General features: G+C 39.5%; 3 protein-coding genes and 1 pseudogene across 21 annotated transcripts; 2 read left to right on the forward strand and 2 right to left on the reverse strand.

The window, feature by feature from the left end:
• Positions 1-15099: 15099 nt before the first annotated feature.
• Positions 15100-137197, reverse strand: Nek1 (NIMA related kinase 1). Of its 11 annotated transcripts, none has more exons than XM_038326698.1 (35): positions 136645-137197; positions 130693-130793; positions 130044-130192; positions 129550-129646; positions 125595-125692; positions 121782-121865; positions 118025-118092; positions 117813-117899; positions 116051-116105; positions 113952-114152; positions 110070-110130; positions 108449-108600; positions 102220-102279; positions 101688-101747; positions 101555-101602; positions 101325-101399; positions 98830-98993; positions 91876-91978; positions 75088-75171; positions 74566-74649; positions 74117-74194; positions 73405-73500; positions 61785-61913; positions 59137-59202; positions 58830-59064; positions 50595-50747; positions 48467-48631; positions 43488-43608; positions 42131-42219; positions 41120-41340; positions 25793-25932; positions 23071-23279; positions 21441-21583; positions 20760-20892; positions 15100-16317 (listed from the first exon to the last, which is right to left on the reverse strand). In XM_038326698.1, the coding sequence occupies exons 3-35, from the start codon at positions 130158-130160 to the stop codon at positions 16304-16306; spliced, it is 3690 nt and encodes a 1229-aa protein (XP_038182626.1). In that variant the 5' UTR covers positions 130161-130192; positions 130693-130793; positions 136645-137197; the 3' UTR covers positions 15100-16303. The 11 variants fall into 11 exon arrangements, with proteins under 11 accessions (XP_038182626.1, XP_038182629.1, XP_038182625.1 ...); XM_038326701.1 differs by having other exon boundaries at positions 21441-21571; positions 130693-130798; XM_038326697.1 differs by having other exon boundaries at positions 130693-130798.
• LOC119812219 lies at positions 46904-48003 on the forward strand (annotated as a pseudogene).
• An 8744-nt stretch (positions 137198-145941) lies between the features above and the next one.
• Clcn3 (chloride voltage-gated channel 3) lies at positions 145942-226956 on the forward strand. 7 transcript variants are annotated; one of them, XM_038325948.1, is made up of 14 exons: positions 145942-146437; positions 156720-156895; positions 194683-194840; positions 197422-197521; positions 199268-199455; positions 201780-201902; positions 203204-203410; positions 205449-205529; positions 206362-206907; positions 208562-208748; positions 212904-213302; positions 217744-217960; positions 222507-222582; positions 224176-226956. In XM_038325948.1, exons 2-14 carry the CDS (start codon positions 156736-156738, stop codon positions 224332-224334), a joined length of 2601 nt encoding a protein of 866 aa, XP_038181876.1. In that variant the 5' UTR covers positions 145942-146437; positions 156720-156735; the 3' UTR covers positions 224335-226956. The 7 variants fall into 7 exon arrangements, with proteins under 7 accessions (XP_038181876.1, XP_038181879.1, XP_038181880.1 ...); XM_038325949.1 differs by lacking the exon at positions 145942-146437 and adding an exon at positions 148094-148110; XM_038325951.1 differs by lacking the exon at positions 222507-222582.
• A 3767-nt stretch (positions 226957-230723) lies between these two features.
• On the reverse strand, positions 230724-247042 carry LOC119813086 (histone PARylation factor 1). 3 transcript variants are annotated; one of them, XM_038328204.2, is made up of 8 exons: positions 246908-247042; positions 243280-243439; positions 241675-241864; positions 240494-240592; positions 237550-237700; positions 234500-234587; positions 232830-233002; positions 230724-230966 (listed from the first exon to the last, which is right to left on the reverse strand). In XM_038328204.2, exons 1-8 carry the CDS (start codon positions 246953-246955, stop codon positions 230835-230837), a joined length of 1041 nt encoding a protein of 346 aa, XP_038184132.1. In that variant the 5' UTR covers positions 246956-247042; the 3' UTR covers positions 230724-230834. The 3 variants fall into 3 exon arrangements, with proteins under 3 accessions (XP_038184132.1, XP_038184131.1, XP_041910932.1); XM_038328203.2 differs by having other exon boundaries at positions 246899-246970; XM_042054998.1 differs by lacking the exon at positions 246908-247042 and adding an exon at positions 246618-246789.
• Positions 247043-288358: the final 41316 nt, after the last annotated feature.

The following is a 288358-nucleotide window of genomic DNA, read 5'->3' on the forward strand; positions in this document are numbered from 1 at the left end:
AAGATCTGTTGTTGGTAGCAGCCCCAGCTAATGCCTGCTTTCAAGAGCAGCAAGGCAGCTTCTCCACAGCTGCTGGGAGACGGGAGGAGTCCAGATGTGGCCACAGTTCAGGGAGCGGCGTTACCGCCACCATGACTCTTTGCAGGGGTGTAGACGGCAGTCACGGCTGCCGAGAAGACTTTCTGATGACCTCTCAGGCGTGAGCCCTGGAGAGTTGATTTCATGACCCTTCATTCATATTCTTTAAGTAAATCCACTTTCTATTTATAATCTAATCCATAAAATCGTAAGATATACAAGAAATCTAGATGGACAGACTTTTGGGGTGAAAATAAGAACAAGAAAATTCTCTATCATTTTGTGAAAAGAAATGGACAAGGAGCTTTAGTGTTTTGTTTTTATTTGAATTTTATTTTTCAGACACACGCGCACGCGCACACACACACACACACACACCACACACACACACACACACACACCACACACCACACACACACACCACACACCACACACACACACACACACACACACACACACACACTCCTATTCTCTTCGAAGCATATAGTCTGTTGCCCAACAGCTCAGTTGTTTCTTTCTGTGATGTTTTGATTAGATAAGTGCATATTTCCAATAAATGTGAATGATCTGTTACAAATTGCTGCATTTATAACTCAAGCCTTTGTTCCATGTTTTCTCATTTATTTTAAAGACTATATTGTGTTTTGTCATGGCCTTTGACTAAAATAATGAGTTCACTGATTCATTTTTGAATTTTAAGTCTCTAAAATCAGCTCTGCACTGGGAAATTCCTAGGCCAAGGAACGGAGAATATGACCTAAGGCACACGTCCTAAACATGCATGTTGCGTTTGGGGGGCCCTTCCACCCCCTACACCAGCTGTGTGTTTGCACCAGGGTATGAAATCTATTGACTTGCTACAGACTTGCTCTCTTAATGAAAGATAAGAAAGGAAACAGGATATACAAGGCCCCTTGCACTTGTGAGTGGCACCCTGTTTGGGGGCCAGATTAACGGGCGTGACTATTCAGAGAAACACTTTGTTGATGTGAAGCAAGGGACCTGGAAGCCAAGCTCGACTTCTGTGTGATGATGTGATAAGTATTAAGTCTAAGAAGGTCAGCCGTCTTGTGGGGAAGTCCGAGGCAAAGAAGTAGCTTACTCTAAGGAAGGGTTCCACCTCCATTCTAGAGAAAACTGGACGCCTGTTCCCACCCGTTTCCCTATTTGCAGGTCACTTTTAATTTAAATTGTTTCACGACAACTGTCCCAAGTTTTACTGTTCTAGGAAGCACTTTTGTGCTCTCAAGAAAAAAAAATTTTTTTTTCCTCATGGTTTATTTTTTTTATATTTAAAAATTTCCATCTCCTTCCCTCCACAATTCCCTAGTAAAAAGTCTTTGTGACTTCACGGGGCTCGGACGCAATCATGGTGACCTGCGGATGCTGTTGATTGGCAGACGACCTCTTTCGGAGTGACGTCAGGAAGTTATTCCCGGCATCACCGGATTCACGGATGGATAACTGCGTTTGGCAGTGCCAGGAGCCGTGACTGCCAAAGGGTGCAGTCTGCTGAAGCGTGAGCTGAAACCACACAAGATAAAGGGAGCTGGGTCCTTATGAAAATAGTATTGTTTTTCATTCACGAGCTCCTTTTAATCAGCCGCTCTCAATCAAGAAAGCCGTTTTCAACTGAAGCTTTAAGTTTCCCTTTCTGGGCGAGAAACTTTCTGTGCCAAATGGAAAAGTTATCTGATGAGGCTCAATAACTTTTATTGGCATGTTTGGAGGAATGTATCATTTTGATTGCTGTTGCCTAATTATTAAAAGACACAAACCTTATACTGAAGATAAATTTTCTTTTCCAGAATTTCCAAGGCTATAAAGGATTCCTTTATTCATCTAGTTAATGAGCATTGATCAAATACCTACTATCACCTAGGCACTGGGCCAGATGCTAGAAACGCAAAGTTGAGTAAGACCGTCTATGGGCTAGCTTCACTAAGCCATTAGAGAAGAAATGTCAAATCCAAACCTTCTTAGGGGCTGGAGGGAGTGCTCGCTGCTCTTACACCCACATGTATGCAGCATTACAACAGCCCACAACTCTAGTTCCAGGAGATGGCGTGACCTCTCTCGGCATCTGCAGGCACCTGCATCCATGTGGTGCTCATACATACCTCCGACCCCTGCCACCCAAAGTATATGGAAATAAATAAAATTTAAAAAACTAAAACTATCAATAAAAACTTCATGAAATGTAAGAATAGCAAAGTTTACAGTGTAGATAAAGGATTGAGGAGCCCATAGGAAAAGGGAGGAATCAGCAACCTCCTGGGGTCGTAGAACTTTGACATAGAGAGTGTTGAAGCCCAAGTGGCCACATGATACGGTGAGGTGTAAAATAGGGGAACTTGTAGCTGTTCATTTGTTCATTGTTACTCTGGTTCCACGCTGAAACACCAAAATGTTGTTGTTTTCTACTCTTTACTCTTTTGGGGGGCCTCCCACCAGCCCCCCAAAAAACACATGGAAGCTTATTATTACTTACAAATGCCCGTCCTTAGCTTGTTTTGTTTCTAGAGCCAACTTTTCTTACTTAAATTGTGCCATCTACCTTTTGCCTCTGGATTTTTGTCTTTTCTTACTTCCGCATCTTGCTTCCACTCTTCGGTGGCTGACTGGATGAGTTTGTGGTTGGTCCCTGACACCCTCCTCTCCTTGTTCTTTCGAGCCTCCCTACTCCAGGTTTCTCCTCCTACTTCATCTCTTTGCCTGCCAGCCCTGCCTATCCTTGCTCTCCTGCCTCGCTATTGGCCGTTCAGCGCTTTATTTAGACCATCAGGTGTTTTAGACAGGCAAAGAATCACAGCTTCACAGAGTTGAACAAAGGCAGCATAAACAAAAACAACACATCTTTACATCAGTAAGCGAATGTTCCACAGCATAGACAAAAGTAACAGACCTTAAAATAGTATCCTACAACAGAAACCATAATGTACCAACCATCTCGACACTACACCAATAATGTTTTTTAGTTGTACATTTATTTATTTTACATCCTGAACACAATTTCTCCTCCCTCCTCCACTCCTATCCCCCATCTCCCTTCTACCGTCCCTCCCACCCCATTATTTTATACCTTACCTACACATATCATTTATATCTCTATCCACTTGAAATTCTTCTTTGTTTGTTGTTGCTTTTGAGACATCTGACCATGTGTCCCTGGTGAACCTTAAACTCACAGGGATCCTCCTGCCTCTGCCTCCTGACCAAAGGCATGCACTACCAGCTATGGCTGACATTATTCTTTAACATAACTAACTCCAAAAGATCAAGTTCAGTTTTCGGTATGCTAACCGTGCTTTTCTAATGATATTTATTCTCTGTGAGAAGTATTCCCCTTTTCTAGGAGATCATTTCTGAGGCTGAGGAGATGGTTCTGTTGGCAAAGTGTGCTTACTCACAAGCATGGGCACCTGGGGTTGGCTCCCCAGCACCCATGTAAAGCAGCCAAGCATGGCACTGTGCCTTTGCATCCCTGGTGTTGCGGGGGAGGGGACAGGGTCAGGCAGTCAATGAGCTCCTTGTTTATCCCTGCCGCCTGGCTAGCTTACACCCGAAATAACCACACAGAAACTGTATTCATTAAAACACTGCTTGGCCCATTAGCTGTAGTTTTTTTATTGGCTAATTCTTACATCTTAATTTAACCCATTTCTATTAATCTGTGTATCGCCATGTGACTGGGGCTGACCAGCAAGATTCTAACCAGAGTCCATCTTAGGCAGGAGATCCATGATGTCTCTCACTCTGCCCTTCTTCCCAGCATTCAGTTCTGTCTTCTCTGCCTATGTAAATTCTGCCCTACCAGGACCAAAGCAGTTTCTTTATTCATTAACCGATGAAAGCAACACATGAACAGAAGAACCTCCTACACCAGTGAGAGACCATGTCTCAAAGTGTAATGTGGAGAGAGACAAAGATGCCTGTCATCCACCTTTGGCCCCAAGTGCCTGCGTGTACACCCCTACACACATGTTCACAAACATATACCACACATGTGGAAAACATACTTCTATATGTTTGTACATGTGTCCTAGGCTTCTGTCTCCTTTCCCTTTCAACTTTTAACACTGTGACTTCTTTGACCAGCTAGCTTCCCTTGAACTAATGGAAACTTATGTCCTAAGCTGTCAACTAACCAGTCCCCAATAAATATTGGGGTATGGATGTCACAGTCCTTTGCCATGAGTATGGATGGTTCCCTGGATGATCAGGTTCCCTGGAGATCAGGTTGAAAGGCTATTCCTCCCAAAACTTATTTGCCTGCATCTGTTGTCATCCTAAGCCATCTTCCTCAACTGGGCACTTTCTTGATAGTCTCTTTCACAGAAATCCAGATCTGTGCTGAGGAACTCAATTGGGCAGACACCAGCACCCCCCACCACACTTGCCAATCATCTGTTTACCACCACCCAAAGGAGAAACCACCCACCCTGTCCTCACAAGGTGTCCTGTGTGCCTGCCTCCCTAGCAGCTCTTGGAACATTACTCTGACAACGATACGTTTCATTCCATGGAAAAGGAAATTCCTAGGGCTCCAGGCAGACACTTGGTATTCCTTCCAAGGTGGGACATTTAGTCCACAGACATGCCCTCACACTAGGTGCCTTACTTTCTAGCTATTACCAAAGAAATACCTCTATTACTTTGTTATCATAATTTTGTTTCTTCGGGGCTTAAATATTTGATTAGGATATGCTCTTCAAAGTGAGGAGCTTTGTGTAGAGAGTGTTTGGTCATATTTATCCCACTCTCTGCTCTTCCTATCCCTCTTCTCCTTCCGCAGACCTAGAGGCCTCTGTGACCTTCTTGTCTTTCCTCCTCTGTAACATGAGGTCCTGCTAGTTGGGGTTTCTGTCTTGCCTGGTACCCCACAGCTGGCAAGTCCCAAAGAAAGTCACACAGAGATCTCTATAAGTTATAAAACTGATTGGCCCATTAGGTCAGGCTACTTATTAGTTCTTTTTTTTTTTTTTTTTTTGGTTTTTCGAGACAGTGTTTCCCTGTAGTTTCTAGAGCCTGTCCTGGAACTAGCTCTTGTAGACCAGGCTGGCCTCGAACTCAGAGATCCTCCTGCCTCTGCCTCCCGAGTGCTGGGATTAAAGGTGTGCGCCACCACCGCCCGGCTACTTATTAGTTCTTATGACTTATATTAACCCATTATTCTGATCTCTTTTGCCATATGGCTTGATACCTTTTTCATCTGGCAGGTCACATCCTGCTTCCTCAGTGGTCTGCGCAGGACTGGGAGGAATCAAGTTCCTCCTTCCCAGAATTCTCCTGTTCTCATTGCATCATTTCTACTTCCTGCCTGATTTTCCCACCTATACTTCCTGCCTGGTCAATCAGCGTTTATTTAAAACATGATTGACAGAATACAGACAATTCTCCTGCACCACTCCTCCTGATTCCATGTGTGAGAACACATGCGATATTTGTCTTAGGCTCATTTTGCTTCATATTATGACCTCCAGTCCCACCCACATTTTTCAAACAATATAATTTCACTTTTCTTTGTGGCTAAAACTCCATTGTGTATATGTGCATTTTCATTACCCGCTCATCTACTGACGGGCACCTGGGCTGTTCCACAACCAGACCACAGGAAAAGGTGGAGGGACAATACAGGTGTGTAGGTTTCCCTAGGGCATGGTGACATGGGTTCCTCTGAGTATAAACTCAGGAATAACACAACTGAATCATGAAAGTTATATTTTAATAGAACTTCATACTGATGTCTGCCTTAATGGGCCTAGTTTATGTTACTGCCAAAAGTTTATAGGGGTTTGTTCCCTCCACATCCTTGGTAACATCTGCTGGGGGTTGTTTTGTTTTGTTTTGTTGATAATGATTCCAAATTCAGTAAGATAGGATCTCAGTGTAGTTTGATTTATTTGTATTTTCCTGACAGCTACAGATATTGAATATGTTTCCATTGGCCATTTGTACTTCATTACACATGTGTTCATTTGTCTTCCCATTTATTGATTGTATCATTTTCTCCCTTGTCAGTTAAGCCTTTGAGTTTTTTTTTTTATATTCTGCAGATGAATCCTTTGTTGGAGGAATATCTGGCGAAGACTCTCTCCCATTCTGTTGGCTGTCTTTTTACTCTGGTAATTGTTTCTTTGACGGTATGGAAGCTTTTGAATTTAACTTAATTCTGTGTTTAATTCTTGCTGTTTTTTTTACTGAGATACTGAGATGCTTTGCTCAGGAACAGTATTGTGATCTAGTTTTAGAATTCCACATGTGGATAGCCAGCTTCCCAGCATAAAAAAGCTGTTTCCCTGATGTATAGTTTTGGAATCTTTGTCAAGAATCACACGGCTAAAGCTACATGGGCTTACTTCTGGGTATTTTGTTTTATTTTCTTCTGTGCTAGTAACGTGCTGAATTTATCATTATAGCTCTGTAGTATTATTTGAAGTCATATATTACCATATCTCCCGCACTATTCTTTTTTCTCAAGAGTACTTTGGTTTCTGTGAGTTCGAGGCCAGCCTGGACTATAAGGGTAGTTCCAGGACAGGCTCCAAAGCTACAGCAAAACCCATCTCGAAAAACAAAAACAAAACAAAACAAAACTAAAACTAAAACAAAACAAAATAAAAACGAGTACTTTGGGTACACAGAATTGTAGTTTCTCCTTTTAAAACTTGTTTCATTGCTTTTGATTTATTTTTATTGTAGTGTGTGTATGTGTATGTGTGCAGGTGCCTGCAAAGACCAGAAGACGGATCCCTTGAAACTGGAGCTTCCGGTGGTTTCAACTGCCTGATGTGGGTGTTGAAAACTGAACCTGAGTCCTATGCAAAAGCAGCAAGCACTCTTCACAGCCAAGCCATCTCTCCAGCCTCAGTTCTGACTTTGATTTTCTTCAGTTCTCTCAGCACTTCTCTTGCCTTCTTTCTCCTTTCCTTTAATTTCCCTTTCCTCCTTACTGCTTCATAATATATTATTTGTAAAACCACTGTGGAGAATACAGATTGTAAGAGTATCAAGTAAGAGAATGCACATATCTTAGAACTGGCGAGAAGGCTCAGTGGGTAAGGGCACTTGCCTGCAAACCTGATGACCTGAGTTCTATTCCCAGAAAGCCACATCATGAAAGAAGACATCCAAGTCTTGGAAGTTGTCCTCTGGCCTCCTGACCTCCACAGGGACCCTGATGTATCTGCCTCTGACCCCTGTAATTCTAAGTAAAATATAACAATTTTTTCAAGGAATATCTGCTTTGAAAAATAGTAAATACATCACTGTAATTTTCATTTGAATTTCACGGAGTAATGATATGGAATTTTACTCTTTAGTCCACGGTCTCTTTATTTTACTTATCTATGGTCAACCGAGGCTGGAAAAATATTCAACAGAAAATTCCCAAAGTAAATAATTCCTAAGTTTCAAATGCCACATCATTCTGAGTAGCATGATCAAACCTAGTATACATGACTCTGTCCTTCCTGGGTTGTGACTCAGTCTCTGCACTGTGTCTACCCTATAGAAGCTACTTGTCACTAGTCACTGCACACTGTGTCCACCCTATACATGCTACTGTCATTAGTCACTGCACAGTGTCACCCTATACACGCTACTGTCAGTAGTCACTGCACACTGTGTCACCCTATACATGCTACTGTCACTAGTCACTGCACACTGTGTCCACCCTATACATGCTACTGTCATTAGTCACTGCACAGTGTCACCCTATACACGCTACTGTCAGTAGTCACTGCACACTGTGTCACCCTATATATGCCACTGTCATTGGTCACTTGGGATTGTCTCAATTATCAAGCCGACTTTCAATGTATTGAAATGCTTGCTTAAGTAACGGTTTCTCTTATAATTGTTCAAGGCACAAGAGTGAAAAGCTTGAATATGGCAAAGAGAAGCCATGAAGAGCGTCTTCTTCTAATCATATTTTACAGTAGTGATTATCGAACTTAGGGCATGCTGGACAAGTGGTTTCCCTCTGAGCCATGTCCCCAGCTCAAGTGTTTGCTTGAAAAAGTACAATTTCTTGACTTAACAAAAAGAAAGAAAAAGCTCTCCACTACAGTTGCTAAGATCTGTGGTCAGAACGAATCTTCTGTCTGTGAAACTGTGAAGAAGACAAACAAATCCATGCTACTTTTGCTGTTGTGTCTCCAACTCCAATACTATGGCCACGGTGCTTTCTAAGTGGTTAAGATGCAAAAAAAAGAGAGAGAAAGCATTAAAATTTTGAGTGAGAAACATGAACAGAAGCATGCTTTTATGGGTGGCAGTGCTTTGCTCCAGAAAGCACAAAGACTTGCTAAAACAAGGAGTGCCTCGAAATGAGAGGTAGAAACTACCTCACTGCAAGGGCCAGTTGTACAAAATTAGACATACGTTTAGGCTGCAAACCATGAAAACTACTGGAGACACTGCTACAGTTGGGAAGGCAAGTGGGGGTGAGATGGAGCGACGGGTTAACAGACACAAAATTACAGTTGAATAGGAGAAATAAATCTCTGTGTTCTTTAGCACAATGAGGCGACTATTGCTAAAAAATAGTATTGTGTATTTCTAAGCAGCGGCCTGAGATTCCGAAAGGTCTTAACACGGAACCGCAGATAGAGGCACAACTGTGAGTGGATTCAATGAGAACTAGAAAGGCCCTCTATTCTTGTAGAGAAAACATAGTGCTACACTGTGTATTGGTTACCTGTGTCACTGCTGTGACCGGATGACAAAGCAATGTGAAAAGGGAGGGCTCGTTTTGGCTCACACCTCGGTACAGCCTATCACGGCAGCAGAGGCGTGGCAGACAAAAGCTGGGACCCCTGCTCACGTTGCACACACAGTCAGGACGCAGAGGATGGATGTGGCTGTTCAGCTTGCTCTTTTCTTCCTTCGGTCTTTTAGTTCCTTTTCTATTGCTGTGTAGACATCATGCCCCTGGCAGCCTATAGAAGAAAGAGTGTATTGACCTTACAGTTTCAGAGGGTGAGTCCATGACCATCCTGGTAGGAAGCATGGAAGCCAGTAGGCCGCGGTGGCAGGAGCTGAGAGTGTACATGTTAACGACCACCAGGGGGCAGAGAGTGAGTGTAGCGGGAATTGCATAAGGTCTTGAAACATCCAGGCCCCCACTGACATACCTCTTCTGACCAGGCCATGCGTCCTAACTCTTCACAAACAGTTCTACCAGCTGGGCTTTGAGCATTCCGAAGGGGTCTGTGGGGGCTGTTCTCATTCAAACCACCATATTTAGTCTAGTACTTTCGGCATCGTTGAATCTAGAAAAGCCTTCAGGTAATGTCCCCAGGGCGATTGTAGACAGGGGGAGGCGGGCAAAACTAACCATCACTCCTGGCACAAACAGTAGCCGGAGGGGCTGTATCTTCTGACAAATAAGCTACCACTGCATTTCAGCAGAAGAAAAGGAAAGAACATGACCTCACGTAGGTGTTTAATTGTGAGAAAACTGGCTTGGGAAGATGATGCCCGTTAAAGTCTACATGTGCAGAAACGCAGAGGCAGCGCTGGTCCGATAGTTGTGGAAGAGCAGATTAACTCCTATACTGTTTGGTGATGCTGCAGAGCATGTGATAGAGCCAGGCTCAGTCTATAAATAAGATGGAAAGTTCTCTGTGTTTTGACAATATATCTAGAAAGGGTTGGTGACAGTCATCTTGCATATGGAATGGCTCTAATGTTTTATCCAGAAGCTGGGAGAGGAAGGGTTGGAATTAGATGTCTGTTATTGATGGGCAATGCACCTACTAACCTGAGTATATTTGCTATGGATACAGTAGGGTGATATTTTTGATATATTTTATTAGCATATATTAATTATATATATTTTTCTACATGTGTATGTTTTGATCATAGTCATTCCCCATTATCCTTTCTTGTGCCTCCCCCATTGCTGTTGATCCTTTCCCTTACTATGCTTCTACTTTAGTGTGTGTGCCCCATATGAGTTTAAATAGGTTGGTTACCAGAGCATGTGTAAAGAGTTATTTACAGATAACCCATCAGTGGCTACACAGCTGAAGAAAATGGCTTTCCCCAGCAGTTATTACCTGCCATTAGATCCTCAAGAAGAGTAGAGGTTCATGGGCCCCTCCCAACTCCTGAAAGAACACGGATAGGCTGTCTTGTGCAGGCTATCACAACTGCTAAGGGTTTAGAGTACAAACAATGATGTCATGCCTAGAAGACAGTATTCTACCGCACTACACTCCTTACTCCAGGTCCTGCATCCTATCCACTCCCTTTCTGGATGTTGCCTCAGCCTTGGAAGAAGTGATAAAGACATCTTTTCTATGTCTGAGTATTCAGCTGTGACGTATTCTTAGTTCTTTGATCGGTTATGTGTCTCCAGAGTAACAGCTTGTTATCGTCTGAATGTGCAATGTCCCTCTTAGGCTCGAGTGTTAGAGTACTTGGTCCCCAGCTGGTGGTACTGTTCGGAAAGGTTATGTCCAGAACCTTTGGCGGTTGGAACCTTTCTGGAGGGAGCATGTCACTGGGAGTGGGATTTCAGGATGTATAGCCTGCCTCTACTTACTGTTCTATGATTCCAGACTGCTAACACACTGTGATTGGGCTGACTGCAAGCTCCCATCATGCCTTTCTGCCCTTATGGACAGTATCATCACCTCTGGAACTATGAGCCAAACAAACCCTTTTGCCTGTAAGTTGCTTTTGTTAGGTATTTTATTACAGCAACTAAAACTAAAGACAATTGCTGACTAGGAAAAAAAAAGGAAAAGGAAGCAGAGTTTCTTAACCAAACTGCCAACAGAACTAATTAATCTCTTGGAGTGAGTCCTGGCACACCCGCATGGAGCTGAGCTGTGTGATTCTCAGTTCCCTCTTGGTGCTCTCTTATCTTGGTTCAGGTTGGCTGGACCGGGTTCAGTGAGTAGGAGGGAACAAGTGGAAGTTTTGTATTTTTACTTCCAAATGCCACCCCAGTGCTTCAGAACCTTGATCAAGACCGCATACAGCTACCTGGTATCTGGTCCCAGATCAGTATTTGCTGCAGCCTGCAGACAGAATGTCGTGCTGACTACTGCTGGTGCATAAAATGCACCGACGCTGTAAAGGAAGGGCAGAAGCCAGAAACTGCAAATGTCTGCTAGGGAATGGTTTTAAAGGATTTCCTGGGAAGCAATGAACACTAGAAAAATCATCCCTATAGGATAAGTTGGTGGAGGATTTGCCCACATTATGGATGAAGAGGAATGAAGGACACGGTGAAGGCCATCAAGAGGCAGCGAGAAACTGGAAGAATTTGTGCATCTCCAGAGGAAGAGAATGGAGACTCTGAAGCAGTATCTGCAGTGTGAACACCACTGAAAATTTCCCAAGTGTTTTGAACTGTCCAGACATTAAAGGGCAGAATTCCGAAACACGATCAGTGGGTGGAATGCAGCACTGACCACCTGTGTGATCCCAGAAGCAGTACAGACATTGAAGTATTTTTCCAAGTTGAGAGCGTGTTGTTTCCTTAGTGTTCTCTCCAAAACATTTGGCAAAACTTCAGCTATTAAGGACCCTCCCCCACTGTCTGCTGCTAATATGTAGCCATGGACATCATGGCTCCATGGTCCGGGATCCCAGAAGCAGAGGTCTGCCTTCAGACACTGTCACAAAAGCCACTGGCAGCCTGATGCCCGGTCACAGCATTCCTTCCCACACTTCACCGCATTGCAAGGCTGAGTGTAGTGCTATCCATGGGGAGAACTCAATCTCATAACTAATCACTGGAGTGTGACGTTTCTGTTCATCTCTTACTGTGGCTGATTTGTTGCTGTGGTTTGAATGAGAGACGGCCACCATAGGCTCATATGTTTGATCACATTCTCGGTCAGTGGAGCTGTCCAGGAAGGTTGTGGAAACTTGAGGAGGTGGGCTTCCTGTGGGAAGTGAGTCATGAGGGGTGGGCCTTGAGGATATAGCCTGCACTCACATTTCTGTGTGTGTGTGGCTTCCAGAGTGTGCGTGCAATGTGACCAGCCAGTCTCCTGCCACCAGGCCTTCCCTGCCATGATAGACTGGGACCCTCTCAAACTGTAAGCCAAAATAGACCATTTAGTCTGTTAAGTTGCTTTTGTTGGGGTATTTTATTACAGCAATGAGAAAGTAATTAAAACTTTTATGAGTTAAATTTTATTATCATAAACACAAAAGGAGAAAAATAGTCTGTATATTAAACTGTCAAGCATTATCTAGTTTCTGGATCTATTGAAGGGGCTCTTGCAGTCCTTACAGCTGGCAGGTATATTAGAAGATAGAGAATTCAGTAGCCCTTTCAAAGGAAGTCATCAATAACCAAACTTCCTTCTTCTAGGTCCAATCTCCTAAAGGTTCCCACATCTGCAAGAAGTATCTCAGGCTAGGCACCAAGTCTTCAGCATGTGAACCTTTGCAGGAGTTAGGTTCCAACTAACTATAATGTTGAACTACTATATATAGACCTTCCCATGAGTTCATCCTTGTCTTTGAACAGGTATGACTTTTTTCCCATTTTCAAACTGGCCATCTTACTGTTGCATTTTTTCCCCTCATTCTACATGGCATCTTTGTTGGATACATGCTTTGCAAACATCTAGCCTATTCTGGATTTTACATTTTTGGGACAGAATCTTTGGAAAGGTATGGATGTTATTTTAGTGAAGTCAAATTTCCTTTTCTTTTGTAGTTTGTACTTTTAATCACTTTACTTTGTATTGATTTCTCTGAGCAATGTTTGTAGCTGCCAGTATAGTTTGCATGCTGTATATGTACACACATATATACTGATAATTTGTCAAATATGACAAGTATTTCATAATTGATGCTATTATAAATAGTATTTTTGTTTTTGAGACAGGATTTCAGAGCCCACGCTGGCCTCAAATTTGCTATGTAGTGAATGAGCTTGCACTTTGGACTCTCCTACCTCCACTTCCTATGCATCAGGATTAACAGACCCAAATTAATTAATTACAAACTTTATTTGGTTCCTGAATTTTGTGCATGCCAGGCCAGCACTCTGCCAACTCAGCTACATCCCCTGATGAATGTGCTTGGCTCTTTGTAGTTTTTGTAGACACTATTTAGATATCTTAGGACTTTTTTATATGTCCTGCCTACCATGTCATCTGTGAACATCTTCCTTTCTTTATAATCTGTAGGTGTCCTGATTACGTTGGTGTTATCTCCAGGACACTGGAAAAAGCAGCAAGCAGAAATCCATGTTCTTATTTCCTTTAGGAAGGAAACTTAAGTCCACCACTCCCCAGGGGCCTTTATCCTTTCTGTTCCTTGTCTGCAGAAACTGTATGGGAATGGGTGACCAGTTCTCTCGTAGGTGCTTTTCTTCCACATCAAGACATTTTCCCTTGTAGTCTGATGATATAAGGACTTACATTGTTATTCACATGTTACTTTAATCCTATATTCCTAGTATATGGTCCACTTGGTTACAATTCATTGCTTTTGGATTTGTTGAGCTTGATTTGCTAACTTGTAACTTTTTCATCATTGCTCACTAAGTAGGATTCCTTAGCTCATTCTCCCTCTACCCGTTTCCCCTCTCTCACTTTGGGAACAGGTTGTGCTCTCTGAAGAGGGACAATTTCCCCTGCATTCCAGTATTTTAGAACAGCTTGTGTAGAACTGGTACTGTTTCTTCCAGAAGTGCTTGATAGAACTTATCGCTGAATCCATCTGGACCCAATGGCTCATTTGTGGTAGGCTTTAAACTAAATTTCACTTTCACAATTAGGTATTAGACTATGAGTAATCAGATAGAGGTTTCCCGTGAGCTTAGATAACTCTATGGATTGAATATTTGTGATCCCCCCACCTTCCCGATGCAACCAAATAAATTCTTGTTGAAGTCCTAATTACCAAGAAATGTTAGTGGACATGGACTGTCAAGCAAGGTTAAGTGAGGTCATAAGAATGGGCCCTGATGCTATAGGATTAGCGACACAGAGAGCTCACCTCCACTGTCGCCTCATGAGGAAATCCTATCTGCAACCAACGAGAAGCCACACTAGAAATCATGACTTTGGACCTGTAGCACCTATGACACTGAGAAAATGGATTCTGTAGTTGATGTCACTCTTACGTCTGTTATGGCAACCTAGCACAGGTAAGTTTTACTCCAGAAAACGGCAGTTTTAATTATTTTGGCATGAACTGTTTATATTTCCTTATAATCCATTAGATGACGTGACCGTCAGATACAGTGAATCATCCTCATTCCCAATATTTCTAATTTTATCTTAAGTACCTGTTAGTCTAGCTACAGATTTATCAGTCAGTATTGCTGATATCATTAAATAACCAACCCTTGGATTCTCCAATTTTGTTTACAATAATTTCTGTTATTTAGAAAAATAATTTTCTTTCTGATAGTTTGAATTCACTTCTGTTTCAAGGCAGAGGCTTAAGTTACTGAGTTGTTCATAATGTAGTAAATTGTATTTTAGCAAATGATGGCTCCCCCTGTTTTTGCTTGGCTCCAGCCTCTCCATCCCCACCCTGCTGGCTCCTGGAAGGCTGAGGAGTCACAGCACCCACTGTTGTCAGCCCATCTCGGCTGGAGCAGTAGTCTCAACTGGCTGTTCCTCACCGTTAGAAAACCATCCGTTCAATACTTTGTCTGGTGGTGGTGTTAAAGGTAGATCTGCTTCCTTCCCTTTCATCCCAGACAGGAGTCAGACCATTGCTTTCTGGCGCATGTCTTCTAAGTATATGCTCTGGGTTGAAGGTGTTTTGATGAAAGTTCAGTTCCCAGGATGGTAGTGAGGACAAACTGTGGCCTTAGGAGGTCCTTAGGTTGCCAAGGGCTCTTACAGATTACGGTAACTTTCTAACGAGGGTTGCTTGGAAGTCTGAGCTCGGCCTCATCGACTGCCTGGCATTGGTCTCCAGACGCAACGTCTTCCCCCTTCCTCGCATGTGCTCCTGCCGTTGTCTGTCTCCCTCAGATGGCCCAGATACCGAGAAGAGTGCGAATGAAGACAACAGACTGTACGCTGCAGGTACATAATACAAATTTAATAGTACAAAATAAAATACAAAAATCAACTATTTAGTTCTGGATGTTAGAAATAATATACATAATAAAGTCAATACAGTACTAATAGTGCTGCAAGGTAAGAATCCACGTTCCAGATGACAGATTATGCCCATCAGGTTGACTGGTATACTAAGAAGCACACATTTCTGCTATTATTAGAAACATTCGGACTCTAGACAATGAAGCCATGTATACTTGGCATATTCTGAAACTATAACTGTTCCCATACATAGTTTCACATAACTGAAACTATGTGACCATTACTGTAATGACCTGGTTCCATCCTCGTACTGAAAATGATAGGCAAACATTTCCCCATACTAGTTACCAAACTGTCAGGGTGCTGAAAACAAAGACTCCCCTCCTTGTCAGCAGGTGACACTGAGGCACATATACGAGAGGGGCTAAAAACCAAAAGGGCAATTTTATGCTATTTGCTAGGTCCACGTTTAAATTTATAGCCTGATTTTTAGACACACTATTTCTGGTCTATAAAGAGAAGAAATTAAGGAACTTTTAAGTGTCAGGAAATATGGCTTCACTATTCCTTCATAATCAAATCTTTCAATGATTTTTAGGATTATTTTCACAGTCTGTTTCCACCGGGCTAGCTCAGGAGATTCAGTGGTTGGTTGAAAAATGACTTGAGAATACAACTTCAAGGTTAAAATTTCATCTTCCAAATGTAGAGATTTGATTAGAGCCCTTGACAAGAATTATTTAATGCAAACCTGCTAGCCAGGATGAAAAACCTAGACGGAAAAAAAGTCATGCTAAAACTGAAATGAAACCCCCCAGTGGTAGGCCTTTTACGATACAGACAACTCCTTCCACAGAAAGACTGCTGCTAAAATTAGTTCCTTACTTTGTGGTGAATTTCAACACTATTAATTCCAGTTCTGAGTCAAAGCTTTGGTGGACTGATTTAAAGACATATACATTCTATAGGAGCCTATAGGAGTCAGCTATTGAATTCAATAAACAAAATAAAGTAGATAAAATGTAAGAAAAAACACACTTCTCAAATTTTTTTCATGCAATAAGCATGCCTGTCTTAAATCTGGCATTTCTCATAAATAATCTTTATTTCCTAGGAAGCTTGTATTATGAGCCAAGTTCAAATGTTTTCATATAGTTGAATATTAAAGAATGTCCTGAGGATTATTCATCATTATCTGTAAAAAAAAAAAACAGAAAAAAATTAATTCACTTTATTGTAATTCAAGCAGTATCTAGCTTTTTAAAAAGCATTTTCCTCTCTAAAGATCATTAATTCAGTTTTAAATGTAATTTTATTATAATAGTGCATATTCATTGTATGACATCCAGGCATACAATGAATAAAGGTAAGTAAAAACAAAGAATAAAGGTAAGTAAAAACTATCAAAGACAACCAGTGTTACAAATAAGCATAAATCCTCAGATTGCCTTCTGAAGCACAAATATCTCTAAGACAATCAGACCATGATGCAGAATTGTGACGTGAGCGTCCCCCATAAGGCACAGACTAGACAGGAGAATAGAGAAGTGCGCCTGGTAAGAAGCAGCAGGACTGGAAATGCTTGAGGCAGTCTCTGTGGGGGTGCCAGGCACCACTAAGAAGGTTTCACCTTTTCTACATGGTAAAAACCTCACAATAAAATGCACGTCAGAGTCAATGTCTGCACACCATTCCATTTTATGAGTATGGCACAATTTCTTATGTAAAACCACAAGAATGTCTATTCTTAAAAAACATTGTTGAATGAATTGATTGTTGAAACATTGATTTGCCTAACACTGCCAAACAGCCCTCTTTCTACCCCAGTAAATCCAAGGCATCATGTCAAACACTACACTCTGTGTAGACCCCACTGTCTGCTACTCCCTCGCTGCTGACGATGTCTGTAATGTTTTCCACGATCAGCAAACCGTGGAAATGTTTTAAAGATTTCCGTGTTAGTTACCGGTCATCACTCACTGTCCCTCCTGCAATGTTCTGCAGACCTTTTTTTTTTTTTTTTTGGTTTTTCGAGACAGGGTTTCCCTGTAGTTTCTAGAGCCTGTCCTGGATCTAGCTCTTGTAGACCAGGTTGGTCTCGAACTCAGAGATCCGCCTGCCTCTGCCTCCCGAGTGCTGGGATTAAAGGCGTGCGCCACCACCGCCCGGTTCTGCAGACCTTTATACAGGATGTGCATACTGATCCAAGACAAATTGCCATTCATCTTTGAAAATCCAGTTTTGAAGTCGTCTCCTTAAGGACCACTCCCACCCTGCCTCCCACCAGTACTTCATGCAACTTGAATGTATTTTCATTGCTTCCAATGTCACACACCACTCTCTATTATAACTTATTCGCTTTTACAGCTATAAAGTGCTTCAGAGAATCAGGAAAGCAATGAACACACATATACCTACCTAGCATTAACAGCGTTAACTTTTAGTCCTACTGGTTTTGGTATTTAAGAGCATATTACAGGCTGTACACTTTCCCACTTCAGTGACCTTCTTTTCTAGGGACATTTTTCAGAACACCCAAATTAATGTATATTCTTGTTGCTTATACTTTTTCGCCTTTATTAAATGTATGCAGAATAAGCTTGTTTTAGATGTTATATAAATGGTATCACACATGATTTATTTAACTTAGATTTGAGGGCATATGCATATTCATAGCTAAAGATTTGGTTCATTCATTTGAACAGCTGTATAGAATTTCATTACATAAATACAATATAACATTCCATCTGAAATGGATGAGAAGGGAAGATATATTGAAGGAAACCACGTGCTTAGTTGCTGATAATCAATGGGAGGTCATGGTGGTCTCTGCCAACGACCATTGGCCATACTGCATTCATTCAATTCTCCTTGTGAAGGAACTCTTAGAACCGTTCTAAATAACTTACAAAATTACTACCTCTGTTTGACCTATGACTTTTCAAAGAGCTTTATATAGACTAGTTAGTGTTAATTTTACCACTGGAGAGAGTTACTAAAGCTCACAAAACCTACACTGCAACAGTATCAGGAGAGCTGACTGGTTGGGTTCGGTTTGGGGAAACTTGACAATTTCCAGGGAAATTAATCTGAAATGAGATTAGAAGGATCATTTTACAAAGTTAAAGTCTTGCTTGTGGTGTGGGTATATGCATGCATGCAGATGCTCTGTCTATGTGGACATGAGCACAGACCATGGACTGATGGTGGGGTGTTTCCCTCAATCTCTTTACCTCACTTTCTTCTTTTTAATATGCCCCTTACTGGTTTCTCATTATTTAGGATGACCTGAATAAAATTTTGCCATAAAAAATAAAAGTGTGCAGGCATCATGTATATGACACGATTTTATTATCTCCTAGATAATATCTAAAACCCCAACTTTTTATATATAGGACAGCATGATTTGAGATCCATTTGCTCTCATTATTCTAAACACAATCACTGTCTAGTATTAATTGTCTAATGTTTAACACAGCATCTTAGCTTTTGCTTAATGTATTTTTCATGTGTTTATTCACTGGCTACGTTAGTAAGCTAAAGTGTGCTATACAATATACTAAGCAGTTTGCTAAGGTTGGTAGGGTATTCTATCTTGTCCTTTGCTCTTTGCAAAGGCAGTCACTTGACTGTGAAACTGCTTTACCTTTTCTCTCCAGCTTGGCTCTGGGACAGGGAACTTTGTGGTTTCACAAATGTTTCCACTGCACACCAGAGTAAAACTGACCACGTTTCTTGAGGGCTACGCGGCCCAGCCCAGTGTTTGGTCCTCGTAGGTGAATAGGCCTCATAAGACAGGCACCCTTAGCAACCACTTAGCTGCGCTAATCCTACCTTGTGGCCCAGCTGATTGTTACAGCTCTCCACTGAAAGGGCAAAGCAAAAGAAAAGCTTTTCAGACACTTGACAAGGAACACTACAGTCTGAGCATACTGCTGCCGAATCCGGTGAAAAGTCCATTCAAACAAGACTGTGGAGAGCTTCCTGAAGGACCAGTCTGAATGAGAACAGAACTGGCTAGATCTCGCCACAGATCTACTAAAATAGAATCATTCTCTAGTCTTGTGCCATTCTAGATCACACAATGATATGAAAAATAATCTATGGAATCCAAATGTTGCAAAATTACAGGCCATTCCTCACTTCAGTAAAGTATAGCTGGAGTTTTCGAGCTCAGGGAAATCAAGAATCTGTAAATTCCAGATGCTTGCTAAAGTAGAGACTCTCATCTTAATGATGAAGTCATCGGTTATCATTTCAGAAAATAAAGCACCTATTATATAGTAATACACTGGAAGGAAAGTTCCGAAGTCTTAACAAGTTAACTCAGTTGACTAAGTGTTAACCCTTAGTCTGTACTGAGATCTATAGACCTCATGTGCCAGGGAGACATGAAATCTTTCCTCCCTTAGAGGAGTCAAGATTAAAGTGAATTTGAAGGAACTAGCATGGTGATTGAGGAAAGGCAGGAGGGGGCATGTGTCTGAGGCTATCCTAGAGTACAGCAAGATCTCGTCTCAAACAAGAACAAGACCAAGACAAAACATGTCACTGAGCACGGTTTCCACACCACAGACTGCTGTCCTCTAAGGAGTTAAGTGTGCTTTGCCCTAGGGACTCTGATTCTGCTAACCAGGGTTCCTGCTTCACTGTCAAGTTTCCAGAATGAAGACCTTCTGAACATTATCGTATTTTTACCCCATCCCTTGTTTTGTGCTTGTTTATATAACATGCTGCTTTCACAAATATTTTTAGTAATTATTTTTATTTTATAAAGTGGATGTATTTTTAAAAATTATCTTAATTATTTTTAACAAGAGGGAATATAAATGTATTTTAAGAAAAATTATATTGCTAAAATTAAACAATTAAAATTTAAAATCCCCAATTTTGGTCTATGAATTAAATCTTTAAAGTAATTATATTAATTTTGACAACCATGTTAGAAATAAATTCTTGTTCAGAATTTTACATTTTCTTCCTCTACAAAGAAATTTAATGGATTGATGAGAATTATTTTAATTTCTACAGATATTGAATTTTCAATTAGGAGACTTAAATTTTTTTTTTTTTTTTTTGGTTTTTCGAGACAGGGTTTCCCTGTAGTTTTTAGAGCCTGTCCTGGAACTAGCTCTTGTAGACCAGGCTGGCCTCGAACTCAGAGATCCGCCTGCCTCCGCCTCCCGAGTGCTGGGATTAAAGGCGTGCGCCACCACCGCCCGGCTTAAAATTTTTTATTTAAGGGTTGGAGAGATGGTTCAGTGGGTAAGAACACTGGTTGCTACTGCAGAGGCCCAGGTTCAGTTCCCAGCACTAACATGATGGCTCACAACCATTTGTAATGCAATGTACACTATAAAGGTGTATATACATACATGCAGGCAAAATGCACACATTAATAAATAAAGCATTAAAAATTCATTCCAATGTCACTTATGAACTAAAAGACAGTGACTCAAAGACTCTAAGGCAACAAAATCTTGTGACAGGGCAGAGTAAATTTTAGAGCTACTTCACAGTATCAGACAGAGTCCAGTACAGACTGCCTCAAATGATGAGCGTGCCTTATCTTACATCTGTCATCTTGTTTTTTTTCTCACATTTGCTTAAAATATGAAGCCATAAGAAAAACTTTACCTTCCTGATAGGCTCCATCTGCCATGACTAAATGCAGAATCTTGGCGTAGAGATGCTGATGCTCATTGCCCAACACAGTCTCAATCATTGCTGAACAAATCTCAATGTTTTCGTCTTCATCCTCATGAATAGCCTATGCCAAATTACCAGATGTAAGTTAATACGGAAGCTGCTAAAGAAAAGAAGCAATCAACAATAGCCTGTGAGCCATAGCGATGTCTAGCACAGCAAGCTCTCCCTAATGGACAAGAGTGGCACTTACATCTCAGTGGCAACCATGAGCCATGTAATTAGATTCAAGGCATCTTCACCAGAAGGGGGATCATGCCTTTACTATAAACCTAGCCACTCTATGCAGCTGGTGAGGTCAGGGATTTTAGAAGAAAAACCGCTACTGCTACTTTGATTCCTAACTACATCGTACCATTATACCCAAAGTTAGGTGTAGATCTCTCCCTTCGACAAAGCTTATCTTTACAATAGCATGAGGTCATCGCAGAAAGCTAAAACTGGTTAAGATGCAGAGAACAAATTATCATGGGCAGCCTAGCTCTACATGATACATCTGTGTATATGCGTATTAATACCAATGGTTAAAGAACAGGCCGTGCATTTGGGAGGGGCTCATACAGGACAAGTAGGAGGAAGAGAGGGAGAAATGATGCAGTCAAATTTACATACCTTTACTTTCTCATAAACCTCAAATAACTTCTCCAAGCCCATTTCCTGCTCCAGGTGAAGTCTGAGCTCCTCTAAACGGCTGAAGACGCTGTCGCACTCACACTCACTGGCAGTGTCGCCGTCACTGTTGTCTGAAGGACACGCTGTGATCACAAGTCATTCTTACACTAGCAGACTGCCACCAACGACAGTGAATTAGCTTCTTGTATTCTTCTACGCTCAACACAAGCAGCCATCGCTATGGCATCTGCCATCAGAACACTTACAATGCTCTTACCCAAGAATCTTACTTTGAGAATTGTTTCTTTTAAAGATTTAGATAGTAAATCAGATTACAAAGAAAGATTCCCAGAAACACTACTATTTAAATGCTAGTTTGGAAACAAATGGAAAAAGCATATTTCCATGTTCTGAACTGAAACAACCAAATCTAGGATAAAGGATAAACATGGACTATAACAACAAAAGACAGGCAGAACAGATGAGTCAGGAAGCACACTAAGATATTGACTTTATTACTAGAAAAACAAGTCAAGAAATGGAGAGGAAAAAGCAGAGTCGCCGCTGCGACAACAGGAAGAAATGAAGACCTGCAGTGCTTTGTGTGGAACACACGCAGTGAACACATGCCAGAAGACGGGCGCACACGCCAGCTTAAGCTGGCGATGGCCACACTGCAGTCAGAAAAAGACCCCTTACTGGAGGATGGGGAGAGCTTGGGGGGATGGAATGCTTGGGATATAGGAAGGGTGGATATGGGAGCAGGGAAGCATATATCCTAATTAAGGGAGCTATCTTAGGATTATTAAGAGACTTGACTCTAGAGGGGTTCCCAGGTATCCAGGGAGATGCCCCCAGCTAGTTACGTGGGCAGCTGAGGAGAGGGAGCCGGAAAAGGCCAGATCCTATAGCCATACTGATGATTATCTTGCATATCACCATAGAATCTTCATCTGGCGATGGATGGAGATAGAGACAGAGCCCCACATTGGAGCACCGGACTGAGCTCCCAAGGTCCTGACGAGGAGCAGAAGGAGGGAGAACATGAGAAAGAAAGTCAGGACCGTGAGGGAACCTTCATCTGGCGATGGATGGAGATAGAGACAGGGCCACACACTGGTGCACTGCACTGAGCTCCCAAGGTCCAAATGAGGAGCAGAAGGAGGGAGAACATGAGCAAGGAAGTCTGGACTGCGAGGAGTGCTCCCACCCACTGAGATGGTGGGGCTGATCTATTCGGAGCTTACCAAGCCCAGCTGGACTGGGACTGAAAAAGCATGAGATAAAACCGGACTCCCTGAACATGGCGGACAATGAGGGCTGCTGAGAAGCCAAGGACAATGGCACTGGATTTGGATCCTACTACACATACTGGCTTTGGGGGGGTCTAGCCTGATTGGATGCTCACCTTCCTAGACCTGGATGGAGGGGGGAGGAACTTGGACTTCCCACAGGGCAGGGAACCCTTACTGCTCTCTGGACAGGAGAGGGAGAGGGAGTGGAGGGGGGAGGGGGGTAAATAGGAGGTGGGAAGGAGGCGGAAATTTTTAATAAAAATTAAAAAAAAAAGACCCCTCACTAGATGTCTGAGCACAGAGAAAGAAGCAGGCCCACAGCCAAGACCATGCACCTGAGTGCCACTCCTCGTTCAGGGCACTGTCGCTGCTGGGGTTGTCATCCTCTTCGGCGGCGTCTGTCCCCCTTGCCGCCCGCTCCACATCGCTGCTCTTCAAGGCCGACTCGTCCTCCTCGCTGTACTCATCAGCCGGCTGCTCCCTGAGCAGCTGCTCCATTGAGGCCTGAAGCTCTTGTAAATCTGTGTCAGTTTCTTCAAACACACTGGAGCATAAAGGGTTAAAGAGAATGCTGCCTAACCTTGAACGTATTCTGGAATGGGACTTCAACTCAACACATGCATGTGCCTTCTCTCCCACTTAAAGGTAGTAACCATAGATAAAAAGAAGTCTCAATAAGCCTATACAGAGTTAACTAAGGAAATGAGGATCAATACAACTGAGAAATAGAGAACATGAGGGGTTTTCTACAATTCATAAACTAGAAGACGATTTGCTTAAATTGGTCCCAATTTGCCAAAGAGAATCATGTACCTATTAGCATCAATCACTGCCTGAACTTTGAAATGATGTTCTGTGTCCCAACTATAACTGGACAATATAAGAAAACAAAAATGTTTATCATTTGTTTTCTCAAAGTGAATACTCAAATATTTAAAAGAAATTTTGAAAAAACAGATTCATCCCAATCTTCATATGGCTACTAGCTGGGCACTTACTACATGCAAAGACTTCCACGTGCATTTGCACTTATAGGGATAAGAGTCAAGGTCTTGTATAGTGTCTGCATAAAGTGAATACAATGGCCAACAGAAACTTTGTGCATATTCTTGAAAACATTTCTAAATATGTAAGTATATTTTTCCAAGAATAAATCAACTACCATAATCCTAACAGGAGAATCTTGTCTTCAAAGCATAAAAATCCTATCTTTGTGAGATTTAAAATATAGAAAAAAAATGAATTCATATAGTAAGACCTTAATATTTATACAGCACATTAGTTTACTAAGCAGTTTCAACCAATTTTTAAATTCTATCCAAATGAAAGTCATGTTAGAGACATGAAAAGTGTAAATCCAAGTATGACATGGCTCAAAGCCTCCCCAACGCGCAGCAGACAGAGCTTGAGCTCTTGCACAGTAACTCGGGAACATGCTCAAGGCTGCTCTCTGAGGACAGAGAGTCGGGAAGTGTGGGGCATCTGCTGAGGGATGGTCCTAAACACAGGTCTCATCTACCAGAAGTGCAATCTAAGTTAGGGACAGCTCATGATGACTTCCCCGAAAGATTACACTCAACTCCCAATACAAACACTAGCTAAGACCTTGAAGGCATTTTACATTACTGGAAAAAGAAAACAATCATTTTCACAGAAATACCTTTATTTTGTACTTAGTACACTGACTAGCAATTGGGCTTTGTGGAGCTGACTATTGACCCCACCTGTGAGCATGAGTAAATACTGGGCGAGGCATGTTGGAGGCAGCGAGTGAGACTGGCCTGACTGCCACCCTAAGGAAAGCCTGAGAAGATTTCATAGTTTATGAAATCAGCATTCAAAAACCTGTGTCAGATAATCTGAAATCTGGTCCCAAATTTAGTTTTTAGTTTGCTTTCCCATTATAAAATCTTGATAAATATATAAACCAAAATCAGTTTTCAATGACAAACAACTAGTAAATCTGGAATAGTACTTTAGGAATAATTCGGTTACAGCTGGCTCAGTTAAAAACTGTTCATTTTACTTCTATTTGGGAAAAACCCTCCACAAAATCCATTACCTAGCAATTTGCAACCACACAGGTGCTGAACATTGTGTCCACCCATGAGAACACTAAAGCATGACGAAAGGGACCCCTCCCAGCCACTCACAGGTCTCCATGAGGACTGATGAGAACAGACAGCTTGTTAGGAACTTGAAAAGCAACAATGCCAGGTGCAGCAATCCCGACTCAAACTGGGCCTCACCTGTGCTAAGCTCCTCTACCCCAGAGCTACAGCCCTGCATCCCCAGCACTAGACCCCTACACGACACTTTTCCTAGCACTTCATGACAGGATACTTAGGTTTTAGCGCCTCCACGTTAGTGATACTTGTCTGACATGCTTGGAAGGCTAAAACTGAAGAGGTCAAGAATGATTTTTATCTGAGGCTTGGCCAACACTTCCCTTAACTTGCAGAAACATCGTTACACTTCCTTCCTGAGTTCTATAGCGCACATGAATCGCAAGATAGGAATTTTGTGACAACAATGAAGTCACACACAACACACACTCTCTATCTCATGGTTACCCTGCCCCCCACTCCCACATATATCACACAAATAACTACTCTACCTTACCACTGACACAGCCTAAAATGAAACATGTCACAAGGCAGGTATGAGACTTTCAGGCATTTTCCTGAGAAAATGCAGAGTATTTAATACTTCCCAATTTCCCATCTCATTCCTAGTATAATGGAGATTGTAGTCCTTATCCTGTGAGAATTAATTTAATCACTATTTAGTAATCTCTTACTATAGTCACATCAGTGTACTAGATGGATGTCAATGGGGAAAAAAGACAGTGAACACAAATATAAATGTTTTATATTCATCAGATGAGGTGGTAAATATTTAGAAGCAGATATCTAGAATCAAGAGGCCAACTGTATTTGACCAAGTTATAAGAGCTTGAAGGGTGATGAGAAGCCAGCTGTAGGCCATGCTCTCTGGACTCTTCACAAGATCAGACATCACAGCGACACCGGTATTTGTTAACGGCTTTGTACTCACGTGTCTTCGGAATCTTTACTGTGCTCATCTTCAAGCTCCTCTATCTCCAGACTGTCCTGATGAACATCTCCTACAGTGGGAACGTCCATCAGGGTTCTGAACAGCTTGGAAAGATCTGGAAGTGAACACGTCCTCAGCATCTACAAAGAGGTTGACAGATTGCTTTTTAGGAGGAAGAGAATTAAAAGCAGAAGGACAAAAATCAGAAATAATACACTATTTAAATTATGTATTTAAAGGATTCAAAGGTGACTTGCCTGAGGTTAGAAACTAATTTTCTTAAAATATGGCGCATATAAGCAACATTAAATGAACTCAACACACATATGTATCTGTATGTGCCAATAATAATAATAATAAAGAGATCATGAATTTGGGGGGATGTGGGAGTACATGGAAGGAGCTGGAGGGGGATGGAGGGACGGCAATGATGCAAATAGAATACTCATAAGAAACTGTCAAAAAATTTTAAATTAAAAATTCAGCTTTAGATACTTTTTACAAAAAAAAAAACTAAACTTGCAAGTGATGACTGGCTTTAGCACAGAAACCGTGTCGGTCACCTTTTAAAGAGTGGGAGTGGTTACTGCACATGGCACATGTGCAGACACACGTGGCCTGGAAAAGTAAGTCTGCTGGGAATCAGGCAGTGTGAGAAGTGCACACTTGTTCTCCCACCCATCCTGTAGTTCTCCCACCTCACCGGGGTCAACTCTCCCTGTGCAGACTTGCTGAAACAGAATTGTCTGTTGGACTGTGCTGAGCCACTATCATGCACAATCGGAAACCTGCACACCACTTGCTCCTAGGCGTTGCTGCTAGCTATGTGGTTTGTTAAACCAGGGACCTTCCATCAGCGTAAAGACAGCCCTGACTTTGCATCCCCGAGAACAGGGCTGAGTGGGGCCAAACAGAAGGCTGTAAGGACAAGCTCTGAATCATTTATAACAACACTGAGAAAGAACTCAGCCAACTGTGCTAAGAAAAAACACATACAGTGGAGGTGTTGACATTTAGATCAGTGTTGGACAAGAGCAGGAATACTAGGAAGAGTCTCTACTAGCCAGCCTTTCAACAATTAGAATGTGACAGTCAGGTCACGAGACAAGTAACTGTAAACACAAAACCACAAGTTTTTAAAGGATCTGATAGTGGAATCTGAGTACCAGGCCCTGAAAATAACTAGCTGTTAAGAGGGAAGGCTCTGAAGAAAATGCAGTGCTTAACATATTAATGAAAATTTGCATATCCGGTCAATCTTATTAGTGCAACCTTTTCAGAATAAAGGATATGTTCCTATTATTTGGACATAGTTCATATATTACAGCAATTGATTATAAGTTACAAACCGGTGAAACTGGCAAAAAATGGTTAAAAACAACAACAAAAACAACAAAACAAACCCCACTTGCTACAGCACTGACTGACAGCAGCGGTGCTGCTGAGGCATCTCTCCCAGCAACTCCCACTGCCACCAGTGCTGAGGCTGGCTGCAGCTGCACCCACATGCAGCTCCGGACTTACTGAGATTTGGTGTATATATATATATACACACATATATATATATATGTGTGTGTGTGTGTGTGTGTGTGTGTGTGTGTGTGTGTGTGTGTGTGTATATAATAAGCCAGAAGATATAAAGTAGGCATCTTGCAATAATCTACTCAGGTTGATTGCTAATCAACAAAAATGAACAGAATAAATTAATTATATACTTATACTTGAGAATGTCATACATATATTTAGGCTGAGAAAACTTTAGCTTATCCAAAGAAACACATCTCAATTTTAGTTTATACCTTTTAGTAGTTAAAAAACCTCCCCAATACTTAGGCCAGGATGTAAACCTTCTGCTTCTGTTGACCAAATTCTACAGTTCCATGTATGTGCCATTATGCTTATTAATATAACTTTATATCCTATCATGAAATAATTCCATTAGGACAGTATTTCAAGAGGTCATGTAATTTGACACCCTTAGCACTTCTCAAGGATAATACTCATTTACTGGTGTATTTGTAGGACACAACTTTGTGTCGACAGAACTCCTTGCAGGCCTCCTTCACAGACTGCATGCATCTGTGTGGATGCTGTCCGGGCTGGGCTCAAGGTAACAGTCTTCCTGCCTTGCCCTCTGCAGCACGTGGAATTGCGGTTACGTGCTGCCACTGCAGTCTGGCTTTAGGTTTTAAATGGATCTTCATCTTTCTCCGCAGGAAAACATTATATCAGAACATTTCTGTTCTCATCTGCTGGTGCTAAGGCCGTGAGCACGTTAAACCCAGATTAAATCCCTGAGGTATAGTCCTAGATCCCTTCATTTCTCTGTTTTGATTCTCTTGGCTTTTTTATGTTGCTTACAGTATATTTTATTGTCTTATCTCCGATGGAAAGAAATCCTAAACAGACCAGGTGATCCATAGCACTGCTTGAGAGCTTACTTCAGGTATGGATTTCTCCTCAACTCTTCATACCAGAGTGCATCTGGCACTGTTATAAATTCAAACAAGAGCAATGCTTTAGGGAAGCTTACATTTCAAACACTATGTTTCCTTCACTTTTAGTATTAATTAGCTTTTTCCCCCTAAAAATAAGGGAATCACATAAAGCAGTGAATGAATTAAGTGTTAGTGTTACTACTGACTGCAATCAAATTCTACACCAAAAAATTCTTTTAATCCTTTTAGGTTTTAATATAAACTGTGAATTAGTAATCCTCTAGCTATACTAGGTAGTAGTTTGCTATGGGGGCGTTTTGTTCAGCTTCTGATTACTACTATAAATACTTCAACGTTGTTCCCGCAAAAACTTTTATAAATAACTGCTGACTTTATTTAAAAAGAGATATTATTTAAAAATGGATTTCAAAGTAAAAGATTGACATATACTCAGGAAAAAAAAACAGGTCTAACTTAAGAGTGTCCTGAAGCTAGAGCTCAAACGGATGAAGCTCCAGCTGCATAACCTACGGCTGACTTGAGGGCTGTTCACTGCAGTAGAATCAGACACTTTTACTGTACCAGAAAGAGAACCGATGCTGTAGATGTCATCTCACTGACTCCTGCGCCTTCTCTCTCTCTCATGCAATCTTAAGGCTGAGAATTTGAAAAGGAGTTAAGACATAGTTGCCTACTGCACTCCTTTTGTTCTCATGGAATGAATTAACCCTGAAAACATTAGTAATTTAGGGAGGAAATAAACCAATAATTTTCCTTAACAGTCATTACAAATACAAAGTTTAGGTTTTTCTCTCTACAAGTTCTTGTAGGCATTGCTGCAATAGGAAAGCAGGTTTCTTGGGTGAAACCTCTGGGGAATAGCTTTGGTACCTAATGGCTACAGGAGTTCACTATATGACTGTGGACACGTTGCTCTTGTGTACGGGTGACAACAGTATTACGAGCACGAGATTATTATGACTATATGACTGTGGACACGTTGCTCTTGTGTACGGGTGACAACAGTATTACGAGCACGAGATTATTATGACTATATGACTGTGGACACGTTGCTCTTGTGTACGGGTGACAACAGTATTACGAGCACGAGATTATTATGACTATATGACTGTGGACACGTTGCTCTTGTGTACGGGTGACAACAGTATTACGAGCACGAGATTATTATGACTATATGACTGTGGACACGTTGCTCTTGTGTACGGGTGACAACAGTATTACGAGCACGAGATTATTATGACTATATGACTGTGGACACGTTGCTCTTGTGTACGGGTGACAACAGTATTACGAGTATGAGATTATTATGACTATATGACTTGTGGACACGTTGCTCTTGTGTACGGGTGACAACAGTATTACGAGCACGAGATTATTATGCTGCCGTTGCTGAAACAACACCGAGGACACTGCACGCATGGCTGGCAAGGCTGATTGTCCTATATGGATAATTAGTATTATACATTTATTAGCCATCTTCGTAAAATCAAAGTAGGCTGCATTACTCAAGAGATAACGGAAACACGGGCTGTTTTCTAATCCTAAATATATATTTGATTGAATTTTAGTGAGTTAGACTGTTCTAGTAACAGAAAATTAAGAATACTCCATATTACTCCAAAAATATGATCTTTTCCCCACAAACCAGGCATGGGCAAGATCGTAACTGGTACTTAAATCTGTTAGAGAGTAAAGAACAAAATTGTACTAGCAGCCCCGTCACAGTTTAACTGGATGCTGCCCACTGAAGCTCTTTTGTTGTCTCATCTGTTTTTGCAACTGTGTGTGACAAAGTGTTCATAATAACAGTTTATCATAAAGGCATCGAGACTCACACCTGACGCTCTCTGAAAGCACTGCTACTATTTCTAATAGCAAAGGAGGAGACATAAAGTGATTCAAACAGCCCAGAAAATGGCCAGGCCAACTATGCATGCCAAAAGCCTATCTTTATGAACTCTGTCCAGACACACGGAAGCAGTGGTGTGGCTACTCTGTATCTCAAATACTCCATATTGAAGAATTTTTTAGAATACTCTACTGGTAGAACACAAAATATCACTGGCAAATGACAAAACCCTTCTATAAAGAAGTTTAACTAGAAATTCCTCCACTTTCAACAAAGTGACTAGTTACTTGTCCAAGCCAGAGTCCTGGTGAAATTAGTCCATCTCTATCACAGTTATTAACCTTATCATCTCCTTACTTGCTATCTAAGTCATACAGACCTGTCAACCACCCATATATCTATGCCCTTGCAGGACCACAGTGTAACCACTGTTGTGAGCCACACTGTAAAATGGGCCTGTTAGAAAAGCAAGGGCTTTGTTCCTCTGATAATCCAGATTCTATAATTTACAAAAGCAAGATCATGAGGAAACTGTAACTTCAGTGTTGAGACTATCCATTTACTGTTATACCCACATTTTAAAACAAAACTACTGAACTTAATTACCTTAGGAAATCTGTTTCTCTGTTTACAGAAGAAACAGACTTGAAACCATCCCTCATTACTAAACCTAAAGGAGGCAGCAACTGTGGTGATGCACACCTGTCCCCGGCAAGCACAGACAGAGGAGCAGAAAGCTTGCAGCCTGAGTGGAAAACGAGTCCCTGTACAAAGAAACCTCCAGAAGAGAAATCTTTCCAGAGCCCAAACCAGGAAAAGCTTCCCCTAAACAACTCGTATTTCCCAGCCTCAGAAGTGCAGCACAGTTCATAACTCTCAGTTCACTTTGACTGTGACACAGATAATCTTTTACTTAACGTTAGCGACTACTGTAGCAGTTGCTAATGGCTCGCTGATGGATAATGCACAGTCTTAAATACAATTTATGTACTTGGGTATAATCTTCAACTTGTCTGGACCACTGTATAAGGAAATTGTGTGAAAGGCAGAACAGACTTGTGCTTGCTTCAGCCATCACTTACATCCCCACTGATGGACGACGGCCATTAAGATGTTACTTTCATTACCTGTCCTGTCTTACAATGATCAACTAAAACACTAATTGCTAACTGGGTGGGTGCATAACTGTACAATTCAGTTAACTAATAGTACATTTGAGTTTTGCAAAACGACCTATTTAAAGTACATTCGATCTATGCCTTAGTATTTCCTAACTCGTAGACTTCTGAAGATACATCTATTAAGCTGTGCGGTAGAGGATGGGAGACAAGCAAGGACATAGGAATAATCTAAGCCAACAAACACTTTGATCTCTTCAGACAGTGTGTTCCTTATTTGAAAAATATATATATACAATCTCCCCCTGTTCCATCCCCACACCCCTCCCCCAACAAAGCTCTAAGCCACACATTTGAAAACTGTTGATTAGGAACAAAAATGACTGCTATCCTAATTTATTCACACTTTGAGATTTTAACAAAGTTTTGTTTTTGTTTTTTTAAATGTGTGTGAATGCTTGCCTGCATATCATCTGTGTACCACATGTATACAGTAACTGCAAAGGCCAGAGGAGACCACTAGATTCCTTGGGACTGCGGTTACACAGAGTGAGCCACCATGTATGTGGGTTTTGGGAATCCAGCCGGGAAGAGCAGCTAGAGTTCTTAACTGGTGAGTCTCTGCTCCAGCCTCACCTCCTTCACAGGCCCAAGTACCTCGAGCACATTGTGCTGCTCCGTGCCAACTTGGTTTGCTTTAAATGCTCGTGAAGGTCCAGACCTTTCAAACTTCTGCACCAAACCTTCCTTTCTTAACCCTGATGCATACTCAAGCATCTCTTCTTTGCTGGCACACTATCCATTTTCATTTCTCCACTATAGAAACTGTCACAACTGTTTCCCAATTATTCACTCCCTCTCTTGGTTACAAACATCACATCATTATTATAAACATCGCACCTAGCGTACAGTACAGCTTGATGTGCGTCTACTGAATGGATGCTAATGATTTACTTAACTCAGTTTACAAACACCGTATCATTACTATAAACAGAGCACCTAGCATACACTACCGCTTGATAAGCATCGATTGAATTGATGCTAATGATTCACTTAACTCAGTTTAGGACCATGAAAGAGACAGATGTGCCAAACAACATTTGCAATAACATTCTTAAGATGAATACATAAAGTTTTCTGGAGAATTTCTCACACTGTGCACAAAGCAAGGCGAGGCCACAAAGGAATATTAGCATAAACTGAAGACAAATCTTTTTGTACTAACAGATCTTGCATTAAGTAACTATCATAGGTGAATAAATTCCTGATGTGAATATTTCTAGCATACACAACGCCTTTTAGAAACTAACTTTTTTATATGTATTGGATATTGAAAGATGAAGCACAATCAAGAATGTACTTCAGTTTATTTTTTTTCAGTTTGTTAACTAGTTTTATTTTCTTAAACTGATTTTATTGATACATGAAAACATAAAAATTGTACATATTAACAGGGTATCATGTAATTTTGACTGTACATCCTGTGTAATGTTTAATCATGTTAAATACAACCTGCTTACCCCTCATTACAGTAGAAATGTCAAATGCCTTCCTCAGAGCTTTGAAAAAATGTATATTATTATCTATAGGAATGTACTTTGAGGTCAATGAAATAAACAAAGCTTGTAGTGCACAATTACTGTCTTAGAGACTCTGCAACTGCTAAGAGTTCCTGTAATTCTCATCCTCCTTGGTGATGGCATCTAACACTTACTGAGTGCACGGCTAGAAAACACGCGGAACATAAGTGCGTCACTCACTTGGTCTCACTCTTTTGGTAATTCTATGGGCAAGAAACCATAACTATCCCTACTTTACATATGAGAAACTAAGGCACTTAAAAAACAACTAAAAGACTTGAGCTAGAATATGAATCAGCAGTCTCACTCATTACTATTTTAATTATGTTTGCATGTATATATTTAAATTTTTTAATTATATGTTTGTATGTGGGCAGGTACACATTTGGGTGCCATGGTGTACTACTGGAAGTAAGAGGATAACTTGCAGGAGTTGTTGGGTTTTTTTTTTATTTTTTTAACCATGTGGGTCCTGGGTACTGAACTTGGGTTGTCTGGCTTGGAGGTAATTACATATACTCATTGAATCATTTCACTGGCTCATATGTACATTTTTTAAAGGGAGGATTATTTATCTTGACGCATAGTTTCAGTCTACTATGGCAGGGAGGGCCATATGTCTGCTATTCACCCATTTACTTACCAAATATTTATCTATCATTCATTATATTCTAAGCCATGGGCTATAGCTATATGTGTGTGTGTGTGTGTGTGTGTGTGTGTGTGTGTGTGTATGTGTGTGTGTGTGTGTTGGTGTGTGTAAAATTTGTAAGTAAGGTTCTTAGCCTGAAGGTGATACTATTCTAGCAGAAGATAAACAAAAAATAAGATGAATTCTATGAATTATAAAATAAATACAAGGGTAACTTTGGATGGAAATTACTGTGCTCAAGGCTTGTGAAGATAACATTTGAGAAATGATACCTGAAAGTCAAAAATGAGTTAGAATTCGCTGGGCGGTGGTGGCGCACGCCTTTAATCCCAGCACTCGGGAGGCAGAGGCAGGCCGAGCTCTGTGAGCTCAAGGCCAGCCTGTCTACAAGAGCTGGTTCCAGGACAGCCTCCAAAGCTACAGAGAAACCCTATAAAAAATGAGTTAGAATTGAAAAGAACAAAGAGAAGCTCAATCTGGGTTAAGGCTAATAGAACGTACAAAGTCTCTAACATAGGAAGGGTTTGACTATCAAGGGGAAAGAGGATGAAAGCAACTGGGAGGTGAGTCAGAGAGGTGGTTAATGTCTTGTCAAATCTTACAGACCATGGTGAAGAAGGAATGCAATTTAATAGCATCAGAAAAATCTCAGGTCTTAAGCATAGTACTGATGTGATATTATAACTAACATTAAAAACGCTTCAGGTTTGAATTGGGCAAAGAAACAGAATGAGGAAGACTAATTAAAAACCAACTGGATGACATGGCTAGTGGGTGGACGAAATATACAAGTGACCAGCAGAAAGATTTGATTAATAAAACGTGTCACCACTTAAATAATAATTAAGGTCAGAGAGTATTTGTGGAGCAGTGCCAGTGGAAAGGCTCAAGAGATGGCCTTGACAAACTAACATTTATCTACTGAGGACTCCTGTTCTTATGAAAGACTATCAAGGGCTAGACTTAGCCTCCCACAAAACAACTGGAAAACTGGATGAAACATATAAAACAACTTAGACACTAAACAGCATGCAAGTAAGATAGTGATTCTGGGATGACAGAAACAAATGAGGTGTATCCAGCCACTAAACTGGTCTTCTGTCTGAAAGGACTTAGCTGAAGTCTGTGTGAACTTCCTGTACTAACAAAATGAAGATTGAGTTCCACTAGGCAAAAAGGATGCAAAACCCTGCAAGGTCTTACACGTACATGTAGAGTGAAACTCTCCACTTGATATGATACCTAACATTAAAAATGGCTCTGGTTTGAATTGGGACGGAAGGTTACAGATGGAAATGGAGTGAGGAAGATCGGTTAAGAAGGCTGAAGAATTCTCAAGGCTCATGCAGGTAGAGGAGACGACTGAACTTTGACCAGATGTGAAGAGTGTCTTCAATGAGAATCTGGGCATGCTGTGGACGCCACAGAAGGCCAGAGGTTAACAAGCTGAATTAGCTCTATGGTAAATAATTTTATATCTGCTCCAGTAAAGCTGAAAAAGCTTGAAAATGTAAAATGGATTGAGAGGTAACTGGACTATCTGAAAAAGCCCAACACATGTTAAAAGGATGACAACAGACCCCAGATACTCGCCATATGATATTTATGATGTCCAGCTTTAAACAATTATAGAACATATGAGGAGCAAAATGATAAGACCCTAAACTAGTAGGAAAACCAGTAGGTAAAAAACAGAAACTTTGAATGCTAAGGCAATACTTAAATGACTTTTTTATTGAATGAGAATGGCTTATCACTACAGAAAGGAAGACAGGCAAATTTGAACACATGACAAAATCTACTCCATGGAAAACCAAAATGATCGAAGGTTCAGTAACTTATGACATTGTATCAAGTAGTCTAATATGTATGTAACTGGACTCAGGAAGACAGTAGAAAGGGCACAAAACTAAGAGCTAAAGGTTTCAAGACTTGATGAGAACTATACCATCAAAAGACTCTGATGGGGGATTCCCCTCTGTATGCTATGAATATACTTTGTTATCACTGGCTAATAAAGATGCTACTTTGGCCTATGGCAGGGCAGAATACGGCAAGGTGGGAATTCCAAGTAGAGATAGAGGAGGAAAGAAGACAAAGGCATGTAGCTGCCGAAGGAGAGAGAGATGCTGAAACTTTATCAGTAAGCCACAGCCTTGTGGCAATACACAAATTAATAGAAACAGATAATTTAAGATGTAAGAACTAGCTAGGAATATGCCTAAGCTATTGGCCAAACAGTGTTGTAATTAATATAGTTTCTGTGTTATTATTTGGGTCAGAGAAGTTAGGAAATGAATAAGCAGTTTCCAAGAAGGACACACATACACCTGTGCTCTAAATTAGTTGAATACTAAAAGGAACACTAAATACAAGGGAATGAGGATTACTCTCTGACAAACTTGTCAAAAACAAGTGTAACCTTGAAGACAATAACCCTACATCTAGTAGATATATTCTTTAAAACTGAGTATGGAAAAAAGAAAAAAGCTATCAACAGCCTAGACAAGAAATGTTTGATTCTCAAAGTGGAAGAAAAAAGTACACAGAGGTAGGCAGGAAGATGGAAGCAGCAGTAACACTGTGAGGTTCTCAATTACACACCAACTTGTACAATATTACTGGAAGAGAATTTATGATAAGCTAAAGATTTATTTTGAAAGCAGAATGATCATTTAATTGTTTAAAAGAAGTATATGCAGAAGCTATAGTAGAAAGAGAAGATGAAATTCTAAAAACACTGAACCCCAAATAAAGGAAAAATAAAAACTTTGCTATTTTGTTTCTGTTTTGAACAAAAGTAATCAAGTAGAAAAACAAATAGCTGAATCACAGGTGCAAATCCAGTCACATTGATGACATCATATGGATGCTTATGTTAAAGAGATTTCATACTGGTTACAAAGTAAAACTTTGGCAGGGTAGATGGCTCAGTTGGTCCAGTGCTTGCTGTTCAAGTGTAAAAAATCTGAGTTTGGATTTCCAGAACCCAGGTTAGGCCAATAGGTTGTACTAATCTACAGCCCCTGTGGGAGGGAATGGGAGTCTTCCTGGGAGCTTCTGGGCCAGCCAAGTTGGCCTACCGTAGTAGCCAACAAGACACTTGTCTCAAGGTGGAAGATGACAACCAACCCCTGTGGGTGGTCCTGTGGCCTCCGCATGTGTATTCACACAAATACGTAGGCACACTCATATGCACAAAGATTTTTTTTTAAAAAAGCAAAACTGGACTCTTACTATGAGAAAACTACTTTAAATATAAAATAAAAGTAGTAAAGGATGTAAACATTTAAATTCAGTACAAAGGCTAAACTAAGAAAGAGGGAATGTCTGTATGAAAACCAGATACTATAGACTTCAGAGCAGGTAATGACTAGAAATAACAAGATTCACTTCATATGAATAAAGGTGTGGGTTCGAGAAGCCTAAGAATTCTTAATTTAAATGTAACTGAATGGCAATTTCATCATTCTTTTTAAGTACTTAATAAATAAATACAAAAACTGGCAAAGCTTTGAAGACTTATATATCACTATCAAAGGACATATCAAAATAGTATCATATCAATTCATCCAGAAGACGACAATACCACATTTTTATTCACTAGCAGAACTCTACAATGCATAGAATAAAAAGCTGACACAATTAAGAAATAGTACAAGTATAGATAAAAATTTCAACCTTCATTTAGCAATTGACAGCTCAAGTATACAAAAAATCAGCAAAGATATAGGAGCCTTGAACAACACTATCAACTTATTTGATTTAATTGATATAGAACATTTTACTTGACAGCTAAAGAATAAACTTTTTTAAAAAACGGATTTGTAGCATAGGAGCTACAACCAAAGGAGACCGCAGAGTCATCAGCAGTTCAGAGACAAACTTGGAGAGCACGGCGCTCAGTACAGCGCAGTAACAACGCTGCTGAGAAGAAAGGAGAGAGTGGGTTCAGGAATGGCAGTGTACTACCAACTGCCGACCTAGACAAGAGCATTAGTCGAAAGCCATGCAGAATGTACTTGGGAGTGAATGCATGTGTAGAGACTACAACATATTTAAGATGTGTAGTCATGTATAGCAGAGAAACAGATGGTGGGTGAGTAAACAAGACGTGGTCAAGCCAGGCTTGCATTTTACGATGAGATTTCTTAGGACACTGAAGAAATGATCCACTATAGAAAAGATGGGCTGGAGCAGAAAAGCAAAGCCCTTGAGAAGGCAAGTGGGTGAGAGAAGACTTTGTTAGAAAAAGGTCACAAGTAATTTAAATTAATACAAAAAGACCTGATCGAGCAGTGAAAATCGTTGTAAAAAGTTAGGTCACACCATTTTAGTTTAATGGGATTACTTATAATTTTTATTTTATTGGTTCAGTTATGAAGTTTTGACTACCATTATCAATCTGACTGTTTACTACACTGGCCCAGTGATGGCGTTCCTGATCTCAGAATGGGCGTGAAAATTTCTTTTCTAGTCTGAAATGCCCATGGATTGCTAGGTTTCTTCTTTTTTCCTTCTTGCCTCTTCTCTCACAGAAATCTACATGATATCTGCATTATGGCTAAAATCTTCCAGAGTAAGCACTTCAAATAGAAGTTTTTAAGCTCAATTAAAGTTTTAAGAGGACTCCAATATTCAAAAGCATCACATAATGTGAATATTAACCCAGTAGATAGCAATAAATTCAAAAGCTCGGGCTAATGACAGCTATACAGAAAGCACATGGGGAGCTGGTGAATGGTTCTGATTTAAGTGCTTGCCAAGCAAACATGAGGACTTGCATTTGATGCCAGCACCCATGTAAAAAGCTTACCATGTGATGTGTGCTTGTAATCCCAGTGCTGGGCGGCAGAGGCAAGGATTCCTGGGCATGGTGGTGAGCCAGCCTAGCCTAACTGGGAAGCTCCAGGCCAATGAGAGGCGCTATCTCAAAAACCAAAGTGCACAATGTCTAAAGAACAATGCCTGAGTTTGACTACTGGCATCTATAGACACACGTGCACAAATACACATACAAAGAAAGTACATAAGTAATATGATAGTGCTTGTCTGTTTGATGATGCCTTTGGATTTAATACTGAAGACTATAAAACATCTTCTAATGTCTGCCATTTAGAGTAAGCAACATAATTTAACATATCTAAGTTTAAGAGAAACAAACACTTTACCAGTAAAAAGAACATTCAACTAGATTGAAAAACAAAATGATGTTATTTTGAAACACAGTTAAAGATTAAAGAACGCTGGCAATTTAATTATATATAGGAGCAAATAGACAAAAACAGTCAATTTCAGATATAAAAATATGAATTTAAGCAAACACTTAATTTTTCATTAAAGAGATACTTTTAAGTAAATTATAATGGTGCTTTTTAGCACATGGAGAAATGGATATACTTCATTCATTTTTGAGGAATTTTAATAGCACAAAAACTATTCTCTGTGTGTGTATGTGTTCATGTGTATACATGTGTGTAGAAGGAGGCCTACATTTTTTAGGTGTCTTTTTCAGTTTCTCTCTACCTTATTTTTTGAGTCATGATCTCACCAAACATGGAGCTCACCAATTTGATTAGGTTGGCTCAACAGCAACTCCAGCGATCTTCCTGCACTAGGATTTTAGCTGGGTACTACCTGCCCGGCTCTACGTGGGTGCTGGATATTCAAACTTAGGTGTTGAAGCCTACACTTTACTGACTGAGCAATTTCTCTAGCCACAAAACTATTTCTTAAATAGAAATAATTCAGCCATTATAAATTTTGGATTTTACTTGTAGAAATTTATTTTATGAAAACAATTAGGATTAACAGAGACAAAGCTTCGATGATAGAAATAAACTGTTAAGAATGTGTTACAAAGTAATCTAACAGAATTCCCAACACCAGGTCAAAATTCTCCAAGAGACTGACTCCTAAAACATTATAGCCCTTGATTGCCCTCCCAGTCCCAAGGTGGAGTGTCCCTATTGGTAAAGCAGGGCCCAGATGCCTCTCATGTGGAACTGACCTGAAGAACTGCTCTGATGACTAGCTTTCATAGAACCAGAACGTTCCATGCAAGCTTCCAAAAATAGGGAAAAATCCAACAGTTATACCCAGCTATGATGCCTATGAACCACAACAATGACCAGCACGGCACGATAACTTTAAGGGTGCAGTAGTGGCATATATACCTTGATGGTAACCAGCAACTTGCTAATCAGACTTAAGACCCACTCAACAAGAGGAAAATCACACCTGGCACTGGAAACCTAGCCAATTAACCATGGTTAGTGAAGTCATGGATCTTGGAAAAGAACCTACAACCTCCACTTTACTAAACCAGGATAATCGTTAACTATATTCTAAACGTTTATCTCTATACTCTAAGAGTCTAAGTGCAGTCCTTACTTTTTACCAAGAAAGCTTCTCTTTGCAATAGAATGAGACCAACACAGAAAACAACAAGCAAAAAAAGTGCAGAGTTATGGAGTCCTGCCCTAATGTATACACCTACCAAACAACCCTCAGCTAATGCTCAGAGAACACTGCAGAAGAAGGGGCAGGAAAGGTGTACAAGCCAGAGGATCAGGGAGTTTGCTATAAGATAGTATCTCCTAGTAATCATGTAAGAAGCTACACCCATAATGTCTTACCAGTATGACTGCTAAAGCATGAGCTGAATAAGAACAACAATAACAGAGATGCCAAAGCAGAAGGGGAAGCCTATGAGGCCTCAGTCTTACACAAAAACTACAGGCAACGAAGGACTACTGAGAGTGGGGCAAGCAGTCTTCACCAGGGAGCAGCACATCAACTGGTGATTCAATACCAAGAGGTTAGCCCTGAAACACACATACAAGTAGCAGACAAGACCGGGCAGGCTATGTTAAGGAATATAAATAAATAAATAAATAAATACGCACACACATGCATGATAACAACAATTAATGGAAAAAGAGACTATAAGTTAGACTAATTTTTTAATAATATCAAAACAGTATCTGTAATATTGCAATATATACAATAAAAAACTACACAAACAATATACACGATATATTTTGGTAGATATACATATATAAAATTACATATAAGTAAAGTAGGCAAATGAATTTATAAATCCAGAGGAGAGCTCTGCAGGGAAGCAGGCAGAGGAGCTAAGGGAATCCAGATGGAAGCTGTATCTACTCTGCAACCACACAGTCCTAGAACAAAGCTGCCTATCAAAGAGTGAAAACCACAAGAGCCAGAGTGGTGTGCAAGAGTCCAAGGAACTATCAGGAAAGGACGTGCACCTATCCCCGGACCCTCTCAACAGAATCAGGAATATCAAGGTTGCCAAAACAGCCGCATTCTTTAGCTGGAGGTACTGGCATTTGCTGTGGGACCTGATGTATGATAACACTGAATGGTAGCTGAGAAAACAATTCCTCAGACTAGCAACTTGGAGTGCCTGCTATAAACTCTGTCTTATTCCCCAAGTAGGATATTTACTGAGAGAACCATAGCTCCAAAGCTATTTGTTAGTACCACTAAAAAGAGCCCTAGCCAATAGCCAATGAAGTCGGGACACTCTGTTGCTTCTGTTTGTACTTGTTTGGGTTTTGAATCAACTAAAAACCAACACTGGCAATCAAGCGATGCTATCAGTGGAGAGCCAGCATTATCCAAATGAGACCACACTTACCTTTGGGTTGTTTGCATCAAACAGACCAGTTGAAAGCCCAATCAGTAAGGAGTTCTTGGTTTTAGTTTTTGGTGGTGAATCAGAGCGAGATCGAAGTGGAACTGGTTCTGACTGAACTACGCTCAAGTGCTCAGAATGAGCCACTTTCTGGAAAAATGGTTCTGGTGGTACTGACTTCTCTACGTCACATCTAGACTGCTGAGAATCATCTACTGCAAGCTCTGTGGAATAAAAAGAGATTATATCATAAATCTATAGAATAGCACTTAAAATTCTAAAAATATCAGCAAGTATCATATAATATTTAACATGCATCCCATCCTAAGACCTGCAGAGATGGCTTGGTGCTAAAACACCTGCTGTGCTTGCAGGGGACCTGGGTGTGGCTCCCAGGACCCACCACAGCAGCGCACAACCATCGTTAACTGCAGTTCCAGGGAATCTGACATGCTATACCATGACTACATGTGGAACAAATATTACTTATATGCAGACAAAACACTCAGCCATATAAAATATTTTTTAATTAAAAAAAACTCATACCAAGAAAACAAAATCAAAGTATACATATAAATATACTGTATACTATCTTATTAATAACCATTAAGGAGACATAACGTTTTAATTTGATATATATTTTTATTATATTGGAAGTTTTAAAATATAGAAATCTAAAGAAATGTAAAAATACAGTTTAGAAAATCAATTTTTCTGTTCATTTTCATAGAGCAGAAAAATTATTTTATTGTATTATATTTTGACCAACAATATTTTTAAAAAGATGCCAGTTTACTAAGTGTCTTTAGAATACTGCTTTGTTTTAGCAGTAAATTCTTTTCATTTTCAACAATGCATCTTACCAAAAAGTTAACTGTTTATATTACCACAATACCAGGCTAGCTAGTACAGGTTCCTAGTCTCTAGGCCTATTCCCTCAGACATGGTGCCCAAATGAGACAGGCTGGTGTTAAGAAGCTGTCCAGAAAGTTAGACTCCTACAGTGGCGCTTACCTGCATGATCCTCACAAGACTGCTCCACATTCCCTGGAATTCTGCCTTCACAAACCTCACTCTGCTGCACAGCAATCTTATCTTCCAACCTGCCACAGACATAGATAAACCAAACAAAACAAATACCACGTAGTTTTATTAGAAATAAAAGCCCTCTTATATAAAGAAAATGAAATCCACATCTACTAGCATCCTGAACTCCCTTGTCCAAATCATTTTCTAATCTTAATATAATACTTTCTCTTGTAAGTACAGCGTTTTCTACTTTGAGCAAAGCGAAACTCTCAACAATCATTAATCATTAGTTAATAGTCATTCATTCATTCTCAAAGTTTACATTGGTCAAAACTCTGAAGAATGACTAAATGACAAATGCAATTCATCTAAATATTACATCTCTGCTTCAAAAAAACACACCTGATTTTGCAAAAATATATTATGTAAAATATTACTCATTGCAGTATCACAATACATAGCATGAATATTTATCAAGTAGTAGGTTATTGAATTGTCTTATATCCATATAATGGAATATAGAGAACTTTCATTATTAATGTGAGAAAATTTCCCAGACTACAAACTTTTTAAAAAGTATTTGTTCTATATGTATGTGTGTGTACCTGAGTGTATGTGTGTGCATCACATGTGCACAGGAATCCTTATAGGATGGAAGAGGAATCAGAACCCTAAAACTAGAGTTACAGGGGTCTATGAGCTGGCATGTATGTGCTGGGAGCCAAGCCCAGGTCCGCAAGAGCAGTAAGCCCTTTTTAACTGCTGACTACCGACTTTATAAACAAAGTGAGCATGGAGATTGCTCAGTGGTTAAGAGGGAGCATTGACTGTTCTTTCATAAGGACCAGAGTTTGGATCCCAGCACACATAAGGGTCAGCTCATAAATACTGCAGGTCCAGCTCCAAGGGATTCAGTGTGCCTTCCTGCTTCCATATTTTATCTGTGCACACACATGTGAGCATATACTTTCAAAGACACACAAACAAATTTTAAAAAACTGAAAAAGTTTTAATAAGCATTGTATATATTAACAACTGTATTTGAAAAGACTATGTATTTTGTTTATACATAATAAAAATTATCTGCAGAGAAAGATCAGAAATTGGTTGAATGGAAATAAAGGCTGGCAAGACATTTACTGCTTATCGTTATATAGTTTTTGATTTCTGTCCCATGCTAATATCTATTAAGAAATCAAATTACTTTATAGGGAGTATTACAATATGAAGTTATTAAACTACAATATTAGTTCAATGAAGCATTACTTATTAAAGAGTAATTATTAAAGGTCTCCTTACTAAGGAGACCTGGCTTTGAAAAGTAAAGAAAAAGACAACATACTCAGTTTCTTTAGCTTCTTCTTCCCCACTAGTCCACACATCATTAACAGCACGTGGCAAACTCCCATCTGTGTCTGTGCTACTTGGCTCTTGGAGAACTTCTGTTTCCAAATCATCAGGTTCTGCAAAGCAAGATCAGGAGATGTCAGAATAAAGTTTGCTGAGAATAGGCTGACTAACTTTCTGTAAGTTATTATGACAGTTAGTTTAACTAAAGAAAATCAACTGTTTAAAGCTTTCTGGGCTAGTTCTGTAGCACAGTCATTCCTGAAATGAAAAACTAGGCCTTTCACTTTTTTGGTGTAACAAAAATACTTGAGTACTGTGATTATGTAAGATATATGCCTTATTAAAACTACAGCAATATGTAAATCAGCTTAAATGAATCAAAACTAAAGACTAAAGATACCCGTTGTTACAAGTATGAGAAAATAGACTGTATTGTTAATATTTAGTAAAGAAACTTTAATCTTTAAAATCTTCCAACAACCACAAAAGAAAACCAATACGATTACCTGGACTTTTACAATGGCCTTGAGAAGAACTGAAGTTTGCTAAATCAATTTTTTTATACCCTCAAATAATTAATAGCTAGGGAACTATCTGTTTTTCTGGCCGTCTTTAAAGAGAGTCTATCTGTCCATTTATATGTGCATGTACATGTCTGCTGAGTGTATGCACATATGCAAGGTGTGTGTAAATATATGGAGAGGCTAGAAAAGAGCCGGATCCCTTCGAGCTGAAGTTCTGAGTGCTTGCAGGATGGCAGATGTGGGGTGCAGGGATTCACACTCTGGTCTGCATAACTGCAGCAAGTGCCTAACTACTGAGTCTTCTCTCCAGCCCCACTGAGACTTCTAGTTTTCCTGTCTGAGATCATATACTTTCTTACTTAATTCAACACCGTGCCCACTTTTTCATGGACTTCAGATATGCTTTTTCTTGTCTATTTACAAATTTCTAATGATTTGCCCTATTGTGAAAGACAAGAGACATGCAAATACTAATAATTTTTATCTGTTGCTCACATGAATGTTTGGGTCATCCATTCAAGGTATGTACTAAGATAGAAGAACCTTTTTGTCTTTTAATGTGTATGTAATTCTGTTCTTGTTAAATGGAGGGCGAAAAGGAGGTGGCAAACGGGTTGGTTGTTGCTAGAAAGAAGCTGACACAAGTTTTCCTTTGGGAGAGTTTTATCGGCTTCAAGATAATAGAGTTGCGGTCAGGCTCCGAGGCAGGACAGCACCCTCTAACAGACAACAGGAAGGAGAAGGCCTGATGGAAGAGAAATCTCCCTTAGAACCCACAACGCTTAAAGAACGAGAGAGACAGCTGTCATGGACAGGATGACGGGAGGGGATCAACTTTAGAGAAATCCTCCGAACACAGGAAAATATATGACCTTTATATCCTTCCAGGTGCTGGTATGAAGCTCCGTATCACATGATTTTGTTCAACACAGCCCATTGACAGGGAGCACGGAGGAGCCAGATACAGTGTAGCACTATAAATCAAGGGTGGCAGAACCACAGCACAGATAGCTTCTTAACTCTATGTCCCAGAAAAAGAACTGCAAGGGGGGGAACAAGGCCTGTTTTCTCAGGCTGTGGGCTGGACTGCTTAGAGAGATCAGCTTCTTAAAGGGGCAGATTCACTATTTAACAATTCCCTAGCGATCATCAACTGTATCAAATATTCTATCTCCTAAATTCAATTTGTGATCATGCTTTCAATAAAGCCTAAAATATTTACTCTGCAGGAAAAGTGAAGCTTGCCAACCTCCAAACTAGGCTATATACTCTCCACTATATGTACACTCAACCTGCTGGTTGATTTTATCTCTTATTTTTTATTCTTAATTTTTAAGAAGGGTACAACATACTGCCTTGTTTGGGATACTATGATAAAGTATCAGACTGGGTGGCTTGAAGAGAAAGTTATTTCTCTTCATTTCAGGGTCAGAGAATGTAGCACCAGGATCCCAGCACAGTCAGTTCTGGAGAAAGGTTTTCCTCCAGGTACACGGACAGCTCTTTTCTTCATGTATTTCCAGCATGATCCAGAACAAAGGCTGACTCTCCGGGCCTCTTCTCAGAAGGAAGTTAATGGCATTCATGAGGCCTCACTCAGGGGCTTAGATGCCAACATACACATCATTCTGTCCCAGCATGACTAACCATGCTCTGTGAACACAATGGGTATACTGTGGTGAACACGCTGCATGGTACACAGTCTCTGACAGTCTCCTTATCTAATGAACACAATGGAAGTGATGCTATTCCTATTCATGACTGAATGTTTAGGAAACTGGCAGCCTCTGGTTGGTATCTGGAAGTCAAAGCATCATAAAGTTTATTTAGCTCAGAAAAAAACCCATGGCAATTTTCTGAGACTAAAATATAAATGTTATTGTGGAAAGAATGTAGTATTTTTAGTTAATGAGCAGGCTGGTAGGTTAAAGATGGTTGCAGATTCTTTAATACTCTTCCCTTTGAGAGTCAGGCCTATCACCTACCATGGGCACACTCTGGGTTTGTGACAGCGCTGACCAATAGAAGTGCTAATGGTCCCCGTTCAGTTCTCTGGTTAACTTTAAAGAACATACACCGCAAAAAAGATCAACCAACCAAACAAACAAACAAAAAAAAAACATAAACAACTTTTAATGTAGCACCTGAGCTATAGGTTCTTTAAAACTTTTCCTCTCAGAGGTGAATCCTATTTCCCCCACCTAAGAACCTCTGGGTCATCAGAAAATAAAATCATATAAGCTATGAAAAACAGGTGCTGGAGACTGCTCAACTGTTAAGAGCACTGGGTGTTTTCCAAAGAACCCAAGTGCAATTCCCAGCACCCACATGGTGACTCACAATCATCTCAAACTTCAGCTGCATCATCACCTTCTGGCTTAGGCAGGCACCGGGCATACAAACAGGTAAACCCCCATGTTCATAAAATAATAAAAGCTTTTTTTAAAAGATAGGAAGAATACATAATGGGACTGAGGTTCCTCAAAAGGCAGGGAGGGGCCTGTCATATTAGGCCTTTGAGGTGTACCTTCCAAGATGGCAGAAAAACCATCAAGTAGTCTCACTGACAGCTGAGTATCACATCACCTGGCCTCTTAGGCAAGGACACAATGTACTAGGAAAATCACAATCCCAGTCTTCACTCAACCCTGATCAATAAAATAATGGAATAGAATGGCCACTAACTAGGACGCATGTTCTTTATGCCTGTAGCTCTCACCAGCAGCGAGAGCGGGACTCTGCATTCTAGATCAGCTTGACCCTCCTAATGCAACCCTTGAAAACTCTTGGTCTTCAAAACCAAAAACGGGGGGAAAAGATAGTTACTAAAATTAGTGAGCCTAGATATTGAACTTGAGTTGGAAGATGCAAGTCCGATCTCAAAATGGAGGGCCATGATCAAAAGGAACCAGAATAGTTGAGGGAACTGTTTATTGGTGATCTGAGCTTTGAAACCACAGGCGATAGCTTAAGAGAACATTTTGAGAAATGTGGCACACTTACAGACTGTGTGGTAATGAGAGATCCCCAAACAAAACGTTCCAGGGGCTTCGGTTTTGTGACCTACTCTTGTGTTGAAGAGGTGGATGCTGCAGTGTGTGCTCGGCCACACAAAGTTGATGGGCGCGTGGTAGAACCAAAGAGAGCCATTTCTAGAGAGGATTCTGTAAAGCCTGGTGCCCATTTATCAGTGAAGAAAATCTTTGTTGGTGGTATTAAAGAGGATACAGAAGAGTATAACCTGAGAGACTACTTTGGAAAGTATGGCAAGATTGAAACCATAGAAGTTATGGAAGCCAGGCAGAGTGGGAAAAAGAGAGGATTTGCTTTTGTGACTTTTGATGACCGTGACACAGTTGATAAAATTGTTGTTCAGAAAACCACACTATTAATGGGCATAATTGTGAAGTGAAAAAGGCCCTTTCTAAACAAGAGATGCAGTCTGCTGGATCACAGAGAGGCCGTGGAGGTGGATCTGGCAATTTTATGGGTCGTGGAGGGAACTCTGGAGGTGGTGGAGGTAATTTTGGTTGTGGTGGAAACTTTGGTGGAAGAGGCGGCTATGTGGTGGAGGTGGTGGCAGCAGAGGTGGTTATGGAGGTGGTGATGGTGGATGTAATGGGTTTGGAGGGGATGGTGGCAGTTATGGTGGTGGTCCTGGCTACAGCAGTCAGTAGAGGAGGCTATGGTGGTGGTGGACCAGGCTATGGAAACCAGGGTGGTGGATATGGTGGTGGGGGAGGAGGATATGACGGTTACAATGAAGGAGGAAATTTTGGTGGAGGTAACTATGGTGGTGGGAACTATAATGACTCTGGAAATTATAGTGGACAACAGCAATCAAATTATGGACCCATGAAAGGGGGCAGTTTTGGTGGAAGAAGCTCAGGCAGTCCCCATGGTGGTGGCTATGGATCAGGTGGTGGAAGTGGTGGATATGATAGCAGAAGGTTTTAAAAAACAGCAGAAAAGGGCTACAGTTCTTAGCAGGAGAGAGAGCGAGGAGTTGTCAGGAAAGCTGCAGGTTACTTTGAGACAGTCGTCCTAAATGCATTAGAGGAACTGTAAAAATCTGCCACAGAAGGAGTGATGATCCATAGTCAGAAAAGTTACCGCAGCTTAAACAGGAGGCCCTTCTTGTTCAGGACTGTCAGAGCCACAGTTTGCAAAAACTGTAGCTATGTAGTGTCAATTAGATTTCCATTCCTGAGGTCTTTTATCTGTTGTAGCTTTCTCTTTCTTTTTTCTTTTCATTACATCAGGTATACTGCCCTGTAAATTGTGGTAGTGGTACCAGGAATAAAAAATTAAGGAATTTTTAACTTTTCAAAAAAAAAATTAGTGAGCCTATTTTGAGATGAATTACTCAAGCATACAAACTTTGACAATTTCTTCAATGATTCAGTGTTAAATAAAATTTAGCTCATTTAAATGAATTACAACATACCTTCCACATTTCCTTCTGACATTGGTGGAGGCACCTCACTAAACTTTGGGCTTTCTGTTTCAACAGAATCAACAGTAGCTGATGGATTTATTTCTTTTGAAATACATTCTGGTTTCTCTTCTCCAACAATTAAGGGCTTGTAGTTTTCGCCTTCAGGATAAATCTCTGTAGAAGCAAATCAACGAAAAGTCTACTGCTCTCAAAAGGTTTTGAAGTTACTTGCAATGATATTTAGAGCAAAAAAACAAAAACAAAAACAAACCCTAGATTGTTGCAACAGGTGAAGCTCTCTTACACACTAGAAACTAATAAGTTAAGAAAATGTGACAGCCAAGTTCCATTTCATAATGACCTTCAAGGTGGATAACACAATTTAAATTCTTTTCCTTTTAGGGAAAAATTATTACACCTGTATCAGAATTGAATTTTAAAATTACTAACCAACTTTTAAAAACTATTTGTTGTTCATATAGCTTCATTTTTCACATGTAGTTTTTCATATGATATTTACTTCTAAGTTGCTATAAACTCTGCACACTATAGCTGTTTCCAGGAAAAGATTTATCATAGAACAACTGACTGTAGTTACTGATGCTCCTCATTCTTGTGTGACTGTTTACAAGCCAGTGCCCCAACTCCGCCAAATCAATGTTGTCATAGGTGGATGATTTTATATATACAATAAATAATCCTGCTAATATGTAGATCTCACAGTTCACTGAACTACCTCACTAACTCAGCTTTTTAATAAATTATACATTAGGAACTTTATAAATTATGGCTCCTCAGTTCCAATTTTAGGAATTCCCACATCTAACTTTCAGTGGTGTTTTTATTCGTCTCACTCTAATACAGCTCTTTTGAAGCAGGGTCTCACCATGTAGCCCTTGCTGGCTTGGATTCCCTATATAGATCAGGCTGGCTTTGAACGCAGAGATCTGCCTGCCTCTGCTTCCCAAGTGCTGGGATTAAAGGTAAATGCCTGGCATTATTCTAGCTCTGTAAAAATTTCATTTTTCATGGATTTGAAGCAGAGAGAGGAGGGTATATTGAGAGGGTTAGAAAAAAGGGAGGGTGAAATATTATAATCTCCAAAAAGGTTGATTTTGCAAGTACATTTAATGACTGATTCTAACATTCTTTCCCCATTGTCCATCCCCATTGACATCCTTATAAAAGTCATCATTAGAATTATTCCTTTGCATACACTCTCAGCTTGTTGAACACACTTCATTGTACTCAAGTGGAAAACCCTAAATTCATTCAATTTTTACACATGCCTGCTTGACATGATTGGAGAAAAATAGACACTGTTGTGAAGTGACTTTAATTTCAATTCATTATCTCTTTTGATGGTTTGGATCCCAATGGTCAAAGTGTCCCTGCAGGTACTCGTTTCTGCGTGTGGTGATGTTAAAGTGGTAAGACTTTTAAATGGGAAGTCAGTGAGGATATTCACCTTTCGTAAGAGCTAACTTTTGCCTGTTAGGAATGTACACAGGCTCTTTCCACAGTCTATTTCTCAGCCTCTAGCTGACCCCTACAGAACATGTCAGGATCCTTATGTCCTAAGTCAGTTTTTCATATGCTTCAGATATGAGTTCCTGCTCAATCTCGAGGAGCAACAGAGAAAGAAAGAATGTAAAAGGTACCACACATGCCGAGGCACTGTTGTTCATCCACTCTGTCTTGTGAACAAGCTGTCCAGTGGGAAGGCTTCCGTGTACACACTTGCCTTTCCTCAGGTGCTGCTCCAACACCCACACACATAAGACTCGGGAATCCAGAATGTCTTCCCTCCTGTCCGCGACAGCACTCCCTCCCAGTTCCAGAACGATGTCACACATACTTACATTTTTTCTACTCAATTTAACTCCCGAATCTCTTCACAAATGCATCATGAATCTTAATAAATTGTCCATTCTCCCTAATGGAAACATGCTTGGACTTTTCCACCTCCCTCATCCAGATTTCCTACTCTTTAGATTTCATCCTGGTCTGACAAAGGCAGACCCATTCCTATTGAGAACAACCAACCCCCTGAAGGCGGACAGGTAGACTAATTCCACACAAGAAAGTGGAGACACCTTAACACATTAATTTCTATAATATTACTTCTCGTGCTTACCACTATTAAGAGCTGTGTTTTCTAGTAGTTCTGTCTGGGGTTGGAGTTCAGCTTCTCCTAGTATCTTCAGGACAGAATCTGTCGGGCTTTTCCCCCAGACTTTTCTAGGAGAGCCATTGGAATCTAACTTAATTACCTCTCCCACGGTATGTTCTGTTAGGAAAGAAATATAGAGAAACAATTCTCAAAGATCGAATAATTGATTGTTTGGCAGCTTTAATTTCTATTATCCAGCCAACTGTTTCATGCTAAAAGCTAATATAAAAATAAATCACAAGATAAATAAAAATATGGGCTAAAAGGTAGAAAACAATCTAAGAAAACTCTGCCTTTGAGTTTATATCACAAGCAGACAACTAATACTTCTTTTCTACAAATAATCCTGGATAAAATAATTTAAATAAAATTTAGAAAGGCAAAAAATATTAGTGTTGAGTCATCAGAATATCTGGTAATGAAACATGAACACAGGGACTAGGGAAATGGCTCAGCGATTAAGAGCACTAGTTACCCACCCAAAGAACTTTGGTTCATTCCCCAGCACCTATACAGCAATTCACAAGCATCTGTAACTCTGTTTCAGATCTCCAGTGGATCTGATGTCCTCTTCTAACCTCTGCAGACACCAGGTACCAAAAGATGCTCAGACATACAATACACTCAGGCAAAACACCCACACACATGAAATAAAATAAAAATAAGATTTATATACTTAAGAGTAATATATATGATATACTACATGGTATATATGTTAATATGGCCTTATAATTGTAGCCTACACAAGGTGACTTTAGAAAAACTATGATGTTTAGCCTCGGTTGTCAACTCAATTGGACCTGGAATGAGCTGAAAGGCAGCTCACAAGGCACAGGTGTGAGATGGCCATCTTTGGAAGACTCTAAGTGTGTCGTGTAAGCCAATCTAATAAATCCTCTTGTAATAAAGATTCTCTCTAGAGGTCTGTCCCTCTATAGAACCCTGACAAAGACACCACCTGAAAGATGCTTTAGGACTCAGGATGCAGTATAAAGGGGAACAGCAAAAGACTCCAAGGTATTTGCTCATGCAAATACTCAGTTTTGTACCACCAACATAATTAGCATGATGGACCTAAGTTTCAAAAGCATGGCTAAGGTAAAAGACTCATGAATCATAAAAGAATATCTAAATCTAACTGTTTTTCTAGTTTTATCTTTGTAATGAATTTCTTTTCTAGTGGATAAGTATAAGCAAACATAACTGATAAGTGGAGTATAAAATCCAACGTGAAGTTCCCCAGTTTTAGAATGGCTATTCTAAAAAAGTTAGTTAAGATGTATAGAGTTTGGGCCTGGCTAATTTTTCTATATGATGTTTTTTATTTGCAAGTTCTTTATAACAAACTTTTAATTTAAAAAGGTTGTTATAAGCGTTAAATGTAGAAACAATATTTCTGCAAAACCAGCAGGCCCAGTGCTTAGGGTTTCAAGCACCAATGCTGAAAAACTTTTGCTACAGAGCTATCAAAAGCTAGAACCGTTGGCAAAAAAAAAAAAAAAAAAAAAAAATGGTTAAAACAGTATAGATTTAAAAAAACAACAGGAAAAAGACTTGGAACTTAAGGTTACTTGGTATCTGATAAGAAGGGTCAAGCAATACAACAGAAAAGAAAATTTCTGGAACAAATAGAAAAGGAAAACTGAATGCCCACTTAAAAAAATCATGGGGAGAAAAACTGGCAGGATTCGTGGCCAGTCTGAGCTGAAGAGATGGAACCCGAGTCTACGGGAAGAAAATGGCTCGCATCTGACATTCAGAGAGAAGTCAGGTCTCGCAAAGCTGCGCACGTCATTAAATGAGCATGTGCAAGGAAACCGATGCAGTCTCAAGAAGAGAGCACCCAACAGGAAGTGAAGGAGGAAGACCTGAAGTTTACAAAGACCAGAACTAGTTCCTATCTCCACAAGCTTGTAGTTCACAAGCCATTAGGCAGATTGTTCAGAAAGGTTGTGGACTCAGTAAAGGGTGAAGATTAGCCATAGACTAAACACTGCTTGATCCCACTTCACAGAGCTTAGGAAGAAGGCCTAAAAGGATCAAGATACTCATAACTAACCAAACTATATCCCAGAACAAAGGTCAATAATAGTTATAAAATATGAAAACTACATAAACTTCCACATATTATAATTCAGTGTTTCGTCTCAAAGCAAAATTAATCAAGTATAATATGGTCCACCGACCAAAACCAATGTCCAAATGACAGAGATGATGAGATTACTCACTGGGGAAGGACATTTGTATGATTATTATAGCTGAGCTCCCTTGGTTCAGCTACAGAAGACTGGCCATGGGAGGGACAAAATAAGGGAAGCTGGGCTAGTGTGCAGTTCAGTTGCAGAGTACTTGCCTAGCATGAAGAGGCTCTGGATTAGAATCTTCTCCACCAAAAGGAGGAGGGGAAAAAAGATTGGTGCTGGACTTGTAGGAGACAAGTCCAAAAGAATACAGGAAAAAATAATGGCAAATAATTTTCCAATACAAGTGACAGTTATGACTCACAAGTCCAAGAACACTAGCAAAAGGATGTGATAACAAGGTGTGTCACCACCAAGCTCACTGAAACCAGGGCTTTGAGAAAAAGCCAGAGCGGCATGCAGCCAGAGGACAATGACATACTGCATCCAGAGGAGCTGCTGAGACTGACAGTTACAACTTCCCGCTGCAAGCAGTGGAGAAATGTTGTTAGAGTAGGATAGAAAAGGTATCAGCTAATTCCATAGCTCTTAACGAATATTTGCTGAAGGCAGGCATAGTAAACTTTTACAGATATATACAAGTTGAAGGAACCGATCATTAGTGATATTAAGGGAAGCCAACATGCAGAGGAAACAGAGCCAGACATGCTTAGAGAGCACTAAGAATGCAAACACAAAGCAAACACATAGGACCGTTCCACTTACCGCTTATGTGTCTCTAAGAACTAATAACTAGATTGTGAATTATATTTTTATAGCAAAAATATAAGCAAAGCAATTACCTGACCCATCCCAATACTAGCACAAAGGTAGGAAGGAAGGAAGGAAGTGCAAGACTGTTATAATGCTTCTTGCTAGAGGTTAAGCACTGAAGTCATTTGAAAATAGAGTTCATGAAAGTCTATAATGTTGACTCTAAATCAAATAGTGAGTTATCAGAGTAATGAACTCTAAGAGAGCAAGAGGAAATGGAGAAAAAAATCACAGATAAAGCAAAGTGGTACAGTTAAATTGTGTAGAATGCAAATGGTATAAAAGTATTAGGTGTTAGGAGTGGACTGAAAAAGCAAACCCACACTAAATGTAAATGCATAAACAGTTTGAGTTGGGGACTGGGATAGATATATCAATCTAACATTGAGCAAAAGAATATAAAAATGACTATACCAATAAAACATTCTTTAAAAGAGTTGGTTGGCACACACCTTTAATCCCGGCACTCAGGAGGCAGACACAGGTGGATCTCTGTAAGTTCAAGGCCAGCCTAGTCTACAAGAGCTAGTTCCAGGACAAGCCCAAAGCTACAGAGAAACCCCGACTCAAAAAACCAAAAACCAAATGAAAAAATCTTTAAAAGAAAAAATTATTAAAGCTCACAATACAGATGCCTCTCAAAAAGCATAAGTCAAAGAAACCAGAAACAAAAGAACACAAAACTTACATGGCTGGCTTCACGGCATTCTAGGAACAGATAACTAATCTAAGGTGGGGAAACTTCAGACAAAGTAGTCTCTGGGAGACAAAGGTCAAAGTTTGAAAAATGGCTGTGCCACTTCTTGGGGTGATGGTAATGCACTACCTATTATTAGTAATTAACGTTAAATGGTGCACTATTTGCTGGAATTCAGCAAATGTGCAAATCATTATCCTTAAAATAACATAAAAGAAAAAAACTAAATAAATACTGAATTCTGATGGTGACTATATGCTGTGAAATACAGGAAAATATACCAATGTCTGTGTTTCCTCTGAGTTATGTCAAAAGTAAGACTGATGAGTACAGGATAGATACAATGCACAGCACTCATGGTATAAGGTAAATGGATGGTTTATAACACCTACTGCAAAATTATTAAATTCTTTTACATGTTTGAAATTTCTCATAATGAAATTCTAGGAATTTAGATATGATAACACAATGAGATATATCAACATAAAGAGAATTTATATAAAATTTATATAAATTTATACAAAAAGAATGGTAGTATAAGGTCCATAAAATACATTTAAAAATAAAATCTAGAACAATGCAAATAAAACTGCATATAACCAATAATGCAATATAAAGGGAGAATTATATATGATCACGCCCATTCACATATATATGGATATATGCGCATATATGTATATATACATGTGTATACATTAAATAAATGTATCTTTATTATTTAATCTATATATACACACAAACATTTATAGGCACATATATCTGAATGTACTCCAGAAAGATAAACGAGCTAATGTCAGCAATTACCTGGTAACAGGAAGAATTGCCCTTCATGTTTTAGGAAACTACTGTACCAGGCCAAAAGAAGAAGAAGAACTGATCACCCAGTTCTTGTGTTTTTGGTTTATTTGTGATCAGTCTTCCCAGTTTCTTAAGAAATAAGAGAAGCTGAGCATGGTTGTATATACACCTGGACCCTAGGACTTACAAGTTCTGAAGCAGGAACTCCTTAGTGAGTTCCATGCCAGACAGGTCTACATAACCCTGTCTGAAACAAACAAACAAACAAAAATAACACAAAAGGTAATTATTAAATCAATCTCCAGGAAGCCTCTGTGTACTTCTCACCCTTGCCCCCACTGGCCTCACACAGCGGCAGTGGTCCACTACTCCAGAGCAGTGGCTCTCAACCTTCCTGACGCTGCGTGGAGCCTTTTAATACAGTAACTCATGGTGTGGTGATCCCAAATCATAAAATTACTTTTGTTGCTAATTCATAAATGTAATTTTGCATGATAATGTAAATATCTGTGTGTTATCGATGGTCTTGAGTGATCCAGTGAGACAGTCATCTGACCCACAAAGGGGTTGCGACCCACAGGTTGAGAACCTCTGCTCCAGAAGCCATGTCAGCTAGAGTCCCCCACCTCAGACGTCTCACAGCAAGAGCAGTGTGTCATTTATTTATTTATTTATTTGTTTATTTGTTTATCTATCTATTTATTTATTTATTAACTATTCTCCTGTATAAAATTTGAGTGACACACACAGAAAGCCCAGAACATGTGGTACATGTCAGACAAGCTTAGCTAAAAAGCTTATAAGTTAAGAGGAAACACAATATACTTAAGGGAAAAAAAAACATATGATTATCAATGAAAATAAATTACGAAACTCCCACAAGAAAACTCATTACTTTAAATTCTAATAAAACTTAAATGAATGAGGTTTATTATTCATTAAGGGAAGAAAAAGACATATGTATCTGATTATATAGAGATCTATAAAATCAGGCCGTTGAATTTACCAATATGAAGGTCTTCTGTGACTGAGTAGTTTTGTTCTCTAATAGGAAAAAGTAAGGTAAGCAAGGACAGGAGAGGAATTAGAATAAAAAAACATTTTTTAAAAAATATATTATAAAGAGAGCTCTCAGAATCAGACAGCGGGGAGTAAGTATCATCTAAAAATCCTGAGGAGCTGTGGAGACAGAGAGAACGGCACATCTGAGAGGTGAGCCGTTCACAGTGAGCGGCACAGGAAACGGAGAGTGCTATGAAGTAGCAGGGCGAGCCGAGTCCCCATCGTGAAGGGGCTGTGGACTGTCTTCCAACTGCAATGGAAATCAACAGCTTGAAGATAGCAGAGTGACAGGATATATTTTTCCCTCGTAATTGGTGAAAATTAATTTCAAGTCAGGTGATGATGACACAGCCTTTAATCCCAGTACTTGGGAGGCAGAGGCAGGTGGATTTCTGTGAGTTCGAGGCCAGCCTAGCCTGGTCTAAAAGAGCTAGTTCCAGGATATGTAGGGCTGTTATACAGAGAAACCCTGTCTCGAGAAACAAAACAAAACTAAAAATTAATTTCAAATCTCTTTAGGTTACAATGTCTTTACATCCCTATCTAGTAACACCATCTACTCTCTCCATTTCACTTCCTATAAAAACGATATATTTTTTTTCTAGTTTCTTGCCATCCATTTACCTTTAAAATGGATTTTATTCCTTTGGTATAGTTATGACACTAATTTTCTCAAGCTCACAATGCCTCTCCTATGACGAACATTGATAAAATATAGTCCTCAATTTTTCATCTTTCTTTCAGAAATATTCTGCTCATCCTTTTGAGTTAAACCATATTCTTCTACTGTTCTATATATTCCTAACCCTTCTGCATGTGCGTGTAAGTGTGCGTTGTGCACTGCATGTGAAAGCCAAAGGACAGCCTTGGCTATTGCTTCTCACTATCCAATTTGGTGTTGTATGTTGTTGCTGTTGTTTTGAAACAGGGTCTCTTTATTAGCCTGAAACTGAAAAGGAGAAAGAATATTTAAAAATGTTTGGATACTTAAGCAAGAGAGCTAGCTCCACCCACAAGGAAGCCTGATGGCCTGGGCATAGGGGAGCTGGCTCTGCCCCCACACCTGACGGGGGAGGCCCTGGCAGCCTGGGCTGATCAGCTCAGCCATCCATCACCCAGGCCCACAGCCGAACCTTGGCTGGCCCACCCTAACATCTACTCCATCTGGGACCTGCCGGCACTCATGAAAGAACTGGTCCTGTGGGATATCTACAGGATCCCAGAGGAGTGTCGGTGAGAATCCAGTGAATCAGACCAATGACTCTTGCAATGCACATCTGCTAATGAAGCTGACTGGACAAAAGGGTACACTGGGTGACACCCTGCAGATCCTAATGCCACCACGATGAATAAAGAGGTGCTAGAGAGGTGGGAATGATGGGGGAGTAAAGAGGGTTTTTTTTGTTGTTGTTTTATTGTTTATGTTTGTTTAAAAATTTTTCTTTGGGGGGGTGCTGCAAGGGTGAAGGGAAGATATGGGGGGACTGGGAGGTGAGTGGAATTAAGTTGCATGACTTGAAACTCCCAAAGAATCAATAAAGAAATTATGTCAAATAAAAACTAATGTTTGGTGAAATTTTCCAAATTTGACAAACGGTTTAAGTCTATATATTGAAGAATTTCATAAGTCCAAGGAGAGGAAACAGGAATAAAAGTACACTAAGATACTTCACAATCATACTATTCAAAACTAGACATAACGAGGAATAATAATCAACAGGCTGGAGAGGTAGATCAGCAGAAGAGCACTGGTAGCTTTTCCAGAGACCCCAGCACACACATGGCAGTTCACAATGGTCTGTAGCCAGTCCTAGGGGATTTGACATCTTCTGGTTTCTGTGGCACAAAACATGCACATGGTGCACAGACACACATGTAGGCAAAACACTCATACACATAAAATCACACAAAATTTCTGAAAAATAAAGAGATAAAGTGTCATTGCAATCACACAAAAAAAGTCATGCATATACAGGGGAACAAAATGAAGGCCATGCCTCCTGTGGGAAGACGGTAAGGAGACAATGAAGGCCGTGATTCCTGAGAGAACACAGTGGGTGCTTAGGAATTCTTTCTAGTTAAACCTCCTAAACTCCTCCTAATGTCTAAGGGGCTCTTCTGAGCTTTCACTGCTCCTGCTTTCATTAGAAATTACTGGTAGAGTTGGGCATGTACTCAGCATTCAGAGGGCAGAGGCAAGAGGATAATGAATTCAAGACCAGCTTGGTATTTATACAATGAGAGATTATCTCATAAAACCAAAAGTGGGAGAGCTGGGAAACACATATCTGTTAAGCACTGAGAAGACAGAGAAAAGAGGACCACGAGTTCAAGGACAGTGCTGGAGACATACTGAGACACCGTGTCACCCACCGGGAACCCCTTTCACTACAACAAGAACAAAGAACGTAACAGATTGACATGGTGTAAAGGTTCAAACAGTACAATTTAAATACATTCCTTTAGTTCTCCTTTCACTATACTCTTACAGAAAAATTCTTGCTACTGTAAAAACCAAACCATCTTTCGTGTCTTTATATCATACTGGAAGATACTTCATGCCCATGAGGGAGATGCACAGACTTCTACTTCTCTCAACCCATCCACATGTTGGTTCCTTAGGATGGCCAGGACACAAGTTTACGTGAGTGCTAACCCAAGACAGGACATGGACATGTTCATACATACTTTCAGAGGCAGAGAAGGATGTATCCAGTGTCACTTCATCCAGAGGAATCACAAGCTGACCGCCGACCTCCCACTTCTTGCGATCAGAGGATATGGCATTTTCTTTCTCATACTCCTTGGCATCCTTGTGACCAGCGATCTCACAGGGACCAGAATCTGAGTGATGGTGATTCTCCTTTTCATCTTCCTGAGCTTTAAGATTCTCATTTAGCCTACGTAGTATTTCTCGCTTGTTCTGAAATAGTTACACTTTAGCGAGCATATTATTAAATAGGAGCCTGACAGAGCCTCTGAAAACTGTACTTACTGAAACAGCACTGCTGCCCTTGTGCGTCTCTTCTGCAGTGTCTTGGGTCTCAGTTAAACTCCCGTCCTTTAAACACAAGACAGGTGAAGAGTAAGAGAAAACCATTTTAGGATTCTGAAACAGATGATATTTTTGTTACTTTCAGTTTTTCATTTAACTGAAATTTAACCCCTGTGAACTTTTCTCATTGCTGTGAAATGTCAACACGGCTTCTGTCATTATAAATAATGATGAACATTTAAACATTATCAGTCAGTTAATAAGTTTAATGTGTGTGTGTGTGTGTGTGTGTGTGTGTGTGTGTGAATTCTCAGTTATTTGTCATGTTTGTGGATTACTGTTAACAATTATCTGTCTTCTTTGGTATCTAATTTTTGATAATTTAAAGTCAATGACAGGCATGAAAAGAAATTCATATAATTTGTTTATTAGAGTTAGGAAAAGGGTTGTCTTATTTTGCTTTTAAAAAAATATGGTTCTTCGGGCTAGAGATATGGCTCAGTGGTTAAGAGTATTTGCTACTCCTGCAGAGGACCTGGATATGATTCCCAGAACCCACAAGGCAGCTCACAGCCAACTGTTACTCCAATTCTAAAGAACCTAACACCCTCTTCTGGCCTCTTGGGGCACCAGGCATACAAACTGTGCACAGAGATACCTGCAGGCAAAACACCCAATGCATACAATAAATACGTCCTAAAAATAAATGATCCTGGGGACTGAATGCCTGTAAGTGTTCTACCATCTGAGCTAAAGTCTTAGTCCCAGAAGATGTTTTGGTAGATAAAGGAATTCAGGATAAGCCATGTTATTTTGAAAACAACTTTATGTTACATACACATACACATTAAGCCAAAGCATTAAACACAATTAACAAGTAAGCTTTCTTATCTATGGAAAGAACTAAGTAAAAACAGTTTCTTACTTTTCTTCTGATTAGTATAAAGATATTCTTAGAAACTTAATATTTAAAAATATATAAAAAGAAAAAGAGTAGTTATGAAGGCTTTAACAGTGTGACTAAATAATCTTCAAAGTTTTAAATGAGCAGTTTCTATAAACACAACAGTAAGAGCATAGTGATGGGAATTAAAGTAGCACATGTAAATGAGACAAGGAGGAGTTTACCCAGGAGAGCAGTCAGAGATGACAGGTACTGGAGATGTGAGACTGGGTACCAGGAAGGAAACCACACAAGGTATCTAAAGTTGCTGTAAATGTGGCACATGCAAAGTCATTATCAGAAAGAGAAAAAACCTACTGGGAGAACAAATTCTTACACGAAGCTCTGATCAGGGACGTAGAGCTTTATACTCTGCCTTATTTTCAAGATAAGCACAAAGGCTGCAGGAAATCTCTGTAGTAACCAATAATCTCTGCAGTATGAAAAACATCTAAGGAATCTCAAGAAATACAAGTCACAGACAGTACCTACTGGGAAAGGAAAACAGAGGTTCTAGGTTGTAGGGCTCAGCTGACTGTTTTCAGAGCATTTTAATCCAGGGAGTCACTCCACATTCGGAGCCATTCCTTTCATCCAGAACAGTCTTTTTAGACAGGTAACCTGGTACACACTTACAAGTTTAAACTTTTGCTTGTTTGCATATTTTTGTTTGTTTTATTATCTATATAGGTAGCATACAGAGACAGAAGTAGAAGGTAAAAAAAATGAATTACATTGAACATCATTTCCCATGTTACAAAATTTCAAATAGGTGGAGAAGAGTTCATTTCTATAGTTAGTTACTTTAAGTACTATAAGAGATATTATTCTTTAAAAATTTGCCAATCATGAGGGTTAGGGTACAAAACTGTTTGCCACATTATTTTCAGTATATTGCTTTCAAGTGTTTTTACTACATTTAATTAGTGTGTATGTCTGCTGCTGCTGCTGCTGCTGCTACAATTACAAGCACATGGAAGTCAGAAGAAAACTTGTGGGAGTTGTTCTCTCCTTCTACCATGTGGGTCAATCTCAGGGATCAAACTCCGATTGCCAGACATCGTGGCCAGCTCCTTTCCCCACAGAGCCATCTCACTAGTCTATCAGAGAGTCATTTCAACACAATGCACTTCCTATACGCACGCATCTGTGAGACACTGGTTCCAAGATCTCTCTGCTCCCTTGCCAAAATCCACAGGTGCTCAATTCTCGTATTTAAAATGGGAAGTGCATATAGTATATGATATCCTGCACATACCATGAACTGTCTCTAAATCAGTTACAAAACCTAACAGACAGACATGCTATGAAAACAGTTGTGATACGGTTTAACATATGATGTTTACGCATGAACATCAGCACTACAGAAGCCCTCAGTACAGGCCTGTGTAAACACATCAGCAACAACATGACTTTATTTCTCAAACACTTTTGATCTGAAATTGATTAGCTCTGTATATAGGGAATCTTCAAAAGCAGAGTGTTCAAAGCATATTTATCTATAATTGAGTTCTAGATAAAAATCTATGGGCAGAAAAGTTCCAATATTCAGAGGAAGCCAAAAAAAAAAAAAAAAATCCAGAAGACAATCGTTTTACTCTAGGAAACAACAAGGAGGCATTAGAAATCAATGTAATCCATTAACTTCATTTTCACTTAAATTGATCTTTAGTCTTTGAGGAGCTCTAAATTTTATGAAACTTACCAGGCCCACTTCTTTCAAAGCTGAAGTCACAGAAATAACAGGTCTCATTTGCTGCTTTGATGGAGAACCCCCTGTTTCTTGATGCTCCAAAGGTAGAGAAACATCTGAGCTCCTTACCTTCACCACCAACTGCAAGAAACAGAATACACAGCTAAAAACACTGGATTTCATATCTTCATAGAGAAATAAAAGGCCCCAAGATCTCTTTAATGCATCGTACAAATAGCTTCCAATTCCTTAATTACTCACTGGGCTGGACACTATGACACATGCTGGTTGAACGTGAACACGGAAATCCTCCAGCTGCATAGGTAAACACAGTCGCATGTCTGACAAGCAGTCCTAAACGAAACTGGTTACCACTGCACTAGCAATGTCTCATAAAATGATTCCGCCGAAAGTCTTCAAGGGTCATGAGGAATGCTCACTAGTTAACAGTACTTACTCCTCTTGCAGAGAACCTATGTTGAATTCCCAGCACCAATACAGTAGCTCTCAACCATTGTTAACTCCAGTTCCAGGAGATCCAATGCCCTCTTGACCTCCACGGGCTCCTGCACACACTTGGTGCCCAGAATCTCACAGAAGCATACACACATACCCATAAAAATAATAAATACACACATAAACAATGTGTAAAAGTCATATAGAACATTAATTTCTAATACCATTATGTTATCTTAATCTAATACAATGTTTAATGTAAAAGTAGTTTATTAATTTTATATTTCAGAAAGAAATGCTTCTAAAATTTTTCCCAAATTTTGTAGTTTTCTTAAAGCCTGAAACCCATATTTCGACACAAGTGCACTTTTATCAGGTACTAGTCATTGAGACTCTAATCAGCATAAATACTGTGAGCTTAAAATTTTACTATTATAGTTTGTTATTGTGTGGATGTGTGTGCACACAGTATTTGTGCATTTCAGGTGACCCCAGAGGTTTTCCTGAGTTAGTGTTTCAGGAAGTTGAGAGCTGCTTGAAGCAGGTGCTGTGATCTATACTCGGGTGTTCTGCAAGAACACTCTTGAGCCATCTTTCCAGCTCTCAGACAGTAAACTTCTGAAATAAATAGAGACAGTGGAATTAGCTATACTGTTTGTAGCTCAGAGTGAGTTATATTTCAGGTATTTGTTACAGAGTGTGGTGTGAATTCTACTTGGTCTTAGTAATAAAAACCCAGAGTCGACATCAGGGCAAATGCTGAAAGATCAGAGAAGTATTAAGGAGCCAGCCAATAGAGCGACTTGACTGAAGTGGGCAAGATCCTGTCCCCAAGAATCCTCAGACTGAATGGGCTGAGCTCCTGTTTCTTCCTGCCTTATATTCCTCTCTCGTCCCAGCCATATCCCTTCCTGTCTCTACCTCCCTAGCGCTGGCACTAAAGGCATTTGACTCCCAAGTACTGGGATTAAAGGTGAGAGCCACCAACCTCCTGGTTCTGTTTCTCTTTTACACTGAATCAATCTCACGTAGCCCATGGTGGCCTTGAACTCACAGAGATCCACTTGCCTCTGTCTCCCAAGTGCTGGGATTAAAGGTGGTGCCACTACTGCTTAGCCTTTGTGGCTAATTAGTGGCTAGCTCTGCACTCTGATCTTCAGACAAGCTTTATTTGTTAGATCACAAACAAAATGCCACCACAACTGAGCTATGAATAAAGTGGTAATTCTAATATTTAGACTTATAATTTTTTATACCAGTACCTATGTATTTAAACAGTGGAACAACTGATATGGCCAACCTTATTAATTATACTGATTTCAAGATGTGAAATAAGTTTTTAAAGTATCTAGAACTCATAACAACCAAGTACTCTCACTGTGAAGGAATATACTAATATTTTGAAACTGTTTTGTTAACATAAGAATGTGTATTAAAGGCCTCTCAAATTCTATGGGAATCAGAGTAAATTCTAAAACTGTCCTACATAACATCAGCATTTTTAGAATATATTAAAAGTTTTAAGTGATTTCTATAAAAACTGGGGCAGATACCAATAAATCAAAATTAAGAAACTGCTGAGAAACACCGTGGTTGAATTGTGCCAATTTTCTTGAAGAAATACTTCCTAGGATTTCAATACATGACTCTAATGTAATTCTTTCATGAGTAAACAAATTCATAGGGCTTGATATCTACTAACAAGCTGAGAGTTGTACTACATTCCTATCTGTACAAACAATCTAGGTGATGAAGACAATAATGAGGAAGGCAGGGTTCTCTTGTAAAGGCTGCAAACTACAATGGAAAGGGAAATAAATGACTCTGTACTCCTGAGAAACGCTACCTGATCTGAAACAGAAGGAGACAACAAGAAGGAGCAGGAACTGAGTGTCTAAGTCGGATGAGGTGCTGAAGATAGCAGCCTCCAAGGCACCCCAGCCTCAGCAGCCCTTCAGAGTCAAAGTCGGACACTTCTACACTCAAGGTCTCAAACTCAAACTTAATAGTCTTGTGATTTTTCATTGTTTCTTGGACTCTGAGACTCAATTTCTTCCTCTAGCAAAAGAGTGATGTCCTCATTTTCTCTTTTCTGAAGAGATCAAATGAAATAAGCTGTGTGAAGCACACAGCAATTATTGATTTAACCTTTATCAAATAAGATCATTTGGCATAAACACACAAAGCTTAGATTGAATTACTGATGAATTAACTTGCAGAAGCCAAGTTTCTGATCTTAAGAATGCAGAACAAAAACAAAAAATCATCTGTGTATAATCGGAGTTTGAAGTTTAGGCAGTGCACCGGAGGTTTAGAACAGAAGTTCACAAGAAACAGTGATCGCAAGTCAAATGCCTTACCTTATGAAATTCAAAGAACACTATGATTTAAAAGGATCAAAAAGTAATATAGTTGGATGAACAATTGAGTAGAAGCTACAATAAATACTGAAACAATTTCACTAAAGAAAATAGCATCAGGGGCTGGAGAGATGGCTCAGCGGTTAAGAGCATTGCCTGCTCTTCCAAAGGTCCTGAGTTCAATTCCCAGCAACCACATGGTGGCTCACAACCATCTGTAATGAGGTCTGGTGCCCTCTTCTGGCCTTCAGGCATACACACAGACAGAATATTGTATACATAATAAATCAATAAATGTCTTTAGAAAAAAAAAAAGAAAATAGCATCAAATGCCCTTCTCAACTTATTCATGAATTTAAAGAATAGCTTTTTTTGTTATTATTGTTTTTATTGAGCTATATATTTTTTTCCGCACCCCTCCCTTTCATTCCCTTCCCTTTCTACCCTCTCCATGGTCCCATGCTCCCAGTTTACTCAGGAGATCTTGTCTTGTCTTTTTCTACTTCCCATGTAGATCAGATCCACTTATGTCTCTCTTAGGGTCCTCATTGTTGTCTAGGTTCTCTGGGATTGTAAATTGTGTGTATGTGTGTGGGGGGGGAGGGGTTCTTTGCTTTATGTCTAAAATCCACTTATGAGTGAATACATATTATATTTGTCTTTCTGGGTCTGGGTTACCTCACTCGAGATGATGTTTTCTAGATCCATCCATTTGCCTGCAAAATTCAAGATGTCGTTATTTTTTTCTGTTGTGTAGTACTCCATTGTGTAAATGTACGACATTTTCCTTATTCACTCTTTGGTCGAGTGGCATTTAGGTTGTTTCCAGGTTCTGGCTATGACAAACAATGCTGCTATGAACATAGTTGAGCACATGTCCGTGTGGTACAATTGAGCATCCTTTGGATATACACCTAAAAGTGGTATTGCTGGAAAATAGGAAGGTTGTTTCCTATTTTCTGAGAAATCACCATACCGACATTCAAAGGGGTTGTAGCAGCTTGCACTCCCACCAACAAAGCAGGAGTGCTCCCTTTTCCCCACAACCTCTCCAGCATAAGTTGTCATTAATGTTTTTGATATTGGCCATTCTTACAGGTGCAAGATGGAATCTCAGAGTTGTTCTGATTTGAATTTCTCTGATGGCTAAAGGTGTTAAGCATTTCCTTACATGTCTTAAAGAATATCTTAAAAGCTATTTTTGAAATTATTGGGCAGTAGCCTATTAATAGGGGCATAAAGGAAATCTTTAAAAGAAAGACCAATGCTCCCACTGCCTCAACAAAATACACATCATTTGGTCATAATGATTTTTGTGTATGTATAAAGGCAAAAGATTGATGTCATGTGCCTTCCTCAATCATTCTGCAACTTATTTTAATAGGTAGGCTCTCTCACTGCACTGCTTGCAGATTTGTTCTAGATTAGTTGCTCAGTGAATCCAAAGGATCTTTCTGCCTCAGCCTGCCCAGTACTGGAATAATAGGTGTGCACTGACTTGCCCAGCTTTTATGTCAGTGCTGTGGATCTGAATTTAGTCCCTTAGGGCTTCCCATAGCAAGAACTTTCCCACTTAAGCTATCCCCCTATCTACATTTACCCATACTTGTTAAAAAGTTCTTTCAAGCTAGGATGTAATTCAATAGTAGACTAGCTGTCTACTATGAGGAAGGACTTGATACTCAGAACTATACAAATTAAGTTTTTCTTATCCACATAATTCCTATATACATAAACATATCCACTATATAAATAAGATGCTAGTGCAACTCTCTGAAAACACAGGCACATGGTCTCAGGTGCCCGGGGGGGGGGGGTGGGGTGGGGGAAGGAGGCTGGTTTCAGAGCTCAATTAGAGAGTCTAGCATTTGTCTAGTACAAGGCCTGGGTTCCATCCCTAGCACTGCATAAACCTGACTTGGTGGTACACGCATCAAATTCTAGCACTCTGTAGATGAAATAAAGAAGATAAGAAGTTCAAGGTCATCCTTAGCTACACAATAAGTTTGAAGATAGCTTGGGTTATAAGACCCTTTCTCCAAAACAAATAAAACCAAAGCAGGCTGCAATACTTAGTATTGCTCTAAGATCAGAATGGCAAAAACCTTGAGTGTGAAAATTCTGCATCTTGGTCTTAATATTTTCAAGGAAGCTATAATGTGTAATAAGTAGAAGTATTTCTGAATTAAACGCATCCTGGAAAGAAGCCTAAAGTAATATAAAAATACCTAAGTTAAGACTGCTGAGTTAAACAGGTTCTGACACCAGAGAATGAATCAGATTCAATATAAACTGTGATCATGTGAAGAGGGAAGAGCTCAAGGAAAGTCATTCTTAAATTAAAATATTTACATGCTCTTAAAATAATGTGACATTAGATATAATAATATACCTAACTATGAAGAGAAAATATATTTCACTGACCCTTCAATTCAGGAAGCTATCAAATGGGAAATAATAAAAAAAACGAACAACAAAGTTTATTAGTCTTCTCCATGGATAAGTCCTGATAGGTTACCAAATGCTATGTGGTCAGCCCTAAGTACATACATATGAGCAACACTAAGTGGAATCAGTAGGTGCATGTGAGTGTGGAAGTATGAGTATCTGTATGTGTGTGTGATAATAATAAAGAAAACAAGGTCATGAGTTCGATAAGGTGTGTTTATTAGGAGAAATTAGAAGATGGAGTGAAACGATGTAAATTCATATATATGAAATTCTCAAAATGAAATCGGTATAAAAAAAAAACCAACAAAACACTGGTGGCCATGTCAGAGGAGCAGCAGATGGCAACTGACTTCAGAGGACTGGCCCACCAGAAAAGAAAACCCTGGTGGGTAAGTCTCAGACAGCCAAGGCACTGAGACACAGACTGTCTTTTGCTTCTGCTGGGCCTCCACATGCTTACTGCTGCCATCTTTCTCTGGTATCTGGCATGGTGTGAATGTGTGTGGGGAGAGTCCACTGCCTGTAATGTTTCTCATGGAAACATCCTACTCTGCTGGACATTTTTACCTGTGGATTGTTATGAAAATGATTTCTTCTTAAGCTGTACTGCCTAACTGAAAATAATGATGTTAGTTAAATAGAGTTTTGATCATTAAAAATAAAACAAGGAGGTGTCACACAGCTAGAACACATGAGTTTCTATTGAGGAGCCATAGACTGTGGCTTATGTTAATGAGTAAGAAGCACAACTGAGTCCCAGTACCCCGGCTAGCTTAAATCCTATTACCTTTAATGTTGGGAAATGTGTTCGCAGGTTTTGGAGTGCATCACAGCTGAAACAAAGCTTTGAAAATAATTTAAAAGACTAAGATGTTTTTGTTAAATAGTTTTGAGATGAAAAATCCAAGAAGACACATGGTTGAGGTTAAGGTCAGGGAACAAGAACAAAGCAGCCCAATTATCATTAGCTGACATGCCTTTCTGGCTAGGATTGGTTGACAACCAAAGGTGGTGATTAATTCCTTATACCCATTTCTGCCCTCAATCTCCTGATATACATACATACATACACACACACACACACACATATGGGTATGTACACTAAAGATTTAAAGTAGAGCTGACTGATTGTTTTCATGTATAAAACTTTAGGTCTGTGATTTCTTTAAGATTCCTTATATGACTACCTTTCAAGATAAATAATAAAGTGATTGGTCCTCTACTTTTAACCTACAAAATGTGGCCTGCAAGTAAAAGACCTGGCTGAGAAGAATAGCTTGATTATTTACACTGTTAATCTATGACAAGTTGCTTGGTTATGAATGTTCGTGAGTTCTTGGGAATAATTTGGTTTTCACCTATAATATGTAAAATATTTAATCATGTAAGGGGTATGGAAAATATGTTATTTTTTACGTGTATTCATTGTAATCATTCACTTGAGAAACAAAGTGTAACCACACTGTAATTTCTTTAATGCCTGAAAGAGTTTGTTGGGGTATATAAACTGTAAGGGAATAAAACAGAAGGAGAAGAAAAAAATAGAAGAAGGAAAAGGAAAATACCAAGAACGAGAACTTAGGAAGAATAAAGATAGAACAAAAGGAAAACATCGAGAATGAGAGAATTAGGAGGAAACAAGAAAGTTATAGAAAAACAACAAAAATAAGAATTAGAAGGAAAACATCAAGAATGAGAGGTTAAGGAAGAATAAACAGAGTTAGAAGGAAAACATTAAGAGAAATGGAGGGGACATTTTTACATAGAGATAAGAAAAGAGAAAAAGAATTCTGAAGAAATAAGAGAAGGAAACCATCAAGAGAGTGTGTGTCCTCCTTCACCTCCTCAGATAAAAAACCTTAGGAAACCAACTCAGTGGATTGATTCCCTTTGAGTCCTGCGCTGCTGGAGGGTGGCCCCCAGGCAGCAATAAGATTGGGAGGAGGTGGAAATTTTGAATGGAAGCAGTTACAATAAAAGCTATTATAAGGGAAAATAAAAGGATGGCTCAGAGGTTAAGAGCAATGGCTATTCTTCTGGAGGTCCTGAGTTCAATTCTCAGCAACCACATGGTGACTCACAACCATCTGTAATGAGATCTGGTGCCCTCTTCTGGTGTGCAGGCAGACATGCAGGCAGAACACTGTGTACATAATAAATCTTAAAAATTTTTTTTGCTGAAAATTTAATGATTGAATTCTTTTCTTCCATCACATCTGATAATACACGCTTCCCTCACTATCCAAAAAGTATTGATCACAGAACACCCTGCGAATTCTAAAGTTCATGGATGGATGTTCTTTTCTTTATAACAAACCACAGTGTGAACAACCTCCTATACACTTTAAATTATCCCTAGATTACTTATAAGGCATGCAACCCATGTAAATAGTTGTTATGTAATATCCTTAGTTAATAATGACAAGGAAAAAGAACCTTTATGATCAGTAGAAATACAGCATTAAAATATTTTTGAAAGTTTATACTACTTCTCCATAGTGTGGTGGTTTGAATGAAAATGGCCCCCCATTGGCTCATAGGGAATAGCACTGTTGGGAGGTGAGGCCTTGTTGGAGGAAGTGTGTCACTGGGGATGGGCTTTGGGATTTCAGATGCTCAAGCCAGGTCTAGAGTCACCCTCTCTCCCTGCTGCCTGCTGCTCTGGATGTGGAACTCTCAACTACTCTCCAGCACCATGTCTGTCTGTGTGCCGCCATGCGTCCCACCGTGATGACCATGAACTAAACCTCTGAACTGTAAACCAGCCCCAATTAAAAGTTCAGCTTTCTATAAAAAAACAAGAACAACAAAACAAGCAAACCAAAAATAAAATTTTATATAAGACAAAACCCATGAAGTCTCAAAAATCAAAAAAGTCACTTTTTAAAATGAAATTCATTACATGGCAAATGAAACTGATCACAGGGCTAAGTCTAGAATATTTACTTTCTTCCCAGTATAGTTTTACAAAACTCATCCAGTTTTAAATAGAAAACCTTTCAGCAGGACTAAGACATTGACTTGAAAGTTTCACAAGTCAGATTCTTGCATGTGTTTGTGTATATATATGCATGCATGTGCTCAGACTGGCACATAGACCAGCACAGCCTTCAAAGTGTGTCTCAGGCTCCTAAATGCTGGGAATACAGGCACGAAGTGCAATAATGAAGATAAGAACTTTTTTTCTCATGGTACTAGGAATCGAACCCAGAGCTTGGGCAGGCTAGGCAAGCCTTGACTATTGAGCCACATCCCTGACTCCTGGAAGACAGGCTTTAAAATAACTCTATAGAAGCACACATCCCTGCCATGCCCACACACACTTGACAAATTTAAGACATTTTCACATTACTTGTAGCTCCACAAGCTTTCAGTTACCGTTACAAGATTTTCTATTTTACATTTCAATTTTACTATGTGCTGAAAACTTAATCAGTGGTACCACCAAAAGACAAAAGTAAAACTGTAATCAAAAAATGGAGCAGTTTTACAAATGTAAATCACTATGGATTTCTCAAGTCTTAAGTCACAGAACAGTAGCCATCACTCCACTTCTGTACGTGGATTAGGGAGGATGAGTAGGTATGCCAGGACCAGGCCAAAGGGGCCCGACTTCATATCCTGAATATGGATTAATTTTGCATGTAGTTCTGTAGCACCTAAGGATACATCACAGCTAAACTTCTGTTGGAAGAACGAATCCAGACTAATCAGCTGGCAGAACTGAGACCAAAAGTCAGATGTCTCATTCCAGACACATATTCCTTCCCTATACCAGGTATATTCAATAAACAAATGTTTCTTAAACAATTCTCTATATAGATTTGAAATAAGCTGATTCACAAAATTCCCAATGAATATATCCGCTTGTTCCTTATCCTCCTCCTCATCGTCCTCCTCCTCATCATCATCATCATGACAAAGCTAATCTGACGCTGTGTTTTCTGAGTTACATGAACTTGAGCTGATGGAGGCACAAAATTCTGAGTGAGTAGGGCCTACAGGTCTAGGAAAAACAATAATATTTGATAATGTGCTATGCCAGTCACAGAATGAACTGAGACACAGACATTCACCCTACCTTGGGGGAACACAGGTAACGAAACAAGCAAGCAGAGGCCTGCTGCTAAAAAGGGCCTGTGTGTAAATACTCATGGGAGCAGTTAGGTAGCTGACCCAGTAGCCAGGACTGTGGGGGAAACAAAAGTGAGGCTCACGTCAACTATTTTCAAACAATTTGATGTTCCATGAGACTTTTGTCTGAACTCAGCATTTAAAAAAAAATAAGGCTGAATTGGACCACATATAAATACATTATATTTGATGAATACATTACTAATCCACCCACCTTCATGGTTTATGAAAAATTTTAGAATGGATTACTAAGGGTTAATTAAAAAAGCAAAAACAATGACCTTAATACTTGTAATTGTGATACTGCACCTGAACACAATGGTAATAAGTTCACCAAGACAAAAACTTAAAACACACACACACACACACACACAGTTTTACACCAACTCGTCCTGATACAATGTGAAAAGCAGCATATACTAGTTGGGCTTTTGGCTCCTGTGCTGAAGACATAATCCTAGGAGACACAATGTAGACTCTGGCTTCCCATCACTGGTTCCGTATGTACCAGAAGTAGGCTCACAACTATTTCTGAGGGCAAGGTAAGTTTGGAAGAGATTTGGGTAACACAAGAAATGAATGGTTCTGACTATTAAAAGGATGGTATATACTTTGACAAATTCTGTTGTTCTTGGGGCAAAAATGTTAACCTAGCCAGTTACTGCTTCATACCCATCCTGTACTGATACTGTGTCTGAAAGGAAAAACAAGGAACACTATGTTAAGAACATGAGTCAAATACGAATTCTAAATAAAGCCAGTGGAGCAGGAAACAGTTCCTAGGTGACTGAAAAGGTGGAGGTGCATGTACAATAAGTCTTATTTGTGCTAAGGATGAAGTCTAGGCCAGAAAAGGGACAAGGTGAAGGTGAGTTCTCCACTGTTTAGTTTTGAAGTTAAAGAGAAAAACATAAATAGCAAAGACTGAAGAACTTAGAAAAGTTATAACCAAAATTATATTGGATATAAATAAGAGAGAATTTATTGAGAATTTCTTAGTCTTATTTCTGAGCTCTAGAGTTCTGACTCTTCCATTCACGATCTTTGAAAAAAATTGACTGAGTGAGACATAAAACCATTATTTCTTCCTATTACAGTATGCAGTGCTAAACTGGGTCATTGCTGTTAAGAACAAGTCATCCCTATTATGACTTATCATTGTCCAAGGGAGTCTAGCTAATACAACAATTAACACAATAATAACAAAAGGTTGACCTTATAGAAAGCAGAGAAAAAATGTGTAAGAATTAAGACTCTGGTACCAGAGAACCCAGAGCCAATCCAGTTCTGACTGAAACTGTAAATGTGACTTCATATAAGCATTTTCTCTGCTTTGTAGTCAAAATTAAAGAAAAACAACACATACACAGTAGTTACAAATGCCTACACTTGTATAATAAACTAGAGGAGCTGTGGCAGCATATCATGACAATACTGCATTCTAAGAATCCACGAAGTTAAATGAAAATTACAGACCAGGAAACTTACTATGACCTAAAACATAGGCAAAAATCTACAATTTCTCCAAATACGAGTGATATTCTGTTAAAGATGGAAAACAATAAAATATATGAAAGATCTACAAGTCACTTATATAATAAAAATTTTAAATACAAAAATTAGGATATGAAATTATAGACACATAAAATTAACATGTTCCTGGATGAAACTTTATAAACACATCATTTCTTAAATTTAACTTATAGGTTTAATAATGTTATACCTATACAAATTCCAACAGGATTAAAACAACAAAAATCACCCTAACAAAGAAAAAACAAGCACATGAAGAAAGGAAAAAGAACCAGAACTGTGAAAAGGAGGGTGAGGCCAAAGGAAGGAAGAGTGCTACAGGAAACTAAAGTTTATTCTACCCTACAATCACCCATGTGTGAGGTGTCAGCAGAACAGGCAGAAGAGCCCAGCAGAGGACCCAACCACAGGAAGACACAGTTCTTCTGCACATATGCTAGAGGGACATTTATAAGAATTTAAAAGATTTTGAGGTGGCAGTATAATCAGTGGCAGATTATCAATTAAATTTGAAAGACAAAGGATGCTGGGGTGGGGTGGGGCTAGAAGGGAAAGGGAAAGCTGAGGAGGAGGAAGAGAGAAAGGAAAGTGAGTAAAAATCAGAAGAAGGGTTGCTATGGCTTGGTCACCACACACTTGACGGTCCTCAGAAGAGCCCAAGGACGCGAACTGAGACGGACTAAGTACAGGAGCCTCACCTGCTCCTCCCACACCCGCTTTTCTCTCTCATAGGCGTCCTTTCTTTTCCGCTCCAGCTGTTCTTTCAGGACAGCAGCACGGGCATTTGTCTGGGCCTGGAAATGAAAACCATTAACACAATTAGTTATGAGAAGGAAGCCTGGATCTAAAAGGATACGGACTTTGAAGCCAGCAAAGAAGTTTATGTGTGTGGTTCCAGAATAAAAATGGACACTCACTCTTCTTACCCCTCTAACCTTGGACAACAGGGGATCAGTTGATATTGGCCGTAAGTCCAGTACATTGGAATGGAAATTAAAATGTAAACACTTAAGACAACTGTTATAAATATCCCATTCATCTTCAGAGAAACTTGTAGATGTCATTTGAGACAGTGTCTTGCAATTTATATGTATATATCCCAGCCTGGCCTCGAACTTATGGTAATCCTCCTTCCTCAGTCCACTGAATGCTCGGACTATAGGAGTAACCCAGTGTTAAAGAATTACATGTGTCACAGTTCTATGTATTCACATCATAATTTCACCTACTTGTTCTTCATAAATATTGCACAAAGGTAAGAAGTGCTATTTCCCAGAAATTGTAAGATGACAAATAAATGGGAAATCAAAAGTTAAAGATAATGATCCATCTACATAAAAAAAATCTTAAGAACAAACTTTTCTCTCTCAGCTTTCAATTTCCTAAGAAATTATGTTACCTAGTGCATACCTTAAGTGACTCCATCTTTTTGAGCCTCAAGTCAGCCTCTTCAATTGCTTCTGGTCCTTTGGTAACATTAGCTTCGCTCTAGAACAATTGTCAACACACCACTTAGCAAACAGCAGCCACGCTCAGTGCCACCTCTGCCTGAACCAACAAGTGAAATGAAACCAGAGCTGCGACTGAACCCTCGAGAGCAAAAGGCGAGAAAAGAATGATGCAAGTGGCCTTTAATTCGTTCAGGCACATCAGGCATAGTCTATATTAAAATTCCTATGGAACAAACGATTTACCAATTTGAAATCATGTATTTAAGATTTATTTCATTCCTACATATAGTTTTCTGGTCTTTGACCTTCATTTTCTTTTTAACAATTTTAGCTTTTAATATTATGGACATGGTATGTTTAAAGTTAATCTATTACCGGATTATTTTTGAAAAATTGATTTTTACCTACATTTTCACCACGAAGTTTGGCTTTAATCTGTTGGCGCTCATTGAAATTTTGTAGTCTTATTTGCCTCAGTCTTGCTAGATAAACCTAAAAGAGGAACAACAACAACAACAACAAAAATTCACTTAAAAGGAAATCTATGAATATTTTTACTGCTAAAAAATCTTAATATATAGAAAAGTGTTAATCTGAATACAAGAAACAAAAGTTCTGAAATTTGGTTAATGAAATGAAATATTAGCTTTCAAGTATTTAATTTAAAGCATTTTTCTGCAAAGAAAGAAATATGTTATAATTAACAAATTTTTAAATTATATCAAAAGAAAAGAAATTCAAACTCAGAAGGCTGAGTAACAGTTATGAGGCAAAATTATGACATAGCATGTCAGTCAAAACATATTAACAGGTTCCTATAGACTTACAAAATCTTAAAATAATTGTTAAGCATTTAAACCATGCAAGAAAAGAAGGCGATGAACTTAAAAATGGCTGCATGGCGGAGGCATGAGCATGCGGGAAGCATACCTCTTCCTCCTTGTTCCTTGGCTTCCCTCCTCTGGAAGAGCTGGGCCTGCCTCCATACAGAGATGCCAGGTTCTGCAGGATTCCCTGTTTGTCATTTAATGTACTAAGTTTAAGGAATGAGTGGGGCTACATTGCCCTTCCACCTAGGCATCCACATGCCATTTCTTTCTTTTGGATAATACCGGCCACTTCTAGATACTACACTAACAAGCCCTGGCACTTTCTATGACCATGATGGCATGTAAACTCAGTGAGAACAGAAGTCTAATTAAGTCCAACTATAATTATTTAAAAAGAGACTGCATATGTTTTTATAGTCATTAAAGAAGATTTTAAGAGTGTTTCCTTCATTAAAACCCAAAGTACTATAATATCTTTTTTGCCCTTAAAAAGATCCAATTCATTTCTAGGTATCTGTGTGCATACTACACATTCACACACACACACAAACTTTTATATTCACTGCTGATTTCAAAGACTCTGATGTACATTAGTTATCTGACCTAAATCATACTCTGCTCTCAGGTATGCCCTATAAGAATCCTACAAATGATTAGCCCCGGGCAAAAACTGACTCATTTCCAAATACAGCTGATGGAGAATGTGGGATTATCGTACTAGAAATTATCCACATGCTTCAGCAAAACTACCAGTTATCCAATTATGTACTTTCTCTTCCTTCAACATACAATTATGTTTAAAGTTTCTTCAAACTTAAAAGAGTTCTTAATCCACTTTCCCCATCTATTATCTTGTATCAGTGTGTGGTAAATGTACTTTTATACTCATTATCTCCATTTTCCTGACTGTCAATCATTTTTTAACCTTCTATAAATCTGGCTTCTAAATCCAGTATAATCTAATTTTTTCTAGTCACCAGCAGTGTCAGAAATTATACAAATGAAGCCTTTTGTGCAATCTTTTAACATTTTAAAAATTACTTCTAAATAAACCTACTTCATTTACATATATATGTATATTTCTCTAATAAATGTAGGAGGTTCACTATGGAAAATTTAAAAATAAAGCATTAAACATTTATGAAGCTAACCTTTAAGAACCTTACATTTTAAAGGAATTATCTCCTAAATAGCCTTTTATTTGTATGTGTGAGTGCATACAAGCATGTTTTCATAGAAATGAACATTTCTACAATTCTCATTTTTTCACTTACAGTTATAGTTTCAGCTCCTCCTCATATTCACCAACACACAAGCACAGATATGTGGAGGTGGGTGAGGTAGCTCCTGATAGAACACTTGTTTGGCACTTCATAAAGGCCAGGATAACTAACATAAATAAACAAGGGATACATGAGATACTAGAGGGAGTATAAATTAGCAAATTGCTTTGGAGATTCAGAATTCAAAAGAAATGCCTAATATGAGGCATAAATTGAAGGGCTCAATAATAACTAGGAAAGAGAACTGGTAACATCTGCATTTGGCTGATAGTAGGCAAAAATAAACTCTAGTTTGTTGACTCTAGTGATTGATCATAATCAGCTGAGCTAAGAATAAGGTCATGTTGTAAAAAGAATGGGAAAGTCAAGTTCAGGAAGCATTTGAGGTAGTTTTGTTCCATATTAAGTAGTTACTCAAATGTTACTCCAATAAATTCTAACTTTTGTAGTTCGAGAAAAAAAGAATAGGTAATGGGTATCTGTTGTTGCTCTTGGAGGCAGGGATTTACTATATTGCAAAGAGTGACTTTGAGAGTTCCTAGACTCAAACAATCTGTCTGCCTCAGTTTCTACAGTCGTAACGCATGAAGTTGGTACCTCCTCTAACCTACTATATACCGTAGTTTATATGTGAGCTAATTTTTTTAAAAGAATACAGTTATCCACAGAGTTTAAGGAGAGTAGGATGGTTATATAAATGCAGTCCAATACAAAATTATGAAATTATAGGATTTTTTTTCTGCAATGTTTTGTAAAACAGATTGCATAGCTTTTAAGTGTTAGCTTTAGATAACAATGTGGTCTAGATAAGTTAAAAGACTAGACATTTCCTCTTGCAGTATTTTCTAACACACATGACCAATACTTAATTCAAAATCTCATATACAAGGAACCTGCAGAGCTCATCCACACCATGTGATGCAACCTCTGGAAGCACAAGAGCACTGTGCACCGTGCATGCTGTCACTCAACACCAGTGCTTCCTGAAACCTGGGCTCCAAATTCAGGACTATGAAATGCAGTGCTTTTACTGGATACAACACTTTTCTGCTCTTATAATAATTTAATGTTTAGGGCTGGAGAGATAGCTCAGTGGTTAAGAGCATTGCCTGCCCTTCCAAAGGTCCTGAGTTCAATTCCCAGCAACCACATGGTGGCTCACAACCATCTGTAATGAGGTCTGGTGCCCTCTTCTGGCCTGCAGATATACACACAGACAGAATATTGTATACATGATAAATAAATAAATATTTTAAAAAAATAATTTAATGTTTAATTATAGAAAACAAGAAGAGAGGCTCTGCCTTATTGCAGCTGAGAACCAACTACTCCAAGTTGTCCTCTGATCTGAGTATAGACCTACATTCATACACATACACAAAAATAAAATAAAAAGCCAGTGGAAATATATTTACATTTTCAAATTATCATGGGTATTAGCATTAAAGGAAAGTACTTACTAGGTACAATTTTAAATCGCTGTTGTTAATATATTTTCCTAAAGAGTAAAGGTTAACCTTAAATAGTGCCAATTCTTGTACAGTAGTATATGTAAGCGCAACTGTTAAATGGAGACCTCAGCAGTTGTAATGTTGAACTGAGAGGCAAAAACTGTCACGCCAATAAAACATAAATGAAAAACACTACAAACATGCATTAGTGACTACTGTGAAATTAGTCTCCCGAGAGCCCTCCGTCCCTAACGCTCCATCTCTTTACAATCACAGCCAGGTCTCTACTGGACGTCCCTCAGAAGTTCAGTGTTCTAAACATCTGACGACATCATGCAAGTCTATTTCAATCCACTGCAGGGCTGAGGATAGAGTGTGGTGGCAGAGCACATGCACTGCATGTGCAAAATCCTAGATTTGGTCTCGAGTACTGCCCTCCACCAGCCAAAAACCAACCAACCCAAACCAAAACCTACCCCCCTGAAACAAACCAAAACACTAGCAAACAAAACTAAAGATCTTGCCAAAGATTAAAGTTTTTTTTAAATGAAACAATGGCAGTAATATTGGAAAACCATCCGAATCTCATGCAAAATCATCTACAAATACGATAAATAATGCTAATTTACAGTTAGAAGAACTGATCTGAAGGAACTGCTGGTTACACAGTGGTCCATGTCTGAGATTCAAGCTCCCTGGGAAGCCTCCCTCGGGACCAGCCTCCTTGTCTACAGAACAAGGGGGCATTTCATTAAAATACTACTAATTTACAAACCATTGCTAAACTTACTGCTTCTTTTTGGCTATTCTTTTGTGTCTGACAAACTTTTAGTATGGCCAATTTTATTAAGGGATTTTTTTAAATATACAAGTTCATAATAATAATTATAATAATAAAAAAATTTCTTTAGGGTTGAGGGTGTAGTTGAGTGATATAGCCCTTGGCTTACATGTGTATAATGCCAAGTCTGAAACCTAGCACTGCAAAAGAAACAAAAAAAGTACATGTGATTTTAGCCAAAAGGCTAAGAAGCAGCAATTTAAATAAAAAGAAAGGAAAGAAAAAAGAAACAAGTAAATATAAGTGAATAAATAAATAGGAATTATTTGAACAGAAAGAAAATAAGAAGCTTGTCAAATGTTGGGAAAGTATAGTTTAGTGATAGTGTTGGTTCAGCACATCCAAATTCTTGGGTTCAATACCCAGCAACATGCACGCGCGCGCGCACATACACACACACACACACACACACACACACACACACACACACACACTCTCTCCTGGTTGCAAGGAAAAGGTAAAGGAACCACTATGGTAGCAATATTTTTCCATTCCCACTTGTCTATTTGCATTCTGTTACTGTAATAAAATGCCCTAATGAAAAGGAACTCAGTGAGAAAGCTTATTCTAGCTTATAATTCCAGGGTACAGTCCAGCACTGCACAGAGGTCAGAGTGGCAGAAGCCTGAAGAAGCAAGTCACATCACAGCCACAGTCAAGAGCAGAGAGAGAAGAACACTCATGCCTACTTTCTTGTGGCTCAGATTAAGTGCTAGACTCAGAGGTCATCATTCCTGACTAGGGAATGATGCTATCCACAAGGAGCTGGGTCTTTGCACATCAATTACATAAATTAATCTCCCAGACACTGCCCACAGGCCAACCCAATACAGACAACATCTCATTGAGAGTCTCTTCCCAGGTGACTCTAAATGTGTCAAGTTGACAACTAAAGTTAACCATCACGCTACTGAATTAACACATAAAACATAATTTATAAATGCACTGTGAAAATGAAAGTATACATTCTTAGTTACTGAGGCACTCACTACTGAAAAGTTACACAAATAATGATACAATCAAAATGATATCATTGATTAAAATGGAATATTGCAAGAGAAGCAGAAGAAAAATAGACGAAGCAAATGTAAAATGGTAGAACATAACTAATCCAAACATATAAAAATTATACTGCCACTGAATGTTATTAAATAATTATGTAAATAGACCATTAAAAGACAGAAGTCATTTGGTAATTTTTTTTAAAAAAACAAATGAACCAGTGTACATTCACTACAAAATGTCTCACCCTCATAATAATCATAATAATGAAATGATTATTCAGGTACCTTAAAAATAAAGGACAGAACTAGAAATGCTACAGAAACACTTATTTAAAAAATGATACTGCAGTGGCTATATTGCCATCAACTAAAGTGATCTTCAAAAAGAAACAAAAACAGAGAGACTGTGATTTATACCCTCATGTGCAGTACAGTCCCGACCCCTGAACACAATGAACTTCTAACCACTAGACCGTGAGAAGACTAATGGGAGAGCCTGTAATTGCCACATTCTGTATCGCTCTGTTTTGGAAGCATATTTTCTTATACTTCATTAAGAAAGCGTACTTCCCTTGAGAACGTAAGAGACATGTTGGAAAGGCTCGTGTACTAAGGCACTTCAGATGATTTCTGAGACTATATAAAAGGCCTCTACAAACTAAGAGGCACTTGTAGCTGACAGGTAACGTGATGGTTTGAATGAAAATGGCCCCCAAAAGGCTCACAGGGAAGTGTGGTCTTGCTGGAGTAGATGTGGATTTGTTGGAGGAAGTGTGTCACTGTGGTTTCAGAAGCCCAAGTCAGTTCCAGTGTTGCTCTCTGCCTGCTGCCTGCTGATCCTGATGTAGAACTCTAAGCTGCCTCTCCATTACCATGTCTGCCTGTGTGCCACCATGCTTCCCACCATGACAACAAAGAACCTCTGAAATGTACACCAGCCCCGATTAAATGCTTTCCATTACAATAGTTGCTGTGGTCATAGCGTCTCTTTACAGCAATAAAACCCTAAGATGATGGCAAGCAGATGGGGCATTCATTCACTGAGCATAAAGAAATGAATTTTCTCACCAACATGTATGAGCCTGGGAATAAAACCCTTTCCAAGCTGAGTCTTCAGATAAGAATATAATCCAACTGACCTTCCCTATTGCCTTGTGAGAGTACAAGGAGATTAGCTAAATTGTATTGAGTCCTAACTCACAGAAACCATGAGCCAATAAACGTATTACTACAAATGGCTAAACTGTGGTAAATTATTACATAAAAAAGAAAAGGAATAGAAGATGAAGCCCTGCTGATCTATGCTACTGATGGATTCTGAGTGAGGGGCTCATGTTGTCTTCAGTTGTATGTGCTACTGATGAGACCACCACACTGCAGTGAATAGCAGAAAACCCATGGTTGCACCAACAATCCTGATTAAGCTCACACACAAATAGATCTTTTAAAAAAGGGAAATTAACAAAACATAATTTGGGGCATGACTGAGCTTTTCTGTTAACTTGTCTACATGCATTTATATATGTGTTAAAATTTACAAAACTGATGCCATTCTTATTGTATGGTGATTTTAAAAGTAAATGTTGAAAAATGAAGTACTAGAGCCGAGGAGATGGCTCAGCTTAAGGGTGCTTGTTGCTCTTGCTGAAGACTGGAGTTTGATTCTCAGACTATGTCAGGTGCCTTATAATCACCTGTAACTATATTCCTACAGTACCCGATGACCTCTCTGGCCTCCAAGGACACCAGCATGCATAATGACATATACACACAGACACATATTAAGTAAAAGTAAAATATAAAATACAAGATTTATAAGAAAAGAAAAACTGCCATGCCAGTGCAGTCTGGAGAAATGAACGTGGAGCATGCAGCTAGAGCAGTGATAGGAGTGGAGAATGGGCTGATTTACATATATATGTGCACACAAGCGGCCTGTAGAACTCTCAGTGAGATCATTCCATAATACAGTAAGAAACAGCTAAGGCCAGGGAGAGGCGACACACACATTTGATCTTGACTTGGGAGGAGAGGCAGGTGGATCTCTGTGAGTTCAAGGTCAGCCTGGTCTAGAGAACAGGACAGCCTGCTCTAGAGTTTCAAGACAGCCAAGGCTTCACAGAGAGACCCTGCCTTGGAGATGGGAGAAGGAGGAGGAGGAGGAGGAGGAAGAGGAGGAGGAAGAGGAGGAGGAGGGAAGGAAGGAAGGAAGGAAGGAAGGAAGGAAGGACACAGTCCCAAAAGCCCCAAAGTATTAACATGTAAAGACCAACAATTACACAAAAGGACATGCTAGGAAATTGTAGGCAGAGGAGCGCAGGGTAAACTGCAGAAAACGTGGAAGGAAGTTCACGGCCAGATGCTGTAAGGAGGCCGGTCAAGTAAGATGACCATCTCAAATGGTTTGTTTGGGCTGGTAATGTCACTCAATGGTCCATCACTTATTTGGCTCATGAGAAGTCCTAGGTTCAACCTCCCACACCACAAAAACAAACAAAATCAATTTAAAAAAAGCATATGTTTGACAGGATAGACGCTAGTGACTTCTTTCAATATAATGGTGTAGTGACAAACTGTTTACAGAATTAAAATGAAAGATAAGGAACTAGAAACAAATGGGGCGTCACACATTTGAAGAGTCTATGACATACAGAGTTAATGATGGGAGAAACAAATATAATTAGAGGTTATAGGAAGGTATGATTAAAGAAGAATTGTTAAAAAGAGACAGAACATAATTAGTGTGATAAGGCCCCCAAATAATAACAGTACGGCACCAAAGATAACAAAATGCTGAAAATACAAATCATAAAAGGTTCAAACACAATCTTTACTGCTTTGATATTCTCCAGTGCTGTCTACAGGTATAATCATAGATATCAAAGGAAGACAGGTGAGTCAATTACCTGGGCATATGTATAACTGAGTAAACTGCATGACCATATTATATTACAAAAACAACTCAAATGTCACTCTACAGAGGAGTGGATACTCAAACTGTGGTAAACCCATTGCATAGAATGTAACTCAGGAAGAAAATGACTAATATGGCTAGATATGGTGGCACACCTTGAACCTCAGCACTCAGAAATATAGTATGATTCAGAATTTTAAGTAAATATCCAAAAAAAAGTTCCAGAACTATAATGAATGAAAACAGATCAGCGGTAGGGAAGTGATAAACTAAAGGGACAGAAGGAATCTTGGGAAAAGGTAGAAATGTTTGGTAACATGATAAAGCAACATACACATGACTATATGCATGTCAATTACTCATCAGGACATATTTGGCACTGGTAACTTTTATAATGATTAAATTATATCATATGTCAATCAAAAAAAACTCTTCCGTGGAAACCTAGGTAGTATGTTCTTAGCTGAAATCCTTGCGAAAGTACTCACGGGCACCTTCTCTGAAGGCAGTGAAAATGTTCTGTGTCAATACAAGGTGGTCGCCTGCCATTTTACATCTGTGCAGACCTAACCAAATATTCAACACCAAGGTGAACCCTAACACAAACCACTGACTTCGATGGTTATAATGTATCCATGTAGGTTTCTCAGTTCTAACAAATGTACCATCAGGAACACAATATTGGTAATTAGGAAGGCTGTGCACATTTGGAGGCAGAATAAATATAATTGAAAATCTCCATAAAGGTCTATTTTCCTGGGAGCCTAAAGCTGCAATTAAAAAAAAATAAATAACCAGGCTGGTGAAATGAGTCAGTGAGGAAAGACGCTTGTTACGCAACCCTGACAACCTGAGTTCGATTTCCGAAATCTGAGTAAAGGCGGAGAGAGCTGACCCTACAAGGTTGTCCCCCAATTTCTATGTGCACATGCACGCATGTGCGAGCGCGCACACACACTTTAAAATAAAATTTTAAAAAATTAAAAAATAAAGTCTAGCTGGCAGTGGTGGTGCACACCCTTTAGTCCCAGGCAAGCAGAGGCAGGTGGATTTCTGTGAATTCAGGGACAGACTGGTCTACAAAGTGAGTTCCAGGACAGCTAGGGCTACACAGTGAAATCCTGTCTTGAAACACAAACAAAAACAACAAAGAATAAAGTCTGTACAATTGTTCCTTTGCCTCATCTCATCTATCATCCCCAAATATAGTCTAAAATTATGAGCAAAGGGGGAATTCTAAAAAGATTGCCAAGAAAGAAAGGGGAACCACTCTATTTCTCTGACTCTTACTTCTAAAGCAGGCATGCTTTACTTTGCTTTGGACATCGAGAGTCCAGGTTCCTCAGTCTTTGGACTTGAAGTAGTTAATTTTCCATGGGACTTTCAGGTCTCTTCCAGAGACTGGGGCCTACCATATTAACATCTTAAGTCTGGACATTTCTGGCTGCCTAGACTGTGTCATTGCCAGCATCCCTGGCCCACAAACTCCCATACAAAAACTTTTCTACTTTTGTGACTGTAAGTCAATCTATCAAATTCTCTCTTACATATACTCTAGTGTTTCTATACGCTTTGCTGGATAATTCTGCCTAATACACTAGTGTGCATATTCTTGTCTAACACTTGATTACAAATAATTACACAGATAGATTATACTGGACTAGGGAAAGATGCCCTCAGCCCCTCGCTACCTGTGGCAGGTGAGAGAACTATCCCTGAGGTCATCCTGAGGTCATGAGAGCAGAGAACGCTAGCCCTGACCCCAGCAGGACTTCAGCACTTAGGAGAGCAGTTCCTGCAATTTTCTTGGCCACACAGTAGAGCTGGCCCTGGTGCTGTGGGCCAGCCCCAGAGCTGGGAAACTGGCTCCACCCCTTGCTGCTTGCTCCGATGAGAGAGCTAGCCAGGGAGTTCTGGAGAGTTCACCCTGGTGGTGAGAATGAGGGGAGCTGGTGGGCTGACCCATTCAACTACTACCCAGGCCTGGGGCTATGAGTTGGCCCAGCGCAACATCCACCTCATCTATGAACTGCAGGAGCATGTGAAGGGGCCAGTCCTGAAGATCCAAAGCTGCAGGTTCTCCATGACACAGGATAACAACAGGATATCCAAGAGGAGCCCCAGTGAGGGCTCACTATACGAAGTTAAGGCCATCCAGCCAGACTGAAGACTCACTGCAATGAACACTTAGAAATAAAGATGAATGGGTTTACTGTGTGACTTACTGTATCACACCATAGCTTTCATGATGAGGTTTATTTTTAAAAAAAAAAAAAAAAAGATTTTATTTTGTTTTACTTTGGGGGAAGGTTGCAAGGACAGAGGAGGGATACGGAGGGATGGGGAGATAAATGGGACTGGGATGCATGTAAAATCCACAAAGGAGCAATAAAAAGTTTTTAAAAAATTATACTCGCCCAATCTTTATATTTCTACTACTCCCAAACTGTTTAAAAATAAAAATAGCCTTGTCAAATTAGTCAGTCATTAAAACAATATATAACATCTATCCAAACATAAAGAAAAGTATAAAATTTTCACATGATCACATCTTTGTAAGGTAGTTTTATACATATACAGACCTAGGTACTAAAAAAGTGATGCATCCTGCACTAACAGAAAAACTAATACTCTAAAAAAATCACTGACGGGCTCATTCTCTGCTCCCTGGCCGCTGAAAATGCAAGCAGCTGTCACATGCGTCTCTCACCAGATGAACTGCATCACCCAGAACCGTGAGTCAGAATACATCGCTCCTCCTGGATGTGGATTCTTGTCAGGCATTTGGTCATAATGGAGAGAAAAACAAAACAGAAAACTAGTTCCAGAAATGAGATGGTTGCACCAATAAACTTGGCCATGCGGTTTGTAGGTTTTCATAACTGGTTTGTGGAAAGAATGTGAAAGGGTTTGTAGCTGAGGGCTAAGGAAGCCTCAGAAAACTGTGAGTAGAGATTTCTGAACATTTCTGGCAGGAGTATGAAAGCAGGAGGCTGGGAGGAACTCAAGAGAGTAAAGGCAGCGGTCTTCCAGTTCTGATGCTTTTCAAACGTCTGACCTGAGACTCAAAGCAAACTACATACTTCCAGTGTGCAATGCACAAGGTAGGCATCTCCATTCCAGCAAATAGCAAGGGAGCTGACTTTCCTTTCTGCTGTAGTGTGGAACACTCTGACGAAAAGCAGCTTAATGGAGGGAAGGGTCTATCTGGATTCCATGTGCCAGTCCATCACTGAAGGACATCGTGCTTAGGAACTCATCCAAGGATTTGAAGCAAAAAACACGGAGGAATGCTGCTTACTGGCTCACCCACTGGCTAACTTTCTTAGGCAACCCATTGCCAACCCATTACCTCTTGCCTAGAATGGTACCACCCACAACTAACTGGGTCCTCCTAAATCAGTTAATAATCAGGGCAGTCACCTCAGAGGCATGCCTTCGGAGCAGTCTGATAGACAATTATTCTATTTAAACTTTTTCATGTTAATTTTAGCTGTGTCAAGGTTAACGCTACGTGAGATAAAGTGATAGCAAGGAAAGATCCAACTAAAGTAAGACTGAAACACAGCTCTGTAGAAGGAAGCGGCGGGGCTGTGTCCCGCCACCCTGCCAAGGCTAGCTTTACACCCGAAATAATTACACGGAAACTGTATTCTTTTAAACACTGCCTGGCCCATTATCTGTAGCCTCTTATTGGTTAATTCTCACATCTTCCTTTAACCCATATTTAGTAATCCGTGTAGCACCACGAGGTGTGGCTTACCAGGAGAGATCTTAACCTGCGTCCATCTCGGAGAGGAGAATCATGGCGACACACTATGGCGACTGCCTGAAGTCGTCTCTCCACTCCTGCTACCCAGCATTCTGTCCTGTCTACTCCGCCTACCTAATTTTCTGTCTCTTAAAGGGCCAAGGCAGTTTTCTTTATTAATTAACCAATGAAAGTAACATAGACAGATAACTCTCCTCCATCACAGCTCCATGTTCTGTCCCTACAGCTTATGGTCATCTGAGCTTTAACGGGTTGGGTAACTTCCCCCAAGTAAAGATACTTCTGCAGCAGCATGCAGGGCTTCACTCTTGAATGGATTCCTTCAGTAACACAAGTTCGACACGATAAATATATCAGGTTTATGGCATCTCCTACATCATCTGTTCTCCTTTGTAACTTGGGCTTTATAGACCACTCAAGAGCTTACTGCAGTGAATCTGACCCTTCTGCACACTGCCTAGCCTTAGTGGCTTTCTGGAACCTTTGTGCAAGGCTGTATGACTGTACCCAGCCTGTAAAACCTGGAATCGATTAGGCAATGACAAGTTCTGTTGTCAGCCTAAGATGTGGTCTGACCTCAATGACCCATAGCTGCAGCATCCTCAGAGTGCCTGTGTAGCTCAAAGTGTGAAAACATTAATATCTGTTAAGGAGCTATCTTTTCAAATGAAAGTTTTTGAAATTGGTTCACATTATTATACCCTGGTACTGTTGATTAGTGGGGTCTTGCTCTAAAGACATCTCTCCTGTTGTTTTAATACAAAGTTTAGGGGTTGCTCTTTATCGTTTGTAGCAATGACAGCCCCTCCTGTACAACTTTAACCCAACTAACCTCCTTTCCTCAACAAACTATTTTGACACCTCTCTTTTCTATTACAGTAAGCCTAGAGAAGTGAACAGGAAGCTTGTCACAGAACTGTATTTTCCACTGTCTTGAGTTTTCCTTTGCCAACGAAGTAATGCATAAAGTACTTATGTCCAGGCCTACCCACAGTGAGGATCTACTGGGAGTGTAGAGTCCCTGCGGAAGGGAAACTCACTCACTCTTTGTTGAGGACATAGCTGCTGATAGGTTTCCCATGTTCCACTAGAGGGCCCCACACTCACTCACATATGGGCACACTTGCTGGATTTAGTGGTTATTTATTTTTTTTTTTTTTTAAAGACAAAGTTGAGAGGATGTTAGGGAGATATAAGGTAATGGTGGATAGATACAACCATATTTTATCATATTTTGCTATATCACTTATGATATATTATATTATATATATATATGAAATTTTGAGAAATAAAACTTTTTAAGTCAAAGAATTGCTTATAGCCATAACAGAACAATGTGGTTAGATCTACACTAAAATTTTTTAAAAAGCTTTGGTAAGATACAAGAACACATGGCTTCCAATGCTGGATAACAGGCAGCATGGGGAGATCCTTATGAGACGGAAAGCAAGGGAGATAAGTCCGAGCCCCATGACTGCCCCACTTGCCTGGTCAGAGCTTCTAGGCAGCAGCACAAGAGAAGAAACTCGACCACAGGAGGAGGTCCCTCCTAGTTGAGAAGACCTTGTTTGGAGATGGGCAGGCTAAAGGCTAACGGGATTTGAGTTCAGAGAGCAGAAAGCTGCACGGAGGGGGGCTGGGAAGATGGAGAGTTCTTCAGAGACTCTCACTGAGTGACCATCAGCTAAATAATGCCAGCGGTTTAATCAGACTGTGAGACGGAAAGTCCTCGGAAGCATTAAGGCACTGTACCCACCAGAGGTACCAACAGGCTCTGCCACAGCAGAGGGGCCAAGTTAGCACAAGGGAGAACATTGTTCCTTACAGCCTCACGGCACCTTGAAAGTCAGCCTTCATTGACTGAAATTACTTCTAAATAATTAAATCCCCCAAATAGTTAAATAGAAAACACTTGAACATAAAGTACACAGTGCTGGACAGAGTATTATAAATTATAAGGCATATTAAAAATAGGAAAAAATATTTTAATAACAAAATCTTAATTAGCTGAGACTCAAAAATAGCAGAGAAGACAGAATTTGTAGATTAAAAATTAAAACAGCTATTATAATGACATTCTATACTTTCAAGGCAGAAACAAGAGTGTTATAAAGACAAAGTAAAGCTATAAAAACACCCACATCAATATTATCAGATGTGAGCTGAGGTAGAGTTCAGCAGTACAGCAATAGCCTATCCATAAAAGCCCTGGGCTATCTCCACTGCTGCAAAGACAAACACTAGGAGAGCAGAAGCAGCAGGTCTGGATGAACTCCGCAGTTCAACACACAGCAGAGGATAATGCCCTTAAGGGCACGACAACGGAAACCACCCAGAACGAAGCTGAGAGAAAAAGAAGAGCATCAAGGAGTCGTAGAGAGTCGGTGTGTATACAAAGGTTAGAAAAGAAAATGAGAATTTTTTTTTTTTGAAGAAAACAGTGGTTGAAAAATCTGAACCCATGAAACTAATGACCAGGAAGAAAACTCGGGAGCTATCTAATAATCAAGTAGTTCCAGGCACAAAGAAAAAACTTTGAGTCAGAGAGGAAAAGGCATATACTATACACAGGAAAAGATAAGGAGTGATAGCTTCTTGTCAGAAGATAAACAGTCCCCGACCTATAGAATACCCCCAGCAAAGGCAAATTCCAGGCTGTGGAGATGACTCAACTGTCAAACTGGAGAATCCCTGAAGCAGGCTGGCTGGCTGCCAAGATCAGACATATTGGTAAACTCTGGGCTTGATTAAAATCCTCCTTCAAAAACTGAGGCAGAAGAGCTACCACAGAAGATACCTGATAACTCTGGCCTCCACACACAGCCAGATGCACATGTGTTCCTATACCTATGGTAATGCATGCATAACACACAGACATGTGCACGAAAAGACAAAAAAGGTAGGTAAAATGTTTCTTTTCAGACCTACAAACGCAGGTTAAATTCACCACAAAGTATTATTAAAGTATAAGGAAAAAAATAAAGACCTTTTTCTCTACAAATTCTGCAAAGTGCCTTTTTTTTTTTTTTTGGTTTTTCGAGACAGGGTTTCCCTGTAGTTTCTAGAGCCTGTCCTGGAACTAGCTCTTGTAGACCAGGCTGGCCTCGAACTCAGAGATCCGCCTGCCTCTGCCTCCCGAGTGCTGGGATTAAAGGCGTGCGCCACCACCGCCCGGCCGGCAAAGTGCCTTTTTAAACAAAATACAAGAGGAAAGTCTCCAACATTTTTTTTTTTTTGTGAAAAAATGTATCATTTTATTTGTACACTTAGAAAAGTTGTACACAGAAACTTATCATCTGTAAAACTGGGAAACTGCTGTAGCCAGTGCTGACTGAATTTATTAACTAGATATTTATTTAGCATTCAAAGTCATTTGTGAATTTGTTTTGTATTTATAAAATTTATACTTGGAAAATGTTCTTTAATTTTTTAAAACATTTTACTATGTTTTTGTTTTATCTCTCAAACATTTTTAATGATTTAAAAATAAAAATGTCCCCCTCTCTCCTCCCTAGCAGTTTCCCAGTTTTACAGATGAAAGTCTCCAACATTAATCAAAATAAACTGAAGCTAGAATTACAGGATTAAGGTAAAAATAGTAAGGGGAAAAGTCACTAAATCTTGATAGTTCTAGTAACTGTTACTTTTTAAAAGATTCTTATTATTTTTAATTATTATTTTAAATTATGAGTATGTGTATCTGTCTGTCTATCTGTGGGTATTTACAAGTGAGTGCAGGTACTGATGAGGCCAGCCAGAGAAGGAGTCAGATCCCCTGGAGGTGTAGTTACAGTGGTTGTGAGCCCCTTGATGTGGTGCTGAGAACCTAACTCGGAGGCTCTGCAAGAGCAGCAAGCACACTAAACCGCTGAGCCATCTCCAGTCCCCAGTGGCTGTGGTAAATAATAACCTACAACAAGAGCTGGGAATGGTGGTGCGCGCCGATAATCCCAACACTCACCATGAGGATCCTGCTACAGAGCAGTTTAAAAGCTCTTTAAAAAAAAATAAGCAATCAAAATTATTTCAAATGCTATTAACAGGGAGAAGACAAGAAATCATCTTTTCCCATCTAGAGAAGAGTCACAAATACAGATTCATTCCAGATATTAGGAAAGTAAATTGGAGAATATATGTTAAAAACATAAAGAGTGGCCAATTAATATTATTTTTCTATAATATAATCTCAAAGAGAAAAGAATCTTATATTGAATAACTTTGTGTGGTTTAGGTATCAGGGTAATTGTAGCTTCATAAAAGGAATTTGGCAATGACTGTTCTGTTTCTATATTATGAAATACCTTAAGGAGTATAGGTATTAGGTCTTCTTGGAAGTTCTGGTAGAATTCTGCATTGAACCCATCAGGTCCTGGGCTCTTTTTGGTAGGGAGGTTTCTGATAACAGTTTCCAATTCTTCGTGACTAACAGGACTATTTAGAGCATTTACCTGGTCCTGGTTTAACTTTGGTACATGGTACTTATCTTAAAAAGTGTCCATTTCTTTTACATTTTCCAATTTTGTGGCATACAGGCTGTTGTAGTAAGATCTAATGATTCTTTGGATTTCCTCTGTGTCTGTGGTTATGTCCCCTTTTCCATTTCTGATCTTATTAATTTGTGTGTTCTCTCTCTGCCGTTTGATTAGTTTGGCTAGGGGTTTGTCAATCTTGTTGATTTTCTCCAAGAACCAGCTTTTTGTTTCATTGATTCTTTGGATTGTTTTCTGTGTTTCTATTTTGTTGATTTCTGCCCTCAGTTTGATAATTTCCAGTCTTCTACTCCTCCTAGGTGAGTCTGTTTCTTTCTTTTCTAAAGCTTTCAGGTGTGCTGTTAAGTCTCCAATGTGTGCTTTCTCCGTTTTTTTTAAGTGGGCACTTAGTGCTATGAATTTTCCTCTTAGCACTGCTTTCATAGTGTCCCATAAACTTACAAAGTTACCAATTAGCAGTCTATAATACATGTGTGATAAGTCTAACAAAAATACCTTGCAGCATATTCTACATGAACTGGAGGTACCACGGAGAGATGAAGTGACAGAAGCAATTCTCAGTTGCTTTATGAACAAAAGATCAGAAGACATTTGCGGCATACTGCAACTACAACTACTGAGAATTTTAACTGCTTAGATGATTACCTCAGACTTAATATGTTCTTAGATAAATGACTTAATTTTGTAATGGGCTTAACTGGATATTTTAAAGTAGTTTATTTCTGATATGCTTTTCAACAAATACAGTTTCATATATCTACACTCAACATTTATCTCCCTTTCTTCTTCTAAAATTCTTTGCTACTTAAAAGTATTTAAAACAAAAAGCACATGAAGGGGAAAAAAATCTAGCAATTTAAGAACTTATTTCTCTACTATAAATACCTAGATTGTCATACCCATTTCTATCCTTTTAAAAAAAAACATGTAGAATAATAATGTGATTTCACCTTTGGCATGGAAGATACCAATAAAAGATATAACAAAACAGGTTAAGCAAAATATATGAAAATAAAATCTGTACATTACTTTCGATCACCTTCAATATCTTTTATTATACACAGACTGCTACATCATAATTCTTTTTACTTACAACACTGGTATGTTCAAAATCTGAAGAAAAGGTACCATACCACATGTCCTTCAGCCCGGGCTTTGTTTTGCATAGCTTCTCGTTTACGCTGCAGGAACTCTTCCACTCGCTTAGCTCTTTCTAAGGCTAGCTGCCCTTTATGCCTGTTTTGAACAAAGCACAGAGTCAGCCATTTTGAGTGTTAATTTCCAAATTAAAATTATACTTATTATTTGCTTTTTTCCTTGTAGAACATGAAGGCAGAAACAAACACTTTCTTTGTAAAGAAAAAAAGTGTGTGTGTTGGTCTATTGTCTTCATTGCATTATTTACCACTTTTAAAAAGTAACAGCAGTTATTGGCTTTAATTTTTTCACATTTTAATATTTGACATCTTTTGCTGACAATTAAGAAAAATGTAAACACATACACAGACAGCAAATTAAAAAGTAATAAACATTTACCTAACACCTACTATGTGCTGTTCAGTTATCGTGATAAACATGGCAGGCAGAAACAAACACACAAGCAAACAATCCAGCTCCAGTAATCGAGAAATTCATAGCAACATCAACAAATAATCATTTCTTCAACTTTTCTTAAATCAACAACTTTTTAAAAAAAACACATAAAAATATTTTAAATAAGAAATTTAGCTGTAAAAACTTAAAATCTGGGGCTGCTACTTTTATAGAAGACCTAAGTTCCATTCCCAGCACCTATGTGAGATGGCTTATAATCATCAGTAATTCCATCTCCCGGGGGTCTAACACTTATGGCTTCCTCGGGCACCTGCATTTATGCATACACACACTTAAAAATGAATCTTTGGAAAAAAAAATCTAGAATGTACTGTATTATATCCCCATGAGTGATGGTAGTCTAAAGTCCTTTACCTATTATTTAAAAGAAATTCTCTAAACTTCCATCACAGGAATTTTCTAGGATTAGGTAGTATCTATAACTGCTTTAAGAGCCAATTATTATGATGTTCAGCTATTCCTTCCAGATGGTTACTGTAGTTCCACATGACATTTCTGAAATCCAAGCTATGTGAGCTTGGGTAGGTTTGTAATAACAAGAGATTAGTTCATGCCTCTGAAGGGCACATATGCTATCCTCTCTCAGACATATATAATGCACTATAAAACTGAGATCAATTAAAGGCATCTGGTCTGAATTCAGCATGTCTCTGCATGTATCCAGGTAAGCTGGCATCCTGCTCTGCTACTTCCCTGTTTACGTAAAGCTGAGCTCAAAGAGGGTAGATAGAGTATCATGCGGACACATCATCTGAAGAGGATGACAATCTGGTAAGGTACTTTTTGAAGGTCTTGGAAGCATAGTCCACCACCTGCAATTAGATAAAGCCTCCAACCTCTCTGCTTTGCATCATGAGGGCCTTGACTTCAACATTCACGGAAGTAAAGTGTGTTTGTCATTCCAAGGCATGGTCTGTGTAGCGTTTGACAGTATAACAGGCCAACTAGCATACACTACTAGAATTACTGCACAGTACGTCAGAACATGATCATATGTATATCAGCCTTGATTTACAGATTTGCACACTGCTTATGTATACATGACACTACGTATTTAAAAGTGTAGCTTCACTCAACTGCTATTTCCTCAGTTGGTTTAAATAAGCTGGTTTATATGACTGTCTATTTTCAAACACACACTTAAAATCTTTAATGATTGTTTAAACATGATTTCTCTTCTGATTTATTAAACAAAGAATTGTTAAGTGTCAACTATTTGTCATATCAACCTCTGAAGATGTAACGATGACTGTACTGGCCGCTTCTATAGCAACTTGACACAGGCTAGAACAATCACAGAGGGAGCTTCAGTTGAGAAAATGCCTCCATAACATCAGGCTGTAAGGCATTTTCTTAATTAGTGATTGACGGGGGAGGGCCCAACCCCTTGTGAGTGGTGCCATCCCTGGGCAGGTGGTCCTGGGTTCTATAAAAAAGCAGGTAAGCAGCACCCCTCTATGGCCTCTGCATCAGCTCCTGCCCCAGGTTCCTGCCCTGTTTGAGCTCCTGTCCTGACTTCCTTTGATGAAGAGCTGTGATGTGGAAGTGTTAAGATGAACAGGCACTCTCCTCCCCAAGCTGCTTTGGTCATGGTGTTCATCACAGTAACAGTCGCCCTGACTACCACAATGTCTAAAACAGATTTCCAGGAAACAAAGTTTCCTGATGAAAATCAATCAGAGTTTGAGTAATTCTGTGACTTATGTTAATAATAATCTATATTAATTAATAATCTGAATAATCTATAACATACAATCTTATGTATTAGAGCTCAGAATCTTATTTCTGTTATTCTTTAAAGGAGTAAAACTGTTAAACTGTAGGCACAAACTATCTATTGCAGACAGTTCATGGGGATAAGGAGAAAAGAATCTACTTATTCATTCTCTTCATTAAACTCTATTAAGAATTCAGATGAAGTGGCTAGGTGCAGTGGCACACGCCTTTAAACCCAGCACTCAGCAAGCAGCGGCAGGCCGATCTCTGTTGAGTTCCCAGACAGTCAGGGCTATGCAGAGACCCTGCGTGGTGGTGTGAATGAAAACTGCCCCCACAGTATCAAAGAGAGTGAGTGGCACTATTTAACAGGATTAAGCCTGGGGCCTTGTTGGTGGAAGTGTGTCACTGGGGTGGGCTGTGGGGTTTCAGAAGTCCATGTCAGGCCAGTGTCTCCCTCTCTTCCTGCTCCTTGTGAATCCAGATGTAGACTCCTTCTCTACATCTCAGATCAGCTTCCTTCTCTAGCACCATGTCTGCCTGCATGCCACCATGCTTCCCATCATGATGATAATGGGCTAAACCTCTGAAACTGTAAGCCAGCCCCAATAAAATGTTTTCCTTTATAAGAGGTGGTGTGGTTGTCTCTTCACAGCAACAGAACAGTGACAAAGACACCCTACATCAAAACAAAAACTAAACAAACAACAACAACAAACCAAATAGAAAAAAAAAGAATTCAGATGCAAAGATACTGTATAGCACTTAGTATCAGGAACTGTCCTATATTACCAACAGTAGAACTGTATGTAACGACTCAGAGATATAGAGGAGGAAACTAGAGACTGGATAACAACATACAAAGATGTTAAAACGGGCAAAGAATTGTAGCAGAAAGGGATAAGGACATCAACACAGCTATGGTGTTGAAACAGAACAACTGTGGTGTTCTTTCATTGGGAAAGTTATTCTAAGGCAAGCCTTTCATTTCCTGTAGCAAAAAAGAAAGGGGGTGGGTAATTTTCTTTCCTTTTCTTTTTATAAATACAAGAAGTAGCAGCAAGATATTGGTGGGAACACCATACATTATATTCATGACTCAAATTTATTACTACAAAAGGAATTTAAAAATTTTGAAGGATGATTACAAATGCTTCAAGAGGTGAAAAAGCCAAAAGTAGGCAATAGTAAGATAACAAATGATTCCCTGCTTCCAGGCACAACAGTCCAGCGACAGAAAGGCAACAGGGAAGAGAACACGAGAGTATTCATTACGCTTCCTTTCTATTTAAAGGTACCTAGTGGAATGGAATCAGGAGAGGGGGTAGAAAAGTAAAGTAGTTTAAAATCACAAACGTAAAGAGACACCAAATCACTTCTTAAAAGGCAGCTGTACTCTTCTTGAGGTCCCAGTAGTTAAGAGGCTAATAGGTATGCCATTAAGACACAGATATAAGAACAGACATACCAGCCTAGTCATACTAGGAAGGCAGAGAAAAATAACACCATAAAGCACAAGTAAATATGAAGAATTCAGTTTCAACTCCTTTGTTTTTACTGATACATAAGTTATGAGACTTTCAAAAACTGAATTACATGTTGCCTCAACTTCTCGATCTGTAAAGTAGCAAGAACACTACTCCTTGCTTCCCAGTTTTGGTAATAACGAAGTTACTAATATGGTCAATCATCATCGATAGTTTATGTTCTACAAGGTCACTACTAAAACTGAATTAATGAATACTGAGCCACTGATGCTAAGGAAAATACAAGTAAATTCCTGCAAGTCTGTCACATTTGTTAGCAGAATAATTTATAACTTTGTTTTCTGTGTTCCTGTTTAAAGAAAATTATTTATTATATAAAGTTAATTCTTTATAATTTAACTCAGGAGCAAATATCACTATAACAAACATATGAATGAAGTTTATCTAAAATGTATTTATTGGCTGAGCTAGCTCTCTAGCCCTCAAAAGTATAATCTATAGTCTAATGCAGTGGTTCTCAACCTCTGGGTTGAGACCCTGTGGCGGGGGAGTTGACCGATCCTTTTACAGGGGGACACATATCAGATAATCCTGCATATCAGATGTTTACTTTATGACTTATAATAGTAGCAAAATTACAATTATGAAGTAGCAATGAAAATAGTTTTATGATTGGGGATCACCACAACATGAGAAACTGTATTAAATAAAGGGTCGCAGCATTAGGAAGGTTGAGAATCACTGCTCTAAGATGATACGGTCCAACTTCTCCACAGTTAAATGTTCAAAATATATAGGCTAATATATTTTTTAAAGTCAGCTTCTATTCCAAAATTATCCTCAATTAAATTTCACATTTAATTTTTATTTCCGAGTTTACAGAACTAGTTACCTAACCTACACCAAGGCCATAATAATAACTAGGTTCTAAGTATTCAAAGTTAACAGAGGCAAAGGTATTCTAGGCAAAAGAAAGAAACAGATGAACAAACATAAGAAAAGTCTGTCTTCTCCTAAAAGCATATTTTAACAGAAAAAGTACATAACATGCAAGAACAGATGACAATGTAAGCAGAAGCATAAAATTTCAAGAAAAAAATGCAAACAAAATGCCCAAACCCAAATACACTCTAGTGGAAATGCAGACTGCCTCTGCTGGGCTCATTACTGGATTGGACAAGGCTAAACAAAGAGTCTCTAATCTTGAGGGTATAGTAAAAAGGCATTTATAAACTGAGAAAAGAAAAGAGATACAGACACAGAGAGAACACACAGGAACAGCAGAACATTACAAAAGGTGCAACATGCATGCTGGGGAACATTAGACAGACATTGCTTAAAACAGTAATGCCTCTGAAGACCCTGGGTTCATGTCAAACATCACACCAAAGATCCAGGGAACTGAGAACAAGCTGCAGCAAATTCCCACATAAACAGAAAAATCCTTCCATAGCCAAGCTTTAGGAAATCAAAGATAAAGTCTTAAAAGAAGAAAACACATACATACAGAAGAGCATATAAGAATTACATTCAACTTTTCCCCCCAAAGGAGGCAAATAATAAAGTGAGGAAAATATTTAACTGCTGAAAGAAAAAAATACCCACTTAACCTCTAAACTCTAAATATTATTGTAACAAGAAGTGAGCTAAAGACTTTCTCAGACAAAACCTGAAGAAAGCTGTTGTCATTACCCCTGCTTTACAAAAAATGTTAAACGAAGTTCTTCTGAGAGAAGTAAAATAAGGAAGCAGCATGCAGGAATGAAGAAGATGGAGAGTTATTTTACTTTTACCCACCAGATACTAGCTTGTCTACAGTGACAGCAATGAAGCAGTAGTTTGTTACAGGCCTATGCATATCCACGCACACTGAGATGTAAGTGGCATAGAGATGACAGTAATAATATAATGGATAGCAGGGAGGAATTGGAAGCATTCTGAGGTTATAATGTATAAACATAATGTAAAAAAGAACTCGGGTTTGTTTTACATGTGTATTGCAAAATGTAAGACAACCTCTAAGGAAAAGTTTACAAAGGAAGCATGTAATTGAAATACTAAGAATGGAATCACAAAAATATGCTCAGTTTAAACCACAAAAATCAGACAAAGTATAGAATTCAAAACTAAGGAAGAAAGGAACATGGCATGAATGGAAAAACATGATGTGACACACACTAACTAGAATACATCAACAATCCCTTTAAATACCTATGACAGAGACTGTCAGGAGTGGAGGTGTCAAGAAGAAAGCCCCATTCATTACTATAAAAAAAAAAAACCACCTTAAATATGAGGATATAACAAAGAAACAAATCAAAGACTGTGGCTTTGGAGCCTGTCCTGGAACTAGCTCTTGTAGACCAGGCTGGCCTCAAACTCACAGAGCTCCACCTGCCTCTGCCTCCCAAGTGCTGGGATTAAAGGCGTGTGCCACCACCACCAGGCTCAAAAGGATAACTAAAACTTCATCGTGTGACCTGCTCTTCTGTAACTCACCAGAAAGTTTTATAGAATGGGAATTTCTAAGCAAACACATACGCATACTTAAAGAAAAAAATTACACAAAGTACAGCTGTTGCCAATTATCATCAAGTTAATTCAACGAAAAAATCTAATAAGAAGGATCATAAAGAGATATAAATGGAGATGAATGTGAAGAGGAAATGTCTTAAGACAATAAAAAGAAGGTGGGAATGCGGAAAAGACAAAACATAGATATGCTTTGGAATTTTATGAAAAGTGTGATTCTATTTAAATTTATGCCATGATTTATTCAAAGCAAGTGGATGAAATTATTATGACCATATGCTGGCAGAAAGTTATCACATGCTCCTTTGAACAGTATGTCCTGTCTAAACATTAAAATAAGCCACAATAATCAGGCCGAAGTGAAGAGCCACACATTTGTCATAATGTAATCAAGGGTCAAATTTGCACTTGAAGATTCATAATATCTAGGGAGTAAAAAATGTTCTGTGTAAACACTGGAAAAAACACCTACAAGTGTAGATATGATAAAAGACAGAATTACACACAGGATGAATGCATGGATCATCACAATCCAATCTGTTTGCACTGGCTTATTTAGGCATGGCCTTCAATTTTTTCAAAGCTTCTCTATGGCATCAGCGTCGGGAAAATGGTGATGACCTGCAGCCCCATTGGGAAACCCTGGACGAAGTCCAAGTGGAACACCTCTGGCGATAAATACTCACAACGACTTTCACTACTTTCTCTGAAGCAAAGCACCTTGCAGCAGAGCCGTACCTTTCTGGAAGCCGGCGCCCATATATGTCTCCTCTCCATCGCGCTTCATTATCTTCCGCTCTCAGTCGCTGCATTTGATCAAAAATGGCATGGTAATGCTCATACTGCCCTCGAGAAGAACAAGGTGATGGAGAGACAGCCCCTCCACTGCCAAAAAAGGGAGTCTGGGGATTAAACAAAGAATTCTTACATGCCATGTTTATTTCGTAGGGCCTGAGAGGCCTGAGCCATCCTTAAAAGAGAAAGTCAATTTCAATGCTTAACTTTAAAAATAGCAATTACCTAGTTTTAACATATTAATAAAAACATAGCCAAAAGTAAAATGTTTTCCTACATAAACAATCAGTGTTCTAGAAGTCTTGCTACTAACAGTAAATAACAATGTGGCAAATAAAAACATTAAGATGTCACTAAATTCATAGAAATATGGAAAAATCTAAATTATGAAGCTTTGAACTGTTTACATCCCACATTTTACAATTCAGTTCTATGAAGCTTGAATATGCAGTTTAGAAGTCAAGAAGAATTTGATTATGTCACAATTAAAAGTCTTCTTATTTAACAAACTATGTTACTTTTGATATACTCCAAATCTATTCTTCTATTCAAGTAGATATGAAGGTGAATACATGACTTTAATATATTTTATATGCACACAGAAGAGGAAAAATGTATCTACTCCTAGTACTTTTCAAACAAGTTGAAAAAAACACAAAGTAAAGCAGCATTCCAGTCTTCTGGTGAATGAACAAAGGACTGAAGCAGTTACCCTGAACTAAGGAGATTCACAAACTAGGAAAAAAATGGCCACAGGTAGAAATCTATTTTAAAGTCTTAGAGAAAGATTATTTAACCTAGTTTTGATAATAAGGTTAAAATAAAACCCAGAAGAGTCAAGGAAACTAAAATAAGGTACGCATGTGTCTGTGTGCATGCTGCACTGGGGCAGGAAGGAAGTAGGATCACACACAACCCCACAGAGGATAAGCAGAGCACTAGACAATGAGAAAGGAAGGCAGCATTTCTAAGCTTTCCAGTGAACGGAACATTTTAAGATCATTAAGTCAATCCTACACACATAAGCAGAAATGAGAGACAAAAGCAGAAAAACTGGTTAGCGGGCTGCTGTACAACAGTAAGGCAAGAAAACCAGAAAAGATGTCAATGAAAAGATGAATGCTGAACAGACTTGTGGATTTTCTGCATACATGAACAATGATTAAGGTAAAATCTAAGGACTCGAGACAGAAGAAAGCTGCTAGACATGGCTAAGAGATGAATATAAATGAAGAGTGCAATACTATAGAAATTAGTAGTAGTAGTAGTAGTAGTAGTAGTAGTAGTAGTAGTAGTAGTTTGTTTGTTTTTTGAGACAGGGTTTCTTTGTGTCGTTTTGGAACCTGTCCTGGAACCTGCTCTGTAGACCAGGCTGGCTGCAAACTCACAGAGGACCGCCTGCCTCTGCATCCTGAGTGCTGGGATTAAAGGCGTGCGTGACTGGCCAGTTACTAAAGAAATTTGGTGGAAGAAAAGAGAAAAATCAATGATCTCAAATGTAGAGGTTAACAGTACTTAACAGTCAAGAGAGAAAAGTGGAAGGGTTACCTTTCAAAAATACTCATCCCAGCACTCTGAAGGCTGAGGCAGGCGGTTCTCTGTGAGTTTGCAGCCAGTCTGGTCTACAAAGTAAGTTTTCAGATAGCCAGGGCTACACAGAGAAACCCTGCTTCAAACCTCCCCCAGGTATAAGTTAGGTGGTATTTTTGAAAACAATGGGGAAGTAGAAGTCTCTAACAGAACAAAGATGGGTAAGGACATTTCCATCTGAGCCCCAGTAGAAAAGCTCTAGCCACTGAAAATAAACTCAGAAAAGTTAATTTGCCCAAGGATACAGAGTCAGATTTGCCCAAAGGGAATGTGTGAATTAAAGAATCTAGGTAAATGGCTATTTAGGCAATTGGTTATCTAGGTGAATGAATGGAGGCGGAGATGAAGGTGGAAAAGAAAAGCAGGGGAGCTAGACAGTAGAGAGGAGCCCGAGTGCAAAGACACCAGGACCAGCAGGCTCCATATGCTTACGAAATCAGTTCTGCACAAGTAGGGCGGAAGAGCATCGTAGTGGGTGGCTACTATTATCTTGGAGAGTCTGACAGTGGCCAACTAAGAAAACTTGAGAACTTAATTTTCAAGATTACATGAAAACTTCTAACAAGCATTATCTGATTTTGTATTTCATTTGAGAATTCTCTAAAAGGAACTACATTACAGCCTTAGCACAAAAATTTTAACTTTTATAAATGTCACATATTAATTAATTATTATATATCAAATACACATAGGTAAGGAAAAAAAACATAATGCACGTTACAGAATTCTACATAAACATTATCCGTATACCAAGAAAACAAAAGTAGCCAGCGATAGAGATTTTAAAGAACAAGGAGAAACTGGAGACAAACAACAGGAGTTTGGCTCCATCAGTATCAAATGCCTACCTTTACTTCACCGCTTCCACCAGCCCTTAATACATTCCTCCAGCCTTGTTCCCTGGCCCTATTTATTCTCTCCAACTTTTGGAGAAAGAGAAATAAACAAAATACCATTTCAACTACTTAATACAAAACACACAGAATACATTTAACAATAAAATTAAAATCAGTGTACTTCCTTTAAATCTACATGTGTGGGGAGGGCAGAGCTACACTGTGGAGATGGAGTCTCTTACCCGCTGCTTCTCTTGCCTCTTCACCTGCTCCGCCTTCAGGAAACTAATCTGTAACATTTTAGACATATTCTCAGAACCCAAGTCTTACCATCTACATGTAGGCAAAGGGAGATAAACAAGAGCAAAAAGCTACCTGATCCTTCTGCTTCTTCTCTTTCTCAATAAATTCCAACTTTCTTTTCTTTGCTGCTTCCTTAAACAAAAGAACACTTCTATCAATAATTTCTACCTTTTTATATTTCCATCCAGAAAGTATATCAACAGGAGAGATATACACAAAGAGATGAGGAGATCCAAAGGATGAACAAAATAAAGTATTTGTTTGAAAGACACAAAGCATCAAGGTTTGGAGGCTCTATAACACTGGTTCTCAATTGGTGGGTCGTGATCCCTGGGGAGCAACTGACCTTTCCATGGGGGTCACCTAAGACCATCAGAAAACACAGATATTTATATTACAATTTATAACAGTGGCAAAATTATAGTTACAAAGTAACAAGGAAACTAATTTGATGGTTGGGGATCACCACAAGATGAGGAACTGTACTCAAGGGTCACAGGATTAGGAAAGTTGAGAACCAGGGATCTATAACGTTAGTGGATTTTGCTGTTGTCTAAGAACTGTTTTGTGAAGCTTTGAAATAAGCAGATATATGTCTTTATACCTCAAACATTTTCTTCCTTTCTTCTCCAGAACACATTTTCTTTGCTGGAATTTGATAGGGCTGTATAAAAAAAGCTACAAATTAGATAAAGATTTAAGACACTCTTTGGAAATCACAAACTTCAGAAAGTTTAAGGTAAGAAAAGGTAAAGCCAATACAGTCATAACTTTTAAAATGCATTGACTTTAGACATTTTAATGCATTTTAGACATTTGACTCATTGATATGCCTTATATTAAACAACCTGGAAGATGACACTCAAACCATCAACTAGTTTTCTCTGCACACACGTATTTTTTAAAGATTTTATTTAATGAGAATTTCATATATGTATATAGTAAATTATGATCATGTACACTCCCCAATTCTCACCTCCAACATGCCACCAACTGTAGCACAATAATAAAAACCCAGAGACAGATATTGGGGTTCAACCTGAAGATCAGAAAAGCAAAACAGCCAGCCACTGGCTCTCACGTCTACCTAAGTGGCAATTCTGCCTCCAGGAATCCTCGGAATGAGACTGCACTGCACCGGAGAGCTGTCTCCTGCCGTCTTACACTCCTCTCCAGTGCTGGGATTAAGGGCGTGCGCCACTACTGCCTGTTTTCTATGGCAAACTAGTGTGGCTACTGCGGTTAAAGGAGTGTCTCCACTGCCTGGTCTGTAAGGCTGACCAGAGTGGCTGCTTTACTCTCTCATCTTCAGGTAAGCGTTATTTATTAAAATACGAATGAAATATCACTACACCCAATCATGATTTTGATCACGCACACTCCTTCCCAACTCTCCCCACTAACTCCTCCTAGATCCCTCAACACTCACACCTCTCAATTACCTGTCCCTTTTGTTTTTATTACTGAGTCCAATTGTCCATATATGCATAGGTGTGGGGCTATCCAATGAAGCATCAGCAATATATTAGGGGCACACACCCCAAGAAAAGTGACTCCCTCCTCCAGCAGCCATTAACTTTCTAGTATTTCCTCATGGGGACTCATGAGCCACCCCCCCCAATGATATTAATTTTAAGCATTCTAATACTGTGATGAAACATCACATCAAAAGTCAAATAATAAATTTTTCTTAAAAATAAATTGTACAATTTATGTTCACTACATAAAATTCAAACAACAATAAAAATGTATAGCTGCTTCATACCTGGAGGTAACCAATACCAATATTTTTATGAGTATCATTCTAGACATTTTTATAAACTTACATACATATATAAATATATAAAGCCATAATTTTACCTTTTCTGTTTTTTATAAAATGTTTTATTTGATAGCAAAGTATTTTTAATAATGTCTTGACAATTCCACATGATGGCAATAATTTACTATTATTGGTAATAAATTAACAAGGAAATAGTCCAGAATTAATTTATTTAACCATTATTCTGAGATAGATTTTGGATTGATTTTAAGTTTTCCTATTCTATATTCTGTAAGAAACTTTCTTACATATACCTTTTTTGGCTCATACTCAAATATCCCAGAAGACCAATTAAAAAAAAATAAGTAGAATTAAAGAGTAGCATCATAATTTATATTTTGAGAACTCCACCTTCCCCAAAGGCTGGACCAATTTATTTTCCACCAAAGAATATAGAAAACACAGTTTTTCTTTTCTTTTTTTTAAAACTTTTTTTAAGCAGTTTTATATATCTTTTTATTTCTTTTTTAATATTTATTTATTTATTACATATACAGTGTTCTGCTTGCATGTATACTTGCAGGCCAGAAGAGGGCACCAGATCTCATTACAGATGGTTGTGAGCCACCATGTGGCTGCTGGGAATTGAACTCAGGATCTCTGGAAGAGCAATCAGTGCTCTTAACCTCTGAGCCATCTCTCCAACCCCACAAAACACAGATTTTCATGTGGATTGTCCATCTCTCTTAATTTCTGCTCCTTAAAAAGGCTAAGAATATTTCCTTTTACATACTTACTGTTCACATAGTCTCAGATAAATTCTTGTTTTATCATGCTTATTATAGCTATTTTCTTATGTTTAGCTTTTACTTATTCTTTTACGGCACTAAAGTTTATAATTATAAATCAGCTACAACTCTAATTTTCCCTTATGGTATATGTTAATACTATAGGGCTAAAAATGACATTTTATTTTTACTAAGCATTCTTATTAAACTATTCTCCATTTTGACACCTTTCACAGTTAAAACTCTGTGGCTATTAGCACTAGTCTCCAAATTTGTACACCACAAAAATCAAATGAGTAAGTAGTATCAGTGTTAATGAACTAGTGGTGACACACATCTACAATCTTAACTTTCAGGAAAATAAATTCAAGGACAACCTGAGAGACTGAAGAAAAACAGGGGGAAGAAAAACTAATGTAATAAGAGCTTTGTGGCATAAATGACTAGCTTTTAAATTTCCCCTATTATTGTGTGTGTACAGTGTATGCAGGCTTCTGTGCAGCAGGGAGGACAACACTAGAGTTGGTGTTCTTCCCCCCACACACACACACACCTTATGTGGGCTGCAGTGATCAAGGCAGGCTGGCAGGCTTTTGTTGTAAGCACCCTCCTTCACCTGCTGAATGAGTCTCAGCCCTAGGAAATATCCTTAGCCCAAGAGGAAGAGGTTTAAGAGGTAAGTTATACAAAGCAAAGATTAGGTTCCTCTTTGATCTTCTCTATCACCTTACATAGAGACTATTCAAGTATTTATGGAATAAAATTCCAAGCTATTCCTCTGGGAGTATCTGGGTGTTTTCAGAATGTTATCTCTATACTAAAGAGATAAAAAAGAAACACTGTACTAAGGAAATGGTTTTGTTTTCTGTCACTCAAAAAACAAAAGCAAAAATGAACCCATTCACTGAATTGTGTCCATGGAGCTCCCTCTGGTGGCTTCAAGAAAAACAACAAAACCCCCTAACAACAAGAACAACAAAACTACATGTACTAGCTTAAATTTATCTAAATAAACATGATATTACTATATTAAGATATTTAAGCAAGTCTGAATATAAAATATATTTTATATTTGTTGGGGGAATATTCTTTAATTTAAAAAGGAATCATTCAAGAAAACAACAGGTATTTATTTAAAATCTCAGCCAGTGAGCTAGCTGACACTACCTCAGCTTTTCAGGAGCACAGGAAGAGCAAGCATTCAATCTGAGTTGAGGAGACAGCAAAATCCTGCTTCAAAAAACTAAAACACTTCAGAAACTGTGGGTTTTTTTTATTCCATTCCCTTATTATGACCTTGATAATTTTCTTATCTATTTGATTGTAATGCTCTTACTTTTTTCTATCTACCTATTGGTGTAGGAGTTCTTTCTGTCTGTGTTGCTTTTTCTGGTTAACGAATAAAGAAACTGCCTTGGCCCGTTGATACGGCAGAAACTGGGTAGGTGCGGAAGATGCAACTGAATGCTGGGAGAAAGAGAGGCAGAGGGAGGCCATCAATCCACTGCCAGAGTCAGATGCAGAACCTTGCTGGTAAGCCACAAACATGTGACAATACAGATTAGTAGAAATGGGTTAAATTAAGATGTAAGAGTTAGCCAATAAGAAGGTAGAGCTAATGGGCCAAGCCATGATTTAATTAATAGTTTCTGTGTGGTTATTTCAGGGCTGCCCAGGACAAAAAAGCGGCCTTCCTGTTACATTAAGTTTTCATAAATTTTATTTTTATTCTTTTATTGTTGCAAAATATACATTATAAAGTCATGTTTTCCTAGTTTAAGTGTCTGTTCTGTCATTATGCAAGCTTGCTCTGCTGGATATTGAATTTGTGTGACGTTAAATGGTTTAAAATAAGTCATGGCACATTCTAAGTACTGACTACTATCTAATTTTCTGTGGATTGGCTTAAAAATCATTTAAAAAATGATAAAAAATATTGAAAAGGAATAACCTTGCCTTAAACCCTTCTGGTTTTAGGCAGCTATCATCTGAGTCACTTTTCCATTACTTAGAATATGAGAGATGGAGTCTATCATTTTGAATATTAAGAGCAAAAATCCAAAACTCCCATTTACACTTACAATTAAATGGAAATAAAAGAACAATTAAGAAAGCACATTACTTGATTCCATCAGCTATGAGAAGACATTGATTATACACTTGGTTTCTTTTCTGTCCTGGTCACAGGTGAGGACTTTCTACCATGTCATGGACTTGTTTCACCATTTCCTTCATTCTCAGAATAGTGGGTGGACAAGGGACAAAAACAACTCTCATTTTACAAGTTCACCCAAGTGTGTATCCCTTTTTGTGATTATTCTATGTGGTACCTATCCAATCACATAAACACAAGTTTGTCGCTGGGTGGTGTGGTAAAGGTTTTAATCCAGGGAGGCAGAGGCAGGTGGATTCTGTGAGTTTGTAGCCTGGTCTACACAGCGAGTTCCAGGGAAAGTGCCAAAGCTACACAGAAAACCCTGTCTCCAAAGAAAACAAGATAACGTGTCTGCCCTCTCTTACTCCATGGCCAACATTAGCTTCAAGAATCAGAGATGTTATGCATGTCTATATTACAACTGTTAAACATGTGTTGCAAATGTAAACGCTATTTGGAATAAACATGTGTCTTGAAAATTATCTATGAATTAATATTTTAAAAAACCTACTTAGAAGACATGAAAAATGTAATGAAATTTTGGTATGGAACATAAATTTTTAAAGCATATTTATAGCAATGAAGTCAACTGATTTCATATCAAAATGATACAATTATAATGATAATAAATAAAAATATACAGAATTCAGTTAAAGAAATGCAGTGAATACCGAAGTGTGTTTCATAGTTGTTAAAAGCACATTAAGTCAATTTCAAACTTTCAAAATACTTGATGGAAAAAAGGACATCATGATTACACTAAGATATAACTTCAGGTACCAACCTGCTTCACTAGAAACCAAATTAGGTATTTATGCAAATAATCTATTTCAAAAGCAGTGTTTTATTTATTGCACCATAGTAAAGTAGCTACTGTAAAGCATTAACAATAAACCTCAGGATGGGGAAATGACTCAGAAGGTAAGGTACCTACCTAGCATGACCAAAGAGAGAGAAAAGGATATGATGGTGTTGTTTGATAGCTGAATAAACAGAATCAACAAATGATAAAGCCAGAGTGCCAGTTACACCCCCTGTATAGAGTCTGCACTATCACAGCAGCTACTGGAGACACACTACAGAAGGAAAGAGCATCTCCTGCTCTGCTCAGTGCCCCTTTCTGCTATTGCAGCATGTGGGGACCTGTGACACTCACTCCTGCAGGTTACCTTGCAAAAGTTGTGCCTATGTCCTGCCAGTTTCCAACTGAATCTCAACAGTACCACAAAGACAGTTTCCCACAGGGTTCTGCTGGTGTCCAGTCAGCTCAGCAGCACTGGCACACTCCGCTTGCCTCCAGGAGGCTCCTCAGAGTTTGTCAGCTCCCTAGGTGCTTTCTTAGTACACTTTACTGACATCCAGACAACTTCCCAGTGGGCTTCAGTTCTGTGGTAGATAGCTTTCTCTTGACCAGCGCCAGGCTGTGGGAACTCAGTGGACATCACAGCTATTCCCCGTCCATAAGATCGGAATTTAACTTCACAGATGGAGCTGGAGAGTTTTCACTTTTTTGTTCCTTGAATGTACTAGGAGTAGCAGCTGACTCCTGTATTTGCCACTCCTATATTCTATATTCCTCTTACCTATTTAATGGCTAAATCCTAAAATAAGCTAATAATGATTTACACTAAAATTTCCATATTCAAATTCCAAATCAAAAGTACTAATGTTCTGCAACTAATACCATGATCCCAGTCATGTAACTCAACAGCTTTAGGCCATTTTTTTTTTTTAAATCTGAAGTGGGAAACTATCACAATATGAATCATATTCATTATATAGTTCCAAGATTTTGATTTATTTGACTGTAAATTCTGAAATACCCAATTTTCTGGTGTTTTAGCAATAATATCACAGGTACTTACTTCTCTGCATACAATCAAGAGGTCCAAAGAGGACTTCATTTACAATGCTATTTTTTGTACTATACCGGCTGTGTACTCAATGTATCTACCTAATGCTGTCCACCGCGTCAGTAAGGCTCCTACATTAGAGTGGACGGAGGAGGCAGAGCAACACTCCTCAGTAAGGAGATGAGGACTACCCTGAGTACCAGATAACCAAAGGGGCTGTTACTACACGGGGTCAAACTGACCTTGACATTAATCAGTTTGGAAAACGATCTTACCTGTTTATGTTTCGGGGGTGGTTTTTTTTCAAGTAACTTTTTATCTCCATACTTCTTATATGTTAAAGGCACTCCATATTTAGCAGCAGGCTTTGTGATTTTCTGAGCAGGGACAGGAGAAATGGCACTTTGCCCTGATGCTGGTCTTTTACCTGCATGAAAAGACAAGCAATTCTTTTTCAGTAGTTCTTTACAGTGAATCTTTAATGCCAAAAAACTCCAGGAATGGTACTTTTTTATTTTCACAATCATTGACAACAATCAAATGTTTGGTACCCACTAGCAAGCATCAAAACTTCAAGTACTTTACACTGAAAGTCTTTTTAAAAAGACTTTCACATGCTGCTCTGCTTTAGTTGGTGCCCTCACTCATGAGAGGGTGTACTGCGATGTGGAACTTGTTTGGATATAGTGTATTATCACAGTAGTAGAAAACCCTAACTAGGACAGACACTAAAAGTATTATTAGCTATTGGATGTCATTGTAGAGATTCAGAAGCAATTTATATTGATAATAATGTGATAGAGTAAAGTTTTTCTTAAACATCTTGATCCATCAACTAGGAAGTATAGGAAAGTCAGTCAACCATCAGACCAAAACAGAACAGAGTTCTATGAAGTTACAATTGTGTGGCTTGGCTAATTTCATGAAAACAACAAAAAAGTTAGGCCACACTTTAATCTCAGAGGCAGAGGCATCTCTGAGTTCAAGGCCAGCCTGACCTACAGGAAATGATACCCCTGTTTTAAAAACAAAATGAAAAACCAAACTGAACTAATAAAATCCTAAAGGAAGTGCTATGCATACCAGAAAAAGGGACTGGAGTCACCAAAGCATCAAAATGAACATTCTCAAGAGAAAGACACAAATTGTTCCCACCCACTGCAGTAAGAGAAGACGGAGGGCTCCTTACTGCACCTCACCACCTGGCTCCACGGCAGTTTAATGAAGTTTAATGACGGTGATGGAACCCACAAAGCATTTACAAGCCCACCCTCAACACACTCTTATTTTATTCCTATATTACTGAAGATTTCATTCATGTAGCGCCTTGTACAACATTTCTTTTCCTTCCTAATTCCAACACTGGCTTCTCGAAGTAAAAAGAGTGTGTTGATCACCATTTAAGTCCTGTGTTTTATCCTGAGCACTTTAGGGGAGAAAAATCTAAATACAGCTGGCCTTCCTGAGTACACATTACCATTATCATTTCCAGTTTACATGAACTATATTTATAATATGGTATTTTTTTCAGTTTATCCAAATCCAAAATGCAGAGCATCATATTTTGTACTATTCCAAAATGGAGTGAGAGAAATTTATGAAGAAATGAAGCTGTGTGTGTGCATATAAACTATGAAACATACAAAATACTACAAACATCCTATTTATTGTCAATGGTCAAAACTGAAATAAAACCTACCTTTAGTAATATGGTTCCCCTCCCAATAATTTACTTTTAAAAATTTAGAATATAAAATATTTATCAAAGAAAAATGTTTTACATAAAGATTTACACCTTAGTGCAGGCATTTTATAACATTCTTGACAACATTCTCAAAAGAAAAATCTTCAAGTCAGGGTTCATGTAAACAAGACAGAAAACAGAAACTGATTTACCTGGTAGAGGCTGTGGTCCCAACTTTGAAAATGTTTTTAGACAAAATTCTTCTGCAATAAGCTTAGAATGAAAGAGAGAGAAAAAACAATGTTGGATATCACCTCTGAGTGTAGTGGCACACACCTTTAGTCCCAGCACTCTGGAGGCAGAGACAGGAGGATCTCAGATTGAGATCAGCCTGGTCTACAGAGTGAGTTCCAGGACATCCAAGGCTATCCAGTGCAACCTTGACTTGAAAAACCAAACCAAAACAAATAAATCAGTTTCCTACACAATGAAAAACCTAGTCATCTATCAAAGTGCATTTTTTTCTTCCAGTCATAAAGATCTTGACAATAAACTGAATTAAAATTCAGTAATCCATCCAGCATACTTTCTTCTTGCTAACCACTGACCCCTGCTAATCTTACTGAAGTATTTTTATTACTTCTCCAGTCTTTCATTCTCAGGCTAGACTAAAACACGTACGTATTTTATTGGCCTCTTCCATAGCTTAGTAACTTAACAACTATGGAGGGATCATTGCATTCTATAAGCATCCACAGTTTGTGTCAAAACTGTTCAAGTCATTTCTATTAAGTGTACTGTGCATCACTTACCACCTGCAATGAGTTCACACACATCTGCAAACATGCCATCAAATATTTTTAGTGTCTCATTTAACATAAAAAACATTCCATTCCTGAGTCTTCAGCATTTATAAATATATTTCATGAAACAAATACTTATATTTTCCACAAGTATTTTTCTCTATTTTAAGTATATTTTTTCCATTGTAAAACTATGATATCAACAAAGATTTACCTCAATTTGAGTTCATTTTTATCTTATTGATGGTGAGCAAAATGCCAAGTAAACTTTCTCATTTTTCCCACAGAGGTGAGGCACAGTGGAAAGAATATTCGACAGCAGACAAGACATCCAGTAGGCACAAACCTCCAACGTGAGATAATTCTTTTCTACTGAAGACCCCTATGGCAGTAGTACTCAGTCTCAAAGTCAACACCATCTCTACTACTGGTGTTAACAATATGTGACTTTTCTGGCTCTGTCTCAGTTTTTGAAAAAGATGTGTAGCAGGCTTTCTTCTCAGACTATCTTTGGATCTCCAGCCCCCAAATAACACCACGGAGACTTCTCATTAATTGTGAAAACTTGGCCTTTAGCTTAGACTTGTCTCCAACTATCTCTTATAACTCAAACTAACATACTTTTATTAACCTACACTATGTCATGTAGCTTTTACCTTTCCTCAGTACGGCATGTCCAATTTACTCTGAGTCTGCTGGCAAAATCCTCATGCCTAGATTTCTCCTCGTCTTCCACTCTCCCAAGAAATCCCACCTATCCCACCCAAGCTATTAGCCATTCAGCTCGTTATTAAACCAATCAGAAGACATCTTCACAGGATGCAAAAAGATTATCCCACAAAAGAGATGGTAGTGAATGAACCCAGCAAGTCCTTCAGGAGATTATGTGTGCTGTGTTTTAGAACTAATGCAGTAGAAGATAAACAGGAGAAGTCTGGCTCCAAGGCAGTTCAGGGCAAGTGTGTAAGAACACTTTCTCTGCAGAATACATGCATTTTTTTCCTTTATGTTTCTTAGAAAAGTAGAGGGATCTGTTCCATTTCCTGTGAAAGTGGGTATTGACTCCAGGGCTTCACACACGCTGGAGAAGCACTTTATCAGTGACCTAATTCCCAAGTCCTCTTCATGCACACCAACCTCACCTTTCGTTTTTAAGCCTTTTATTTTGCGACAGGGCCTTGTTGTGTAGTCCAGGCTGATCTTGGACTTGGGCTCTTCCTTTCTCTCAATACCTCTTGAATAGCTAAGACTGTAGGATTGTGTCCTAGGCCTGGCTCAATGGGTGTTTTATGATCTCCAACTCGCCCTCAAACTGGATAATTTATTCAAATATGAATCTTTCTGTTCTATGTAAATGTTCAGATGAATTGAGAGATCATATATTCACAACTCAAGAAGATCCTGGAATATTATGGGAATTCTGTCCAATTTAAGAGCCATCACCAGTATGTGGCTATCGTCACCCTAGTCACATTCTAAGTGTTCAAGAGGTGACCAGCAGCTGTGATGTTGGACTAAGATATGGAAGACTTCCCTCCTCAGAGCACTCTACTAGACAGAGACTGGACTCCTAATGAAGGAAGCTTACCCATAGTTTGTGAAGCCACATACAGGGAAATCTATCAGGATACAGGAAGGAGCACTGGGCCCTACTGATGTTTAATTCTGGACAATGGCTTTGAAAAAACTATGGTTTCAAAAACAAAATTTGTACTATAATCCAGGAATTCAAAAGGCAGACGCAGAAGGATCATAGGTTTGCAGTGACGTAGTGAGAAAACAAATCTGTACAATATACATTTATTATAATGATACTAGAAGAAATAGCTCATAAACTGTTTCAAAGTTATAGCCTTTTGTATGTAGCACAAGAGCCGGGAGGCGCACGCCTTTGATCTTAGCTCTCGGGAGGCAGAGGCAGACGGATCTCTGAGTTCGAGGCCAGCCTGGTCTACAAGAGCTAGTTCCAGGACAGGTTCCAAAGTTACAAAGAAATCCTGTCTCGAAAAACAAAACAAAACAAAAAAAAAAAAAAAAGATGTAGCACAAAGAACCTCAGTTGAATGCTGAACAAGTGATATATAGAAAATATATCTTGGAAACAAAATGTTCAAGTTTTCATAAATTCAAGTGTTGCTTAAAACACCAGTGAGGAATGGGTGCTACACGTACCAAACACGTAATGTTAAATGCTGCTTGTTACTAATCATACTGCCACCCTTTGCATATTATGTTTGGGTAATTGAGGCTTTAACAATTTCCCTTTTATTGCTAGGAGGTGAATTCCAGTGTTTCAGCCTTGAGACTATGCCCTAACAACACTGGCGAGGGGGAGGTAGTTCACTGAGATTAAATGAAATCTTTGTTTGTTATGTGGTAGCTGCCAAAAAAATAATACTACATTACATCTAAACAGCTTTAGAAAGAATTATTTTTAACAAAGAAGTCTTGTAAAACACATTTCAGAAATTGTTGCCATGCTTTACACAAGTATCTTTTAACCTCCAAGCTGAGTTAGCCTTCTTGCTTACTAATACATTCTTCAAGTAGTATTGTTTAAATGCACACCTCTGGTTTTCTGAAGAGAATCTGTTCTAAGGGATGTTCTCTTAAACCAGAAGCTTATATCAGCAATAGGGTTATGTTTTGCTACATATCTGTTTTACAAAAGAAATTAATACTGATTAAATTAATAAATGGCCACAATAAACTTAAAAATTATATTTTCAGATGATCACATTTTTCAGTAATTAATGCCATCTGACTTGACAAAATATTTTATAAAGCCTGCCAAATCAAATTCAATTATCTCCACAAGTATTTTTTGTACCTATATTTGAAAACTAGAGGAAAAATTATGAGATACAGTAATATAGTATATCAACTTATACAAGTCCATAAAATCATGGTTTCCAACCGTTTTGTTAAATAGTCATAATCATGTGAATTATGCCGATATTATATTTATCTAGTATAATATATGGTGGTATCATATATTAACTACTTTGAACATGCATGTAATGCTAGACATTCAGCATTGTATGCACAGTATTATTTAATTCTCACAGCCATCCACAATATGGCTATATCCCTTAGCTAATAGCTTACAAGTAAGAAAAGTGAAGCACAAAAAGGGTTAGTAAGTTCAATTAGAAACCAAGGGAAAGGAAAGGGGCACCAATGTAGTCTGAGAAGGGCCTGTTGGCCCAGGCACTGCGGTGATTGCTATGGCCCTTCTGTTAGGTACCAGAACCTTATTGTTTAACTTTACAGGTAAACGTTGACACATACCTGAGGTGAGAGAAACTTTTCAATTCGTTTAGCTATAAAACCTTTCTCCAATATGGAGTTGACTGATGGTCTATCCCTAGGATTCCTTTTAAATAGCTGAGAGAGCAAACTGCGGAGATCATAGGAATAATGCAGGGATACAGGAGGAAAGGATCCAGATATTATCTTCAGTACCAGGTTTTTCATGTTCCCAGCTTCAAACTAAAATCCAGAAAATAGATGCACATATATAAACCACAAAGAAACTTAAATGGGGATTATCAGTAACAAGCAATAGCTCTTTTCCCACAAATACGGAATGGAAATACAATCCTCTCCCAAGTAATGCAATCAGCATACTTTCTGCATACTTTACCCTAATCACCTAAAATTTCAAAAGGCTGTCTTCAAAGAGTAAAATATTAAAACTTGTGGTTAGAGTAAGATCTAATTGTTTGTGCAAGATGCTAAGAGGTGAGGGATAAATATTAACAAAGATTTTATAAGATAGAACAATAATCAAGATAATAAAAAGTTATGCAACCTAGTGATGTTCATTTAAGACCTGACTTCCTCTGCCTCTGCTCTAACAACTAGAAGAAAAAAAAAAAACTACTAAGCGAAAAACATTTGGGCAAAATAAGGAAAGACCTAAGAGAACACCTAAGTACTTTCTCTTAGGCCACATCCAGAGCTTTCTGCTCTTCCAGAGAACCTCAGTTTGGTTCTGGACACCCACATGAGATAGCTCAGGGCAGCCTTTAGACACACTTTTCTGACCTCCAACGTTATGTGCATTCATATAAACGCAATGCAATTTCATTATATATACATACCCATATAAACGTAAAAATACCTCAAGAAAACAACAATAAAAGACTTCAAGTAATATTAAACAATAAAAACAGGCTATAAAGCTGCTCATATAATACAAGAAAATTATTGGAGAGGAGTAATTCAATTTATAAATTAGAATAAAGATTAGGGGAAAATGACAAATACACACAGATGTTTCTTATTAGAATTGCTTACGGAACTTATTTACTTCTTTATAATTTTATGTATTTTCTCGAGTTTAATCAGTGAAGGAAACAGGCTTGAAAAAAGAGGGTATAAAACTGAAAAATTTATTAAAATTAAATATATTTTGACAAGAACCCTCACTTTTTTGCATATTTGCTATTATTTAAAAAATATGCCCATGGTGAAATTGTAAATAACACAAAGGTACTGCATGTGATACAATTACTTGGTAAGAGGCTGGGAGAGCCTCGGTTGGTAAAATGCCTGCTGTGTGAGCACAAGGATGTGGGTTCAGAACCCCAGAACACACACATGTAAAAGTGGGTGGTTCTGTACTCTCCACTGGGCTAGGCTGTGGGTAGAAGTTCAAAACAATGTCAAAACAATGAGCAGGTTCTGTGAGCCTGCCGTAAAGAAAGACGGCGAGCAATCAAAGACAGACACCAGACATTGACCTCGGGCCACCCTGGGCACCTCTGACCTCACACACACAGCACACATGCATATTCCCATTGTCAAGTACATACACCACACACAACAAACACAACAAACCACACACACACTACTTGAAAAATACACTGAACAAAATTCTTTTTTTTGTTTTCCTTTTCTATGTTGACAGTTTATTTTTAATAAAAATGCTCTGGTTGCCACAGAAAATAAAATTCTTTAAATAACTTTCAATAACAATCTCAAAGAATTTGGATGATTTTAATTTAATTTTTGTAGCTTTTCACACAAAAATATTGCTAGCTAATCCAGACAGGCCCTGAACTTTCCATTCTTCTGCCCTCAGTCTCCCAAATGCTGGGAATACAGGCTTTTCCACACACTCAGCTAAATATAGGTGTTTTGAAAGAACTTGCTAAAATGAAACTAACAAAAGTATTAGGGATATATCAAATTCATAGTAAATAAGTTTAAAGAAGGGGAATGAGATCTGTTTGTAGTATGAAAGACGTTTGTGGGGGCACAAAATAAGTAACAGCAGATACACAATGAGACTAAATCAGTCTATTTCAGAAAACAGAACCTCCACTCTGTAAGCATTCTCTGGAAGATGCCACAGCTCTGGAGACATCAGAACATTTACTTACTGCGTGTTTAAGTGTACATAACTCATAAAGGACACAGCCCAAAGCCCAGATGTCACTGGGAAGACAAAAGAGAAATTTCTTTTTAAAATCAGAATATATTTAATTTTTTTCACTTAAAGCAAACAAATAGTAAGAGAATCCTTAGGGAAAATATGTGCTTTACAAAGCATTTTAACTTGAAATTTCAAACTAGATAATAAAAGCAGGTATCTCAAATTACAAAAATAAGGGTTGCCTAAGCAATTACTTCAAAATTTCATTAAGGAAATTTAATTTTTTAAAGAACAGTATAAAAACGTCATTTAATTTATTTTACAAAATTCAACATGCTTTACTCAATTTTAAAGACACCACAAAATGAGAAACATCATTTACTACAATCAAGTATGACAGCAAACCAAACAGTGTGTATTGTTGGGACCTCTCACTCGGAAAGGGGAGGGAATGGTCACTGTTGTTCGATCATGGAACTGTCCTCAATAGCGTACCACACAATCTTCTAGCAGCTTTGATGACTAGTAGGCTGATGTCACGCCACCTCCTGCGGAGTCTGTGTGGTCTCTCACGTAAGACATGGCACAAGCTTCAAGGAAGCGTGCCCGCAGAGAAGGTGTGTGCTGTGCTTCCTGCATTGGAGCCCTTGCACTTTTGGCACTACCTGCTTATGTTCTAAGGAACACATTCTGGTTTCTTCTGGAAGGGAAGATAGTGTGCTTAAGTTTCTAGAGTCTACTGATGAGCCACTGCCATATACAGGAGGATATGATGCTAATGGAGGAAGATGGGTTAACATTCAAGAGAAAAAAGTTTACAGGTTTAGTCTGGTGCTTAATAAAGAACAAAAGGCAAATTTAGTTAAGCAATTAAGACAGATTCAGCAAAGATGGGATAAGGATAGGAGAGAGAGATAAATGCCTATAACGTCTTGAGACTGGTTTGGGGGAAGGTTTGAAAAAGAGTTAGAAATGTGGAGAAGGAAAAGGAAAGAAGAAGTTCTGCATAGATTGCAGAAATATAGAAAGCCTGTAGATTATGTGACTGTTAACCACAACTGTTTACCCTTAGCTCAAAATGCCATGAACTGAGAGCCTAGATAAAGATTTATATTGAAACTAATGCCAAGCCATGTCTAGCGTGACCAACCGCAGACTCACACCAGGGACAGCTGTCTGATGAAAATCTTTTCTCATGTATCTTGTATAATGACTCTAAGAATAATCTGCACTGCATGAAAAAACAATACAAGCTGTTAAGCAATCTTTTCTATATAAAGGATGAGCCTCATGCCTAGTAAAGATGCATTTAGATGTTATCCTTTGAGTCTTGCATCTGTTTGTCATTTGCCGACTCCTTACCCACCTACTCCTGAGACCCTGTCCTAGGGGTCCCAGTGCCCCAGCTAAGCTGGTCCATCGCAGGCTGAGGCATTCAAGCATGTTGGTGTATCTCCCTCTGAATTTGGTTTCTTTATTGAGAATCTAGCATGCACTCTATACTATTAGCTACAGTTCTATAGAAAATGACTATGACAAAGAGAAAGACCAAAGAGAGCACTCTATTCCTAACTCTGACAAAGTGATGTTTGGTCGAGTTCTCCCAATGAGAGAGAGCTTTTACAATTCCCTCATCATATACTAAAAATCTAAAGATATACATGCTTACACATACATTACTCATATTAGAATAGTATTCTCAATGCTATTAAAAGAGTGTGACAGAAAGGTTTAAATCAAACATATGTGTTAAGCGTCATTCTAAATACCTTTTATTATTGTAAGGCTTGTTTTCGCAGATTTCAGGAGACAGGTAATATGGAGTCCCTATGCACGTTCGAGCCAGTTCTACAGTACTAGAACAATAAAATTGTTAAAGAAGATAAGAGAGAAATATTATAAGTTATTGCATATATGCTACAGCAGATTCAATTTGACTGAAGACATTATATCAAAACAATACTTAATGGTGTTATGTTACCTATTAAGAACTCGAGCAATTCCAAAATCTCCAAGCTGCACTGTCCCGTCTTTGGTTAGAAATATGTTCTATAACAGAGAGAGAGAGAGAGAGAGAGAGAGAGAGAGAGAGAGAGAGAGAGAGACAGAGAGAGAGACAGAGAGAGAGAACAAAAAGCATCAGTCCAGTTATTTCTATGAGATATTGGTTTTTTTGGAAAATTAATCCAATTAAAAATTATTCTAGAATGACTAGATATTCCCATGAATATGCAAAAACTAACTCAAATTGAATTACAGACTATAAGTACTACAACTATAAACAGGAATAAACCGTCATGCTTTTGATATAACATCAAACAAAAACTGAAAAGAAAAATTGGCCTTTGTTAAAGCTAAAATCTTTGCACACCATATGACACTGCCAATGAAGCAAAGATGGGGTGGGGCCAGTGGGATTGCTGAACTTGTTAAGGTGCTGCCGCCAAGCCTGACACCTGAGTCTGACCATGGTGAAAGGAGAACCAGTTTTGACAGTTGTCTTCTACCCTCTGCCTACCTGCCTGCCTGCCTTAACAGATATGCCCACCACACACACACACACACACACACACACACACACACACACACAATGCAAACCAACTTTTTAGTAAAAGAAAATGGATACCCACAGAATGAAAGAAAATTATCTGTATTTGAAACAGATTTTATAAAAACTTATTTTATGAAAAAAAAAGTTTATGTATCAACTGTACAAAAAAAAAACCAGTTAAAAAGTCAAGGCTGCTATGGTAGAACATGCCTCCTTAACCCTGGTACCAGAGAGGCATTGGAAAGAGATTTACAATTCAAGATCACCCTTGGCTATATGTTAGGTTCAAAAGCCATGGTGGCCTACAGGAGACATTGCCTCAATACGCACCTCCCAAAATGACAAATAGTGCACTTTGTTGTTGCTTGTAGACAGAGTCTCACTATGGAGCCTTAGCTGGCTTGGGATTCACTATGTAGTCCAGGATGGCCTAGAACTCACAGAAATTTACCCACCTTTGCCTCTCGAGTGCTGGGATTAATGTGTGGACTACCACACCAGGCAAATAATTCAGTTTTAATACCAAAAAGCACGTTATCAGAGTTTCATTTAAATGTTCTGAATACAGATATACAGACAGAAAGACCATCAGTGGTTACAATGGTCTCCATGGATAAGGAACAGGTGTGATTGGGAATGAGCACACGGTACTCCTTTGGATAGAAAAAATTCAGTATATATACTAAAGTCAGTAAACTACATATGGATGAACGGACTGACAGACACGGAGAGGGAGAAAGAGAGAGAGAGAGAGAGAGAGAGAGAGAGAGAGAGAGAGAGAGAGAGAGAGAAATGTCTGCATTTGTTGTAGCATCTGCCTGAAGGTCAGAGGACAACTTGTGGGTATCAGTCCTGTTATCTTTACCCAATGAGCTATCTTGCCATTCCATGTATATTTTAAACAGATAAATTTTATAAAAGGTAAATACATTACAATAAAATTTTTAAAAGATATTTCGGAATAACCCTCCCCCCCAAAAAAATCTGCCTAAAATTCTAACTGGCTTAAATATAACAAATTAACCTTAAGAGTTTCCAACAAGGGTCATGAAATTTTTAACAATTTGCTCAATTATATTTTATTTGTAAATACAGTGTTTCAATGCTGCTGGAATCTACCACACCTGGCAAGAAAAAAATTAAAAATATGTTTTTACAGATTCCTAAACTATGAAAGAGTAAAAAGCAAGTTAAGGGGTAACAGGAATTAAATTTTCTGTTAGTCATGAGACTTGTATCAGGTACATACCATGTTTGATGCCAAGATGGCAGTAGTGTTGACTAGAATTAGTAAAATGACAGAAAAGGAATTTGTGGCAGAAGATGGGGAGGGATACAGGAAAGATGAAGCATGAACTACCAGATAGCTCTTCCAACCATGCACCCTGGGAATATTAACTCCATTGCAATCTGCAGGCCAAAGAAAGCAAGAGGACAAGCAGACAGGGAGGGCTATGACTGCACTCCTCCATCCCCTTTCTGGGAGCTGAGAGTGCTCCAGGGAAAACCAAAGATGGGTGTAAAATCAAAGCTGGGACAGAGGGGCTGGAGAGATGGCTCAGAGGTTAAGAGCATTGCCTACTCTTCCAAAGGTCCTGAGTTCAATTCCCAGCAACCACATGGTGGCTCACAACCATCTGTAATGGGGTCTGGTGCCCTCTTCTGGCCTGCAGGCACATACACAGAGAGAATACTGTATACATAATTAATAAATAAATATTTTTTAAAAAGCTGGGGCAGAGGTTTGATTACCAGCATTGAATCATCCCCCTCCCCAACACACTCTCACACCACACACACCAACAGAAAAGAGAGAAGAGTAAGATATGCATTAATACTCTAAAAATAATCCAGTTAGACATGAAGAAATCTAATCAAAAACTAAATGAAATCATGAATGTGAGGAGAATTCACTACAAATCCAACTCCTCAGCCCAGGAGAGCAGTGCATGCCCATAATCCCAACACTTAGCAGCACAAAGAAGCAGGAGGGTGACCAAAAGTTCATGGCCAGCCTGGTCTCTGGAATTAAATACAAAAACAAAGTCATAGAGCAGTATAATAAAACATTAACTGTAAATATGCTTACAAACTGCAAGGAGCCTGAAATCCCCACATTCTAGAGGTTCAAGCAAGAACAGAAGAACTCAAGGCCAGCACGTGCTACAGAAAGAAAATATCAGGGCCAGGGCAAGAAATGACAAAGAGCGTCCAATAAAAAGATAAAACATGAAGAAATGAAACACAACTAAGAAGAGATATAGATAAAACTGAATCCCATTATTTTTCTTTTAAAAATGGTCATTATAGTAAAAATTATGAGGATGAGACAAGTTACTAACTTACAGAAAATTTCAAAGGGGTTGGGAGCTAGAGACACAGAGATTCAAGTTGAGTACTTTCCTAGCAAGCTCTGGATATGATCCTGACACCAAACAGAAGAAAAAGGCAAAAGCATAAACTTATTTAACTGAGAAAAATAATTAACTTAATAGTCAATGAAGAGATAATGAGAAAGATATGAAAGAACAAAGAAGACATTTGAAGTGATGTATTTAGATTAATTTAAAAGAAAATCCAGAGACCAAAGTCTCCAGAATATTTCTAGCCAATACAGATTCTCACACACACGGTGTAGTAAATAAAAAATTAACCTCACTAATACACTACTTGGCAATATTTCAGACCAAAAGGCACAAAGAGAATCTCAATCTTTCAGAAAAAAAAAACAATAATGGCTTTAAATTTCTGAATGTCAAGTCTTGATACCAAAAGCCAAATTAACCATATCTTACAATTTTGTAGAAAAACAATCCCATGTCTAGAAATTTACATCCGAATTATCATTATTTAGAGAAAAAGGAAAAGGACATGTAAAATCTTAAAAAAACAATTTACTTCCACACATTGTTTTTCATTTATTCTATGAGAATGAAGGAGAGTATAAAATACTATGGGGAAAATACGGGGGACATCAAGTATTTGCGTGAGCAGGACGAACTGAAAGGGCAGGGCTGCTGTTTCCAGAAATGGAGAATTTACTGTCTGGCGTGTAGACTCACACCACTAAACCAGCACCAGGATGCTAAGGTCTGAAGATCCCGGAGAATCTAAGCCAGCTTTGACTAGAGTTCCAGGCTGACTTAACAAGACTGTGAGGACCTGTGGCAGACTATAAAGAGCATACCTGTGACTTTATGTCTCGGTGAAGAATTTTTCTATCATGTACATGCTTCAAAGCCAAACATATCTGTACAAACCAGTCCAATATCTAGAGAGAAACATCATATAAGAACATTTAGGCTACAATTCCTTTGTACTTTGCTAATACTAACACTAGTAGGTATTCAAGCCAACTGACAAAGAGAAATAGGTATAACGCATACTAAATATGTTACACACAGCAAAGTATGGAAAGAAATGAATGAAAAATATAAATAATTTATACTTTATTATGGATTAGTGGTAGGTGGATAAGTTTGGTAAGCTTATCTTTTTTTCTGTATCTTTTCAATATAATTAAAAGTTACAAAAAAAGTATCAAGATAAAAATTTAGAAGGCATCTATCAAACACCTCTAACCGTATTCACCACAGATAAATAGTCTCTGGAATTGTCAGTTAGAAGGAAAACAACTTAATTTCTACCTCACTCTTCATGCCAAAATAATTACAATTAGACAGTATTATTAAACATAATATTAAAACAAAACATTGGTCAATTTTAATAATTTTTGACTGACACATGATTTTCAAAACAGAACACAAAAATACCCCTCTCCAAAGTCCCAAGGTAACTTTGCTATACAAAATTTACAACATCTTTGTAGCAAAATATATGGTCAAGTTTAATAACAATTAGAGAAAAATCCTTGAACGTAACTGATAGGTTGCTAATTTTCAAATGTGCAGAAGTTCTTTCACATCTCTGGGGAAACGTTGGTGACTATAACAAGAGATGACAGAGACTGGAAAGACCAATGACACAAAGGAACAAAGGACGATAAACACATACAGGAAATACTAACTTTTCAAGTTAAAAATAGCAACCAGGAGCCGGGTGGTGGTGGCACAGGCCTTTAATCCCAGCACTCAGGAGGCAGAGGCAGGTGGATCTCTGTGCATTTGAGGCCAGCCTGGTCTACAGAGTGAGTTCCAGGACAGGCACCAAAGCTACAGAAAAATCCTGTCTTAAAAAACAAAAAACAAAACAACAACAACAAAAAAAAAATAGTAACCAGGGAAGATCCCACTGTAACGTGAGATGGCTCAGAATGTGGTACAATGCATACCTACCTCATTTTCATATCTCATCTGTGAGATGGTAATCATTTGATAAAATACAGAAATTGAAAATTCACATGCCTTTTAAACTAGTAATTGCAAATTCAAATTTATTACAGACATAGTACCAGAAATGCCAAAATATGTATACAAGGGGCGTATAGTACTATTTGTTTATTAAACAATCTACATGTCCATTCAGGGGACTGATAAATTATTGATAGCCCTGTACTATGCAGCCACTGAGAAGGAAACAATTCTGCATACAGAACTCAACACTGTCAACTGAACACGGACGTTGCAGAATAGTATGTATAGCGCACTCCCGGGTTTGAAAAAGCACATGCTTACATCCCATCTGAACTGGATCAGCTATGCACTTGTACTTACAGTGTGTGCCCGTGTGAGCACAACAAAGACAGAAGGAAGAACGAAGAAAAGGGAATCTGTAAACAGGATCAACATTACAGAAGTGGACTGCAGAATAATGTGTAACCAGCTTTACTTGTTACACTTGTTTTTAATATTTTTAAGGAACAAATAGTACATTTAAAGTCACAGAAAATTAACTTTAAAATATTTCTCTAATGAAACACTCCCTCATGTGAGGTGGCAGCAGAAGGCTTACTAGTTTCAGGTCATGCACATGATAGAAATCCTATTTCCAAAGATAATAAAAACAAATACTAAAACTAAAAAAACATCTCAGTTAATTATTTAGATATTTACTGAGAGAGAATAGCATAAAATTGGAAATGCTTTTCACAGAGACATAGGATCCTGAGTAGGAAAGTGACTTCAGGAGCGCATACGAGGGCAGACTCACAGATCCCTGTGGAGAGAAGCATCTGACTAAGGGACAGACAGCGAGAGGGCTAAGTGCAGACAACTGCCACGGAAACGCGTGGAAAGGAAGTGATCCGGGAGTCTCGCCACCTGACTCGACAGAGTCCTTCTGTTACCTGGTTTCCCATACCTGTTCTGTTTGTCAAAAATATATTGAATGCGGCACAGAAATGTGCAGGAATCAGCTTTGCAGAATGTTACTGAGAGAGCTCACAAATTAACAGTCATCAAATTTATTCTGTAAAGAGTAAGAGAAGCTGGGGCGGGGGTGGCGCACAGCTTTGATCCCAGCCCTCAAGAGGCAGAGGCAGGAGGAGCTCTGGGTACTGCCTGGTCTACAGAGTGAGCTCCAGGACAGCCAGGGCTACTCAGAGAAACCCTGTCTCAAAAAACAAAACAAACAATAACAAAGGTGGGGGTAAGAGAGTGTACAGCTGAGGCTTAACAGTCATATGGTCTCTATCTTAACTTTCCCACCGTAGTAATAAAGCAATCATAAGCTAATTGCAAACAATTATGCTGTAATAAAATTTCATTTTCAAACAAAGATAGGGGGCTGGATTTGGGCTATAAAGACTGTTAGAGAGCTGAGCCAGTAACTCAGTAATTCCAGAGAGATAATGTGCTAATCTTAAAGCTACAGAAGCACCAGCCACACCTGGAGATGATGAAAAGAGATAATGGTGAATGTACGAACTAAGTAGTGACCTCAGGGATAGGACAGTAGGGAAAGACGCCTATCCACTTCTGAGTTCTTCATAGTGGGACTCTGAAAAAAGATCACTTTGAAATTAAACAGTAGTTGGTTCAAAAGCCACCTATATAACTGGGGGTAAGTTACTTAGCCTCTGCTAGATTCCTTATCTACTAAATAGGAAAAACTGTCCAGAGCCATAAGATTTAAAAGAACAAATACAGCCCTCCATCCTCCTTAGCAAAAACATGCATATAAATTGAGACTAGGTGATAAAGAGAACGGCAGAAGGAATTTAAAGATAGAAAAGACCAAAGAAAACCAATTATGAAAAATTTAAAGAAACTGGGACTTGAGCTGAACTTTAAATAATGAAAGTAGAATAATAAGACAGTTAAGGGAGATGTTACAAAAATAATCACAATAAAATACAACAAAGAGGAAGAGATAGATGTACAAATACAAGGTTCAACAATACAAAATTCATGCTCAGTAAATATCTGTTAAAATAAATAAGAGATAGACAGATTTATATAAAAAAAACTAAAAATGAGGCTGCTTAGGTAAGGTGGGACATACTTTAGAGACTCCGGCAGTCAAATTAGCTTTCATGCTGCTGCAAATGCAAAGCTTCCAGAGCTAGAGTTAGTTAGCAAGACTGTACTTCTGGAAGATATCATCTGGCAGCAATAGATAGATTGGCAGAACACAGAATAACCAGTTATAATAATTAGGTTAACACATGCATGTATGCAACCTAATTATTATTATCTAAATATTACCATTATATGTATGCACACATACATATACATGTGGGATGTAACTATACATACAAGAATATATTATAGATAGGAAACTAAGCAAAGATGGTAGTTAAATTAGAGATGAGATTAAAATATTGGATCTAATACCAGCCTGCCCTAGCAATTACAATTAGCATCTGTACTTAAAAATGAATACATACAGCTGGGTGTGGTGGCATACATCTATAGTTTCAGTGCTGAAGTGGTAGAGGTGAATGATCAGAAGTACCAGGCGAGCCTGGGCTACATGAGACTCCATCTTCTGTTCTGCACCCCACCCCACCCCACCCCACCAATAGCTATATACAAAATCACATTTTTTGAGTTGCTTCTTGGTAGTAAGGTAGGAATCAAGCTCCTAAGTGCCAACCCACCTGATCTTCTTGAAACAAAGCACCTTTCTGAGCATTTATTCGTTTAAACAGATCTCCTCCTTCACAGTAATCCATTACTATGTAGAGAGAGCCATTTTCTACAAAATATAAACATCAAATCCCATTTTTAAAATGTTGAATCAAAATCACAGTTAAATTACGGTACTTAAAGATTTGCTAAAAAGCAGCATCTAGCCAAGAGTGGACCATCTTCAAAAGGATTAGGGCACAAAGTCTAGGAACGCTGTCTATACAGGCTGTGTACGATGATTTAAGTTTCAGGCAACTCCATAATCAACCATTTTTCTAACAAGAATATACACCGTCTGAGTAGAGAACGATGTTCATACCCTAATACTTCAAGAACATACATACAATGCAGAACAATATGTTTGCTCAATTTCCTTAAATGCTAAATATAAAATCATGTTTTCCCACCCATTTTTCAGAACCGTTAGACTTGAAATGATCACTAGCTTTCAGTATTGAATTATTCACTAGAATAATTAACTGCTCATTAAACACAAACTCAACAATAAATGATATAATGAACTCTGTGGATTCAACAGCAAATAAGGCACAGCCTCCACCTCCAATCCCAGGGGTTTCTTTTATTCTCTTATATATCTTTATGCAAGGAGAAAGGATCTTCTGTGTCTCTTTCCATCACTAGAAAGGCCCAGAAAACAATCATTCTTTCTACTGCCAACTATTTTTCATTCAAGGAAGAGTGATCAATATGACTTGTAACATGTGTTGAGCCATGACCCACTAAGGAGACTATCACAACCAAAGAGTGGTGTTCCTACTTCTCGTATCCTTATGATGTGCACAATGGCCATATTTCTAGAAACACTCATTTCTCTCCATTTCTAGTGGCACTGTAATTGAGGGTTCTTATATGCTCTTCTGATATACCGCCTAGAATAAACCATTAGAACTAGATACTGATCTGGATCAACTAATTAAGGATCTAGTATGACTGTAACTAGATGGAAAGATCCTCTCAATATACATGCTAAAAATGACAAAATAAAATGGGGCTGGAGAGATGACTCAGTAGCTAAGAGCACTCAGAGGACCTGAGTTTGTTTCCCAGCACTCACAGTGGCTCACAGTCACTGATAATTCCAGTTCCATGGGGTCGGTTGCTGCCTTCTGACCTCCAAGAGCACCAAACATGTACATGGTGCACTTAGATGCACACAGGCAAACACACACATAAAGTAGAAATAAACCTTAAAAAATGGCAATATGAAAAAAAAAACCCTCTATACAATCCACAAGTTGCACACAGAGTGTCATCATCTATACACTTATTAATAGTTAAGGCTATTTCAGGGAGGAAACAGAGCAGTAACAATTGCTAATTCCAAAACAAAATAATGGTATTTCAAAGATAGCTGAAAACAAACCTTCTATGCTTTGGAAGCTAAGTGTAGTACCAAGAAGCAGAAGAGGGAAGATTTGCAAGTTTGAGCCTAATCTGAGTTACATGGCAAGAGCTTGTATCAAAGCTGGAGATAAAACTTGGAAGTGTTTGCATAGAGCACACAAAGCCCCATATCTGCTCTCCAGCACTGGAAGATGGGGAAACGGAGAGGTGAGACTACAGGAAGTTACACAGAACTCAAAGAAATTTGAGAAATGTCGGGGATTTAGTATATGAATTTGCTATATTTTCTGCTACTCAGATCACTATTGGAGCAAATTTTCATTTGTTCTCTCCTCTCTCCCCTTCCCATCTCTCTCTCCTCTTGCTCCCACTCCCAACTGCTTGTCAAGGTCTCTCCAGATGTTGCCCAGGCTGGCTTCAAACTCACAATCCTCCAGATTCTACCTCCCTAGTACTAACTAGTATTGCAGGTGTGGCACCACGCCCAGTTTTAAATCAATACCTACTGAAATATATAATTAACAGAAAAGGATTTCCTTTGTTAGAGAAGTAATGATCTGTTTTGTATTTTTTCTAACATCCTATCCCCATCTGTTTGTCAGATTAATTTGCACAAGACTACAGACACACAAAAACTCCATCACTAATAGCCTTACATACTTTTAAAAGACCCCTAAAATCCAAAACTATTACCTTAGAAACTGCTTGATGTTGAAACAAAACAAAACACAAAAACCAGATAAGCCAGTGACACAGACGGAGAATAACAAAGAGCATGACAAAAACATTAGCGGGACATGAAACAGAAAACTCAGTACAAGCGCACTGCTTGGCTATTTCTAGCACCCTTTCCTTTGCCACTACTAACTTTAGAAGCCAAAACCCCAGACAGTTTAATTACTGTTTTCTAACAGTCTAGGGTGTGAATTTGTGTTCATTATGAAAGACATGTGTGTGTTATATACGTACGACATGTCTTAGTCATAAATTCAAGACAGTGTTTCCTGGAGTTCTGAGCTGCTGAAGAAAGTCGATCAGATCTGAAGGGCGATCATGGGGAAGTCCATTTGTAGCTTATTTGGCAGAAATTCACAGCTCTGCACTGGCTACTGGGTCTGAAATAGGGACAGCGTGGACCAGTACTGTCCCCAGTCTTCCAAGTAGACAGTGTCTGACGTGGACTGAATTAGTGGGCTTCTAGCTGCTATCCACTGTAGAGTTGCTTCTTTGCTACTGGAAAGACTCCACAGCTTTAGAGTTACAGAAGTCTTCAGAATTGTGGTGCCAGGGCAGAGAGAAAAACCAAGCGCTTTGTTTCCCTAACACAGCACGTGTCGTGTAGGCACAGAAAACAGGCTAAGAATAAACACTGGCTGTCAACCACGCTAATTCCTAGGGAGATCGAATGAGGGTGAACTTAGAAGAACCGAGAACTTGTAGTCATGCCTGCCTATGCCTTTTGAACATTTATGGTGACAGGTAATGCTTAAAACGAAGTACATTTGAATCATTAAGATGACTTCTAGTGCAGATGGGCCTGTTCATCATGTTCTAGGATGGACTGGGAGGGCCCATGGGGACCCACTCCTAGATGAGGATATATGGTAGTTAAAGGCTACGGGCAAGGATGAGTCATGTTTCCTCAGGGCTGTCATCACTGGTAAACTGCCCAAGAAATAACCCCACTGTGGAAGTCTTTGATACGACTACATTGTGGGAACTCCTTCAGCCAACACCCCATACCTGTGCACATGCAAGCAACCTTAGTTAAAGTCTGTGGGTTATTAAAAAGGGAAGACATGAAAGTAGGAAGGGAGTGCTGGGAAGAGGAAAGCAATGGGCTGCAGTTGGAATATGATGAAGTTATATACATGTATGAAATCATCAAAAATAAGGTAATGGTTTTAAAAAATCAAGATCAGAACATTTTTCTCAGTGTCAGTAGAAATACTTATATGGAAACTTAAGGTTAAAATGGTGCTATTAATTTTGCCCACTCCAAATTTTTGTACTATACTGCTTCTTCTTAAGTAATTGTTAATAACAAAAAGTCAGTATTAAGCTATGAGGGTATCACTACTATCCTAGAATCAAACTAATACTAACATGCATATTTATCAAACAACAAAAACAAAAAGTATTTTTACTGAAAATACATTCACAAAATAATTCCTTAAAGGAAAATACCCAAAAGTTATAAGTATCATTTTTTTGTGGCTGTTATTCCTTCTTTTTTATTTTATTATTATTATTATTATTATTATATTATTATTATTATTATTACAAATTTTCACCTCCTCCCCTTCTCCTATTTCCCTCCCCCCCCCACTCCCCTTCCCCCTACCCTTCCCTCTCCAGTCCAAAGAGCAGTCAGGGTTCCCTGCCCTGTGGGAAGTCCAAGGTCCTCCCTCCTCCATCCAGGTCTAGGAAGGTGAGCATCCAAACAGACTATATTCCCACAAAGCCAGTACATGCAGTAGAATCAAAACCCAGTGCCAGGTGTGCTGCAATTATAAGTATCTTAAAGCTTATTTTAAATGTTTGCAAAATATATCTGACCTTCAAATGATTCTTTATATTGGACAATATTTGGATGCTTCATGTTTGCCAACACTGCTACTTCTCTCCTTGATTCCTGCCGTTCTTTGCCGGACATCTTAAACGGAAGAAAATAGTAAAGCCACTAATAAAGGTAAAAGTCCATCAATAAGAGAGTGGTTAAAAATGCTACTAATACAGCACGATAACAATAACAAGCATTAAAAACTATAGCAGTAAGTTACAAAGGAATGAACTGAACCTGTAAGTGAAGCCTATTAAGAGTGCCCAATCTACAGTAAGGACTGTAAGTATATGTTTCTACATACAATACAGGAACACAGAGGAAAAAATATGAAAGGACACACAGACTCCAGTGATGTAGTGGTCCTGATGGGATTATAGCACTCTTCTTCACTAGGTTATGCATTTCTCTGATAAATATTAAATATTTAATATTTGGTCCTATGGTGACCAAATTACTACTTCTGCAACCAAAGTAAAAATGTACTTACTCTTGAAATGTTAATTTCCTTGATAACATAATGCCTGCCATCCTCTGTGGACTTAACAAGAACAGCTTTTCCAAATGAGCCTTCTCCAATCTTCTGTAGTCTAACATACTTCTCCATGGCTCTTTTCTTAAGGCATTTTTATAGGGTAGCTACAAGCAAAAGAATTAGCAGAAATTAGGCAAGTCTTAACAGAAAGATATTTAATATCTTGACTGAAACTTACACTTTACACTTAGAACAAAAGAAGAAATAGTGGTGTTTCAGTTTTATTAGAATGCTTTGAAATATCCAACAGTAAACATACTTACAACACAGGCACATAAGGCAATCTTTTTCTTACATGAACTAGTAGCATTATTTTATTATTTTGATAAGAATAAAGCTTAGTAAGACAAATTTTCAACGATTTCAAAAATTCAACAATTGCAGGTAAAATTTCTGTACTTATATTTTGTTATTTATTGTAAGGATTTTCTTAGGATAAAATCTGAAATCAAAGACTATGGAGGTGTTAGTTAAAGCTTGCAAACATATTACTTAAGCATCTTGCAGAAATATCTGTCATAGCACGGTCCAAGAAGAAGGCATGTGAGAATTGTGAGAATTCCCGAGTGCTTGTGAGAAAACTCCAAGAACACAGTCTTGTGACCTTGGTTTTTTTAAAACACAGAACTGTTCTTCAAATGTGCTGTCGTGCTTAATCCAGGTGTCGTGGACAGACGTGTGTTTCTTTCAGCTGCTGTCATTCATCTGCTCTGTGGAAAAAATGTTTTCCTGTGATTGTACTCTTTACTCACGTGACTCAGCCCTCAGAGTATAAACTTCTGCTGCTTGAATAAAGGTGGCTATCGCATGAGACTTCGGCCCCCTCCTCTTTAGGTCCCACTCTCTCCGGTTCACAGACCCACTAGAGTGGTGAACATCTACCACAGTAACCAATACTCTATAAAATGCCGACTCTTAAACACTCCTACCAACAGTGGCTATTCTTTATAAAAATACCAAAGAAGCAACAAAAGGCAGTAGTTAAAGAGCTGGCCTGCAAGATGGCTCAGTGGATTAAAGGCACTTGCTAAGCAAGCTTGGAGACCAGAGTTGGATCCCTGGAAGGAGAAAACGCCACAAAGTTGCTGCTTGGCTTCCACACATGCGCATGGCATACATGCCCCCACTCACATCTGTGCATATACTTGCAGTTATAACAAACTTCAATGTCTAAAAAGAGCACTGGACCCTTAGAGCTTGAGGTGGTTTGAATGAGAACAGCCCCACAGGCTCATATACTGGCATTTTTAGTCCCCGGGTGAAGAACTCTTTAGAAGGATAGAAGACGTGGCCTTGGAGGAGGTGTATCACTGGGAGTGGGATTTGAGATTTCACACGCCCATACCAGGCTCAGTACCCCACCTTCCTCTGCAGGCCTGCCTGTGGATCAGGATGTTAAGGTATCAGCTACCACTCCAGTACTGCGCCATGCCTTCCTGCCTGCCGCCATGCTCCCTTCATAATGAACTACTCTATAAAACCATAAGCAAGCCCCTAGTTAACTTCTTTCCTTTGATAAGAGTTGTCTTGGTCACTGTGTCTCCACACAACATTAAGACAGAGCTAAGTCCTGGTTCTCTTACTTGTCACATGACCTTAGACCAGTGGTACTCAACCTGTGGGTTGCGACCCTTGGGCAGTTGAACTACCCTTTCACAGGGGTTGCATATCAGATATCTACATATGAGATATTTACATTATAATTCATTACAGTGGCAAAATTACAGTTGAGTAGTAACAAAAATAATTTTATGATTGGGGGTCACCACAACATGAGGAACTGCATTAAAGGGTTGAACGGTTGAGAAGCACTGCCTTACACTATTGCTTTCTGTATCTCAATTTATTCACCTATAAATGTAGATAAACACAGTATGCACTTAAAGAAGCACTGTGAGGGTTAATTAACGCAATATACTAAGAACAGCCTAAGGTATGTGTCACTGTGTTCCTGCTTCTGATGGACAGTGCTGCATTTCAAGTCTTCTGCTTACCGTTAATCCGAATAATTCTTCCGTATTTATTCAACATTTGTACTTTCTGTAAATTGTTTGTCCAGTTCTACTTGCATAGTCTTTTATTAGTATGAAAAACATTACTATTTAAGGAAAGATTTATCTGTCATAAAAGTAAAAACTGTATTTTGAGACAGGTTATTAATGTAATCTAAGCTGGTCTCAAACTAACTGTCCTCCTTTCCAGTCCTAAATGCAAGTGTGTACCTCCATGCCCAGCTTAATATGAACTGGCTTGATTAGTACACTTCAAAGATTTTCCAACCAAGATAAAGTTGTTAGTAGCTTGGCTACTCTTAGTTGTCAACTTGACTACACCTGGAATCAACTAAAACTCAAGCAGCTGGGCTTTACCTGATTGGATCATTTGAGGTGGGAAGACCCACTCCAAATCTGGATCACTTGAGATCAGAAAACCCATCCTAAAATCTGGGCTACACCTGTGGTGACAGTCCACATAAAAGGATGTAAAGGTATCAGCTACCACTCAAGTACTATGCCATGTCTTCCTGCCTGCCGCCATGCCATGGAGGACAGAAGCTTTGGCTCTTTGCCTGATTGCCTTCACTCCTGTGGGCAAGCTCATCTAGCCCACTGCTGAAGCACCCCTTCACTGGCATTAGAAACTTCGTCTTCAGGATTGAAGACCAACCTTGTAGACCAGATTCTTTGCTTTTCCATCTGGTCACAGCCATTGTTGGGCTAGCTAGACCTCGGCCTGTAGGCCACTTTAATAAACTCCATGATATATAAAAACCTAATCTATTAGTTCTGTTTCTCTAGAGAACCATGATTAATACAATAGCTTTAACAATTATAATTTTAGGATAAGTCAGAAAAAATACACCAGGTAATGAGAGCTTAAGAAAGGAAGCATGTGAAAGTCATAAAAGCAGTAATTAACACAGCCAGGGGCAAGATTTCTCTTCTGCAGAATACATAAATTCACTATTTTAATCTGAAACTAATACTTCATTCACCCAAATTGCTCTGTTTCCATTCACAGCAAGCACGTTCCAGTGTATAATTCCCTTCTAGGAGGAAATGGGCTTTCAGGAAACTTAAATTTTCTGCCATAGTTCACCACCTCATCCACCAATACTAAATTTCTTAATTTCCCTTAAAAAGGTTTGATTTTCTTAAGTTACAGAATTCATAATATAGTCCTGAAAACTAAAGGTTAAAATCCAGCCTGTAGTAAAATTGATAATTATCTTATGAAATTTTGTGAAAAAGAACCTTTCTCAACATTAATAAACATTATAATCAGATCTCATTTCAATTTCTATAATGAAGATACTTTTAGCAACTTTAAGAGAACTAAGAATTAAACATTATCATAAAACTCCAGCCATCAACAGTGAGATAGAGAGGAAAAGTCATTTCAAACACGGCCTTCATTGAATCAACTGGCACAGTGTAATGGGTATCTGGGAACCAGCCAAAACTTAATGCTATTCACAGAACATGGAAGCTCAATGTATCATATTACTATACTACTTAGAGATAATAAACTCATCTTAGAAGACTCAATTCCATGAAATAAAATCACATTAAATAATAGCCACATAATGAGGTTATTTCATAATAGTCATTGGTTTGTGACGTTTTTCGAAGAGAGGAGAAAACAAAATTTGTCAGTTTGGCTCTTTTTCCAAATTTAATTGCCAATTCCTTTCTAGAGACTATACTAAAAGGGCAGAACCTATTACTGTTCCTATACTATTATTCTATTGCCATCCATATACTGAGCTTTGTGGTTCTAATTCAGTAAAGCCAAATTTACTGCTCTTGGTAAAAAGAAAATAATTCTAACTGCCATCAAACAATGATAAACACGTTGTTTATCAATGGTGTAAGAAGTCCTGTCTATGTGTTGCTTTTCTTGGTCAATAAATAAAGCTGTTTCAGACAGTGGCTTAGAATAGGGCAAGGCAGGAATTTCAAGTAGATAGAGGAGGAGAGAGAGGCAGAGTCAAGGAGAAGCCATGGAGCTACAGAAGGAGACGCTGGAAGAAACCTTACTGATAGGCCACAACCACATGGTGATACGCCGATTAATAGAAATGGGTTAATTTAAGATATAAGAGCTAGCTAGCAATACAATTAAGCTATTAGCCAAACAGCACTGCAAATAATATTTTGGGTCTCGGAGGCCAGGAACAAACGAGCAGCCTCTACCAACAGGTACCTTTCTGAGTAATCAGATTCATGGTTAATGAGTTTCAGAACACATGACAAATTCTCCTTTTCTGCAGTCAATGTACATCAGAAGGAAAACAAGCTACCTATTTCATAGTTGTTAGACTTTACAACTAATTTATTACACTAGAAAACAGTTTCAAATGAAATGAAAGAAAAGATAATAACATGTACCACCTGCATCAATTGGCTTTCTTACACAACCAAGACCATGTGCCTAAGGGTGTCCCCACCCACAGTAGACTGAGCTCTCCCAGTCTAACATACTGTTAATCAAGAAAATGCTCACAGACGTGTACAGGACAATCTGACTGAGGCAATCCTTCAACTGAGACTCCCTTTTCCAAGATATGTCTAGATTTGTATCAAGTTGGCAGCAAACACATTTACATAAGAAATAGTTCTGTAAAGACACAAAAACTAGTAATATTGCTTTTAAAAAGGGAAGTGAACAGTTGAGAATTCTTCGATCTTTTGTATTGTTTGAATTTTAAACTGTAAGAATTGATTAGCTAGTCAAAATAATAAACTTTTAATAAGCTATGTATACTGATACAAGTAGGAAGAACACTGAGCAAATCATTTTTTTTCACTTTAATTTTTAAATGTTTTAAAATATACGTATTTAGAAAGACAGACAGGGTGTGAGCGCGTGCGTACACTAGAAGACAACTTGTGGGAGTCAGCTCTTTTCTTTCACCACGTAGGTAGGTCATGGAGACTGATCTAAGGTCATCAGGCTTGGTGGCAAGTGCTTTTACATGCTGGTCCATCCTGCTGGCCCTACCTGAATATCTGAACAGGAATGGGGATATAGCTTGGCAGCAGAAGCAACTGCCTAGAATGCACCAGGCCCTGGGACTGACTAATCCTTAGCACTGAGGGAGAAAAACCTTAAACAATGACCCATTTTCAAACTTTTTTACCTTAACATTTAAAGTTTTGCCACAATATCATGTTGCTTTTTAAGTATGTCAATTATGTTCCAGAAAAAACATACTGTAGCTCTAGACAAATTAGGTATCTTCCTTTTTATTTTAAGAACTATTACAAATAAGCAATGTTTGACACAATATTATGAACTAGATGTGAAAACTGTCAGATTACATGAATTTAAAACTGCATCTCCATCAATCAGGAAAACACATATTGACAGCATTAAGCATAGCTGTTTCAGATATTTGATGGACAGGTTATTCCAAAGGGAAACATTAGGGACAGATGAAAACAGATGCCAAGAAATTTCCTAGAACTGCCTACAGGCAAAGTCTATACATACAGTTCTTCCAAAACAATAGAAACAGCCTGAACTGTAGAAAGGGGTCAATGTATCTTCTCAGAGAGGAAAATCCTTCTCTATTTTTCATAACTGAGACTAAATTAGAAAACAAAATAGAGGATTGCTTTTTTTTTACAGTATGTGTTTTCTCAAGGAGTTTGAGGTAGAAATTACCAACATACAAAGACAAGCTTAATATGCATGAAAAGCTGTCATGTCAATAATTTAGAAAAGAAAGCAGACTACAGAGTAAAATCTACTTGGGATACAATGCCAATGTATTATTAATATGACCTCGAAAGAACTTCTGTTAAGTTCCACAGCTTTTATCAGATTTCTAACAGACTTCTTTCTGTGTAAAAACCAGTTTCCCCACAAAATAGGTTACTTGGGTTTCCCTAGAAGAGACAATTTTAACTGCAGACATCTAGAACCCGAAACTAAAAACAAAGAACTACTCTGTGTTTGGCTGCAGCCCTTCACGTCTACTTACTGCATCTTAAGAAAAGCCCATCATTAGCGCTTAGACGGACTAGGGCTTTTAAGCCTTCACAAATATTTCTGATGTGATTTATGTAGGCAATAAAAATATTTCTGCTTCTCGGAGATCTTACAGGAGAGAAAAAAAATTGGTCGGGCAGATAACCTGCCTAGAAAAACTGAAATCCTGTATCCAATCCCCAGGAACCCTCCCCAAAGTTCCACTAAATTATGAAAACAGTAAAATTTTTAATACTTTAAACATGGAAGTTGTGTCAAATCATGAAGAGAAGTGATGCCTTAGATTTTAGGTTAATTAGTTAACTGTTATTCATTTTCTTATTAAAATGCACAGATAACATCAAAGGCATCTAATCCATTTAAATGACTGCTTATCATCCACTAAGATTGCATTGTCATTTTAGATCAACTGCTTGGAGCGACACACAGGTCCTCCGAGTTTACACTTTAATGAGCTGAAGGTGCTTCACGTGCAAACACTTGGGTGGACATCCAAGCACTTTACAGAGCGTCCATACAAGTCTCCTGGCTACCACTGCTTCCCCCACGAGCAACTCACCTCAATGACACGGGACTTGAGTCAGAATAACAGTGGCGACCATAAGCACCGGTCTAGATGCAGCAGGGTCTTCCCCTAGGGCTTAAGGCAGCGGCACCACGGTGCACTGTGAAAAAGGCATGCTGAAAGAGAAACCGAGTCTGTCTCCTCAGCAGCCGCTCACAGCCCAGGCTGCAACTCCCAACCCTGGCACGGGTCTCCGGCTGACGCGTCAGGCTTGCCTCGGGCGGGTCAGGCACAGCGCCCGCACCACCGGTCCCGGCTCCGCGGACGACACAAACACAGCGGTTTCCGACCCCTTGGAAACGGCGCCGGCACAGGGGGAGTGCCTGGGTACCGCCCCCAACTTCACAGCGCCAGGAGGCTGGGCCTGGCGCGGAGCCGCAGCACGTGTGACTGGGGGAGCTAGCTGCCGCCCGCGTCCTCCCGCCTCGCCACAGTGACCATGGATTCCGGGCTGCGGGCAACTGCACAGGCTCAAGGTAGGGACGCCCCACGTAGCCGCCCCAAAACCCTGGGTCTGAGGATGGGGCGAGAGGAACGGCCCACGTCACTGTCGCCGGCGTGTGACGTTAGCGCGCAGCGGCCGTCTAGCAGCGGTACTGCAGAGGAGGAGCCTGGAGGCGCGGTGGGGCGGGGTTAGCCGGACGGCGCGAACGGGGCGGTACCCGCAGCGCGGGGCGGGACTAGCGGGGGTTATAGGGGCGGGGCTTTGGGAAGGGCGGGTTAAGGGACTCGGGAAACGAGGGTGCCCGGGCCCGACGCCAGTGGAGGAGCTGTAGCGAAGCGACGGGGTCAGAGGGGCGGGCCTAGAGGAGAGAGGAGGCGAGGCGGAGGGCGGAGCGAGAGGTAGGTGGATCGCTTGGGGGCGGGGCGAAGCGAGTTGGCGGTATAGGGGAGGGGCGAAGGGACTGGGGCGGGGCATCGGAAAGGGGCGGGGCCGTCGGAGAGGCTACCAGGAGGTTTGTGAAGACTAACGTGAAGGTGCGGATAGGAGGCGGGGCGAGCGGGGAGGGGCGGAGCTTCAGGAGTTGCTAAGAACCAGAGGGAGAGTGTGATACAAAAAGGATGGGAGAGATCAGAGTGGGAAGAAGAATGTGAAACTGCAAAGAATTAGGCTGAGTGAAGGCAGGAAGTTCACTCAGGAATCTCGGACTGAATAAAGCATATTAATAACTTTCCCACACACAGTACACAGATACGGTACTTTTATAATTTAAGCCCTCATTGCTTAACTGAGGATGCCATACGTTCACAAATAATTTTCCTTTAACTACAAAGCCTTTAAAAAGTTATTTTGAGCCGGGCGGTGGTGGCGCACGCCTTTAATTCCAGCACTCGGGAGGCAGAGGCAGGCGAATCTCTGTGAGTTCAAGGCCAGCCTGGTCTACAAGAGCTAGTTCCAGGACAGGCTCCAAAGCCACAGAGAAACCCTGTCTCAAAAAACCAAAAAAAAAAAAAGTTATTTTGAGGGACTGGAGAAACGGTTCAGTTGTTAGGACAAGGACGAGTTCGGGTTCCCAGAACCCATGCTGGTTAGCTCACAACCACCTGTAATTTAACTTTAGAGAGGTCCTGAAGCCTCCGGCCTCTGCAGGAAGTAGCACCTGTGCTTATGCACATGTGCACACATATATATGTGATTTTAAATCAGATATGTTTAAGTTACCTTGGGCAGTTAATTAAAGGAATCATTTAATCTTTATTTTTTAAGGTATAAAGCTATAATAAGGTTTTCTACACCTTTACATCTACTCTGTGTCTAAATTTTATACTGAAGTGACTGGCGGTGAACAGTAGACTATTCAAATTCAGGGCAGAATTTGAAACAGGGGAAAACACACCTAGCTAGAGTCATCCCGAGTAGCTTTACTCAATAGCCTAGTACTTTCTAGGATAACCTGGAACTGTGGAAAGCCCACACTTGAAGCAGGAAGATGGCGTCTTTGTGTGCTGCCACAGTTGCTGTATGTTTTGTTTGTGTGTGTGTTGTGAGCAGATAGAGTGGAGAGAATGAACAGACTTCACCAGAGATCTGAGGTCAGATGATTTAGATAAAAAAAACCCTGCCTCCTCTTTCTGTTTTCCCATCCTTTCCCCACCTTATACTTTCCTAGGTCCAGGAGTTTGTAATTATTTCTAACGTGGATATGGACAGACGTGGGCTTCTTTGCTGGGTGGTGACACAGCAAATCACCCAAGCTCTTCAGTGTCCATGCAGCTACAAAAGACTTACTTTGTTGTTGTTGTTGTTGTTGTTGTTGTTGTTGTTGTTGTTCTCATCTTTAGCCCCATCCAGCTCCAGCCAGCAGGAGTTTTGTTATCTATAGTACAACTCTAGTTCGACCCCCATGACGTTATCTAACAAAGTGACAGGGAAACACTGCCAACTGCTGATCTGAGCAAATTGATTCTTAATGCTTGCCTGAAGAAAGACTAGTCAGAGACAGTCTGGAGATAATTCTTTAGAACAATGGTTCTCAGCATGTGGCTCATGACCCCTGGGGGGGGTCAAACAACCCTTTCACAGGGGTCGCCTAAGACCATTGGAAAACAGGATATTTACATAATGATCCACAACAGTGGCAAAATTAGTTAGGAAGTAGCAATGAAAATAATTTCATGGTTGGGGGTCACAACATGAACTGTATTAAAGGGTCACAGCGTTATGAAGGTTGAGAGTCACTGCTTTAGACTCCTGGCAAGCTGTTGCTGGGAATATAAATTGCTAGTCTTTCTAAAAGCATGCGGCCAATATGTATACACTTTCCTTCTACAATTTCACTTCTAAAACCATGGAGCCCCCCCCCCCCCAAAAAAAGAGATAACCTAGAAACAATAGAATTGTCTACAAAAAATTGAGTAGATTACAATGTGTTTAAACAGTGAAAAACTCAAAAGCTATTACAAAAGGTAAGCAGGATCTATGCTCACTGACATAGTACATTGGTGTATTTTTGAGAAAATATAGCACATTACCTGGTGGTCTCCCTTACTGGTTTATATACCCCTGTATGTTTTATTTTTAGAAATAGCACTACTATTTTCTATTAAGTATTCCACGGATGTTCCTTTTAAACAAAAATGCTTTTGCTCCTTGAAACAATCTAGTAGTCTTAAGTGTACAAAAATAAAGCTTTCAATCTCCATCCTTGGTGCTCACTTCTGTGCACAAACTAATGTGAACAGTTTCTGAACTTCACTTATATTTCTGCCCCTAAAGAATACTCATGTAGGGCTGGAGAGATGGCTCAGTGGTTAAGAGCATTGCCTGCTCTTCCAAAGGTCCTGAGTTCAATTCCCGGCAACCACATGGTGGCTCACAACCATCTGTAATGGGGTCTGGTGCCCTCTTCTGGTCTGTAGACATATACACAGACAGAATATTGTATACATAATAAATAAATAAATATTTTTTAAAAAAAGAATACTCATGTATTCTTGTACAGTAGTCCTAGTCTTTTTTTATTGATTTTTATTGAGCTCTACATTTTTCTCTGCTCCCCTCCCTGTCTCTCTCCTTCCCCCTTCAATCCTTCCCCAAGGTCCCCATGCTCCCAATTTACTCAGGAGATCTTGTGGTTTTCTACTTTCTCCTTCCCATGTAGATTAGATCTATGTAAGTCCCATGCTCCCAATTTACTAAGGATATCTTGTCTTTTTCTACTTCCCATGTAGATTAGATCTATGTAAGTGTCTCTTAGTGTCTGCATTGTTGTCTAAGTTCTCTGGGATTGTGGTTTGTAGGCTGGCTTTCTTTGCTTTATGTTTAAAAACCACCTGTGAGTGAGTACATGTGATAATTGTTTTTCTGTGTCTGGGTTACCTCACTCAAAATAGTGTTTTCTAGAAGCTCCATCCATTTTCCTGCAAAATTCAAGATGTCATTATTTTTTCTGCTGTGTAGTACTCCATTGTGTAAATGTGCCACATTTTCCTTATCCATTCTTCAATCGAGGGTCATTTAGGTTGTTTCCAGGTTCTGTCTATGACAAACAAAGCTGCTATGAAGATAGTTGAGTACATGTCCTTGTGGCACAATTGAGCATCCTTTGGATATAGTAACACCCAAAAGTGGTGTTACTAGGTCTTGAGGAAGGTTGTTTCCTAATTTTCTGAGAAATCACCACACTGACATCCAAAGGGGTTGTACCAGCTTGCATTCCCACCAGCAATGCAGAAGTGTTCCAGTACTAATCTTTAAAGTGGGGGTGGTGGCACACACATTGTATGGTATATGATACACACATTATATACAACTTGGATAAGTAATTTGGCATTAGATCCTGAACATCTCTCAAGAGAACACCAAATTTCTGTCAATATAAGAATCCCATGATCAACAGGCTAAGGAGGTGGCTAAGCAAATAAAATATGTGCTGTGAACATGAGGATTGGAGTTCAGATCTCTAGAACCTGTGTAAAAAAACTGCCTGTACACCAGACCTTCAGGAGACACAGACAGCAGATTCATGGGGCATGCCAGCTAGCTAAACTAGTCAGAACTAGTAATGTCCATAATCAGTGAGAGACCCTGTCTTGGTAGAGCAGAGAGCAACTGAGGAAGATAATGTCAACTTCAGTGGTTAAGAGCATTGCCTGCTCTTCCAAAGGTCCTGAGTTCAATTCCCAGCAACCACATGGTGGCTCACAACCATCTGTAATGAGGTCTGGTGCCCTCTCTGGCTAACTGTATACATAATAAATAAATATTTAAAAAAAAAGATAATGTCAACTTCGTGCTTTCGCACACACACACACACACACACACACACACACACACACGAACATGTACACCCCTTCCATGTGTGCCCACAGATTCAAACACACATGCCAAATGTTATGATCTGCTAGCCTGGGTACCCTGTACCTTTAAGAGACAAGCCCACGCACTCCCCCCCCTTCCACCTAGACAAGGGGATCTTCTGCCTCCTCCAGCCTATGCTCTCCTTCCCAGCCCTCTTCTGAAGAAGTGGATGCTGCCTCTCTCTCCTCCCCCTTCCCCCTTCCTTCTCCCCCTCCCCCTTTTCCTCTTCCATAATCCACTAAATAAACTCTATATCCAAACTCTCTCTGCATGGCATATCTGTCTGTCTCTCACCCACCATGGTCTCCCACTCACCTGGGAAGCGCTGAGGCCTCAAGTGATGTGACCAGCTGCCCCTCATAGCCTATTGCTGCCCCTCAGGGGACTGCTACATACTTGGTCACCTGCCAATGGCCAAGGCCTCTGGGGACTTGCTGGGTCACCGGCCGCTGCCCCTTGTGGGACCACTATCACTGGCCTTCCCTCCCACCATATCTTTAAAAAGAATAACACCATTCACAAATACACTTGATATAGATATACTGACATCCACTTTGGTATACAGCATTTAGAGATTGCTTTTCACGGTATTCTTTTAAAAAATGTTTTTAATTGAAATAAAATGTTATCACTTCCTCTACCCTTTCCTCCCACAAACACCTCCTATGTCTTGTTGATAGCCTCTTTTATTATATTTGTTACATATGTGTATATGTACATGTGCATGTGTAAGCACAAAAATATGTAAATAGAGCCTGCTGGGCCCCTTGCTTGTTGTGTGTATTTGGCTTCAAGACTGATCACTCTGCGCTGAACAACCAATAAAGGGACTCATCCCTGGAAGAAGATAATTTTCCCAGCAATCAGTTGTCTGGTGTTTGTTGTCCAGGATTAAGACCCTGCTAAAATTTCACACCATTCTAGTGTGTCCATTGCTAATACCATTGTTCCAGTCATTTATATAGCCATTTCTAGGAGAGACTGCTTCATGGCCATGTTCCTGGTATTCTGATACTTACAGTCTTTCCCGCCCCTTCTGACACATTTTGAGTCATGGACTATTGGAATTCAGGCTACCTAGAGCAGCAATAGGACATCTCTGGAGGCTGGAGCTGCAATGGGACAGCTTAGCCCTGGAGGAAAGTGTCCTTTCAAGGAAGCCAGGCTACCTGAAGCTGGGGTGCGGTGGGGGATGGTCTCCCCGCAGGATATAGGGATCCTGCTCTTCTCCTGGAGAGCCGCTACAGCTGAGTTCTGCTCTGCTCCCTTCCCAGAGAGTCCTAGCAGAGCTATGTGCTTCTCTGGCTGAAGATGTTTCTTCTGCTAATACTCTGCTAAAGGGAAGCCCAGTGCAGAAATATAGCAATCTCCTCTGGCTCCAGCAAAATGTTACTTTTCCTCCACTGGCCTTGCTCAGCCCCCCCTTAAGGAGCATCCTAGCAAGGTTCTTCTTTTCTGCTCCTCCTTGCTGAGGCCCCCTAGGGAGTGTCTCAGCAAGGTTTATCAGCTCAGTCCCCTAAGCCTTCGAATGAAGGTCATCACCCAAGACTCTTTTGAGAAAGAGATTTATTTGGGAAGGAGGAATCCAGGAGAGTGGCTGCTTCTGCCATGGAGGGATTAATGGCAGCTCTTAACTGAAGGGGTGGAGAGGCTTATATAGGACTTCTTAGGGGCGGAGTTTTCCCAAGGAAACAGGGGATTGGTTAGTTTTCCCTGCTCAGGGGCTGGTTAGTTTAGCTGGTCAGGGGCAGAGATGGCTCTCACTTCATGGCCAAACTGTGTTTCTTTCACTGGTCCTTTTCAGCTTTTGACCCTAATCTTAGGACCAGGGCATATTTCTTTCAATGGCTCTGATTCTAAGGACAAAGTGTATTTCTTTGAGACTAGTTTCAGAGCCAGAGCACATACATGTCTTTAGTTCTGAGTGCAGGGATAAAGATGTTTCTTTCCTGGCTCAGGTCTCCAATACAGGGTGTGTTTCTTTCTCTGACTCTGGGTGCTCAGTGATTGGTCGGTTTCCTGCTTCAGTTGTCCCTTTTACCCTACAGAAGCTGCATTATAACATGGAAGAAGATCAGAAATGTAAGTGGGTGGGCTGCAAGCCACAACATTATACAGTAATTGCTCAGCCATCTTTTCATGAGTGACTTATCAGAACCAAGAGATCTGGTAAAGGCTAAACCAAAAGGAAAGGCTTTTTGGCGTTATTGCTTTGTGAATAAAGTGGCTGTCCTTTGCTGTAGATTTTTCGCTGTAGCTAACACCCTTTCTGTTACATATTTGGGGATTAATCCCCACAGTTCAGAACTGTTTAGTGAAAACAGTTTCCCACTGGCCAGGCCTTGTTCCTCTCTCCTAGGTAAGCACAGAGATCTGCCTTCCTGCGATTATCTTTATCAGCAGGTATTTGGTCAGAGTTTAGGGTCCAGGCAAAGAGCATCCCATCTAAGGTATTCACAAATCTCCAAGGACATAGAATTACTATCTGCCCAAGCTGCTGCTCTGGTTTTACCCTACAACACCCATGATCAGAACAGCTGATAACAGCATAGCCCAGAACTGATAATGTAGAGGCCCGGGTCTCTTCTTCACTTAGAGCAGTAAGTCTAATTCCAGACCTAGGCCCATAGAAACCACAGTATCTGGTATATGTGCTATCTTACCAAGAGCCATCAGCTTCCCCTCACAGCCTCTATACAATCTGGGAGAAAAGGAGTGGCGTGCTGATTTAAACAGTCTGGGCCCTATTCATAATTTTACTAAATAAACTTCTTAGCTCTTTACTGACCACCTAAAAATGTAGCATAGCACACTATCTTCTCCAGAATTCCCTGATGATTTAATTCCCTTTCTTAACTTTGCCATTAAGGAGTTCACTGGACATGTGCTAGTCATTCCCATGGATCTGTGTGTGTGTGTGTGTGTGTGTGTGTGTGTGAAACCCCTTACCTGATTTTCTATAGGGCAAAAAGAATTCTGGTCCTGGAACCTACTGGGGCTGGGGATATATATGACTGGGAAGATTTGTACAATCTAAGGACAAGGAAGAATGATGTAGAACAAGGAGAACAGAGAGAGATGATAGATTGAAGAGAAAAGGATAAAGAAACATGGGCAGACGATTCCTATTGTGAGTAGATTTCTTACCCCTCAGATTTCTAGCCCCCCTTTAGCTATCCATGGCATCTTTAATTGAACCCTGAAACGGAGTCTTAAAGGCAAAAATCTTTAAAGGCCCCCTGTATGGGTGCATGGAGACAGAACATGAGACTTGGCCTTGCTTTACAACAACTTGCTATGAAAATAATCCAGCCCTGTGAGAGAATAAAACCCTTCACAAGGGAAGAGGCTTCTTGAAACAAACACCTATTAAAGGCAATACTATGGCCACCAAGATGGCTGAGTGGGTAAAAGTGGTCACTGTGCCGTAACAACGAGTTTGTGGCCTAGACCCCAGGCCAGGTGTGGTGAAATGCCTGTCATCTCAGCACTCATCCTGTGAGACAGGAGGCAGTGACAGTACAATGGGCTGGAAGCTTTCAGGACAGATATCCTGAGTGCAGCAGAAACAATGGAAGATATGTTTAACACTATTACATAATTCAGTACCTGTGTTCTTTTCCATTCCTGTCTAACAAAAATCTAGATGCTTCACCCCGGCCAAAAAAAAAAAAAAAAAATAGGCTACAGGTTTGCAGTGAGAGCCCAAGTCACACTCAAGGCAATAAATATGAGTAATGAATAAGAATGCATATTCATAACATATTAAATATACATGAGACACAACCACCTCACGTCTTAATTCTGCCACCCAGTGCCGACACCCATACTGGTCCCACAGGTCCTGCTCTGTTACAAACTCCGCACCCTTTTTGTTCACTAGGCTGGGCAAGCACCGGCAGAGGCCAGTAAAAAAAAATATATATGTGTATGTATATATGTATGTATATTCTTCCAAGAATTTTTTTTGAAATATGTGATTTGGATTTATAAGGATTCTTCTCCTTGGGTATTTTAAACGTATAACGTGCGACGGGTGTAAGGCTAGGTGACGGTGACACCGTGGCACACACCACCACAGGCCCCGCAGCACTTGGCACGGGTCGGGAGGGAATCGTGGGGTCCCACGCTCGCTTCAGCCCGCTTCTCACGGTGAGAGCAGGCCGAGGGGACGCCAGGCTTCGCCGCGATGCCGGGGACCGCCCATTCCCGAAATCCCTTCTCTGCCGGGGCCGCCTGCTGTCCCTTCCCGTGGACGCCGGCGGGGCAAAAGCGAAGACGTGAGTGACGTGAAGAAATCGCAAAACCAGACGTTCTCCCCGGCGGCCCGGAGGAGGCTCTGCCGCAAGCCCAGCGGCTCTGCCGGCGGCCACGCCCAGGTCAGCCGTCCTGACCAATAGGAGCCGACGCCCCTCCCAGCGCGGCCCTCGGAGGAAGTGCTGGGACGGCCCGACGCCGAACGGCCGTTCACGGCAACGCGGTGACGTCACGCGCGTGCGACGCACCTGTCGGGCTCCGACTCCCGCAGCTTCCCTTCCAGTTCAGCGGGTCAGGGCCGGCCGGTGCGGGTCGCAGAGCGGGCTGTTCAGAGTGGGTGCGATCGTGGCCGGCGGGCTGTCTGGTGGGTGAGGCTGGAGGGTGCTGAGGTGCGAGAGCCGCGCTGCTCTCCTTCCGATCAGTCGCGGTCCCTGGACAGCGCCGTGAGCCTGGGGACTCAAGTCGGGGCAGAGGCAGGTGGACCCGAGGGCCCGCTCGAGCCGCAGGCTTGAACTTCACCCAGGGAGCAGCCTCCGCCTGTCCCGCCTGGCCGCACACGCGTGACTTCCCCTGCGAGCCGGCTGGCCGTGAAGTCCGCCGGTGCGGCAACCCGGCTGCCCTGTCCCGGTGAAGCTGCCGGGGCGGCTGGCGCGCGATCTCAAGCAGATGCGGGGTCCTCCGGCAGCGCAGCCACCAGCCGCCCAGCTTGCTATGCCTCTGCGCTGCGAGGTGAGTCGTCAGCTGCCTGGTGTCACGCCTGGGCGGCGGTGGCCCGCGAGCCCGGTCTCTGGCGTCTTCGTCACTTTGCACAGTGATACCTACCTACCTGGTGTCCATCCCATTAAAATCTCTCCCATTTCCTCCAGGAGCCGTCGAAGGACCTATAAGAACTAGAACTAGAATGCCAGGACAGGTTTAATCTTGAACTTGCCCAAATTTAGCAATAACATTTAGTTTTTCTATCTTTACACCTATGCATATCAAATCTGTGTGTGTGTGTGTGTGTGTGTGTGTGTGCGCGCGCGCGCGCGCGTGCAAATATTTGCTTGTTGGTAGTAAACTTGTCGAACCGGAAGTTACTTTGGAGACCTTTTCATGTGGTATGCTTTATTTAAACTATGGCGTTTTAAAATTAGAGTACAAGAAAGTTAATTACATATGCATCAGGTGTATTCTAATTCTAGACCCAGATTTCTATTTCCTTTGGAAACAATAACTGTTTATGACAACTGGACCAATGATGACCATGCCTTTTAATAGCCCCTTCTTTGTGAGTGTGTGTCTAAAATTCAAAAATTCAGTTCTGCAAACTTTTTTGAGCCCTTGTATTCAGTGCCTTCTCTACCACTGTGGCTTCTGTATAATTGACACTTCGTAGATGTGCTTTTCGCCCATGAAGAATTTACATGATTATTTTCTTTGGATCAGTGTTACAAACCTTTGTAAATGACTTAAAAACAGGATTTCAGTTCGGGAATGTATTCCGGAAGTCCAGTGTTTATGTGTATGTTGTTGACCAGTCTCAAAAGGCGCTGCTTCTGCTGATGTCCTGTTTTATATGGCTCTAAAATCAGACATATGACTTATGGGTAGTTTCTCAAATTGAATAAGTTTAGAAATGTTCATATGGTGTTGGCAGAATTACAGATAGCATTCAGCCCCTACCCTTTCCTCTCTCTTTGCTACTTCAAAGACTTTGAGCGGCAGCTCCAGTTATTTGAAGAGGTCAGTCTGAATAACTTTGGTCATTACTTGGAAGTAGTGCTGTCTTATGTACCTCGTGAAGCCTTTAAGGAATTAGCCTGGTTTTGAAATATATCGTTCAGAAGAACAGATTTGTTAAACTTCTGGGTTTGTGGTAGAAAAATGGCAATTGTCCAAGTCATGTTGGTGATAGACTTTCTGTTTCCTTTGTGACATGTTGGCAATAATTTTCAGACCTCTCCGGAAGCCAGATTTGATCTCTGTGGTGGGTCGCATATTAAAGCTGTATCCTGTGGGTTTGACCACTATCCCTGCTTTGTGGAATTTCTAACTTGCTTGTAATCAAAATTGTCAGAGGACACTGCCTGTATGTATGTATGTATGTATGTATATGTAAATTGAGTACTTTCTGTGGTTTAGGGTGTGTGTGTTTGAGAGAGAGACACACACACACAGGGAGAGCACTCAAGTTTTCACCAATCTTACAAAGTAGATACATTCACTTTGTCCGTTTAATAGGTGTGGAAATTTGAGAAAGAATTGAGTTATTCTTCCTACAGCCCCACAGCAGTAAGTGTCAGAACTGAGGCTTCAGCGGTGTCATTCCAGAGCAATCGCTTCCAGTCATCAATGGCTACACTGTAAGCTCTACAGGTGACACTCCACGGAAGAAGGTGGAGCGAGACACACCACCATAGGTTCGTTGGTTCATAACTCATAAAAAGGGACGTGTAATTGTAGAAACGCTTGAAAGTGTTGTTTCTGAAAAGGAAGTGTCCAGCACTGCCGTTTTGATGAACTTTATGATGGTTTTTCTGTGCACAGCTGTCTTTGTTTTTAGGCCTTCAGCTGCAGTTCTTGTGAAGTGTCCCTTAGTTGAGTATGACTTGTAGGGAGACCCTGCCCGCCTCTCACATGATGGACCTCAGAGATTGGCCTCAGCTGGGAGGGATGAGAGGGCTTGAAGAGGCCTTGTAAAGTCATGAAAACTGTTTGTTTTAAAGTCATGGCCTTCATAGCAGCTTTTAAACTGGGTTATTGTTTTATTTTTTTCTCCTTATTATGAGTCCTATACTTGTGGATTCCCCTCCCCACCCCGCCTTTTAAAAACTATGCAGTGCTTAATTTTCCCTTTTCTTGATGCTGTTCTTGTTTTCAAATTGTACTTATGTGTGTATATTTGAAGCACAAATGGTACTTTGATAGAAGTATCCTTTGTGGAAACATTAAGTCAAACCCTCATAGATGACTTGTTGTTCATATATGTGGTGGAAACAGTGTGAGGTAGCAGTGTAAAGGCCTGCAGCTCATCATGTGTGGCCTTGCTCACTGTGCAATTAGGTCACTAATTGCCTAGGTAACGAAACCTGTACCCTTTGACCAGTACCCTCCCCTGCTTCCAGACTTGCAAGCCCTTGAGATCCAGCATCTCTACTCTGTTTTGAACTGGACTCTTAGATTCCACGTGTTGGTGAGATCATGCAGTGTGTTTTCTGTGCTTGTTTACTGTATCTGTTGATAGACACTTATATTCTCATGTCCTGACTTTTCTAATAGTATTTGACTTAAAAGAATTTGTAACATTAAGAAATATTCTTCAGGGAGCTAATTACTTAGTTTTTTGAACTAAAATATATAAGATGCAGTTTTCACACAGCGTGCTAAGTAAACAGTAACAATTAAAAAAACCAAGTAATGTTACTTTTGGGAGACTAGTTAGATTATTGTCTTACCTTGGAATGTGATAAATTCTGTCTTCATAACCCAATGGATCTACTCAGTAATCCCTCCCCAGTTTATTCTTGCTCTTTTGTCCCCCACCCTTTAGGACAAAGTTTTTTAGAACAAAATTTTTAAATTTTTTGGCTTTATAAAAGATTATTTATATATTTTATGTAAATGGGTACTTTGCATGTACATCTGCACACCAGAATAGGGTACCAGATTCCATTATAGATCAGACACTTGGAGCTGCCACATGAGTGCTGGGAATTGAGCTTAGGACCTCTGGCTAAGAAAAATAATTATATAAAAGTAATTTGAGAGGTTAATTTTACTTTGGGTACTTTTTTTTAAATTGAACCATACCCAATGCTGATAGTCTTAATATAATACATTCAATTTCTGTTGTCTAGTGATTTCTCTGATTATTCTAAATATTAATTTTCCTCAAAAGACTGCATATTTGTATGTATGTATATATTATACACACACACACATATTACAACTTTTCTTTTACATTGACTTAAGAAGAAAGGCTCCAGATAGAGAGAGGAGAGAAAATAAAATGGGGCTGAAAATGACTAAACTTCATTATATAGATACATGAAACTATCAAACTAATAAAATTAGAAAAAGATTGCTTATTAAAATAGTTCTCAGTTAATTCAAATTATTAAATTCCTTCTGATGTATATAAATTTTAATTGTGCTTTAGTATATAAATAACTTCAGTGATGCCTCTATTTGATGTATCTCAAACTGTTTACTAAAATTGTGATTTATACCTAATTTCCACTTTCTTCTGACCTAGAAATAAAGGTTGATTATTTACTAATAGCTAGTATTGACTAGTAATTAGTTTTGCTTCATTTCAGTTTAGTATGTCTTCCCACTTTGCTTTGTAATCCCCTGGTAGAAAAGGAGAAAAGATTTCCCCTCAGTGTGGAATCAGATGGGAGAAGGATCCCAGTGGATCTGCCGCCCGGTGTCTGCTCCTGTCCTCATGTCCTGGGATGGTGACCTGGGACATGTCCACCTCCTCTTTCTCTCTGTTCCTCTACTTCCTCCTTTCATTGACTTTCCTACTTCTAGAAGGAGTGAAATCTTTTCATTAAATGTGGAGAAGAAACAGACTTTAGTCATTCCCCCCTAGTTCTCAATACATCAGATTTATTTTATTTTTTATTTATTTTTATTTATTTTTTAATCAAGACAGGGTTTCTCTGTGGCTTTGGTGCTTGTCCTGGAACTAGCTCTTGTAGACCAGGCTGGCCTTGAACTCACAGAGATCCTCCTGCCTGTGCCTCTGCCTCCCGAGTGCTGGGATTAAAGGCGTGCACCACCACTGCCCAGCTCTAGATCAGATTTATTGATCTTGCTTCTGTGTGACACCTTAAAAGATATTCTTTCTCGCTTTTACAATTGTTGAAAATTCTTTATTATGGCTTCTATTTTTGGTGCTGGGATTGAACTCAGGGCCTCCACTATGCTAGACTCTACCCTGAATTTCATCTACAAGATTTCATTTACTCCACCCTTTCTGCTTCCACTTAATCAGACACTCTCATTCATTCATGGTTAGGCTTTGGTTTCTTTTTGCAGCTGTTCTATAGCCTCTTATTAGTTTTATTTAAATCAGCATCTGTACATGTGTGTTTTTTTAAAAAATATTTTGTTTATTTTTATTTATGTGCACATTTGTCTGTGTGAGGGTGTCAGATCCCTTGGAACTGGAGTTACAAAGACAGTTGTTAGCTGACATGTGGGTGTAGGGAATTGAACCTGGGTCCTCTAGAAGAGCAGCCAGTGCTCTTAACTGCTGAGCTATCTCCCCAGCCCCTTCTACAAGTATTCTAAGGTTCTGGTACCATAGACTGTTAAAAGTGTTTCATGGTGGGAGATTCATTCCTTGACAGAGTGAATTTGAGAAACATTTCATAGATTTTGTTTATCAAGTTAATGTTCATATAGGTTTTCTCAAGAACTTTTTTAAAAACTATTTTTAGCTAATGCAGTCTCTTTCGTATGGTAAAGTTCCCAGGCATACTGACCATCAAGCCTTTCTCTAAATTCTTTTTTCTTTCTAACCCATATCATGGCTCCTGACATGAGAAAGAAACTCTGGGTTTTACTCTTTTTTTTTTTTTTTTTCAAGACAGGGTTTCTCTGCAGCTTTAGAGCCTGTCCTGGAGCTAGCTCTTGTAGACCAGGCTGGTCTCGAACTCACAGAGATCCGCCTGCCTCTGCCTCCCGAGTGCTGGGATTAAAGGCGTGTGCCACCACCACCCGGCAAGCCTTTCTCAAAGCTAGAAGTTCATGTACCTACCTACAGATGCTTTTTCTTGTCTCAGCCTGGAAGTTCATGTCATGCCACCTTCCTTGGGTAAATTCCCTTACCCCCAATCTTATGTACCTTTTTTTTGAGACTCAAGAGTATCTCCAAAAAAAAAAAAAAAAAAAAAAAAGAGGAGTGTCTTAGTTAGGGTTTCTATTGCTGTGAAGAGACACTATGACCATGCCAACTTTTATAAAGGAAAATACTTAATTTGGGTGGCTCACAGTTCAGAAGTTCAGTCCATTATCATCATGGTGGGGCATCGTGGCCTGCAGGCACAAATGGTGCTGAAGAGGTAGCTGAGAGTTCTACATCTTACACAGGCAGCAGGAAGTGTTCTAAGACACTGGGCAGTGTCTTGAGCATAGAAGACCTCATAGCCTGCCCCCACAGTAACATACTTCCTCCAGTAAGGCCACACCATTCCCTATGAACTTGTGGGGGCCAATAACATTTAAACTATCTCAAAGAGCTTCATATTATCTACCACAGTGAGATACTGTAGTCTGTTCCTCTAAGTTTTGTTAAGTTGTGTTATTGGTCAGGTTCTGCTTTTTACTCTAAGAATACAAATCAGCTATATAAGAAAATACTCCCTTAAAGATAATATTTAATGTATGCTGAAGTTTACTGAGGCCTGTAAAATATAGTATACAATAAAATTGCATTAATAGTTATATCAGTTTCTGGTATTTTTTAGCTGTTCTATAAATATTTGTGATTAAATGATTATTTTGAAATCATTAAAATAATTGTCACATTTTAATGTGAGCCAAGTATAAACATAAGTTTTTTGTTTTTGAAAATTTTGTAAACATATATATATATATATATATATATATACTGTATAGTGAAATATGATCCTACCTATCCTCATTTATCCCTTCTAATACCCTCCATGTCTCCATGTCCCCTACAACATCCCTCCCTTCCAATCTCATGTCTGTCTTTTCTTTTTTCTCTCATTTGGTGGGTTGATAGGTGGGTGGGTCTGTCTGTCCATCTTTTCTACCTTGTCTATCTCTATCACCCACTGAGTCCACTTAGTGTTACCCATATGTGTGTGGGTGTAGGGCCATCTCCTGGAGTATGGCAGAAATGTACCAGTGGATACATCCTCACGAAATGGTTCTCTTTCTCCCAGCAACTATTCATATCCACTGCCAACGGCTTCTTAGTGTGGGGTGAGACCTGGAGATCATCTACCCCATCTATATTGGGGTAGATATGGGATTTTGTGATTTTTGTACAGGTCATATGCAAGTAACCACAGCTTCTGTGAGTTCCTGAGTGTGGTTGCCATGTCTTAGACAGTGGAAAGCTTCCATAGCCCTCCTCCCCATCCTCCAGCTCTTCCTGTGCCTTAGTGGTGGGGTGTGTATGTGGATATAGCTGTCCAGTGGAGGGCTAAGTACTCAGTCTCGTATCTCAGCACTTTAGTTTTACATGTTTCCATTGATTGCTGTCCACTGCAAAAAGAAGCACATGTGGGTGTAAACATAAATATTTTGAAAGCAATTTGACAGCACAACTGTCAAAATAAGAATAGCAGGTTCTACACTTGGGTCTGTGACCTCCCGAGCCACAGCTTTTGACCAGGACTCAGTGCCAGGCATGAGATTTCCTCTGTCAGAGAAGGCCTCAGATCTAATCAGAAAGTGCTTGATTTTCCCTTAAAAGTCATACCATTGCCAGGCAGTGGTGGTGCACATCTTTAATTCCAGCACTCGAGACAGAGGTGGTGGATCTCTAAATTTGAGGTTAGCCTCGTCTACAGTTTGAATTCTAAGACAGCCAGAGCTATAGAAAATAATACTGTCTAAAAAAGTAAATGATGCTCTATTGCACTAGTGGGCACCTCTGCCTGGCAGGTTGGTTCTGCAGCATGAACGGTCCAGTGCTGGGTAAGACCATGGATGTCTCCTCTGCTGCAGTAGCTTGTTTAGCGCCTTCCAGCACTGTGAAAGCTAATCATTAAGGAGGGAGTTTCCGGTCAGTTTAGGGTTCATTGCTGTGGGTTCTGCAGCCAAAGTATATGCTGTCTTCAGCAACAGGATCTTGTAGTCATGGTGGGTAACCAAGGGTAGTAGCAGTGTAGCCTGTGTTCTGGAGACCTCTGGGCCCTCCCTGACCAGTTAAGTGGTAGAAAGGTATTCCATGCCTTGCTAGTAAAACCTTTAAACAATGTAGATAGGAATGTGCCTTACCTACAGATGGTTAGGCTTTCCCTCTCTGCCATCATTGCTTTGGCGACTTTGGTTTTTCTTTCTGGTCGCTGACATGGGGAGTTTCATTTGCATTTTTCATTGGTTGTGACCTACTTCTCTGTTTAGCTTACCAGCCAGACACATAGTTGGCTGACACACCTTCAGACCTTAGCTATTACCTTCAACTCTGCACAGCTACCTTTATAGGAGAAACAAATTTGATTGAGAACCAGAAAGCTCCCTTAAGTTACCTGCTTGCAGGGTCTTTGGGAAATCAGTCTAGAAAATATTTATGTGTTTTAACAAGAAAGTAATATCCATAGAGGAAAACAGATGAATTGAACTTTATCAAGATTAAATATTTTCATTATGTGGTAGACCATCCTGGGCTACAGAATGAGACCATCTCACAAAAAACAGAACAAAATAAACAATATTCAAATTGAATACCTGATATGAATGCCACATACTTTGCTAACCATTGACTGTGTAGTGATAAACAAAAATTGAGCATGACTTGCCTTCAAGATGCATTCTAGATCAGAAGATCAGTAAATTAATAAGATCTCATAAAGCTGTGCTTAGTGCTATACAATGGGAACTGAAAGAACTAATAGAAAAATTTAACATAGGCAAACTTTGACTCAGGTACTAGGGGAGACTTTTTTGGTTATTTAATTTTTTTGTGTCTCATCTGTTAAGTGGAGAGAATAATAGCTCCCATACCTTATTATTGGCTCATATGTAATACACTTTTGTAAAGTGTAATGAGAGCGCTAGAGAGATGTGTTTACCGCCTAGAGTGGTGCTTTTGTTGTTAGTTGTTGAGGTTTTGAGATGGCATATGTTCCTGAGGTTGGCTGAACTCTGGGTAATCCTGCTTCGGGGTCCTACAAGAATGTGCCAGATGCCTAGCTAATTAATGGATGTTTGATGTGAGGTTTGAAGAATGAGTAGCAAGTTAGATGAAGAGGAGAGGGTGTGCTCCAGATCAAAGATATACTGAAGGCTGTGGGCCAGGAGGCAGGTAAGGTCCTGATGGGACTGAGAAAGTGGAAGACGAGTGAGTGGTCTAGAGTTTAAAAGAGGCTGGGAACTGGGCGGGGACTGCCAGCCTGGGGCTTCTCTGCTTTGTTAAGGAGTTTGTCTCTTAAGAAATATGAAAAATAATTAAATAATTAAAATATTTTAGTGCACAGAGTAGGTATAGATTACTAGTCACTCCTTCCTTCCTTCCTTCCTTCCTTCCTTCCTTCCTTCCTTCCTTCCTTCTTCTTTTTCTTGTTTTAGGGCTGGCTGCAGTATAAAGATCAAGTAGAGGCAGACAAGGTGCTTGTGCAAAGAGCATTAGAAATTTATTACAGCACACTAGAATTTATCTCTGGGAATCTGATCTTCATTACTATATAGGAAATATGCTTGCAAGCTACCCTCTACTATACATAATTGCTTTACGTAATACATTAACACTCTTAGTATATTATAAGAGGTTCTTTTGGTAGAAGAAATAATCAAGGCATTTTTAAAGTTGCAGAACAGCAAATATTTCTTTGTAATTATTTCCAAAGTTGTTTATCTCAAGGCCAGCTTACAAAGGGTGTGTATGTGTTGAAAACCGAACACATTTTCCTTTGAGCTCAGCTGAGTGGGAAACTTGGTATTTATCACCTATATTCTGTTCCAGTAGCTGTGCTAGGTGCTGAGAATAGAGACAGGCTCCTTTTTTGAAGGAATCTTTAAGGGAATTACATCATAAGTTAGTTTTAAAAAGATATCTCTTGTTTTAGTAGTATATGGTTTTCTAAAACCAAACTGTAGTTTCTGAATACCTTTGTTGTTAAGACACTGTTGTGCTCGTTTTTCATGTACAGAAAGAAAAGTACCAAGGAGACGACATTGTCTAAGAACTCTTGAGTCTTGGTTGAGTTTGGGATCTTTGATTCTTTCGTATTCTGTGTGTACTTACTTACTGTGACTTTTCTAGTCAGTCTTGTTTCATAAACTTTACTAGTTTGACTCTCTCTATGGTTGATGAGTCCCACACATGTCAGCACACTTACAAATTCTCATCTTGATAGTGAGCCTGGAGTAGACGTATAAATGAGCTGGACGGTGGTGGCGCACACCTTGGGATGCAGAGGCAGGCAGAGTTTGAGGTCAGCCTGGCCTACAAAGTGAGTTCTAGACCAGCCAGGGCTACACAGAGAAACCCTGTCTTGAAAAAAGATGTAGGAGCATTATTTTGGTATATAACGAATGAAAATAATAATTTGGTTTTATCTACATTGAAAAAATGAAAAAAAATTAACTATTGTCCATTTTTCCTGGTTAATGTTTGACCCTGGGCTCCAAATACTTACATATTTCAAGTTAATTTAAAAGATTTTTAAAAAATATTTATTTATTATGCATACAATATTCTGTGTGTGTGTATGTCTGTAGGCCAGAAGGGGGCAGCAGACCTCATTTACAGATGGTTGTGAGCCACCATGTGGTTGCCGGGAATTGAACTCAGGACCTTTGGAAGAGCAGGCAATGCTCTTAACCGCTGAGCCATCTCTCTAGTCCCCTAATTTAAAAGATTTTAACTTACAATGTTAACTTTAAAAATTAGGTAGTACTTGCCTGAGGTAAAATCCCAAGGACTTGGAATTTCAGCCATTTGCTGTGGGCCTTTCCCTTGCAAAGTCCTGTCCTGTCCATGCACACATGAGTGACTGCATACTCTTGATTCTTCCCCATCCTGTGCAGCAAGCTGCACACTGTAAACACACCTCTGCACTTGATAGATTTACACTTAGAGGATCTTAAGATTGTTACAGTGTTGCTTGAAGGAGTTCTTCTGTCTTTTTGACACCTGCATAGTGAGAAGAAAGAGTTGAACCATCCCTCAGCACTTAGCATAATAGAGGGAGCCCTTGTTACAGCCGCTGGACTTAGTATTTTTACTGCAAAGACTGTAGCTTTCATTTTGTGATGTTAGAAAACATGATTTTTGTCATATGTTGGGAAAATGTTGAAGCCATTTTCCCCTTTTTTCCAGATAACCAGACAGCTAAATGGAGTCTGAGCAGCTGTTCCATAGAGGCTACTATAGAAACAGCTACAACAGCATAACAAGCGCCAGTAGCGATGAGGAGCTCTTAGATGGAGCAGGTGCTATTATGGACTTTCAGACTTCTGAAGATGACAATTTGTTAGACGGTGACACAGCAGTTGGTAAGTGCAGCATGTCAACTGAGAATTGTAGTCATGAATATCTTCCAGTACATATGCTCGGAGGCTTTTGTTTTGTTTTTTGAGACTAACATTTGGGGTAACTTTTTAAAGCCAAGGTAGACTCACAGAACTTAAAATCTACCATTTAAAAGTATCCATCTCAGTGACCTTATTCATAGTATTATCCTAAAATATTTTTACTACCTCCAAAATCTCCAATATTGAAGTAAAATTTTTAAATTTAAGTATAATTCAGAGAGGTATGCAACCATTACATTGATCTCATGAAAACAGAGAAATAAACAAGTTCTGTAATTTCCCTTTAGTTAAGAAACAGCATTACCTAGATTCCTCTCTTCTTTCCCTAATAGCAACTATTACTTGATTTCCATTTAGATTGATTTAGTGGGTATTTACACTTTCTGTAAGTGGGATCATAATGTGAACTCTTATCTCATGTTTTAATTGTGTTTTTGGATTATCTGTGTCGTTACACATGGTAGTGGTTATTTCCATTGCCGTGTAGTTTTTCATTGTGTAAATATACTGCAGTGTAGTTATTCTGTATATTTCATTGTAGACTTTAGCTTTTGCTAATAGTATTGCTAAAATATGTAAGTGCATATGTTTTAGTGAAGTAATCTAATGCATCTTGAGTTATACTTAGTGTGCAATGCCTAAATCTAGAGTGTGCATGTGTCAGCATCATCATATACTGTCAGAGATACCCAACACTGTGGTGTGCTTATTTCTGTCTAGTGTGTGTGAAAGGTTAGTTGAACATCTTTACCAAGTACGAAAGTATTACCAGTTTTAAACATTTTAACTGCCCTCTCATTTTGAGCTTATATTTGATGACTTGGGAGTTGAAATGCACTTATATATGTTCACTTGGCTTTTTAGGTTGCCTACAGAAGTGCTGGGTCAGTTGGCCTGTTTTATAGAAGCCCATTATATATTATGATTTGTCAGATACATTTATTTGAAAATATCTTCTCTTACTCTGAAGTGTGCCCTTTCATTTTCTTAGTAAAATGTTTGGGGGGAAGCCATTGATTTAATGACCTCTAGTTAGTATTTTTCTTTGTTCTTACTTTCTGTGTTCTTGTTAATGATTCTTCTAAATTGGGTATGACGGTACACACATGCACTTCCAGGTGTTGAGGCTAGAGTAGAGAATTTAAGGCTAGCCTGGTTTACATAGCCAAAGTCTGTTATTTAAAAATTAAGATTTCAGGTACTTCAGGGGATCAAAGATAGTATTCTGTTTTTCTTGTGCCATTCATATTTAGATCTAGAATCTTCTTGCATTTAATTGTGTGTTATGTGAATAAGAATTTAGATTTGTTTTTTTCCCATATGCATAACTGGTCCAGTACCAAGGCAGGCAACTTGAACTGTTAATCTAAATGACAGACACTTTGGAAGATAGCTTGGCAGTTTTGTATACTATTAACTATAAGATTCAGCAATAATGTACTGAAATATTTATTCCAGTTAGGTGAAATAGTCACATGAAAATGTTTTTAAAAACCAAGTAAAAGAAAAAAAATAGAGAAAAGCCTAAACAAGCATCCCAGTGAGAAGCTGTGCTGTGCTAGGTAGGGTACTACCCACAGTGTTCCTCTGTGTTTCTGTAGGTGCATGCTGGGATTGTGCTCTTACAGTTCTGAAATGCATGCCTTTTTTTTTTCTTCACTGAACCTCAGCGTATGTCTATGTTTTGTGGTTAAATTTACTTGAGCAGGATATGCTTCGGTGTTCTTTTCTGTATACTAACCCTAGCGGAGGGAGAAGCTTAAATGTGACTTGATTTCTTTTCATCCTCAGACTTTTTATAGTGTATCCCTGTTCTACTTTGCTTTCTGTTGCTTTGGTAAAATGCTGATCACAAACAAGTTGGTGGGGAAAGAGTTTATTCCATCTCAATGCTCAGTCCATCATGTAGGGCAGCCAGGGCAGGAGCAGAAGCAGGAACAGCAGCAGAGCCCATGGAGGAGTGTTGCAGATCGGCTTACTCTCCACGGATGCCCATTCAGCCACTTTCCTTATACCACCCATCCTATGTAAGTTAGTAATCAAGAAAGTGGCCCCACAGACGTGCTCACAGGCCAATCTGATGGGGGCAGTTCTGCAATTAAGGGTCCCTCTTCCCAGCTGTGTCAAGTTGATAACCAAGATGAGCCATCACAAACGTTTCTACAGTTTTCTTTCCCCATTCTCTTTGGAGTTTAGTTACTTGTGGTCGAGTTTCTCACTGTGATGATTAGGCTTTTCTGTATTTCCATCTTTTTATGTATTTTTTCGTCTTCATGCGAATATTTTACCTAACTAGAGTAAATGTTTGAAACATTGTAGCTGAATCTTATGGCAAAGGTACAGTTAATATAGGAAATTTCCAAACTGTATTCTAAATTATCTGTCATTTTGGTTTAGTTTCTGTTGCCTACCTTCTCATCAGCATTTGGTAGTGTCAAGGATTTGAAGTTTTGGAATGTAGCCATTTTATAATATACATGCTATAATACACAGTATTGTATTACAGTAATATATTGTTATTTCATGTTCTGAGAAAGTCTTCATATTACTGTGCCATTTTGAGTATATTAATCACATTTCTTGACATTTGTGCCTAAGAATTTCAGTGCCCGAATCATCTTTGGTTCCATTTCTGTTGCCTAATTTTTTCTTCTCTTTTTGGTTCTTTTTAAACTTTGGCTCCTGTAGTTGTTAACTGACTGGATACTATGTACAAATAGTAGAGGAATTGCTGCATAGCAATATCTGCACCAGAGTACTTTCTTTTATGCAGGGAACAGGCAACCTAGGATCTGGCAAGAGAATTTGCAACATAGTTTTAACTTTCTGTTAATTGGTCTCTTAGAATTATTTTATTCTTAGGGCATTGCTTCTGAGAATTTTTTTGGTAGGGAACTGCTGCCTTTATGGGAGGTATTCATTGGCAGGCACTAGTGCTCTCTTTTTTTATTTTTATAATGATTCATTTATTTATTATGTTTACAGTGTTCTGTCTGCATGTATGCCTGCAAGTCAAAGAGGGAACCAGATCTCATTATAGATGGTTGTGGTTGCTGGGAATTGAACTCAGGCCCTCTGGAAGAGTAGCCAGTGCTCTTAACCTCTGAGCCATCTCTCCAGCACCCCTCCCCCCTTTTGCTTCTTTTAGCACTTTACGATTGTCAACAGCTCTGCTGTTATTATAATGACTGCTTATTTGCCTTTTGCTTACTCATTTGGGAATCGTAAGTACTTCAGGGGTAGAGTGGCATGGAATGAAGCTCTTCGTCTCTTTTTCCAGGATCAGTCCATGTAAGTTCACATTGCTGTGGTGCTTTGTACTAAAGACTTTGAGCCTTTAAACCTTTTAAACTGTCAGCTGTTAATCTTCACCTTCTGGGCCTCTCAGTTATGAGCCTAGAAATGGCACAAAGCAAAAATGGTTGAGACTGTTGTGTATGCCTCTGCTTCATTGCCTTTCAGAATAGTAACACCTCCAGGCTGCTTCTCTGGGATGTTCTTTGATTTAAAAAGACAGCACTTGCATTATTAACCATTTGCTTTTTTATAATCATTATTTTTTCTACCTAATTTAAATGACATTTATTGGCAGTTATAAACTGGAATATATGAATTCATAACTTGAAAAATCAAGTGAAATGAACAACATTCTCTTTTTTCCTCTCTTTCGCTCTTTGGGGTTTTTTATGTGGGGTATAAAATTAATCAGGAAAGTAGAAGGGACAGGAGGAAGGGTCCAGCACTTCTGGTCTTCCCACTGTCATCAAGTACTGGTGATGCTCTTATCCCAACTTTTAAGAAAGAGGACTAAGTAGAAAGGGAAGAGAAGGGTACACAAATATGACCTATTAATTTTCCTCCAACCAAACCCACCGTATACTTCTCTGTATGTGTTAGCATCCAGGCACACCTTGGCCCTGCCCTGTGGAAACCTGGCACAGGGCATTATGCCCTGTACTCTGCCTCATGCCTCCATTAGCAAATTCTACCTGCCTACGAGTCAAGACACTAATGTAATGATATGCCGGCATGAGATGGTACTGGGACTTTGGCTCTCATGGCAAGGGACAGACACACCATCATACAGGATTTAATGAGAAGGAAATTTATTGGGGAAGGGAAAGGAGGGGGAGACACACACACACACACACACACACACACACACACACAGAGAGAGAGAGAGAGAGAGAGAGAGAGGAGGAGGAGAGAGAGAAACACAGAGAGAGAGAGAGAGAGAGAGAGAGCGGGAGGGAGGGAGGGAGGGAGTGAAAAAGACAGTGACCTGCTTCCTCAGAGAGAGCAGGAGTAGAGGTGGGGCTTGTCTTTTAAAGGGACAGGCAGGCATGGCAACAAGGCATGACACACTGTGTCAGGTTCCCAAGAGGTGGGGACAAAGTGTGCCTGGATGCTAACAGTATGTCACTTACTAGAACTTGACAATATACCTAACCAACACCAGCCGTTGGCAATGAGAATGACATCACTAGATAGAATAGTCATGAATCCTTTACTGAGCTATTTTACCAACCAAATGAAATTAAAGCTGTATTAGCAAGGAAGAAGTCGGAATGGCCTTAGGGGAAGCAGACTTTGGTGTTTTCTGTATAAATTTTGTCCTCAAACATAATTTATATATTTTTTTTCCTTATAAAAGTACATACATTTAATTTATATATTTTTAAGTTTAATAGATATCCTAAACACTATGTCTCAAAAATGAATTTGTTTTCTTTTAAATGCTTTTTATTGCATGTGTTTATTGTATGTATATTTATGCATGGCATGTTGTGTATGAGGAAGTCAGCATAATTTGGTGGAGTCAGTTCTTTTCCGTGTAGGTTAGAGGGAATCTAAAGTCAGGTCATCAGCTTGTTGACAAGTGCATTTACCCACAGATCCATCTCACCAGTTCCAGAGAATTTTATTTTAATACACCTTTTGAATTGGGAAGATTATTATACAAGGGGAAGTAAATGTAGTTGGGTATTTTTTTTTTTTTTCACTCTTTGGAGGCCCACCACCCAGCTCCCAAAAAAATACACTAAGACTTATTCTTACTTATGAATGCTCAGCCTTAGCTTGGCTTGTTTCTAGCTAGCTTTTTTCATTTAAATTATCCCTTTTCTCTTTAACTACATTTTGCCTCTGGGCTTTTTACCTTTCTTCATTCTATAAGTCTTTCCTTCTTATTCCATGATTTGCTGTGTAGCTGGCCCCTGCCATCCTCCTCTCTTTCTCTACTTTTCTTGCCCCTTCCTCCTCTTTCATCTCTTGAGTCTAGATTTCTCCTCTTATTTATTCTCTCTGCCTGGCAACCCCACCTATCCCTCTCCTTCCTTACTATTGGTTGTTCAGCTCTTTGTTAGACCAATCCAGTGTTTTAGACAGGCAAAGTAACACAGCTTTATGGAGTTAAACAGATCAACATAAAAGAATGCAGTACATCTTTGCATCACTAAACAAATATTTCACAGCATACACGAATGTCACACATCCTAAACTAATATTCCACAATGAAATAATGCATGAAGGACCAGCAATAGGAATTATCTCTGAAGCAGTAGGTGTCCTTGTGAGAGACACCGTGTTCTTGTAGATGATGAGATACTACCAACAGCAGCTGAAAGGGGGATGTTTAGAAGAGGTAGGGACCTTTACCGTCATGAACTCAGACAAATGTGAGGAAAGGCCTTACTTTTGTGAGAGCTCTAAAGAATTATTACAGCCAATGGTAGAACACACAATTGGGAATAAGTATTCTTTCATAATTTAGTATTTGGTTTTTAGTTTTCCAAGAGAAAGCCCCACAAAACAAATAAGCAACAACAAGTCACTGGAAAGTACCCAACAGTGTTTTGCTGTGTGGTGAGTAGCCTTCAAATTGGAAACCTGAATTACATCCTGATTCAGTTAATTCTGTAACCTTTGGCAAGTCAGCCTTTGCATGCCCCATGTTTTCCTAATTAAAAATAGCAGTCACTGAATGAGTGCTCTGAGAATTCAGTGCATTAGGGATCTTTACCCAGATGATATAAATTGATCATTAAAAGAGTAGCTTGTTAATGATAGAGAATCAGTTAAGAGTGGTTGTTTGTTTTCTCCTATGTTCTTTCTGCTTGGATGTGCTAAATTCTTTCATCCTAATATAAACAAATTCTTTCAGAACATTCAAGCAAGGTATCATTTGCATTTCCAGTATTTCTGATGAAAAGGCCTAGATATGGAATAGCTTGAAGTTATAAGAGAGAAATTGCCTTGGGACTCTCCACGAGATAGCTGTTTTTGTATAGCTTATAGTTAATAAATTCTTTAAGAAATATCTTTACTAATCTCAAAAATAAAGTCTACTAAAAATAAATACTAGGTGCTTTAGAACACATAGTTACCAAAAATAGAAGTATTGTTAGGAATGATGACTGCTAGTAATACATGTGGATGGATGGCAAACAGATGAGGCTATATCTATATTAAGTACAGCTAATTTGAAATAATATTTTAGTCGATTAAAACTTTTTGGAAATTGAAAACATTTTCATTGCAAATAACAGGAAGAAGGGCCAAGCTTTTGTTGCAAGGGTTGGATTCACTGAAGGGAACCATATGGTTCTGCCATTGCCAGTGAAGCACATGGTTATACATCAGTAGAACTTAGAATTATTCTTAGCTAGTGCCGTCTTCAGGTGAAGTAAATTACTAAGAATCATTCTCAATATAGGCAACCACAGATGAATTATTTATTTCACTTTCCTAAGGCATTTCTCACTGTGATGCTTAGGCAGTTGCTTTGTGTTGTTAATATAATTATACTCTTTAAAATATGAGCCTGTGCCGGGCGGTGGTGGCGCACGCCTTTAATCCCAGCACTCAGGAGGCAGAGGCAGGCGGATCTCTGTGAGTTCGAGGCCAGCCTGGTCTACAAGAGCTAGGTCCAGGACAGGCTCTAAAAAAGCTGCAGAGAAACCCTGTCTCGAAAAACCAAAAAAAAAAAAAAAAAAAAGAAAAGAAAAAAAAATATGAGCCTGTGTATATTTTTGTCTTGTCTGAAATGTTTAGCTGTCAGTTGTCAAGGGATCTTTAAAGTTTTTAGATTGCCAAAAACTGAATGTTAGAGTTGAGAAGGCTTACTCCTAATTGTCTTAATTTTTTTTGTTGTTGTTGTTTCGAAATCCCTTAAAATAGTTCAGAAATGTAATATACTTTAATTGTTGAAACTTTTGGGACGTATGATATCTGGGATTGGAATACAGGTATTATCTTACTCATTTCTCAAATATAGGTTGAATGTTCTTTATTTGAAATGCTTAGAACCACGTTTCAGATTTTTTTTATAAAGTTGAGGGAGCAGTATTTGCACCTATATAAAATGAAATTTCTAGGCAGGGGACTCATTTAAACACAGAATTTATTTTTACACACAACCTGAAGATAATTTGTACGGTATATGCAGTATGTCTGTTTCTTGTCAGTGACTGACTGTGACTAGCAGGAAGTCAGGCTGAGAATTTCTGGTTTGTTTCTGTTTCATGTTGGTTCAGAAAGCTTCAGATTTTATAGCACATTAGATTTTGAACTTTTGGATTAGGGATGCTGTTATCTGTTTATCAGTACATGAACTTTAGAACTCAAATGATATGTGACATTAGACTCAGAGGTTCTGAGCTATTAAAAGAGGTTAGCATTGAGATACCGACCATTAGGTTCAGCTTCATTAAAGATGTTTATGCTTTCATTTACATTGTATTCATTGTGTGTGTGTGTTAGACAGGGTTTCTTTGTGTAGCCCTTGCTGTTCTGGAACTCGCTCTGTAGACCAGGCTGGCCTCGAACTCATAGAAATTTGCCTTCCAAGTGCTGGGATTAAAGGCATGTACCACCATGTGTATTCTTTTTGGGTTGAATATTCTTAAATCTTTCTCCACGAGAACTATTTGAAGGAGTGCTTGGTAAAATAGATGCAGAGTGGCCATTCAAGGTGACGACAGACATGCTAGCAAGTCCTACAGATAGAGCCTGGCATCAACATCATGACACTGTGGCATCTAAGAAGTAGGCTCATGTTATCCAGGCCTTTAGATCTTACTGGGTAAAATCGTAGTGCAAATTTCTTTTGTATAGTGGGAAATAAAATAGTCTACTTTATTCTAACCAAAGAAACAAGGCAACTCATTAAAAGATACATAGAATTCAGTAATTAAGTGGTTTATAAGAATGAAGCAAAAGGAAAGCCACCTGAAGTGACAGAATGTAGAAAAGAGACCAAGAAATAAATGTTACTAACATACTTAACATTTTTAAAATTATCTTATTCTATTGTGTGTATTAGTGTTTTGCCTGCATGTATGTCTGTGTACCCCATGGTGTCCAAGGTGGCCAGAAGAGGGAGTCAGATCCCCTGGGACTGGAGTTGTATACAGACCAATGTGAGCTGCCATGTGGGTGCTGGGAATCAAACCTGGGCCCTTTGGAAGAGCAGACATTGATTGCGCCATCTCTCCAGTCCACCAATACACTTGAAGAATATATTACTTAAAACTGTCAAGTATGTATATAATTTTAGCCATTTCCCCTCACTTCCCCTCACCCCTTATGAAACCCTTCTCTTCCAAATAGTCTTCCTCCAGCTTTTCATTTCTGCTTCTGTGTGGCTAATTTAGTTAGGGTTACTTGTGAACTTGAGTGCAGGTGATTACTGCATCACAGACATCTTATCAGTGGCTACACCACTAGAGAAAATGGTATCTTCACCCAGCAACCACTGTCATTAGCTCCTCCTCTATCCGTAATGAAATGGTAATGGCCCCAAAGTATAAATGAGTTTTGTGTTCAGACTCAGATGTCAGCAAACACAAGGGTTGGGAGGCGATATCACCTGGTAGATGCACGAGGTTAGGACTCATAATTATTTTCTTAGTAGTAGCAGAAAGGGAGCGGGGGAAGAGAAAAATGCTCCTGCTGAAATGACTTATTACTAAGAAGAAATATACCCCAATGATAGATATTCTGTAAATTCCTGGATGAATTATTTATTTCACTTTCCTAAGGCATTGAGTCACTATGTTCTTTAAAACTCATCATCGTTTAAGTTACTGTACCCTTGTCATACACTGAGCATACATATTCGACCCTTTCTCAGTACTGCATGAATGGCATCTGACAGACACAACATTATTCCTTTTTAGAAAGATTTTTATTTCATGCGTATGAGTATTTTGTAACATGTGTCATATGCATGTAATACCCACAAAGGCCACAAGAGGACATCAGCTCCTCTGGAACTGGAGCTACTGGCAATCATGAGCCAAATATGAGTGTTGAGACCTGAACCCAGGTCCTTAAAAGCAGCAAATGCTCTTAACCGCTGAGCCATCTCTCCAGTCCCACAAATTTCTTCTTAATGAAGAATTCTGAACTTATGTAAGAACAATTTTCATAAATGGAACCTCTAATGACTTCTATTTTAGTCTGACGTTGTATTTAACTTTACTATTTCTAAATATTACTAAATAGTAATTACTATTTACTAAATTGTAAAGCTCAATAGTAATATTTAGAAATAGTAAAACTATAATATTCTAAATATTGCTATTTATTAATGAAAGCTAACTGAATATAAATAATTCTCAGCCTAAAATCACACAAAAAAATAACTGTAAGAAGTAATCATTGATGAATTCCTAAAATGTTATGTTATCTATACTGTCTCATCTATCCAGAGATAGTCTGTCAGACTATTATAAGTAATGCCCAGACAGATGGAGTACTCTTATTCAAAATATTGTGGACCATAGTATTCAAAATTTGTTTGTGTTTATGTTTGTTTAAAAATTTAATAGTCATATCCACATAATGAGAGAACAGTTAAAACGTTTAAAACTGGTAATACTTTGCTATTAGGTTTTGGTAAAGATGTACAGCTGAACTTCACACAGTGCAGACAGAGATAAGCACACCTCACTAGTCTGTGTGGGGCAGAATGTCACAGTGTAGCCCCCTGGCCTGGAGCTCTGCTTCACAGGTGCTGGCTGATAAGCACGTCGCACCACACCTAGTTCGTAGCTTCTTTTAAAAATGCAGGTTACTAATATTTACCATTATGAATTAAAGAATTTAAAACTAGTTCATTTAAATATAAATATAAAATGTATTTTGACATTAAATGAGAAACATATTTTCCAAATAAACTTAGAGAAGAGTGCCACTGATTTGCATTTAAAATATCTCTAATGTTTTCTTAGTAGAGGACAGATTCTCAAATGTGTTTATTATGATGTGTTAGAAAATTTATCTCAGAAAGTACATAGAAAAGAAAATAATTTACTAGCTTCTTGTAGGTCATTGTGGATATTCTTCTTTGATATTATACTGCAACGTGACAAATGTTAAATTCTTAAAGACTAACTGCCCTGTTGAAACCATATAAATGAATACTTTGTGCTCAGTAAAATTTAATCCATTTGCCCCCCTTGCACTTTTAATGGATCTTCTGCCCACATACATGTGATAGTATTACACATGAATAATTTGGGAAATTTATTTATTAGTGCATTATTTTGCTATTACAACCGTAACAAAATAACTACAGCTGGGCGCCCTAAAGCACATACTTTGTCACTTTTCTGGCGCTGCAGATTGATTTCTTGTGAGTCCTTGGTTTGTAGGTAGCTGCCCTCCCCATGCCTTGTCTTGTTTTTCTTAATGTATCCGCTTGTAAGAGACAGGAATGGCTTTGGTTAGCTGTAATTACTTTTTAACAGTTAATTTGGATCTTATCTCCAAATACAGTCACTTTCTAAGATAAGAGGTAAAGACCTTAAGGTACAAATTTGAGGGGGTGGGTGGGTATTAGGATTCGGGCATTATGCTGTCCCCTGTCACCTGGCAGGATGCACTCAGGCAGCACCCTGGACAGTCAGCCCAGGGTCCAGTGGCTGCTACGTCACTATGTAGTCTGTATGCAAGTGTAAAAGGTCCCTTTAAGAGACAGCCTCTGCCCATTCTGGCTGTCTTCTGAAGAGGCTAACTGGTCTTGCCCTCCCCCCATCTCAGTAATACTCTTCACTTAAGCTTTGCCTGCAGGACCTGTTTTTCTGCTAACCTTGAGGCCTCTGGCTCTCCCAGAATCAAAGGTGTGATGGGTGGGAGCACAATTCAGTCCCTAGCAGTTGATCTCTGCACATCTTCATACACGCAATCAAGAAGCCACAGGTGTCAGAGAGAGTCTTGTACTATCAGGAAGTTCTTTGGATCACAGGCTCAGTTTTTATTTTTGCCTAAACGTGAGTTTACTATTGGTAACATATGTTACCATTAGTTTGACTTGAAGAGGCAGTTTCACCTGATTTTGTAGAGAAAATGTCTGCCAGATTCTGAGTTCTAAACAACTGTAGTTGGTGGGGTTTGTGATAATCAGTTCAGTTTCCAGCTCAAATGCCAGCTGCAGTCTTTCCCCAGCGGGCCTCTGGAAGAACAGTGAGGGTGACGGAGGGCTGTATTTTCTGTTAAAGTAGAACACATGGCTAAAAGTTGTGATTTAATAAAGTAAGTATTATTTGCTGGTGTGTCAGGCATTCATCTGTAAGGAAAACAGACTTTTGTTTTTACAAGGACACAATTGTGAAAGACACAAGGGTGGTTAGTACAGGTTGGTATGACAGCTTTGATTTGTGCTAGGTGGTAGTTCCTTGGTGCTCTTGTACTGTACATGCAAAGGTCAATACAAAGAAAAGTGTGCTGTTTGTCTGAGTCATGGCTCCTCCCACACCCTCCCACATTGCCAAACCCTAGTTCCGGGCACCTGTAAATACCATACAGCAACCATGAAAGGGACTTTGTGATTGAATTTGGGATCTTGAGATGGGGAGATTAGCTTGGAATGACTGGGTGGTGCCAATGTAATCAAGGAGGTCTTTTAAAAGAGAAAGGCAGGTGGATCAGTGTCACGGGTAGGAGACTTAGAGAGGAGGCTGAGAGGTTGGAAGAAGAGGCCATGAATCAAGAAACGAAAGAGGCCTTTAGAAGCTGGAAAAAGCAAGGAAACAGATTTTGTTCTTAAAACCTCCAGGAAGAATGCATTCCTTCTGACAACTTGATCTTGGACTTTTGATTTCGCTAGAACTGTAAGTGAATGAGTTTATGTTGTTTCAGTTACTAAATGTATATTGTTTTTCTACACTAGCAATAAAATTTTAAGTGTGTTAATATTAATGGGTTTCTCTTCACTGACATTTTGTAAGGGATCCACTTGACACAATGAATTTTGTTTCAAGATAAGTTAACAGCCAGAAGCGGCAGGTGAGAGACAGAGACCAATTAGGCACGCTATGCACAAAAGTGGCTATTTATTTAGTGGGTTATGGAGGGGAAGGGGAGAAAGAAGAACAGAGAGAGAGAAAGAGAAAGAGAAATGGGGTGGGTGGGGAAGTGAGGAGAAGGGAGAGAGGCAGAAGCTGCCTCTTCCAGAGAGAGGGGCTAAGGAAGGAGCTCAGGCTGGAAGATCTGCTTACTTAGATGGACATGGGAGGGAGTGGGTGGAGCTACTCTCTTAAAGGGATAGGACAGACCATTCATTACACATACAAGACTGGGAAAAATACCTGAAAGTAATGCTTATTATCTTGGTTATTTTGACTACATTTTTCTTTATTTGTTTCAGTGATTTTCAGATAACAATTTGCCTACATAATTTTAAAAAATGACCTTAAATGTCCATGTCCGTGATAAAAGTACATTGGTTTTAACAGCTCTTAAAATTGATTTATAATTTAAATATTTATTAGTGGTAAATGGGCTGTTTGCCTTGCCTCTGGCATTTCTCCAGGACCTAGTCACTGGGCGTTCCTTTCCCTACAATACTGGTTGTTCTTTGCTTGAGTTAGCTCCTAGCACCTCTGTATAGCTTAATCTTATCTCCAGCTGCGGCTGCTGTGGCCCTTCCTCTGTAGCTATCCACATTGCCTCTGCAGTGTTTGCTTTCCTCATCCTTATTTTTTGTTATTTATTGCTAGTCCTACTCCAATATGAAAGTTCTTTTTAAATTTTATTTTTTCAGTAACATTATCCTAGTTGTTCCTTTTGGTTCATAAGTAGTTTATGTTCTTCTATACATAATTCTCTTAGTATTGATGCATTTTAATTGACTTTTTTTGTTTTGTTTTTGTGACAGGATCTCTTGTTGCTCAGGCTAACCTTGAATTCACTATGTAGCTAAGACTGGGCTTGAACTCCCAATCCTCCTCCTATTTCCAAACTTCATGGGAAAGAAGATCATAAGTTTATCAGGGGCAACCATATATGCTGATTATTTATCCTTTCCTTATAATAGCTAATATTCGTATGCATGTAAGAGGAGCTCTTTAATGCAGTTTTGTTAAACAGCCATCTGTTTAGTATATTAACTTCATATTTTATAGTTTTTAGGAACTTTTTTCCTTTTTATTTGGAATCATTATGAATTTATAGAGAAAAGTTTGGTATAACTAGTTACCTATAGAAATGGATAGAATATTCATTCGGATGGGAGGTAGGATGTTATTTATGCTGTCATAACTGCATCAGACAAGAACCCACCAAAAGGTAGTGGTGTGGCTGGGCGGTGGTGGCGCACGCCTTTAATCCCAGCCCTCGGGAGGCAGAGGCAGGTGGATCTCTGAGTTCGAGGCCAGCCTGGTCTACAAGAGCTAGTTCCAGGACAGGCTCTAGAAACTACAGGGAAACCCTGTCTCAAAAAAACCAAAAAAAAAAAAAAAAAAGGTAGTGGTGTTTAGGAGGAAAAGTGACAGACTCGAGACTTCGGTGGGAAGCAGGGTATAGTATATTAAGGGCTTTTCTGACACTGGCAGTGATTATCACTTCTGTTTCTCAGTTTCCTTGTCTGAAAAATGAGTTGAGACTGATATCATATACTCCTGGAGATGTCATCCTTGTATTCTTCTTTCCAAAGGTCTATAATCCAAATCTAGTCTCAAAAAAAAAAAAAAAAAAAAAAAACTCAACAAAAACAAAAAGGTAAAGAAGAGTAGACACTTTACATGACCTGACCAGTTCAAGTCACATCTGGAAACAGTCAGCAACTAAAGGTGAAAAATGGTCTCCAGAACTGGAGTCTAGACTACAAAGATGAATGTGCAGAAAGTAATCTAAAGTTCAAGTGAAGTTTGGAGCTTACCAGTGTTAGTTTCTAATTTTGACAAATATACCATGGAAATAAAAATTTTAACAGGGAAATGAGTAAGAAGTACTCAAGCTCTTTCTATTCTGAAATAAAATTTGCTTTTAAAGATAGATTGGAAAAGTCTGGGGATATTGGTTAGTGTAGAGTGCTTGCCTTGCATGTCCAGGTTCCCGGGTTCAATTCCCAGAAAGATACAATCATACACACACACACACACACACACACACACACACACACACAAAGTTCACAGCCTTGATGGCATGTACTTGCAGACTTAGTTTCAGACTAGGCAGAGCTATAGTGAAACCCTGTCTCAATATCCCTATACTTCTTGCCCCCCAAATGTTTGGAAATAGTTAAATTTTAAATATAAAATCTAAGTAAGCTTGTAGATGTTAGGTTAAAGGAAATTCCAGTTCCCTAAATGGGACAAGGGGGCACAGTAGAGAAACTGCCAACATGTCCATTCCATGATATGTTAAGGTTTTTATTGCAGACATGAGAGAAGAGCCAGAGGCACCCGGAAGAGTCCAGAGCAGAGAAAGTAGACTAAATGTGGCCAGGCCTAGGGAAGCGGGACAGGGGAAGAGAATGGAGATGGCTGGATAGCAGGATACAGAGGCTGCAGGCTCACAGGTGACAGGAAGAGGGACGTAGGAGGATTTTTTGTGACAGCTCCTAATCCCCTCTCCCCAAAGACAGTAACAGCTTAGACAAAGCCATGGAAGAGAACTGTAAAATTGTGAGAGAGCTCCTGAAGTGCAGCTCTCCGCAGTTGATGGCTTGGGGGGGGGGGGGGCGGTGCAGGTACGGAAGGACTCAGCCTTCCTTAAGGGGCTGGCCACTGGAAGCGTGACCATGCTTCACTGAGTACATGGGCAACACAAATTGGACTTGGCTTTGTTTGGGGGGGATGTTAACAAAGGTGGGGAGGCAGGCACACCTGGGAGGACTGGAAAGTGGGTGTGACTGGAGTACGTAATGTAAAATTCCTGAATAAGCGATAAAAATATTATGTAATGAAAAAGAGATAGAGAAAAGAGGGGACAGAGAGAATGGATAAGAGTAACCCAGAGTAAGAACAGAGAGAATAGCAGGCCATTAAGTGGGTGAGTAGCTGGGGGGAGTAGGCGGAGGGGAGAACCAAGAGACTGGGGTTGTGGGGGAGCTTTGAGATGTTTAATAAGTACTAGTGATACTGACTGAGCCTGGAGGTGGGCATGGGTTTTATGTGCATTCACAGGTCTATGTCAGTGGAGAGCCCTATGTCCTTTCTGCCAGAGGAAAGGGTAAGGAAGAGGACTCCTTTTGGCAGATGGGAACTGGTATCCCAAGTTCCTGAGGAATGCTGACATTTATCTAAGTACCAGAAATCTTATGGTCCAGTTTGAGCTAATTTCTGGATATATAGTCTGCCTTTTGGAGTTTTGGGAATTGGAGTTTATTTCCTTTGAACCTGACAGTTGAAAATACATATCACCTAACTTGGTTATTATATTTGGTTTTTGATCATTTTTTTTAGATTTAACTTGTTTCCATGACCTCAGACATGATTATGTTGATATATATATATATATATGTATATATATATATACATATGTATATATATATACACTCAAATTTATAGACTTAATTTCTGTAGTTTTTTAATCCACAAATAATTATTAGGCTACTTTATGGACCAGAGACCAAGGTGGGTAAATGCTTAGGATAGTGGCGTGAGTGAGATTGGGTCTTTGTTTTGAGGTTATTGTTATTTAGGGAGGGATGATGTGCTATTTTGGGATGATGAATGTGAGAACATGTAAATGGTAGAATCAGTGACATGTCTGTCATCTAAGGTAAAAACTGAAAAATAATACAATTAAGGCAAATGGAAGAAGGAAAGGGTGGACTGATGGGATGGGAGCTTGAGGATAGTATGCACTTGGAGGCAGAGGAGCAGCTGGTGCGGAAGCCTCATAGCTGGATGCTCCAGAGAGGAACAATGTCTGGAGAGCAGATAATGGGTATTTAGAAAGGAATGGCCTGGGACTGAAGAAGTATGAGATCTAAATCATGCAATTTAGCATGGGAATTCCCCTATAAGTGATAGGAACTCACTGAGAATACTAGAGCTAGGCAATGAGAAAAGGAATTTCTGGTGGGAGGTACAGGTGCTGAAAAGTCCGGGGTTAAGGTAGTAAGAAAGCCATGATCTTGTGTAGGGTGTTAAAATGATGCAAAAAAAATTGCAGAATGCAAGCTGTTTGCCGTTGATGCCTGCTGGGTATTCCCAGTGCAGTGTCAGTGGGTATATCAAGCACACCCTAAGGCAGGCCCCATGTCCAGATTAGTTGGCCAACACAAAATGGACTCATGTGTTTTTTATGGGCTTTTTATTTTGTTTTTGAGAGAGAGACAGAGACAGAAACAGAGACAGACAGACAGACAGACAGACAGAATTTGGGCATGTGGTGAAGTAGGTAGGACAGATCTGGGAAAAGTTGGGAGAGGAGAAAATATGACCAAAATATATTGTATGAAAAATTAAAGACACTGTAATAAAAGAGATTGTTGCTAAAAGATAAAAGTTGAAATGCTAGGTTGGAATTGGAGTTGGTTGCTTTTATGAATAATAATGAAGTTCTGTGTTTGCTTTCGCCTCAGGTAGGAAACTCTGGCACAGTAATCCAAGAGTAGCCATTTAGCTCAGGGTACTTGTGATTTTAAGACCAAAAGATTTCTGTAGTGGAAAGTTGTGATGTAGCTCAGAAAACCAAGAAAGAAATTCTGAGTTAGAGTCATTTTATTTGGCAACAGCATTTTAAAGATTTAATGCTTATGCATGCTGACTTTGAGAGACAAGTTGATTTTAACTGTATTGTTTTCTTTGGTGTCTACCAGTAGCGTTGGTGGTACTATTCTACTAAGTGAGATGGTCCACACTGTGTGAAATTCTAATGTCAAACTAGACAGCATAAACTCACTAGCCATACTCTAGTAATCTTCGGTGAAGTCTGATTTTTAAACTGTGATGGCTATTTTTGGTTGTCAACTTGACTATATCTGGAATGAGCTATAATCCAGAAATGGACAGCACACTTGTGATCCAGATCTTTAGGCAAGAAGACAACATACCTTTCTTTGAATCCAGATCTTGAGACTGAAGGCACATCTTCTGGAAGGAAAATCAAGGAAGGAAGAGGGTGTGTTCATCCTTTGCCAGTTTGCCCTAACCTTGTCAGCACATCCATTTCTTCACTGAGTGGGCATTGGAGTCCACTTCTTAGGATTCCATCATATGTAGAGGACCAACTGAGATACCCAGCCTCATGCGACTGAGCAGCGTCTGGATTCTTGGGCTTTTTATTTATAGCTAGCCGTTGTTGGACTGCAGCCCATAAGTCATTCCAATATATACATATACACACACATTCCATAATATACATACATTTTATAAGTTATATACATGTAAATTATATATATGTATATATGCATACATATATATATATATTTATCATATAAGTTCTGTGACTCAGGGGAACCCTGACTAATACAGAAACATTTTTAAAATTAATTTTTACTTTTCATTATATGTATGCATTGTATGTGCATGTGAATGCAGATGTTTGTGGCTGCCAGAGGTGTGGGATTCCTACAGCATTTAGCATTGTTAAGTCTCTTTTCCTGCTTTTCACTGCTACCTCTCTAATTGACTTGTTGTGATAGGCGTGTCCTAGTCAGGGTGACCAGTGCTGCGATGAAACACTTTTGTCTATCAGTTCATCATTAAAAGCAGTGAGAGTCATAACTCACACAGGGCAGGACCCAAAGGCTGGAGCTCATGCAGAGCCCATGGAGCAAGACTTCTTACTGGCTTGTTCCCCTTGGCTTGCTCAGCCTTTCTTATAGAGCCCAGAACCATCAGCCCAGGGACAGTCCCACCCACATGAGTTGAACCCTCCCACATCAACCACTAATTAAGAAAGTGCACTACAGGCTTGCCTATAGCTCAACCTTATGGAGGTATTTTTTCATGTGTCAAGTTGACATAAAATTAGGCAGCACAGTGACTATTTCTTAAATGGTTGCCTGTTGGAGAAAAGTCCAGGTGCTTTCAAATGGTCTACTCAGAATTATTTTTAGAAATAAACTATTCCAAAGTTCATCTGGTACTTATTCTCAGCAAGGTCATGTTCTTCATGCATTTGATAGCCTTCACTCTGTTGCCAGTTCCCTTGTAAACATTTTCTGCACTCGTATCCTCAGGCTGTGTATTCAGAGCAACCTACTTAATGTTAGTAGAAACAGAGGACTGTCCAAATGTGTCCATTTATGTAACAGTAAGGCGATGCATTTAGGGGAAATTAAATATGTTAAAATTTTGCACTGCTGCAGTTTGGAATGTTTTAAATGTACTAGGAGAAAGAACTTGGTCTGTTCGTACCTGCCTGGATAAAATGAGCCTAAAGTAACAATGAGATCCGAAAACTGAGTGGGTGTCACTGGGAAGAAGTGAACTTGCTTTTTGTTACACTGCACTACCTGGCTGCCTGCACCTAAATCCCATCTGCAGATGACACCACAGCCCTGCAAAGACAGGAAGGTTTTGTGTTGTATTTGTTCTACCCCTTGGTTAGGTGTGAAGGAATGAACATAACGAATTAACTTTTCCCCAGTGAGTGAGCACGATTATACACGAACTGCTTGTGATATTTATGAACATTGGAAATTTCTTCCTTTTTTTTTTTTAAAGATTTTTTTGTTTGCTTTGTTTTTCGAGATAGGTATCTCTGTGTAACAGCCCTGGCTGTCCTAGAACTAGCTCTGTAGATCAGGCTAGCCTCAAACTCACAGAGAGATCCACCTGCCTCTGCCTCCCCTGAGTGCTGGGATTAAAGGGTTGCATCACCACCACCCAACCTTAAAGGTTTATTTATTATATATACAGTGTTCTGTCTGCATGTATGCTTGCAGACCAGAAGAGGGTATCAGATCCTATTACAAATGGTTGTGAGCCACCATGTGGTTGCTGGGAATTGAAATCAGGACTTTGGGGAGAGCAGTTTGTGCTCTAATCTTTTTGAGCCATCTCTCCAGCCTTTGGTAATTTCTTATAAGCAGTGCTTCTAAGTATGAAAGTCAGTGAAACTACTTATGAAACTTTTTGTTTGAAATGGTAAGTAATGAATATAGCTGTAAATAGATGGTTATGTTAGCTCTTTGGCTTTCCCTTTCATTTGAGTACATTTAAGGCTGTAAATCTCTCCATAGGTACTATTGAATCTATATGCTGTTATCTTTGGTTAGCATCATTAATTGTCATTTTAACTTCTACAATGGTTTACTTTAGCCTTTGGGTTATTTAGAAGTGTAGTTCATAATTTCCAAACATAGGAGAACTTCTGGGTTCTACTTCTAAGCAATCTTATAGTATTATTGCATGGTAATCAGAATGTAGCTGTTGTGTAATTTCAGTGTGTTCAGCTCGCATTAGAACTCAGGAAGAGTCAGTGTTTGTCAGTGTTCAACCCTTGTCATGAGAGAGAGAGAATGTATGTGTATTAATTTGTTGAAATAATGTCTTTAATTATTATTAATTAAGTAAATGAAAAAGGAAATAAAAAGGAAAGAAAGGCCATGACTGCTCCTGGGGGGGGGTGGAGAAGGAGGTTTATGTAGACATGTGGGAGAGCATGGTCAGAGGCGGGACGTCTGGGAGAGTCCAGAGTGGACGTGACCAGGCTGAGCTGGGCCACTGGGACAGGGAGGAGAGAGAGGAGACCAGGAGGCCAAAGGTACAAAAAGGAAAGGGGTGGGTAACCAAAATGTCTGGTTTATATAGGGAAGAACCTCTGGTGGAAGGGCAGCCCAGCCCCTGGGCTGGAGAGTTCAGGGCAGAGGGTGGGGAATGCCAGCCATACTCTGTAACAGGTAGGCAGGGACTGAGGGTGCTGGGAGAACCTGTCGACCAGGTCCAGCTTTGATATGTTAAGTAGGCACCTCAGCTGTTTGTCCCGGGTTTGAAATTTAACAGAAAGATGGTAGTTTTCTTGGATCATTAGTGTTATATATGACCAGCTGCCTGGACCATCAGAATATCACAATATAAATAGTCTGATTTATCCAGACTTCCAGATCACGTTGAGACTGGAATCTAGGATGTGTTTGACTAGAAAGGGGTTGGCAAGTTTTGTGTGTGCTATCTACTCAGTCCGTGATTTGAGTTCTTCGGAGTTTCCCCCTTGAGCCTTACCTGCATGCCACGTTTAAGAATTCTGGACTTTTAGCTTTTGCTCCCCTCCCTTCCACCACACCTTAATTATAATTTATTTTAATTACCTGGTCACAGTCCTCCTGCTTCACCTTCCAGTGTACCTTGTCCTTTTCTAAAGTGTGACTGGAAAGTGTATTTGCTAGCTGGGGATTCTAAACCTTTATGAGGTATGAATATCATAGAACTGTGGTCATTTCAGTTGATTGTAGGGTTTACTTCTTAACTTCTCAATGTTTGTTTGTTTAGTGGTTTGAACTCTGCAGCCATCTGTGTAGCTTTAGTGGATTGCCTCTGAAAGCCTTGCTGTATCTTTCCCCTCCTTGGTGTTCTCTTAGGGAAGAGGGCTCACTGTAAATTAAAGTTAGTGCCTGGTGTTTCCAAATATGTCTAAAGAGAAAATGTCTTCTGTGAGTCCTGTTAGGCATGAACAATTTGCTTTTGAAATAAAAAAAATCCTTCACATTCATTATTATAAAAGTAATCTATTTGTGATGACGAAGTGCTAGGGATGCAACCCAGTACCAGAGCATTTGTTCAGCACGCAGGAGGCCTTGGGTTCAGCATCCTAATCTTCTCAATTAAACTGATGTCTAAGTGGTAACTGCTGAGTGAAAGCCCAACTTTCCTCTTCTGCCTCATTGCTTAGGGATAACAGCTGTGAAATAAACTTTGTCTCATTCTAAAACTACCTCTGTGCAAATGCTGGCAGAATACTATATGCATGTATATCATATGCACGTAATGTTTTATCTTGAAAAGTCAATATGGCTACAAAATTTATTTGGTATTGTCAGCATTTCTGATATGATATTTCTTCTTTAGTACTGTCCTCTTCATTCTTTATGACCAAGTGTGGAGAGTGTGCCCAGATACCAGGGAAGTTTGTAGGAAGGGTTTTCATGGTTTGATAAGGCATATAAGACTTATAAAGAAATAGTCTCATACAGGTGAGCTGACTGTGAGTGCTGTGCAGTATATATTATGCCAAAGAACATCAAGTGACCAAATTTACATTAAGTTAATTTAATAAAATTGACTTTTGTCAAAGCTTTCCTTGCTTAAAATATAATTTTCAAAGAGAATTTGAAAAGCACAGAAAAAAAAAATACCATTTCCATTCCTGTTTTAAATGTGGATTGCTCACATCAGGGTTAAGTAAATATAATACCCTGTCTATCATACTAGTTCTGGTCTGGATTCTCTTCCTGAGTCTTGACTTCCAAATTCCATGTGGACTTTTGTAAGAAGCTGTTTGAATTTCAAGCTTTTGAAATATAGAAACCTATTTACCTTAACAAAGTTGGGAGAGCAAAGACTCCAGGATCACTGAAAACACTAGGCTAAGCAAACAGATCTTCTTACCTGACGTTTTCAGATACAGAGTTGGAGCAGATCCTAGAGGCTTTTCCATGGTGGATTGTCATCCTTTTTATTTAACACGTGTGCTGCATGACAGGCCTTCTAGAAGACGGCTCCATTCAGAGGACTCACCCTAGAAGATTCTCTGAGCCCCTGTCACACATGAGCACTAGTTATGTTTGGAATGCTGTTTTCAAAACAAAAAGTTACATTCCTAAACTTGAAATTAAACTTAAAAAACTTAAAAGAGACAGTGGGAGTAGCTAACTTTGGTATACATTTTACTAATAAAGTCTTTCTTAAGCACATAATCTTCTGAAGGTAGAAAACAGAACAAAACAGAAAGTCTCCTACATAATCAACTGTTTTTGCATATGGAAGAGTCCCTAGTATACTGTAAGTTTTCGCCTTTTTCCTAGGGGTTGAAGGAAGGGAGCTGGAGTCTGCTGGGGGGGGGGGGGATTAGTAAAGGGTAAAACACCATTCCTTCAACTCAGTGACGCAGCATTTACATTTTCCCTAAAAGGATTAAAAGAATATTAAGTATAATCTTAAAGCCAAGGCTCTGGAGAAACTTGTTTGTATGTTTTAGTTTTCACTGTTATGACTCATGAATTTATGCAAATTAGCACATTTGTAAACCATACCCTTTTAGTGTTGATTTTGTTTTCCTATATTAGACATGAAAAAAGTCATTGTTTGCATCTAGAATTACCTTTTTATGTCTTTTATTTTCTTAAAATAAAAATAAATGTTTCTACCATCTCACTATTGAAACTACGTTGTGAGCGCTTTAAATTTCTCAAACCAGTTTCGTCTGTTATACTTGGCGCTTAGTCATCGTACACAGCAGGACCTGATTAAGAAGGCTGTGCTGCCTCTAAGCCGGGCTAGATTGTAGCCACTAGCAACCAGGCTGCAATAATTTCCCTTTGATGACATCATCCACTGTGGAAGAACCCAGTTGCTTCAGCCAGTCGAACTATACAGTTCCAACCGCATCAAATATGGCATCTCCTTGCCTGCTGTAGCAGGGGGAGGAAAAATGCCACCGTATTTTTAATCTAGCAAGCTTCTCTTGTTTTCTTCTTCTTTTTTTCTTTTTTAAAAAATTCTGATCATGGATGCTTCTTCCGATCCCTATTTGCCTTATGACGGGGGAGGAGACAATATTCCCTTGAGGGAATTACATAAAAGAGGTAAGAGCATCCCCTTGCTCTGAATCCTCTGTGGGTTGTCGTGCATGCGGCTGGGCGGGCGGTTCTGAGAACAGGCTGTCTGTTGTCTTGCTGCAGTGTGCTGCTTAGTTGCCCTGCCTGGTTGGTGTGGGAGAATGCGACCTTCCCAGCAGGGCCGGGCCTCGCTGATTGTTTGCTCTGTGCAGATTAGCGCTGCTTCAGATCACGTAGGGCTCAGACTCCATCTTCTGTGTGAAAATTCTCTCCGTTTACTTCAGAAATAAACTGCTTTTACACTAGCTAAAGTCCTGCTGGTTGGTTGACACCTGCAAAGTAGTGTTTTTCTTTCTTTGGAAACTTATATTTTCTTTAGTTTACACAGTGAAATCGAGGGCCAGTATACCATTCTGTTTTGGCTGCTGCCAATTACCGTGTAGACTTTGCACCACAGCGTAATAGTAAAAGCTTCTAGTTGTATTTTATAACATTTAAAAATAGCAGGAAAGAACAATTTTTTGATTTAGCATGTTTTTTCATTTAATGTCTTATGACATACTGTATTGTTTCCCATAGGCATCTTGTACAACTTGATAGGAAAAAACAATTTAGAGCTTTTTTTTTTTTTTATGCATCCAGAATGTAAGTCAGTGTTTTGAAAACAGATGAGCACTCAGTGTAATGGTGTTCATCTTTTGGCAGGCTCTGCCTTGGTCTCCTTAAAACTAATTAAGTGTTAGTTAATTAAACTGCTCTTTTGCTCATTTTCTTAAACTGATTAATTTTAAAAAAGACTAGTTAGCATTTGTTGTTCTAGAAATAAATGAACTTCGACAAACATTCTTTGGCTAGTTGACTTCATGTATGAGCCATATTAGTTTGAGTTATTTGCTTGATGTTATAAATTTTATGGTTAAATCCCAATGTTTATTAGTGTTTACAAGGTAAACAGGCAAATTTAAAGTACATTTTGTAGCCTGATAATGGTTTTAAGTTCCATAGAATTTAGGATTTACTTGCTGGTTATATTGTGCCTGGAGAACAATAATTAGATTCTGAACAGTTGCAATATTTGTCTGTAGAATTCTGTGTTTAGTAAAAGGTTGCTTTTTATATTTTGAGAAAAAACTATTTAAATATTGTGTCCCATATATTGTGCTTTCCTTTATGAGTTTTTTGTATACTATTTCCATTTATATAATATTAAATATATACATATACATAATGTTAGAACATTTGAGAAAATAACTAAAAGTATAAAGGATAATTTTTTATAACTTTTTACTCCCTGAAGTTGTTGCTTTTTTGTTTTTCCTTGTTTTCCTTTCTCTTTATTCCTATCATCAGGTTTCTAGTAATACTCTTATTGAACAGTGATTATTCAAATGTCACATTATTTGCTGTTAAGTATTTACATGGGAAAACCAGACAGGCCATACTTTCTCTAAGCGATGACAACATCCATTTGTTAGTAATGATAAACTAGACATATAGATATTACCAAGAGAGAAACGGAAAAAAGAAATTCTGTGACTTAATTTTCCAGGCATCCTCATGAAGGCCTTAAACCACTCTTAGAAGCTCAGATGTCGTCCCCATTCTTTGATGAAACTTTCTCTGTCAATATAAGCTGATGGTTTTAGGAAACGATATGTGTTTACAATACAAGCCAGTTATTTCTTCGCTTTAAGACCACACTGTAGTGCCCCAGTGTCTATGGGTGAGAATGTGTGTGTTTTCTGTAATTTATGACCCTTTGGAACCATAGATCAGCACAAAGGATCTGGTGATTTGGACAGGAAAGTAATTTCAATCAAGAAACGTGAATCAGCCGGGTGGTGGTGGCGCACGCCTTTAATCCCAGCACTTAGGAGGCAGAGGCAGGCGGACCTCTGAGTTCGAGGCCAGCCTGGTCTACAAGAGCTAGTTCCAGGACAGGCTCTAGAAACTACAGGGAAACTCTGTCTCGAAAAACCAAAAAATAAAAAATAAAATAAAAAAAAAAGGAACGTGAATCAGCTTCCCCATGAGGACAAAATTAGAGATGGATCTTTAGGCAAAATTGAAAGTATAAACTTGTAGAGGGTGTTGGTAAAGTCAGCTTGGGTATGTTTAGTCCAGCTGGAGCCAGGAGTTAGCTCTATGATAATTATTGGACTTAAACACCACTTTTCAAGGTGGAATAAATATGAATAATGAATAGAATAAATAAGTAAAATAATGTGCATAAAAGAAATGAATAAAGAATAAAAATAAAATAATAACTTTTTAGTGTGTATTTTAGTGACTAGAAGAACAAGTAGGTTCAAAATAGAAATCTTTATATATAATTGTTTAGAGATTAAAATTATGTTTTAGAAATAGCCATCTTTGGGAGTAAATTTGCTGTGTAGAAATAACCAGGTTTTCATAATTTGTTGCTTTCTTTTTTTTAGGAAGAAAAAAACTTGATTTATTTGTACTGCTAGTTTTATTCACTTATGTTGCTTTTCTTCATTTTTTTTTATGACATTTAAATCTTTTTGGGGTTGAATTCCTTTCATCTGCTGATCCTTTTTTGTAGTTTTGATTTTTTAAAATTGTATTTATTAAATTTATTTTCTTTGTGTGTGTTAGGAGGGAGGTGGTCACGTGTGCCATGACATGTGCATGGAGACACTTGTGGAAAATGAGTACCTCTCTTTCCACTTGTGGGCCCCGGGGATCAAACGCGTTTGTCAGACTTCATAGTAATTCTTAATGTACCGAGCCAACTCAGCAGTTCCTGGACATTTTTGTGGGGTTGGTCGGGACAGGTTTAACATTCCATTTACTCCATGTAAAAAAACCTTTGAAAACATTGACTGCCGTTTGTTTTATTTGAATTACTTATGAAGCTCTGTGTTTATATAAATTACAAGTAGGCACTGTGGAGACTGTTGATAGCTACAGTAGTAATATTAGTAGCTAAAACTTAACAGTTTGATTCACATAATTTGACCCTGCCCATCATAAGGTATTCTTCTCCAGTCCGTGTACAAACCTCAGGTGACATGCGCTTTAGTCTGGTGGGGCCTTAGGGCTTTGATACTGAAAAAAAAATGGTCAAGGATGTTAATTTCTTTGAACTGCTGTTAGACTGAATCTTCTGTGGCTCTTTAGGAGAGGAAGAAACAAGTTCCCCTTGGCATGCGTTACTAAGTAAGTAGGCCATTTCCCAAGAACAAGGGAATTTGCCAGGCATGGTGGTGAAGAGAATAAGAATGAAGAAATGCAGTCAGGAGGAGAGAGCTAGTCAGAGGATGATTAATTCGGTTGCATCAAAGCTTATAGCCCAGTTTTATGACGTACAGTAAAGAGGGCAGTGAAGAGAGGATGGATTTCAGTCTCCCCTGCCTGTGAGACTTGGTGAGTGGGTTTGCTCTTCCTCTCTCCTGAAAACATAATTCTCCACTTTTTGTACAACTTTTGGAATCCAGAAAATAAAATATATTATTGTTGTCAAAAGGGCATCCTATAGGCTTCTGGCTAAAACAAAGGAAAAATAAATTATTTCATCCTAGCGATGCTTTGTTTTGCACTATTTTTTGTCTTCAAACACTGTTATAAGCAAGATCCTGTTGCTTGATGTATATTGCCCATAGTATTTCAATTTTAAATTTTCAAAAAAAATCCTGATCATTTCACTATTTCTAACTCTATTTTCTAAAATAATCAACAAACACTTTACTGTGATTCATTTTAAGTAATCTTATGGCTTATCCTACATCAGAAATGCCTTTTATATTCATTTTTCAGGATGTGAGCAGACTTCTTACCACATATACTAAATTTGTAATTTTGACATTTTTCTTGCATTGAGGTTTTTACTTTATACCTTTATAGGCTTCATAGGAGCCTAAATTATACTTTCAAATTTTAATTTTGAGTTTTAATTGATATGTGTAGGTTTTTTGTGTGTGGTGTGTGTGTATGTCTTCTTTCCTTTACAACTCAGATCAAAGTATGCTTCAGCTTTTTTTCTTTTTGCAAATTTTACTATTTGTTCTGATGCTGTATACATAACATTGTATATACAGACATCAGTAGTGAATGTTTAACCTGCTTCCAATATGCGTAGGAACTTTTATCTACCTCTTTTATCTACTGTATCTATGTAAGGCCACTGTCTTTTATGTTGAGGTGGCAACACAATAGAGAACTAACGAGTACATTGAATAGGCAATGGGCTCAGCACTGCTACCGGTTAATTGTATGCCTTCTTTTGGATTTGTATAAGCTTCTAAGTCTTTGTGGTTTAAGTACTTACATGTGACTAGATGACTGAGCAAAATTTCAGATCATATACTTCTATATTTCGTTTATTCCGTCATTGATCTAGCCACCATCTCACTAATCCTTACTCACTACAGAGCTCCAAGCTTGGCACAGTTTTTATCTTTTGAAACAGTTTCATGTGGTCCAGTCTGGTTTAGGACTTGAAAGGTCGTTGATGATGACTTTGAACGTCTGATCTTCTACCTCCCAAGTGCTGGGATTACAGGTGTGTACACCATGACCGGTTTATGTAGTGCTGGAGATCAAATTTAGGATTTGTGCATGCTAAGTAAATAGCTACCAACTGAGTCACATTGGCAGCCCTTGCCATTGCTTGTTTAATTTACCGAAACCCTGGGACCTCAGTTATCAACCTACAGCAGTTACCTCTCTTCCCTTACCAGGATGACCACTCTTTATCAGTAAACTCCCAGAGGGAGAGAACAGGCATGGCTGCAGCCGCTGCTCTCAAGACGGAAGTAACTCTGTGGCAGGGAACACCTAAACATGGATTTCTGTCTTTCTTCATAATGCTGGTGTTATGCTTTATGTTTGTCTGCTCTGATAGCAATATGTAATGTCAGTGAATGTCAGTGGGAATGCCAAGTTCACCTTCATAGCTTTGTAAATTGGTGCAGAAGTAAGAAATGACAATCTTATTAAGCAATGGTATGTTTACCTTTTTCTGAAAGAATGCCATTTTAGTGTTTTTCTGTGAGAAAAACATTAGGTTGCTTTTTGTATAACTACAGAATTTATTCCTGAATTCAGTGTAAGAAAGATGTAACAGTTTGTAATTTTTTTATTTAATACAGCTCAACAACTGTATGTTGAAAACTAGCAGGAGGTATATAAAGAATATTAATTTATGGGAAAGTAGATAATCTTGATACTTATTATTTTCTACTTTTGCATCAGCCTTTAGGTTTAAATTGTTGGTTATGAAATTGACCAGTATTTTTTAAAAGATAAAACAAAAAGTGAAAAAAATCACTACTTACGAAATAGTATCATTTATTGAACTTTGATTTTATTTCGTTATGTACCTGTAAGTGTGTCAGTGAGGAATGCTGTAGACGACAGTCACAAGCGTACAGACTAGCTTCTGCGTTACACCTAGAGGCATATTCTGATTTGTGTAAGTAGAGGTGTCTTTCTGTGGTGGAAGGCCAGTCTTGAGCAGCCTGAGGGGGAAAGTGGGAATGCATTATCATCGCAGATTTGGAATGTGTGTTCTGAGGGCAAAACACTGCTCATGACTATCAGTACACATGTTCTCTTTTTATCGTATGTGCGCGCATGTGTGTGCGTGGACATGTATACGTGTGTCTATGTGAGTATGGGGGTTAGAGGTAATTTAGGAGTCTCCCTTGACCATGCTTGTTAATTTGGGGCAATCTTTATTGGTGTCTGAACTAACAACAGGTAGGTTTAGTCTCACTAGCCCCCGTGCTTTTATGATTTCTTGTCTCCAAGACTCGAATTACAAACCAGTTGCACTGCCTACCTGGCATTTATTGGGCTCGAGATACCCAGACACTGGTCCCTTTGCTTGTGATCTGGGCTCTCTAATCACTGAGGCTCCTTTCAGCCCATAACACTTTTTACTGTAGCATTTTAAACAATACAGTAAAAAGTGATCTGGAGCCTGGAAGTAAGGCAGAGTTCCCATAGTGATTGCTATGACTAGGGTTTTCCATAGGCTAAGTACAGAAGCAGGTATGCTTAGGAATTAATCATTGACTAACCATTCAGAACCTACTCTTGACAAAGGTGTCCACTTACTGTAAAACATAAGTTTACCAATCATGGAATTATTTTTTACCTACTAATACAGGAGCAGCGACTCTGGAATGAAAGTGCATAGGTTTGGGTACTTATTCCACTACTTATTTACGTTGTGACTTCGATCTTGTTTCATAGTCTTCTATTCTTGTTTTTCAAATTTATAAGATGGAGAATAATTTTTTTTTTTTTTTTTTTTTTTTTTTTTTTGGTTTTTCGAGACAGGGTTTCCCTGTAGTTTCTAGAGCCTGTCATGGAACTAGCTCTTGTAGACCAGGCTGGCCTCGAACTCAGAGGTCCGCCTGCCTCTGCCTCCCGAGTGCTGGGATTAAAGGCGTGCGCCACCACCGCCCGGCAAGATGGAGAATAATTCTTGTCTTACAGTGTTGTACTGGAAGAACTGTACTAAGAAAACTGTTGCACGTCTGAATTCAACAAGTGCCAGGAGGTCTTACTAATTGCCTAATTAGTAAAGGTCACAGGACTCATATTTTCTTCTAAGGGTTTTATACATTTTTAGGTAATCTTAATTTTTGTTTTCGATCAATTTGAGTTTTTGTTCAGGTGTGTGTGTGTGTGTGAGGTAGAGGTCTAGTTTCATTCTTTTGCATGGATAGCTATCCTCAGGATCATTTGTTGAAAAGATTATTCTTTCTCTGTTAGAAATGTTTCTTCAATGAGCAGCTAGACTTAAATTTTCTACAGATAAGTGTTTAGGTTACAGATAACTAGTAACTAATGCATTTTATTTTCATGGGCGTCTGAGTGTTATCCGGTTCTATGGCTGTAGAAGAATGAAAAGCCACTGAAAAGCCTTCTTTATGGTTAATCCTGAAGTCACTTGCAGGCCATTCCACAGTTCATTAACCGAGTAGTTTTTCTACTCAGTGAAGTCTTTCACTGTTGCTGGTATTTGAACTGTGAAATTGCCCCAATTATGTTGTTGATTATACTTCTCAGCGACTTGCTTTTGTTTATGTATTAGCATAATCATTATTAGTTAAAAATTTGAGACTTCTGCCCACCACCTCTACAGTTGAAGAATTCCTTGCCTAAATGTAGAAGATACTTTTTTCCTTCCTTTCTCTTTTGCATATTGTCAATGTTTTGGGTTAAGATTAGTGCTATATGATTTGATCATATTAGTTGAATATCATAATATAATACACTCTAGTGAAGTCTTAGACGCCAAAACATTTGAACAAAATTAAAGGTTGTATTTTTTATTTCCTCTTATCTGTCAAATATTAATCTTTTTTATTACTTACCTGCTTCTGGTCTACACACTGGCCTCTAAGCTAAGAGTGGCTGACAGAATGGACCTATGGGCTAAGAAGTTAATAAGTAATGTGTGCTGGTTCACAAAGCTAATAGGTGACAAAGTTGGAATTTGATTCTCTAAAACCTAACACCAATGTATATTAAGGCCATGGGATTTCTTTTCTAGGCTCCTCTGGAGGAAAATATTTGTCCAGACTTTTTGTTACTGAATTTTAACTGGTAACTATAAGTAGATATTAGATTTGCAGGCACAAATATTTGGTGGGCAAACCTCCAGAGAAGTCTCTCTCTCTCTCTCTCTCTCTCTCTCTCTCTCTCTCTCTCTCTTTCTGTCTGTCTTGCAGGCTCATGGGGGGATTGGTCTTTAACATTCTCTCTCTCTCTCTCTCTCTCTCTCTCTCTCTTTCTCTCTCTCTCTCTCTCTCTCTGTGTGTGTGTGTGTGTGTGTGTGTGTGTGTGTGTGTTTTGCAGGCTCATGGGGGGATTGGTCTTTAACATAGTTTATATCTTGGAATTCAAGCAGCAGGAGCAAGCTTACTCCATTTGATAGTTTAGCTGTTAAAATGAATTGGTTTCATTTTTTTTTTTTGTATCAGTCTGTTTGAAATTTATATATCCAGCAGCCATTTTTGAAGAACACTCCCATCTTTCATTCTCTCTGTTTCTCCCTCCTTTCCTTCTTTTCTCTTCCATCTGTCCCTCAGATAGTTGAAATCCAGTGCCTAGTGCTTGGAAGGCAAGCTACACTTTTTTCTTGACTGAGGCATGTATCTGATAGATCTCCAGATCAAGACTGCAGACTTCATGGGGTAAAAGTTTTCTTTAAAAAGCTGAAGATGTGATCCTGGAAGAGAAGTAAAGGGACACTAATTGTACTATATTAATACGGACCTTTTACACACAGTGCCCCTTTGATGAGGATAATTACTTGATTATTTAACCATTTTAATATTTGCGAGTGGGTTTTGAAAATGGGGACAAGGAAAAGTTGAAGTTAATTGGAAAAGATAACCAAGATATACATATAATTCAGATACTGTTTGCAATGGTCAAAATGATCTAAATGTTTAAGTTATAGTACATTATAGAAAATATATTAAACAACTCATCAAGAGTAGTATGTGTGTGCAGTTAATGATATGACTTCCAGAAAGCATGAATGAAAAACTCATTGTGTAAACTAATATGGCCAGCTTATAAGTAGATATAGCCTGTATATTTCACTTACAGGAAATGGAAAAGGCTGAAGCCAATCACGAGTCTGACTCTTGTTTACTTGGTTCTCTCCCATCTTTCCTCAGCACATCTCAAGTAATAGAGCAAGATGGGTTCCTCATATGGCTCCTTGCAGAAATTCTAAGCCATTTATTTTCCTTATAGACTTTTAAATTCTAGAAAAATCATCCTTTTTGCTCGAAGTATTTGCTTTTATGATTTTCTTTTTTGTATGGCTTTCAGAATTCTTAATTTGAAACTTGGAAATAATATTGAATAAAAATTTATTTATTCTTATTTTATATATATGAGTGTTTTGCATGCATGTTTGTATGTGTACCCCATGTATGCAATCCCTGCAGGGGCCAGAAGAGAGCATCATAAACCCTGGACCTGGAATCACATATGGCTGTGAGCTTCTGTGTGGGTGCTGGGAACTGAACTTAGGTTCTCTGCAAGAGCTGTGAGTGATTCTCGGTACTGAGCCATCTCTCTAGCCCCAATAATACTAACTTTTTTAGTGTTCTGCTTTTTTCCCTGGTAATACTTGTCTCTGATATTCAGGGGAAGTATGTGGTCAGGATGAGGAAATAATGGTCATGGAACTTCATTCACAGTTCCAAAAGGTATTTTCCTACACCTCCATTACTGTCTTTACAGAAAAGCAAAGGAGGGCACCCTGTAAGTTTAGGTTAATAAAATTCAGTTGTAAGAGGCATATTTTTAATTTTTTAAGAGTTGTTTATTATGTGTATAACCTTTTACCTCCATGTATGCCTGCAGGCCAGAAGAGGATAGATGGTTGTGAGCTACCATGTGGTTGCTGGGAATTGAACTCAGGACCTCTGGAAAAGCAGGCATTGCCCATAACCACTGAGCCACCTCTCCAGCCCTGTAAGAGGCATTTTTTGCTGAAGACAAAGGCAGGCATAATCAAGGAAGCTCAGAGGTCTGAACAATGTCTTTTAACCTTGAAGACCTCTTTATTTTCCAGAGCTTATTTGTATATATTAATCTTAGAAAAGCCATATTATATTAGCCAACTCTTGAAATATTGTTTTAGTGTAAAAGAGTGTACTCTAAGAGAACTTCAGTTTGTATCTAAACTTGTCTACTTCATGTGTAAGATGATGTTGAAAGGTAATGTTGTTTAATCTGTTACTTATTAAAAGATTTAATATACATGTAATTGATTTCCGTTTATCTCATTTTGGCATATGTAATTAAAACCTTTTATACACATATACATCTATTGCTATTAACTGTATACAAAGAAATGACACATTTGAAATGCTTTACGACTATGGCCAATGTTAGGAAATACACTCTTTTTTTTTTTTGTTTTGTTTTGTTTTGTTTTTCGAGACAGGGTTTCTCTGTAGCTTTGGAGCCTGTCCTGGTACTAGCTCTTGTAGACCAGGCTGGTCTCGAACTCACAGAGATCCGCCTGCCTCTGCCTCCCGAGTGCTGGGATTAAAGGCGTGCGCCACCGCCGCCCGGCCTTTTTTTGGTTTTTTGAGACAGGGTTTCTCTGCAGCTTTTTTAGAGCCTGTCCTGGAACTAGCTCTTGTAGACCAGTCTGGCCTCGAACTCACAGAGATCCACCTGCCTCTGCCTCCCGAGTGCTGGGATTAAAGGCGTGCGCCACCACCGCCCGGCTAGGAAATATACTCTTAAAGTTACTGTACATGTGGGGTGTGTTTGCATCTCTATGATGTATTTGAGTAGGCTAAAGTGTCTTTTCCTCCTCTTCTTTTTAATGATTTAGTTTGTGTGTGTGTTTGGTGGAACAAAGTACATACAAACCGTTTAGAGTTATCCCATACTAAAGAAAATATTTGAATTCTTGAAAAGTTTTGGTTTTTAGAAGTTTTGATTTGCTGCATAGTTTTGTGAATTGGCAAGTTAGAATAGTTTCCATAGAGTAAATCCAAAACATGTGATTACGAATATAAGTGTTTGTTGTGCTCCTGTTTTCCTATTTCATAAAAGTGAAAACAGCAATCCTTTTCTACTTTCTAGTTCACTAGTGTATTGGAGAAATAGCTATTCTATATGCCTATCTTCAAGACAGATAGTTTAGAAATGCTTTTCATGGTTCTGGTGATGTACTGTTGTATATGCATGCTGAAGGGTATGTAAGTTCTGAGTTTTGCATAGAAAAATAGTGAAACTACAAGTCTCTAGCTCTTTAGCTCCATTCAGAGAAGGGCTATACAGGGGACGAAAGTATTGGAGCTTGTAGAACATTTAATAGTTGACTTATGTATGCATGAGATGTTTGTATAGTGCATACATTCTATTTGTGCATGTGTGTGTGCAACTACATGTGAAGGCCAGACATTGATGTGTGATATCTTCCTCAGTCAATTTCCACTTCATTATTTGTTAAAGATTCATCCATCCATCCATCCATCCATCCATCCATCCATGAATTTATTAATTTATTTTTGTGTGTCTTTGTCTGCATGAGTGTGTGTCACATGTCTGTGACTACTTGCAGAAGCCAAAAAAGCACATTGGATCCTTCTGAATCTGGAGTTACAGGTGATTTTATTGGGAACCAAATTTGGTTTCTTTGGAAGGGCAGTCAATACTTTTGTATCTTTGTACATTTTTTCCAGTAGTTTTCTTGTCTTTATAATTCTCCTCTTTTTGTCCCTTTGAGTGGGAAACAGGGTTTCTCACTAAGCGTGGAACTTGCTAATTGACTAGAATAACTAGCCAGCAAGCCCCAGAGATTGATCCTCTTGTCTGTGCTTCCCTAATACTTCACTGCTGCACCTGGGTTTTTAGGTAGCTTCTGAGATCTGAACTCAAGTTTTCTTGTGTACACGAAAGCTATTTTACTGATTGAGCTAGTTCTTTATCCCTGTAGTAGATTCTTCAAATAATTTCAGGGCACTTAGCATCCACAATCCTCAGCATTGAAGAAAAAAAGAATTTTCAGACTTACAGAAGTGAAAATTAATACAAAGAGTCCTCCATGCTTTATCTGAATTCCAGAAATCTTAGCATTTTACCACATTAGTTCGTTCTGTGTTTTGTTCTTCACATTTGCATTAAATATACCAGGTTATATAAATCATAACATTTTCCATAAATATAAAACATGTATGAATGTACTATATTTTTAATTATATTAAGAGTAAAATTTAGAGAAAGTACATGCTTTTCCCAAATAAGGAAGTACATTTGTGCTGGATGGTGGTGGAGACTCATGCCTTTAATCCTAGTACTTGGGAGACATAGGCAGGTGAATCTCTGTGAGTTTGAGGCCAGCCTGGTTTACAAAACAAGTTCCAGGACAGCCAGGGCTACCCAGAGAAACCCTGTCTCAAAACAAAACAGACAAACAAAAAAGAAAGCAAAGTAGATAGTCTTATATTTGTTGAGATGTCACAAATACTTTTATAATTTGATAAATGACTTTTCTTCTGAAAATGTATAGCTTTAAAGTAGCTTCTATCAAAATAGAAGAATGTAAAGCTTTAAATACAGTTTTTGTTTTATATAAATGAATATGAACGTTGCAGTGCAGAGATTGTATCTTTAAACTGTCAGCCAATACCACTAAATTGTTTATTCTTGGAGCAGTTCTGCCTGAACACCTAAATCAATATATTATTCTCTTTGTAGACATGTTATACCCTGAATACATTCAAGTGTATTCCATAGGGAGATGAGAGAATTCTACTAAGGAAAAGGAAGTAGATTTTCACATTTTCATACCTGTTTCTAGGAAAGTTGAATGATGAAGAAATGGTATGTTCTGTTGGTTTAACATTGCTAACGTGTTTGGGCTGGCATGGAAACCCTTTGCCACTCTTTCTTCACTCCCCCAGTGTATGTAGGAGGACCTCTTGCTGACATCAGACATGTTACCTAGTGTTTGGGGAAGACTTCTGCCTCTGATGTTGCCACATGATAGTTTATTTGATGAAATGCTTGTGGTTATTTATTTCTACTTGTAAGGGGACAAGTTAATTTACAACAGAAAGACAGAAAAGCAAAGTCATCTAGAAAATTTGCTTAGTTCTTATAAGCCAAAGAAAAAGAAATAGACCTCATTTTTGTTTTTTGTTTTTATTTATTTTACATTTATTTTTTGGCACAACGTCTGTAGATTAGGGTTTGCCAAACTGTGGCTAATGTGATAAATCTTACCCTTCATCTTTTTCTTATCCTATTTTTAAAAGCAATTTTTACATGTTTCTTAAACTTTTGTTAGAATGCTTTCTTTTTTTTTAAAAGTTGCCAGGTACAGTGGCATGTATCTTTTTTTTTAAATTTATTTATTATGTATACAATATTCTGTATACATGTATGCCTACAGGCCAGAAGAGAGCACCAGACCTCATTACAGATGGTTGTGAGCCACCATGTGGTTGCTGGGAATTGAACTCAGGACCCTTGGAAGAACAGACAATGCTCTTAACCGCTGAGCCATCTCTCCAGCCCCAGAATGCTTTCTTATTCATCCATCGATGTGTTTCTTTACTTTATTGTATGGTACTGTGGCAGAGTTAAGTAGCTGTAACCATGTGACTTCCATGCCACAAATCTTTGCCTTCTAACTGTTGGCTGACTTTTGATCATATTATAAGTACTCTGGCATTTATGGTTTTGGGGTTTTTTTGTAACATGTTTTAGAAAATTCTGCTCACACTGTGCATCATTTTTAATTTATTCAAAGATTATACAGATAAAAACTTAAAGAAAAAATCCTAATAGTGGACTTGTGGACTTGAGATCATTTGTATATGTCTTAGTTACTGTTCTGTTGCTGTGAAGAGACATCATGACCAAGGCAGCTCTTAGCAAAGAAAGCATTTAATTGGGGCTGGCTTACAGATTCAAGTTAGTTCATTATCATGAGGGGAGTGGTCAGTCATGGCAATGGAGCAATAGCTGAGAGCTGAGGGATCATTGGTAACAGGCAGAGAGAGAAGAGACTCTGCTTGGCTGGGCTTTTAAACTCTCAGAGCCCATCCCAGACACACCTTCTCCAACAAGAACACCTCTCCTAATTCTTCCAAACAGTCTTCTAATGGGGACTAAGTATGCGGATATATGAGCCTAGGAGGGCATTCTCATTTGTCTTTCCAAAGGGTTTATATTTAAATTATGAACTTTTTGTCAAGGCTCCTTTTTGCATAATTGGCAGCTCAGTGCATTTATAAACTTAAAAATTTGCATACGTTAGAATGAACTTTTTTTCTTTCTTTCTCTTTTGAGTTTTTTGAGATAGGGTTTCTTTGTAGCTTTGGAGCCTGTCCTACTAGCTCTTGTAGACCAGGCTGGCATTGAACTCACAGATATCTGCCTGCCCCTGCCTCCTTCCCAAGTGCTGCGATTAAAGGCGTGCACCACTGCTGCCCAGCTGAACTTATTTTCATATGTAAAAGCTCTTTGTATTTCTTCAATTCCCCTTTTGTCTTTTTAGTACCCCAGAACCTTCTTTATGTTTGTTTACACATATAAAATATATTGTAAATATTTGTCAAAGATTTATTTAATCCTAATGAGGAGCCAGCATGATGAAAAGAACCAGTTCAGGAAACAGGTGAGAGAAATATACATAGTCTGTGACAGGAAGAAATGAAACAACAGGCAGCAATAAAAAAATTCATAATTTGAGAGTTATCTTTCCTACTAGAAAGCAACTATTTGTGTTGTACCAGATGAAAATCATTTTTGTTTATCATCTTCACAAGTTGTATTCTAACTGGAGTTTTTCCTTGGTAGTGGTAAATAGTAGTAATCCACACAAAAATCCTCTTGACCGGGGCTGGAGAGATGGCTCAGCAGTTAAGAGCATTCATTGCCTGCTCTTCCAAAGGTCCTGAGTTCAATTCCCAGCAACCACATGGTGGCTCACAACCATCTTTAATGAGGTCTGGTGCCCTCTACTGGCCTTCAGGCATACATGCAGAGAGAATATTGTATACATAATAAAAAACAAAAACAAAAACAAAAAAAACAAAATCCTCTTGACCAGAGTACCAGAGACTATTGGGCTGCTTGTTGGTATAAGGTCATGAGTATCCCTTTTACCTTAATTTATCCAAAATTAGAAATAAATTTTAGATAATCAGTATTTTCAGTGCTTGTGTGATGACATTTGTAACTTAACCAATTTGTAAGGAAGTTGCAAAACTCACTGTTAAGTTATAAAATAAGCTCTCTTTTCTGTTTTGCTCTGCAGGAACTCATTATACAATGACAAATGGAGGCAGCATTAATAGCTCTACACACTTGCTGGATCTTTTGGATGAGCCGATCCCAGGTGTTGGTACATACGATGATTTCCATACTATTGACTGGGTTCGAGAGAAGTGTAAAGACAGAGAAAGGCACAGACGTGTAAGTGTTTTCAGTATTTTATAACAGTAGTGCAAAATGGATCATTTAAAATTACACTTCTGCCAATGATCTCAGTTCACCAAATTGATAGGCATTAAAATATATTTGACATGTCATACATGATACATTTTCCCTCTTTGTCTTGGTTTATCTCTTTTAGTTATTTATATATACCCTGTACTTTCTGAAATTGTTTGAGGTAATTTAAAAACAAAGAAATTAGACAAAATACGAAGGAAAGGGAGAAGTGCAGCATAGGAGTTGGGTGAGGACACCAGGATACTTGCTTTCAGCATGTCAGCTGCTAAAGCAAAAAGAACCCTGTTGCAGAAGACTAATGCAAAAGGAAGATAATGTACTGAGAAAAGAAAGGTTTTGTTGGATTTTGCTGTTTTTTTTTTTTTTTTTCATTTCCTTTCTTAGCAATAAATGCTGAGATACTTCTCAAATTAGATCCTGGATAAAGCTTTGTGTGTGCGTAGCAAGCCACTGGGTTTGTTTGTGTTTGATTTTTTTTTTAATGATTTGTTTTTATTTCATGTGCATTGGTGTCTTGCCTGCATGTATATCTGTGTGAGGGTGCCAGCTTCTCTGGAACTGGAGACACAGACAGTTGTAAGCTGCCATCTGGGTGCTAGGAATTGAACCTGGGTCTTCTGGAAGAGCAGCCAGTGCTCTAACTGCTGAGCCATCTCTCCAGCCCCCATTTTTTTCCCTTAGAGGGAAAATAAATAAAATTGAAGTGTTATCGTGCTTGCCTGTAATTTCAGTAACCAAGAAGCTGAGGTGTAGGAGACCTGTCTCAAACAAAACAACCCCTAAATCCCACAGTGCAGTGAGCACAAATTGCTATAATCTAAAGCATCATTTTTCAAAAAGAGAAAGAAAATTTCTTTGAAATAAAAGTTCCAGATTTTTAAAGCTTATTTATTTATTGTCTGGAATTTACTATAAAAATAAGTTTATACAAATTAGTTATGATATTTTGTGTTGGTGTATCTGTTTTTATGTGAAGCAAGCTGCGATAGATTGTGCTCTGTATGAAAGTGAGGATTGTTCAGCTGTTCTTGACCTGAGGCTAGCTGAGAAGAAACACACAAACTGGCTGTTCTCATCCAGCGATTCTTTTTTTTTTTTCTTTTTCTTTTTCTTTTTTTATTCATATGTCCTTTGAACTAGAAAAAGTATTGAGAAACCTCAAGAAACTTTTGTTTATATAAGTTAATAGTTCTCTGTTAAGTACTAAAATTTAGAACATTAAAAATACTAATTCACTTAAAAATTATGACCACAAACACACTATTTGTAACCCTAACTGATATTATATAAAGATAGTACATGTTATAAAATAAAAAAGTATTTGCAGAGTTTTGTGTTTTTTGTTTTCCCCTCGTGATTGCCTGGCTTAATAAGACTGGTGGATTTTTATATCTGCTTTTGCATTCTAATGTTATGTTTTTTGCTTAAATATTAAAAAAGGATTCCAGCATCACACAAGTATAGTTTGAAAAGCTATGAGTATTTCACTAGCCATTTTAGATGATCATAGCTATTTCCTGGTAGAATAAAATAGCAAGAGTTCTAGAAGAGTAGCTGTCGTGTGCATTCCGAGGTCGTCTTCATCGACACTGCCTTTCCTTACAATAAAATCCGTTTCTTCACCTCGAACTTTGAGGACATACTTTCTTAACATGAAATTATCATTTTGCAAATACTATTTGCTGATCTGTGTGGATTATTAGATGTGGACAGCGGTTGGTAGGTCGGCTAGGTTTTGTCCTGGGAATTTAACTCACGGCACATACAGTTTTCTTGCAAAGCTTCAGGGGGTTTCATGGGCCTTTTTGTTTGTTTGTTTGTTTGTGGATTTTTCTTCTGAGAACCATTTTTTTAATCTAGTCCATATTGGCAATTTTTATTAGATAGTATCATAGTATAAGTATCAGAAAACTACTGAGTAAAATACTTTACATTGTTTTTAATTTGCTTTACATAGTGACAGGTAATATTATATCTTTATATGCTTTACAGCTTATTTGATCAATATCATATTGATAAACATTTAGATAATTTCTGTATTTTTGTTGATTGGTGCATACACAGTGTTTCTATTCTGAAAACATCCTAGCAAGTGTTTATTAAATGACTGTTATGTGCAAACAGAGGAACAAGAAGAATAACAGACTCTGAAATGATTTAATATTATCAAAAATATGCTTATTTTTATCAAGTGCTGGGATTAAAGGCATGTGCCACCACTGCCCAGCTCTTTCTTGTTAATCTCTCCCTCCTCCCTCCCTCCCTCCCTCCCTCCCTCCCTCCCTCCCTCCCTCCCTCCCTTCCTCTCTCTCTCTCTCTCTCACACACACACACACACACACACACACACACACGAGTCAGTTGAGGACACTTTCTTCTGATTTACATAGTGACGAAAGAGTCTTTGGCTGTTACAAGTGGGATTGAAGCTCTGCTTCTATGTATTCAAAGTTCTGTAGCTTTGTTGTGATAACTTGAGAAAACTAAACTAAAAAATTGTAGAAATACAGTTTAAAATTGAAACAAATATTTTTAATTTCAGATCAATAGTAAAAAAAAGGAATCAGCATGGGAAATGACAAAAAGTCTATATGATGCCTGGTCAGGATGGCTGGTAGTTACCTTGACAGGACTGGCTTCAGGTATGGAAAATGTTTACGGCAAACCTTTGGTTTGGTTTTTAAGTTAACTGAAGAACTCACTCTTCCTTGCCTTGATTTTTAGGTACATTAGATTGTTGGTTTTTGTTTTCCTTAGAGTGTTTGTTTCTCTTGGGAAAAAAAAAAAAAGACAAAAGTTAAGTATAAGGCCAGGAGGCAGAGATTTCTGAGTCTAATTTTGGCTCTGGCACTTGGTCTCACCAACTTGGCTGACTCAAGTTTCCTTATCAGTGAAAGTAAATGGCTTGGATGAGTGAAGTGTCTTATATTTTAGTTTCGTACTCAATAGCTAATACTTGTTCTCATGCAGTATTCTAGCAGCTCTGTATGTACTTAAGCCTTGTGGCGGTCTCCATCATTAGCTCCATCTTAACCATGTTACAGATGAGAGACCATACAAGAGAAGAGAGAAGTGAAGCGACTTGGCTGGTTTATGGTCTGTTTCCTGGAGAGTGGAGGTGAACAGCTAGCAGCCTATGGTCTGAGTACCATAGGGATAGTTTTAGTCATTCTCAACTTCTGTCGAATAAAACAGAAAACATGAAACAGTAGGTATTTGTGGAGAAAAGAGAAAAGTATTGAAAACTGGCATGCCTGAGAATTTTGTGTTCTGGGGGCTGGAGAAATGATTAACTGGTTAGGAGCACTGGGTCCTTCTGTAGAGGACCCGGGTTCAATTCCCAGCACCTACATGGCAGCTCATAACTCTCTTAATCTCCAGGTCCTGAGGATCCATGGCACCAGACATGCATGTGGTATACATACATACATACATACATACATACATACATACATACATTCATGGCACCAGACATGCATGTGGTATACATACATACATACATACATGCATGCATGCATAATATCCATCAGCATAAAATAAGAAAGTGAATCTTAAAAAAAGTCTGTGTGACCCATTGATTTCTTTTGATAAGAATGATCTAGATTTGAGCATAGCTTTATAATTTTTAGTATTCTGTCAGTAAGGTAATCTTCATATGTATAGCTTTCTGTCAATTGATAAAAAAATTAAATTTATTATGAAGTAATTCAGTGAATGATGTGAAATTCCTTACTTATATTTAATGAACATTTTATTTTATTATCTTGTCTGTTTTGAGACAGTTTCCATGTAGCTCTGACAGTACTGGAATTTGATATGTAGACAAAGACTGACCTCAAACTTACAGAGATTAGCCTTACTCTGCCTCCTAAGTGCTGATGTTGAAGGTGTGTACCACCACATCGAACTGTGAGGTCTTTATCATTTCTAAGTCTACTGATTAAGGTTAGGGTGGAAACATGCTAAGTAAACATCCTGACTTCAGTTGCCAGAGTTGTGAAGCTCCTGTCAGGTAGCTTGTCTTTTGAAGGTATTTTAATGGTTTTAAAATAACTTTTTTCTCTTTCTAAAATTGTAATTAATTTTAATGATGTGTCGATTTTAGTTCCAGGCAAAGAATATAATTTTTAGTTTAAAATAGAGCAATTTACAACTTTAAAATTGTATTTAAAATTTTAAATTTTTAAAAATTAAAAACAAAATTTAAAAATTAGAAAGTTAAAAACATGTATTTAAAATTTTAAATCCCAAATTTAGATAATAGTTCCTAGTTCACCATTTATTTATAGGAAGATTTTTTGTTTTTTATTAATCTTTTAACTAGATGGTTTCAACTGTCCCTAAATAGACTTGTATTTTGAAACATTTCCAATGCATTCTTCTTACAGGAGCACTGGCTGGATTAATAGATATTGCTGCTGACTGGATGACTGACCTAAAGGAGGGCATTTGCCTCAGTGCATTGTGGTACAACCATGAACAGTGTTGTTGGGGGTCTAATGAAACGACATTTGAAGAGAGAGATAAATGTCCACAGTGGAAGACATGGGCTGAGTTAATCATAGGTCAAGCAGAGGTACGTCTTTGCTCAAGATGAGTTAGTCATTGATACAGATAAATCTGTCCATTTCCAGTAGCTATAGAATTAATCACATAATAGCTATATTATATGTTATATAATATACACTTAATGTATATTAGAATGTACACTTAAGGATAAAAAGGTAAAGTCTGTATGTTGCAGAGAGGAATGGAAAAATCTTTAAATACAGTGAGAACAAAGGCAGATTGTTTCAAGTAGCTTTTGTGTCATTAAATGCATGGTCATACGAGTCACGTGGGTTATGAAAGATTATTTCAAGTTGTGGCAGAGAAGTATAGTTAGTACAGCAAGAAGCTGTGTAAGGTTAACAAGTGGATTAATGTATTATGTCACTAAAATTGGAAAATATGGATTATGGAAGTACAAGATATATTTTATAATTTATAAAATCAGCCTTTCTAGGTTGAAATACTTGAAAAGAATTCATACGTTTTTATTTTTTTTTTGCTTAAGATACATTTTTAATTAAAATAGAAATACCCCCTTTCCTTTCTCCATCCCCTCCCAGGTACCCTGGTACCCTTCTTCCAACTCTTTCTGTGGCCCCTTACTCTTTGATAGTCTGTCTTTTATTATTGTTAGATAATGTGTGTGTGCATTAATATGTAAATGTATCCTGCTGAGTCTATTTCTGCAGGGCTGACCATTTTGTATTGGATAACTAAAAGTGGGAGGACCATCCTTGGAAGAGGCTAATACTTGTAGCTGGCGTTGGTTTCTATAGTTCTTTGTCTAGCGGTGGGGTCCTGTGAAATTTTCTACCTTTCCACATTAATGGTTCTATTAATACTGCCATTGTTCTGACCTTGCTTATGCTACCCTTTTCTAGGAGATTCTGTTTTAAGGTAGAATTCCTGGTATTTTGGTTCTTAAAATTTTTCTGTCTCCTGCCCACTGAGAATAATGCAGGAACTATGGTGTAGACGTATCCAGTGGATCTGGACTCGCTACAACACATTGATCTCTGCATTGTGTGCTGTTAGAGTTTTCTGAGATGATCCCCACTTTCCAGGAAATGTGCCTCCCAAACAAAAAGGGTTAGCAGGTCTTGGAGTGGAACTAAGCTTATGTATTTGCAGATGGTGGAAGGGCATATGTTTGTCTTTGCAGTACTACAATATTTAGCCATATTATTACAATGATGTTCTGTAATAAAGCTTAAATTTAGGTTATTAGATTCAACATTTATATATTCACATATGGATATATCTCTATATATTTTAAGACTTGTTTATTCATGTGCTCTGTTTTCATGCATACCAGAGGAAGGAATCTGGATCTCACTAGAGAAGGTTATGTGCCACCATGTGGATGCTGGGAACTGAACTCAGGGCTTCTGGATGAACAGTCAAGTGCTCTTAAGCGTTGAGCCATCTCTCCAGCCCCATGGATATATTTTAAAATAATTTATATTTTCACATATGGATATATTTTAAAAACTTGCATTATAGCCAAACTTAGGTCAAAATAAAATTTTTGGATTATATTCCATGTGGTTTTTTTTGTTTTTGTTTTTTTACCTTGCTTAGTTAAAGTTAGTTTAACGATCTTCAGGAGAATTGAAACAAAGAAATCTGAGTGCAGCGATTGGAGAGATGGTCCAGTGGTTAAGGGTGGTCACTGCTCGTGCAGAGGACCAGAGCTCAGTTCTCAGCACCACATGGAAGCTCATGGCTCTGACTCCATTTCCAAAGAATCACATTCTCCTTTTCAGTATTCTGTGGGCTGCTACATGCTTGTGGTTCAGTAAACTCACACAACCAAACACATGTACACATTAAACAAACAAACAAACAAATAAGAAGTCTACAAAAGAAAGGAAAAATCCAAGTGCCAACACCATTTACCTCTACCAACAATTTCTAAAACATTTGTGGATAGGCATAGCTCAATGCTTATGCATCTGTATAACAAGACTTCAGAAATCAGGGAAACTAGAAAATTTACCAAATGGAAATAAGGCTTCTTACTATTTATAGTGATTAGCTTTTGGATTCTACTTAAATACATTGTTCATATAAAGCTTTTATCATTGTGGAAATAAACCAAGAGACTTTTCAAACTTTTACCCAATTGTGTGTGGTGGCATGTGGATGTATTCTCAGCTACTTAGGAAACTGAAACAAGAGCATTTCTTGAACCTAGAGTTTTGAGCCTGGGTGAATATCTGAATCCCAGATCCAAAACCACTAATGACAGTAGTGACACATTTTATGTAAGTCTCTAATGTGGCAGGTACCTGAGTTAGTGCGCTGTGAACTCATGTTCGTACTCTTGAGCTGTTTTTGCTTTTTTAGGGCCCGGGATCTTATATCATGAACTACATAATGTACATCTTTTGGGCTTTGAGTTTTGCCTTTCTTGCAGTTTCTTTGGTGAAAGTATTTGCTCCGTATGCCTGTGGCTCTGGAATTCCAGAGGTAAGCCGTGTAGTTAGTCATTGTATGAAAACTGTATGTTGCCTTTTATTTTTAGGAATTGTACTTTTTTAGAAAATAGGGTTTTTTTTTTTTGTAAATATAAAAAAAGAAAATTAAATAAGTATAAGCTGGGGCCTAGAGAGATCGTTCAACCTATAGTATAGAGTTTGATTATCATCAGTCTCTCTCTCTCTCTCTCTCTCTCCCATACACATACATACACACACACATGTGCGGGCATGCACACACACACACACGTCTTTCACCGCTAATATATAGCTCATGAGTAAGCTCATGAGTAAGTTTAAACAACAAAACTTCAGAAATGCTTTATGGCCTGAAGTTCTTTGATAGATTAGTTGATGTTTTGCTGTTTGACTCTGATTGTAATGTATCCTTTCTTTCTAAGACTGCTGACTAGGTTAAATAAGCTAATGACTCATAAATTTGATCATTTTGCATTTTAAGGACAAAATTTGACCACAGTAGGTCAGTAATATCGGTACTTATTTTTTTTTTTTATCTCATCAGTAGTAATTTAAAAGAGGAAAACACTTAGGCTTTAACTCATTTAATTCTATTATTTATTTATTTATTTATTTATTTATTTATTTATTTTTTTTTTTTTTGGTTTTTCGAGACAGGGTTTCTCTGTAGCTTTGGAGCCTGTCCTGGAACTAGCTCTTGTAGACCAGGCTGGTCTCGAACTCACAGAGATCCGCCTGCCTCTGCCTCCCGAGTGCTGGGATTAAAGGCGTGCGCCACCGCCGCCCGGCTTAATTCTATTATTTATTTAAATTTTTTTCTAACATATCCTTTAAAAATAAATTGTGATTTGTAAAGACTCTATAGGTAAATTTATCTTTAATAAGAAGTCAATCCCTGCAGTTGTGACTGATTGTCATTCATCTGCTGTGATATAGGTAAGGATAGTCCATATGATTACAGTGTGGTGAGAGGTATAATATCTTTATTCTTGACCGACTGAACTGTATCTAAGTACTTTATGTTTATTCCTACAACAGAAATTTTTAAATTTGCCTTTAATTGATTGCATATCACTGTGACTTTACCATGAGGTAGTATTTTTATTTTTTCTTGAGATAGGGTTGCCTCTTATCTTTGGATACAGACAGAATTATATGATACAGATTTATCATATGTGGTAAAAAATAAAGTTTTTTTAACTATGAAATATTTTCTAGTTTGCCGAAGTTTGGTGAGTGAAACATGAGGCTGTCTCAGCGAAGTTAAATTCTTGTTTCCTAAAGTAAATTAACTGCCGTCATCTTCCTTTGTAGATTAAAACGATTTTGAGTGGATTCATCATCAGAGGTTACTTGGGGAAATGGACTTTAATGATAAAAACCATCACATTAGTGTTGGCTGTGGCCTCGGGTTTGAGTTTGGGAAAAGAAGGTCCCTTGGTCCACGTTGCCTGTTGCTGTGGAAATATCTTTTCCTACCTCTTTCCAAAGTACAGCACAAATGAAGCTAAAAAGAGGGAGGTGAGTGGCCTCTATAGCTCATTTAACAGAAAAATGAGTGCTACATAAACTCAATGTTCCTTGTATGATTTCCTAGTGTAAAGATCTGTGTAACTCATTTGTATAAATTGTATATTCGGATTAAATCTTGGATTTTTAGAATTGACTGTCAATGCTGGTTCAGCCAGGCTAGCTAGAACCCCTTTGCTTCAGTTGATTTCTCAAAGATCTTTCCTATTTTTATTCACTTGGCTTTTGACATTACTGCGTATTCTAGCTTGGAAAGTTAGGCTGTGATTTCCTTCTGGAGACAGTATCTAATGTCATGGAAAGTGGGTGTGGTACACAGAAATTTCTGAGTGCCTTCTGGACTTTTGGAGTCTAAGTCAGAAGCTTACCTAACAGGGAACTCCTCACTCGGATGTCATTTCTCTATGCAAAACCAGCATGAGCTTTTCTAGCCGACCGTGAAACTAGGCTGCAGCTCATATATTGTTGTGGGTGTTTCTAGATGAAAATCAGGATCCTGAGCAATTCTAGAGACTTGAGTTTCTTTAAGAGTCTTTAATTCCATTTTCATAATCTCATCCTGCAGCCTTAGATGGTGCAGAGATCTTATGGTTATTAAGGCCTGGCCTTTCCATCTCATCAAGGGTTACACTCAGGCCCTGGTCTTTCATCCTGTGGTACACCCCACATACGTTTTATCAGTTCATTCAAGATAAATAATTATAGTAATTTTTTTTGTTTGTTTTTTGAGACAAGGTTTCTCTATAGCTTTGGAGCCTGTCCTGCAACTAGCTCTTGTAGACCAGGCTGACATCGAACTCACAGACATCCACCTGCCTCTGCCTCCTGAGTGCTGGGATTAAAGGTGTGCGCCACCACCAACCAGCTAATACTTTTTAATTTTAGTATTGAGGTATTATTCTTGTATTGGATATAGAGATCCCCGAAGTGGAACATTTAAAAGCTTCATATTTTCATCTTTGAATGATAATTGTGATTTTATTACTTTACTTTGTATCAGTACTTTGGAAGTATTTGTTTACATTATAAAATTATGGCACTGCCATCTTCATTTATAAGCTAGAAAACTAGGGCTTAAACTGCTAGCAGAACTGGGTGGAGGTGGTGCACACCTTTAATGCCAGCACTCAGGAGGTGGAGGCAAGCGTGTCTGAGTTTTAGTTTTAGAACTCTACAGAGTGAGTTCCAGGACAGCCAGGGTGGTTACACAGAGAAACGATGTCTGAAGAGAAAAAAGAAGGCTAGCAGACATACTCAAGATTGTGTACAGTTAGTCACAGAATGTGAATTTACATTTCTCAGATTCTAAAACCTATGATTTTAGCTTTTGTGCTATTACTATAATTGTATATGTATGTTTAGGTATGTTAAAAAGCAAAATATCCAAATCCTGTATTATGTTTTAGGTGGTATTCTAAGTACTTTGTATGTATTTACTAAGAACGTTATCACTATCATTTTAGAAAGAAGAGGGAGTCTCAGAGAGGTTGAGGTTCCTACCATGGTTGTGTAGCTGGTTTGCGGCAAGGCAGCTTGATACAATTCATGCTCTTTATACAAGTATAACATTTGATGATTTTCCTTCAGATATTTACTGGATCAAAGTAGTGATAAGGATAAAGATTCCTAAGAATAATAATTCAGTAAGTTTCCAAAGAAATTACAGTATCGTTGATTGCCTACAGGCAGAAAATCAGCATTGATCAGGTGCCTCTAGAGAGATGCCCAGAGGCCCACAGAATGTGTGTGTGTTCTTCTTCCTTGAAACTTTCTCTGCAGTTGGGTTGGTGACTCAGAGGGGCTGCTGTTGGTACTTTTAGAATGATGCCTTGGGAACATACTTAGAGTGATATCAAGTGTGGCAGGATGTTCAGAGTGCTTAGGATAGTTAGAAATAAATACTTGCCTTTGCTTCATAAGGGGGATGTGTAAGATCAGAAGTGGCATTTGGAATAGCATGGAATATAAAGTGCGTTTGCTGGGTTTGAATTGATCAGGAAACTAGGAACAAGCCATGTTCTCTTTGTAGGTGCTGTCAGCCGCTTCTGCCGCAGGTGTTTCTGTAGCCTTTGGGGCACCGATTGGAGGAGTTCTTTTTAGTTTGGAAGAGGTATGTACAAAAACAGCATTGGAAATGACACAAAATTACATTTAAAATTGTATCTTGGTGTACTTTTTATTTTTGTAGCTGGTGTAATAGAATTTGATTTTGAAATTTTAGAAAGTTTTAAGTAATTCTCACGTAAAAAGTAATATATATAACCCGCAAGTACAGAAAATTATTTTAATTTTTTCAAAAAAAGATTTGTTTTAAATTATTTGTATGGCTTCTGTGGTCTTCCTTTTTTTTGTTTTTTTTTTTTGTTGTTTTTTGTTTTTTTTGTTTTGTTTTGTTTTGTTTTTGTTTTTCGAAACAGGGTTTCTCTGTGGCTTTGGAGCCTGTCCTGGAACTCACTCTTGTAGACCAGGCTGGTCTCGAACTCACAGAGATCCGTCTGCCTCTGCCTCCCGAGTGCTGGGATTAAAGGCGTGCACCACCACCGCCCGGCTTGTGGTCTTCCTTTTTGTATTTTATATAAAACTATGCCCATGTATGACTTTAATATTTTTTCTTTTACTTTTATAGAAGAGCTAAATCAACTCATTTTAATGAGTTAACAAGAATTTCTAAGGGGACATTTATTTTTAGCTGACATTATTGAATTAGATATGAAACTCCTTTTGAAAAATAAACAATTCTTGGTATTCTAAATGATTATTAGACATTTGCAGTCAGTTATTGTAAATTTGTAGTTACAGGATAGTCAAAGAAAAAACATTTTTATTAGGGTAAATCATATAAATTCACACTGCAACAAAATTTGAGCTAGCTACAATGAAGTTTATACTTGTAATAAAACAGAAAAAAATGATAGCATTAATTTTTCTTTTCTGTTTTTTAGGTTAGCTATTATTTTCCTCTCAAAACTTTATGGAGATCATTTTTTGCTGCTTTGGTGGCTGCATTTGTTTTGAGATCCATCAATCCGTTTGGTAACAGCCGTCTGGTCCTCTTTTATGTGGAGTATCACACACCATGGTACCTTTTTGAACTGTTCCCTTTTATTCTCCTAGGAGTATTTGGAGGGCTTTGGGGAGCCTTTTTTATTAGGGCAAATATTGCCTGGTGTCGTCGACGCAAGTCCACCAAGTTTGGAAAGTATCCTGTTCTTGAAGTCATTATTGTTGCTGCCATTACTGCTGTGATAGCTTTCCCCAACCCATACACTAGGCTCAACACGAGTGAGCTGATTAAAGAGCTGTTTACAGACTGCGGACCGTTGGAGTCCTCCTCTCTCTGTGACTACAGAAATGATATGAACGCCAGCAAGATGGTTGACGACATTCCTGACCGTCCAGCAGGTGTTGGAGTATACTCAGCTATCTGGCAGCTGTGCCTAGCACTCATCTTTAAAATAATAATGACAGTATTCACTTTCGGTATCAAGGTAAGTGCTCATGCGAGATGATACTGGAATAATTTAGAGATGTCCAAAATATTTGTGTATAATGAGAAATGAAATTTTATCCAAAATGATTACAATTCAGAGACCAGAATCAGAAAAGAACACATTGGTCTGAAATCAAGAAGTTTCTGATAACCTCTGGGGACAGTGGGGCAGAGTTTGTTTTTCTGCATTTTTCATGTTCTAGGGGCTGCATGCATTCCTTGGCTTATGTTCCCTTTCTTTCATTTTCAGAGCCACGGATGGCTGGCCAAGTCTTTCTGTTGTCTAACTCTTAGAAATATAAATCCTGATTTCACATAAAAAAAAAAAAACCCTAGAATTACTTTTAATTCACTCAGATAATACAGGGTAATCTCTTGTTTTAAAAGTCACCTGGTTAACAACCTTAATTCTCTGCAGTCTTGATTGTTCCTTGGCATGTAACATGTTCATAGATTCAGGAGAAGCCATTATTCTATCTTCTATACTTCTGTAATATGTTAGTGTAAATGGACACCACGGTCTCAGAATCAAATTGCTAGAGCTATCAACTCTGTGACTCTCCACCAAGCATTTAAAAATGCTGTGTCCTGGACCTTCGCTGCTTCTGAACTCACCGAGTACAGCTTTCTCCTGAGTGCAAACAAAGAGAGCAGATGTCAGTTTGCCCTACAGGGTTCCTCACATCAGGAAGCTCCCTTCCTGCAGCAGCTGATACTTGGCAGGGCTGGCACACTTTCACACCCTGTGCTAGTCTGCAGTAACGGCTTTATTTCTGTGAACCTGATCAGGAGCTTGATAGTTTTGAGTTAAAGGTTGCTTTTCTCTTGCCTTTTTAGTCCAATGAATATCAAATTTTAAAAAAGCTTAGTTTTATTTATTTATTTTTTTTGCAAAGTTAGTTAAAACAGCCATTAAAGTGTTTGCTTTTCCCCCCCCATAAATCCCAGCATTATTGCTGTCAGTAGATTTACACCAAGTATTCAGTGGCTGTAGCTGGCCAACCCCGAGGAAGCTGGAGGCAGATGGCAAGCCTTAAGTCCTAGGCTTTGGCCAGTGGATTATAACCGAGGACTGTGAAATGTATTTTAATCCTTTGCATTGTATATGTCTTTAATTAGCTCAGTACATGCCAATATGTTCTTTCCTTATCTTCCAAGAATTTCTGCCAGTAAAGATTTTTCAGTTTTTAGTTGATTCACACGTATATTCCATGCAAAATAACGGGGGCTCTGGAAATATTGCCTGACTGACACTGTACACTTGAAGAGTAATGTCTGCTGTCTCTACCATTTGTAAAAGTCTAGTGGAAGGACAGGCTTGGGAGATTACTGCTTCTCATGGAACACATTCAGTTTTATGGGAAACACCAGTCACTTTTTGCTTTTTACTCTGGACTACTGAAAATTTTGTTAGAGGTAACTAAGGATTCCCTAGGATAAAGAATAAATAAACTGTGACTTATTTTCTCTTTGCCTTAGAGAATCCACTTGATACTTGCAGAGCTGTCCACTTAACAGGATTTTGCTGTAGTTTTATTTGTACTAGGATTTTAGAATTTCATCATGATATGAACAGAGTCAATTATTAGAAACAAATCCATAGAATGTAGCTTTCCGTTACGTGATTAGAGCTGTGTTGCTTACTGTCACAGGTTCCGTCGGGCTTGTTCATTCCCAGCATGGCCATTGGAGCAATTGCAGGGAGGATTGTGGGGATTGCCGTGGAGCAGCTCGCCTACTACCACCACGACTGGTTTATCTTCAAGGAATGGTGTGAGGTTGGGGCTGACTGCATCACACCCGGGCTTTATGCCATGGTTGGTGCCGCCGCGTGCCTAGGTAATGTGATTGTGTTTGTTTGTTTGTGGATATTTGCAAGTCCCAGAAAGAAGAGAGCCAGTATTAATATATTCATGTTGATTTGGTTGCTAGAGGGAAGGGATGCAAGGTGGAGGGGAAGGAATAATTGTAAAAGAAATGAGCCACTAATATTCCAGTACTGGGTTTTGTTTTAGTTGTCTGAGAACATTTGTTTAATGTAAAAATTTAATAATAGCATATTTGTAATATTACATAATGTTTTATGACAGAAACCATCTTGGTACAACATAGGCTTAATCTGAATCCTGTCCAGGGAGACTTTTTTCACTGCTAAGGACCTGGCCTATCTATAACCATTAATAGAGCATTCTGATGACGTTTCAGAGTAATTTCACTTTAGACTCTGTAGTAGTTTATGGTCTGAGTAAAAGATTTGCTTTTCAGCCGTCTAGCATCTAAGGTACATTTGTAGAAAAATAAGAAACAGTAACTATTCATTTTAGTGAATTAAAAGCAAAATAATGACTCTAAATCTGCAAAAATATGTTATTTTCTCTGGCATGAAAAATTGTTGCGTTTTAAATTTAATTTTCCTAACAAACTTTGGTGTGATATTTAATAATAGTAGGTCCTTTGATTTTGTTTTTGCTCAGGGACTCAGAATCTTCAGAAGTGTAATATTAGGTGAAATTAAAGAACTGAATAATTTTCATCAAAGTAGCGAGTATTTCTTTAGCTTTCACCGTCTTTTTAGCATTGCGCTAGGTATAGTAAATGATAGGAGAAAAATGCTAGTGGCCGGCCTCTGGGAAGCTGCGCCCAGCACTAGGAAGACAACGTGAGTGCTGTCTGTGGCTGACAGTGCAGCGCCGGGCTTAGAGGGAACGAAGAGTTGAAGTCCGGGAAGGACACAATAGGAGTCTTAGTGTTTTTAAGTTAAGTTTTAATTGAGAAATTAATACATGTCAGCCTCATACTTCTCAAACTTTGGTCAAGATTTATCTTTGAGGCAGCTCTCTCAACTATCAGTCCACAGTTCTTTTCTTTGGTCTGCCTTCTTTCCACTTGAAGCATGAGCTTACTAATGACAATTCCAAATCCTCTGACTCCTTGGGATCTCATTTATTCAAGCAATTAACTTTAGGGTCATTTTTAATCAGACAGATCTGTCTGGTTCTCAGTTCCTAATACCATGTTTAAACATGAATGAGTTCAAGTCATATTCATGTTTTTTAAGCTGTTATGTGATGAATCATACAGACGTTTGGAATATTCTGATATCCAAGATAAAAATGTAATAGAGGACTGGGGAGGTAGTTCAGTGAGGAAGAGCATTTGCAAGCATGAGAACCTGAGTTCTAATCCCCAGCGCCCATTCCAAAAGCCAGGCTTGCCTGTGCATTTCTGTAACCCCAGTGTTAGAAGGTGGAGACAGGTGATCCTGGGAGCTCACTGGCTAGGAGACCATTCGGACTAAGGTCAGTGTAAGACTTTTTTTTTTTTTTTTTTTTTTAAGGAGTAAGGCAGAGAGCAGTAAAGAAAACAGCAGGTGTCTTCCTCTGGTCCCCGCCTATTCACTCACATTCATGTACTACACGTGTGCGCACACAGACACACACACTTGGTCTTTTGTTCCAATTTTAGTATATGTGCTGCCGAAGCGAGCACCACACTTGGTCTTTTATACTTTAAATAACTGTCTTGTAGCTCTTTCTCATAGACCTACATAATAGTTTTGTGACTAAGTAAGAGCCATAGAGTTACTCTCTGAGTAATTTCCAGAGTAATCTGATTATAGGAAGATTCTAATGCAAAGAGAAATTCATGTGAAAACACATTTGGAATTGATGCTTTGAAGAAATGTAACTGTATTATTTAGCACATTGTGAATATTTTGGGCAACAAGTTGAATTGGTAAGAAATAGACTGTAAAAAAATTAGTATCTGAGTTTACATCAGAATGAATTTATATTTGAAATTGTTCAGATTTGTTGCAAAGTTCTGGATTTGCCATTCTTGGCCTGATGGCTGGAAATGTTCCTTTAGTTCTTTGATATTTACTTTTCTCATCTATAAAATGGAAATACTAGCTTGTCTAGTATGATTAATCAGAGGATCACATGAAATAACATATTAACAGGGTTCAAATTAAAATAAGCGCTTAGTTTAAAGACAATCAAAAGCCTTTTTAAACTGGCTGGAACATGCTGACTTAGAGTAGATTCATAATGTATAGTAGTAGATCCTCCCTTTTTTAGGCTAAGAAACAAAAAAGTTTAATGAACTGACAAATTCTCCCTCCCTCCCTCCCTTCCTTCTTTTCTTTCATTTTCTTCGTTTTCTAGACAGGGTTTCTCTGTGTAACAGCCATGGTTGTCCTGCAACTCACTCTATAGACCAGGCTGGCCTCGAATTCACGGAGATCCACCTGTCTCTGCCTCCTGAGTGCTGGGATTAAAGGCGTGGTCGACCACCTCCTGACAACTTCTCAGTTTTTTCATTACATTTATATATTTACTTTGGGGGGTTTCAGAACAAGGGTCAGTGGACAGTTTATGAAAATCAGTTCTCTTCTGCCATGTGGGTCTTGGATTATTGAACTCAGGTCATCAAGCTTGACATCAAGTGCCTTTACTTGCCAAGCCATTGAGCTGGTCCATGTTGTTAAGTCCTTTGACCACAAGAACAACATGAAGGAAATGATGCTAAAGCCATTGTGGCTGTGAATGCCTGTCATCCCGCAGAAATGTGAGGATTGCCAGCTCGAGGTTAGCCTGGGCTACATAGTAAGACCTTGTCTTTAAAAACAAAAAGTAGTACTTAGTTGTACTAGTGACTTATGAAGTGGGTTGACCATCACAGGGTCAGAGTCAAGGAGGTAAGATACAGTGGTATTAAAGTGAGAGCACAGGGACTAGGGAGATGGCTTCCAGTTAAGAGCACTGGCTGCCTTTCCAAAGGACTTGGGTTTTATTTGTTGCACCCCACATGACATCAGACATCCTCTTCTGGCTTTCATGGGCATCAAGTGTGAACATGTACACAGATATAATATATAGGCAAACAGTTATACATAATGCATATATATTAAAAGTATATTTAAAAAAGGAAAAACTTTTTTAATGAAAGAATAATTTGGGTCCTGGACTAGGTTGGTAACAGTGAGAATCCTGAGCAAAGGACTCATAGGCAGGTATTTTACAGAAGAATTCAGATCTGTAGAGGTAATAGTGGAGATAGTAGAATAAAATTAAGTTTCCAAAAGAAATCGCCTAGATTGTCAGGAAGCACATGTGCAGGAATATGGGATCATGGAAGTTGATGACCCCTCTTAAGTGAAGAAGAGAGATTTGGATTTCAATTGTTTTCTTTGACAGCCACTTCAAGTTTGTTTTTTTTTTAATAGTTTACAAAACAAGTAGTAAGGTGTGGTGTTGTTAACAGAAAGACGGGAAAGGCACCAGTAGGTAGCAAATAGGTTAGGGTGACATTGTCAGAGAGTCACAGCTGAGAATGATTATCTGAGTCAATGAATAGATGCATTTCTCTCCTTTCCTCCTCCATCCTTCCTTCTTGGGATAATGGTTTCAAACCCAGGTCCTTATACAAGCTAGGCAAACATCCTTTCATTGTGTTAAGACTTCTCCCCCTCTAGCTCCAAAATAGATGAATTTTCTACCCAACATCACTTGCATTGTTAATAAATATCAAAACTTCAAAGTGTTTTACATATTTTGAAAAGACACAGAGGAAATAAACTTATTTACTATTCTATTATATGTTTAATTTATAAATTAGTAGCAAGCAAGAGAGAGAAATGATGTACTTATATTTAAGAGGTTTTAGTAAGCTTTTATAAGAGTAAAATTTATCTTCGCTGCAGTACGAAATCAAAATGACAGTCGTTTTTCTTGGTCAGCTGTAGTTTGATTTTTTGGTTTTATATAAAAGATTTAGGAATGTTACATTAATCATATCTGTGCTATAACTGGTTGGGTTTTCTCTGGATTGTATTAGAAGTAATGGTTATTATCCTAAGAGTAGTTGTTGGTTTTGGTGATAATGCTTTTCACTGGTCAGGGCCTGCCCACATTCAGCTGCCTAGTGCAAGACCCTAGTACTGTGGTGGTTAAGAGCCTGTCGTCTCTGACCAGTGCTGTTTATTTCTTTCAGGTGGTGTGACAAGAATGACTGTCTCCCTGGTGGTTATTGTTTTTGAACTTACTGGAGGCTTGGAATATATTGTTCCTCTTATGGCTGCAGTAATGACCAGTAAATGGGTTGGTGATGCCTTCGGTAGAGAAGGCATTTATGAAGCACATATCCGACTAAATGGGTACCCTTTCTTGGATGCAAAAGAAGAATTCACTCATACAACTCTGGCTGCTGACGTCATGAGACCTCGAAGAAGTGATCCTCCCTTAGCTGTTTTGACTCAGGACAATATGACAGTAGATGACATCGAAAACATGATTAATGAAACCAGCTACAATGGCTTTCCTGTTATAATGTCAAAAGAATCTCAGAGATTAGTGGGATTTGCCCTCAGAAGAGACCTGACAATTGCAATAGGTATAATTTCTAAAAACACCATCATGAATGTATATGCCTTTTGTGTAATAGATTTACAGTAGAAGTGAAAGCATTGAAGTTTAATTGAGGGGCAAGTGATGCTAATTTATATGCTTTGAAGTCTGAGTTCTCTCGAAAAGGAATTTAGGCCTCAGTGATTGTCTTTCTGTCTGGGTGGGAAGGGCAGTAAGAATTTTCACTTTGGTCAGCACCTCTAAATCTTCTTTCCTGTGGTGCCAGAGGTGAGAGAGGAGATCTCTAAGCCATTGATTTGCTACTCCCTAGTGTTTTGGGCAGTGCCTTGAACTAGGAATGTCAAACATTTGGTCTGTCTCAAGGTAATTGCCATTTCTCATCACCCTTCCCGCTCTCTGGGGGTCGCTTTTCCAGAGAAAAGGGAAAGCGGTGAGCGGTTCTGGAATTCATAGAGGAAGCTAAAGGAAAATGGTTGGGTTTTGAAGACAAGACAGTGCTAAAATTTTTACTAACTTATATTCTTCCCGACTGTGGATAGATGCTGCTTTAAACTTTAAACAGTCACTTGACAGAGACTGTTGCATAGGAAATAATGTTACTTAGGGAATGTGGTACGTTAGATACGTGAGATATCAAGGTGTGGCGTCAGAATGTTAAGTCAGAAGACTACTTTTGAACACATCTTGAATATTTGCCAGTGTGTACTTCTATAGATTTAAATTTTTTTAAATCTGTAGTAAGTATATGCTTATGTGTGTTTTTACACTATATGTTATGTATACATAATTATACATTATTGAAGGAAAGCATTGTCCATACTTAACAAAATATGATCTTTGAAATATCAATTTAGATGTATTCTCTTCTTAATAGAGAATTAATCAGAGAACAAGTTTTTAGAATATTAAATCCAAATGAGAATTTTCAGGTTATTTAAAATTTAAAAAAAGCATTGAAACTCTTTAAAAATCTTCTGGATCGCACTGGAGTTGAAATCTGGCCCAGCACACACCTGTAATCCTGTTGCTTTGGAAGTGGAAGCATAAGGGATTGCATGTTTGAGTTTGCTGGACTGTATCACAAGACCTTGTCTTTAAAAAGAAAGGAAAAAAGAAATATGTTGTTTTCTACTTCAAAGGCCTGTGAATGAATAACTAAAATAATTTAAAAATAAAGCAACTTAGCAGATATCATGGCACATTGTGTATCTAATCAGTAAGGCTGCTTAAAGTACTTTCTGCATTCAGATGCTAGTCATATTATCTTAAGCATTCCTCTTTTAGTTGACAAATAGAAACTAATGGTAATGTAATGCTTGGTAAAATACATGCAGTGTGGGATGTTAAACTGGTTGGTATTTGCAACTGCACGCTTATTTTATGGTGAGGACTAAAAACGTAAGTTTAAAATGAAAATTTAAAAATTAAAGTGACAGTTGTTTATTTGGGGTGGAGGAGGTTAAGACAGAGTTTCTTTTAGCCCAGGCTGTCCTCGATAACCTGTATATAGGTGAAGATGATTTTATAACTCTTGATCATGCTCCCTCCACTCTCACAATAAAAAATGCCGTTTCTTAAAATGACACGTTTAAAGCAAAGAGGCTGGGTATTCATTTCTGATATCTCATATCACAGAAGCACATTCCAAAATACTTTTTTTCCCTACAATTCAGCATTTTAGGGTAGGGCTGCAGCTTGGTTGGTAAATGTGTCTAGCACCAGGCTCTAAATTGCTCCTCAGCACTGCAATCAAGTAAAAACAAAACAGTTTAGTCATAAATGTGTTGGTTAAACATCTTGAAGGTAACCTCAGAGGCCAGCATGTTTTGGTGTCGCATTAAGGAGTAAAATCCCAGACTTCCTCTTGAGTTAATTTGACAAAGAGCAAGGTCACGGTTGCATTATCTGCTCTCTCCCTGCCTTCAGTCTGTCTGTAGCGTTCTGGGCTGTGTCATCTGTGTATGTATCTGTGTCTACCTGAATTCTTCTCTGTGTCAGACTGTCCCTCTTGCTATGTGGTGGTGTAAATCTGTCCTTCTGTTAGTGTCCCTCACAAAGGGCTTTGTTCTGTGTTGTTCCCAGAGTTTATGGCAAATATTTGCCTCTATAAAGTTCCTTTTGAATTGTTTGCTGTTTTCAGCAATAGCACAGTACACATACAGGCATGTGTTACTCTTGGTCAGGAGCATGGAAGAATCATAATTTAAGTGGAAAGCTATGCATTAGCTTAGGGTTATAAGCTAAGGTTACAAATGGGGACTCCAAGACAAGTCAGGTTGTTTGTTACATTGTTCTCTTAAAGAGGGGTTCAATAAACAGTCTGAGTACACAACAGGAAATCAGCTTAATTACAGTCTTAAGTGACCTCAAGTGTATTATTAACTGAGAAGTTCCAGTCTCTGAATGTGAGAGACACATTTAAATGTTTGAGTAGTTAGGGTTATTTTCTTTGGTGATATATTTGTTGTTGTTTGTATATTTAACATATCACATTGTTAATATTGTAGCTACATTTTTTTTAAACTTTCACTTTTCATTCTGGAGTTTAATATTAATATTTAATAATATTTAATATTATATACACCCCTATTACAGTATGCTAAATTTGATTGGCTATTCCTGATAACCTAATTGCATGTAAAAACTTTTACTCTTCATACCTTTATTTCTTTTTCTTTATCCTTCTCTCATACAGTACATCCCAGCCACAGTTCTCCTGTCTATTCCCCCTCCCCCAGATCCACTGCTCCTCTCTTCCCCTTCTGAGAGCTGGCCTTGTAGGAATATCCACTAAACACTATATAAGTCACAATGAGACTAGACACAAACCCTCATATCAAGGTTGGTCAAGGCAACCCAGTGGGAGGAAAAGGATCCCAAGAGCAGGTAAAAGAGTCAGAGACACCTCCATTCCCACTCTTAGGAGTCCCACAAAAACCCCAGGCTAAACAACTGCAATATATAGGCAACAGACCTAGCACAGACACGTGCAGGCTCTGTGATTGTCGCTTCAGTCCCTGTGAGCCCCTATGAGCGAGCCTTGCTTAGTTGATTCTCTGGGCAGTGTTCCAGTGTCTTAGACCCTTCTGGCTCCTACAACCTTCCTTCACCTCTGTGGGATTCTCTGAGTTCTGCAATGTTTGGCTGTGGGTATCTGCAGCTGCTCCCATCAGCTACTGGAGGAGGACTCTCTTCATACTCCTCTCTTTGATATTATTGATGTCACGCTGTCATTTTTATTCTGTGCTCTAAGGATATGTACTGTTTACACTGTACATTCAGTTGCCATGCACATGTTGTGTTCTTACGGGCTGAAAGCAACCTCAAGAGCCATCTGTGTTGGTCACTAGTGGATGTCTCTTCCATACCGTGACCATACTTTTCAGGTCGCCCATCTGCTGGCCTTTGGGACCTCACTTAGTGCGCTGTTATTCAGTATGTTTATAGCACAGCTGAATGCAGCTTCAGTAGTCAGAAAGACTAAGCACCACAAAGCTTTCATTTAAAAGCAGTAATATTCTCTTCTGTCTGGTCAGACTGGTGCTTATTATTTTGGTTTAAATATTTTTGTAGCAAAATTCATGTGCAAAATATTTTCACTGTAACTAATACTGTATTTATACACACATAGTTTTCAGTACATATTTACTGAAAAAAACAAGCACAGAGCTGGATGACTATTTCATTTGCATATTCTGTCCATGTTATGGGTTTCTATTTTCCTGTGTATGCTCTCTTGCACTTTCTGTCTTGCACTTTGAAAGGTGGGAGAAGAAACAGGCAGCTAGACACAGCACATTGGAAGGGAGGAGACATTGATAGAACCTTTATAAGTAAAACAGCCTAGCCGGGTGTGGCAGTGCATGCCTTTAATCACTAGGGAGGCAGAACTCTGTGAGTTCGAGACTAGCTAGTCTAGTCTACAGAGCTAGTTCCAGGACAGTCATGACTACTCAGAGAAACCCTGTCTCAGGGTGGGGAGTGGGTCAAAAGTCAGTCTTTATTCACTTGGGAGTGTAATTGTAGCTAGGAGGAGCCAGCTCATGGACAGTGGGGCAGTGTAGAGCAGAAACAGCAAGGGGGAAGTTTCTATTTGTATGTCCACTGCAGAATAAGAAACATTCACCATAAGCGGGCTTGATGACAGGTTCTGTAGTAAACAGCTCTTGTAATGTGTACAGGTTTTAGATAGAATTCCTTATTTCAAACATGCTTCCTTGTCTCTGCACTGAGAAAACAGTTCAGCACCATTGAAAAAAATCACCCCATGATAAAATTATTGTCAGGTTCCATTTCATTCAAATAGGGAAAATGGCTTTATCAGTTAATTCTCTTTTAAGTAGAAGATAGGAAAAAGGAAAGGGACCTTCAGAAGTCATAGAACTTGTGCCACATGAGCAAAGTTGCATTTAAGAAAAGAAAACCCATCAATTGAAAATATTTGCTCTTCTTTATCTCTTTTTCAGAAAGTGCCAGGAAGAAACAAGAAGGTATTGTTGGCAGTTCTCGGGTATGTTTTGCACAGCATACTCCATCTCTTCCAGCAGAAAGCCCTCGGCCATTAAAACTGAGAAGCATCCTTGATATGAGCCCTTTTACAGTAACAGACCACACCCCAATGGAGATTGTGGTAGACATCTTCCGAAAGCTGGGCCTGAGGCAGTGCCTTGTAACTCACAACGGGTAAGTTTAGCACAGCGCAAATCAGTTCACTCCCTAGAGTTACTGGTCCTTATTAACGGAATCTTTTCAGGGCAGAGCGTGAGTCAGGTCCCAGGCGGGATGTCTGACTTGGTTTGGTTATAAATTCAGGATCTCAAGCTTCACTCAGCTGCCTGAGTAAGGATGTCAGCTCTGCTGTTGTCAAGGATACTGTGTGTCAGAGTTGGAGAAGAATGAAGAGCTTGTTGAGCTTAAGGTGTTTTTTACCTGGGGGTGGGTACTGGGCTCAGCCTGCAGGGAGCATGGCAGAACCAATTCCTTTGTGCGTTTCATTTCTAGTGGATAGCTTTGACATACATCTCCTCCTAGATATTCTGCTATGTGCTATTTGAGCCAGTATTTATCATTAATTAAATAATATACAGAATTTGTTGTTTAGCTAAAAACTTCAACAATACTGTTCTTCTTTTTCTTTGTTTTTTCCTACCTTCTCCATAACAAATCTGCCCATAAACTGAACTGCTAATGGCATACAAGCATTCATGTATTTAGAGCCTTTTATTTCCATTATATTAATTTTCTTAGTAGAATTATTTTTGTTGTTACTGAGTCAGGGCCTCACTGTGGCTGGAAGGGTCTGGAATTTGTGATTCTTGTGAACCTCATGAGCACTGAGGTCACAGGCAAGCACCTTCTTGCTGGTGACTTGGTGGAATTCACATTGTTTCATGTGAAGTCATGGACAGAAATGCTAGGAAAAGGAAACAGATGGTTTTCTGGATTCGCTATGAACTGAAGGCTCACCCTGAATAGTGTGAAGCTGAGTAAATGCTGTACCAAACAATCAGAGTCACAACAAATTTTAAAATTTTGTATAAAACATGTGGGTAACAGAACACATGACCCCTCTATTGAGTAAGGGGGCTTAAAAAAAAACACAAAAACAAAGGAATATAATTTACTGAACATTTCATGCCTTTTTCACATAATTCAGCACTCTGCAAACTAGGTCCTATTTGGCAGGTGTTTTGTTGAAGTTAGTGTCCCAGCTCACGGAAGCCCAGACTCCTGCTGCTGTTCTCCAGTATTCTCCTGTACTATCCTACTTATTGTCAGACTCGTCTCTCTTCATGATCTTTTAATCTCTTATAACATTCTGGGCCTCTATAGTAGACCATATTGACTTAGGAATACCAGTATCATAGGTGTTTATACTTTTATTTAAAAAAAAAAGCAGAAAGTGGGAACATTAGAGCCATGTTCAGTGTTTAGCTTCTGAATTATAATATAAATAAATCAAAGATGTGTTTCATATAATACTATGGTCTACAGTTTTATTTTGTTTACTATTGTCTAATTTAAAAAAAATGGTACCTAACGTCATTGTTTAAAACTTAATAAATATTGGTTTAACAGTGTATCTTTCAATAAAGCTTGACCTTGTGCCCTTTGAATCATTATATGACTCAATTGGACACTAAATTTTCATAAGCTAATGCTCTCTGCCTGGTGTACGTTCTCTTCTGTACTGACAAATACCAGTGCTATTCTGTAAGTGGTGAGTAGCCGTGACCACAAAGCCCTGCTGTGGAGGTTAATTTTCACATTTCACCTTACTGCTTAATTGACAGGACTTTGGCAGTACAGATCCTAGAAAGGAAAATAGTTAAGGATTACATTATTTTTTAAGGGGGATAAGAGTTAGTTACATACAATTTTATCTGCTGCTGCTGCTGCTGGCATATATATAAAGTAAAGGAGCTTTCATCCTCCAGGGGGTCATTGTCTCAGACTTCATCCTATTTCTTATTTCTCCACAGAAAGTAAGTGTATTCAGAAAGAAAAAAGATGATATGGAAAGGAAAGTCTTGACTTTATTGTCTATGAACTACTTACGCAGCAGGGTGTTTATTCACAAAGTTGTGGTTAAAGGCAAGAAAAGCATGTTTGAAAGGGAACCATGCCGTTCTCAATAGTCATGTGTGCTCCAGCCTCGCGTAGTACCAGCAGGGGAAGGAAAACACAACAGAGTTGGGACCATAGTTGCAAGGGGGAGAAAGAATAGAGAAGTAGTGAGAACTGTGCTGTCATGTTTGATACTAACAGAACTCCTCAGAATCCCGTAGTTCACAAACAGGATGGCCACAGCGCTGCTAGAGATCCTTGTCCCAATTCTGTCTCTGAGGGCTTCTTGGGAACTTCTCAGAACTCTGGAGATGTTGATGTTCTTTGATTCCCCAACTGTCAGTGATGGAATCTTAGCCATCCTAGCTTGCCTGAGAATCCAGACATTTTGGTGGGGTGAGATAGGATGCACTCTTGGGATTACTGTTTCTTGGAACACGCTTTGGGAAATGTCAGCTACTGACATGTTAACTTCCACCCCATTACTCCCAGTTCAAAATGCAACACCAGTTATTCTTAAACATATGGCATTGATTTCCTCTTGCCCTTTAGAACTAAGAGTGGCACTGAAGCTGCTTTCCTTCTCAAGTCAGTCTCCTTGGTAGAGTCTGCAGCTGTCTGCAAGCATCCCAAGGTGGCTGCTTGGTCCTTGCAAGTGTATCATTCTCCTCATTTTGCCACCCAGTGACCGAGCTTACTAATACAAACTATAAACTGAAATTAATCATTTTACTTAATTGGATAACCAAAGCATGCACAAGAGTCAAACTGGTGTTACTGTATTTTATTAAGTGCTACCATAAAATCTACTGAATTTATTGCTTAAAATCCTTTTTATTAACATGTAGTAATTGTACAAAATCATGGATTTTATTATATTTTTATACAAGTGTACAATGTGCATTGCTTATATTCACCACCACCCCAAAGTAAAAAAGAAGAAGAAAGAAAGAAAAAAAATTCTTAAATATTTTTCCAAAGAACATTTCTGTAGTGGGCAAATGCTCATTTTATGTGGTAGAGTTTTTGAGCTTATTGGAGAGGTTGTTCCCATACTCTGAAAACTTCACTACATTGAACCTATTTTTGCCTTTAAATGTTTCTGCCCAAGCCGGGCGGTGGTGGCGCACGCCTTTAATCCCAGCACTCGGGAGGCAGAGGCAGGCGGATCTCTGTGAATTCGAGGCCAGCCTGGTCTACAAGAGCTAGTTCCAGGACAGGCTCTAAAGCTACAGAGAAACCCTGTCTCGAAAAACCAAAAAAAAAAAAAAACAAAGAAAAAAAAATGTTTCTGCCCTTCCTGCTTCCAGCACTAGCCATCACTGTTTTATGAGGGAAATATTTGTAAAGACCAGACTGCTTTGAAGTCCCGTAGTGACCCTCTTTAAGAAATCAGGCTGGGCAGCGGTGGCATAAGCCTTTAATCCCAGCACTCAGAAAGTAGAGACAGGCGGATCTCTGTGATTTTGAGGATAGCCTGGTCTACAAAGAGATACCTGTCTCAAAATATCAAAACAACAGCAGTAGTGATAATGCGGCGGTCGGAGGAGTTTGGAAATAACCAAAATAGCCTTTTAGAATAAATCAGTTTAATAAAAGGAGAAAGTGGGATACACTTACGAATCTGAGGTTCCAGGGACGCAGAGAACCTAGCGGAAGAAGAAGGGCTGGGCCTATCCCAAACCGGGTTCTTAAAGGTATCTTTTGCCCCTGGAGCGGCCACGCCCCTCAGACAAGGGATTGGTCAGCCGCCCCAACACAGTAGCAACAACAACAAAAGAAATCAGAATTTCCAAGACAGCTTAACAGGGAAGTTAACTTAAGCAGAGAAATCACTAAGGAAATGCCTGATTATTCTGAAGACATTTGAGATGGGCCCCTGGAATTTATACAAGGTATATATTAAAGTCAAATTCGGTTATTTGTTATAAAGTTAAGCATCAAAATATTTAATATTTAAAAGTAGTCTAGTTAGGTAGCCTAATGAGAATTTATGAAAATCATTTTGTAAGTGTAATATAATAACTGTAAACTGAGACATAATTACTTAGAGAAATGTGCATTAAAAGTCATTTTGACTTCTACTCATAAATGTTTTATTACCATATTATAAGAAATGGGATTTCCTGAAAATGACGTCAGTAGTATTTACATATTTGCTCTTCCTTAATTGGAATTCCAAATAAATAGTAAAATCTAGGAGATTTAAGCTTTCTTAGGCATTCAAACTCGCCCCCCCAACACACGATGCTAAGGTAGATCAAATAACTTTTAGCTAAATTGTTATCTTAGAAACTGAAAACCGTGTTCATCCGAGGAGAGGACACTGAAACCCATCTCCCAGTTTTCGAGGTCTGCAGCTGTGTCGTTAAGTTTCCTCTGTAATTTTAGTTTTAGTCATCTTCATAGTTACTATTTTAGTCACACTTTCATTATTTTGATTTTTAAAAAGTAAACCCCACCCTTAGAAACAGTATTGTGTCACTTTTGAAGTTAGTAGGGTGTCTGAAAATGGAACCTAGATTTTTAGGTCTTATTTTTATCTCAAGTTCATGAGAAGCATTCTTATGGTTTATGTTATTTCCTTCTCTCATTTGTCATTATGATTGGAAGCTCTTTCAGTTTGACTTCTCACAGTTATTAGCATAATGATCTGTTTCAGGATTGTCTTGGGGATCATCACAAAGAAGAACATTTTAGAGCATCTCGAGCAACTAAAGCAGCACGTGGAGCCCTTGGTGATTAGCTGTCAGCTCTCCTCACTAGACCCTTAAGTCAGGAGGCATGAAACTTGTGAACTGGCAGTCCTCCCACCCACCATGCACCAGTCACAGGGCTCTTGCAGCGGATGTCTGCGAGGTCGTTAGGTAGACTGTCTAAAGTCCGTTCTTAGAAAGTAAGCAGCAGCTTACAGTCATCAAAATTAGGTAAACTTTAAGAACTTCAGAAAGTCTGATGGTTGAATGAGGAGACATTATTGGACATGCTTAAACGTGAAAAGTCTGTCTACCTTAGTGGATTCACCGGTCTCTGAAGACTCCTGACTGGTTAAAATAATGCCTGCCCTGTCACACCCCAACCTCTTTTATGCTTCCTAATCTGTGGTAGTGTTGTGGTAAATCTAAGCTCTTTTGTGACTTTAACTGAGCTTAGCAAGTAGAAATGCTGACCATTTAATTTTTTAGTGGGCACACTAACCGAGCACATTGTGAATGTATCTGCGATCATAGCATTAGTTCCCTTTCTGCTACCCCTTGCATATGTTCAGTTAGAATGTGTGTCCTGCCATTTCGTTAGTGGATTGTTCATAGGTCATGTATGTGCCCCTTTTGTATGTTTCTAGACTCTCATAAGTAGCTTTTGTGTTAGTGGGCTTTATATCTTAGTGGTGTCATTGATTACAGATAAATTTTGATTGATGCATAACCAGTTGTCTGGCTTTAACAATTAATGCCTCAAATTATTTTGCCCTGCAATTTTCATACCTACATGAACCTTTCCCCATTTGTTTAAGTACACAACTGAGTATGTATTCCTGTTGTATGCTAATATTTCACAAGTGTTTCATGCATCCTTTTTTAAAACTACTAACCTCAGTACAGGAGCTACTCATTCATTCTGCTTTCTGCTTTCCCTGTAATCATCTTTTAGGATTGCCTCTTGATTTTTCACCTACTTTTTAATGTAAGCATTAACACCCAAGACTTTTATATGAGCACTGTATTTTCTTTTGGGGGAGCACAAAATTGTAATTCAGAACATAAGTATGCTTTCAGAATCCTGGGTTGTGCTGTAGGTTTATTCTTGCCTTCTGAAGTTTGGGAGGTGAAGCTTTGCGCTAACTGTTGCTTTTATATTTCATCTCAATTGTATGTGCTTTCGTGAATATTCTGCAGACAACTGGGCAATCTGAAAATTATTTCTAAAAATTTTTGGTTCTACAAAATGTTTAGGTTTTAAATTGTTTTCTAATGGGAATGTGTTCCTTTTTCAAACTGGATCAGTATTATTTCCTGTTCATATTTCTTCCCAGTTTTTGTTCTTTTTTGTTGGCATACTTCAATCAAAATAGCTCTGTTGCAGTGAGGCTTGCAGTCCTCAGCCCTAGTGGGAAGGACTGTACACCTGAGTGACCACAGTACTTTTTATGTCAGAGGAGGGTTGCTGGGTAATTTCATGTCTTTACCAGTAAAACACTCTTTAAAAATGCATAATCAGGCTGCTCGCTTGGCTTTCTGTTCCTGTCAACAAAAAGAATTTATCTATAGATTTAGCTCCTGTTTCCTTTTCCAATTTTGGTTTAATAAATCTTTTCTGTTTATCCTTTTCAGGCGCCTCCTTGGCATTATAACAAAAAAAGATATCCTCCGTCATATGGCCCAGACGGCAAACCAAGACCCCGCTTCAATAATGTTCAACTGAGTTCTGTAGATGAGGAGAGAGAGGAGACAGAAGAGGAAGTTCGTTTGTTGAATAGCACAATTCTTTAATATGAGGGACTCGTCCACTCTTTTCTTCTTAAAAAAAAAAAGAGAGAGAGAAAGAAAGAAAGGAAATACAAGCCGAGCTTTTGCAACCTGGTTTGCAAATAATGCTGGGAGACTGGAGGGATTGTTCGGGGAGGGAGAAGCAGGCGTGAGGTACTTCCCTAACTGACCCTGGAGCAGTAGTTCATTCCTGCTGTTCTGCACTGGCTGCAGTCCCTGAGGCTGTGCAGTGAGAGTGCAGGCCTGAGCCTTCATGGAGCCTTCACTGGAATCCGCAAGCCTCTGGCTGTCCTTCAGCACCACAGAGACATTCTCAGTCCCTGTTTCTGGAGGGATTACTTTGAATTGAGCCATCTATTAAGACTGCAAGGTCTTGCCCTTTTATATCAGAACTGTTGTGTTTAACTCATGAAATGTATAGTTAAGCATTACCTTTCTACATTCCAAAAGAGCTTCTCTCTCCTCCCATTCCCTCTCTCCCCTTTTCTGATCTGTAACAAAACCTCTTTAAATTGGTGTGTCCTTTTGAAGCAGTCCTTTCTCATATTGAGACGTACTGTGATTTGACTGAGGTTTCATCACAAGAAGGGAATGTTTCTTGTGCCATTAACCATGTAGTTTGTACCATCACTAAAGGCTTGGAAACGTGCACACACACCACTGCTGGCCAGCAGGTAAAATCTTGAGATGTGAATGAAATCCCCCAGCTTGTGTGATGTGTTGTTCAGAATCAGAAACAAAGAAACTTGACTCTAATCAGTTTTATTTTTTCCTCTCAGACTTTATGGATAATGTGACCTAGTCGTCTGCAGATTTTCTATTTCTGAAAGGACTACTATGACATAAAAGTGCTGTTCAGCCTCTCTGAACACAGGCTGCTGCTGTGACAGCAAAGAGAAGAAGGGTTCTGTTCAGCGGTACCTGGAATTAATTGCATGTTAAACACTGGAACTGTTTTCTTCAAATTAGATTATTCTTTTATTTCAGGATGTTTCACTGCTGACACTGGAGATGAAATGTAACTCATAACTTGCACTAAATGTATATTTCTTTTCTTAAAAATTTACCATTCTTATTTATATTTTTATGGATTAAAATTTATAAAATACAGATCAGTTAATATTGCACTTAAATAATTTTACCTTTTTAATGTGATTTTTTTAATAGACTAATTCTGACTTACAAATATGGAGGTATGAACAAAGATTACAATAGGCACAAGGGTTTAAGAAGATGCGGTCACTTCTGTGATCCAGAGTGTACACGATCCCTTCTGAGTTCTCACTGCCATCTTCTGATTATGCCCTCTGACCTGTCCATTCTGACTCACAAACTAGAAAGTTGAAAATACCATAAATTACTATCTGGAGATTAAAACCAAATCTTTAAAAAAAAAATCTGTAAAAAAAAAAAAGCAAACAAAAATGAGAACAATAAAATCATAATCTGAGTATACCATTTGAATCATCGAGTAGGTCACGACCTTCCATGAAGTGTTCAGTGATGATTTGTTTGGATAGCTGTGGTGCACGCTTTTGCAGGATTAATTATAAGGTACTTCAGAGTATTTGGAATTGTCATTGGAAATGCCTGTTTTAATCATGGTCTTAACTTGCTGTTGGCAAAGACAGTACTCACTAGACTGGTCCAGATATCTGTGAGTTTACATTTTTGGAAGGCAAATGCATTTGTGCAGACAGACATTTTCTGAAACAACTGGCAATGAGCCATTTTTACTATCTGAGATCACATTAGCTCTGTATGATCTTGATGACTTAAAAGATCAGGAAGCCATATTAGGATGATCCCGAGTTTAACAAACTTTTAAGGTTTTTCAGCTATGCTCTCTGCCAATATTTTGGTCTTACTTCTGTTGGCAGATTTCAAGATTTTTCATAGCCCCTTCATTGTTCTTTGGCTAAACAGAGTAAACTCGTTTTTAATAATAGTCTATTTGTGGTGTGCAAGACACCTTAGCATCCCTTTCTGGGTTCCAAGTCTTCAAAGGAGAAGCCAGTTTCTCGGAGCGTCACATAGTGAAACTGAACATTACTTTATTTTCCCATTTCCTTTTCAGATTCTGCTCCCATGACCCATCTTGTTTCAGAGAATAACATTTCATGGTACTTATTAAAGCATTCATTTTCTTCTTTGTTACATTTCTCTATTTCTGATGTGTCTTACTGCTCAAAACATGAAAAGTACCATGTTTTTAATGGATTTAGAGGTTTGGGTTTTTGCTTTTTTCTTTATGGTATTACCATCTGTTCTATTTTTCTTTTTCATACATTGTTTGGCTGATTTTCAACCAAATAAGATAGTGGAGACCGTGAACTACATGTGCCTAGCTAATTGGCGAACTGATTGACCAATACTGAGTACAGCGCCTTGTTTGAGTGCCTTTAAAGAAGGTACGATGAAAATGGGCAAGGGTGTCAGCGTCTCTTATTAATAATTGCTTTGGTTTTGGTTCCTGAAGAATGCTTAGTTGTTAATCTGTGATGTTGCCTAGAGCTGTGTTTATCTGTTTTTATTTATACTAGTGTAGTAAAGCTGCATATCATTACAGTAAAAATGATTACTGTGATGAGTCAATAAGAAAATCTATTAAAATCTCGACTTGAATGTGTGGTTTGGCCTTTAATTGCATCTGTACCAGCAGCCCTCCCCCTGCACAGCGCACTGTGCAGTCAGTCAGTGTAAGCCAGCGTGGCTGGCACATGCAGCCTCAAAAGAAAGGTGCTTGCAAAGTTTCTGTCAGGTTACAACTGTTTCCTCTCTTGCGCATTGAGCAAGGAGCCAGAAGAGGAGGAGAATGCTGGTTTGAGAATGTATATATACATTTTTCTAGCAACAGGCTAGGGCCCCCAAGTGTCAGCACAAAAGATTCTAGCTCATTTCAATTTCAAAATGTTTGATTTTTAGAAGAAAAATTATACTGTCTGAACAGAGAGAATAAATGACTTTTATGCTTAAAAACAATCACCTTAGAAAAACTCCCAGCAGACCTGCTCTCAAACAGCAGTAAGAGACACGTGAATGAAATTTCAGCCTTCTAATACTGAGCATTTAGTGATGAGGAGAGCACCAAAGGGCCAGAATAAATCTTATTTCTCCACTTAGTAGTACATGGAACTTAACTGTGATGCTCTGAAAATGGTAGGATTCTAGAGATGGTGGGGGTGAACAGACTTGCTGAGAATGGCAAGAGTAGCGCTCAAGGATGAGCATCTCTAAGGTCTGATGACAATGGCATAGACTGGGAATGGCTGCAGGAAGAATAGATCATGGCCTCCTACTGAGGCTTAGACGTGAAGTTGTATTTCTTTTGTGAATATGTAAATGGAGGCCTGAGAATACCACACAGCATGCATGTGTACATCAGAGGATCAACCTTCAGTGGTCAGGTCTCTCTGCCATCCTGTGGGATCCAGAGATCTAACTCAAGCCATAAGGCCTGCTGGAACAGCCTAATACTAAGGTTTTTGTTTTGTTTTTCCTTAAAGATTCTTTTTTAAACCTTTATTTATGCTGTGGGTATGTGCTGGTACCCAAGGGATCATGTGGAGTTTGAGTTACAGGTAGTTGTGTTGTCCCTAATGTGGGTGTGGAGAACTGAACTTTGCTCCTCTGTCAAGAACAGTACGTGGCTTGCTCTCCCACTGAGCCATCTCTCCAGCCCCTTATTTCATGTGTGTGCATAGCACATGAGTGCAGATGCTTTTGGAACTCGTTATAGGTAGTTGTAAGCCACCAGATGTGAGTGGTGGGAACTGAACTCGTTTTTTTAGAATAGGTGCAAGTGCTCTTAACTGCCGAGCTCTCTAGCCAAGACATTTAATACCTTTTAGGATTACAAGTGAGGATTTCAACTAGGAACTAATATATACTTGAGATTCAAGTTAAAGAGTAGGGTTCACCTTGAGCTAAACGGGAAGTATATTCCAGAAACAGGATGAAATCACATGGATTTAAGTTTGGACAGAGAAGAGGCAGAAGAATCAGTGATGAAAGGAGAGCAAAAGAAAATTGCCAATGAGGTGGGAAGCAGGCGAGCTATGCTGGGGGACAATGCTCTTGTGCACTGTAAAGATCTGTCACTCGCATTGGTTTAATAAAAGGCTAATTGGCCAATAGCCAGGCAGTATATATAGCATGGGCGGGACGACCAGACTAGGAGAATCTGGGAAGAGGAAAGGCAGAGTCACAGTCATCAGCCAGAGGCAGAGGAAGCAAGATGAGAATGCCTGAGAAAAAGTACTAAGCCATGTAGCTAAACATAGGTAAGGATTATGAGTTAAGTTGTATGAACTAATTAGTAATAAGCCTGAGCAGTAGGCCAAACCGTTTATAATATAAACATCTGTGTGTTTATTTGGAACTGAATAACTGTGGAACTGGATAGGACAGGAACTTCTGTCTGCAAGCAAAACCCAATGAAGGGGTTTCAAGGTGCCCTCAGTAGCCAGCTATTTACTGATAGGTGAAGCAAGGGCTGAAAGTTGGCCCGTGTGAGCATACAGGTGACCTGCATGTTTTATGGAATGGTGGCATGTAGTAGTAGAATGGGGCTGTTAGGAGAGAGTTGTGATTCTTCTGGAATGTTTCCAGAAAAGGAGTCTGTTACAAATGACTTTAAGATGCAGGACATAGCCGGGCGGTGGTGGCGCACGCCTTTAATCCCAGCACTCAGGAGGCAGAGGCAGACGGATCTCTGTGAGTTCGAGACCAGCCTGGTCTACAAGAGCTAGTTCCAGGACAGGCTCCAAAGCTACAGAGAAACCCTGTCTTGAAAAACCCAAAAAAAAAAAAAAAAAAAAAAAGCAGGACATAGCTTTTCCCATTGGCAACAGCAATGTTTGAAGACAGTAGTTTGAGATCAGATCTTAAAATGTAGGGTATTAGAGCTTATGCTAATTATGAGAATGAGAGGAAATGACCTGAATTGTGGGGGTGTAGGCTAACGAGGATGGGATCTTGGACACAAAAGTCAGACATAAATGTAAAAGGCAAAATATACTGTGCATTTAAGTTCTGAATGTTGTGACTATAATGTCACACTTTTTCTGTGACATTAACTGAGGCTGAAGGAGGTTTTGAAGCATGAGCACAGATGAGAAAGGACCCATGGGCATCCAAAATAGCCATTGGAGATTAAAATAACCAAGATGGCATCGTAGCATTTTTCCCTCTAGCGTCTTGGTAGAACTCAGGTGAAATGTAGACTGGTCTAGGGTACTAGCACAAATACAACAGAGTTGAGGCATGATGATGCTGACTGAACCTAGACTGGAGATTATACTCAGGTTGAAAAAAAAAAGGGTGCTCCAGGAAGAAGACTGGAAGTTGGGGGTAGTATTTAGTAGGATGCTGGAAACTGTGAGGTTTCATTGTTGGTACTGACCAGTTCCAAGTTTGTCAAACCCTAGCTTAGGAAACGGAACTAAGGTCTGTACATTGGATCAATTAAAGAATTATGGTGTAGACTAGACAATGCTGTTAAGACAGGTCAATTTGAGCTGAGAGGATTTCAGGTCATTATAAAGTATCTCCCACTTCCATAGCATTCTATTTCCTTGGATGTACTCAAATACTTGAAAAGTTAACCTAGAATTCCATTATTGGTCCCCAAGAAGAAAATGAATTTAAGTTGGCTAACAATGTTGATTGGGTTGCAGTGATTTATGAATATGCTCAGGCACTTCAAATGTGTTTCATTCAGATCCTAGGTAAGTTTATTTAGCATTGAATTCATATGGACTATACCTTTAGTGAAGGAAGAAGTCAGGGAAGGTTTGTTATTCTGTAATGGAATGAAGCATTTACCAGCTGAAAGGAAGGTTAGTTATCTCACTGCCTTCATTACTGTATCCACAAACATCCAAATTATAATTGCCATCAACATAATTCTGTTCACTAGGGTTAAGAGCTCAAACCTAGGTCTCACACATTTTAGACACAGTGCTCCATGGCGGAGTTCATCTTCAGTTCCACATGGCCATGTCTTTTGTTCAGTCCCTATCTTGGCTCATAGACTGGCGTGGCTTCTCAAAAATCAGTTCCATGTTGGCTTGTGTGTGACATGAATGAAAAGTTGGCTCTCCCATTCCATCTGTTCTTGATAAATCTTGTTGGGATTCATATTGGGCCGAGGGCATATAACAAGTCTTACAAACTATATTTTTAAGACTCACATCACTAAAAGCAATATTTTTAGTTTTAATTAGTCTGATATTTCTAGTTAACAGATGGTTATTTGAATTTGGATAAGCACTAGTTCGTAAACATTGATACTGGGGACAGCACTCAAAAATGCACCTTAGAAACTAAAGCACTTCAGAAAGTTAAGGAGTGCCATTTATTAGCATGTGAAAGAAAAACATCAGAAGAACTGTATTATGAAAGTTTTTAATAAATGTTTCCATTATTTATTTCTGTATTCCTTAAAAACAAAGTCCCATCTGACAGTCCCACTCTAAAACTCTGCATGGATAGCAACTCTCTCATGCCGCAAGCTGATCTATGTTCTCTGAACTTCTGCTTGCCAGATGATCTTCAATAACTTTTGCAAACAGATCCCTCTTCAAGAGATTATATGCAAGAGGTAAAAGCTGGCCAGCAACTTTGTGAAAATACTGAAAAGCAAACAAGCACACAAAAAACATAGTATCAAGCAGAGAAAATTGACAAGTACAGCTGACAATATATTGAAAAGCCCTTGTACAACAAAGCCCACTACCAAAATCAGTCAACTGGGGGCATGGGACAGGCACCCAATAGTCTGTCCAAAGGCAACTGGCTCACCCCCATCCTCCCTGCAATAAAAGAAAGAAAAAAAGCAATCTTGAAGGGAATTCAGACCCATTACAAGTTTCCCATGGTCCATTAAGTTTTACTAACCTTTTTGTCCCAAACTACCATCAAATGTTTTCTTTCTTAATGCTTTTTCTTAAGATACAAAGCTTTGCTTTTTCTTTTATAGACCCTATGCCAAATATAGGGTTTAAATCACTCTGCTTTATTATTATTTTTAAAAATAAGTATGTGCATGTGTTTTGCCTATATGTATACTACATATCTGACTGGTGTCCAAGGAAGTCACAGGGGTGTCAAATCCTCTGAAAGTTGAATTGCAGACAGTTGTGAACTGCCATGCAGATGCTGGTAATCAAACCCAGGTCTTCCGGAAGAACAGTGGGTGCTCTTCCACTGATTCATCTCCCTAGCCCCTTACCTTTATTCTCAGACTCATTCTCTACCATTCTCTTCCCTGCTAAAAGTTCAGTTTCAGGTTTACTGAATGATTTCACAGTATTGTTATTACATACACACTAGTGGGAAACCCAACATTACATTCTTTCGCTGTAAACATCATTTATTTAAGCACTTAACACTATACCTCGTGTGATTCTCAAAAGCATCAAGTTTGCTTTTACTTACATCACATCTTAATGGTATTTATGGTTAGGTCCTTTGTGGCAACTGCAACTGTATCATTCTGCCTACTTAGCACTGTGCTAACAACCAGCCACAGGCAGAAAAAGACCTAAGCTTTTACAACAAGTAAAAGTAGATCAGTTTTTCAGAACCTACCCCATAACTCAATCTAAGTGGGGAAGAGAGGAAGCACTAGTCTGTGAACAAGCCCTCCAGATGCCTGGTACATGGTGAAGTAAGAGCTGCTGGCTTAGTCTTGCTCTTCAGCATGGTCTGTAAATAGTGGCATTCCTGTATCACAGGAATGTTAGTGCCATAAGGGCCTCATCTCTGACCTGCTGAAATAATCTGCATTCTCAGCAGCAGCTACAGGTGGCTAGGTGGCTAGAAGCATTCACAGTTTGTGAATAATGGATTGAAGACACTGGAATGGGACTGCCTTTGTGAGCCTGAAGAAGATGCTCTACTAAAGACTTACCCACGAACAATGAGACATGTGCACGGCACATGAGAAGACAATTTTACAGGTAGGAAAAGGTACTAAGAAAACTGCCCATCTGTACACAGCTGGGATGGTTGTTTAAGACAGTAAGTCTTATGGGCCTTTTGACTGAGGCACCTACACTTAAAGTAGCTGATATGGTTAATTTTTTTAAGGATCAAATAATGATAGACTACTAGTTCTAATATTTTAATTAAAATATTTGAAAATAGTATTGTAAGACACGGTAGTAGATAACCACCCCCAGACAGAAGCAGAACCAAAGGAACGGTGTGTCTACCTCCCCACAAGCCTATACACTCACAAAAAAAGATGGCACACCCCTGGAATATTGATATGTAAGCTGAGTTTAATGTGAACTTAAAGAAACAGTTATGCTTTTTCATTTACCAGAATACAAGATTTCAAACAGTTTTAGAACTCTTCCTTTATTACTTCAGAAGTTCACTTTGAAATACAAGCTGGATCCACATCTTGCCAGCACTGGAACTTGAGAATGTTAAGTGCAAACCTGAATGGTGTACACAGAGTAATGGGGAAAGGCAGAATTTTTACTCACATGAGAGCCATAGCAAAAGAGGTCCATTCCTAATTCAAGCCCCATGCCATAATCACATTCATCATTAGCAAACTGCACAAAAGTCATCATTTCCTGAATGGGAGCAAACGCTTTCAGTCTCTCCTCATCACTTGCAGCCTCAACGATTGCCTTGCAAATTCTTTTAAGGTCAGCTGAAAGAAATCAATGATGTAAAGATACCACATACAAAATCACAACCATCTTTAGTGATATTTTCTTTATGTCTTCTACTGATGTCTACTATTACTCAACTGATAACACCTTAGGGCTCTGACAAGCTGCAATTTAGAATGTCAGTCATAACATTACTTCTGATTCAAGTATAAGACTGGACACGGGGAGTCAGAACTTCCCACGGGGACTGATTAATCCTGGCTTCAGGGGCTAGGGACCAGTGTGAGAGAAATAGAGGATGGCTGCATATATAATCCACATTTTTATAATAAGCACATTTAAAAAGAGGGCTGGTGATAGGGCTCAGTGGGTAGAGGCGCTTGTACACAGGCCTGGTCACTTGATTACCAGATCCCATGAGGAGGCATGAGAACCAACTCCTGAGAGTTGTCCTGTGACTCCATTTCACCCCAGGGTTTGTGTTGAGACCCCGCTTCTCTCTCCCCCTCTTACCCCTCTCACATATACACAGACTTACACTCAAACTAAAAGTAGATGAAACTAAAGATATCTAACCCAATACTTCTAATATAGCACTACTTCAACATAAAAATCAATATATAAATGTTTAGTACTGGTTCATCTTATGAATTTGAACAAATTTTTAAGAAATTTTAGATTTAAATTATGCCATTTGTCAGTGGCACTACTGTGAACACCTGTGAAGTGTTCAGGAGCCACTGACTGGACGGACACCTTAGCCAGTCACCCCACCACCCCGTGAACTCCTAGAGGGAGAGTAAAACAGCAAATAGGATTAAATATAAATTGTCACACAACACATCCCAACTCACTGGCTGAATATACCACATAAAAACTCAGAACCGTCATTTAAAGTCTGGTAATTACTAAGATGCATTCATAGTTCTGAGGAACAAGTGGCTATGTGAATAAGGCAGGAATATTTGCTTCTTCCTTGAGAGGTACTAATTTGGATTCTCTTTACATTTTATGCCACAAAAACAGGAAGAAAATGCTAATGGGGTGCTCACAGTAGAGACAGAACAATAGCTAACTGGTTCAACAGACTAATAGGTTTTGTGTGATCACCTAAGTACTTCTGCATAACTATATGAAGTAGTATCTGAGGTATAGGAAAGCTGAATGTTTACAAAGAACTAGTGCTTTATGATTCCAACTTACTCTTCAATCGCTACTATATCTAAAACAAGTTAGAAAAAATAACCTAAAACAATGGGTTTAAAATCCCTTGAATGTTAAAAGTAATTACCTTGCATGGGGCATATGTGGCATCATACTAAATCCTTTCTAGCCTTTCACATCCACTGCCTAATTTGCAGATGAAAAAGATAAGGCTTAGTAACACCAAATAGCTTGTTAAGCTATGAATGCAATTTTAATTCATCTACCTGAAACCTGAATTTGCTCTTAACAACTATTTATTTCCCAACATAAGGGAAAACTTTCTCCATGTGTACAAACATACATACACATTTACACTTGAAACACATTACCGTCTGTTTCAGGGAGCTCTCTATAGCCAACATCATTTTTATCTACAGGAACAACCAAGCCTGCACCATGAAAGGTCTTTGTCACAACCTAAATCCAAGGGGAAAAAAATGAGATCAAGAAAACAGACCCAAAAGAACAGAAGACTCCCCACCTCCGCCGCCCCATGTCAACAGACACACAAACCCTGGGCATTCTCACAGCATTCAGAGACATCAGCTTGGTAAATCTGGTTCCTGGGGAGAATACATTCTTAAAGACCACAAGTCAAGCATTTGAAGTAATTAAAAAATAAAATTTACAAGTTTGTCTTTACATGTCAGAAGCTACAGATGGCAGTGAAACTCCACGTGGGTCCTAGGACTCAAACTCTTGTCCTGTGGAAGAGCAGCCAGTGTTTTTAACTGCTGAGCCATCCCACCAGCCCCCTGGCTGGAATTCTTGATCATCTTGCCTCAGCCTCCTGAGTGCAGAGGTTGCAAATGTGCACAACATACTCGGTGTTGGACTTTTCTAGTAAAGTAGCTTCAATATTCTATATGAAAACTTCCACGACAGAAGAAAAATAAAGTCCAGAAATACCCTCTACTTTTAAAGTTTAACCTAAGCCCCCGGCATGTTGAAAGTCCTTCACTCCACGTTCCCACCTCACCTCCCTCCAATTCTTCATCTTTTGCTAAGCAACCTTGAAGGGCAGAATATTAAAAAGAAATTTTCAGACACTGTCACAATTTAGGAAAAAATAAATTATAGCATTAAATCTACACTGGATTAACTTGTGGTTGCATTTCATTCTTAAACGGGAAAACAAAGACTAAAATACTGTAAGAAAAGCAGACTTTCTTCCTACTCTATACAGATTACCTATAGACCAAATACAGTAACTCACATAGACTCTGCCTTCCAAGTACTACAAGGTGATATCTATGTGCCAACACTGCAACACTGTATAATGCTGTAAAATGCTGTCGTACTAAAATAGAGTCTATGCTAACCTGTAAGGACAGTCACTAACATACTATTGGAGCTAAATTTTTTAGGAATAGGAAATTATGAATCAAATGAAGATCTCACAGTAGTATTAAAATTTATACATACATTGAAAGGGATCTGAAAGCAACTATCAACATAGAATAAGAAAATCATAATTTTCTTATAAATGATTTTCCTTGTATTTATGTTATCTATTTTTTAATTAAAAATACTGAGTATTGTAAAAAACAAATACTGAGCCGGGCGGTGGTGGCGCACGCCTTTAATCCCAGCACTCGGGAGGCAGAGGCAGGCGGATCTCTGAGTTCGAGGCCAGCCTGGTCTACAAGAGCTAGTTCCAGGACAGGCTCTAGAAACTACAGGGAAACCCTGTCTCAAAAACAAAAAATACTGAGGAGCTGAAGAGATGGCTCAGCAGTTAAGAGCATTGCCTGCTCTTCCAAAGGTCCTGAATTCAATTCCCAGTAACCACATGATGGCTCACAACTATCTGTAATGAAGTCTGGTGCCCTCTTCTGGCCTGCAGGCATACACGTAGACAGAATATTATATATATAATAAATTTAAAAAAATTTAAAAAATCCAAATACTGAATATAAACTTGGGAGGAGTCAAAATAAACACAACATGAAATTTAAGTTTCATCATATTTACAGATGTAGGAAAGCATTAATCTCTGAACTAAATTCTAGCCATTAACGGAAAAAAGCAAGGGTCTTCTCAAAGAACTTGCTGACCATTAAGTCCACAGAAGCTCAGTGTCTAGTCAAGACACCTTCAGAATGCGTGACAGCAAGGCGGGGCTCATTTCCCTTTCTTATAGCAAGAAATTTCCCTTGAGAACCAGACATGTAAGAAAACAGTACAAAATGATAAATGTCACTGTAATTCCTCTCAAAAGAAACACATTTCTGTCCTAGAGGACTCAAGGAAGATTTACTAAAACAGCAGTTCATTGGTGGCGGTTCAGCCTGCTGCCGAGTCCAGACCAGAGTGAGGCAGGCCCCTCAGTGACTGAGTGCACTGAGGACTGCATAGCACCAGCACATTCGGGGATGACCAGGACGCTGTGGGCTTAGCATGCTCACACAGAACAGCTTCAGAAGACAACGTGAAAGGCTGGAGGAGAATGCTGGTCCTCACTCCCCCAGTGGTTAGGAGGAATGCCCATTAAAAAGCAGAATTCTTTTACATATCTGTTGACGTAGAGATTTATAACTTATTTATAAATATATTTATAGATGCTTTATAAAACCCTTTCTTACTCTGCAGACACTAGTAAGTGCTGACAGGGTCAGGAGGAATCAGGAGAGAACTAACAAATCTTAACCCATACTGTTTCTAAAAAGTAAGCTGCCTTTGCAGTCTTAGTGACTAAGTATAGAACTACATCCCTAATGTACCTTGCACTAAAATGAGACCTCAGCCATCAAAAATTAAAGCTTGATATTAAACACAAAGCTGTTTTTATTTACCTTTACACAATGGCCGATACAACAAGATTAAAAGACCAGAATGAGGGGCTGGAGAGATGGCTTAGCAGTTAAGAGCACTGGCTGCTCTTCTAGAGGACCTGGGTTCAATTCCCAGCACCCACATGACGGATCACAACTGTCTTTAACTCCAGTTCCAGGAGACCCAACATCCTCTTACAGACGTACATGCAGGAGAGACACCAATGCACATTTAAAAAGAAAAAGAATGATTTATACAACAACAGGATAGGCTCCAGTTATAGGAGTCAGCCTGCACGCCAACCTGAAGGCTGACCTGATCCCTGCTTCAGCACTGTCCCAAGAGCCCCTGGGCGATGGCATGTAGTAGCTCTCTCTCTCTGTTTTTGTTTTTAGAGACAGGGTTTCTCTGTGTAACAGTCCTAGCTGTCCGGGAACTAGCTCTTGTAGACCAGGCTGGCCTCGAACTCACAGAGATCCGCCTGCCTCTGCCACCCGACCTGGCTGGCCTGTAGCTCTCTTTAGGACAGGGCTAGAGAAAGAATGCAGTGTTGATGGGGAGGAGCCCAGAGCAGAGCACAGCAGTCAGATGGGTGAAACCCTACCTTCTTATCTCTCTGTTTCATCTTCAAGCTTCTCTGTTCCAGCGAGTAGCCTAGTTTTCTGGCTGTTTCTGTGAGTTTTTCATCTATGTTTTTCAAAATGCTAGTTTTCTTTCTATCTGTTACTTCTTTAAGTTTTTTCATCAAAAATAACCTGGAAAAGAAGCAAAAGCCGTGGTTATATTGGTGGTCTCTCTCTATTTAATACATAGGAGTCAAGGAGCTGAGATAAAAAGGTCACATCCCATGTAGTACTTCTTTCCAAAGTCCTCATAGGCTGCAGCAAACAAGGAATAAACACTACTAATGTTAGATATCTTACGTAGCTCCACTGTAAACACGAGGTAAAACATCCAAAAGCCATGGCTCAGTTTTAAGTCATACTGCTGGAAATAAAGACATGGCATATAGAACCGGGTGGTGGCTGCGCATGCCTTTAATCCCACCCCAGGGGAGGCAGACACAGGCAGATCTCTGAGTTTGAGGCAAGCCTGGTCTACAGAGCAAGTTCCAGGACAGCCGCAGCCACACAGAATAACCCTGTCTTGATGGCATACTGCCTTTCAGAGAGAGGGCTGGCTCAAGAGGAGAACATAAATGTGCTGTCCACAAAAAGGATTTTTATTTTTAAAATACCCACCCTGGTAGCAGACCCTTGGAATAAACTGACTTCTAGTTGCTACCTACATTAGGAATTTGGAATTTGCAGCAGTCCTTTAGATCATGTAATTTTCATTCCTCTTTACATACCAGGAAATAGATACAGAGGTAGTTTTATAGAAGGAAAGAAAGACAAACATTACTCTTGCTGTTTGAGTACATATTATTTCCTATATGCATTTAGACAGGAAAAAAATAGAGCCATTCCGGTCCATTATTTGTCCTCTTCTCAACAAGTCATGGCATTTATAATATGCAGATGTTTTATATTTACCTTTTATTGCTAGATTGTTACTTCTATAATTTGTTTTTATAAACAATTTATAATAAATACATGCTTATAGACATCAAATTCCTTTTTATAGCTATTAATAGCCAATTTGATGACATTAATGTGTACTTGGCACAGTATCTGTAGGCGTTAATTACCAGTTAAGAAATTTTGGGATATGGATGTGTTCAGGTGTTTTTCAAATTGATTTCCATAAGGGTTTTACCAATCAACACTTCTATCGGTAAGCTTCTTACCCCCTGACAATCATGGGTCATAGTCACCGCTTAACCTTGACTGACACTGCTTCCTTCATTCTTTAGCTAGTGAGCCAAGCACAAGAGACAGACAAACAAGACACTTAGAACTTGGGTTTTTTAAACTATTAAGATCGGTATACTAATACAAATATAGTTAGATATTTGGGGAGTTACATATTTAGCTCTGTGGTATAGCATTTGCCTAACAAGTGTAATGCCCTGAGTTTGGTACCCAGCACTGGAAATTTAAAAAGATGTATTTATATGCTGTGGTGTTTTTAGGGTGATTTGTGGAGAATCTACTAGGGAAGAGTACCATGCAAAAGACAGAGTCCTGTATCGTGGGGCTTACAGACTAGTATAAGAGACAGTAAAAACTACAATTTCCAATAAAGACAACACCAATTTAAGTTGATCAGTAAATCTTAAAGGTTTAGAAGAATGTTATCAGGGCCAAGGATATAGCCTAAGTAATAGGCACTTGCCTGTGATGCTCATGGCCCTGGGTTCAGTCCCTAGTACTCAAAAACAAAACAGTAAAAATAAAAAAACAAACCCAACCCCAGGAGTCTACACCAATTAGAAATGCCAAGCAAATCTTACATAAAACTCAACAGTCTTAGAAGAGAAAGAACAAAATGTGGCTGTCCCTCAGGTACACCAGTATGTACACAGAATAGAACAGTGGTCATTTTGGGTGGACTTGGTTTGAATTCTTTGATAATAAGTTATACTATCAAGTTACAGGAATAAAGCCTTTTGGAATCACACAAAATAGTCTATTTCATGTGATAAAGATTACCTTGTTGATCACAACATAAATTGCACAGCTATTAACAAATGACTTCAAATCATGTATGTGGCCAGTACCAATTGGTTCATTCAGCTGGATTCTGACCCCTTCCTACATGAAAAATTGGTGCATTTTCCATGCTATTATTTTTAGCTGATTCCACGTGGGACCTGGCTTTTCCCAAGCAGAAGCAACTCTTGCAAGTCTGAAAGGCAAAGGGGATGGGATGTAGCAGCCATGCTGCGGATTCCACTTTGTAGAAGCTGTAGAGACAGCTGATAGATCTGGAACAGCTTAGGTAAGAGCTCAGGACCTCATCCTTAGCTTTATGAGGTTGAGTGGCAGAGGGCAGGCCAGTGATTTTTCTGGCATAACTGCAGACCAATGATAGGTCCCTCGAACTGCTTGAGAGAGCAGTTCATTCCTGGCTTCTTGACAACAGCAGAGACAAACACGATTGATGAGACAGTAGTCACGCAACTGTTATCCAGGGAGGCTGGCTTGTTCTAGTCGCTCTTCCAAGGATTTCATAAATACCTTACTCTTAAAAACTGTTTAAACTACATTGCAGTCGGTTCTTATAATGAAGTCTTAATGGCATTGTTTAAATATAATGTCTAATTAAAAATCCTGATTTTTCTGATTTCTATGGAAAAATCAGAATTAAGATTAAGCACTACTTACACACTTTTGCAATGTAGGGGATAAAACCCAGAAGTTCTGACATGCTAAGAACATGCTCTGCCACATGTTCAGAGCTCAGTCCAGAATAACGCAGTATGTCTATTAAAGAGGCAGGCACATAAGTCTTCAATGAAAAGCAACGAACTGTGTTGTCTCATTTCAGAAGTCACAGAAGTGAGCCCGAGAAATCTGTAGCGTCGGAGTCAAGACAACCCTACTTTGTAATGTGGTGTAGACGTGCAACAAAGAAAAGAGAATTAAAATGAAATAGTTTCTTACTTGATGGCAGCAAACACATTGTCTCCATTTTGAATAATTACACAATTTTTCTTTGCCTCATTTGTACCAACATATACAGGAAGTTCATCAGGAGAATCCCTGTTTTAACAAAAGAAAATAAACATTTAGCTGCCATAATTTATGATGCCAGTAAGCAGAAAATAAAGACTATAGACAAAATATACCTGTAAAAAGCAGAATAAACTTACTAGGTTTAAGCTCTAGTATCTCCAGACTGTCTATGAAAAAATCTTATATATCAGAACATAAAGCTAAGGTTTTTAGTACCTAATTATTTTTCCTCAAATGTAAAAAACAGTAAAGAGAGTCTGTCAATAGAGAATTTCAGACAACTGATAGTCACCTTCATTTTAGAATTTATTAAGAAAAAACAGCAAGAAGTGGAGTAAAAGCCAAAAAGAAACAGGAAAGATTATAAAGAACTGAAGAATCATATTCCTGTAGAGAGCCAACCCTTTTATTTTAAAATTGAAAAAGCCAGTAAAAAGAGGTTAAGATTCTTGGCTAAGTTCTAGCAGCCAATTAGTTTCACAGCCAAGAACAAAATCCCTCTGACAGCATCCCTAGCCTCGTGAGTGTTCTGTTCAGTACTTCTCTCTAGCCACACCTCATCTTTCCTCTGTTACTTCACTTTAACTATACAGCACAGTACTCCTGCTACAAGTGGGCAAGGTACTTCTCACATTACCCTGTCTGCTAACATTTTACATATCTGCAGGCATTCCCTTAATTCTAACAATATTCCTATCAAATATATGCTGTTATTATCCCTGTTATTTCAAAAGAGGAAACTGAGTCACAGAAAGGCCATAGTCACCACTGACTGGCATAGTGTTATCACAATAATAAATGGCAGAACCAATCTTTGAGTCCGTTGGCCCTGGAAGTGTTTATATGATCTTATTTGAGCTTCAAAGAAGCTCTTCTGATCACAAAGGACAGAACTTCATATTCAAAGAGAAAAAGAAATCAGGCAAGTTTAATGTAAAGAGTTCACCACCCTAGGTGGGCTAAAGAGTTGAAGGGTAGCCAGAACAACAGATAAGGCCTGAAGCCATCAATAAGAGGAAAATGCATCTTCCTTCGGGGGATTCCAGTGATGGTCTGTAAGACTCATTGACAGCAGAGTAACTGTATTTTAGAGAGAGAAGATCCTTTACCTGAAATACCCCATGTGGTACTGAGTTTTATTATCTCCAATAATAATGGTCTGGAACTCAGGAGGGTCATAGTAAAACCTCCAGTGAAGATTCCAGTTCAAGCCTGTGGATCCTGTCTTCATTTTATGTTTCCCAGCAAGGATATCATAAGGACCCACTAACCGAAGTCCAAGGCTTGCAGCAAGTGCATCTACAAGGAAAATAAGTTTACTCAGGTGACACTTTCTAGAGGCAAATAGGAAATAATGCCTTTCATCACTGACTTTCTTGCTTGCTTGCTTGCTTGCTTTTTTTATTTTGTTTTGAGACAGTTTCTCTATAGCTCTTGCTGTTATGAAACTCACCATGTAGACCAGGCTAGCTTCAAACTCAAATGTCCACATGTCCCTGCTTCCTGATTCTAAACAATTCTTAACCAAGTTGTTTTTAAAGAATGCTTTTAAAGTCTGTAAAATGTTTCTACCCAACAGAAGAATCAGTTTTAACAGATGTGGCACTAAATTGAGGATTTCCCTTTAAGGTTACTACTGCTCTGTATTCCTTCAGGCAGAAGAGCCACACACTTACCTCGCCTCACTGCTGTCTACTGTTAGCTACAAATACACAGGTCAAGGAGGAGAGACAACATAGAGCAAGGATAGAAAAAAATGTTTTTCTTTTCCTTCTCTTGAGCTGTCACTCCAGGTTCTTTTGACTTTCAGATAATCTGAACCACAACACTCAATGATTCCACTGTTTCTTTCACAGAACACAGGGGCAGAGTAAGAAAGAGAACCACAATGCCATGAAGTCTACAGATGTGCAGCTCTTCTAGGACGGGTACAATCAAGCACTGAGCCATCTCTCTCTCTGTAAATGTCCTTGAAGGAAACTTAGTTTACCTAGTCCATGAGACAAGTTTGCAGAGGTAAAGTGACAATATATGCAACTGCTACTTTTCCTTTAGCTTCCATGAAGGAATGTCCTGAAACTGCTTGCCTTTGACAGCATTCTGGTTTGGATATGACATTAAACCAAAAAGGCCCATGTGCTGAAAGCATGGCCCAGCTAGTGACAGCACTGAGTAGTAATAGGCCAGTAGGAGGTTAAGGTCTAGCTGGAAGAAGCTGGTCGATGACTTTAAGTACATCCTGTTCTGGGACTCCTGCTCTTTGCTTGCTGTCTGCCATGAGGTAAGAACTTTGCTGACACATCCTTCTGGCATAACCTATCACAGGCACCAAAACAATGGAGCCAACTAACCAGGGTCAGAAACTTTTAAAACCAGGATGCAAAATAACCCTGTCCTCCTACAGGGCTGTTTTCTGAGGTCACAGCCATGAAAATCGACTAACATTAAGTATTAACTCGTTTCTTTGAAGACAGCTCTCTCATTGGAAACAACTTTGGGAATGGTCCTTTGTCGTCTCTTTTTTGAAATGGTCTCAATGTGTAGCTGGCCTGAAACTGTGATACTCTCAACCAGTGTCCTAACTGCTGAGACTGTAATGGGCATGCGTTGGCATAGCTGGCTGAAAACACCCTTTCTCTATGATCGCGTCTGTCTCTTCTCCAGTTTCCTGTCATCTTCTCAGTCAGGAGCAGAGAGACACTGGAGGAACTCACCAGCTGGCTTTTCAGGATCAAGCTCTTCACAGAACTTCCAGAAATGATAGAAATCTTCAGGCAGGGAAAGCTTATAAAGATTTTCTACTTCTTTCCGAAGGTCACTGGAGACATCAGCTTCACAGGATTTACTTTTCTTCACTTCAACTGTTTTTTCACACTGAAAATTGACACATGTAACTTCAGTTCTCCAAAAGTAACCTCAAAAACTCTCCTTGCATACCAATTATTGCCTGTTCTGTGTATGTCTGGCTTGGAGTATGTGGCTACCTGTACAGGCTGGAAGAGGGCATTGGGTTCCCTGAAGCTGGAGTTATATGAGGTTGAGAGCTGCCCAACTTATCAGGAACCGAACCTGGGTCCTCTGCAAGACCACTGCATACTCTTAACTGCTGAGCCATCTTTCTAGCTCCATTTAATATATGTTTAAAAAACCAAAAGGAAAAAACTCTTAACTGCTGAGCCATCTTTCTAGCTCCATTTAATATATGTTTAAAAAACCAAAAGGAAAAAAAACAATGACAAAAGCATTTGCTAGCAATATTTATGAGTAAAATCCTAGGGATTCCTTTGTACAAAGTAGAAATAGTTCGCATGGTGGTCAAGGAATACCAACACACAGCATGTCTTTAAATACACTTCTCTGTGATAGCAGAAACACAAGAAACTAAAGAAATTCTTTAAAAATTGTCAAAAAGGCAGAATGTCATCACTCCATAATCAACACTCAATAGGACTGCCTGGGTCAAGTCAACATGGGCTACACAGTGAAACCATATTAAAAACAAGTAAAAAAAAAAATACAGTGGCATATATGTATGAAGAAGCCAGAAGGAAACCAATTACTTTGATAGTCTAACCTAAAACATTAGTAAAAGAAAAAAGAAACCTGTTTCTTCAGGAAGTCCAACCAGTTACTTCTGGCCTATTTACCACAACCATTACTAACCTCCCATTTAAAACCAGAGGTCTTCCTTTTAACACTCCAAAAAAAAAAAGAGAGGGCAGGTATGGTAGAGTTAATGAGAATGAAAAAAAAAAAAAACAAACAAAAAGAGAGGGCAGGCATTGTAGAGTTAATGAGAATAAACTCTGAGTGGCTTTTGAATGCCAAGTCCTGCTACAGCTTGTATCTGCCAGTGCCATGCAATGGAAGTCTGCTAGGTGAAAGGATGCGATTAGAGAGTGGCGCACTTCTGCCAAGGTCGCACGCGCACTTCAGGTTACCTGTCTTGGTTCTCTAAGCACAGTCTGTTTCTTTCCAGGAACCTATATCCTTCAGAGTATATTATTTCCATCACAGTCCTCCTTTCAGCCCAGACTTGGGGTTCTGAACAAGGGGTAAGTGCATATTTAACCGCAGCTGGGCTAGTGGTATCTAGTGGCAGAGCCTGGGGTGATGCGCAACATTCTACAATGCACAGGGGAGCTGCACTCAATGTCAATTATGCTAGAGTTGAAAATTTTCACCTAGGTGTTTCTGATAAGTACATTTTCTCAGAGGTCCAGGTTTATTAATCAGTACCAAAGTCTACATAATGTATTTCCAAATCAAATAGCATGCAAGACTTGTTCATGATGGCACTGTCCTTAGGGGTTGAAATGCCAACTGGCAGGAGAATGGACAGTCATGGGGCTTTCAAACAACAGAGCGCACTAGATGCATGAAAGGGAAGTACAGTGAAGCACCATGGCTCAACGTGACTATCTGAAAGGAGTAGGAGGGACATTGTTGGAGGAAGTGTGTCACTGGGGGTGGGCTTTCAGGTTTCAAAAAGCCATTCCAAGCCTAGAGTCTTCCTGCTGCCTGTGGATCCAGAATTCTCAGCTCTTTCTCCAGCATCTTATCTGCCTGCAGGCCACCATGCTTCCAGCCACCGTGATAACGGACTAAACCTCTGAACCTGGAAGCAAGCCCCAATTAAATGTTTTCTTTTACAAGAGTTGTTATGGTCATGGTGTCTCTTCACAGCAATAGAACACTGACTAAGGCAAGATGTACCATAATAGCCGTTTTAGAAATCAACGAACTCTAAAAGAAGGCAAGGCAAAACTCAAGATTCAGTGTGATAGGGGCAGTGACTAGAAGCAGCAGGAAAAGTTTAGGCAGAAAGGATAAGGCACCTAGGTTGGCAGATGCAGAGCTATGGTAGTTTTATTTTTTATACTAAAAGCTTTTTTACTTAATTTTTTCATACAATATATTTTGGTCACATTTCCCCGCACCCCCCATCTCGACATGAATTCCAGGGATTGAATTCGGGTCATCAGACTGGAGGAGAAGTCCATTCCCTACTGAGCCATCGCATTGGACCTTGTTTAAGGCAGGGTCTACTGTAGCCCAGGCTGGCCTTGAACTTGCAGTGTAGCTGAGGATGACACCGGACTTTTGATCCCATTGCCTCTGCCTGAGAAGTGTAGGGACTATGCCAACGCTCTGGCTTTGGGTTGACCCCTGACTTAATTTGCAGCCGTCACCTGGGCAAGTTATTTAACCACTGTGCTTCGCACTCTCATCTAAAGACACTGTAACACCTGTTATCACTGTTTGTTTTTAAAATAAATAGCTCTGTTACAAAATAAAACAGTCTGAGCAGATAACTGGTGCTGGCTGTTGGTGCCAGCTATAAACACTCTATCAGATCGTCTCTATTTACATTTAAGCCAATTATTCTGCCAAAGCAGCCCACTGTACCGTCAAAGAGATTTGTCAGCTCTGCTTTAAGTCAATGGGCTTCAGAATCCTCGCATTCCTAGCAAGGAGGATTTGAGACAGCTGCTGTCCTCAGACTACATTTTTAACTTGGTGTTGTGAGAAAACATGACCCAACGTGAAAAATAAATACCTACAAGCACCGTCCCCTGACCCTTAAGCCTGAACAATAGCCTCATCATACCCAGTTTAAAAACCAGTTAGAAGAATTGTTTAGTTTTTAGTTTTCCTGCTTAATCCCTCCTGTTAGCTACTGAATACTTTGGGAACGCACGAAATCATGTCAAAGTCCAGACTGGCCATTTTATCACTCCTTTGCACACCACCTCCCCCCCCCCCCCATCACTTACAGTTCTATGTCAAGGGATCTCTTATTTTTTTCTTCTGTGCCATCAAGACTTTCAAACCCAAGCTGCCTTAAGAGTCAACTTGTTAGGCATGGGGGCGCACGCCTTTAATCCCAGCACTCGGGAGGCAGAGGCAGGTGGATCTCTTTGAGTTCCAGGTTAGCCTGGTCTAACTAATGGGTTCCAGGGCTACAAAACAGATCCTGTCTCAAACAAAAGTCGTCTTTAACAACTCCAGGACTTGTTAAACCCAGCCGGCACTTTTTTTCCCTACACACCAGCGTGAACCCCAAGCAAAAAGCCGAGGGTGAAATGTACGCTCGCGTGTGCCCCGCTGCCTTGGCAGCTCCTCCACAATCCGCGGGGCCCACCAGACCTCCTTTCCATCTGCAGAACATGGATATGGAGTGAATGGTCGGTCGCCCAGAAACGCCGGCTAGGGCTGGAGAGGAACGACCGCCCTGCAGTCTCCAGGGGAGCAGCCCTCGGAGCTCGCCAGGGGAACGCAAAGCGCCGCCCCGAGCTCCGCTACCGCCCCCAGCGGCCCCGCACAACCCACCTCACCTACCTGCGGCCCCGCCCCGCCCGGCCTGCGCTTCCCGCCGCCGCCGACCATCCTGCAGCCGCAGCGCGCCGAGGACCGCCTTCCCGCCACTTCCGAGCGCCAACGACTGCTTCCGGGTTCAAAAGCCACCAGCCGAGCAGCAGCTCCGCGGCGCCAATTTAGAGTTCAGACTCCGCCCCCCGAGGCGGAATGTGGGCGCAAGGCCCCGCCCCCAGGCAGGGTGGGCCCCGCCCCCTGAGCGCAGGCGGTCCAGAACCTGACCCCTGAGATGCCTCCGGGGCCCCGCCCACTGCCCAGTACCTAGACCGGGATGCTCCAGAGACCCCGAGATATGAAATTTGGGTCCCTTGGCGAGGTACAAGCTCCATCCTCAGGTGCACACTGCTGACTGTGTGATGCCGCCTCACTTCAGCCTTTTTGTTTTCTTTATTTCTGTTCGTTTAGCGAATTTATCTTTTGCACTCCATCCCGTTCCCTTCTCTACTCCACTCTTGTTATCTTCGAAAAGTAAATTAGTCCTTTTTCTTTTCTTTCTCTCTCTTCATTTCTTTCCCTGTGTCTTCCCATCTTTTCTCTCTGTTCTCGTTTCTCTCTCCTTCTTTTTTAATGCAATTTATTTTTTTACATCTTGGCTATGCTTAGTTGTAAGCCCTGAACCACCCACAGCCAGAGGGACATCCCCCTTCTTCGGCCCTTCCCCCTTCCCCCCGGAATGTTTAAAAGCACAATCCCGGGATGTACCCAAGTTTAAAAATCAGAATCTGACTTTTAGGAATAATTTGGTTTGGAAGACACACTGCCCCACCACCATTCTGGCAATGCCCTATTCACCATTCTTGAGATGGAATCTGTACTTCATTACTCCTGATTTGTATAATCTCATTTTGTGGAATATGTACTCAGTTTTAAAGTTATTTTAATTATGTGTGCCTGTGGATTTGCACGCTCGTGCAAGTGTTCGCAGAAGTCAAAATAGGCACGAATTCTCCGGAGATGGAGTTACAAGCGGTTATGAGACACCCGAAATGGGCGCCCTGCAAGGGCGGTGTGTTATTCTTAACTATTGAGCCATCTCTCTAGCCCTTATCCTCAGGTTTTGAGGAGCACTTCAAACCAATTGCTTGGCAGCTTTCCTGTCGGTAACTGAGGCAGGATTGAAAGATAGGGCAAAGTAAACACCGTGAAAAACGCTAACAGTCCCTCCGTGATCCTGCCCACTCCTCCCATCTGGTGCTGTGCTTCTCACTAGCTTAAAGAATTTCAACGCACCCAACAAAATTTGAAAAGACTGTCCAAGACTATGATAATATAGTCTTTTCGCATGAGTATACTTCCTATTTGAAACAGGAGTATGAAAATAGCTAATAAGCCATGCTTGTGACCAGATGTTCTTTAACCCATGTGACCTCTGATATTGACCTTATCCATTCGTTAACCTGAACAGCGCACCTCTCACAAGACCTTATCATTTCAGTTACAAAGTAAGGTTCTTTAATTAAGGAAATCAATTCTTTTAAAATTTAATTTTAAAAGTTTAATTCTTGAGATTGGTTATATGTCCTTTGAACAATGCAATTTCAAAAACTATATAAAATTTAGATTTTAAAAAGACATTGAAGTACGTGTTATTGACATGCTTAGTTTTTTGTTTGTTTGCTTTGTTTTGACAACTTGACACAAGCTAGGGTCATCTGGGAAGAAGAACCTCAGTTGGGACAACACACTTGTCAAATGGCCTGTAGGCAAGACTGTGAGGTGTTTTCTTGGTTAGTGACTGATGTGGGAGTACCCAGCACACTGAGGAACTATAAGAAAGGTACTAGGTACTGTAAGAAGGCAAACTGAGGCAGGCATGAGAACAAGCCAATAAGCAGCACTCCTCCATGATCTCTGCTTCAGTAACTGCCTCCAAGTTTCTACATGAGTTCCTGCCCTGACTTTCCTTCATAGTAGACTGTGTTATGTGTAAGATAACATAAACTCTTTCGTCCCCAGGCTCCTTTGGGTCATGGTGTTCATTGCAACAATAGGAAGCAAACTGACATTCTTAGCAACCACCCTTTCAGCCTCTCTCTCTCTCTCTCTCTCTCTCTCTCTCTCTCTCTCTCTCTCTCTCTCTCTCTCTCTCTCTCTCTCTCTCTCTCTCTCTCTGCTCTTTTCCTAATGGGCTCCAGCTTTGCTTCATACTGACTTGTCCTGAAATTCTTTTATTGGTCAAGAGCCCAACTTCCCCTGAGTAAAGGTCTCTGGGAGGAACTGCTGTGGACTATTTAAACTAGCCAAAGGGGTGTTACATTGGTTTCTGCTGCCTTTGTTAGTGATGCAAAAATGGGTTACATTTGTTTGTGGTGTTTTTGTTTAATTTTGGAAAGATTTGTTGCTCTTTCACATTGCCTGCCTAAGGCACCTGATTAATTTAATAGAAAGCTGAACGGGCTTGCGGGCAGAGAGAATATGTAGAAGGAGAAATCTAGAGAGAGGAGAGAAGGAGAAGAGAGCAAGGGAGAAAGAGAGGGACACACCTGAGGCCAGAAGCCAGGCAGCACTCACCAGACAGACATAAGAAGCAGGGAAGTAGGACAATCAGAAAGAAAGAAAGAAAGAAAGAAAGAAAGAAAGAAAGAAAGAAAGAAAGAAAGAAAGAAAGAAAGAAAGAAAGAAAGAGAAAGGAAAAGAAGGAAGGAAGGAAGGAAGGAAGGAAGGAAGGAAGGAAGGAAGGAAGGAAGGTAAAAAAAACCCGAGGAAAAATGTGGATGAAGCGAAACAGGTTAAGTTATAAGAGCCAGCAAGAAAAGAGCCTTAGCTAAGGCCAGGCATTCATCACTAATAAGTCTCCATGTCATGATTTGGGAGCTGGTTGGTGGTCTAAAAGAAAAAGCCTGCTACAAGGAAGTCCTTGTTTTGACTCTGATTTTTTTCCTCATTTTTTTGGACCTTGAACAGCTTGACTCTATATGGTTTTATAATAAATGTTCCTCAGTTTTAGGAATTTTCCTGTCATGACTTATTTATTTATTCCTTATTATGAGTAATAGAGAGAATACTTGTGAGCTATTATTTATAGGCAATTTACATTGGTATAGATTCTTGTGTATTGATACAAACTTAAATTATATTGAATATGTTTCTATTTTCATCCACCATATTTGTATACCTAGGCAAAGTTATTTTGTCATATTGTATTCATGCATACATCTACCTCTGCTTAAAACATTTTTGTAAATTGATACAATTTTAGGATAAATTTATCATATTGCAATGTACATTTCTACCTCTGATCAAGATACTTATACATTGTTTACATTTTGAGGTCATTGTCCTCATTTGTTGCACAGTTGTTTATTGTATAATATTCTAATATGAAGTCTTAGTCTTTAAGTTATATAGGTATTAAGGATTATATATCAATAGTCATCTATGTTTGTCATACTACAGTTAGACTAATCAGGTTCTTTAGACACATAGAGATTGTATTCTGAATAGATAGGTAATCTTTAACCACTTCAAAGAGCTGTAGAATATGGTATTTAAATAACTTAAGATTCTGTTGAAGTGAGACAGAATCCTGACAGCACCGATCTATTCCTGAGAGAATGTTGAGCACCAAAGACACTCCAGTTGGAGCTTGTTTTCTTCTTGACAAAACTGGCCTTTGGGCAAGGAACTGCCCATGTCTCAACCACTGAGGCATAGTACATGGTATCCAGAAATGGACAAGCAGGACACAAGAAAAAGGACTGTCAAATCTTTTTTAAAGGGTAAGACGATTTTGAAAAATTTCCTGCCTCTGAAAATGGTCTGTTAGTTACTCTAGGCCTTAGCCAAAGTTGGTTGCTTCAACGTTGCAAATGAGACTTTGGGTGATTACCCAGGTAACCAGTTGTCTCTGTCATTTGTTGCACATTTTGGAAGTTGCTTGACTGCCCTTCCTGCTTACTCAAGTCATATTATTTCCCTTTTCAGATCTTTGATGGGTTTGAAGACTAGATAGTTGTAGATACTTTCCTCTCATGACTTGGCCAAGTTATTTTTTTTATACAAGACTTAAACTCATTAGGATAGGATAATTATTAAATATATTTGTTCTTATTGTATATAATTTTGTATCAGGTTTAGAACTCTCTTATTTAAACAAAAAGGGGAGGTGCTGTAGGAAACCCTACATCCAGTGGCCTTTAAGTTACCCGCCCACTGAGTTGTGGCCTCTTATATTATTTATGCCAATGTAAAGCATGCATCCGGCCTCTTTTTTCCGGCTGTGGTATTCAGTTGTTCTCCATTCCAGCAAAGGATATTGATTTGTGAGTCTACCCCTAAATAAATAGCCATCCATTATTCTCAATTCTGAGCTAGTGTGGGATTTCTTTTAAGCATCCTTCTTTAACCTTTCAACACTAAATTGCTTCTTTTTTAAGAAATTAGTCACTTATATTTGATTTTTTCATATCTGCCCTATTATACTATTTTTTTATTTTTTGTTCTAATTTTTATGTGACACATCCTTTTAAAATTAATTATTAATTTTTATCCTAATTCATTATTGATTCTTTGGGAATAATAATGATAATGTGCCCCAATCCTGCTCACCTCCCAGTCCCCACATATCCGCCCCTCACTGCTGTAGTGTTCCTCCAAGAGCCCCCCAAATTAATTAAAAACAAAATGAACAAACAAACAAGCACCTCAGACTTCCATCTTTTCAAAACCTCTCATCCATCCTAGTGGCATTAGGAGCTGCCCGTGTGTCAGGCAGTATACCCTATTGTCTATCAGCCCCACTTGCAAAATGTTCACTGCAGTGAGCCACTGGTCTGGTACAAGGCCTCTGGCACACCTTCATCTCTGGACCCTCACTGAAACTTCTCTCGGATATCCTGCTGTTGTCCAGAGTTCTGGAGATCCTGTGGTTATCGTTCTACAGGACCAGTCCCTTCATACAATCCAGCAGGTCACAGAAGGAGGGGATGGTAGGGTGAGCCAACCCAAGGCTCAAGATGTGGGACTTGGTGGTAGTTGAAGATGTGGGGTGGTAGTTGGTGGTAGTGGTCGGTCTGGGCTACTGAGACTGCCTCCTCAGGCAAGGGCCAGAGCCGGCTCTCCTAGATCCATGCCATTGGTGCCAGCTCTCCCTTGCCCATGGGTTATGGATGAGGCCTTCTCTCTGGAATATGGGGGACCAGCTCTCCCATGGGTTGGGGTCAGCTCTCCTGCTGCAGTGTCTAGCAAGAGACAGGGCCAGCTGTCCCAGGACCAGCAAGGGGTGGACTGACTCAGCATGGCCCTTGAACCCCAACAAGCATGGTGCCCATACCCCCTGTGCTTACGCTAGCCATAGACATCAACACGGACCCCAGCTGTAGCAGGACCGAGGACTCAGACATGGACCTCAGCTCTGGTCCAATGTCACCATGGCCCTGGTGGCAGCACAGGTCACTCACATCAGTATGACCCTGGCAGCAGCAAGGCCCTCAGACACCAACATGGTCTCAGGTAGCTGTCCAGACCCTGGACATCTGCACAACCCCTGGTGGCAACAGGAGACATGGACATCAACTCAGATACTGACTGCTGCTGGGCCACAGACCCAGACATGGCTCATGTTAGCAGCCTGTGCCCTGATGATATCATGACCCTGTGTGGCAGGCAGCACAGGCCACTCGGATCAGCATGGCCTGTGACTGCATGGCCCTCAGACACCAACATGGTCACAGGTTGCAGCCCAAACCCTGAATATGTGTGGAGACACCTCCTTTTGTGGTGCTGGTGGTGATGGTACTAGGAACCAAATCTAGAGTACCAAGTAACTTTTTAATTGTACTTCTGGTTTGTTTGTTTGTGAGACAGAATCTCACTATGTTACCGTGGCTGTGTAGACCAGGCTGGCCTCAAATTCGGAGATTGCCTGCCTCTGCCACCTAAATGCTGAGATTAAAGGTGTGCTCTGCCACACTAAGCTATAATTAGATTTTGTGTGCTTTAAAAAAATGTCCTTTTTTTGGACATCAAGCCTATAATTCGGGATCCTTGAGAAGATAATAAGAAGGTGAACCCAAAGAAAAACATAGTAATCCTCCTGGATATTGGAAGTAGACAAGATCGCCGGGCAAAAATTGGGAACTTGGGGGTGGGGTGAGACGGGGCCAAGGGGAGATGGGGAGAGAAAAGCTTGAAGGGGAGAATGGGGAGAGCTGGGGGAATGGGATGCTTGGGATACAGGAAGGGTGGATATGGGAGCAGGGAAGCATATATCTTAATTAAGGGAGCCATCTGAGGGTTGTCAAGAGACTTGACTCTAGAGGGGTTCCCGGATTTCCAGGGAGATGCCCCCAGCTAGTTCCTTGGGCAGCTGAGGAGAGGGAGCCGGAAAAGGCCAGATCCTATAGCCATACTGATGAATTTCTTGCATATCACCATAGAACCTCCACCTGGCGATGGATGAAGAAAATGACTGAGCCCCACATTGGAGCACCGGACTGAGCTCCCAAGGTCCTGATGAGGAGCAGAAGGAGGGAGAACATGAGAAAGAAAGTCAGGACTGTGAGGGGTGCGTCCACCCATGGAGACGGTGGGACAGAACTAACGGGAGATCACCAACTCCAGTTGGAATGGGACTGATGGAACATGCGACCAAACCAGACTCTCTGAATGTGGCCGATGGCGGAGGCTGACTGAGAAGCCAAGGACAATGGCGCTGGGCTTTGATTCTTCTGCATGGACGGGCTCTGTGGGAGCCTTGTCAGCTTGGTTGATCACCTTCCTGGACCTGGGGGGAGTTGGGAGGACCTTGGACTTAACATAGAGTAGAAAACCCTGATGGCTCCTTGGCCTGGAGAGGGAGGGAGGGGGTATGGGTGGAGGGGAGGGGAGGGAAGGGGGAGGAGAAGGAGAGGAGATGGAAATTTTTAAATAAAAAAAATAAACCATGAAAAAAAAATAAAAAAATGTCCTTTTTTTTTCTTTCTGAGATAGAGTTTCTTTGTATCTCTGTAGCTTTGGAGTCCATCCTGGAACTCACTCTGTAGAACTGGTCTTGATCTAACAGAGATCTGCCTCCTGTCTCTGCCTCTGGAGTGCTGGGATTAAAGGCATGTGCCACCACTGCCCACAAAACAAAATGTCCTTTTTATGGTATAATGTGGATTTTCTTTTTCAAACATGAAGCTTATTTTGCCTCTAAAGACATACATGATGAAGTTTTAAATGCTTCCTGCTTGGCGTGGAGAGATGGCTCAGCGGGTAAAGTACTTGCCGTACAAGCACGAAGACCTGAGTTCAAATCCCTACCACCCATGTAAGAAGCCAGAAGAGGGTGTGGGAGGCAGATTCAGGAAGTAGCGCAACAGAAGAAGACTCCAGTGTCTTCTTCTGGCTTTGATATGTGCATGCACGGATGAGCACACCTGCAAACACGTGTGTGCATACACAGGCATACACTCTCTAGCATGCGTGTTCATATACATCACACATACACACAAAAATAATTTAAAGAAAAAATAATGCTTCTACCATAAATCTGCATTGAGTTGGATTCTTTTGAGTCACTTAGGCCTTCCTCAATGTGTGTGCTGATAGAATGGATGGTCTTAAAGAGTGCTTTAAGGAGCAGGCAGTGCGTGCCCCCAACTGGAGAAGACACGATAGAGCAAGGCTCCTCCTGTTGCTCCCTGCCTTTAAGAAAACACTCTCTTCATTACTTGCTTTGTATTTGTATTGAGTATAATCCTTGGACACCAATGGGAGAGAGGCTGGGAATCTGAATTATCTCAGAGTGTGTCTTCCAGGTAACAGGTTCTCCAGAGAGACAACCCATAGATATATGTTTTCCAGTCAGCTTTACTTGCAGATGTCCATCGCCACGGGTCACTGGTTTGGTTCACAGCCCCTGATTTCCCGTACATCACCACAACTAGATCCTCATTGAAACTCTTTTGGATATCCCTTGGCCACCCTGAGTCATGGAGGTCCTGTGCATATTGTTCCATAGGACCAATCCCTTCACAAGCTTAGCAGGTCCTTCTACATGGGGTAAATATTAGGATGGGTCAACCTAAGTCCCAGGCTGTGGGCCTGGGATGTAGCTGAGCTGGTCAGTCCAGGACACTGGATCCAGCCCCCTTGGTGAGGTACGGAGCCAGCTCCCCATGTCCGTGTCATCAGGGCCAGTTCTCCCACACCCATGGTGAGGGGTGGGGCCATCTCTCCCAAGTGTTAATGGTGTAGGGGTGGGTTGGGCAGGGGCAGCTCTCTTGCTGCAATGTCCAGTGAGAGCCAGGACCAGCTTTCCCAGGGCCAAAGAAAGGCGGGGCCGGCTCAGCATGGCCCTCTCATTTCATCATGCAGTGTTCCTATGGCCCTTGAGGTGACATGAGACCCCAGCTGCAGCAGGACCATGGACCCAGGGCAGCAATTCACAACCCATAGATATTTATCCTTTGTCTATCATCTATTCATCCCTTCAGTTCACAAAATACTTAAGAAACCTCACAGTTTTCTCCAAGAAAGCTACTTCTGTACTTTGAAGCCCTGAAAGCCAGAATATTGGTGCTGAAGAGTGTAGTTCCAGGCTGAAGGAATAAAAACTAGGGTCTCTGAGCACAGGAGATGGATGGCAACGCTCAGGAAGTCTGGCAGGGGCCTGGGGGAGGGAATGGAGTAGGGGAAGGGGAGGAAGAGGAGGCTAGGAGGAGGCTGAGGAGGGGGAGAGTGAATCCTCCTGTCCTCTTCCTTTTCATTTTATTTAGGCCCTGAATGGACTTGATGGTACCCATTGACATCTCTGAGGACAGTAGACTTTATTCTGTATCTTACGTGCTTTAGAGTAGATATTGTCATTAGGAATGATACTTATGAGCTTCTGCATTATCTAAATTTTCCATCATGATGACATCATCACCCCCAAGAAACATTCTAAGAGAGGGAAGAGTATTTCGCTCGGCTCATCTTTTCAGTTCCATACCACATGGCTCTGCGTTTCTGGGTCTAGTGAAGCGCTCGGCTCATCTTTTCAGTTCCATACCACATGGCTCTGTGTTTCTGGGTCTAGTGAAGCGCTCGGCTCATCTTTTCAGTTCCATACCACATGGCTCTGTGTTTCTGGGTCTAGTGAAGTGCTTGGCTCATCTTTTCAGTTCCATACCACATGGCTCTGTGTTTCTGGGTCTAGTGAAGCGCTTGGCTCATCTTTTCAGTTCCATACCACATGGCTCTGTGTTTCTGGGTCTAGTGAAGTGCTTGGCTCATCTTTTCAGTTCCATACCACATGGCTCTGCGTTTCTGGGTCTAGTGAAGCGGTCCATCATGTGGAAGACTGGAGTGAGAGAAAGGTCCTCACCTCATGGTAGCCTCGAAGAAGATGGGGCAGAAGGAGGCGGCTCTGGAACATGATGGACTCTTCATAGGCATGTCCCAGGGACGTACTTCCTTAAGCTTCCCCAGTTTCCACCAGCTCCCAATAATGCTGTTGAATTTGAGTTCACCAAGGAATTATTCCGATTAGGCCAGAGTCTTCAGTATCCAATCATCTCTGACGATTACCCCCAGAGGTGTGCTTTATTAATCTCCCAGTCATCCTCAGTCCAACCCAGCTGGCAGTCAAGATTAACCATCATAACTTCTGTTTTAAAAATTCACATGTGCCATTTAAAGTTGCAGATCAGGGGGACTGGAGAGATAGCTCAGAGGTTAAGAGCATTGACTGCTCTTCCTGAGGTCCTGAGTTCAATTCCCAGCAACCACATGGTGGCTCACAACCATCTGTAATGAGATCTGGTGCCCTCTCTGGCAAGTAGGCATATATGCAGATAGAACACTGTATACATAATAAATAAAAATCTTTAAAAAAAAATGAAAATTCACATGTGAAAGTAAGACAGTTAATTGGTGATTGCCAGGATCTCTGATTTTCCCCAAGAGAACTACAATATAATGTTTTAAAAGAAATGTATGCCAAGCCAGATTGAGTGGCTCAAGACAACAATTTGAGTTTCTCAGGAGGCCATAGCTGAGGTTTGCAAATTCAAAGTCTTCCTGAAGACTTCCTGAAATGAGTTCAAAATCAGCCTGTGCAACTTAAAACTAAAAAGGTTAAAGGGGGTGGCGGATATAGCTCAGGCTACAGTACTGACTGAGCCTGTGCAAAGTGCTGGATTCAGTCCTCAGTAAAATACACACACCCCCCTCACAAAATAATACTGAAAATTTTAAAATGAAAAGTATATATCAAAGAAGATACACAGAGTTTGACTTTGTAGAGTTCCAGTGAATGAGAATTTTACCATTGTCTTTCAAAACTACGTTGTGCCAAATAAAATACAAACCATAGTATAATTACATAATTCCAAATTTTCACACCAAAGACTATGCTAACAAAGAAAACCTAACCACAATACAAGCTTAAAAAAATACACAGGGCTAGAGAGATGGCTCAGAGGTTAAGAGCACTGGCTGCTCTTCCAGAGGTCCTGAGTTCAATTCCCAACAACCATATCTGTAATGAGATCTGGTGGCTTCTTCTGGCTACAACATATACAAGCAGACAGAGCACTGTATACATAATAAATAAATCTTTTTAAAAATACGTGGTAACAATAGTAGCTATGGAATGTATAGCTCCTGTGTGTGTGTGTGTGTGTGTGTGTGGTTTATGTCCACATGTATATGTGTTGTGCACATGTAAAGGACAGATAAGAATATTCTACCACATTTTGCTTTACTTATCTAAGACACAGTATCTTTTAAACTTGGAGCTTGGATGGTAGCCCGCAAACCCCAATCAAACTTCTGTCTACACTCCCTACCTAACCCATACACAGTACTGATATTACAGGCATGCATGTGGTCACATTCAGTCCTGGGGATTTGAATTAAGGTCCTCACATGTGTAAAACAAGGGCTTCTATCCACTGAGCCATCTTCCTAACCACAACCCCCCCCCCACACACACGCACACACACTTCCATTACTAAATGCTACTAGATTTACTAGCTAGGTGGTGGGGTGTTGGTGAAACATGGATTGTAAAAGAAAAGAAAAGCAAAACTTCCTGTGAATACTTTAAAAGAATGATTCTAATATACCTCTGATTTAAGCTCTGATTAAAATTTAAAGGACTATTTCTTTCTGATCTTTTGTGTGCTTTCAAAACCATATGTGCCATATTTATGATCTTAAATGAGCATTTGTTTGAAGAGTCGCTGAAAACTAAAGGCAAGACTGCTTGTCACTTAGGAATTCAGGTGCTGTTGTGCGCCATTCTCTCTGCATCAACTTGTATTCCGGGCAAGATGACCCATTGCATGGCACATGCGTAAGTGACGGCAATTCATTTCATAAGCTCTGGGTTATAGACATCTTTGTTCTGGCAATCAGGAGTGTTGTGGGAATTCCTTCAGCCAATAGCCTTTTAGATACTGGCCCACTTTGGACATGGTCTCCAGTACTGTAAGTTCAGACAAAAAGCATGCATGACCCCTTTTTCTGCTAAATTCGGTTCCCAGTTCCCAGCACACAGAGAGGACTGTGGATCGCTACCATTACTGTGAGTTTACCCCTAAATAAATAAACCTTTGTTATACTTCATTCTGCGGTATTGTGAAACTCTTTGATATGACTACAATTTGGTGCCCAATGTGGGGGTTGAACCCACAACCCTGGGATTAAAAGGCCCACAGGAGTGAAATGAATTCCTGTGACTGGGGCCATTGCCCATCTGTAGATGATGACACTGGTATTCAGCAAGCCTGGAGGCCCTGGACATTCAGATTCCCAACCTGCTTCACTCCTTTAAACCTGCAAGACTCCTTTAAAGGTTTGTTGGTAGTGAGGATTAAGGAAAGAATGTGCTGAGTCCAGAGGAAATTGAACTTTGAGGACAGTGACTCTTTGCTAAACTGCCACATAAAACTTAGCAAAAATGTCATGCAGGGTGGGTCCCCAGTGGGTGGACTCTGAAGGGCTGCATTAACCTTTGACCCCACATTCTGACTTATTCTGTGACCACTTGACCCTGAAAAATTATTCAGCTGAACAGTGAGCAAAATGTTCTGCTCAAGTGTTCAAGTGTGCTTAAGCCAGATCAATAGCGCTGGGATCATGTAGCCTTAAATTAGCACCAGCTAGATGACCTAGACATCTTTAAAGGGTATCAGCTCTCACTTAGTCTTGGTATTTATAGTCACTGATTCATTATATTAAACTACAATGTCGTGTGTGTGTGTGTGTGTGTGTGTGAAAGAGAGAGACAAGTGTGTGTTTGTGTGTGTGAGTGAGGGTATTTGCACACTGTGATGCACAGATGGAGGTCAGAGGACAACACCAGGTGTCAGGCCTCACCTTCCTCCTTCTCCAGGTGGGATCTTGCTGTTTGCAGCTATGTACATCTGGTATCTCCTGTCATTTCATCTAAAAGCACTGGGGTTTCAGCTATGTTCTACATACTCGGTTTTGCTGTGGCTCTGGGGAATTCAAACTCAGGTCTTGATGCTTTCATAAGCAGTGGTTTACCCAGTTTCTCCACAAATTCTTAAGTCTAGCTTTAATCATCAATTTGTATATTATGAGTGTTCAATAAATATTGACTGTTTTCCCTTGTGAATAACAATTAACAATTTTAGTTGTCATCCATGCTCCCATTTATTTAGTTGTCACCCATTTATTCTTTTGTCACTTATTCAAAACATTCATTCAGGTCTTGCTATATTTGAGAACTATTTTAGATTATTGAAAAGACTAAGAAGATATAGTTGCTATGATCCAGGATACAACAGTGCATGGAATAGACATATGAATATAACATATTCAGTGTTCCTGCTACTCACATTACAAAGCTATAAAAATGTGTTTTTATCACACTTTAACTATCCAGATATATTGCTCTAGGTCAGCTTTTAGTTTAGTTGGCTTCCTATTGCTGTGATAAAGACCACGATCAAAATCAACTTGGGGAGGAAACAGTTTATTGAATGTATATATTGTCAGTCTCAGTCCACTGAGGGAAGCTAAGGTAGGAGTCTAAAGGCGGAACTGAACAGAAGCCATGGAAGAATGCTATTTCCAGTTTTGTTACTCGTGGCTTTCTCAGATTGAATTTTTGTACAACCCAGGATACCTGCCCAGTTAGCAGTACCACCCACTGTGACCTGGGCCCCCCAAATCAATCATTAATAAAAAATACCCCTAGAGTTGCCTACAGACAACCTGAGGAGGCATTTTTCTCAACTAGGATTCCTCTTCTCAGATGCCTCTAACTGTGTCAACTCGGCAACGCACAACCAGGACAATCTCTCTAAAAGAAGTATTCTAATCACTTTATTGAACATCATAAAGTCTAACGGACCCAAAGTTCCAAGCAAGTAGTAGGATCAGCAGGAAATGACAGTCGACACAGTGAGGTTTCAGGGAGCCAGCACAATTAATGCAGGGCCTTGATTAGTTGTTGGTACACGGAGCATCAAAAGCAGCAGCTGATAAAATAGAGCTGGGAAAATCATCACGGAACAGAAGAGGGGACCGCGGGGGAACAGCTTCTGCTACAAGGTCCCAACTTGGTGTGATCTGCTTGGTTATAGTTGCCTTGTCACAGTCGGGAACTTGGTCTCCAAGCTTTGGGGCTTCTTTTCTGAGCATGTTATATCTGGCAGTATCAATAGACATGCAAACATACACCGTCACTAATGCTAGAAAATGCAAGGAAGACAGTGACATTTGGAAATATGTAAATAAAAAAAGCACATGCTCTTTTCTCTCCTTGAATGAGTTGAGTGCACTGCCATGGAGACATATCCTAAAGTTAAAGATTACGTCAGCACACACTGTAAATATTTAGTTGCCTTTGGACTTCTACGAGAAGGGAACGGTGAGCTGAACAGAATACTGGCTTGATAGAAAGTAGATATGAGATACCTCAAAGTGATTCCTTTCTCTCAAAATTACTTTCCTTATAGGGCTAAAGCAAAGGAGCCCTTTTTAGTGCCATGACTATAGTAGACTGGAGTCTCTGGATTTGAAATTGTTCTGCTTTAATATTCAGTTTAATTGTGCGAAATAGGAGTGGCTTCATTCTAGTCTATTTTGCTGGGGTTTAGAGTAGGAGACTGGTCCCAAACCCCGCCCCACCTAGTCTTTAACACTGCAGAGGGCAGTGTAAATAAAGCAGGCGCTCACCTAGCTTATCTTTGTCATTTGTGCTCCCTGCTTTCAACTTGTAATTGAAAGATCAAGATTTGAACAAGTGCTGAAGAAGAGGTTGTCAAACTTGGGCTCTAGACCCTTTCATCATTACATACTCAAAAACCGTGCTGTAAAACAGACTTTCCCAGAAAAGGACCACATAAACAAACCAGAACAATAGCAGTGTCGACAGACAGATACGCTAGCCACTTCTGGTGTCTCATTTCTCTATTGACCTTTTCATTCAAGAAAGATGATGAACCGTCATCGATCTGTGAGGGCATTACTATAAATCACCAAAGTATAGCAATAAATAACAATGCCATTTTTCTTTAACTAAAAGGTCATCCTTGTGGCTAAATGACAGTTTATAGCACACATTTAAAGACACAACTGAAAATTGCAAGTGGTTCTCTTTTTCTAATCAGATAGTCTTTCTATTATTTTGACAGATTGATCCTTCAGGTCATCCCATATTTTACTTCCTGTAATTGACTACTTTTTCTTATGTCTCATGTTTCTTGGTCATCCTCCACCACCAAAAGACTAAATAAAAGCAGTTTCTCTTCCAGGGACTTTTTTTCTTTTTAACTTTGCATGTCTGTGTAAATACTCACATGTATGTACATGTGCATCATGTGTGTTCCCAGTGCTCTCGGAAGCCAGAGAGGACATCAGAGCCCCTGGAACTGAGCTTACAGGTGGTTAGAAGCCACACTTGGTTGCTGGGGAACCAAACCTGGGTCCTCTGTGAGAGTTAACCACTGAGCCATCTTCCCATCCCCACTTCTAGAGACTTTTAAATGGCATTTTTATTTATCTGACTCGTGAAAAAGGAGAGTTGCTCCAGGACCAAACCACAGGACTGTACAGTTGGAGATCCCCTTGTGTGCAAGTTGTCAAGTCAAATCCTGTGCCATAATGAAGAAATAAAGAAGTCTGGGGAGACGGCTCTGTGGGTAAAGCGTTTGGCATGCACACATGAGAACCTGAGCACATTGGCTAAAAATGTGTTACACTCTGTTATGCTGTGGAATGTTCAATAATGCAAAGATATGTTGTATTCTTGTATATTGCATTTGCTTAACTCTGTGAAGCTGTGCTGCTTTGCCTGTCTAAAACATCTGACTGGTCTAATAAAGAGCTGAGCGGACAATAACTAGGCAGGAGGGAGAAATAGGCAGGGCTCTTAGACAGAATAAATAAGAAAGAGGGAGGAGTGAGAAAAGGAGAGGGAGGAGGACTCCAGGGACCAGCCACCCAGCCACATAGCCAGCTATGGACTAAGAAGTATATAGAATAGAGATAGGTAAAATCCCAGAGGCAAAAGGAAGATGGGATAATTTAAATTAGAAAAGCTGGCTAGAAACAAGTCAAGCTAAAGACGGGTGTTCTTTAGTAAGAATAAGTCTCTGTATTTATTTGGGAACTGGGTGGTGGCTAACTAGTAAAGAATAAAAACAAACAAACAAACAAAACCCCAATTATACCTGAGTTCAATCTCCGGAACACTCATAAAAAAGCCAGACATGGTGACATGTGCTTGTGATCCCAGTACTGAGGAAAGAGTCTAGAGGATCACTGGAGCCCACATTAATTTCTGTGTTGGTCCACATCAGCAAGAGACACTGTTTCAAACAAGAGCAAAACAACAAAAACCCAGCAATAACAAAAAACCCCAATCAAAACAAGGTGAACACACCTGAGGGATGAACACACCAAGGTTTTCCTCTGGTCTCTGTGTGTGTGTGTATATATATATATATATATATATATATATATATATATATGTATTTGTACCCACATGCATACTAAGTACAAATACACACACTGAGAGAGGGAGAGAGAGAAAGAGAGACACACACACACTGAGGTACAAGTGTAATGACAATATGCCATGTTATTAGCACTTGAAAGTGGGCAAATGCTAATGGAGAACTATTTGCATGGTGTGCCCTTGCCTTTCTGTGAACAGCTTCTTAGAGCTGGAGGTAATTGTTCTCCTATTGCCTGATATAACTGTGAGATTATATTCTTCAGTGAAATAGTACACACTGTGTCCCACAATTGCTTCCCCTCCCTTCGATTTCTGGTTCATGTAGTTGAGCAAATGTCTCCTGTTCTGGGACGTCTCCCCCAGGGTGGGAACCGGACTAGATAGTGGTGATTTTGAATCCCTGCTGTTTCTTTCCCCATCTATGTGCACTTGGATAAGTTAGCTAATGTAAGCTAATTTAAGTTAAATTTGTAACTGTATACAGTAACCATACCTACCTTATAAGGTTGTGGGAGGGACTTATAGTGCACATCTCAAGTATTAGACTGAGATATTATTATGATGGAGTCTTTTTTTAAAGATTTATTTATTAATTATGTATACAACATTTTTTGTATGCCAAAAGAGGGCGCCAGATCTCATTACAGATGGCTGTGAGCCACCATATGGTTGCTGGGAATTGAACTCAGGACCTCTGGAAGAGCAGTCAGTGCTCTTAACCTCTGAGCCATATCTCCAGCCCCCTATGATGGAGTCTTTAAGTTCAAATTAAAATCCCACTTCCTCTTATAGTTGTTCCCAGCATTTCTTGTTGGAGGGAATAGTTTCCTTTGCTGATTTATGAAAGCACTTACTGCCCTCAGGACCAGTATGGCCTTTAGTATATGTGGTCTTGTGATCTGGTTAATTGTATATCTATGCACACACACGTGTATGCATACATATTACTATATATTATATTATAATTATATATTACAATAATATATAATATCATATATAACATGTAAACACACACAAACATGTGTGTAGATGTATGTGTGTGTTTTACGAGGAATTGAACCTAAGCACTTGTACATGCTAGGCAAGCAATCCACCACTGTGCTGCAGCCCCAGACCTTATACACTATCTTTATACAGTAAAAATCTAGTAAATAATTATCAAATCAAAGTGTGAAGTAGGTATTTTAATGACTTGACTGACTGAAAAGCTTCATTTTAGTTTTTTAACTTGTAGAAGGAGCAGCAGGCGGGCTTCCTTCCCACCCGGCTTCTGCACGGCTAGCTTTATACCAGAAATAACAACACACAAATTGTATTCTTTTAAACACTGCCTGGCCCATTAGTTTCAGCCTCTTATTGGCTAACTCTCACATCTTGCTTTAACCCATATTTAGTAATCTGTGTAGCACCATAAGGTGGTGGCTTACCGGGAAAGATCTTAGCCTGCGTCCATCTCAGAGAGGAGAGCTATGGCGTCTGCCTGAGGCATCTGCCTGACTCTGCTTTCTTTCTCCCACAATTCTGTTCTGTCTTCCCCGTCTACCTAATATTCTGTCCTATTAAAGGGCCAAGGCAGTTTCTTTATTAACCAATGAAAGTAACACATAGACAGATGACCCTCCTCCATCATTTCCCCTTTTTTTGTTTAAACAAAAAAGAAAGGCTTTAACTTTAACATAGTAAAATTACATATAACAAAAGTTATCGATCAAGAATTATAGTTACAATATTTATATCTATTTTATCTTTTATCATAACTAAGGAAAACTATAACTAACCATTCTTCAACTCCATCAAAGACTCCAGAAGGATATAATATAACCTAAGCAAACAAGAAATAAGCAACTTCCAAACTCTAGAAATAACAAGAGACATTTTGCTGCCTGTACAGTCACCCAAAGTTCTTTTGTACTGTTGGGGCATCCATCTTCAGCCTACAGGCCCATAGTATCCAGCAGACATTTCCATGAAGCAGAAAATTTCAAAGATAGTTCAGTCATTTTCTGCTGTGTCCTGCAGAATGTCTCACAGACTCTTTCATGAATCAGGAACCCCGAAAGACCATCTCACCTTTAGGCAAGTTCAGCAGTCCTCTCTGTGTCTGCAGAGTTCTCTGTGTCCAGTTTATGCAATAGTCCAGGCAAGAGCAGTTTCTTGCTCAAATGGCTAACAAACTCCATAGGTAGCCTATTCGATGCCCATCTTCCTCTTGAAGTAGATTGGTGCTGCCAGGTACATACGTGTCTCATTGTCATGAAAAGCCCTAAGTTATTAAAGCATTTAAAATGCCATATTCTGTAGTCTTTGAAAGATATGAAGAATGCCTATCTAACTAAAATATATCTCTATATATCTAGAAAATCTAACATGACTACAAGCTTGACTATTATCGATGATTATTCATTAACAACCTATATTTAAATTTCTATCAATAAGGCAAAATTGATACCAATGCAAATTATTCATATCTATGTAATTAACTTTTGTCTTTTTTTGTTTGTGGTCTTAGGGCTTGTACTCAGGGTCTCCTTGCAGGCTAAGCAAGTGCCCTTCCATTTTGCTGCACCCGAGTTTTCAGGTTCTCATCTACTATCCACATGGAAAGCCCGTAGATGCCTGGTGTAGAAGATTAAGGAAAGCAAAGAAGGGTTATGGGGAATTTGTCTTAGGAGCAGGAGGCTTCTAAGTGAACTGGTGCCAGGAGCGAGAGAAGGGGGTGGAAACAGGTGAGGCGCGCTAAGTGTACTTTCCCATGGCCTAACCAAGATGGAAGGCTCTACCTTTCAACAAAGATTGAATTGTGTGTGTGTGTGTGTGTGTGTGTGTGTGTGTGTTTGTGTCTGGATGTGTGTGGTGGTGGTGATCCTGGCAGTGCTGGGAACAGAGCCCAAAGAGAGCCTCCTGCATGCTAAGCATACACTTTACCACTGAGCTACTCATACTCTCAGACCCTGAAGATTGCTATTTTAACTATTGCTCCAGGCAGGTCATTCCCATCTCTGACAGACAGTAACTTCTAGTGGCAGGACATTGCCAGAAGTCTTCTTGTTACGAGAGAGTGCCTGAGAGCTGTGTGATCTATTTTAGTTTTCTGTGGAAACAATCCGCCCTAAAGAGACGACTGAAATAAATAACCAAGAGCGGCAAGCAGAGCTGCTTTCTGCCATCAGCCGCCGAGTCCCATTGCTGATGTAATGACTTCATGAGGTCAATTTAGTGTCGGTGCTGGCCTATTGGACAGCAGTGAGAGGCATAAAGCCACCAGAGGGAAGCAAGGGGTCACACAAGTGCAATCTACTCCTCTTAGAAACAGGAAAAGACAATGGGGGCACAGCCAGTGGCTCCCCCATCCTGCACCTTAGCTGTCTTGATTGACAGATGGATGCAAGTGGTGGAGCCAGTCATCCTTTCTTCTCCCCTTCTTCCCCCACCAAGCGAGAGAGAGACTCTTTGCTGACCCCCTGCAAACCTGCCACCTGAGTCACTACAGCTCGGCTTTGGCTTCCTGTGTCCCACAGTACAAGCCAGGAGAAAGAACCTCTACTTCACAGGCTCTCAGGAGAATGTTTGATTCTTTCAACTCTTTAAAAATTTTTTTTTCTATTGGGATGCAGTTGTCAGTTGCCATGGTATTCTGTGCAAACAGAGGCTCTTTATCCCATGTTATGTTTTCAGAGCAGTCATCCTGCAGTGCCTGTCACAGAATGAATTGCTCTGATAACCAGATCATTCACAGGTGGAAAGCCCTTGAGATTTTTACCATTTATATGAGCAGTGCCCATGAGCCACTTGAGACCAGCACTCACAAATCATTGTATATGAAATCGTGAGCTCTCAGGATTTTATCTGGTTGGTCCTGGGGAAGGAAAGATGTGTTTTGAGGGCAGGTAGAGATAAGTAGATTTTTTTCCTTAAGCCCAGAGAAAGCAGGGTTGGCTGTCATATCCTAAGAGTGGGGCAACTGGTCGACCAGAGGAACTGGTGTTTGCTTTGTCATATTGCTAGCTTTCCCTGTCTATGGGCTTTTGTGCTGGCTGTCTGGTCTCTACAGCCTTCCTGCAGTCCTCACTAGAGAGCCCCACTAAGGTTTGTACTTTCTGTATAATGCCCCTATTCCAGACATTTCCAACTTTCCTTTATAACTTCTCTCCTGTAAGAACAGTAGGATGTATGCCATACAAATTGAACTGTTAATGAGGATCGATTTCCAAATGAATGTCATTTGAGGCTGGAAAGAACTGGACTCAAAATTCTCTGTCTCTCTGTCTCTCTCCTGCATATGTGTGTGTGTGTGTGTGTGCGCGCGAGAGAGAGAGACAAAGGAGAGAGAGAGAGAGAGAGAGAGAGAGAGAGAGAGAGAGAGAGAGAGAGAAGTGAGTATGGGTACACATGCATATTACAGTGTGCATGTGGAAGGCAAAGAAAAACTTGGGAGAGTCAGTTCTCTCCCTCCCCCCTGTGAGTCACAGAGCTCAAACTCAGGTTATGAGACTTGATGGGGTCATCTCTGACTGCGAGAGAACTATGCTTAAACTAATCGGAAAAACTAGACCTGGGAAGATGCTTGTGTACAAAATGCCCCAGTTTGAACCAGTATCCCAAAGACTTTATTTATTTATTTATAAATAATTTATAACACTTGCCTGGAGAAGAGTGGATAATTTCTGTGTGGGTGACTGAGAGACAGGGAGAATAGTAAGGAACAGAGGAGTGTTTTGAGTGTGCAAATTCTGTAGCCAAGAATCTTGGATCAAGCCTCAGTTCTTCTAGTTGCTGGTAGTAATCTGGGCAAGTTGCTAAATCTCCATCATTAAGCTCTGTTCAGAAAATGGTATTAATTATAGTTAGAAGCCTCTCAAGGGTATTTTGAGTTAACAAGTATAGTCTACTTAAAATGGTCTGTCACACACATTATGTGCTATGTAAATGGCAACTTTAAATATTATTCTTTTCCTCAGTACTTTTGATAGAATCCTTTCTCTCTTTTTTAGAGTTTTATCTTTTATTTATTTTTTTATGTATACAGTGCTCTGCCTGCTTGTATGCTGATAGGCCAGAAGAGGGCACCAGATCTCATTTTAGATGGTTGTGAGCCACCATGTGCTTGCTGGGACTTGAACTCAAGACCCCTGGAAGAACAGTCAGTGCTCTTAACCACTGAACCATCTCTCTAGCTCTTGATGGAATCCTTTCTGAACTGGATGAAGAGATGGGAAGGGTTGTAGGAAGGAATCCATGTAGGAAACCCAGGGACATGACCACTACCGTGTGTATTCCTAATTGAAAAAGTGTAATCCAGAGAGGGGCAAAGAACAGCCTGCCTCTTTCCTTGAGAGAGGAAGATGGATAGAGAGATGCACAGGAAGGAGTAGGGAGGGACTTGAAGTTTTGTCTCCTTTGGCTTTGGGACATCTGGAGAGATACTAGATTGTTGGGCCTCTGGTCAAAAAAGAAGGTCAGTTGGTGGCTTCTTGGTCTCTCTGAGCTAGCAGGTTTTCACCCCAACATCTGACTCCCAAGTTTGTATTGGTAAATAGAATGATAGAAACTTAATTAAAAACTACATTTGGTGGTAGCAGAAGAGCCAGTGCTGGTGGGACTGGAAATCTTGCCAGTCCACAGTCTGAGTGGCAGGGTGCTGACTTTGGGGCTGTTTGGGGAGGCATAGTGGAGGAGGGATGTAGGAAAATGGGGGTTGGTGGTGCAGACAGTAGTTAAAGTATCAGTAGATTCAATTGCTGGTTCCACACCTGGTCCAAGGTTGACTTTATTAACACAGTCTTAGGTTTTATAGAGTGATCAAATATCCGGCACCAGCTGATGGTGTAACTTTCCCTCATAAGTGTCATCTTAATGTTAGGAAACCCACTGCCTTCGGGGGTTCCTCATTAAATAAATGAGCTGACTCTTGGTGTTTGAGCACTGGTCTCTCCAGTCAAGGCAGATCTGTGCTCATCAGCTTAAGACTTCAGAGCTTAGTGGCTCTCTAACCTATCAGATGTGGTAGCATTATCTTCCTTCGTAGATGGTCATTTCTTAGGGTAAAGGCATGCTTGCATTTCTTTGATATTTCTGCGATATTTGCAGAACTGAAAATGCAAAAAAGCTTAATAAATGTTTAACTGCTTCTGCAAACAATAGAGCACTGTACAAACATCTTGTCCGTTCATACAGCACACACATCCTTTTTTCTCCTGTGCTAGTTCAAAGGTAAGAGAGGATCAGTCCCTTTGCTCTGCTTGTTTCTACATACATTTACATGCAGAGGTAGCTGGTATGCCTTTTCTGCATCCTAGGATAGACAAGGCCCCTGTGTCAGCATGCTTGGCATAAGGTGAAGAGTAATAGAAAAGGTAACTACAAGAAAGCAAGGATTTTGCTTTTAAACTTAGGTCTTCTGTGCATGCATCAGCAGCGATGGCAAAAAATGTGCAGACTGCAATGATTCACCTGCTGCGTCAAGAGAAAATCAGGCTAATGCATCAAAACATAACAGAAGAGAATGCATTGAAACGCAGCCTTATAGACTGTTAATAATTTATACAATATACATACCTCATTTAGCCTCATTTTATCTGGAACAAACTTTTGCCCATCAAGCAAATACCAGACACATACTTGTATAAATCCTTTTTTTTTTTTGAGACAGGGTTTCTCTGTGCAAAAATTCTCTTACATATTTGCCCTTACATATTTGTGCACACTCTGTTTCAAGACTGCAACCAAGAATTACGTCTTCCCCCACAACTACTTCCTCTTACAGCCTTAACACAGACATGACTGTAAACGGTGACCTCTCTATGAGGCTTGTGACTGTTTCCAGAAGTGTAACGGGTAGGCAATGCAGTTCCTCAAACACAAAAGCTCTTTGGCCTCCTTAGTTCCCCCACCCAAGTTCTTTTTCAGTCCCTTTCCTTCCTAATTTTGACCCCATGAATTTCATTAGGTTTGCTTATAAGAGCATGGGCCACTTACCAGTGGTTATGTCCCTGAAGAAAGGGCACCCCTGTTTACTCAGCAAACATTAACTACCTACAGGTCCTTAGGGAGAGGTGGGGCTTTGTGAGCCCCACCCCACTCTGTGCAAGGAATGTAAGGCCTGCACAAGATTAGACTTGTCAAATTTCCCCATTTTTATAGTGTTTAATGTGCAGGCTAAGAATTGCCATGTTTGTAGCCATACAAGATTGATTTTGAATGTTTTTCTAAGTGGAACTTCTTGTCCCCCACACCTTCACATTCCCACAGAAAAGAAATATCAAAGATAACTACGCATGTACACTCAGAACCTTCCTCCCTCTGTATGGGAAAATAGACAAGAGATCACATGGTCTGGTGATTCTAATGGATCCCCTGGGAAGCGGCCTCGGAGATGGTGGCCAGCAAGAAAGTCTTCAGCGAATACTCAGGCTTCACACTCAGAGGAGGAAGAGAGGCAAAGCTGTTCAAAGGAGAAGGTGGGTCTTTAATGAAGTCCGTAAATTTTTAAATTACATTTAAAAATGTGTGCGTGCATGTAGCAAAATAATAAAAACCCAGAGACAGATACTGGGGTTCAAGCTGAAAGATCAAAGAAGCAAAGCAGCCAACCATTAGAGAACTCTTATGTCTACGAAATCTTCAGACTGAAAAGAGAGCAATTTTTTTCATCCCACCTCATATTTCTCTATAGCGCTGGGATTAAAGGCATTTACCACCACCGTCCAGTCTCTGTGGCTAACTAGTGTAGCTGTTGGGATTAAAGGTGTGTGCCACCACTGTCTGGCCTGTATGGCTGACTAGCGCGGCTAGCTTTGCACTCTGATCTTCAGGCAAGTTTTATTTGTTAGATCATAAACAAAATATCACTATACATATGTGCGTGCATGCGTGCAAGCATGTCTGTGTGCTCACGTGGAAGCGAAGATCAATATTGTGTACCTTCTTTGATCTTGCTTCATCTTGTTTTCTTGAGTTAGGGTCTCTTGCTGAACCTGGAACCCACTGACTTAGGTGCCTGGTTTCCTGTGAGCTCTGGGGATCTGCCTCCATCTTCCCACCACTGGGTAGTCCGCACACAGCTGTACCCGGGACTGTCCACGCTCACCGCTGTACCCAGGACTGCCCACGCACACCGCTGTACCCGGGACTGCCCACGCACACCGCTGTACCCGGGACTGCCCACGCACACCACTGTACCTGGGACTGCCCATGCACACCGCTGTACCCGGGACTGTCCACGCACACCGCTGTACCCGGGACTGTCCACGCACACCGCTGAACTCAGGCCCACATGTTTGTGCAGCAAGAACTTTACCGACTGAGTTATTTCCCCAGCCTCGGATTTACTTTCTTGCTTACTTTTTCCTAGAGACCAAAATGAAAGAATGAGCCAAATGGACCAAAAACTGAGCACAGTAAACTCAACAGCACATCTAAAGCAGATGGAAGAACATTTATTTTCTCTCTAATGAAAAGGATGTTTCCTCCTTGTGGGACTAAGGTGATAAAGAGTTATAGAACCCTCAGAAGAAATGAGATGGTTTTGTTAGACACTGTCTTCTCATCTGCTCTGAAATGAACTACTAAATGAAGCCACCGAAGGACACTCCCAACTCTCCACTCTCCTCCCTGTGTCTGTTTCCCATGTAAATGGAAATTAGGTTTTCTCCATTCGTCCTCCAACACTTCTATGCACAATTCCCTAGCCGTGTCCTCAGCTGGCCTACCACATTCAATTATGTTCCTCTCGGCTGAGAGATTGAGGTGCCTCATTCGAACTAATTTTAACCCTCGGACAATCTGAAAGACTGGCGTTTGTTCTACAGGCTAGATGATTCTTTCTGCTTTGAGGCCAGGAAGATCTATTTTTAGTTCATGCTAGTCACTGAAATGTGGGTGATACATAGGACATGGCGTAAGCAGGAAATCAAAGGCACATTTCTCATGGTTTGTGTGTCTCCTAAGAGATTTCAATGTATATTCACACCCCTTCTGTCTTTACCGAAAAATGTGTGAATTCTCTTTTTTCCTTTCTTAATCTGTTGAATATAATGTTGGAAATGTGTGCTCTATGTTCTCCTCAGAGCCTAAGCCATTTCTTGAACAGCCATGATGCTGAGCATAAACCTCTGCATTAGTTGCCTGTCTGTTGCTCCTCAAATAATGGGCTTCCAGTTTTTCTAGAAGATTCTCTTGGCCTGACTTTGGAAAGCCACTGGTACAAAATAAGCCCACTTTTAGGGCTCCAGGAGCTTCAGAGAGGGGAGGTCAGAGGGAAGGAAGCTACAGGGATGCAGGGTTTTGGTCTTAGTTTTTTTTCTTCTTCTCTAAATCGGGCTCTTATGGATTCAGCATCATTTGTGAGATGTGTGTATTTGGAGAGTGTTTCTGTGCTGCATCGTGTTTTGCCATCCCTACCTTTTTAAATTTTGCTGTTTCATCTTCAAATATATCTAAAGTCCTGCTCCCTCCTGCCATCTCCTCAAGTATGCCCCCTCCCCCGATTCTAGCCAGCAGTGGTTCTTTCTAGAACACTACTGTTGTCATGTGATGTATCTGTGCTGCCCTAGATGCTTACTTCTTCTCTTCAATCCATCTTCACATGCAATATTTCTGTCATGTTAGCCATGAACTCATTTCTTGAGTTCTCATTGCCTTTAAGACAGTGTTCAAAGCCCACATGTGTTCTACAGAGACCCTCTATGACTTGGCTTCTTCCTCCCCACCCCCGTGTATGTGTGTGTGTGTGTGTGTGTGTGTGTGTGTGTATGTGTGTGTGTGTGTGTATGTGTGTGTGTGTGCGTGCGTGCGTGTGTATGTGTTGGGTTCTGCCAATCGAGCTTAACAAGCACTTTTTTAAAAAATATTTATTTATTTATTATGTATACAATATTCTGTATATGTGTGTATGCCTGTAGGCCAGAAGTGGGCACCAGACCCCATTACAGATGGTTGTGAGCCACCATGTGGTTGCTGGGAGTTGAACTAAGGACCTTTGGAAGAGCAGGCAATGAATGCTCTTAACCTCTGAGCCATCTCTCCAGCCCCTTAACAAGCACTTTTGCCCCTGAACCCTGGGCCCATGCTGACCTGGTTTACACCCACAATCTGCCACTGAGTTCTTTCAGCGCCCCGAAGAGTCAAGTCCTTTTCTGGCCCCAACTCTGGTAGGGTTTGTTTTTCTTATTTGAAATAGTTTCCTACCCTGCCTGAATCTGCTAAATTCCTTCTCAGGTCACCTCCCTAATGTACACAAACTCTTCCTGTCATTTTCATTTCCAGCGATGTCCACATCCAGCATGGCATGACTCATTGCATGCTTGTCTTCCTGCCGTGGACTCCGTCCGCATCCAGCATGGCATGACTCATTGCATGCTTGTCTTCCTGCCGTGGACTCCGTCCGCATCCAGCATGGCATGACTCATTGCATGCTTGTCTTCCTTCCGTGGACTCCGCAGGGCAGTGTCCATTTCTATTGCTGTTGTGTTTTCAAGGTCCAGCACAGGTCATGGTACAGGGTCACTGCTCCAGAGTATTTCTGGAACCAAGAAAAGAAAAGCAGAGTTTCAAAGAGCGTGGTGCTATTTACTAGGAAATATGGGTTAAGTGTAGACAAAATAGGACTTTCATTCATTCTGGGATCTGCACCCCTCTTAATATGGGGTTTCTCTCTATAGCAGGTCTGCCTCTTCCTCCTGAGAACTAGGTTAAACGGCCTACGCCACCACGCCTGGTTTCATTCTGGATTCTTTGGGATCTGAAGCTTTTCGCCTGAAGATAGGTAGATCGGATGTGACGATTTCTGAGCACTTTGTGGTTGAAATAATCAATTGCCGGCAGCCATTCATTTAAGGAGCTGTTCTGGGCCAAGCTCCGCCTGGCCTGGTAGACATACTCCCCAGATGAGAAGCAGCAGCCGCAGTCCCACGTCAGTGATGCTGCGAGACTTCAAAGCTGGCTCCATCTGTACTCTCAAGCGACAGCGTTCATTTCAGGGCTCTGTAGTCTTCCCTTCCCCATTACTCCAGCAAATATAAAATACCTGATGCCAAAACAAACCATGCAGTGAATAATAAGACCACAGATGAAGTTGATCAGACTCCAGATTGTCAGTGACCCTTTAGGCCACAAGAGGGCACTGCTTGAACTCTTGTGAAAGTTGGGGACAACAATAGAAGGCAGAAATTTGGCAAGCCTAGGGTTGGCCAGATGGACACCTATTTATATATGATAGTGACTCCGGAATTCCATTTATTTTTATGCTATGAAAATTTCAGTTCTCCTCATCTGCAACAAAATTTGCATTTTAAATGGCACTATTAAAGGCAGAGGATTGTTTTTGTCTTAAAATCTAAGTCTAGTTTTGTGTGAAAAATGTAAGCACTCATTTAGGTAACAAAGAGATGATAATTCTTTCAAAATAAACCCATTTCTAATTAGTTATTAGTAAACAGGCTTATGAAGAAATAGCTTAAAGTGTTTTCTTTCAGGAATTAGTTTAGACAATTTTAAATATTTAAATATATGCAACTTTTAGATTTAAAAAAGAGAAATGCATTAATTGCAACTAGAAGATCAATTTTTTAAAGAACACTGATGTGTGATTATGTACACATTTACATACCAACAAGTCAACTCTACAGTGGCTATACCTGCCAGCCTTCCTGGTACCTGAGATGCAGTTACATTGTTTAAAGGGGGATGACTCAGCGTCAGAAATCTGTTTTTCTACACAAGGGCTACAGAGAGGTACACTGTGTAGATTCAGTGACCACCGTTCCCAGCAGTAGTAATAGCCGCTGGCTGTTTGTATAGGTCACATACTGCTTCAAGCACTGTACATGGGCTACTTCATTAATTCCTTACAATGTGGTGAGACAGCGACTAGCATCCTTTTCATTTCAAAGATGAGTGAGGGGAAAAGTTAAGTGACCTGTGCAAGACTAAAAGCTATTAAGTGAGGGAGCCAGGATTTGAACACCTCTCCCTCCAAGGCATGTAGATGTAATTCTCAGTTGGTAAATCTGGCTGAATGAAATCATCCTGCTTCGGGGTTAAAACCCTCCTCTTCCTGTCATGTGCCAAACCTGTACGTAGTTATCCTTATTCTGAGCATCAGGATTTGCTCAAGCTAAGATCCTCTCCCTCTCATAAAATGCTTTGTGTAATGGAGCGGGTGCTTGTTCTAAGATGATTGTCGGTAAATAGGAGGTGTGGGAAAGATGATGATTTTTGCTGATTCACTTGGGTGATGTCAGGCTTTATGGGAATACAGACGAACTTATCCTGATCACAAAAACAGACATCATCTAATGTGAAAAAGAGAAGCTACCAAAATGTTCTAAGAGATTTCTTCCAACATGTTTTTCCTCAGTGGTCCTGACCCCCTAGGGTGTTTTAAATAAGTGTTCAAATATGTCTTATGAGACAATGCTAAATATTGTCTTCCTGGCTGGGGGTCAGGCTGGAAATGAAGTCTATAGGGAAATTAGAGGCTCCAGTCTTTTTGGTGATTGTTGGTGGCCTCTCTGTATCTACTCCATTCCCCTAACCTCACCTCTACTCCTGACCTTAGAAAAACATTGATACTATTTATTAGAGTATTTGTGGGGAAAAAGTCAATTCTAAACATAGAAGCAAATGACCCAATTCTCCTTTCATTTTTGTCTTCTCAGGCCTCCCTCCAGTCAAGGTTCCCAAAAGTGCCAGGCTCAGAAAAGACGGGATTTTAAAGAAAGATTGGAAAGCATAGTACCATAAGATCCCTGTATTTTTCCACTGGCTGTGGTTTAATAGGTTTATATCCCATAAAAAGTTCAGGCAGGTCTTGGCATCTCGTTGTCCAGAGTTACAGCATTGGCAGTTGGCCTGGACCTTTTTGAGATATGGCAGTTGGAGCTTTGTTGTTTAAATGAGGCTGTTGGACCCCCGCTGTATTTTCTGGTTCTTTGTTCTTTGTGATATTTTCTTCATATGGGGAAATATCCCCCATATGGATATCCCCCATAAGCCTTGTCTCTAAGTCAGGGTCACTTTAAATGCTGAGAATGTACCTAAACTTAAATTTGTGGCGCTGTGAAGAGGTGGTACTTTGTCCTATAATTGCTGAAAGGTTCTCAGACACAGAGATAGAGAGAGGGAAAGATAGAGAGGAGGGTGGAGAGAGGGAGATTTAGGAAACATAGATTTCCTCTTAACATTTGGATTATGCACATGTGTGGTTGAGCTTATACATTTAATTAAAAGATGCTAAGTTCAGGAAGAACAAGTGAATTGGTCAAGGTCAAACCACTCTGTTATATTAAGGATCAGACCCACTCCTGGGTTGGCTAGGCAGGCGGGCCTGTGAGGTATGGGCTAAGGAGCCTTTGTTGTCTAGACTACAGGCCTGGGTCCCCGCCACTTACTTCCCAGAGGTGGTGGGAGGAAAAGCAGGGCACACACCTTCTTGGGCTGTGAGCATGGCAATAGAGCCCCGCCCCCAAGCTCTTCTTTCTGAGTCAGTGAGTCTTCCCTCTGCCCCCAAGGAAGGGCAAGAGAAGGTAGTTATTCACTTCAAGGCCCTTAGATATTAGAGGGTCAGGTGAAAAGAAATTCGAGGTCCAACCATTTTTATTTTCTATTAACAGCTGAGATATTGAAGGCCCACAGTCACTGAAATCTGTATCTACTGAGGGCTGTGTGCCTGCAATATTGATGAGGCTTTTATCTGTCATCAATTTTCTCACTTGAAAAACCACTAAAAGCAGGATAAAAAGAAATGAAACTTTTATTGCCATCTTATTATTTACTTCAAAGATTGGTCTGTGGGGCTATCAGAATAGAGAATCCTAACCGACCTGTTCCAATGAGAATCAGAAGGAAAAAAAAAAGTCAGCCCTACTGTTTGGACTGCCCTTGGCTAGACAGTAAACCAGAGGAAGGTGAAAACGACAACCAGATTTGAATATCTCTGTGTCCTGGAAGCGAGTAAGATTCCTTCAAGGTTAGGACCAGAACATATTGGGACCTGAGTGACACCCAATACATCCAATGCAAAGACCACTTTACAGACACTGGCACAAGGCAAGAGGAGGCTGTTGAATCCCATAAGGCTGCATGATACAACTAAAACTAGAACCCACTTCCCTTAACTATTAGTTTTGTGTAAAGACACTGTCTTTGCTTTCACAGGTGCCAAGCTGAAAAGGAGAGAGAGGCTAGTGGAAGGAAGCAGCCACTTTGCAGAGACGAAAGAAGCATTAGAAAATGCGAAAAGTGGTTGGGATTTTGCTCTTCAAATGCTGCAGTATCTACGGAGACAGAATGGTTTGGAAATTTAGATTACCCCTTCCATAAACTGCCTGGGTGGGTGGTGGTCATGGCCTGAAGTGCGGCAGCAAGGAGGGTTTTTGTGTACCTCATTCAGGATAGAGATGCACACATGGTACCATTCATCTGCACGGTGTTTATAAATCTGTTGGAAAGGTAAGACAATGACACTCTCACGAGAGGGGAGTGACTCACTCCGCTATTAGTGACCAATGCTGTGTGGCATTTTGGAAGATGAATACGGCCCATCTTTCACCTTCTCTCACGACCCAGCTTCTGTGAGTCACTCCAGCAAAGAAAACTACGATGAGTCATGAGGAGGGCATATGTGGCTCACGAGGAGACGAGGAGACTTGAATGTCTCAAGTGTAACAAATTTAGATGACAAAATACCAATAGTCTTTGGATAATCTTTCCACAATTCTAGTTTTATTTTTATTCTAGAAATTGACACCATGTGGCTTTTTATATCCAAAAGAAATTGTAACTGAGAAAAATGATCTCTATTATATGAATTGGTCATGTCATATTTTTCTCTTGTGGTGAGTTTTTATGTCTACTCTTTTCTCTCTCATCTTCTAAGCCTTAGAAACTAGGACTAAATATGTATTTGTACTATTACCTTTTAGTGTTATTTTATTAATTACTGGATGTGCTCTGTTGTGTGTTCTCTGTGTTAACAAGGTGAGATATAACTGTCCCTCAAGATAGTTACTAAGCTTCCCTACCCTTGGGTGCGATAGGAACCATGCCACGGCATAGGCGTCTGTGATGGTTGGTTCTAAATTGCCAGTGGGACACAGCCAGAGGAAGGAAATCCCAGAGGAGGCACTGTCTGGATTAGTTTTGGCCTCCGGACATTTTGGTGGGGGTTATCTTAACCATGGTGGGAAGACCCAGCTATTGTAGATGGCATTGTTCCTTGAGAAGAAGATCCTATATAGTTGAAGAGCGGAGAAGCAGGGGGTGGAGAGGTGGCTTAGTGGTAAGAGCTCTGGCTGCTCTTGTAGAGGGCCAGGGTCAGTTTCCTTCACTACATGATATCTCACAGTCATCTGTAACTCCAGTTCCAGGGATCCAGCACACTCTCTGGCCTCTGTGAGCACTGGGCACACATGCAAATACATCAGTGCAAAACACACATACACATAAAGTAAAAATAAATAAATACCTTTTAAAAAGTACTTGTTGCTTGCAGAGGACTCAGGTTCCTAGCATTGATATGGAGGCTTATGGCACTTATAGCTCTAGTGTCAGGGAATCTGGAGCCCACTTTTGGTCTCCTCAGAGCGCAGGCAGGCACATGTTGCACAGCATATATGCAATCATTGACATAAGCATGCTGTGGAATAGATTATTAACTATCTATTTAACTGTGTCAAGATGTGTTGCTTGTGTTGATGTTGCATTTGTTTAACTATGTAAAGATTTGTTGCAGCTTCACCTTTCCTGCATAAGGCACCTGATTGGTCTAATAAAAAGCTGAATGGCCAATATCTAGGTAGAGGAGGGATAGGCAGGGCTGGTGGGCAGAGAGAAAAGGGGACCAGCCAGTCAGCCAGGGGCTAGCCAGCAAGACATGAAGGAAGAAAGACAGCGGAATGTACAGTACAAGGTGAAGTAAACGAGCCTTGGGGCAATACATAGATGAAAAGAAATGGGTTAATTTAAGTTAAAGAAAATAAACATGCCTAATTGTTGTAAAAGGGGTGCAGGCTCCTTGTTCCGTCCTGCCTGGCTAGCATACACACAAAATAACCACACAGAAATCTGTATTAATTAAATCACTGCCTGGCCCATTATCTCTAGCCCCTTATTGGCTAACTCTCACATATTAGTTTAGTCCATCTCCATTAGTGTGTATTGCCACTTGACTGTGGCTTACCAGCATGAGTCTAACCAGCGTCTGTCTTGGGGAGAAGAGCCATGGCGTCTGCCACACTGCCTTCTTCCTCCCAGCATTCCGTTCTGTCTACTCCACCCACCTAATTTTCTGCCCTATTAAAAGGCCAAGGCAGTCTCTTTATTTAACCAATGAAAGCAACACATAGTAAGAAGACCCTCCTACACCACCTAAGTTAAGGCCAAGCATTCATAATTAATAATAAGTCTCCGTGTCATGATTCAGGGACTGTCAGTCCAAGAAAACCTGCTACATATACACATAAAATAAAATAGACAAGTCTTTTTAAAGAGTGGAGCAAGTGAGCTGCACACTCTCACGGAGCCTTAAATCTTTGTTCTCTGTTCCCGAGTGCAGATGTAGCATGGCCAGCTCTCTCAAGCATGTACCACTGTGACTTCCATGCTATGATGGGCTATCACCAGCCACCGTGAGCTCAAAGAAACCATTTCTCCTTTAGGGGGCCTTGCCAAGATATTTCACCACTGCAAAACTACATGCTGGGTATGGTTAGTTTGGTTTATAGTGTAAGAACTGGATAATTCAACAATGGTCATTTGTAGGCTGGTGAGGCAGAGAGACAGATAGAAGCTCAGTTTGGGAGGCCCCTGTAGGGTCACTGATGGCTGAATCCATGCATAGAATCTTGAGTGTGAGGTCCACAGAGGTTGAAGAGAGACACTTGCTCAGAAAGAAGGCATGGTAGGTAGTTTGTGTTTGCTTAAGAATGAAGTTTTACAGCCTGATATTGGCATAAAAACAGATGGGAGGACCAATGGAACCGAATTGAAGATCCAGATATTAATCCACACACCTTCGAACACCTGATTTTTGACAAAGAAGCAAAAAATATCAAATGGGAAAAAAGCATATTTAACAAATGGTGCTTACATAACTGGATATCAACATGTAGAAGAACGAAAATAGATCCATATCTATCACCATGCACAAAACTCGAGTCCAAATGGATCAAAGACCTCAACATAAAGCCAGCCACACTGAACCTCATAGAAGAAAAAGTGGGAAGTACACTTGAATCATTGGCACAGGAGACCACTTCCTAAATATAACCCCAGTAGCACAGACACTAAGAGAAACAATTAATAAATGGGACCAACTGAAAAGCTTCTGTAAAGCAAAGGACATGGTCAATGAGACAAAATGACAGCCTACAGAATGGGAAAAGATCTTCACCAACCTCACATCAGACAAAGGTTTGATTTCCAAAATATACAAAGAACTCAAGAACAAATAATCTAATAAAAAATAGAGTACAGACCTAAACAGAGAACTCTCAACAGAGGAATCTAAAATGGCTGAAAGACACTTAAGGAAATATTCAATATCCTTAGTCATCAGAGAAATGAAAATCAAAACAACTCTGAGATTCCATCTTACACCTGAAAGAATAGCCAAGATCAAAAACACTGATGACATTTATGCTGGAGAGAATGTGGGGTAAAGGGAACCCTCCTCCGTTGCTGGTGGGAGTGCAAGCTGGTACAGCCCCTTTGGATATCATCATGGCAATTTCTCAGAAAATTAGGAAACAACCTTCTTCAAGACCCAGCAATACCACTTTTGGGTATAAATCAAAGGATGTTCAATCGTGCCACAATGACATGTGCTCAACTATGTTCATAGCAGCATTGTTTGTCATAGCCAGAACCTGGAAACAACCTAAATGCCCCTCGACTGAAGAATGGATAAGGAAAATGTGGTACATTTATACAATGGAGTACTACACAGCAGAAAAAATAATGAGATCTTGAATTTTGAAGGCAAATGGATGGAGCTAGAAAACATCATTTTGAGTGAGGTAACCCAGACTCAGAAAGACAATTATCACATGTACTCACTCATAAGTGCTTTTTAAACATAAAGCAAAGAAAACCAGCCTACAAACCACAATCCCAGAGAAGCTAGACACAAACGAGGACCCTAAGAGAGACATACATAGATCTAATCTACATGGGAAGTAGAAAAAGATAAGATCTCCTGAGTAAATTGGGAACATGGGAACCTTAGGAGAGGGTTGAAGGGGAGGGGAGAGGCAGGGAGGGAAGCAGAGAAAAATGTAGAGCTCAATAAAAAGCAATAAAAAAGAATGAAGTTTTACTAATGAGTTAATATTTCAGCAAAATTATTACAATGGCTTTAAAAGTTAGACAGACACTATTATGGGTTATTAAGTAAATGAGTTCTACAATTAAATTATTACACACACCTAGGGGACTTCCTGAATAACTACAGGGCCCAGAAAGCAGAATAAATATACAAGATTAATCCAGTATTAGCATTTATTACATCTTTGAAAGTTAATCTTTTAACAGCTTCAATCTTCACTAATATATTTCTTAACTTACTTCCAAATACTTTCAAATCCCCCCAAATGAAAATCATTAGAAATTCCAGTACTAAGAGAGATGAAAGAACTAGCTCTCTGCATCTGTTCCCATATGATGTGGGAGGAAGCTCCTCTGATGAAGGCTGAATAATAATAATAATAATAATAATAAAATGTGCTGATCAATGAGTAAAGCAGAATGTCAATAGGGGTCATTTTATGTGTATATATATGTATATATAATTTATATATAAAAAATATTATTCTAATGGATATATACATATGTATCCATTAGCATAGTAGTATTCTTGGATACACATATATATCCATACATATATATATAACATATATAAGAATATATTAGAATAGTAGTATTTGTATATATGTCATATATATTCATATATATATATATATATCCATTTGAATAGCAGTATTTGGGTTTACCCTAGGATCCTTGGTGATCTAGTCTCTGGTTCTTTTTCACCCAAGCAATGTCAGGTATGGGTCCTATTTCACGGAGTGGGTCTTAAGTCAATCAGACATTGGTTGGTCAGTCACTCCCACAAACTTTGTGCCACTGTTTCTCTTGCATATTTTGCTGGCAGGACAGCATGGAAGATCAAAGGATTTGTGACTTGGTTGGTGCTTATGTTACTCTTTTGGTAGCCTTCAGAGTACCTTCTCATACCGAAGACACTAGGACATAGAAGTGAAGTTCTGTGTAGGCACCAGTTCAGTCTCTATGTTCAATGAGTTGTGTGCATGCTGCCTTCAGCAATGGATACTTGCTGTCAGTTTGTGGAGAACAACCTATCTTCTTGGCAACAACCTGGATTGGTTTGAAATTTCCATGGGACCCCTGTGACCATCAAAGCAATAGGATGTAATCCAGTCCCAGTACTTGGAACTTCATCTGGTGACAAGAGATGTCCAGTTCTGACTCCGTCTCCTCCATTATTTAGAGACTTTCATTGGGATCACCGTCATGGATTGTAGGAAGTTTTCACTGTGCTAGGGTTTTCACACCACCTTTCAAGTGTTCCTCAATTGGAGCTGTTCCTTCCCACATCCCCTCCCTTAACCCAATCTCCTCTCCCATGCTTACCTGATCCTCCTGTTCCCACACCCAGTGCACCCTCAAAATCTATTCTATTTTCTCTTCCCAGAGAGATTCATGTATATCCACCACCCCCATCCCTTCCTCTATACCTAACCTTTCTGGGTCTATGGATTATAACTTGGTTATCATTTACTTAACAATTAACATTCCAAGTGAATACCACATTTATTTTTCTGGGTATGGTTACCTCTCTCAGGATGATTTTTTTTCTAGTTCCATCCATTTGACTGCAAGCTTCCCGATGCCATTATCTCTTTAACAGCTGAGCAATACTCCTCTGTGAAAATGTACCACACTTTCTTCACCTGTTCTTCTATTGAGGACATGTAGGTTGTTTCCAATTTCTGGCTATTATGAGTAGAGCAGTAATGAACATGATTAAGCAGGTGTCCTTGTGGTAGGATGACACATACTTTGGATATATGCTCAGGAGTGGTATAGCTGGACCAATTCCCAACTGTGTGAAGAACTGTCACACTGATTTCCAAAATGGCTGTGTAAGTTTGCACTCCCACCACTGCAGTGGATGAATGTTCCCCTTAATCAACATCCTTGCCACCATGAGCTGTCACTTGTGTTATTGGTCTTAGAAATTCTGAAAGTCATAAGAGGGAATCTCAAAGTAGTTTTAATTTTCATTTCCCTGATGGCTAAGGATACTAAACATGTCTTAAAGTGTTTCTCAGCCATTTGACTTTTCTCTGTTGAGAATTCTCTCTTTAGATCTGTACCCCATTTTTAACTAGATTATTTCAGTTTTATTTTTCTTTTGAGACCTTGGAAACATAGATCCAAATGAGATGTCTTCATTCAATCCCTCCCCTCAGAGCTCAGGGAACTCTGTGGAAAAGGACTCAGGAGTGTAAGAGCCAGAGGGGATGGAGGATCCAGGAGAACAAGGTCCTCTAAATCAACTGAACAAAGCTCAAATGAACACACAGAGACTGAAGTAGCAGGCACAGAGCCTGCAGGGGGTCTGCACCAGCTCCTCTTAAGGTTTTCAGTTTAGTATTTTTGTGGGAATCCTGAGTGTATGAATGAACAAGTGGGTTGTGGAATAACCCTTTTGTACACTGTTAAGATTTGTCATCTGAATTGGTTTAACAAAAATGCTGACGGGCTGGTAGCCAGATGGGAAATATAGGCAGTACAACCAAACTAAGGACTCTGGGAAGAGGAAGGGTGGAGTCAGAGGAGTCACAAGAGGTGCAACGGGCATGCCATGAGAGGTACCAAGCCATGTAGCAAAGTGTAAATAAAAATATGGGTTGATTTAATATAAGAGTTGGCTACTCACAAGCCTGAGCTATTGGCCAAGCATTTATAATTACCCTTGAGTCACCATGTCAGTTATTTGAAAACTGGTGGATGGGAAAGAAAGGTCCACCTACAGGAAATAAACTGCTCTGGGCTGATCAACTGCATGTTTTTAAAAATAGTTTTGAATTTAGAAAAGTGAAATGCTTAGTCGTGTATTTTAAAAAATCAAGTAATGATGGAGTACTAGACAGTCTGGAGACACAGAACAGATTCAGAGTGACTAGGTGTTACCCCAGGTGTGGAACTTCATAGAGTTAGTCCTTGGGGCACATGGTGCTGTGGCTCTGGCAACAGATACTGGGCATGATGCTCTAGAGAGGATCCAGTGGCACCCTCCCATCATAGTGAGCTCAAGGTGAGGTCTCTATCTTCTATGATTCACACCTCTGTCTCCAGAGATGATGATTCCAGTACCAGGAAACACCCTTTCAATGGGGCTGTCATGAGAGGTCTGGGGAGCATACGCCTTTTCAGTCTGTTCTTGAACATCTTCTCATAACAAATCGCATGCAGAAGATGCTGTTAAAAAAGTCAAAGAGCCTTCAATAGACATCTGCCCCTGAGCTTTTCTGTCTTTTGTGAAGGGTATTTCACAAATACCCATCTGGACTGTCTTTTCGAACTGCTTTCATCAATCTTGTTCCCCAGCTCTGCAGGGAAATTGGACTAGAACTATCTATCACACATGCTACTGTTGGGGTCTCACTGAAGGTATTCCCCTTCTGGACACTAGTGCCTGTGAAGGACTCACAGAAAGGACAGGCCTGGTGAACTGTCTCCTCTGCCCTCTGGCTGTCACACCACCTTTGTCGACACTTACGTTCACTTGGACTTCTTTTTCATCCAGTGTGCCCATGACAAGATAGCCCTCATATCTAGGGCAAGTCTTTCCTTGGCTCAATCAGTGTCCCACATGTTAGTTCTCTCTAGAAGTAGGACACAGACCCATGACTGCACTTTATCAGTCCCAAGTGTCTCTTATGCCATCAAGACCAACAACCATGGTCCTCTGGGGCCCTAGGCTGATTCCAAACTTGACTATTGGAAATAATATTACAATAAACACAAGTATGTAGGTATCACTAGTCTATTGATTCCTATGAATTTATACACAGGAGTGGGATAGTTGGGCCACATAATAGTTCTATTTTTTCATTTCTATAAAAACTACTCATTTTTATAGTGACTAGACTAAAATAACATTTAAAAATATTTATTTTTTAAAAAGCTATGTATGTCTGTATGTGTTATGTGTTTATGCATGTGGGTGCCCACAGAGACTAGAAGAGGGTGTCCAGTCCCCTGGAGATGGAGTTACAAATGGTTGTGAGCTGTCTGAAGCCAGCGCTGGGAACTGAACTTTGATCTTCTGCAAGAGCATCAAGTGCTCTTAACCACTGAGTCATCTCCCCAGCCCTTAAAATGACAAGTTCTTTAAAGAAATTTCTTTATTGTTTTTATTGAGCTATATATTTTTCTCTGCTTCACTCCCTTACTCTCCCCTCCCCTTCTACCCTCTCCCATGGTCCCCATGTTCCCAATTTACTCAGGAGATCTGGTCTTTTCCTACTTCCCATGTAGATTAGGTCCATTTATGTCTGTCTTAGCATCCCCTTTGTTGAAAATGACAAGTTTTAAAGAAGAAAGACATAAACTAAAGGTAGAGAAACTGGATGATACAGAGGTCACATTAAAAAAGTGACCCTGTCGTGCTAGAGAGCTAATTATTAATATCTCCTATACTTTGTATGTGTGCATTCCTTTATATATAAATGTTCATACCAGTTATATGGCAGGCTTCAAAACATTACTTAGGGACTCATTGGAATAAAATATATGTAACAATGAAGATAAAGCTCAAGGGGGTTTGTGGCAGTGAAAGAAAATCAAAAAATGGTATACTTCATGAGCCACTTATATAACATCACACACTGCACAAACCACTTAAATAACACCACACACAACACTCAAGCCATTTATATAATGCCACATATATAACAGCACACAGCACACGAACTTCCTATATACTACTGCATACCACATGGAACACTCATACAACATCACACACACTGCATGAAACTGCTTGTGGGACAGCACACACTGCATCCCCAGTTATACAGCATCATGTGCTGCATGAAACTGGTTCTATAAAAATTACATACTGTATGAAACCTAGAGGGAAGTGGCTTAGGGTTTTTATTTCAGTGAAGAGACACTGTGACCATGCCACTCTTCTAAAGAAAAACATTTAATTGGGGTTGGCTTATAGTTTCAGAGCTTTAGTCCATTACCACTTTGTGCGACATAGCAACGTGCAAGCAGATGTGGTGCTGGAGAAGGAGCTAAGAGTTCTACATCTTGGTCCACAGGCAGCAGAAGGAGTCTGTGACTACCCCCAGTGACACACTTCCTCCAATGATGCCACACCTGCTCCAACAGGGCCACACCTCCTAAAAGTGCCACTCCCTATGAGCTTATGGGTGCCAATCACATTCAAACTACATTAGAACAGACCAGTGCTTGCCATGGTTGAGGGTTTCGGGTTCCAATTGAAGAAGGGTAAACTTGAAGGAAGTCTTTGGGATTTTGAGGTCGTTAGAGATCCTGTTTATGGTTACAAGAATCTGTGTATGTTGTAGCTCAAAGAATTGAATGCCATTTTTACACTATGTAAATTGAAAACATAAACAAAAATAGAAGATACAATTATGTTTAGGTAAATTTTCTGCAACTATATTTTGTTGTCTAGTTCTTTAAAAACTGAGGATTTCCTTGTAGTATTCATGACAGGTATACACATGTATATAAGTGTACAAATATGTGTGTGCACATATGGTCTGTCATCCCTCATCATTCACTAGGAGATTAATTACCAGACACTGTTCAAATGCCAAAATTCATGATACTCAAGTCCTTAGAGAGTACCATAGTATCTGCATAAACCCTTGCACATCTTCATGTATACTTTAAATCATGTCTAATATTACACCCAGTATAATGTAAGTGCTGTGTAAATAGTTGTACTACATTGTTTGTGGAACTATTACATATTTAATTTAGGTGACACTTTTTTCCCAAATGTTCCTACTCTGTTGTTTATTGAATCTTTGGGTATGGAACCCATGGATATTGAGGGCCAATTGTATGTATATGTTTGTAAATAATATGTATATATATTTATGTATATATGAATTTAAGCAGAACTATAACTTACATGGCTATGACAACAGGAAGATGTATATGGCCTCAAATATTCACGGCTCTCATTAGAGACTTCCTTGGCTCTGTTACTTCAAATAAACGAGACACTAGAGAAAAGCATGCTCATTGTTTTTATAGTGGCCACTTTTGAGCTAGTTCATAAGTTATGTTTTCTTGTACATTCATTTTCCAATTTTGTTCATGTTATGGGTTTGCTTAATGAAGTTTTCTGTTATAAACCTCAGATCTAATTGGATCTCAGAGGTTTTGATTTAGTGGCATTCACGGAAATGAAGTTAGGTTTGAAAGTCTGTCTTTAGAAGTCCTTCTCTGTCATTAAAGCTTGTCGTTGGTAGTTGACAGTGTTTTTAGAATACAGTGATTACAGCACAGAATCTGAGTTAAAGGTTCTAATTGTGTTTTCTAAGGGCTGAGGGCAGAAAGCAAAGGTCTTTGTTGTTTATTATAGTCCAGGATAAAAAAACAAACTAGAGATTCACTTAAGTTCCAAAATAATTTTTTGTCGTTTCCTTTGAAGCATCTTTCTATTTATTCTGACTTACTGTGTAGTTTTTTAGAAGTGGCAGTTAACAGTTCTTTTAAAATGATACATTGACTTCTGAGTTAAACCTGTATTTAACTCTTCGGAATAACAGGCTCCAGGGTTAAAGAGTTGTGTTCCTCAACTCCACTGTGATTACAGCTCACCTGTTAGTAGGAATGGCTGCTTCTGGCCTATGAGGGCCCTAACCAACTGCATCTCCTCCCTGAGAGGCAGAGACCTGAAGCTACAAACTGCACGAGTCCTGTAAAACAGGATGGAATGGGTGATTTGAATGTGCATTTCTATTTTCAGTTGCATTCATTTGAATGGTTGTAACTCACCATATAATTTCTTATGGTTATTTTTATTTATTTTTTGTTTTGTTTTCTGTCTGACTTATTTTATTAGAGTGTTTAAATCACTTTACATAATGGGTGGTATGGCTGGGTTTAAATCTACATATCAATTTCTTTCTTTTTTACATATTTTATTTTTTAAATTGATTTTATTGATCTATACATTTTCTCTGCTCCTCTCTCTTCCTCTCCCCTCCCCTTCAACCCTCTCCCAAGTGTCTTTTAGACATAAAGCAAAGAAAACCAGCCTACAATTCACAATCCCAGAGAAGCTAGACAACATTGAGGACCCTAAGAGAGACATACATGGATCTAATCTACATGGGAAGTAGAAAAAGGTGAGATCTCCTTATGGTTATTTTTAAATTGGTAAAACTAAGTGGCTGAGATTTTACTGTCCTTAGAATGCTCAAGGACACTGCTTCCAC

The sequence above is a fragment of the Arvicola amphibius genome, chromosome 4 (assembly GCF_903992535.2).
Source record: "Arvicola amphibius chromosome 4, mArvAmp1.2, whole genome shotgun sequence".
NCBI lineage: Eukaryota > Metazoa > Chordata > Mammalia > Rodentia > Cricetidae > Arvicola > Arvicola amphibius.

Bases quoted from the DNA above. Each gene is read 5' to 3' on its own strand.
- Nek1 (XM_038326699.1), bottom strand. From the start codon at position 130,160: ATGGAGAAGTATGTTAGACTACAGAAGATTGGAGAAGGCTCATTTGGA. The intron at 101,748-102,219 runs GTATAAAGACAT...CTTTTGTTTAAG, and splicing joins AAAGGAAGAAAATGTTTGAG to GAAGCAGCAAAGAAAAGAAA. The intron at 98,994-101,324 runs GTAGGCATTTGA...TTTAATCCCCAG, and splicing joins GTGGAAGCGGTGAAGTAAAG to ACTCCCTTTTTTGGCAGTGG.
- LOC119813086 (XM_042054998.1), bottom strand. From the start codon at position 246,737: ATGTTCTGCAGATGGAAAGGAGGTCTGGTGGGCCCCGCGGATTGTGGA. The intron at 237,701-240,493 runs GTAAGAAACTAT...CTTCTTTTCCAG, and splicing joins AATGTGTTTGCTGCCATCAA to GTTATTTTTGATGAAAAAAC. The intron at 233,003-234,499 runs GTAATGTGTTTC...GATTTCTTTCAG, and splicing joins AGAGCTCCCTGAAACAGACG to CTGACCTTAAAAGAATTTGC.
- Clcn3 (XM_038325948.1), top strand. From the start codon at position 156,736: ATGGAGTCTGAGCAGCTGTTCCATAGAGGCTACTATAGAAACAGCTAC. The intron at 208,749-212,903 runs GTAATGTGATTG...TATTTCTTTCAG, and splicing joins TGGTGCCGCCGCGTGCCTAG to GTGGTGTGACAAGAATGACT. The intron at 217,961-222,506 runs GTAAGTTTAGCA...GATCTGTTTCAG, and splicing joins TGCCTTGTAACTCACAACGG to GATTGTCTTGGGGATCATCA.